Raw genomic sequence first — 284,892 nt, 5'->3', positions numbered from 1 at the left:
TTAAGATTTTAAGATTTGCAGCAGTTTAGGTGATAAGGAAAAATTTTAAGTTATTGTTGATAATAATTTAAATAAATACCAGTAGCCTTGGTAAGTGGACATTTTTCCTTTATAAATATAAAATGCAATGGCTGCTCCAAAAATATGACGTGTAAGCAGTTTTCAGAACAGACTATGATAGGAAGAACGGTCATTTCAAAAAAAAGATTAAAAATTAGGAACTTATTCTGCTTCTATTTTGAAAATCCAAGAAAAAAATTTTATCTTCTCTTGAGATGAATGATACGTATCAAAAAAGGTATAAAGTTGAGAGTTTGGCACCTTAAAAAAGACATTAAGTGGTATACAGTTGTTAAATACCACTTAATTGGTTCCTCATGCTTCTCACATCCTGAGTTAAATTAAAAACAGTGAAAAGATTAAATTCACTAAGCGTAATAATATATTTCATACTTGGACATCTCTCTGTTAAAAACTTAAAATCCTTTTTTTGAATCAGTAATTTTAACAAATTTAGATAAGAAAATATCCTGTCTTATCTTCCTAGGCAAGACATACTGAACAAGAATTGAACCAAGTATCTTTCTCTTAGCCAAAGGCCATATTTTAAAAAGAAAGCCAGTGATGTCTTTAGAAATGAAAAACTTCTGAAGAGAGTTAGGGATTAATTGCCAATAGATTATTCATTCCAAACTCATTTACTGCACATGAAGTTCCATCTTCACAGATTAGAATTAAATTGGTTCTTGAAGTTTACCTAGCTCTACCACTCGATTAATGCTTGAATTCTCCCCCAGATATTCCTGCCAGATGGTTAATCTAAATAATGTAAAAATAGGAACCTCCCTACTGCCTGAGTCCATTGCATGTTTGGTTAATCCTCATAATTGACATAAAACCTGATTTCTTGCTATTTTACTTGTTCACATGGGAGCTATCATATACCCTCCAGCCCTCCAAGTTTTCTGTTCTTCATTTAAGGTGAGGTAGCCAGTTCCAGCCAGAGAAGGCAATGGCACCCCACTCCAGTACTCTTGCCTGGAAAATCCCATGGACGGAGGAGCCTGGTAGGCTGCAGTCTATGGGGTCGAGAAGAGTCGGACACGACTTCACTTTCACTTTTCACTTTCCTGCATTGGAGAAGGAAATGGCAACCCACTCCAGTGTTCTTGCCTGGAGAATCCCAGGGATGGGGGAGCCTGGTGGGCTGCTGTCTATGGGGTCGCACAGAGTCGGACACGACTGAAGCTTCTTAGCAGCAGCAGGAGCAGCAGCCAGTTCCAGCAAACAGTCGTGATTGCAATAAGGTGCCTTGTCTATGTTTATTTCTTTGAGTTCTTCATATAAATTCTCAAAAAAATAAAAAAGGTATAATAGTTCTCTGCCTGCCAAACACTTCATTGGTTTTACAGTGTGACTTGAGTCTTGCGTTTTCTCTCCCAATTGCATGCCTCAGCGAATAATCCTTACTTTGGCTTCCATGTGCATTTAATCTTAATCCTCTCAGTCATTTAGCCTTGTTGCCACTCTCCTGTCTCTTGCAGTTGATCCCTAAAAGTTTAAAAACCAAAATGTCACATTTTTCTTAAAATGAGGAAATTCTAGAACCTAAAAAATAACATTTAATAATCTAGTGCTTATGTCTTCACCTAAATGTTTACTTCTCAATTGCACTTTTGGTATAAGAATAAAATGTATAGACATTTTGATATCATGCATACGTCGGTTACTAAAATTGCCAACAAAATGTGGTTTTTATGAGTTTTTTTTTTATTTCAAAGAAAATGCTAAGCAATATAGATCAATAAACTTCTCTTTCAAATATATGGTTTGCATAATAAATAACATTTAAAATAAATCCTGATCAGACTTTTTTTGTAAATTCATTGTCAGATCTTTTATGGTCGATCAAATACTGAAAGCAGCTCTCAGATTTGCTGCTTCTAGAGCATCATGTTCCAAGCTATATTCCTTGAAACACTATTGTATTGAAAGAAGTCAATAAGTATTTCTTTTGGAAAGAAATTTTCATGGTCCAGTATATTTAGGAAATTCAATTATTATTAGTTCACAGGGTTTTTTGACCATGAAGCTTCCAGAGCCTTTAATTTGCTGGTGTACCCCAGCCCTGTAACTCTAAAAAAGACCATAGTTTGCACTGTGAATTAAGTGTTTTTAGAGGCATACTGCAAACAGGGCACTAGTATTAGAAGGAGTAATTTTTAGGAAAGATTCTTCTGGAATATAAACTATTTTTTATTCATATGTTATGGTGTGGTTTTATTTATACCTTTTTTTTTTAACTTTTTTATCCAACCCTAGATTAAAAATTAATACAAAATACTAAGGGAATTATTACTCAAAAATTTTACCCTTCTCAGAAATGCGTTCTCAACCTACTCAATATTAATGAACAGAAAATAGAAATGAGAGACCTTAACCACTAGGTGGTGATGAAATCGCCACTCAGAAAGTGCGGCATTCCAATGGTATCTAAGGTATTGAGCCTGACGTGCTAGAATTTGTATTGTCTAGAGCGGTGGTCCTTAAACTTTGGTGTCTACAAGAGTCACCTCAGGTGTTTGTTTAGAATGCAGGTACACTGATTCTGTTAGGTTTGGGTTGGGTTTTTTGACAAGGCCTCTGAGTGACTCTGCGTCATTGGCATTGACTTTGTGGTATACTGACCTAAAGAGATTCCATATTTGGACCTTAGGTTGGACTATTGTAAAAGTAAGACACTGAGAAGTTGCCAAGTTGTTTACCTCGAGCATTTTTTAGAATTAAGCATCTGCTTTCCCTCAATTTATTATCAATAAATATGAATTACCATAAGAAATTGAAAAGCACAAGCCATCTCACAAATAGCAAAATGTCAGGCCAGCCTTTTCCTGTTGGCATATGTTTTTCGATGTTTCTGAAGGATGGTAATTATTTGCTTTATGTCATTCAAAGCTTCTACCTAATTTTATGTTCTGTTTACATTTATTTTGAACTGAATTATGTTAATAAGTGAATCAGATTTTGGCTCTGAAGAAGTTCCTAAATCTGTGTCATTCTTTTTAAATGGCAAAGAGCTTGAAGGTGATGTCATCAGTATGTAAAAAATCGAAGTAGAATAATCACAAGGGTACAGAAATCATGTCTACGTATGTGAGTATTACTACAATCCTAAAGTGAATCTTATTTTATGAATGTTTTTTTGGTGCACCCCAAAAATCTTTTGATATGTTAAGTGCAGTTTACCTGTCAATAACTTCTTATGAACACATAAAACAAAATATCAGTGAAGGCAGAAACAAGTGAAATATTTATACAGCCTTTTCACCCAACACTACAGCCACATGCAAGTTTTATTTCCTCCATATGTGAGTGGTAAGCTCTAGTAAAAGTCATGGCTCTTATTTTTACATACGATTTCAGTAAAGAGAGAAAACATAATGGTCATCCTTACTAGGTAAGAAGTTCCATTTTAAAATCTGAATTCTAATAAATGGATTGCATTATTTCCTTTTCTAGAAACAGTAACTCAAGAACAGTGGATCCTGTGAACTGAAGGTATGGTATTGCTAGGGGGTCAAACAGAAACATTTAGTTAAAATATTAAATTGCAGTTCATTCATTACAATGACCATGCTGTATTTAGTTAGAATTGTCCTCAGGAGAATATGCAGGTGCCACTACACTGTGAGAAAGTTAACAGGTCCCGTGAGAACCACTCAAGTGGATTCTCACAGGAAAAGAAAGTCCAGTGGCCGTCGTATGTGAATTGTAGCCACTGTCTAAACGTCCAGGTCCACGTGAGCTAGCTAACCTGCAAGCTGACCGAGACTGCAGCTCCTGTGGCATCCTAGAACTGCCTTTCCGACCATACTGCTGCAGAAGTGGTGCGAGGAAGGCCTTAGCAGACTGTTTAAGGAAAGTCATTGGTGTTTGAGATGCCAAAAGTCAGGAATGTGTGAAAAGGCAAGTACTGTTTTTCACAAGTAATTGGGAAACTGCTGGGTATAGTAGGGTAACCACAGTGCTTACTCACAGATATTCCTGTTAATCTACACTCTGAACTTGCCTGCCTCTCTTTCCATTTCTGATCTTGTAGGTAAATGGTGTTACTAGTAATTTTCTTGTTCAGATATTACCGTTTTCCAGTATTAGTAATTTATAGGTCACAGCATTTATTAGCACAGAGTTCTTAGGGATTTTGTTTCTTTTATTCTTGTGGGTTTTTTTTTTTAATGCTAAAATAAGAGATTTAAAGTCATCTAAATAGAGTTATCTACTACTTTACAGGAAGATCTGATATATTAAAATACATCCTTTCCTTTCATCATGGACAAACTCATTATTTTAGTTTGGGGCCCCAGTTAAGCACAAAAAACCTTTCTTCCTCTTCCACATTAGTGCATTAGTAATTTAAGAACCGTAACTGTCCATTGACTTTGGGGGAAGGTAGAGAAGGGATCACCTTACCTGGAGAATCCCAGGGACAGGGGAGCCTGGTGGGCTGCCGTCTATGGGGTCGCACAGAGTCGGACATGATTGAAGCGTGGCATCAGCAGCCGAGAAGGGATCACAATTTGTTACTTGTAGGACTGGCTTTAGGAAGAACCTGCAGTAGTGGAGGAGAGCACTGGGACTGACTGACTGACCAGCTTTGTCCGTATCAAAATTGGACCAACAATGGCAAAGAAAAAGTATACTTAAAGAGAGTACCCATCTTTTCTTTACATTGCAAACTCCTGTGAGGGTTCATCTCCCATTAGTACCATATTGGCTTAATCCTTTCATCAGAACTCCAGCAGGGTTCACTTTCTACCACTTATACCCCAAATCTGGAAACTGTAGACACTGTAATGTGGTCCCATCTTTCACCCAGCCCAGTCTTACGTTACTGCAGTGACTCAAAGTAAGTAACAATAAATAGGATGGAATTAGATCTTACAACATCCTGCAAGATTAGCAGTGTGCCTGAAATAATACCCAGTTTCTGTTTAATAGCTTTCAGTTACTTGTAATATAGCAATGTATCATGTTTTCTGAGTCTTGTTAATATCTTTGTCTTTAGTTTTCCCAAGAGTGTATTTCATGTGTGATATCAACGGCCTTTTGAGGCCTGTTTCCTCATCTAGAACATAAAATAATAAAGGCTGTGTAAACAAATACTTGCAACCCCCTTCTCCCAACTTTCTGCAAAAATACCCTTGAAAACATTTAAGAAAAAAAATTGGTATCATTCATAGAAACTTGAATAGGTAAGTAGATACATTGGTAAGAATAGTAGATACTAGGAGAAATGTTTACTATAAAGCAGTAACGATGTGGATTTTATTTAATAGCCGACTCAAATCCCACATTGAAACAACTTGTCACGTAAAACAAGATGATACCTTAGCTTCCCACCTTCTAACACTCCTTATTAACTTGTGTATAAGAAGGCTGTACTAATAATTTAAGATAGCTATTGAGAGTTCCATCAGAAAAGGCTTTCATTCTGCATTTCTTAACTAGTGGCCCTGAAGCCGCACCGTCTTGGAGCTTTTCCTTAACCAAGAGAACCACAGCTGACATTCACCGTGGGGTGGAGAGAGTTGTGGAAGAGATCCCACCTTTGACCAGAAGAGCAGTGCTGAATGACAAAGGCAGCGCAAGCAGCCCAGAAAGATCTTCCGCCCATCAGCAGATTTAGAACACTTAGAGCAGGATTTTTTTAAACACTCATCCTCTATCCTAAGAACTTTGGTCTTATTGCATGAAAATCCCTTAGCCTTTTCCACCCTAAGCTTAGATCTACAGACATCCTGTAGATGCGTTTCCTGGAGAAATGGAATGGGCCTGATATTTCAGACAATGTGCTGGATATTACATCAGCATTTTAGTGAACTCTGAAAGAGCTTAAAGCAGTCCCTGTGGTCTGCCAGTTCTGAAATCAGCCTGGCTAAATGTGTCCTCATTGAGATATGGGCAAGAAATTTACGCTACTGGCACTTGACAAAAGAAGGCCAAGAAAGGATTGCAGTTGTCTTCTTTTGGCAGAGGAAGGGAGGATTGGGTAAATTCTTTAGTCTTTGTGAAGAAACATTAAAACATTTCTCTCATTAAAACATTTTTTACTTTGACATTTAATGTAAGTTGAATCTTTTTAAAATCAGTTAAATGCTCAGTAATGCTAGTCATCAAGGAAACATTAAAACCACAGTAAGATACCCCTCCACTGGTAAGAGCAGCAAAAATTAAGGTATCAGCAATACCAGATGCTGGTATGAGTGTGGAGCAATAGGATCTCTCATAACTTGCTGATGGGAATGTAAATTGGTTCAACCATTTGAGAAATATTTGACAAATACCTGTTAATGTTAAAACATACATCTACCCTCAACTCACCAGTTCCACTGCTAACGTGTGTATCCAGAAAAGATAAGAAAATATATGTACCGAAGACATGAACTTTATTGGTAGCTCAAAGTAGAAGCAACCCCTGATGTCCATCAGCAGAATGGATACTGTGAAGTACTCTATAGTGAGGAAATGAGGTAACTTGTTTGCTACATGTATTAATTTGGATGAATCTTATAAACATACTGACCAAGGAACCAACAAAAGAAAATGCTATATGATTCATTCCCACTTGTGAAAGGGTTCAGAAACAAAACTTAAGCAGAATTAATTGGAGAGGGGTCACAGAGGGATAAAAGGGGGCTTATGGTATACTGGTAATCTTGTCTGTCTCGATCAGTGTGGTGATAACTGTGATAAGCTTTTTGAGTTGTGCTTTTTATGTTTTATGCGTTTTTGTATTTGTCTTACACATCATTTAAAGTTTTGGTTTCTTAATGTATTAAATAGTATCAACATGAGGCTAATGAAACAGACACTCCTGCAGTGTAAGAGAACAGCAGTAGCCTGAGGCATTTAGAAGGAAGGGTTTTCCGTATCCATCCAATACGTTTAAAGCAGGAAGTATTAGAAAATACCTGCGTCAGCTCCTGCTCTGGTACAGCAGGGCATTATGATGACAAGAACACGAGAAGAGTGAGAAAGAAGGAAAAGATAGGGAGAAGCTAAATTAAAAGTTGTGTCAGAAATAGCAAATAGTCACAGATTAGAGAAAATCTAACCCATAATGAAGAACAGTAACTATGACACTGATTGCAGAATCTTATGGGTTCTCATGAACCAGCAAAGGGAAGAAAGAAGGGTTCCCCCCAACTTGTTATCAACCAGATTAAAGCCATCTTCATCAGTGTTCTAAACTGTGCTTAATAAGCTCTCCTCTAAGGAATTCTGCAACTTAAATAAATTACAATAAATCAAAAGCACCGACACATGAATATATTGAGAGAAAAGGTGGAGCTACAAAAGGCTGATAATGCAGATTTATCCTTTGACTAATAGATGTTCCCAAAGAAGGCAAGATGAATTAAACAGAAAAATAGTTTAATAGAAGAAACCTTGATTTTTAAAAGGGCTCAGGTCTGAAGATCTTCATCTGCACATTAGATGCCAGCTGGAATGGAACAGTGTCTACAGGGTTGTGTAGTTCAGGATTTCTTTACTCCAGATGTGAAGGTAACAGAAAAGGATTCCGTGATGTTCATTGTACTGCTGATTTGGAAAAAAGTACTATATAGGAAAAAAGTACTTGAATATAATCAACACGTTGCCAGAATGAATCAAAATTCAGAATAAAAGAATGAGGAAAGATGAGTCGGTGAGTATTAAAATCAATGCAACTGTTAGAGTAATACAGATAATTATTGTAAATCTAATATTGAAAGCACAATTTATTAAATAATCTTTGAGTGAAGGCCAAGGAAGTATGGAAATTTCCCTTTTTTTGTGGGGGGTGGAGAATGAAGTGAGAAATTCTTTTGTAAAGAAAAAATGTGTTTTTTACTTGGAAAATTAAGTGTAAATTTAACAGTAAAATCTGTCAAGGTGGGTAACAATAAAATTAATAATAATGTCTCTTGTCATAGTCCTCGAAAAAGACATGAATGAAACTGAGACAAAATTAAAAAGGAGCACTTAAGATCAAAACTTTTAGATCATTTAAATTTTAAAAAGAAAGTGAAATAATTTGCTCATTTGGAAGAAAGTACTACATAGGAAAAAAGTACTTGAATATAATCAATACACTGCCAGAATGAATCAAAATTCGGAATAAAAGAACGAGGAAAGACGAGTTGGTGAGTATTGAAATCAATGCAACTGTCTCTTCCAAGAGACTTACTTTTAAATCAAATCTTGTCATGTACATGTGACACAAAAAGTATCCCAGAGTACAATTTACAGGAGGAGGTATAAGGCTGAATAACAGCATGCACACTAATATAGTTACACTCAGTAGTGAAGATGGCAAACCTTAATATTTATATGCAGGATAACATAGGATTAAAATACAGAAGTACAAAAATGGCTTAGAGATTGTGCTGAAGACTTAATAACAACAGTCTGTGAATGGTAACACTAATCAAATAGAAGGGAGAAATTACTCTTAAAAAAAAGATATGTATGGTGATGAGAATTACATTTTCTCAAATAAGATAGTTTACAAATTGATCAGATAGTAGTATTGACAAATAACAAAGCCAGCAGAGGAGACCCAGAAAGATAACTTCTGAATACCAGCTGATTTAGAATTTTTAACCACAAGATAAAAAACAACATGGGGGAAAAAAATCCTTAAACTTGTTCTTTTCAGCCTGTTTGTCCTAAAGACAAATTGCAAGGAAATCACCCTTTTCTACACTAAGCCTAGATCCTTTGCGCTTCCTTGAATTTCCCAGAGGAATGAAATGGATCGTTGTTTGTTGTCCATGTGGTGGACATAATATCACATCTGAGTGGAGTGTAAAAGCTGAAAGCGGTCCTTAGAGCTTCAAGATTTCCCTGAAGTGCACGTTAAACGGTGGAAGTTGTGCAGGGCATGTTCTTTGATCACAGGATAATAAGCCCAGAAAATAATAAAAGCACAAGCACCTGGATAATAATTTTTGAAAAACTCTTCTAAACAGCTATTTTGTCAAGAAAAGTACAGTAAAATACAGTGAAAATAGCAAAAATAGAGGATAATATGTAATGCTGAAAGGCAAATTGATGGTCACTCAGAGTGAATGAATTAAACCTGCAGCACTAGAAGCAAAAGTAATAAAGATAGGATTGACCTAGCTGCTGCTGCTGCTGCTAGTAAGTCACTTCAGTCTGTCTGACTCTCTGCCACCCTATAGACAGCAGCCCACCAGGCTGCCCCATCCCTGGGATTCTCCAGGCAAGAACACTGGAGTGGGTTACCATTTCCTTCTCCAGTGCATGAAAGTGAAAAGTCAAAGTGAAGTCGCTCAGTCCGACTCTTTGCGACCTCATGGTCTACAGCCCACCAGGCTCCTCCGCCCATGGGATTTTCCAGGCAAGAGTACTGGAGTGGGGTGCCATTGCCTTCTCCAGGATTGACCTTATCTGACACCAAAACTTAGATAATTTAGTATCAAAGTTATAGCTCCTGAGTTCACCCAGAAATACAGATACAAACCTAAGAATTCTAGAAAGTACAAATAATATGTCCAAAGAACAATTTACCATTTCTATGTAGGTTATCCTTTGATTAAAAAGCAGCTTGCTTTAAAAATCAAAACCATTACTTTAATATATAGCTTAACAGGGCCATAATGAGATCTGTTGACCTATTGGTTGCTTGTCCGTTTTTGTGATCATACAAATGCCATAGACTTTTTAGGATATGCATGGTTTACTTGAAACAGTCACTGGCTGGAGGGGTAGGATTAGCTTGATTTATTTAAGTAAATCAATGCCTAATCTTCATCTCTAACTGTATGCTGCTGCTGCTACTGCTACGTCCCTTGAGTCATGTCCAACTCTGTGTGACCCCATAGATGGAAGCCCGCCAGGCTCCACCATCCCTGGGATTCTCCAGGCAAGAACACTGGAACGGGTTGCCATTTCCTTCTCCAATGCATGAAAGTGAAAAGTGAAAGTGAAGTCGCTCAGTTGTGTCCAACTCTTAGCGACCCCATGGACTGCAGCCTACCAGGCTCCTCTGTCCCTGGGATTTTCCAGGCAAGAGTACTGGAGTTGGATGCCATTGCCTTCTCCACTAACTGTATGACTCCTGTATAATAAGACACACAGAATGGAAATTGGTGAAGCAATCAAAGTGTCTAAAACTATTTCTTAGAAAAATAGCTAAATTTACTGAACTCTTAACTATTTGCCAGGCTAATTGGTTTACACACGTCTCAAAACCTGTGAAGTAGGTACTATTACTCCTGTTTTACAGAAAAGCTGAAGTACATTCAAAGAAATGAGTGGGAAATCCTCTTTTCCAAAATCACAAGTGGGGAAGCTAGTTGTCTTATGTAGCCAGTCTTCATCGAAACCCATGCTCTTAATCTCTACACTAAATATCAATGGCTATAACAAAGAATTCAGACACTACTTCACAAATGTGTATTTATGCAGCAATAGGAAATCCTTCTAAAATTATGGAATAGCATTGGAATAATGTGTAATATTTAGTGAAAGCAAGCAGGATACAAAATTATATACACAGTGTGATTTATATATTTTTTAAGCTAGAATGAGTTTGAAAAGAACCCAACGTGTGTGTGTTTGCTTTTCACTATTGTCCCCGCTTTTTTTTTTTTTTTAATCTAAAAAGTATACTGTGTCCCCTATAAGATTATAAGTTTTTGTAAACAAACTCTGTTTTTGTAACCTCAAGCCCAGCTATCCTGTTTACACATAATGGGCACAAAATTTTTGTCCAACTGGATATAACATAAAGGAATCCTATGTGTGTTTCCTACTAGAGATTCTGTAAAGTCCATGTTCTCTATAATATTCTAATACTTATATGCCTTTTTAAAACCTGGGGCCCTACCTATGAGATTCATTTTCAAAGGTTCTGCTAATTTTAATTTCAAGTTTATGTTTTTGTTGTTTTTTTGCATTCCTATTAGAGACTAAACAGTCTACATACAAATCTCAGTGGTATTTAAAAATAATAGCATATATTGAACTCTATGTCACTACTGTTCTAAGCACTGGTAAATATTTTCCCACTTAGCTCTCATGACAGTTCTATAAAATTAATACTGTAAAGCACAGGGAGATGAACTGACTTCTGCTAGGACACAAGAAAAAATATTGGAGCTTGGATTCACAGGAAGCATGATTCCATGTTCTAATGTAAGTTTATATACTGTTTAATTCAACCACTGTTCTTTAAGAATGAAGTGTAAAACCTTTATTGTATAAATGGAGCATGAATAGAGAATTTTATTCCATTGTATGACCCCTTGAGAAAGTGGATGGAAAAAAAATAGAGAAGCCTAACTGAGATGAAGAAAGCAAGAAAGCAAAACATTACATACAGGTGGCAGGAAAAAGCGAATGACTCAGTGGTTTGGGGTTCAAGGGACACAATGAAGTGGAGAAGACTTCCTCCACTTAGGTAGCTTAGTCTAATTATTATGTATTTTGAAAAAATGTTGTAACATGGAGTCAGATGCCTCTTGGGTAAAGCAGGTTGGTTCCTTCCAAATCTACTTTGCAAGGATTCACCAGAACCAAAAAATTCACCTCTTCTGCCCCCCTTAATTTGTCCACACTTTATTCTCTTTCTTTTGTTTGTTTTACAAGATCACTTTGCCTTGTTCTGGAGATTAAATTACAGTGCAGTGCACAAGTCATAAATGTAGGGTTCAAAGAATTTTGACAGATGCATACATTCGTGTAACTCACTGTAAGATACTGTTCCCATAGGTCTCTTACAAGTCTCCATTTCCTTTTTTTTAAGTTTCACATGTTCATTATTGAGCCTCATAGACTGCTAATGAAGAAACGGGAAACATCAGGAGCCAAGCATTCCCTCTCCCCCATAGGCTGTTCAGACAGTAGTGGTGTTCTCACTGTGACTTGGTTGGTTAATACACAAGTGATCTTAACACACAGCATGTGTGCCACTTTATATCGGAGGCTTTTTATAGACCCAGCTTGGTTCTTCTGTCTTCTCTTGGAGTTGTACCAGATTTTATTACCAGTTTTCATTTGAATCCATTGAGGAATGGGACAATTCTGCTTTTGTTTCGTGGCCTGGAATCACTTGATCCTGAAAGTCTTGTGAGAAGACATGGTGATGAGTGAGCTCCCACGTCTGCACTTTGTGCAAGCAGAGGTACTGTCTCTCTCTTCAGGAAGGTGTATACAGTGAACAGGCTTAGAAAACAGTCTCCTTCTGGAGCAAAAGGCGATTGGTTTACTGTCCGGTATAATAATGTCTGCTTCCAGGGCAAAGGACAGGCAGACTTATCGCCCTTTATAAAAGGTTGAGGTTCCCTAACCTTGAGGTTCCTCAGTTCTGCCACAAACCTAAGTATGTGCACAGCATGCATCTGGGCCCCTCACTGTCCCCTCCTGTAACACTTCGGAGGTGAGAGGAGGCAGTGCAGACTGCCAGCTGCGCTGCGGATGATAAAGTCCTTTGCCTCTGACCCAGGGCCTTCAAATTTTCTGCCAGCATCCATGAGACTGTGGCAGGTTAACTGGTGGTTTTGCAAGTAGGGTAAAATTTCAGACTCTTCAGAGTTCTTGACAACCATACTCCCTCAAAACCGTCACTAGTTGTTCTCACTGACTCGATGGACGTGAGTCTGCGTGAACTCTGGGAGTTGGTGATGGACAGGGAGGCCTGGCGTGCTGCAATTCATGGGGTTGCAAAGAGTCAGACACGACTGAGTGACTGAACTGAACTGTTCTCATTCTTATTTTTAAATATCTCTTTTCTGTTGCATTTTGGGGTAATTTTTTCATAATGCCTTCTAAAATAAAGACTGTGTACAGTCTGGATTGCCTATTAAGTTTTTTATTTCAATGATTATGTTTTTCTAATTTTTCTACTCTTTTTACCCATTATTGAAACATGTCTGATTTTGTTTCCTAATGTCTTACTCTTTTGAAAAATGTATGTATTGCTTCACCTCTGAGAATATGAAACATTGTTTTCTTTAAGTTATGGTATTATTTCAGATTATTTTTCTGATTATTGATTTTGTGGCAGTGTTTTTTAATGGTAGATTTATGTGCTTTGGAGCTTTGATTTTCATGTTCGTTTTAACTGGGGAAGAGTGGTTTTGTTACCTACATCTCCCTATCCTTAGATTTTGCAGTTGGCCAGGAGGCTCCAGGGTTCTCCAATCTCAAACCAGATCTTCCACTAACAATATGAAATTTCTCCCCCATGTTCATTAGTTATTGCCAGCACAACCTCAAAAGCTCAGTAGTTCACAGCAATAAGCATTTCTTTCACTCACACGTTGTGAGGTAGTGCTGATTTAAACTGCAGGTCTGCAGTCAGCTGGGGCAGTTCCAGGTGTGTTCATTGTTGCGGTCAGGCTAAGGGAGAAGCAGCTCTCTAGGGGAGGTCATCTCCTGATAAGGGCAAGAGCACAGTAGGGCAAGACCCATTGTACAAGCATTTCAAGCCCCTGCTTATATAACATCTGCAGATACCTCACTGGCCAAAGCAAATCCATAGTTGAGCCCCAAACAAGGAGCAGATAAGTATAAGTATACTAGCCTTTTGTAAGAGGAATTTCAAAGTTACAAGGTAGGGACTCCCCTGGCTATCCTGTGGTTAAGACTTCACCTACCAGTGCAAGGGGTAGGTTTGATCCCTGGTTAGGGAGCTAAGATCCCACATGCCTCAAGGCATATATATGTGTGTGTGTGTGTGTGTGTGTGTGTGTGTGTGTATATATATAACAGAAGCAATATTGTAACAAATTCAATAAAGACTTCTAAAAAATGGTCCACATCCAAAAAAAAAAAAAAAAAATCCTTAAGAAAAAGAAGGCAATTTATATCTACCTCACAGCAAAACAAACTCACCCTTAACCCAAGACCCTCAAAAGCCTCATCCAATCATGGACTCAGGATCAAAATCCAATATTTTATGATATATATCAGATTTGAATGTGGTTCTCCTTGATCTGGAAACCTATGAACTAAAATGTGTGTTGTGTGTGTGTGTGATCTTTCCTTCACCCTTACCCCACGTGGAATGATGGAACAAGGATATATTAGGTGCATTTAATACTCTTAATCAAAAAGGGGAAGATCAGAAGGCATTAGCATTCACTTCTTCTGAAATACCCTAGGGAAAATATAACCTGTCCCTCTACTCTGGGAGTAAGGCATTTTTCTTGGTTAGACCGTAATTTTGCTCCTTGGCAGTGGGTCTCCAGTCTGTTGTTCTCTGCTGCTCTTGATTTCATGCTCTCAGGAAGTTTAGATTTCTGTTATTGTTATTGATCACGTCCAGAGAGTACATTGGAGAATATGCCCCTTTTGATGCTAAGAAGGTTTCTCAGCTACTTCCTGCCTATGAAATGTTGTTGGCTCAGAGGTCTTTTTATATCTCAGTCTCATTCTGTTTTAGTCCTATCTGGTGATTTTTTTTTTTTTTTTTTTGCCAGTACAATTCTCTCAAAAACATGGATTTTTTAATGTATTTGTTTTCTGTAAACTCTACAAAGCTATACCCATAATTCCTTTGGGGACATGACATACTAAACTATTAAAAGGAACTTCCACCCATTAGCCTTCTGAGAGATCCTGCCCTTAAGTTTTCTAGAAGCCCCATTATCTTGCTGAGGGGGTCTTCCAGGCATCACCTTCTTTCAGATGTCTTACTAAAGGAAATTACAGCAATGCCCTTAATTATATTTTTCCCCCAAGCTGAATCTGAGGTTCTTCCTGGCTGGAAATAAAGAACTTTGCTTTCCAGATAAGCAAGTTCAGGGCTCTTTGAAAGTGAAAGTGAAGTTGCTAAGTTGTGTCCGACTCTGTGCGACCCCATAGATGGCAGCCAACCAGGCTCCCCCGTCCCTGGGATTCTCCAGGCAAGAACCCTGGAGTGGGTTGCCATTTCCTTCTCCAGTGCATGAAAGTGAAAAGTGAAAGTGAAGTCGCTCAGTCCTGTCCGACTCTAGCGACTCCATGGACTGCAGCCTACCAGGCTCCTCCGTCCATGGGATTTTCTAGGCAAAAGTACTGGAGTGGGGTGCCATTAAACCCCTCTAAATTTTTGCAAGTTTCAAGGTTTTTATTTTTCCTGAATTAACCTCTTTCTTTAATAAGGTGACAGCACCTTTTTAAATGGATCTAAAAGTAACATGCTAATAACTTTCAACATAAGCCTAGAAACCACCCTGTCTTCCATGTTACCACAGGCAGCAGTGTTACCAAATACAGGTTGCCATTTTTCCAGCTTCTGTAATAATTTTCATTCCATTTGCCACCTGTTCCCTACCCTAATAGCATATATTTTACGTTCTTAATACAATAGCATCCCAGTATTAGGTTTTCTGTATCAGCTAGCTGTGCTGCAAAACAAACAACCACAGAATCCCAGTGGCATGTAACAATAAGCTTTTCATTCGTAAGTCTACAGGTCAGCTAGAGAAGCTCGGCTCCACATCACAGGTCTGTGTGCAAGTAGAACAGTTCTTCTCCACAAATACTCATCCGGGCTGGGTCCCAGGTTGAGGGTAGCAGCTACCCTGGGGGAAAGCTTTTCACTGAGGTGACAGAAATGTAAAAGCACAAGCCCCTTTTGTGCTTAGTCGCTACGTCATGTCTGACTCTTTGCAACCCCATAGGCGTAGCCTGCCAGGCTCCTCTGTCCATGGAATTTTCCAGAATATTGGAGTGGGGTGCCATTCCCTTCTCCAGGGTATCTTCCTGACCCAAGAATCTACCCTGTGTCTCCTACATTGGCAGGTGGATTCTTTACCACTAAGCCTCCAGGGAAGCCCTATAAACCCCATTGCTGCTAAGCTGCTAAGTTGCTTCAGTCGTGTCCGACTCTGTGCGACCCCATAGATAGCAGCCCACCAGGCTCCCCCGTCCCTGGGATTCTCCAGGCAAGAACACTGGAGTGGGTTGCCATTTCCTTCTCCAATGCGTGAAAGTGAAGTCACTCAGTTGTGTCCGACTCCTAGTGACCCCATGGACTGCAGCCCACCAGGCCCCTCCATCCATGGTATTTTCCAGGCAAGAGTACTAGAGTGGGGTGCCATTGCCTTCTCCATTAGACAAGCACATTTCAAAACCCCTGCTTTCCATCACATCTACTAGTGTCCCAGTGGCCAAAGCAAGTCCCACTGCTGAGCCCAAAATCAAAGTGTGAAAAAGTACACTCCCTTTTGTGTAAAGAACTTCAGAGTTAGAATGGTGTAGGATATGGATACAAGGAGGGAAGAAGAATTGGGGCAAGGAATTTAACACATCCTGTGTGGTAATATGTGAGGTACTGGTTGCCAGGCTGCCCTTCTGTCCTTCTGCTTCAAGAATATACAGCTTATCTAAGACTGTAGTGCCAAGCCGGAGTAAGCAGCAGCTTTTTAAAGATTCCTCGTGAGGAGGTCAGGGTAAGTGAGGGTCACCTAGCCCAGCTCCTAGTTGTTAGGCAGTGAACTTGTCTCTTATCTCCATCTCATCTAGGGCACTTTTATTCTCTATTCCTCAAAAGGATACAAACTCTCAATTGCTTCTACCTTCTTCACCACCTATGGGCTTGCAAGCCCATGACTCCACCTCCTTACTTTGTTATTTGCATTTCTTTTCTGTTCTTGGCTCACAGAAATGTTTATCTTATTAAACGAAGTGTCTTTTTCTTTTCTAAGCTGTGTATATTGTTTTCTTTCTCATATTACATATCATAGCTTTAGATTTGGAGCAAGGAGATACCCTGAACCTTGAACTTCCGACAGCTTTGCCACTCAGAGTCCTAGAATCCTCTGTGAAGCTTCTCTTTTATTTTCTGTGATGGTCTTTAAACATAAAATGTGTTTTAAAATCTCGTGGCATTAAGTATGCCTAAATTTAGTGCACTACAAAAAATAACCAGTTTCTTGAAAGATAGACAAGATGTTCAAGTTCAGTACATTAAAAAAAAATGATCAGGAAAATTATATAGAGCAAAAATAGAAAATAGTCCTCTATTCTTGCCAGTAAATCTGATCACTAAAATAAACTATGAATACTTTAAAATGTGTATTTTAAATAGTAGTATATTTTATTACAAACCTGGTTATCCCATTCTCTTATCCAAACTTTCATCTGTTTTTTTTTTGACTTTTTATTATATAAAATTTATTATAGGAAAACTCAAGTATATAATATACACAGAATACTGTAATGACTTCTATATACCCATGACTGAGCTTCATAATTATTTGTCATGGTAAATCTTGCTTCATTTATAGCAGGGGTTGGGAAACTATGACCCACATATTAAATCCAGCCTACTGGCTATTTTTATAAATAAAGTTTTATTGGAACACAGAACATTTATGCTCTTTTGTTTAAATGTCTATGCTTGCTTTCATGTCACAATAGCAGAAATGAGTAGTTACAGTAGAGATTGTATGGCCTGCAAAGGCAGATCCTAAAATATTTACTATCTAGCAGCTTACCAGAAAAAGAAAAATATTTGCTGACTGCTGGACTATATACTCTCATCCACTTCCCTCAGCAAAAAATATCTTCCACATTTCATTTAAAAATATTTCAGTATGTATTCTAAATGAAAAAATTTAAGTTATTCAGTTGTGTCTGACTCTTTGCAACCCCATGGGCTGTAGCCTGCCAGGTTCCTCTGTCCATGGAATTCTCCAAGCAAGATTACTCGTGTGGGTTACCATTTCCTTCCCAGAGGGTCTTCCCAACCCAAGGATCAAAACGGGGTCTCCCACATTGCAGGCAGACTCTTTGGAAGGAATGATGCTAAAGCTGAAACTCCAGTACTTTGGCCACCTCATGCGAAGAGTTGACTCATTGGAAAAGACTCTGATGCTGGGAGGGATTGGGGGCAGGAGGAGAAGGGGACGACAGAGGGTGAGATGGCTGGATGGTATCACTGACTCACTGGACGTGAGTCTGAGTGAACTCCAGGCATCGGTGATGGACAGGGAGGCCTGGCGTGCCATGATTCATGGGGTCGCAAAGAGTCGGACACGACTGAGCGACTGAACTGAACTGAACTGAGACCCTTGTGCTATAAATGGCACTGAAACATTTGGCGACACTTGAGCAGGGTCTAAGGATTAGATGGTAGTGATGTATCAATGCTAGTTTCCTCATCTTGATGGGTTGTATTATGGTGAGACAGGAGAATGTCCTTGTACATAGGAAATACACACAATAGTATTGAAGGGTAATGGGGCAGTAAGTAGGTCAGGAACTTACTCCCAAATTATTCAAATAGCAAAAATTCTTAGTACTCTTTTTTCAAGCATCCTGTATGATTGACATTGATTCAAAATGAAAGGATTTCTTATGAAATACAAAGTTAAATGCACACTAAGTTACAGCAAATTCTCACATATCTCTCTCTCTCTTTTTTTTGGCCATGCAGCATGCTGGATCATAGTTCTCTGACCAGAGATTGAACCTGTAACCTCTGCCTTGGAAGCTCAGTGTTAACCACCAGGGAAGTCCCTGTCACATTCTTCATTACAAAGATTTCTTGCTAGGCTTTCTACATGACAAAAACTAGTGGATCATTACTTGTCAACTTTTTGACTGTTAAACAAGGCGATATTTTTTAGCATTAAAATTTTATGACTTGCCCTCTTGCCTTATCCACTTTCTGTTTCTTGATCAGCTAGCATATAACGAGGAGAGGCAGGGACTAAGAATGGCTCAGAAAGAACATTCGAGGAAGGCAAAATTGACATGTAGGACAAGTTTGTTTTGCCTCTGCCTCCGTTTTCTCTGCTGTTGTCTTTCCCTTTCAATCCTGGCCTCCCAGTGATCTGTGTCCAGTGTACTCCTATTGGATGGCTCTTCCTTTCTCAAAAGACTAACTCATTCTCACTGAGATGTTTGGACTTAACGTGTCATGCTCCTCAAAGCGTTTGCAGTAGAAAGAACCCAATGGTTTTTTTGAGGTTTACTATGGTTCAGAGCACTTCCCAAAGAGTGGCAGAAGGAAGGTAAATAGTCTTGTCAGCATTAGTAAGATGGATGTTTTTGGTACCCTACTGAGTCATCCACATAGAGGGCAATCCTCTTCTCCATTTATACATCAATTGAAATTTTTGTGTAATAAGTCCTTGGGGAAATATCTTGGGAAAAATAGTATTTGGAGCTACTTCTATTTGAAAAATTGTGATAAATTATTTACCACAAGCATTAGCAGATGAAAACATTTTTTGCAGAAACAGTGAGGTTTAATTCTTAGAGGCATATTTCATTTGTTAACATCTATTTTCAGTGGACCACGGGCAATACAAGTCAATGTTTAGGTTAAGAAAGCAATAATTTATGTTTAGAACAGTGAGATTTAAAATTCTGCCAAATTAGGTAGTTTGGGACATCTCTAAATATTTTTTAAACTGTTCAAGTTAAATGTGATATGCTATCTGTTTTACAAATAACCTTCATTTCCATTTTTTTTTCTTTACTAAGACAAAGTATTATTTGAATGTTGCAACTTGATGCTTCAAAGTCTTGTCTAAACAGAGCACTAAGCTTGTTGCTTTGTGTTTGTCCAATTATCTCTTTTCTGTTTTTTAAATTGGCCATTTATTGGTCATTTTTCAGTTTTTCCATTAGTCCCATTATTTTTAACAATATGCCAGGTGGCACAGTAGTAAAGAATCCACCCGCCGATGCAGGAGACACAGGTCCCATTCCTGGGTTGGAAAGATCCCCTGGAGAAGGAAATGGCAAGCCACTCCAGTATACTGGGAAATCCCATGGACAGAGGAGACTATCAGGCTGCTGTCCATGGGGTTGCAAAAGAGTCAAACACGACTTAGCAACTAAACAGCAACAACAAAAGTGATAGCTGATGGTTCCACCATTAGTGTTTTATGTGGATTTTTTTGCAGGGAGGGAGGGTGTTTGTATTTTTTATAGTTTAAGATCATTTTATTGAGCAGGGAGAGGTGGGCTGAGGCAAGGCAACTACAGCTCCTCCAGCGTGGCCTCAGGGGAAAACACCCCCTCCCCGCCCCCATCCCTCTGTCCTTTGTGTTTTTGATTACCAGGACATGAGTTTTGTCAAAAGGCAGTGGCACCCCACTCCAGTACTCTTGCCTGGAAAATCCCATGGACAGAGGAGCGTGGTAGGCTGCAGTCCATGGGGTCGCAAAGAGTCGGACACTACTGAGCAACTTCACTTTCAGTTTTCACTTTCATGCATTGGAGAAGGAAATGGCAACCCACTCCAGTGTTCGTGCCTGGAGAATCCCAGGGACGGGGGACCCTGGCGGGCTGCCGTGTATGGGGTTGCACAGAGTCGGACACGACTGAAGCGACTTAGCAGCAGCAGCAGCAGACCTCAGAAATCAGTTGTGTAAAACTTTGTTTTAGTTTAAAATATGAATTAGCCTCAGTTCTTTCATTTTAAAAACTATATTGCTGCTTCTGTTTAAGAATTGGGGTTATTTAATCTTCCTCATTCTGTGAGATTTTAGATCTACTCATGTAATCTCAGGTAGCAGATTGATTTTTATATTCTAGGACAATTTTAAAGGAACCAGCTAAAGACTGACATAGCTTTTTTTCTCCTCTGTTAGCTATTTATGCATGTAGTGTTCTAATTAGTTTAAAGAAAAATGTCGAAGACCTTTCCCCAAAGAGTTTCCATCTACTCATGTAAGTAGAAGCAGATGTACAGCACAAAATTAATTTGTAGTGTCTAGTTCTCATTAACCAAATGAGTCACTTTTTAAAAGATTTTTAGGAGGTTACAAGGTAGTAAAACGTGTTTAGACTGGAATTCGGGTGAGGATTAAGAAGGGGTTTGAACAACAACAAAAACAAAAAGTGATTATCAAAATAGGGTAGAGATTCTAGAAACATGGTGATTATTGAAATAGAGTGGAAAATAAAAGTTTGCCTTCAGATAACTTTCTAATCTGTTCATGTTTTTGTTCACTAGTAGAGAGCATGACCTTTTAGAACTAACACCCAAAAAAGATGTCCTTTTCATTATAGGGGACTGGAATGCAAAAGTAGGAAGTCAAGAAACACCTGGAGTAACAGGCAATTTTGGCCTTGGAATACAGAATGAAGCAGGGCAAAGACTAATAGAGTTTTGCCAAGAAAGTGCACTGGTCATAACAAACACCCTCTTCCAACAACACAAGAGAAGACTCTACACATGGACATCACCAGATGGTCAACACCGAAATCAGATTGATTATATTCTTTGCAGCCAAAGATGGAGAAGCTCTATACAGTCAGCAAAAACAAGACCAGGAGCTGACTGTGGCTCAGACCATGAACTCCTTATTGCCAAATTCAGACTGAAATTGAAGAAACTAGGGAAAACCACTAGACCATTCAGGTATGACCTAAATCAAATCCCTTATGATTCTACAGTGGAAGTGAGAAATAGATTTAAGGGCCTACATCTGATAGACAGAGTGCCTGATGAACTATGGAATGAGGTTCGTGACATTGTACAGGAGACAGGGATCAAGACCATCCCCATGGAAAAGAAATGCAAAAAAGCAAAATGGCTGTCTGGGGAGGCCTTACAAATAGCTGTGAAAAGAAGAGAAGTGAAAAGCAAAGGAGAAAGGGAAAGATATAAACATCTGAATGCAGAGTTCCAAAGAATAGCAAGAAGAGATAAGAAAGCCTTCTTCAGCGATCAATGCAAAGAAATAGAGGAAAACAACAGAATGGGAAAGACTAGAGATCTCTTCAAGAAAATCAGAGATACCAAAGGAACATTTCATGCAAAGATGGGCTCGATAAAGGACAGAAATGGTATGGACCTAATGGAAGCAGAAGATATTAAGAAGAGATGGCAAGAATACACAGAAGAACTGTACAACAAAGATCTTCATGACCCAGATAATCACGATGGTGTGATCACTGACCTAGAGTCAGACATCCTGGAATGTGAAGTCAAGTGGGCCTTAGAAAGCATCACTACGAACAAAGCTAGTGGAGGTGATGGAATTCCAGTTGAGCTATTCCAAATCCTGAAAGATGACGCAATGAAAGTGCTACACTCAATATGCCAGCAAATTTGGAAAACTCAGCAGTGGCCACAGGACTGGAAAAGGTCAGTTTTCATTCCAATCCCAAAGAAAGGCAATGCTAAAGAATGCTCAAACTACCACACAATTGCACTCATCTCACACGCTAGTAAAGTAATGCTCAAAATTCTCCAAGCCAGGCTTCAGCAATGTGTGAACTGTGAACTTCCTGATGTTCAAGCTGGTTTTAGAAAAGGAAGAGGAACCAGAGATCAAATTGCCAACATCCGCTGGATCCTGGAAAAAGCAAGAGACTTCCAGAAAAACATCTATTTCTGCTTTATTGACTATGCCAAAGCCTTTGACTGTGTGGATCACAATAAACTGGAAAATTCTGAAAGAGATAGGAATACCAGACCACCTGATCTGAGAAATCTGTATGAAGGTCAGGAAGCAACAGTTAGAACTGGACATGGAACAACAGACTGGTTCCAAATAGGAAAAGGAGTACATCAAGGCTGTATATTGTCACCCTGTTTATTTAACTTATATGCAGAGTACATCATGAGAAACGCTGGACTGGAAGAAACACAAGCTGGAATCAAGATTGCTGGGAGAAATATCAATAACCTCAGATATGCAGATGACACCACCCTTATGGCAGAAAGTGAAGAGGAACTCAAAAGCCTCTTGATGAAAGTGAAAGTGGAGAGTGAAAAAGTTGGCTTCAAGCTCTACATTCAGAAAATGAAGATCATGGCATCTGGTCCCATCACTTCATGGGAAATAGATGTGGAAACAGTGTCAGAATTTATTTTTCTGGGCTCCAAAATCACTGTAAATGGTTACTGCAGCCATGAAATTAAAAGACGCTTACTCCTTGGAAGCAAAGTTATGACTAACCTAGATAGCATATTGAAAAGCAGAGACATTACTTTGCCAACAAGGTTCATCTAGTCGTCTTGTCATGGTTTTTCCTGTGGTCATGTATGGATGTGAGAGTTGGACTGTGAAGAAGGCTGAGCACAAAAGAATTGATGCTTTTGAACTGTGGTGTTGGAGAAGACTCTTGAGAGTCCCTTGGACAGCAAGGAGATCCAACCAGTCCATTCTGAAGGAGATCAGCCTTGGGGTTTCTTTGGAAGGAATGATGCTAAAGCTGAAACTCCAGTACTTTGGCCACCTCATGCGAAGAGTTGACTCATTGGAAAAGACTCTGATGCTGGGAGGGATTGGGGGCAGGAGGAGAAGGGGACGACAGAGGATGAGATGGCTGGATGGCATCACTGACTCGATGGACGTGAGTCTGAGTGAACTCCGGGAGTTGGTGATGGAAAGGAAGGCCTAGCGTGCTGCGATTCATGGGGTTGCAAAGAGTCGGACATGACTGAGCAACTGATCTGACTGATCTGAGAGAGCATGAAAGTCATGTTTAAATCTTAGTTTCTGTTAACAGAAATGTCAGTAAAGTCAATGCATTTTACTAGGTAATAAAATGGCTTCATTTTCCTTTATTTCTTTCATATGTGTTGTGTCTCAAGGAGAAAACCAGAGCAAAAGGATATTGGTGCTTTAACATTTGGAGCATATTGTAAAAATTTGCAATATAGATTTTATGATTTTAGATCTTTTTTCTTCAATAGTACACCATTCATCTGGGAATGCTGACTTCAGAGGATCTATAAGCACTTCACCTATGCCAAAAATAATCTAAACCCCATTGGAAAAAAGCACAGTTAACATTTTAATGTGTGCCTTTTAGTCTTTTTTTTTTTTCTTTCATCTTTTTATCCCAGGCTTATAAGCTTTTTTTTTTTTTTACACAAATGATATCATACCACTCATTTGATTTTAAAAGTTATTTTTAATTTAACTATATAACATGAATATTACTCCATGTTTTTATTATTCTTCTGCAACATGATTTTAAATAGCTATAAAGTATCCTATTGTATGGGGCTTCCCAAAGAAGAACCTGCTGGTGGTAAAGAAACTGCCTGCCAATGCAGGAGATGTAAGAGATGGCAGTTTTGATCCCTGTGTTGGGAAGATAAGATCCCCTGGAGAAGGGCATTGACCTCACTCTAGTATTCTTGCCTGGAGAATTCCATAGACATAAGAGTCAAAGTAGGCTACAGTTTATAGGGTTGCAAAGAGTTGGATAAGACTGACGCGACTTTAGCACACACATCCTATTGAATGAGCTATCACCTCACACCAGTCAGAATGGCTGTTGTCAAAAAATCTACAAACAGTAAATGCTGGAGAGGATGTGGAGAAAAGAGAACCCTCTTGCATAGTTGGTGGAAATGTAAATGGATACAGCCACCATGGAGAACAGTATGGAGATTTCTTTTTGAAAGAAAAGTAGGAATTAAACTACCAAATGACCCAGCAATCCCACTTCTGGGCACATACCCTGAGAAAACCATTATACGAAAAGACACATGTGCATGTGATGTCCATTGCCACGCTATTCACAATAGCTAAGGCATGGAAGCAACCTAGATGCCTATAGACAGATGAATGAGATGAGTAAATATATACAATGGAATATTACTCAGCCATTAAAATGAATGAATTTGAATCAGTTATAGTGAGGTGGATGAACTTAAAGCCTGTCATATGGAGTAAAGTAAATCAGAAAAACAATTATTGAATATTAACACATATGAATGGAATCTACAAAAATGGTACTGATGAACCTATTTGCAGGGCAGGAATAGAGATGCAGTCGTACAGAACAGACTTGTCGACACAGCAGGGGTAAGGAGAGCGTGGGACAAGTTGAGTGATGTTGAAACATATACATTACCATATGTAGAACAAAGGGCTAGTGGGAAGTTGCTGTACAACACAGGGAGTTCACCCCGGTGCTCTGTGACAGCCTAGAGGGGTGGGATGGAGGTTCAGGAGGGAGGGACATACGTATACCTATGTTGATCCATGTTATTGTATGGCAGACACCAACACAACATTGTAAAGCAATCAAAAATTTTAAACAAGTATTCTATTGTAGATATGACCACAATTTGTTTAAAACCATTAACTTTCGTTTGACTTTTAGTTTGTCTTCAATTTCTTATTATTATGAACAACATCAAAATCATCAGAGAACAAGTTTATAGCTGAACATTCGGGCTACAGGCATATTTCACAAAGATAAATTCTCAGATGTGGACTAACTGGATCAAAGAATGTGTTTTTCAGGCTTTTGATATATATCACTAAGTTGCTTCCAGAAAGGCTATACCAAATGATATTCCAATGAGCAGTGTATAAAAGTATCTGTTTCCATACCTTCCCCAACATTGAATTTCATAACATTTTTATAATCTTTGATAAATGAAGGGAAAAAGCTGGTATCTTATTTTTCCTAACTAAAAATTACTTACCGGATTTTCTAATTATGCCAATCAATAATGTTCATTACAGAGAAATAGTTTATTAAAGATTAAAAAAGTAACCATAATGCCAAGAGCAATAAAAAATCAGCATTAACACATTCTTTGTATATACATTTTGTTATGTCTTTTACTTTTGACATCATGCTTACATTAGATAGATTCGTACCAATATTCTCTTCTAATAATTTTAAGAATTGCCTAATTTTCAAATTTCTAACTGTGGTAAAACACTGATATAAAATTCACATCTTAACCACTTTTTAAGTGTACATTTCAGTATTTTTATTATATTCACATCATTTTGCATATAATCATCATAACTTGTACATCTTGCAAAATTGAAACTATTGGCATTATTCAACTTTCCCCTTTCCGCAGCCCCTAGCAACCACTCTGTGTTTCTGTGAATTTGACTGCTTTAGGTACCTCATATAAATGGAATCGGATAGTATGTGCCCTCATGACTGGCTTATTTTGTTTAGCATGACATCTTCAAGTTCAACCACGTTGTACCATGAGTCAGAATTTCTATTCACTTTAAGACTGGATATTCCATTGTACGTGTATGCCTGTGTGCTCAGTCTCTCAGTCATGGCTTACTCTTTGGGACCTCAGGGATTGTAGCCTGCTAGGCTCCTCTGTCTGTGGATTTTTCAGGCAAGAATACTGGAGTAGGTTGCCATTTCCTCATCCAGGGGATCTTTCTGACACGGGGATTGAAGCCACATCTCCTGAGTCTCCTGCATTGGAAGGTGGATTCTTTACCACTAAGCCACCTGGGAAGCATTTCAGCTCCTTTAGTCATATACTCAGAAGTAGAATTAATGAATCATATGGTAATTTTATTTTTAATATTTTTGAGGGACTGCCATGCTGTTTTTCCATAGTGGCTGCACCATTTTACATTCCCATCAACAGTGCATAAGAGTTCCAATTTCTCCACATTCTTGCCAACACTTGTTATTTTCTGTTTTACTTGTTTTTTATGGTAACAATCCTGATGAGTGTGAGATGATAAATTATTTTTCTCTGTCTGCCTCTCCCTCCCTTCCTCTTTCCATGTCTTGCTTCTGCTTCTCTTTAGTCACTAGCTATATGATTTGTGCCTGCTTTTATGCTATACACATAAAACTAGAAACGTGATCCCTGATGCATCCAAGCCCATCCTTATAGCTTACTAACCAAACAGAAATAGTGCTTCCTATAATCCCAGCTTGGAAAATCTCAGGAAAGGACACTGATTGGCACAAACTAAATTATACACCCACCCCCTGGACCAGTCACAACGGCCAAAAGGGTGTAGTGTGATTAACTCTTCTTGTTCCATATGCATGTCCTTTGGGGGAGTGGGGGTTACTGTATAACTGTATGTCACCTCCCATTCAGAGCATAAAGAGCATGAACAGCTTGCCCAAATGAGGAATGGTGTGAGAAGGACAAATATGGCCATTTGTAGAATCACTGTGAACTGGGTAGCCAACTCAATGTGTGTCTGCTACACAAAGAAGCCTTAATAGTTGTATCTAATATACATTTGAAACCTTGATTCAGATCAGATCAGTCACTCACTCGTGCCCGACTCTTCACGACCCCAAGAATCGCAGCACGCCAGGCCTCCCTGTCCATCACCAATGCCCAGAATTCACTCAGACGTCCATCGAGTCAGTGAGGCCATCCAGCCATCTCATCCATCGAGTCAGTGAGGCCATCCAGCCATCTCATCCTCTGTCGTCCCCTTCTCCTCTAGCCCACAATCCCTCCCAGCATCAGTCTTTTCCAATGAGTCAACTCTTCGCATGAGGTGGCCAAAGTACTAGAGTTTCAGCTTTAGCATCATTCCTTCCAAAGAAATCCCAGAGCCAATCTCCTTCACAATGGACTGGTTGGATCTCCTGGCAGTCCAAGGGACTCTCAAGAGTCTTCTCCAACACCACAGTTCAAAAGCATCAATTCTTCAGCGCTCAGCCTTCTTCACAGTCCAACTCTCACATCCATACATGACCACAGGAAAAACCATAGCCTTGACTAGACGAACCTTTGTTGGCAAAGTAATGTCTCTGCTTTTCAATATGTTATCTAGGTTGGTCATAACTTTCCTTCCAAAGAGTAAGCGTCTTTTAATTTCATGGCTGCAGTCACCATCTACAGTGATTTTGGAGCCCAGAAAAATAAAGTCTGACACTGTTTCCACTGCTTCCCCATCTATTTCCCATGAAGTGATGGGACCAGATGCCATGATCTTCGTTTTCTGAATGTTGAGCTTTAAGCCAACTTTTTCACTGTCCTCTTTCACTTTCATCAAGAGGCTCTTTAGTTCTTCACTTTTTGCCATAAGGGTGGTGTCATCTGCATATCTGAGGTTATTGATATTTCTCCCGGCAATCTTGATTCCAGCTTCTGCTTCTTCCAGTCCCGCATTTCTCATGATGTACTCTGCATATAAGTTAAATAAGCAGGGTGACAATATACAGCCTTGACGTACTCCTTTTCCTATTTGGAACCAGTCTGTTGTTCCATGTCCAGTTCTAACTGTTGCTTCCTGACCTGCATACAGATTTCTCAAGAGGCAGGTCAAGTGGTCTGGTATTCCCATCTCTTTCAGAATTCTCTACACTTTATTGTGATCCACACAGTCAAAGGCTTTGGCATAGTCAATAAAGCAGAAATAGATGTTTTTCTGGAACTCTCTTGCTTTTTCCAGGATCCAGCGGATGTTGGCAATTTGATCTCTGGTTCCTCTTCCTTTTCTAAAACCAGCTTGAACATCAGGAAGTTCACAGTTCAATATTGCTGAAGCCTGGCTTGGAGAATTTTGAGCATTACTTTACTAGCGTGTGAGATGAGTGGAATTGTGTGGTCGTTTGAACATTTTTGTCATTGCCTTTCTTTGGGATTGGAATGAAAACTGACCTTTTCCAGTCCTGTGGCCACTGCTGAGTTTTCCAAATTTGCTGGCATATTGAGTGTAGAACTTTCACTGCGTCATCTTTCAGGATTTGGAATAGCTCAACTGGAATTCCATCACCTCCACTAGCTTTGTTCATAGTGATGCTTTCTAAGGCCCACTTGACTTCACATTCCAGGATGTCTGACTCTAGGTCAGTGATCACACCATCATGATTATCTGGGTCATGAAGATCTTTGTTGTACAGTTCTTCTGTGTATTCTTGCCATCTCTTCTTAATATCTTCTGCTTCCATTAGGTCCATACCATTTCTGTCCTTTATCGAGCCCATCTTTGCATGAAATGTTCCTTTGGTATCTCTGATTTTCTTGAAGAGATCTCTAGTCTTTCCCATTCTGTTGTTTTCCTCTATTTCTTTGCATTGATCGCTGAAGAAGGCTTTCTTATCTCTTCTTGCTATTCTTTGGAACTCTGCATTCAGATGTTTATATCTTTCCTTTACTCCTTTGCTTTTCACTTCTCTTCTTTTCACAGCTATTTGTAAGGCCTCCCCAGACAGCCATTTTGCTTTTTTGCATTTCTTTTCCATGGGGATGGTCTTGATCCCTGTCTCCTGTACAATGTCATGAACCTCATTCCATAGTTCATCAGGCACTCTGTCTATCAGATGTAGGCCCTTAAATCTATTTCTCACTTCCACTGTAGAATCATAAGGGATTTGATTTAGGTCATACCTGAATGGTATAGTGGTTTTCCCTACTTTCTTCAATTTAAGTCTGAATTTGGCAATAAGGAGTTCATGGTCTGAGCCACAGCCAGCTCCTGGTCTTGTTTTTGCTGACTGTATAGAGCTTCTCCATCTTTGGCTGCAAAGAATATAATCAATCTGATTTCGGTGTTGACCATATGGTGATGTCCATGTGTAGAGTCTTCTCTTGTGTTGTTGGAAGAGGGTGTTTGTTATGACCAGTGCACTTTCTTGGCAAAACTCTATTAGTCTTTGCCCTGCTTCATTCTGTATTCCAAGGCCAAAATTGCCTGTTACTCCAGGTGTTTCTTGACTTCCTACTTTTGCATTCCAGTCCCCTGTAATGAAAAGGACATCTTTTTTGGGTGTTAGTTCTAAAAGGTCTTGTAGGTCTTCATAGAACCATTCAACTTCAGCTTCTTCAGCATTACTGGTTGGGGCATAGACTTGGATTACTGTGATATTGAATGGTTTGCCTTGGAAACGAACAGAGATCTTTCTGTCGTTTTTGAGATTGCATCCAGGTACTGCATTTCGGACTCTTGTTGACCATGATGGCTACTCTATTTCTTCTGAGGGATTCCTGCCCGCAGTAGTAGATATAATGGTCATCTGAGTTAAATTCACCCATTCCAGTCCATTTCAGTTTGCTGATTCCTAGAATGTCGACATTCACTCTTGCCATCTCTTGTTTGACCACTTCCAATTTGCCTTGATTCATGGACCTGACAGTCCAGTTTCCTATGCAATATTGGTCTTTACAGCATTGGACCTTGCTTCTATCACCAGTCACATCCACAGCTGGTATTGTTTTTGCTTTGGCTCCAACCCTTCATTCTTTCTGGAGTTATTTCTCCACTGATCTCCAGTAGCATATTGGGCACCTACTGACCTGGGGAGTTTCTCTTTCAGTATCCTATCATTTTGCCTTTTCATACTGTTCATGGGGTTCTCAAGGCAAGAATACTGAAATGGTTTGCCATTCCCTTCTCCAGTAGACCACATTCTGTCAGATCTCTCCACCATGACCCGCCCATCTTGGGTTGCCCCACGGGCATGGCTTAGTTTCATTGAGTTAGACAAGGCTGTGGTCCTAGTGTCATTAGATTGACTAATTTTCTTGTCCAAGGTAAGGAGCAATGGCTGCGCTTTGCTGGAGCAGCCGTGAAGAGATACCCCACGCCCAAGGTAAGAGAAACCCAAGTAAGACGGTAGGTGTTGCAAGAGGGCATCAGAGGGCAGACACACTGAAACCTTGATTACTAGATTTTAAATTCTTCATTCCCTGATGTCTTATTTTTCTCCTCTTTTGCAAAATAGATACAAAAGAGAAGCAGATGACTCTGATAAATGATTTTCTTCATTCCAAGCTGCCTATCTTCTTTCAGGTTCATTGTCTAAAGACAAAGCCTGGTATTTGGTGAGAGGTGTACTCTATTTGAAGAGAGTTTTTAACTAGGAATTGTTTATTCACCTGCAGCATTTCAAAACTTATGTTTATACTCTTGTTCATGTACTTTTCAATTCTATCATCTCTGAGAAGGTCAAATATTACGTACCTTCTGTTTCTATGAATGAAAAGTATGCTTTCTGATGAACAGAGCTTTTTGTCACTAAGAAAATCAGACTTTTTTTTTTAAGTAACATGATTTTAAACCCCTGTGGTAGTTAACCAAATTATATAATTTCATCAGTGTTAAATGAAATAGAGGTTCATATACTGGTATTGCTAAATAAATGTTATATTTAAATTTAATGCATTAATTTACTTCCTTAAAAATTAAACCAAATTTTATTTATGTCAAGGAAATTTCTGTTATCTTGTTAAGCACTTAACAAGTGCTTATAATTTTTAAAATAATTTGATATTAATACTCTTCTATATATCAGAAATAAACTTGCTTAAAATTCTTCTTTTTTTAAATACATCAAATTATTTAACTACTGATTCCGAGGCTGTAAACCTTCAAAGCCATGAAACAGTGATAATGGTTAATGTAAATTAACTTGTGGAAAAAGAGATACAGGAAAAAATCTCCAGTGTCTCAGAGTGCCTATAATGGAACAGGAGAATAAAATCAGGTTTTCTTGATGTCGCCATTCTGCTCTGGATCAGTTTCATTAGAGTATTATTAGAAATTGTACTTCCTCTAAATATAAGACAAAATTAACATGAGAGAGGGCAGTCCTAAGATGGCAGAGGAATAGGATGGGGAGACCACTTTCTCCCCCACCAATTCATCAAAAGAACATTTAAACGCTGAGTAAATTCCACAAAACAACTTCTGAATGCTGGCAGAGGACATCAGGCACACAGAAAAGAAGCCCAGTGTCTTCGAAAGTAGCTAGGAAAAAATGTAAAAGACACAAAAAGAGATAAAAGAGCTAGGGATGGAGCTCTGTCCCAGGAAGGGAGTCTTAAAAAGAGAGAAGTTTCCAAACACCAGAAAACACTCTCACTGCCGAGTCTGTGGTGAGCCTTGGAACCACAGAGGGCAACATAACTGGGAGGAAAAATAAATAAATAATTAAACCCTACAGATTATGTGCCCAATGGTAACTCCCCCAGCAGAGAAGCTGCACAGATGCGCGCAGACGCCTGCACCTGCCACTAGCAAGGCGGGGCTAGGCAGAGAGGCATGGGCTACATTGCTTAGAGTAAGGACCGGGCCTGAATGCCCCGAGGACAATCGGAGGGAACTAACTTGGGCTAGCAACCCACTCTGGTGTTCTGGTCTGGAGAAGCCTAGGGACGGGAGAGCCTGGTGGGCTGCCGTCTATGGGGTCGCACAGAGTCGGACACGACTGAAGTGACTTAGCAGTAGCAGTAGCAGCCAACCTTAGGCAATGGCAACCCACTCCAGTACTCTTGCCTGGAAAATCCCATGGATGGAGGAGCCTGGTAGGCTGCAGTCCATGGGGTCGCTGAGAGTCAGACACGACTGAGCGACTTCACTTTCATGAAGTGGAGAAGGAAATGGCAAGCCACTCCAGTGTTCTTGCCTGGAGAATCCCAGGGACAGGGGAGCCTGGTGGGCTGCCATCTATGGGATTGCACAGAGTCGGACATGACTAAAGCGACTTAGCAGCAGCAGCAAACCAGACTGTGGGATACCATGCAAAAAGCCCTAACCTAAGATACCACCAGGACCACTCACAGAACAAAGGACTGAACAGAGCTAGCTGGCTGCAGACCATCCCCCTCTGGTGACAGGCAGCCAGAGCCAGAAGGGGGCAGTTGCGGCCCCAGAGAGGCATTATCTACCAAACTGCAAGCAGGCTTCTTTGCTAACCAAGACTTCTTGGGGTTCTGGACAGTCAACATCTGCCTGAGAAAGTGCGCCAGTTGTACACCCAGAAAACCAAGCAGCAGGGATGGGGGAGGGGATAAGTCACAGAGACCATGCTCACCAAACAGCTCATCACCTGAGCTGCTCGGATTTGGGAAGGGCACAAAACGCAGGCCCAACCGAGTCTGTGTCTCTGAGGACTACCGGAGTACCTGAACCCGAGTGGCTTAGACCTGGTAGGTGCATGCAGCCCAGGGCCGGCCTCGGATGGTTCCTGGCAGAGCAACCTAGAGCCTGAGCAGTGTGGGCAGGGAGGGCACACGCACTGTGAGCGGGGGCAGGCCCAGTGTGGCTGAGACACTGCGAGCACACGCCAGTGTTATTTGTTTGCAGCGTCCCTCCCTCCCCACAGCGCGACTGAACAAGTGAGCCTAAAAAAGTGTCCACCACCGCCCCCTTGTGTCAGGGTGGAAATTAGACACTGAAGAGACCAGCAAACAGAAAAAGCAAACAGAGGGAACCGCCTTGGAAGTGACAGGTACAATAGATTAAAACCCTGTAGTTAGTACCAACTATATGGGAAGGGGCCTATAGATTTTGATAAATATAAGCCGGACCAAGGAACTATCCAAAAATGAACTGACCCCACACTGCCCACAACACCACCAGAGAAAGTCCTAGATATATATTTACTATTTTTACAATTTAAAAAAAATTTTAAGTCCTCTATTACTCCTTTAATTTTCATTTTTATAACCTACTATTACTTTGAAAAAAAAAAGAGGCCCTATTTTTTAAAGCAAACTTTATATATATTATAATTTTTGTGACTTTTTTTTCTTTTCTTTAATATTGTATTTTTGAAAATCCAACCTCTACACTAGATTTTTAATCTTTGCTTTTTGGTATTTGTTATCAATTTTGTACCTTTAAGAACCCAATCTTCAGTACCCATTTTTACTTGGGAGCGAGATTACTGGCTTGACTGCTCTCTCCCCCTTTTGACTCTCCTTTTTCTCCACCAGGTCGCCTCTATCTCCTCCCTCCCCCTTCTCTTCTCTACCCAACTCTGTGAATCTCTTTGTGTGTTCCAGATGGTGGAGAACACTTAGGGAACTGATTACTGGCTGGATCTGTCTCTCTCCTTTTGATTCCCCCCTTATCCTCCTGGCCACCTCTGTCTTCTTCCTCCCTCTTCTCTGTATAACTCCGTGAACATCTCTGAGCGGTCCAGACTGTGGCGCACACATAAAGAAGTGATTACTGGCTAGCTTGCTCTCTCCTCTTTTGATTCCACCTCATCTCATTCAGATCACCTCTAACACCCTCCTCCCTCTTCTCTTCTCCATGTAACTCTGTGAACCTCTCTGGGTGTCCCTCACTGTAGAGAAACTTTTCATCTTTAACCTAGATGTTTTATCAATGGTGCTGTATAGATGGAGAAGTCTTGATACCACTGTAAAAATAAGACTGAAAACCAGAAGCCAGAGGCTTAAGTCCAAATCCTGAGAACACCAGAGAACTCCTGACTCCAGGGAACATTAATCGACAGGAGCTCATCAAACGCCTCCATACCTACATTGAAACCAAGCACCACCCAAGGGCCAATAAGTTCCAGAGAAAGACATACCATGCAAATTCTCCAGCAACACAGGAACACAGCCCTGAACTTTAATATACTGGCTGCCCAAAGTTACTCCAAAACCACTGATATCTCATAACTCATTACTGGACACTTCATTGCACTCCAAAGAGAAGAAATCCAGCTCCACCCACCAGAACACCGATACAAGCTTCCCTAACCAGGAAACCTTGACAAGCCACCCGTACAACCCTACCCACAGCGAGGAAACTCCACAATAAAGAGAACTCCACAAACTGCCAGAATACAGAAAGGCCACGCCAAACATAGCAATATAAACAAGATGAAGAGACAGAGGAATACCCAGCAGGTAAAGGAACAGGATAAATGCCCACCAAACCAAACAAAAGAGGAAGAGATAGGGAATCTACCTGATAAAGAATTCCGAATAATGATAGTGAAAATGATCCAAAATCTTGAAATCAAAACGGAATCACAAATAAATAGCCTGGAGACAAGGATTGAGAAGATGCAAGAAAGGTTTAACAAGGGTAAAGCAAGGTTTATTTCTTCTTATTAGAAGAAATAAAAAAGAGTCAATATATGATGAATAATACAATAAATGAGATCAAAAAACACTCTGGAGGCAACAAATAGTAGAATAACGGAGGCAGAAGATAGGATTAGTGAAGTAGAAGATAGAATGGTAGAAATAAGTGAATCAGAAAGGAAAAAAGAAAAATGAATTAAAAGAAATGAGGACAATTTTAGAGATCTCTGGGACAATGTTAAACTCCCCAACATTCGAATCATAGGAGTCCCAGAAGAAGAAGACAAAAAGAAAGACCATGAGAAAATACTTGAGGAGATAATAGTTGAAAACTTCCCTAAAATGGGGAAGGAAATAATCACCCAAGTCCAAGAAACCCAGAGAGTCCCAAACAGGATAAACCCAAGGCAAAACACCCGAAGACACATATTAATCAAATTAACAAAGATCAAACACAAAGAACAAATATTAAAAACAGCAAAGGAAAAACAACAAATAACACACAAGAGAATTCCCATAAGGATAACAGCTGATCTTTCGATAGAAACTCTTCAGGCCAGGAGGAAATGGTAGGACATACTTAAAGTGATGAAAGAAAATAACCTACAGCCCAGATTACTGTACCCAGCAAGGATCTCATTCAAATATAAAGGAGAAATCAAAAGCTTTACAGACAAGCAAAAGCTGAGAGAATTCAGCACCACCAAACCAGCTCTCCAACAAATGCTAAAGGATCTTCTCTAGACAGGAAACACAAAAAGGGTGTATAAACTCGAACCCAAAACAATAAAGTAAATGGCAACAGGATCATACTTATCAATAATTACCTTAAATGTAAATGGGTTTAATGCCCCAACCAAAAGAAAAAGACTGGCTGAATGGGTACAAAAACAAGACCCCTATATATGTTGTCTACAAGAGATGCATCTCAAAAGAGGGGACACATACAGACTGAAAGTGAAGGGCTGGCAAAAGATATTCCATGCAAATGGAGACCAAAAGAAAGCAGGAGTAGCAATACTCATATCAGATAAAATAGACTTTAAAACAAAGGCTGTGAAAAGAGACAAAGAAGAACACTACACAATGATCAAAGGATCAATCCAAGAAGAAGATATAACAATTATAAATATATATGCACCCAACATAGCACCACAATATGTAAGACAAATGCTAACAAGTATGAAAGGGGAAATTAACAATAACACAATAATAGTGGGAGACTTTAATACCCCAGTCACACCTATGGATAGATCAACTAAACAGAAAATTAACAAGGAAACACAAACTTTAAATGATACAATAGACCAGTTAGACCTAATTGATATCTATAGGACATTTCACCCCATAACAATGAATTTCACCTTTTTCTCAAGCTCACATGGAAGCTTCTCCAGGATAGATCACATCCTGGGCCATAAATCTAGCTTGGTAAATTTAAAAAAATTGAAATCATTCCAAGCATCTTTTCTGACCACAATACAGTAAGATTAGATCTCAATTACAGGAGAAAAACTATTAAAAATTGAAACGTATGGAGGCTCAACAACACGCTGCTGAATAACCAACAAATCACAGAAGAAATAAAAAAAGAAATCAAAATATGCATAGAAAAGAATGAAAATGAAAACAAAACAACCTCAAACCCGTGGGACACTGTAAAAGAAGTGCTAAGGGGAAAGTTCATAGCAATACAGGCATGCCTCAAGAAACAAGAAAAAAGTCAAATAAATAACCTAACTCTACACCTAAGGCAACTAGAAAAGGAAGAAATGAAGAACTCCAAGGTTAGTAGAAGGAAAGAAATCTTAAAAATTAGGGCAGAAATAAATACAAAAGAAACAAAAGAGACCATAGCAAAAATCAACAAAGCCAAAAGCTGGTTCTTTGAAAGGATAAATAAAATTGACAAACCACTAGCCAGACTCATCAAGAAACAAAGGGAGAAAAGTCAAATCAACAAAATCAGAAATGAAAATGGAGAGATCACAACATACAACACAGTAATACAAAGGATCATAAGAGACTACTATCAACAATTATATGCCAATAAAATGGACAACGTGGAAGAAATTGACAAATTCTTAGAAAGGTACAACTTTCCAAAACTGAACCAGGAAGAAACAGAAAATCTTAACAGACCCATCACAAGCATGGAAATTGAAAATGTAATCAGAAATCCTCCAGCAAACAAAAGCCCAGGTCCAGACGGCTTCACAGCTGAATTCTACCAAAAATTTAGAGAAGAGCTAACACCTATCCTACTCAAACTCTTCCAGAAGATTGCAGAGGAAGGTAAACTTCCAAACTCATTCTATGAGGCCACCATCACCCTAATACCAAAACCTGACAAAGATGCCACAAAAAAAGAAAACTACAGGCCAATATCACTGATGAACATAGATGCAAAAATCCTTAACAAAATTCTAGCAATCAGAATCCAACAACACATTAAAAAGATCATACACCATGACCAAGTGGGCTTTATCCCAGGGATGCAAGGATTCTTCAATATCTGCAAATCAATCAATGTAATACACCACATTAACAAATTGAAAAATAAAAGCCACATGATCATCTCAATAGATGCAGAGAAAGCCTTTGACAAAATTCAACAACCATTTATGATAAAAACTCTGCATAAAGCAGGAATAGAAGGAACATACCTCAACATAATAAAAGCTATATAAGATAAACCCACAGCAAACATTAGCCTCAATGGTGAAAAATTGAAAGCATTTCCCCTAAAGTCAGGAACAAGACAAGGGTGCCCACTTTCACCATTACTATTCAACATAGTTTTGGAAGTTTTGGCCACAGCAATCAGAGCAGAAAAAGAAATAAAAGGAATCCAAATTGGAAAAGAATAAGTAAAACTCACTGTTTGCAGATGACATGATCCTTTACGTAGAAAACCCTAAAGACTCCACCAGAAAATTACTAGAGCTAATCAATGAATATAGTAAAGTTGCAGAATATAAAATCAACACACAGAAATCCCTTGCATTCCCATACACTAATAATGAGAAAATAGAGAAATTAAGGAAGCAATTGCATTCACCATTGCAACAAAAAATAAAATACTTAGGAATATATCTACCTAAAGAAACTGAAGACCTATATATAGAAAACTATAAAACACTGGTGAAAGAAATCAAAGAGGACACTAATAGATGGAGAAATATACCATGTTCATGGATCGGAAGAATCATATAGTGAAAATGAGTGTACTATTCAAAGCAATCTATAGATTCAGTGCAATCCCAATCAAGCTACCAATGGTATTTTTCACAGAGCTAGAACAAATAATTTCACAATTTGTATGGAAATACAAAAAAACCTCAAATAGCCAAAGCAATCTTGAGAAAGAAGAATGGAACTGGAGGAATCAACCTGCCTGACTTCAGGCTCTACTACAAAGCCACAGTCATCAGGACAGTATGGTACTGGCACAAAGATAGAAATATAGATGAATGGAACAAAATGGAAAGCCCAGAGATAAATCCACACACCTATGGACATCCTATCTTTGACAAAGGAGGCAAGAATATACAATGGAGTAAAGACAATCTCTTTAACAAGTGGTGCTGGGAAAACTGGTCAACCACTTGTAAAAGAATGAAACTAGAACACTTTGTAACACCATACACAAAAGTAAACTCAAAATGGATTAAAGATCTAAATGCAAGACCAGAAACTATAAAACTCTTAGAGGAGAACATAGGCAAAACACTCTCTGACATAAATCACAGCAGGATCCTCTATCCACTATCCTCTGTCCTCTATCCACTGCTGGGCATACACACTGAGGAAACCAGAAGGGAAAGAGACACGTGTACCCCAATGTTCATCGCAGCACTGTTTATAATAGCCAGGACATGGAAGCAACCTAGATGTCCATCAGCAGATGAATGGATAAGAAAGCTGTGGTACATATACACAATGGAGTATTACTCAGCCATTAAAAAGAATACATTTGAATCAGTTCTAATGAGGTGGATGAAACTGGAGCCTATTATACAGAGTGAAGTAAGCCAGAAGGAAAAACACCAATACAATATACTAATGCATATATATGGAATTTAGAAAGATGGTAACGATAACCCTGTATACGAGACAGCAAAAGAGACACTGATGTATAGAACAGGCTTATGGACTCTGTGGGAGAGGGAGAGGGTGGGACGATTTGGGAGAATGGCATTGAAACATGTGAAATGTCATGTATGAAACGAGATGCCAGTCCAGGTTCAATGCACAATGCTGGAGGCTTGGGGCTGGTGCACTGGGACGACCCAGAGGGATGGTATTTTATAAAAGTAATAAATTATTTAAAAAAAAAAAAAAGAACAAAAAAGAAAAAATATACAAGCAACACCTGCAGCTCAATTCCAGAAAAGTAAATGACCCAATCAAAAAATGGGCCAAAGAACTAAACAGACATTTCTCTGAAAAAGACATACAGATGGCTCACAAACACATGAAAAGATGCTCAACATCACTCATTATCAGAGAAATGCAATTCAAAACCACAATGAGATACCATTTCACACCAGTTAGAATGGCTGCTATCCAAAACTCTACAAGCAATAAATGCTGGAAAGGGTGTGGAGAAAAGGGAACCCTCTTACGCTCTTGGTGGGAATGTAAACTAGTACAGCCACTATGGAGAACAGTGTGGAGATTCCTTTAAAAACTAGACATAGAACTGGCTTATGACCCAGCAATCCCACTGCTGGGCGTACACACTGAGGAAACCAGAATTGAAAGAGACACGTGTACCCCAATGTTCATCGCAGCACTGTTTATAATAGCCAGGGCATGGAAGCAACCTAGATGAATGAATCCATTCATCAGCAGATGAATGGATAAGAAAGCTGTGGTACATATACACAATGGAGTATTACTCAGCCATTAAAAAGAATACATTTGAATCAGTTCTAATGAGGTGGATGAAACTGGAGCCCATTATACAGAGTGAAGTAAGCCAGAAAGAAAAACACCAATACAGTATACTAATGCATATATATGGAATTTAGAAAGATGGTAACAATAACCCTGTATGCGAGACAGCAAAAGAGACACAGATGTATAGAAGAGTCTTTTGGACTCTGTGGGAGAGGGAGAGGGTGGGATGATTTGGGAGAATGACATTGAAAAATGTATAATATCATATAAGAAGTGAATTGCCAGTCCAGGTTCGATACAGGATGCTTGGGGCTGGTGCACTGGGATGACCCAGAGGATGGTACGGGGAGGGAGGTGGGAAGGAGGTTCAGGATGAGGACCACATGTACACCCGTGGTGGATTCAGGTTGATGTATGGCAAAACCAATTCAATATTGTAAATTAATTAGCCTCCAATTAAAATAAATAAATTTAAATTAAAAAAAATTAACATGAGATTTTAAGTGAGCAATATATTAAACTACACATTGGCATAAAAAGATAATAATGCTTTCCCAGATAAAGGAAAGATAACTAATTTATGATGATAATGAGTATAGTAGTCAATGTTTATTATTTATGAATACATTATAATTGATTCTTGAAATAATATCATAACTGGCATATTCTTACTTAAGATACTATGTTAATCACAAATCAGACCTCTGGTGAAATTGGGTTTAAATGTCTAAAATAATATGTAATAAAACAGTTGATTAGGGATAAGGCCAGCTTTGAGCATTTGTTGTTATTGCAAATATGTTCACTGTGTTCATGATTTATACCTCTATATTTCAAAGACAAACTTAGACTACTAAAATAAAATACATCATCAACTATCACAAAGCAAGTAATGAAAATGAAAGGACTTGAGAAATTATCAATTTACACTTTTCTTTTTGAAACCGTCGCTTCCTCAAAGAACTGTGACTTTCACATTTTACTCATCTCAGTATGATCAGGACTAGCACAGTACTTGGCTTATGAAGGCTCTCAGGAAATGTGTGTTGAATGAAATGAAGAATGAAAATAACAACCGGAAAAAAATTAAAAGGAGTGAAAAATACGGGAAAAGAGAACAGAAAAGTGGGGAGGGAGGTGAGAGAGGGGAGGAAGATTTTAAACTTTTTGTTTTCAGTTTCATTGTGGGTCTAATGTCACTTGATTAGAGAAAGTGCATCAGAGTCCCTAAGACCTGGAGGCAGGGGAAAGGGGAATTCTAGAGGACCAGATACCAGAAGGTACCACGATCCTCCTGCTGGGACCTCCTACATCTCCACTGAAGAGAGCTTTGTAAATAACTACAGACAGGACAAGCTGAGGAGTCTCAACCTGTCCACCTCTTGGTCTTTCTTTGAAATGACTGCTTTGTACATTGAATTCTCAAGGGTTTTCAAAGCCAGAAAAGAGAGAAAGGAGGGTGCCATTCTCAATTCCTCCCCCGGACACCAACCATCACCTCCAAATATCATCATTCACTGTTGAATTTTGTTTCCGAGTGCTTATCACACCTCTTTCAATTCTAATCTCGGGTCTCTGATGTTAAAACAGGACATAATATCCTGAAAACTTTACTGAATCTCCAAATTTATAAGTACTTCTCAAGTAGGTATTAATAGATTCTCCCATAACATATAGCTGAAATTTTTAAGTACCCCTATCGGAGTCTTGTGGCTCAGCTGGTAAAGAATCCGCCTGCAATGTGGGAGATCTGGGTTCGATCCCTGGGTTGGGAAGATCCACTGGAGAAGGGAAAGTCTACCCACTCCAGTATTCTGGCCTGGAGAATTCCATGGACTGTAAAGTCCATGGGGTCGCAAAGAGTCAGGCACGACTAAATGACTTTCACTTCCACTTTCATCAGAGTCTTAATAATAAATGCAGGATTAAGGTCCATTTCCAAGCTCTTAGCATTAATTCAAGTACCAAAATAAAGTGTATTCTACATTTCCATTTTATCATTATTGTGATAACACTACTACCAAGTCCATCCTGAATCTGTGTACGTGATGGGGAATGCCATCCTCACTAAGATGCATGCAATGCTTTCTCATTAGTTATCTGATTCATATCACATCTATCCAAAAAGCAAAAATCAAAAAGTTCCCTAACAAATTGTGTTGTAAAGAGCTTGGGAAACAAACACTCTCATCCTTTGTGAATACAAATTCGTACAAACACTTTGGAAGACAATTAGGCAATTTTATCAAAAATTTAAAAACATATATACTTATAGACAGCAATTCCACTCTGGGAATTTATTTTATAGATATATTTGCATGTCTGTGAAATAATTTATATACTAGAACACATGCTAGCCAAAAAAAAAAAACAAACTAAATAGTCATCATTAAGGAACTGTGATAGGGGAAGGCAATGGCACCCCACTCCAGTACTCTTGCCTGGAAAATCCCATGGATGGAGGAACCTGGAAGGCTGCAGTCCATGGGATCACTAAGAGTCAGACTTGACTGAGAGACTTCATTTTCACTTTTCACTTTCATGCTTTGGAGAAGGAAATGGCAACCCACTCCAGTGTTCTTGCCTGGAGAATCCCAGGGATGGGGGAGCCTGGTGGGCTGCCATCTCTGGGGTCGCACAGAGTCAGACACGACTGAAGCAACTTAGCAGCAGCAGCAGCAGCAGCAAGGAACTGTGATACAGTTCATTTTATATGTCAGTTTGCCTGGGCCATAGTGCCCAGGTATTTAGTTAAACATTATTCTGGATGTTTCTTTGATCATGTTTTTTGATAAGATTAACATAAATCAGTGGACTTTGAAAAAGCAGATTGTCCTTCATAATGTGGGTAAGCCTCATCCAATCACTAAAGACATGAATGTAACAAAAGACTACCTCATATGGGAAGGAATTTTATCAGTAGATGGCTTTTGGACTTGAAATTCAGCTGCATAGCAGCCCTGATCGCCAGCCTGATGGCCTTTGCAAGTGATCTACAGCATCAACTCTTACCTGGGTCTCCAACTATTTAATCTGAGTTTCAATCGTATCAGTATGTGTTATGGTATGCAATATTTTTTATATTCTGCATTTGAAACAGTATTATAATTTTAATTTTTCAATTGGTATATACATTAGCTGCATTATAAATATATGATACAAATGCATTTTCTATGAAACTTACATATTTATAATTTAAAGTTTGAGTCATTAAAATGCAAACAACATTTACATTATATGCTTTCACAAATTCTTAATGTGTTTATTTCACTTCTCTAATTATTGTTAATGCAAGATTACTTTTAGCCCTTTTATGTTTGAAAAATGCTTAATAGACTTCTGAATGGTAACTATAGTCAACAATGCTGTATCATGTATTTGAAAGTTGCCAAGAGAATGGATCTTAAAAGTTCTCATTCACACAAAAATTGTAACTGTGTGAGATGATAGATGTGTTAACTAACCTTATTGTGGCAATCATTTACATATATATATATATGAAATTGTCACATCATACACCTTAAATTTACACACTGTTATATGTCTAATATATCTCAATAAAGCTAACTGAGGGGTAGGCGGGGGAGAACTTTTAAGATTTTCATCCCAGCTCCAGTAATACTTGCTAGAGACAAATGTCACAGTGAAATCCATCAAAACATGCTGCCATGTTCTTCACACACACAAATGATACCTGTCATCATTCCATAGCTGTGTTACTGTAATTCAGTCAAATTGGTTGTGAATCATGAATGTTCTATTTTTTAGTCTAATTTGAACAGTTAATGAAATTTAATCTAGTGAAAAATAATTCATTCTGAAAAAGGCATTCCCAATCATCTCTCACACACCCAAAGTAACTTTTTTAAAGTCTTCTCCAATGTATACTTCTAAAGGCAAAGATGATATTTTTATATTTAAAATCATGAATATATGGTCAATTCAACATAATTACTATTATTGTAAAAGCCTTCTGTTTGGGGTAAAAAGACAAGAGATAGCTTAGTTAGGCACAAAAATTTCTTTTAAACTATCCAAAGAAAATGAGAGTAATTGAAATATCTGAGTATTCTGTTAGTGAGTAAGGCATTTGGTGCCCAGTATGAAAGTGAAAGAGGAGAGTGAAAAAGTTGGCTTAGAGCTCGACATTCAGAATACTAAGATCATGGCATCTGGTCCCATCACTTCATGGCAAATAGATGGGGAAACAGTGGAAACAATGGCTGACTTTATTTTTCTGGGCTCCAAAATCACTGCAGATGGTGATTGCAGCCAAGAAATTAAAAGACGCTTACTCCTTGGAGGGAAAGTTATGACCAACTTAGCATATTAAAAAGCAGAGACATTACTTTGTCAACAAAGGTCCGTCTAGTCAAGGCTATGGTTTTTCCAGTGGTCATATACGGACATGAGAGTTGGACTATAAAGAAAGCTGAGCACCCAAGAATTGATGTTTTTGAGCTGTGGTGTTGGAGAAGATCCAACCAGTCCATTCTAGAGGAGATCAGTCCTGGGTGTTCATTGGAGGGACTGATGTTGAAGCTGAAATTCCAATCCTTTGGCCACCTGATGCAAAGAGCTGACTCATTTGAAAAGACCCTGATGCTGGGAAAGATGGAGGGCAGGAGGAGAAGGGGATGACAGAGGATGAGATGGCTGGATGGCATCACTGACTTGATGGACGTGAGTCTGGGTGAACTCCTGATGGACAGGGAGGCCTGGTGTGCTGCGGTTCATGGGGTCGCAGAGTTGGACACAACTAAGCAACTGAACTGAACTGAACTGAATCTACAATAAACCATGTGATGTATATTTTAAAATTGTTGATCTCATACATGGATTCTAGCATACAAATATCCAGCATTCTTCATATAACAGCATGTACCAGAAGCCCTTAATACACATATGCCCAAATAAATTAATGTCCCCTTCTTAGACAGCTCATCTGGATAATTTTATGTGCCAAAAAAGAAAAGAATTTACAGGAGGGGGAGGCAGGAAGATGTAAGGGGTAACACTGCATTTTATGATTTATCAAGATTTGAGACACCATTATTTCATTTTAAATGCTGCTGAAGAAAATAATATACCTAGCACTATTACCATTTTTGCTAACTTCTTATTAAGCATTGTTTAGTAACCACAATACTATTTGTTATTGTCCCAGTTTGTGAGAGGAGATTAGCAACAGCTACTAATGTTAAGAACTAATATATGTAATCCTCCTTTGGTTACTTTGGTTAGGTAGACATTTATTTATTGCTTACCCAGCATTCATTCCTCCTTCTCCTTTCAAACAGCATTTATTTTCTTTTGGGAAAATTACCCCTTCTGTTTGAATGGGATTTACCTCAACCCTAACCCCAGGTCTTTGGACCTGACTGGCCCATAACTCCATCCTTTGGCCACTTTGATTGGTTTAGGAAGAGTGGTTTATGTATTCATTGCTGTATACTAACTTTGTAACTAACAACTTTATTGTATTCTCTTACAGTTTTTGTAAGATTTCCTTGGATTTTCCAAATATGTAATCACATCATTTTTCCAATTTTGGGGGGGTTTTCATATATACAATCATATCATGTGTAAATTATAATAATTATACCCATTTTATCCCCTTTTTTCTAACTGTATTAGCTAGTACCTCAAAAAAGTGTTAAATGTTTAGTTTTAACTTTTAGAACATCCTTGACTTGTTCCTGACTTTAACTAGGATGTTTCCAATGTTTATGCATTCAGCATAGTGCTAGTTTTTAGAGTTTAGGTATGAGTATCTTATCATGTCAAGCAAGTTTTCTCCTAATCCTATGTGGTTGGGAGGTTTATTTTCTTAAACCAATAATAAATACTGAACATTATCAAATATCTTAATAGCATATATAAAAATTATTTTCTCATTAGATCTATTGATATAATAAATTATTGTACGTTAAATTTCCTAATATCGCATTATCCTTATATTTTTTAGATTAAATTTTACTTTGGTATATTGTAGTCTCAGTGTGATACTGAATTCTTCTTACAATTTTTTAAGGGAATTTTACAGTCATAGTCATAAGTGAATTTGGTTTGCACTTTTTTTTAAACACTGTTATTAGGGTTCATTAAAATAATTTAAGGGGTTTTCTTCTCTTAATATGCTCTGAAGCACTTTAAATAACATTAGAATTATCTGTTCCCCTATGCGTTTCATGTGAAACTTCTGGGCCTGATGTTTTTCATCAAGAGAAAGGAAAACAGATTAGGTTTTACGCAACATTTTCCTTCTGTGATAGATCTATTCAGATTTTGTATCTCTTCTGGAGTCAATTTGGGGCAATTATATATACTTCATTATAGTACACCTAAATAATGCCATAAATAAGGTATTATTAAAACGAAGCCTATAGCTATTTTCAAGTGTCTGTTCATTTCTGCATCCCTGTGTCCAACTTTATATTCAGTTACAATTATCTATGACAGGATTAAGCACAGTCTCATGATTCTTTTTATTTCCTTTGCCTAAGTGATTATTTCTCCCTTTTTGTTTCTTATTCTGTGTACTTGTGCTTTCTACATTTCTTTGTTGTTGTGATTATTTAAGTTTATGCTATATTGTTAGTGTGTTTTTCTTAAAAGGTAGTTTTGTATGTATTTATTAGTTTCACTCGGAGAAGGCAATGGCACCCCACTCCAGTACTCTTGCCTGGAAAATCCCATGGACGGAGGAGCCTGGAAGGCTGCAGTCTATGGGGTCGCTGAGGGTCAGACATGACTGAGCGACTTCACTTTCACTTTTCACTTTCATTTTTCACTTTTATGCCTTGGAGAAGGAAATGGCAACCCACTCCAGTGTTCTTGCCTGGAGAATCCTAGGGACGGCGGAGCCTGGTGGGCTGGCCTCTATGGGGTCGCACAGAGTCGGACACGACTGAAGTGACTTAGCAGCATTAGTTTCACTACTTTTAAATTTTCTAAGTTATTGATTTCTGTTTTATCTCCATTAATTTTTTCTCTTTCCTTAAGACTAATTTGTGATTTACTTTATAACTTATGAACTCATATATATTTATTCTTTCCTTTTTACTAGAAGTCCTATAAGATCCTCTGTGCAGTACTTTACCTGTAACTCGTTGGTTCTAGTTTTCATTGTCCTTATTTCCTATATATTCTCCAATTTTAGTTTGAATTTCATGTATCACCCAAGAGTTGAGAGTGCTTTTCAAGTTTCTAGGTAATAATGGTAGAAACTTGATGTAATCTGGTTTTGCTATTAATTTCTATTCTTACTGTATTGTGATTGGAGAATATTGTTCACATTTTTCCTTTCCACAATTTGTAGAAATGTTCTTTATGGCTTAATCCACAGTCAGTTTTTATAAATTTCCTTTGGAAACTTGAAGATATATTCTCTGCTTTAACAATAAGGACTGTCTTATTCACTATATTATTTATTAAATTTTACGTATTTTTTGTCTTCATGATCTATTGTGGGCTGAAGTGATTAATTTCCCTTCATTAATGCATTTCTATTATTGCACCACCTTGGATTTTTGCTTTATGAATGTTAATGCTATTTAATAATAGATATAAATTATTCATATTTTCTAGTGAATTGTACTCTTGAATGCTATAAAGAGCCCTACTTTTTTCTTTTACTAGATTTTCCCCTGAATCCAACCTCGTCTGGTATAAGATCACAATCTCTGCTTTCTTTTTCTTAGTATTTGCCCAATTTACTTTGGCTCATCTTTTTTTTTTAACCCTTACTGAATTACTTTGTTTTAGGTGTATCTCTTGAATTCAGCACTGAATTCACTTTGTGATACAAACAAAATATATGTTTTTAAAACAGGTGAGTTTAACCCACGTATATTCACTGACTGGATAGACATTTGGTTTCAGTTTTTTCATGTTGTTTTGTAATTGTTTTATATTTTTAAGATGATGTAACTAGTAGTCAGTGTTCTTTGACTTTTTTCCTCGTGTATTTCTTATGCTGAATAGAAAGTCGATATTGCTCTAGCTGTTCTCTTCTCAGTTACAACTTTATAGGATGCCCCAATCCTCTACTTATCAGACATATCTACTATTTTCCTACTGTAAGCACTGATTAAATTAATATTTTCTCTTCCACCTCCTACTTCTTTTCTACTGCATATTTTAAAATTTTTATTTATAATTGACTTTCAGCTATTAAAAATAAGGAAATTAACATATTTATGTGCAATTTACTTTCTTCCCCCTTGCCTCTTGTAACCCTTGTTAGTTTTTCACTTTTGCATTGTCAGGCATATAAGCTTTACATTTTGTTCTGTCACCCTGATCCCTGCACTGTTTTATTCTTAGATAGATACATCCATTGCTCCCCGCCAACCCTCTGTAACAGTTTCTCAGGTCATCTCTTGTTTAACCTGTCATCAGATTGAATCATTAAGTAGGGCTCAAGGGAACAATATGCATGCTCGAAACTTGGCTTTATATTTTTACACTTGAGCAACAATAGGGTAGCATCTTTGGCTTCCATCTTTTTTTCCTTAAAGATTTTCTAGCATTTATATTGCTATGGAGAAGTCTGTAGCTAGCTCATTTTATTTTTTACTGATCTTTGAAATTGAGCAACTTTAGTAGGCTATGTTTGGGTGAGTTTCTCCTTGAACATATTGGATCCTTTCAAGATATAGGTTCAAGTATTATTTTATTTTAGGAAAATTTTCCATTATTATATCTTTAATTACTATTTAATTACTTTTGTTTGTTTTCCTCCCACATCAGTGACACATCTGGCTCTCCTTTGCTTGCCTTTTATATCTGCCATTACACTCTTTTTAAAAGTTTTTATTGAAGTATAGTTGATTTACAATGTTGTGTTAGTTTCTGCTGCACAGCAAAGTGAGTCAGTTAGACATATACATATAGCCACACTTTTTTTAGATTGCTTTTCCAGATAGGTCATTACAGAGTATTGAATAGAGTTCCTTGTGCTATACAGTTGATCTACCATTACTTTCTAATCCTTTAAAAAAAATTTTTTTTCATTTCCATTTCATGTTGCTTACATCCTCATTTCTGTCCAATTTGTCCTTCTCTGTATTTTCACCAGGATCTATTGGCCCACATAGTCTTCACCTTTTGCTTTCACAATGGATACTTTTTTTCCCCCACTCTTTTATGTACCCTATCAGTTCACATCTCATTTCTCCCTGTTGTGTTAATATCTGTTTCATGAGCTCTTCTATCTCTGCTTTATGGTTTTTACTTATAGAGGAGATTCATTTATTCTTTTCTTAAGATTCACAGTAAAATGCTTGATCATAATTTTCAGCAGCTCTGTGGAAAATTTTTCTGGTAAGTGTGCTTTATTAACCCTCTTTTTTTTCTTTGTGTAGTATCTATGTATGGATACTATGAATATTCCTTCTTGACTACTTATCTCTGCAACAGCTGAATTTTTCCTATGCCACTATTTGCAAGAGGTTCATGTAGTAGAAACAGTGGGGCCAGTCATAGGCTAGCTTAAATGTCTTTATAACCTTAATTTTGTGTAATTTTGTTTAACTTTTGCTTTTGCTCAGCCAGAGGACTCAGGCAGTGGATTTTTACCATGCATTTTTCTGCTGTGCCATAGAGACAGACTGCTTCCTGTAAATATAGCTTGTCACAATATTTCCTTGTTTAGATCCTCTTGCACTGCTACTCATAACCAAACAGATCCTTGAACTTCCATGACCAACATGTGTACTTTGTCTTTCCTATAATAAACAAGGATTTTCCAATTTGGGAAATGAAGATGTACCTGTCACCTTTGAGAGATGTGCTTTGCCGCCTCTAAGACTTAAATTCATAGACCTTCTCTCTGCTTTCTCTAAGTGCACCCCTGCCTGATCTCTGTTGCTTTGGGAGAACTATTCCTCCTTTTGTGTGTGTGTGGTTTTGGATTTCAGCTATTTCCTTAGTATAATGGGAAATACGGCTGGTGAGTTTTTTCTAGCTTTCCTTTTTTCTCCTTCCTTTTCCTCTTTCTCTTTTCTTTTCTTCCTCTCTCCTTTCTTCCCTTCTTCCTTCCTTCCTTTTTTCTTTTCTCCTTTATTTCTTTCTTCTTGTTGCTTTTGCATGATTTCCAGTGAGAGAAGAGAGAAATGGCAACCTCATATTGACTTCTTATGTGTATTTTGAAGGTAGAAACAGGATTTGATGATTAATTAGATATGAGAAGTGAGGTTTCTAACTTGAGCAATTAAGTGGAATGTGGTATCATTCACCAACAAGGAAAACCCTAGAGGTTTGATAGGACAAAAATCATTGAGTTTAGTCTTACACATGTTAAGCTTGAAATGCCTGTGAAACATTAAATGGAAAGGTTTTAGTAAGAACTTAGAGAACAGATTTAGACTGGAGGAATTACCTAGAGAAGAGAAGCACCTGGGGCCCTGGATGAAAGCTCAGAGAACCCCAACATTTAGAAGTTGGTAGACAAGGAAACCATGAGAAAGTTGAGAAAAGTGCAGTTAAAAGGTCCAGTAAGGGGTTGATAGAAAGGTGTGCATTGGATTTCACCACATGGAAGTCACTAAGAACAACCTATGTTATTTAGGAAGAGCAGTTTGGGTGGACTGCTGGGCTGAAGCCAGACTGAAGAGTCCTGTGGAGGGAAGAGGAAGTGAAGAGGTGGAGACATTTTGCTATGAAAGTTAATAGAGAAATGTACAGTAGCTGGAGAGATGATGATAAGATCAAGGGAAGCTTTTTAGAATAGACATTAGGGCATGTTTTTATATTGTTGGAAATGATCCCAGGGAGAAGGAGTGGTTGATAACTTGGAAGATAGAGTGGGTAAGTCAAGGAGCAAAGTCCTTGAGGTTTCTAGAGCAGCTGGGATCCAGAGAGCATGTTTTGGCATTGATGGGGGTGGGGGGGGGTAGTAATCCACATTTGTTGAAAGCTGAAGATGGAAAGCACAAAGCTTCTGTTCAATGATGTCTATATTCTCAACAAAGACTGTTGTAAGATTGTCAGCGGAAAGTTTGGAAGTGGCATGAGGTAGCAGATTTGAGCAGGGAGAAGAAAGCATGAAATAGTATTTTAAACAGCCAAAGAAAGAAAGCTATCAGGAAAGTAGCATGATGGCTGTGTTGTATAAAGAGCACTTTTGAGGACTAAGATTCCAAAGATAAAGTGAGGCCAATGTGTCATTTTCTTCATCAGTGTTTAGCTGCTCAGATGCAGGACAAGAGAAAATACAGTAGTTTGGTTCTTACAAGGTTGGAATTTAGCCCATCAGAAAAAGCAGTGCAGAAATGGAAGTTACCAGTATTTTACTGGGGAATTATCATTGTGTTCCCTGGAATCAGACTGGACAAAAAGAGACATGAAGAGCAGGAGGGCACTAATGAATAGTGAGAAAGTGGTGGGGTGGATGGAAATGGTAGCTTGTGTTGGCTGTCCTCCACCAGCAATTAGGCACACATTTGTTGTTTTCTTCTCTTAAACTCTGCTTATCTCCCTTTGACAGCTAGGCTGCTATAAACTAAACTTTGTACAATATTTTCACTTCACTGTAGGCCGAGAATGGGCTTCCCTTGTAGCTTAGTCAGTAAAGAATCTGCCTGCAATGCAGGAGACCTGGGTTCAATTCCTGGGTTGGGAAGATTCCCTGGAGAAGGAAGTGGCCTAAAATAGTTCTGTTGAATTCTATCTATAACTAAGGAAGGAAGTCACATGAACATTCAAAATTCATTATAAACCTTGCTACATCATGGAGTGGGGGTGGCTTCAAAATTAATTGTGTACATGTATGTCCAGTATTCTTGCCTGGAAAATCCCCACGGACAGAGTAGCCTGGTGGGCTACAGTCTATGGGGTCGCAAAGAGTGGGACACAACTGAGCGACTAAGCACAGCACAGCATGTGTCTATGTATATGGGCTTCCCTGGTGGCTCAGCAGTAAAGAATGCTCCTGCAATGCAGGAGACGCAGGAGATGCAGTTCGATCCCTGGGTCTGGAAGATCTCCTGGAGGAGGGCACAGCAACCCACTCCAGTATTCTTGCCTGGCGAATCCCATGAGAGGAGCCTGGCTGGTTATAGTCCATGGGGTCACAAAGAGTTGGACACAACTAAAGTGATTAAGCACACACATACATATCTATGTATAATTTTTTATTTCATTATTTAAGAAAAGAAAATATACACTCTTCTGCTTCTCACACGTAATCAAATTCTGGGTCCTTCATCAAGAGCGGTCTAGTTCTGGAGCAGACTTGTGCCTGATCATCCCATAGCAACAGGCTTATCAAATACATAGGAAATGAATGGTTTGTAGTTGTTTAGTCACCAAGTCTTGTCTGACTCTTGGGAACCCCATGGACTGTAGTCTGCTAGACTTCTGTCCAGGGGATTTCCCAAGAAAGAATACTGGAATGGGTTGCCATTTCCTTCTCCAGGAGATCTTCCTGACCCAGGGATCAAACCTGGGTCTCCTGCATTACATGCATATTCTTTACTACTGAGCCAGCAGGGAAGCCCAAATAAATGGTTTAAGAGCAACCAAAATATGCCTAGTGATAGCTGGTCCTCAAAAGAATCAATTTCTAAGACAGAAACCTTGAGAAAGATGAATGAATTAATGAAATCTTATATACCTGAACCATACAACATAGATAATATATATTTAAAGGTAATGTGAATTAAAAGAAAATAATTAGAGGCAGGTAGCATCAAAAGCAAAGAATATAATTAATCTGATTTAGGTGTTGACCATCTGGTGATGTCCATGTGTAGAGTCTTCTCTTGTGTTGTTGGAAGAGGCTGTTTGCTATGACCAGTGCGTTCTCTTGGCAAAACTCTATTAGCCTTTGCCCTGATTCATTCCGTATTCCAAGGCCAAATTTGCCTGTTACTCCAGGTGTTTCTTGACTTCCTACTTTTGCATTCCAGTCCCCTATAATGAAAAGGACATTTTTTTGGGGGGTGTTAGTTCTAAAAGGTCTTGTAGGTCTTCATAGAATGGTTCAACTTCAGCTTCTTCAACGTTACTGGTTGGGGCATAGACTTGGATTACCATGATATTGAATGGTTTGCCTTGGAAACGAAAAGAGATCATACTGTCATTTTTGAGATTGCATCCAAGTACTGCATTTCAGACTCTTTTATTGACCATGATGGCTACTCCATTTCTTCTGAGGGATTCCTGTCCGCAGTAGTAGATATAATGGTCATCTAGGTTAAATTCACCCATTCCAGTCCATTTTAGTTTGCTGATTCCTAGAATGTCGACGTTCACTCTTGCCATCTCCTGTTTGACCACTTCCAATTTGCCTTGATTCATGGACCTAACCTGAAATCAGACTGATTATATTCTTTGCAGTCAAAGATGGAGAAGCTCTATACAGTCAGCAAAAACAAGACCAGGAGCAGACTGTGGCTCAGATCATGAACTCCTTATTGCCAAATTCAGACTTAAATTGAAGAAAGTAGGGAAAACCACTAGACCATTCAGGTATGACCTAAGTCAAATCCCTTATGATTATACAGTGGAAGTGAGAAATAGATTTAAGGGACTAGATCTGATAGACAGAGTGCCTGATGAACTATGGATGGAGGTTCGTGACATTGTACAGGAGACAGGGATCAAGACCATCCCCATGGAAAAGAAATGCAAAAAAGCAAAATGGCTGTCTGGGGAGGCCTTACAAATAGCTGTGAAAAGAAGAGAAGTGAAAAGCAAAGGAGAAAAGGAAAGATATAAGCATCTGAATGCAGAGTTCCAAAGAATAGCAAGAAGAGATAAAAAAGCCTTCCTCAGCGACCAATGCAAAGAAATAGAGGAAAACAACAGAATGGGAAAGACTAGAGATCTCTTCAAGAAAATGAGATATACCAAAGGAACATTTCATGCAAAGATGGGCTCAATAAAGGACAGAAATGGTATGGACTTAACAGAAGCAGAAGATATTAAGAAGAGGTGGCAAGAATACACAGAAGAACTGTACAAAAAAGATCTTCACAACCAAGATAATCACGATGGTGTGATCACTGACCTAGAGTCAGACATCCTGGAATGTGAAGTCAAGTGGGCCTTAGAAAGCATCACTACGAACAAAGCTAGTGGAGGTGATGGAATTCCAGTTGAGCTATCTCAAATCCTGAAAGATGATGCTGTGAAAGTGCTGCACTCAATATGCCAGCAAATTTGGAAAACTCAGCAGTGGCCACAGGACTGGAAAAGGTCAGTTTTCATTCCAATCCCAAAGAAAGGCAATGCCAAAGAATGCTCAAACTATCGCACAATTGCACTCATCTCACACGCTAGTAAAATAATACTCAAAATTCTCCAAGCCAGGGTTCAGCAATATGTGAACCGTGAACTTCCAGATGTTCAAGTTGGTTTTAGAACAGGCAGAGGAACCAGAGATCAAATTGCCAACATCTGCTGGATCATGGAAAAAGCAAGAGAGTTCCAGAAAAACATCTATTTCTGCTTTATTGGCTATGCCAAAGCCTTTGACTGTGTGGATCACAATAAACTGTAGAAAATTCTGAAAGAGATGGGAATACCAGATCACCTGACCTGCCTCTTGAGAAACTTATATGCAGGTCAAGAAGCAACAGTTAGAACTGGACGTGGAACAACAGACTGGTTCCAAATAGGAAAAGGAGTACATCAAGGCTGTATATTGTCACCCTGCTTATTTAACTTATATGCAGAGTACATCATGAGAAACGCTGGGCTGGAAGAAGCACAAGCTGGAATCAAGATTGCCGGGAGAAATAGCAATAACCTCAGATATGCAGATGACACCACCCTTATGGCAGAAAGTGAAGAGGAACTCAAAAGCCTCTTGATGAAAGTGAAAGAGGAGAGTGAAAAAGTTGGCTTAAAGCTCAACATTCAGAAAATGAAGATCATGGCATCTGGTCCCATCACTTCATGGCAAATAGATGGGGAAACAGTGGAAACAGTGTCAGACTTTATTTTTTTGGGCTCCAAAATCACTGCAGATGGTGATTGCAGCCATGAAATTAAAAGATGCTTACTCCTTGGAAGCAAAGTTATGACCAACCTAGATAGCATATTCAAAAGAAGAGACATTACTTTGCCAACAAAGGTCCGTCTAGTCAAGGCTATGGTTTTTCCAGTGGTCATGTATGGATGTGAGAGTTGGACTGTGAAGAAAGCTGAGCACCAAAGAATTGATGCTTTTGAACTGTGGTGTTGGAGAAGACTCTTGAGAGTCCCTTGGACTGCAAGGAGATCCAACCAGTCCATTCTAAAGGAGATCAGTCCTGGGTGTTCTTTGGAAGGAATGATGCTAAAGCTGAAACTCCAGTACTTTGGCCACCTCATGCGAAGAGTTGACTCATTGGAAAAGACCCTGATGCTGGGAAGGATTTGGGCCAGGAGGAGAAGGCGATGACAGAGGATGAGATGGCTGGATGGCATCACCAACTCAATGGACATGAGTTTGAGTGAATTCTGGGAGTTGGTGATGGACAGGGAGGCCTGGCGTGCTGTGATTCATGGGGTCACAAAGAATCGGACATGACTGAGCGACTGTTCTGAACTCAACTGATAACACTTTCTTCATAATAATATTAAATGTCTTCCCTGGCTGCAGTGATTGAGAGAATTCCCTTTTCTTCTATTTTAAGGCAACACTCATTTGGGCTACACTATGTTTCTGCCAATGCTCACACATTGTTCTGTGGTCAGTGTATCCTCCTGAGAGCTGATAATGGATGAGTTCATTGCCCTGCTATTGGGGAAGGGAAAAGGGTCTCTTCTGAGTTCTTTCTCTGCATAGAGAGCTGAGCACTAAAGTTTATCTATTAATAAATCAACACAAGCCTCAATTTTTCAAGAAACTTTTCTTTCCAGCTGAAATCAGGGCCTCTGTGAGGGAATCCAGAGGAATCTATGAATATGCTCTGTGTATGTGATGCTCATCCACAGGACAGAAACAAATGGATGATTAAATTGTTCCTGGTGAGCTGGGAAGGTCAAATGGTGGCAGAACTCCCACCCCTACCCCCTACCATAGTCAAGAGGGAGACAGGAAGTCCTTGCCGAAAGCTACCTGGAAAATGATAAGCTATGGTGTTAAAATATAGTTCATTAATTCAGAACCAGAAACCTTATCCTAGAAGTAAGGCCATATTTAAGTTATTCATAATTTTGTCTAGTTATTTCCATTTACTTTGCCCTTACTGTCTAGTGAAGATATTTTGGAAATGGCAGTAGGTGACAGCTCTGCTGAATGGAACCAAAGAAGAGAATGTTGTATTTGGGCCAGAATTCCTGGGAGTCAGGGTGGATAAGTCAAGGGAATTCAAATGAGAACACCCCAGGAGCTGGTGATGGACAGGGAGACCTGGCGTGCTGCAGTCCATGGGGTCGCAAAGAGTCGGACATGACGGAGTGACTGAACTGAACTAGAGAAGTACCTCTGTGAGACAGACCCAGGTCCTCCCCCCAATCTTGACTCTTAGTTCTCAGCCTCTTCAATAAAAGCCTGGGCAGTAGGGTATAGTGTTTCACTCATCTATATACTTAGTCTTCAGATGTCAAGGCTCCTGTCCCTAAAGGGAAATTGGTCTCCATCTGTTTAGTTTGTGACTTAGGTTTTGAAAAAAGAAATCTAAATCTTATGAATTACTTCTAATTTCCTCTCTGTAAATGTTGATTTCCTCTATGTTGATGAATTTGACTACCACTGCTTATTAATATCTCCAAACCAATATAAAACAATAGTTTTTGTTTTGGAAGATAAGACATATATACTGACTTGATTATTTTTACAATCTTATGATTATGGAATAGAGCTTAAGAATAAACTAAGAAGATTGTGAGGTTTCATATCTATGAGGCACTGATTGGACGGGTTTTTCTTGCCAGGAAATGCTTAACGGTTAAAAGTAAATGTATGTACACTTCAGAAGTGTCCTTGTGTTAGCTGAGGGAGCCGTAGGTCTGGACCTCGTACTTTAGAGGTCCTTTGTGATCCTCCTTCAGCCACATGCTCCCCTTGAGGCACGGGATGTGCAGGACCCAGCTGGCAGGCCCACCAGAGCCTTTGCCCCTCTTCTACACTACACTCTGAATTATCAGGACCCTGGTGCCAAGGAGCAGCTGCTTGAGAAAAGTAAGGACAGAGCTTAGATGTGGGGGCTGGACTGTCCTCCTGCAGGAGCATGAAGACCCTCTCAGAATGGGTGAGAGCTGGAAGCATGGAGAGAAGAGGAGCAGGACACGGGTGCCAGCCTGGGTGTACCTTCATGCACTGCCAAGTCATCTGGTTAGAACTACAAGGAATTTGAAAATTCTGAATACCTTCCAGGTAGTCACAACAAAACAGTTGTCAAGGTAGACCAGAAAATATTTCACTAAACTGTTTGTTTGATTTACAACCTTTGATTATTTCTATTAATACATATGGCGTCAGGCCTCCATTTGTATACCTTCCCAGGTCTCTAGGACAGTGTACCTCGCCCAGGGAATGGAAAGATGCTCAAGGCCAAGAACAGAGTTCTAGAGCTTCCATTAATCAATGTGGCAGTGGGCAAGCCACAGTCTCTCAGTGCCTCAGTTTCCTGTTATGTCAAATCAAAATCTTACCTGTGTATTTCACAAAGTGGCCATGTAATGAGAAAATGAAATATTATATCTGAATAATGCCACGTAATCTGTGTAGCAATACATACCACTACTGCTTTTGGTATTGCCCTTATACCTAACACTACTACATAGCTCTTTTTTCTGTATTGTATATCTGATAAGACATACTTACATCTCATGAGCTAGTTTGATATTATGGTACAATCTTAAGAATCTTACCAATGTAAACCTATCTTGACACCAGCTTTGACAGCATAAGCCAAGGGCAGATAATGCTTTTGATGACCATTTAATCTAGTGTTTCCTACTACTTTCAGTGCAAAGACTCAGTATTGTTGTAAAAGCAAGCGAACAAAAAGTCGTGGGCTAATTAGTATACTACTCATTGAGAAGAAAACCATCATAACTAAAACCTATATGGTCTTAGTCGTACTTTTAAATGAATTCTGTTTTGTTAACCACAAGAGCATCCACATACATACATATTATGTGTGAGGTTGTGATTCTGTTTAGGGACAATACCTTCTGTGCATACAGATTCTCAGGCTGTGCACCCGTAAGTCCAAGGCCTCCGAGTGGTTGAAGATACAGGGAACAAGGCAAGCCCAGCTGAATGTAGGAGGAACACAGGAAGCACTGGGTGGAGATTACGATCACTTTCAAATCTAGCGGGGATCAGCAAAAGTTTCATGAAAATCATGACATTGTGATTCATCTCCAAGGAAGATTTTTGGAAAACAGAGATAACCCAACTAATATTTGCCTAGAGCCTTCTATATAGGAAGCTCTTGTAAAATGTTACTGTAATAATCCTTACAACAACCTTACTAGGTTTGGGAAATGTTTTTATAAAAAAACGAACCCGAGACTTAGAGGTTCAGAAACATGTTCAAAGTCAGAAAGCTAGGAAAGATTGGGCTTAGAATCTCAGCCTTTCTGACTTTTCTCTTTCCAATTTACTGTTTGTTTTTGGTTTTTTTGCTCAATTTTCAGTTGTTATCTTACTACTTTTCTGACTCTTGGGAGAGGTATACTGATGTACCATCTACAGTATTTGTTATCCAGTATGTTTTAAATAGACTTTCTTTTAAAAATATTCTTTTTTTGTTTTGTTTTGTTTTTATTTTTTTATAAAAATATTCTTAAATGAATGCATTTTATGAACAAACTTTATATCACAAGCTACAAACAGAATATAACTCTAAAATGAAGTGTAGTGCAAATCAACAAACATAAAATGTCATTAAATTCTGGAACCATCCTACTAGGATCAAAGGCTCTGAGCCTGGGGTCTGCTTGCTCTTTGTTAAAATTGGACATTTTTCAAGTGTTACAGGGAGATATTAAAAACATAATAGCACCAAACTGAGTCTTGCTTCTTGAGGCAAATCCTCCAAAAAAAAGAAAGAGAAAAAAGCAATACTAACTCTGTAATTCAATTGCTTTAAAATACATGTCTGGGCACTGCCTAAATTATCTCACCACACTTTTGGCACATGCCCTATTCTTTGTAATAGAAGAAAATCTAGAGATAAACACTGAGAAATGACCCTCTCAGAGAACTGGAAGGATACCAAGTGCTTCCGTTTAGCAGCATCCATCACTATGCTAATTATCCTCAGGGAACTTTCAACTTCCTAGCAGAACTTCCTTCTGTATCCATCAGGAAAGTCGAGTTAGTTCCCTTTGCCCCTCTGGAGAGGAAGGAGCCCTCAAATAATAACAGGGACACTTTTATTAGGATCGAGTCCTCCCGAAGGGCCTGTGGGCTGAGAAAGTATGTTCTGGGTCTGAGTTCAATTACAGGAAAGTCTTATTTTTCAAATTAGGCCCTCGGCTATGAAGCAAAGTGGATTCCCTTTTGCTGATTTTATTCAACAATTTTGGAGGGAGACTTCATTTTAAATTTTTGTGCTCCTAACGGGTCTGTCGTGTTTATGCCCGACAGTCTGTTTTGAGCGTCTGTGTTTGTGTGTGTGTTTTATGAAAGCCCAGCGAATGCAGCACTGCTGTGCTGCTGGGCAGGAAGTGGTATGAGCACTGGTAACGGTCCCTCTCAAGCATTAAGATCTTAGCCAGTGATCAGCAGGCCCAAATATCCAGAGACAGCAGGACCCCATGTTTCCTCCCACAGCCTCACCAACAAGTAAAGAGTACAATGGAAATAAGTCAATCATAACTCATGCAAACACTTATCAGTAAGTACAATCCAATCCATCAAAATATCCAGTCAGCTCTACCTTTAAAATGCAGATTAAATTCAACCCCTTCTTACCTTCTGGCCTGATCCACTTTATCATTCACTTGGATGATGGCACAGCTTCCCCCCTGCTTACAACCTTGCCCCCTACCACCTATTCTTGACACAGCAGTCAGAGCAGCTCTTAAAACAAGTCAAGTCATTTCACTCCACTGCATACACCTGTGATTGGCAACCATCTCACTCAGAATAAAACCAAAGTGCTCCCAGTGGCCTACAGACCCTCTATGATTCGGGCCCCATTACCTCTCTCTCCTCATATTCCCATGCTCATTCTGTTCCAGGCACTCTGGCCTCCTTGTCCTTTCTGGAACATAGCAGGCATACCCACTCCCAAGGTTTTGTAGTGGCTGGTCTCTCTGAATGGGATGGGAACCTCCCATGCCCATACATCTGCGAGATTAACTTCCTCATCCCCTTCAAGTCTTTCCTCAAATGCCATCTACTCGATGAGACCTAGATTGACCACTTTCTTTAATAAGTCACTTACATATGAATGAATCTCCTTCCAGGAGTGTGTTCATAAGTCCAATAAAGTTAGCCTAGGTACCCAATTAACACAGTCAGCTACATAGTACTGTAGTGTAATAGGCTTATAATACTTTCCACACAAATAATACATAAAAAAAAAAAAACAAAAAAATAAGGAAAACATTTTTTATCCTACAGTACTGTACTTTGAAAAGTACAGTAGTACAGTGCAACAGCTGGCATACAAGGGCTGGCATCAAGGAAACATGAAAGAGGTTACAGCCTGGAGGAGGGAGAGGAAGTAGGAGATGATAGAGCTAAAGGACTTCAGCAGCAGGAGGCAGGGCAAGCTGCAGTTTCACTCATGCCTGACGCAGATGGCATGGTTCTGGTACTTGCTGGATTCAATTCTACGTACCCTCTTGGGGGAAAAAAAAATGATTCAGTGATGTCTTGGTAGTAGCACGTTTGCATGTTTGAAAATTCTCAACGTGAGGGTTCCTATGTGGGGAGCTTACTGTACAGCAACTTGGCTGCCCACCTCCATCTGTCTTAATGTGCTCATATCACTTGATGGCTTCCTAACACATCATGCAATTTACTAATCTATTTGCTCTATAGTTGATTGTCTGTCTCCCTCCTCTAGACTTCCCTGGTGGCTCAGATGGTAAAGTGTCTGCCTACAATGCGGGAGACCCGGGTTCAATCCCTGGGTCGGGAAGATCCCCTGGAGAAGGAAATGGCAACGCACTCCAGTACTCTTGCCTGGAAAATCCCATGGAGGGAGGACTCTGGTAGGCTCCTCTGGAATGTAAGCTGAATGAGGGCAGGCTCTACGTTTTGCTCACTCATATCTCAAGCACCGAAAATAATGGCTAACAGCAGACACTCAATAAATACTTATTAAATTAAATGAACGAAGCCGGTACCAAAACCACCTCAACCCCTACAACTTATAATCTCAACAAAATCCAATTCTCAATCCTTTTTAGGCATCTAATAAGCACTCCGAATGAATGGTTCACTCTGAAGTGGAGATAGTATTCTGTGGTCTGGATCAGCAAGTCATCTGAGCAGATCACAACAATGTAGGGAAGGAGGGTATGGAACTAAATGGAGTTTGGGACATGGGGGTTAAGCTTCTGAATTTGTCAGATGTTTACACAGCAGTTCTTTTTGTTAACTGAAGTATAGTTGATATACAATAATATATGTTACAGATGGACAATATAATGATTCACAATTTTTAAAGGTTATACTGCATTTGTAATTATTATAAAATATTCACTATATTCCACAAAGGAGTTCTTGATAGCAATATTCTTACTAATAAAGTTTCAACAATGCATTGATTTTTATGAAGCATTGTAGAAACTGAAGGTGTGGGCAAGTGTATGCACATATTCAAAAGCAGCACCAAGTCTGACAGACAAATAAACAAACTTCAGGTAAGGAGAGATCAAAGCCCCTCACCCTAGAAGCACTAGGTAACATTGGACCCTTTCTGCAAGAATTCATTATTTCAAAGAGTTTGCCTTTTGATTTTTTCACTATGTTCTTTTTGTATTGTAAAATGGTAAATTTGTAAAAAAAACAAAACAAACAAAAAAACCCTTACTCTACAAAGAGTAAATTACAAAGGGAATGCTCATCTTTATGCTCAACTTTATACATGGAGAGGATGCTTCCATAGCTGGGGAAAGATACTAGTCACAATTTTCTAACTGAGATTTGATTTATTGTTTTCCATTCAAGGAACCAAAATGATGTTTTAACAAAGGTAAAATGAGCCATTGTTCATTTTGATAATGGGGGAGTGATTCACTAAATTAGGTTAATTTATTATAAAAGTAGTGAATAATTTAGCAATACTAAAAATGTTTTCAAGGCAGAACAAACACTATGCTATGCTATGGTAAGTCACTTCAGTCGTGTCTGACTCTGTGTGACCCCATAGACGGTAGCCCAATAGGCTCCCCTGTCCCTGGGATTCTCCAGGCAAGAACACTGGAGTGGGTTGCCATTTCCTTCTCCAATGCATGAAAGTGAAAAGTGAAAGTAAAGTTGCTCAGTCGCTTCTGACCCTCAGCGACCCCATGGACTGCAGGAACAAACACTAAGCAAATTATAAATATTAGTGTCGCTTATATTGGACACGGCTAGAGTACCTCCCCAGCTTCTCTTGGCCTCACATTTCTCCGGGTCTCCAAGATATGCCTCAACTGCTTCAACTGCCCACCCCTCCACGGTGACTCATGGAGCAGAGCAGCCACGGGTTTAAACCCTCAACAATATGGTTCGATCAGGGAAGCAGAAGCCCTCTGAGAATGTTGAAGAATTAGACTTCCACACTTGTGGGAGGAGGTGGGTAATTAAGAGACTGAAAAGTGGTTGTTGAAAGATCAGAGACCAGCCCTGACATAAGCAAAGGGAAATCTGAGCTTGTAGGGAAATCTGGAAGCTAGGCACGTTCAGCTGCTGTGGCAGGACCACATGAACCACCAGTACAGATGTCTATGGAAAAGTGGTGGGGTCTTTGTGATTCCCACCTCTGAGTCTCTGCGAAGAGTCCATTAGCCTGACTGTGGTCACAGTTGTTTGGCCAAGGAGAACACAGGACAGAAAAGAGTGAGAACAAGAACTTTCTTACATCCAGACGTTTGTCTTTTGCCACATCTAACCAATTACAACCTTCAGAGTTGAATGGCTGCTGCTTTACTTCTGTTTAAATGAAACTCAAACCTCAGGCAACTTCAGCTTTCTCCACCCAGACAAACACAAACCTACAAGGGGATTCTGGAAAACAGTTTCCAGAATAACCAATTTACCTATAGAACACTCCTGCAGAAATACCATACCATGGCTGCAGGGGATGGGGTTTGTTTCTTTTTACCAAATGGATCAGATGACTCAACTTGGAAGCTGGGAGGATTAACCACCAGCCGGATAACTTTTGACCAGTGGGGGAAAGGAATTGGGAGGGAGCTTGCAGGTAAATTTCTTTTTTGGTCCTTGCTTTAACAGACAGCTTCCACACGTTTTCTATAGAGCCTGCTTTGGCCACCTGATAGGAAGAACTGACCCCCTGGGAAAGACCCTGATGCTGGGAAAGATTGAAGGCAGGAAGAGAAGGGACAACAGAAGATGAGATGGTTGGGTGGCACTATCGACTCGATGGACATGAGTTTGAGGAAGATCCGGGAGCTGGTGACAGACAGGGAGTCCTGGTATGCTGCAGTCCATGGAGTTGCAAAGAGTCGGACATGACTGAGCAACTGAACTGAACTGAAGTGTTCATAGACACATCACGTGGCCAAGGAACTGGCTGCATCTCCTCAGGGTCATGAAGCACAGACCAGGTTGGCAATACACCTCCATGCATTTGCTCCCTTCTTCCTTGCTGCACATGTTTTTTTCCTCACTCTTGATGCCCTGGGATTGCATCTTTCACTGAAGCTCTAGCTTTTCAGTATGCCTAAGAAATCCCAGCTAAAATTATACACGTAGAAAAATTGCAATGAAAATAAAGTGTGAGAGTGATATGAAAAGAATTGATGGTGGGGGCTATGATTCCAGTTTATTTCCATATCCTGAAATTATGACATTAATAGTAGTATTTAAGAATATCTTTATCTTCTTTCATTGAAAATGAACAAGTATTTCTGAGACAAACTGAAGGACTGAATCAGGAGGCAGAGATCCTTTTTGCCAACATATGACTTGTGACCTAATCTCTCAACAAGAGCACACTTAATGAAAACATTGCTTTCTGGCAACTTCTGAGCAGTAACCCTGTCATAGCTCAGAAAGCAGTGAAAAGCCTATTATTCATATTCACATATATATGCCAGTCTAAGTTTTCAAAATATTGGGATACACAGACTGGAAAACCTGCCTTTATATTATTCCATGTCAGCTCTCTTCATTTCACCCACATCCCCAAATGGATGGGTATAGTGCCCTCACAGCTTATTTGATCATTAATCAATAAGACACGTAGGAGACTTGCCCCCTAATATTTAAAACCTATTTTTAAATAATAAAACAAGAAATTCCCTGACAGTTCAGTGGTTAGGACTCTGCATTTTCACTGCCGAGGGTCCAGGAACTAAGATCCCACAAGCTGCGCACCTGCCAATAACTAACTAAATAAATAATACAACACAGATACTATGGAATAAATTGAAAGCATACAAGTGTGCTTAAGGTAAAACATGAGATTTAGGGTGTGATAGTCCCTTTACCCTCCCTAATAGTTCTCTGCTACTAGAGGTTCCCTTAAAATATTTGAGCATTTCTTTAGGTTAACTACTCTGTGTGTGCCCTCTCATCTCCTTCACACTTCTATTTTCTTATATGTGGGATTTACCTTTTTTTTTCTCAAGAGAGAGAGAGAGCCGTTTCAGTAGAGTTTCTATCAATAAAATCCAGATGAAAGGGGTGAAAATGTGGTGATGGTCAAGTGAAGGTCAGCACCCCAGTTGTCCCCTTGAGGAGAATTTCTTCATAGGGAAGGAGTTAAGGTGAAACCGACACGTCACAGGGTCCAGCATCTATTATTTTTTGATAGGAGGATATAAGAATGATGTTAGGCTGGAAGTTGCTAAACCAAAAAGTGAGATTGGAGAGTCAAGAGAAATTGTGCGAGAATGAGTATATATGATTATGTTTCATAGCAAAACAAGGTTGTTTTTTTTTTTTTTTTTATCAGTACAGAGAACGGTGAATTGCCATCAGAATTGCCTCTGAGAGTAGCAATATCTTAAATTTTTAAAGGCATCGCTACCCTCCTTCATCCAGTCTGGAACCCCAGAGAGCCCACAAAGCACTCCAGCGCTGCATCTGTAGTAGCTCCTGTGACAATCCGTGTTCTCGGGATTTTTTTCTCCTGAAGATGGTGATGACAGAAATGTCTTGAGATACTTACGGTATTTCCTCAGTCATCCATCTACAGAAGAAATCACCCCGTCCTTCCTAGCATATTTGCCTTTAGGTTAACCAGCCCTGGCACAGGCTGGGAACGGTTTAAGAGCAGAAGAATGTAAAAGGGTGGGAAGGGTCCTAGTGAGGTGTTTTTTCCGGGCCTGAGAACTTTTTGCTCGCGAGTGTCAGGGACGGCTGGGAGCAGGCAAACGCAGTCCTGTCTGTTTACTGATCACCTGAATGAAGGCCCGAGACGGGGGCTGGGCATCGTCCCCGGGGAGGTGACCGGGCTGCTGTTCTCTTCCGAATCCGCTCTCCCACGGTGTTCGAGCGGCTGCTCTCCGGGCCCCAAGCGCTGGGACCATCTGGGCTAACCCGTGCGAGCCAGGGCTGGTCCACCTCCTCTGGCTGGAGCTAGGGCGAACCGGGTCGTTTCTACGGCGCTCAGGCCCGGGTTTGCCGGGTAAGGGGCTCCACGGCTGTGGTCTCTGGACAGCAGGGGTGTTCCCACCGGGGCCGGCTGGGGGTGAGCCCAGGCAGTGAGACCCCCGCGCGTCCCGAGGCTCGGCGCGCCCAGCCCGCGGCTCTCCCGGAGGCTCAGAGAAGGTGTCCAGCAGGTCCGGCGAGCCAGCGGTTCCACTCTGGCTCCGCCAGCCAGCGGGAGCCGGGGGCGGGGAGCCGGGAGCACCGCCCCGCCAGCGCGCCCCGCCTGTGGGAGAGGAGGGGCTGCGGCGCCGCGGACCACTGGAGGCGCAGCGCCGCCGCCGCCGCCGCCGCTGTGGGTGCCGGAGACCGCGGCTCCACGCAGGCGGCGCCCGCGCCTCGGCTCCCCGGCCGGCCCGCGCGCCCGTCCGCCGGGGCCGTCTCCCGCCTCCCGTCGCTGCCACCACACCATCGGCTGCACCGTTGCTCGTCTTCCCGGTAGGTGTCCTAGCTGCGGAGGGGACACCCGGAACCACACTACGGTGCCCGCACCGCGGCCCGGGGGCATTGTGCGCGGCCGGAGGGCCGAGGACCCTCAGGGACGCGCGGCCGGGCAGTCCCGCTTTGGGCCCCCGAGGCGTCGTAGCCTTCCAAGGGTTCCCCTGGCTGGAGAGCGGGAGGTGGCGGTGACAATCCCGCCCCGCGGCCGTGGTGGGAGGGGGCGTCTGGGTCATGGTCCCCGCTCCCCGCCCTCCCCTCCCCCTCGTGGTAGGGAATTCCGGGCGCCCGGCTCTCCCGCCCGCATCCCCCCCGCGCTCCCCGCGCCCCGGCTGCTGGGTTGGAAGCTGGGGCAGGGACAGGGACTGATGTAATTGTCGGCGGAGAACCGAACCCGCGCGCCCGCGCCTGCTCCAGCTAACGCCTACGCCGCACCTTTCTGGGAAGCTGGGGAGCCGAGAGGAGCGGCTGGGAAGTTGTGCATTGGGTTTTATTGTGCGCGTGCACTGCGGACTGCCCTCTCGGGGCACCCCTGCCCACCCGCTGCTGGCTCCCCTGCAGCCTTCTCTGCAGCCTTCGTTCACACCCCCGGCCGGGCCCGAGCCTGCCTTCCCTGGTTCAGACCGGGACAGGGTTTGCATTGCAGTCAAGACGTGCTTCCCCTGCATCCAGCCGGGAGCTGCCCGCAAAACGTGTGGCCGGAGATACTGGGGAGGAAGGGATGGGAGACCTGGGGAGGAAGCCGGGGAGAAGTAATGACACCAGCACATTTTTTAAAAAAAACCTCTGCTGAATACAGATATATCTGCATGACATCTTTCGAGCTGTTTTTGAAAGTTATGGCCAGATACTGATTTTGTAGCAGTTCTGTTATATACCTGAAGGTAGCTTAAACATAGAGACTTAAAGCTGGGGAAAGCATTACATAATGGACGTGAAGCAATTGACACGAAACTAAGTGAACCCACAGGGGTGCCAGATTATTTCTTTCTCCCAGATGTAAAGTCCTAGAGGATTTTTCTCTATACGAATTTCCATTTTTAAATCGCTGGACTAGTTTTAGTAAATTGTGATTTCCCCCCTCCCCATACCAATTTTTTTTCTTGACTGTCTTTTCTTAAATTTAAAAATTGTATGCTAACGGATAGTTGTATTTCACAGAGATGATTAGCAAATATGGTCTCTCTCCAAAAGTAAAAAATTTAATAGGCCATCTTAATATCATTAACTTTATTTTCCTCTTGGTAGTATTTTTCCCCCCTCCCTCCTTCCTTTTTTGGTTTTTTGGAAGCATTTCTACAGTTTTAGGTACTGTGACCTCACAATGTTGATATTCCTATCCAGTGCTACAGCATTGCAGATACAAAGACTAATAATAAATGAAACAGAAGACCTCGCAGTAACTCAGAATGAGCAGAGTTCCCAAGGTTGAAGGGAAGCTGCAGTGTAACTGGGCTATAATCACCTATAGAAAATATGTATGCATAGCCCTCCTTGGGTTATAAGGAAGGCCCTGATAGGTGGACTATTATTCCTATCATTCCTTTACGCGGAATGTCATGTGTTTCCCCCTAAAAATAATGTGGTTTTTTTTTTTTTCTCCAAGTAGAAACACAGCATTTTGAAATTAAAATCTTTGCTTTTAGAAAGCCTAAAAAATCCAGGGTTTGCCCATATTTTCAGTTTTGATGTTGATAGCTCAATTCTACAATCAGTGGATGAATTCCTTTTGGGATATCTTAGTTTCAGATTATGATGATTTATCAGTTGTCCCTTGGCTATAGTAAAATGTGATTCTATTAGACTTGTACAGAATTGCTTAAAATAAGTTTTCTTGTCCTTAGATTGCTTTAACCTTGTGTTAGTTAACTTTATTCCAAGAAGAAAGGTAAAGTCCTTCCAAGATGAAATATTTGTTGTTGAATATCTGTAGCATTGTTGAAGAATTGTATAGAATTATACGTAATTCTATAATTGTAGAATTAGGTTAATGCATAAGTAGATAGAAGTTTGTGGTCCTCTATGGAAGGATAAAGCACGAATTCTCAGAAGAGGATTTTTGTTGTTGTTGTTTAACTGCAGAGCTTAAGTAATAATTATAATACCTTTTTTTAGTTTGTTTTTGATTTTGAGAAAAGGTCTCATATACTATCTGTTGATGTGTGAAACTTTTTTTCCCCACTCAACACTGTGTCACTGTGATTCGTCTATGTTGTAAGTTCATTGACTTACACTGCTGTACAATATTCCATCATGTATCTGTAACAAAATGTTTCCCTGCTCTCCTACCAATAACCCTTTTTTTTTTTTTTTTCATTTTTAAGAAGATTGCAGAATGCTGCTTTGCTCATTCATATTTCCTGGGGTACACGGGCAGGTGTTCCCTTGGGTGAATACCAAGGTATAGAATTGTTGATTGTGTAGGATATGTGAATATTCAACTTATAGAAATTGCCAAATTATTTTCCAAAATTGTACTAACTTACAGAAGCCAGGGAAACAAGCAAACACAAATAATCAAATACAAACAAGCATACGTGTATGTGTGTGTTAAATTGCTTTCCCTTGGCATAGTGATTTGGAGAACATCTTGCTGGTAGTTCCAAAAGCAGTTGAATGACAATGTGGCAACATCTTTAAGACAGAAAGAGAGAAGAAAGAAAGACCTCCCAAGAAAAAAACCTTGTTGTTTACCACTAAAGTCAGAAGTTATCAAAAAAGAAGCTCATAAGAGAATAAAGGACTATAAACCTTTATTATTCAGGGATGATTATCCACATCCCCTGCTTCAGCTATACATTCCTTACATCCCCTGAATAGATATATTCAATGATTTGAAATTCAGAGTGAACTTAGTAGCTTTGATAAAGAATATGAACTAAAGTTAATTTTAGGGATAACTGACATATGTTTTCTGATACTGACATGTCAGTTACTGAACTTGGTGGTCTGCCCTTCTAGTGTTGTTCTGAGTCTCCATGAACTTTGGAAGTAGTTCTGTATCCATTCCTGGGCTTCCCAGCTGGTACTAGTGGTAAAGAACCTGTCTGCCAGTGTAGGGAACCCAAGAGATGCGGGTTCAGTTCCTGGGTAGGGAAGATCTCCAGGAGGAGGGCATGGCAACCTACTCCAGTATTCTTGCCTGGAGAATCCCTTGGACAGAGGAGCCTGGCAGACTGTGGTTCATAGGTTCACAAAGAGCTGGATATGACTGAAGCTACTTAGCACACACGCACACTATGTCCATCCATTTGATTACCAAACCCTTGGCTGGTCACTCCTGTGGGTCTCATGTGGCAGTGATATTGCATGTTCTTCTTTGTTCAGCCTGCGTTTACTGAACACCTAGTATGTGCCAGATGCCTTGTTAGATGCTGGGTCAAAAACATGCCTGCCCTTAAGAATCTACTCAAAACAGCATCTACCAAAAACAAATCACTGTTGAATATGTATGCATGTGTGTGGGGTGGATCTGGCTTTGGTTTTAGAATTTGCATGAAGTGTCTATTTTTTCTTTTGTTCCCTAAACTTTTTCCAGATTTATGTAACAGAAGCTGTAAAAGGACTTATTCATGGTTAAGTCCTATTGTCATGAAGACACATGTTGTCAAGTAGGAGAAAGACAGAGATCAGGGAAGGGATAGTTGGATGGTTGAGTTCAGATTTGCTGGGAATGGAACATGACAGTGTTGAATTGATTTTTAAAGAGAAAAATAGAAAATAGACAAAGATGAATGGTTATTAAGAGGTCCAATTTGGGTATTACAGGAATCTCAAGAGCATATTAAATCTTGATGGTTTCAAGACGAAGTTCCTGGTGGATTATGTGAAATGTTTTCTTATAAGTGGGTATTCACTTACATTGTGTTTGTATAAATGTAGTTTTTCTTAAAATATAGTATAAAACAAATGCTAAATATCTGTAAAAGGATAATGTTAATAGAGTGATGAATTACGAGAAGCAGAAATGTCTGAAGACTCTTTCTTGCAGTGGTTTTGCAGATTACTTGAAAATAAAAACTACTCCAGGTGAGAGAATTCCAATGGATAGGGCCAATGTCTCAGAAAATCTATATAGTAAGTTGACAAACAGAGCTACTCCAAGGAGGCCACTCCAAGGCCACTATAGTCTTGGATAGTTTGATATCCAAGACTATCTAAGGGATAACTAGGCTAGAGAGAACATTAAGTATGTTACTTAACCTGTAAAATAAGCTTAAGTAAATTAAAAAATAAGCTTAAGTACATAAAAATAATTTTAAATAGGTAAAAATAATTAAGTAAAATATTGGCAGATTATCATTTAATATAATATTTAATATCACCAGGATTATGAGACTGAGTACAAAGAATTCATGATTAATATACAAAAGTTATCTTCTCCTTTAGAGATGATGGATTGTATATTTTTCTATTCAATAAAACCTAGAGGTCAATTCATAAAATATATGAAGAAGGTACCCAGACACTGAAAATACTTATATTTCCTTGATGTGCTGATTCTTGAATGACGTTTATATTAGATAAGGTGTTAGAAGGCTTCCCTGTTGACTCAGATGGTAAAAATTTGCCTGCAATGCCGGAGACCTGGGTTCGATCCCTGGGTCAGGAAGATCCCCTGGAGAAGGAAATGGCAACCCACTCCAGTATTCTTGCCTGGGAAATCCCATGGACAGAGGAGCCTCACGGGCTACGGTCCATAGGGTTGCAAAGAGTCAGACACGATTGAGCAACACACACACACACACACACACACACACACACACACACACACGGTGTTAGAGGTGTTCAGTTCAGTCCAGTTGCTCAGTCGTGTCCGACTCTTTGCGACCGCATGGACTGCAACACGCCAAGCCTCCCTGCTGCTGCTGCTGCTGCTGCTAAGTCGCTTCAGTTGTGTCCGACTCTGTGCGACCCCATAGACGGCAACCCACCAGGCTCTGCCGTCCCTGGGATTCTCCAGGCAAGAACACTGGAGTGGGCTGCCATTTCCTTCTCCAATGCATGAAAGTGAAAAGTAAAAGTGAAGTCGCTCAGTCGTGCCCGACTCTTAGCGACCCCATGGACTGCAGCCTACCAGACTCCTCCATCCATGGGATTTTCCAGGCAAGAGTATTGGAGTGGGGTGCCATTGCCTTCTCGGTCCTTCACCAACTCCCGGAGTTTACTCAAACTCATGTCCATTGAGTCGGTAATGCCATCCAACCATCGCATCCTCTGTCGTCCCCTTCTCCCACCCTCAATCTTTCCCAGCGTCAGGGTCTTCTCAAATGAGTCAGCTCTTCGCATCAGGTGGCCAAAGTATTAGAGTTTCAGCTTCAACATCAGTTCTTCCAATGAATATTCAGGACTGATTTCTTTAGGATGGACTGGTTGGATCTCCTTGCAGTCCAAGGGACTCTCAAGAGTCTTCTCCAACACCACAGTTCAAAAGCATCAATTCTTCAGTGCTTAGCTTTCTTTATAGTCCAACTCTCACATCCATACATGACCACTGGAAAAACCATAGCCTTGACTAGATGGACCTTTGTTGGCAAAGTAATGTCTCTGCTTTTGAATATGCTGTCTAGGTTGGTCATAACTTTCCCTCTGAGGAGTAAGCGTCTTTTAATTTCATGGCTGCAGTCACCGTCTGCAGTGATTTTGGAGCCCTCCAAAATAAAGTCTGCCGCTGTTTCCCCATCTATTTGCCATGAAGAGAGAAGGGCTTTAAAAAAATCTTTTATTCCAATTCCAACCTCTCCCATTTTACAAGTGGAAAAACTGAGGCCCTGAGACTTGCCTAGTGAGGTGCCAGCTCCTTTAGAAGATAGTGTGCCAAATAATTTACTTCTGTTGGTGGTAACAGGAACCCTAAATTATGGATAGGTGAATAACAAGATGAATCAATAGCAACATCTTCAGTGGGTTTTAAGCTTGCTTTCTGTCATTTTCTTTGAGTGGTTGGTATAGGAAGTGAAATTGAACATTTATTCTGAAGATTTTCTTAGATTTTTAGAGAAAAGTCTTCATTTTTGAGGGTGTGATGAGGGATTAAATAAATACCATTATTTAAAATTTTTTGATGTTTGCTCTTTTGATACCCATAGCTTTGCCTTTTAACTCAATGGATGGGAAAGGATAGGGGAAATTAAATTACCTTGTGCTTCTCTCTTTTTCTTTGTCATTCTTTTTTTTTTTTTTTAGTGTCTCAAAAATTAGTAAAACTTTATTCGCTTCCATTCTTTCACCATTAACAGAAAACTGGAGAAAGCAAAATGTTATGTGTTTACAAAGATAAATGGCCTCGTTACCCAGAGAAGATCAAAACCTCAAACGACAACGGGGAAGATAAAACACCCTCCCCCACATCCTCTGAGCTGACCCATGTCGTCTTAGACAAAGCCTTCAGTCCACTGGCCAGGGACCTTGTATATGGCCAATTCAAGACGAGGGCCAAGAAATCAGACCAATCCGTTCCCGTGGTAAAAAGTCGAACAGAAGCTACACCAAGGGTCAAGTGCCTGTTTTTACAGGACACAGGAACCAGGCGGCTACTTTTAAAAAAAACAAGATTCATTTCAGGCACAACTTTTTTATTATTTTTTCTTTTGTTTTGTTTTAAAATCAGTAAAAGAAACTGTCATTCTTTCCATAAGCTAATATGAGACAAAATTGAAGTGTAGAGGGAGTGGTCAGGAACAGGACATCAGCTCTTACTTTTTGACCTTGTATCTTATTGAGGCAATTCTTACTATAACTCTTGAGACAGACCTATCCACCTTTTGAAAAGTGTGGAAGTAGAAGGGAGAACAACAGCAGTATATTTTTAGAATCTTTTTTTTTCAAAAGTCAAATCTAAAATAAACGTGGCCTCAATTTCCAGCAATAGCTTTATTTCACAGCTCCTAAACCAGTGCTTAAGTTTTATCATAAATTTGAAGTTACCTTGGTATATTTTTATACATAATACAGTGTTGCTACCAGTAACATACTACTAAAGTTTAAAGAATAAAGTATCTAAAGGAACATTGCAATTAAAACATTTTTGTTACATGTCATCTCTGGAGATAAAGAGGAAAGTCTGATTTATTTGAAATTAAGGTAACATTTTTGCTTTTTGTTTGTCTCTAGCAGCTAGACAAGCTTTTGCATATTCACACCCCATCAGGCAACAATCTGAACAGTTTTTGTGGTATAATTTCCCTAAAATAGAAAAAGTAGTGCAGTTTGAATGGCATGTTGATTATGAAAGCCATTAATGAAATTCTTTTTGATCTCAATAAACTTCAAATTGAGCAAGAACTATAAAAAGAGTGTGATCTCCAAGGTAGGTCAAGCAAATGTAGGAAACTTTAGGAAGAAAGCGGGGAAAAGAAGAGTTCAAATTCTATAGAAACTCAGTAAAATGGAACAGGAAGGTCATGGAAGGAAGTAGATGGATATATTATATCCCAGCTTGTCTTCCAGTTTTATTTCAAAAAATGCCAACAGAAGAAATAAACATGTAAATCTAAAGAGATGGTCTGTAGATGATGGGCTTCCCTGATCGCTCAGTTGGTAGAGAATCTGCCTGCAATGCGGGAGACCTCGGTTCAATCCCTGGGTTGGGAAGATCCCCTGAAGAAGGGAAAGGCTACCCACTCCAGTATTCTGGTTGGGAAGATCTCCTGGAGAAGGGAAAGGTACCCACTCCAGTATTCTGGCCTGGAGAATTCCATGGACTATATAGTCTATGGGGTCGCAAAGAGTCAGATACAACTGAGCGACTTTCACTTCACTTCACTTCATTGTAGAAGATGTCTATTTCTACACTTAAAAAAAAGTTTTTAAACACCTTAAAGAAAAAAAAGAAGGCATAAGATGGAAATTGATAAATTAATTTCATTTAAGAAAAGGTAGTATGTATAAGGGAGAAGGCAATGGCACCCCACTCTAGTACTCTTGCCTGGAAAATCCCATGGACGGAGGAGCCTGGTAGGCTGCAGTCCATGGGATCGCTAAGAGTTGGACACGACTGAGCGACTTGACTTTCACTTTTCACTTCCATGCATCAGAGAAGGAAATGGCAACCCACTCCAGTGTCCTTGCCTGGAGAATCCCAGGGACAGAGGAGCCTGGTAGGAGGCTGTCTATGGGGTTGCACAGAGTCGGACACGACTGAAGTGACTTAGCAGCAGCAGCAGCAGTATGTATGTGTAAGAGGAAAGAGAAAACATCATCACACCAGGAAGAAACTATTTTTAATGTGTCATAGACTAGGGTTTACTTCTTAATATCCAAAGAGCTCCTATGTATCAATGAGAAAAATGACTGTTAATCTACTAGAAAGGGGGCAAAGGAAATGAAGAAACAGTTCACAGAAAAGGAATTACTAGTGGCACTTAAAAATATATAATTATGCTCAACTCATAAAGAAATGCAATTTGAAACTATTTAACCTGTTAAATTGGCAAAGATCTTAATGTTTGTTAATTCCTTGGGGTGGCAGGGCTTCACAGAAACTAATGGGCGCATACATTGTTCAGTTCAGTTCAGTTCAGTCGCTCAGTCGTGTCCAACTCTTTGCGACCCCATGAATCGCAGCACGCCAGGCCTCCCTGTCCATCACCAACTCCCGGAGTTCACTCAGACTCACGTCCATCGAGTCAGTGATGCCATCCAACCATCTCATCCTTTGTTGTCCCCTTCTCCTCCTGCCCCCAATCCCTCCCAGATCAGGGTCTTTTCTAATGAGTCAACTCTTCACATGAGGTAGCCAAAGTTCTGGAGTTTCAGCTTTAGCATCATTCCTTCCAAAGAAATCCCAGGTTAGTAGGGGTACAAAATGGCACAGCATCTGTGGATAGCAATTTGGCAATATTGCCAAAATTAAGAAGCCACCTGTCTTCTCATCCCAGGAAATCTAAGAAATTTTGCTACAGATGTATTTGTACATTGCAAAATGAATTTCACCAAGACATCCACTGTGGCATTGTCTATAACAACAAAGATTTAGAGAGCAAGAGATCCATCAATACGAGATTGGTTAAATAGGGAGCAGAAACAAGACTAGGTAGCTGTTATAAAGCTGATGTGGAATGATCTATATTTGTGGAGTGGTTCTGTATTTGCTGAGGTGGAATGATCTCTAAGATGTAAGAAGGGAACAAATCTAGGTGCAGAGCAGTTTGTGGTCATTGATGTTAAATATGTGCTTATGTTTGTGACTCTGGAGACTATCTCTTGAAGGTGACACAATGAACTAGTAACAGTGATTAGCTCCGAGGAAGAGAACTGGGTTTTGGGGGTGGGAATGAGAAGGACACTTATTTAGCATACTGTTTAAGTATACCTCCACTACTATTTGAACTCTTAAATATCTGAACATATTATGTATTCAAGCCGAGATAGTTTTTAAATTTCTTGAGGATCCCTTGTGTTGATCGAGAATGTTGAGTAGTTGTAACCAATAGCGTTCCTTTGCAACGTTGGGTCCTGTTCTATGTTGATAGAGGAACATGATATAGTTGTCATAAAGACTCACCCTCACTGCCACCCTGACAGGCTAAAGTTCAAAGAGGAGGGAAACTGGCAGCGGTTGCCCTTGGGGACAGAGTTGGCACGACCTTGGTTCTCTGCAGTTGCCCTGCCCTTGCCACTGTGCCCTAGCTAACAGGTCTTCCTGGAAAGGAGACTCAAGGGAGTTGGTTAGGATCAGGGTGCAGATGAGAGTTCAGGGGGAACAGACATCAAAGAAGGTGGTGGCAGAAGCCTGAGGCTGGTAGAACACAGAAAGAGAGATGGTAGTCATGGCAGCCTAACTTCATAAGATGCAGCTGACATGATAAAGTGGAGAGAAAGTCATTTTATAGGCCACAGGCTTGAGGTCCTCTGCTACCCTTGAGGTTTGGTATGGTGTCCAGGAATGTGCATTTTTTAAAAGTGCCCATTCTGGGAATCACTGTCTCTTCCACCTTCCTTGTTTTATAGCTAAGATGATTCCCTTCATCCCTTGAATAAACCATTTCATGGAATATTTTTCTAATGACTTCTGAAACCATTTATGATATTCTACTCTTAAACTCATGCATTCATAGGGTGATGGTTTCATCTTGTCTTTACCCCCCTAATGCCCACAAAGGGTATCTAATACTAAGTTATAGAATAGTAAGAAGGAGAAAGCTAAGGAAACAGTTGAATGGTTAGTGGGTCATAACTTTGGGAAGAGTAATTATGTGCTGATATGGCTTTTAAAAGCAGTAATGTGAATAACTATGAGTTATACTAAAGAAAAGGAAAAACTTGGTAACTACCAGAGGTATTGTACTGCAAAATAATTTTCCTTAAAAGAAATAAAAATAGTTTTAATTATCATCATTAATACATATTTATGCGAAGTTAATAGACATAGCCTTCATTTGGAATTGGTCATTTTAAATCAGGAATGACACTCACCAAATATACAGTGGGGAAATGTTACATCAGTCTCTTTCTTTTAACCTTTAGAAGTTAGAATTAAATAAGTGAAAGTGAAGTCACTCAGTCATGTCTGATTCTTAGTGACCCCATGGACTGCAGCCCACCAGGCACCTCCGTCCATGGGATTTTCCAGGCAAGAGTACTGGAGTGGGGGGCCATCACCTTCTCCGAGAATTAAATATGTATCCTGATAAATGAATCAACTAAATACATGCATTACTTTTCTCTTTGGAAGTTCTGATAGTTTAGTATCTATGGTCTTTTTCAAGTTTGTTTAGAAACTAGGAGGAATGGGCAGCAGCCTTCTAGTAGTGTACCATGAGAAGAGTTGGCTGTCAGAGTAGGGTGATTTGAAGAGCAGAGAATGATAGAGGTAAGTGGAGAGAGGTCAGAGAAACTCTTTATCACAGAAGAGGAGGCACTGGCCAGCTCTTTGGGGCATGTGTGTCAGTATCTAGAAGATTCCTTACGTAACTTTCCTTGGCTTTTGAAATTTCAGGATGCATTTGATCCTTAACCTGTGTATCTAATGTGTCTGGTTCCCAGTGGGAGTTTAGGAGCAGGTTTAGTTTGACATGAATGAACGTTTACATTTCTATAAGAGACTCAGTAGCATATGTTAAATAAAATACACGTAAACATGGTATTGTGCTTCTTCTTGCCAGACGTTCAACTTTTTCTTCCTCCCTTTACTGTATCGCTCTTTGAAAATGGCCTGCTATCTTCTGGTGATTTTTATCACAGTACCCACTTTGGGGAAGCAGTATCGTTTGACAGGAAGAGCCCTGGAGGAGGTATTAATATCATGGATACCCAAGTTCTGTTCCCAGCTTCTCTGCTTGTTAAGCATCTGACCCTGGGCCAGTAACACCTGGGAGCTTCATCTGATAAATGACAGCAAAACAGTGGTTATTAGAGTGACCGTATTTCCAATTAGTACATGAAAACACTTGGAGAACTATTAAGTCTTATGAAGACAGAAAGTACAGGTATTAATCATGCCTTAATTTCCCATTTGCCTAAAATCCAAATAGCCAGAAGACCAAAATAACTACAGTTTTTCCCTAGACTTGTCCAGTGATAACTGATTTAATGCCAACCTTCCCTGTGTCCCTGTAAATTCAGAGGTGACTTGGAAATCAAATACCAGCTGCAGTTATATTCAGCAGGTTTTTTTTTTTTTTTTAACTGATTCTTTGAAAATTAGTTGATTATATGTGGAAAGTCAAAGTAGAAAAATCCCATTTTCTGACCAGTCCGAGGTAAAGCAGTCATCAGTCACAAGGTCAGCCCACCTCTGGCTCCTTGCCAGGGTGCAGCTCTGCCCCTTCCCAACAGAGGCCTTTTGTTCCCTCGCAGCCTCCGTCGTGCAGCCATTTTGCCTGGGATGCTCTCTTCCCTTTTTGAACCCCGCATGGCAGTCAGAGTTCCTTGCAGCCCAGCGGCTTATCCTTCTCTCCCAGGTTCACTGTGCGACTGCATTTGTTTGCCTTCTTGTAAGATTTGCTTTCCCAAGTTAGAAGGGCACCCCTTTTTTAGGGCCAGAGCTCTTTCTCATTCCTTTCTGTTTTCAGAGCCCCTTAGGTGTCCACTCTGTGGTTGCTTCGCACTTCCCTGCTTCGCAACTCTGTGTTTTTCTAACATTATCAAGGAAAGAAGCGTTTCCAAAAAGTGACACCCCTGTTAATTATGAACTCTTCTCCTAATTTTAAGCCTCATTTCTTTTTTAAGAATAGAAATCTCTATCTCTATTCAATAGAAATCTCAAATAATGTTTTCTATACTTCACATTAAAAAAATTGCACGTGGAGACCCCCCCCCCCCAACAACCAACAACAGAGTCCAATAAAAGGACAGTAGTAACTCTGGACTGAGTGTACGTTTAAAAATTTTTTTTTGTTTTGGCTGTGCTGGGTCTTCGATGCTGCGAAGGCTTTTCTGTAGCTGTGGGGTGCAGGCTTCACGTTGCAGTGGCTTCTCTTGTTGAATAACAGGGGCTCTAGGAAAGAGGGCTCAAGTAGTTGTGTGCATGGGCTTAGTTGGCTCAGGGACGTGTGGAATCTTCCTGGACCAGAGATTGAACCTGCATGTCCTGCACTGGCAGGCAGATTCTTAACCACTGGCCCACCAGGGAAGTCCTCCCTACAAGTGTACGTTCTTGTTCTCCTCTTTAATACAGAAGACTTTGGCTGTGGGGCTGCATGAATTGCTCCTTTACCAAATAACCCTAGAAATCTTTTTCTTCTTTGACTTTTAACTGACTGCCTCCACTCCTCCCCAGATCTTTGTTTTCTCCTTCCATTAAGAGTCAGCTTTCTGATACCTGTATGTGCTGCCCTTCCAGGAGGTGAGTCTATCTTCTGACATATGGGAAATACTGAAGTAATTTTTTTTTTCCAGCCACATCTTTGAAGTAGTAACTAGGGAATGTTTTTTACCCCTTATTTTTCCGAAGTTGTTTTTCTTTAGCTCAGGGGTTCATTTTACAGATAGAGCAAAATAGTTAAGATGGCATGAAGTCTAGTTAGTGCTGGTTAGATCTGGATATTAGACTTTGTTTACAGTTGCTGTGAATATTGGCAATGAATTATCATTCTCACCTTCTCTAATCTTAACAGGATGGTTAATTTATTTGACAAAATATTTGTGCTTAGAAATCAGAAAAGGTCCCTGCTCTCCTAGAACTGACATGATAATACACACAGTCAGTAAAAGTACATTGCTGTTTTAAATGGCATTAAGAACTATAAGGACAGGAATCACAATAAACTGTGGAAAATTCTGAAAGAGATGGGAATACCAGACCACCTGATCTGCCTCTTGAGAAATTTGTATGCAGGTCAGGAAAAAACAGTTAGAACTGGACATGGAGCAACAGACTGGTTCCAAATAGGAAAAGGAGTACATCAAGGCTGTATGTTGTCACCCTGCTTATTTAACTTACATGCAGAGTATATCATGAGAAACGCTGGACTGGAAGAAGCACAAGCTGGAATCAAGATTGCCGGGAGAAATATTAATAACCTCAGATATGGAGATGACACCACCCTTATGGCAGAAAGTGAAGAGGAACTAAAAAGCCTCTTGATGAAAGTGAAAGAGGAGAGTGAAAAAGTTGGCTTAAAGCTCAACATTCAGAAAACGAAGATCATGGCATCCAGTCCCATCACTTCATGGGAAATAGATGGGGAAACAGTGTCAGACTTTATTTTTGGGGCTCCAAAATCACGGCAGATGGTGACTGCAGCCGTGAAATTAAAAGACGCTTACTCCTTGGAAGGAAAGTTATGACCAACCTATATAGCATATTCAAAAGCAGAGACATTACTTGGCCGACAAAGGTCCGTCTAGTCAAGGCTATGGTTTTTCCAGTGGTCATGTATGGATGTGAGAGTTGGACTGTGAAGAAGGCTGAGCACCAAAGAATTGATGCTTTTGAACTGTGGTGTTGGAGAAGACTTTTGAGAGTCCCTTGGACTGCAAGGAAATCCAACCAGTCCATTGTGAAGGAGATCAGCCCTGGAGTTTCTTTGGAAGGAATGATGCTAAAGCTGAAACTCCAGTACTTTGGCCACCTCATGTGAAGAGTTGACTCATTGGAAAAGACTCTAATGCTGGGAGGGATTAGGGGCAGGAGGAGAAGGGGATGACAGAGGATGAGATGGCTGGATGGCATCACTGACTCGATGGACATGAGTCTGGGTGAACTCCGGGAGTTGGTGATGGACAGGGGTCCTGGCGTGCTGCGATTCATGGGGTCGCAAAGAGTCGAACATGACTGAGCGACTGAACTGAACTGAATGGGGCAAGAGCATTTGGTGGTGATGGTGGTGGTGGTGGGTGTATTAGTTTCCTAGGACTGCCATAACAAAGTACCATTAATTGGCTGCTTTAAAACAATAGAGGTACTTTTTCTCAGTGCTGGAGGCTTAAAGTCCAGAATCAAGATGGCTCCTTCCTTGCCTCTTCCACCTTCTGGCAGCCCCAGGCACTCCTTGGTTTGTGTTAGTAAGCATTCCTTGCTTACTAAGTATAACCAGTCTCTGCCTCCTTCATTACATGGCTTTCTTTGTGTCTCTGTCTGTCTCTCCTTTATATAAGGACACCAGTCATAATTGATCAGGAGTCACCCCTACACTGGTAAGACCTCATCTCAATTAACTACCTTTCTACAACCCTTTTAACAATTAAGGTCATGTTCTTAGGTGTTGGGGGGTTAGGACTTCAGTGTAATTCTTTTGGGGAGACGATTCAGCCCTAAAGAGTGGCATCCTTGGGTGGACTGACCAAGCAAAGCCTTGCTAGGTGGTAACATTTGAGCTAAGCCTGAATGATGGGAAGGGTCAGACTGTGGGAAAGGCTAGGGCAGATCCTTTCCTAGTAGAGGGAACGGCGAGTGCAAGGACCTGGAGAGTGAGCCTGTTGGAGTGGAAGGTATGTACATTAGGTTTTATACTCCTAAAGGAGCAAAAAAACGTCTGGTTTGGGGCGGTTACTTTTAAGACAAAGGAATTTTGCTTTTGAGCACTTTTGGATATTTTTACTTTTGGTCAGGCAAAGACTGAAACAGTTTTTCTTAAAAAAAATATTAACTGCTGAGAAATCAGGCCTTCCAGCAGTTGCTAATCACATATTAAGAATTTTGTTGATTAGAAGTTCACTTTGCATTTTAATAGTATAATTCTCCATTACAATATTTGAGTTTATTAACCTAAAAGCTTTAAGTACTGCAACATCTGAGAATTAAGCAGACTTTGTGATAGTGGAGATTATTTTCTAGTGGTAGGAAATTAATTAAGGCTAAATATTCTCTAAAAACCTGACATCATAAATTAAATTGTCATTTTCAGCAAGATTGTAACATTATTGTGGTTGTCCTATGTGACACCTATGCTAAGTAGCATTAGTGTGATTTTTGGTACATATTTATGAAAATTCTTAGTTTTTGTTGAACTTAAAAATAGATACAGAATCTAGAAAAATCTATATGGAAATGTAAATTTCCCAAGACACTCAAGAAAATTCCACATGGGTTGATAATACCGTTAAGCATTCAAAAGTAGGATAAAGTAACTTGAAATATTGTAATATTTAATGCAGAGTTGACATTATGAAGTATGCATCAGTACATTGTATATGTGTACTTTTAGCCAAAACTGGGGCTTCCCTGGTGGCTCAGATAGTAAAGAATCCGCCTGCAAAGCAGGAGACCTGGGTTCAATCCCTAGGTCAGGAAGATCCCCTGGAGAAGGGAATGGCAACCCCCTCCAGTATTGTTGCCTGGAAAATCCCTTGAACAGAGGAGCCTGGTGGGATGCAATCCATGGGGTTGCAAAGAGTCAGACATGACTGAGCGACTAAAGACTCTTCACTTGGTGTAGTTAATACAGATGTATTTGTTTATATTACAGGAAAAATATATTACTTATGGATAACAAGTTTCTATAAAAAGTTCTAAATGAGTTCTAAAATGCTTATGTAAAATTAGATTTTTATGGTGAATGACTATTTAGATAAAGTTCAGGATTACAAGTCTAGACTGGAGTGAAGACCACCTGGGTTTAAATCCCGACTTTGTTTTGTGCAGCTGTGTAACTTTGAATAAATCATGCAATTTTGAATAAGTCATTTAACCCTTCTCTGCCCTAGTTAACTCACTTGTACAAGGAGAAATTTAAAAATAATACCTAACTCAAAGCATTATTGAGAGGGTACAATTAATGCATATACATTTCCTAGAAAGGGCACATATAAGTGCTGTGTAAGTGGTAGCTGTTATTATTTTTAGCATGTTAATTGAAAATTAGATATATTAATATCATTAATTAGAAAACTCATTGTATAAAATGTAAATACAATCAGTGTCTCTTATGCCTTCTTAGACATCAAAAGTTAATTTGAGAGAGAGAAGAAAATTGTCAACAGAATTTTCAAGGCTCTGTTAAAATGTTAATAATGTTAAAAGTATTTTATATGCTTACTCATTTAGTTACTTATAGCAATGACTATGTTCAAGAGACTTTGTTAGGTCTTAAGGGAGAAGGAAAGATGATTAAGCTGTTGATCCTACTTTCAAGAACCTGCCTATCTAATGGGGGAGATAAGACATAATTTAGTGTAACATGAAATGTAATGAGTTAAGTGTCACGCTGAGAATGTGATTTCGTACTATGAGTATCTCTGGAGGCTGGGAAGCATCTGAAGAGGTATTATGGATAAGAGGAGCATGGACAAAAATGTAGGAATGATGACATCATTAAGGGATGGGAAGAACAGGAGAAATCTGAGATAGAGAAGGAATAGTTTGATAAGTAGGCAGAAGACCAAGACTCATGTCCCTAAGTCAAGAGAGGAAAGAATTTCTAGGAAGAGAAATGGGCTGTCACAAATACTATAGAAAATGTATTTAAGGAGAATGAAAATGGAAGAAAAATCATGAAAAACATTCCCTCCTCATCTTCCTTGGGGCCAGAGAGACTTTGTTGGGGATTCATTGGCTTTTCTTGACAAAATAGCATGAAATAGCAGAATTTCTAGGGCATGACATATAACTGAAAAAACATCACATCAGTTAAGGTATAGTTTGTTTGATGTGATTCAAACATTGTGAAATTTCTGGGAGGTTCTAATTTCTAACTCCTTAAAGAACACTTTTAAGACTACCTACCATTCATTTAGCATTTTTTGGGGGGGGTCTGCCGTACATTGTCTGAAATATTCAAGATAGTCATCCTCTCGTTTAAAGCCTTTCAGCTGCTTTTGCAGCAGGTATTATTACTCCCATTTTACAGATATGCAAGCCATGGTCTAAAGAGGAGGTGACCAGCTCACAGTCCTTTCGTCTGTGATAAGCGACCAACCTGAAATCAAACCCAGCCTGCCTGGCCCCAAAGCCTGAACACTTCACCAGTTTTAGCTAATAATTGTTTAGTAATCTCAAGGCATTTTGATGGAGAGTTAAGACCAACATTTACTGGTGACCAGCCACATTGGCCTCCTTGGTGTTCTTTAAATAAAGCTGGGTTATTCCCAATTGTGGGCCTGTGCACTCATTCTTTTCTTTCTTTAGAACTCTCCATCTCTTTGCCTGACAGCTCCTCCTCACCTTTCAGCTCTAATGGCAGAGGCGCCTTCCCCAGCACTCTGGTGAAAGACGTCCATCACCTGTGGTGCATCCTAGTCTGAGAACAGCTCCCTCCTTGGGTGTTTACTTGCTATTGTTTGCCTCCTAATATTCAGTGTCTAGCTTAGGTGCTGCTCTATTTCCAGGCCCCAGTTCATATTTCAATAAATATTTGTTGAATGAATAAATGCATAATATCTCAAAGCTACAGGATTTTAAGTAATTGGTGAGATGTTTTTGGTTTATGGAGATGTTAGAAGTATCAGTTAATGTCAATGATTATTTCTTTTCTGTTTAACTACATGCCTTCTTTCTTTTTTTTAAATTTATTTTAACTAGAGGCTAATTACTTTACAATATTGTATTGGTTTTGCCATACATCAACATGAATCCGCCACGGGTGTACACGTGTTCCCCATCCTGAATCCCCCTCCCACCTCCCTCCCCGTATCATCCCTCTGGGTCATCCCAGTGCACCAGCCCCAAGCATCCTGTATCCTGCATCAAACCTGGACTGGCAATTCGTTTCTTATATGATATTATACATGTTTCAATGCCATTCTCCCAAATCATCCCCCCTCCCTCTCCCACAGAGTCCAAAAGACTGTTCTATACATCTGTGTCTCTTTTGCTGTCTCGCATACAGGGTTATCATTCTTTCAATAACTTTGAATTGAAAACTGGGTGATATTTTAAAGAAAAGTCCTAAAAAGATTTTATATGTTGAAAGTGATACAACCTCATTGTAGGACAACTTGCAAACTCAGAAAAGTATATTGTAAACTCAGTATATTTTACCTGAAGGTAAATTTTAATATTCAGGTATATTCCTTTAATTCTTTACAAATTGCTTTCTTATTTCTTGTGTCATTCAGTATTCTCCTAAACTTCATTTTTAAAATAGAATTTCATTTTTAGAGCAGTTTTAGGTTCAGGGCAAAATTGACCAGAAAGCACACAGATTTCCTGTGTTCCCCCTTTCTCCAAGCAAGCCAAGCCCCCACCATCAACACCCACCTCCTGCCACCAGAATGGTGCATTTGTTACAGTCGACATGCCTGTATTGATTGACACATCACATCACCCAGAGTCCATAATTTACATTATGGTTCGCCCTTGGTGTTGTACATTCCGCAGGTTTTGATAAATAGATAATAACGTGTACGCACCATTGTAGTATTATACAGAGTACTTTTTCTGCCTTAAAAGTCATCTGTGCTCTGCCTATTCATCCCTCCCTCCCCCCAACCCCTGGCAACCACTAATCTTTTTACAGCCTCCCTAGCTAAATTTAATTTTTAATACATGCAGAATATTCCATTTTATGCACATGCCATACTTAATACTAGCTAGGCAGTGAGGTATTATAAATAACTTGATGAATGGCCTTGTGTAGAGATCTTTGTGTACAACTCCAGTTATTTCCTAGAGTGGCTAGATTAAGGGAAATAAACCTTTTAAGGCATTTGTTACATATCCCCTGACAGTCTAGCCCTTCAGATTGTTTTTAAAAACCATTTTTTGCTAAGAATGTATGGGAAGGCTTAGCAAAAAAATTGTCTAAGCATGGTGAAAATGTAGACACAATAATAATGGCTGATATATATGCAGTTTATGTGTGACAGGTGTTGTTTTAAGCACTTTATTTGAATTAACTCATTTAGTATTCACAGTAAGTGCTATTATGAGTACTAATATTAGCTCCATTTTAGAGCTGAGAAAAATGAGGTGCAAAAGGTTAAGAAATTTGCCTAAGTGATTTCCTTAATTGTAATATAGGGATACTATTGAGGCTATGGTTTTTTCAGTGGTCATGTATGGATGTGAGAGTTGGACTGTGAAGAAAGCTGAGTGCCGAAGAATTGATGCTTTTGAACTGTGGTGTTGGATAAGACTCTTGAGAGTCCCTTGGACTGCAAGGAGATCCAACCAGTCCATCCTAAAGGAGATCAGTCCTGGGTGTTCATTGGAAGGACTGATGCTGAAGCTGAAACTCCAATACTTTGGCCACCTGACGGGAAGAGTTGACTCATTGGAAAAGACCCTCATGCTGGGAAAGATTGAGGGCAGGAGGAGAAGGGGACAACAGAGGATCAGATGGTTGGATGGCATCACTGACTCAATGGACATGGGTTTGGGTGGACTCCAGAAGCTGGTGATGGACAGGGAGGCCTGGTGTGCTGCGGTTCATGGGGTCGCAGAGAGTCAGACATGACTGAGCAACTGAACTGAACTGAACTGATTGAGAGCTAAGTTTTAAGTTGTGTTGAGTGTTCTGTGCTCTTCTGGCCCATAGGAAAACTAACTGATTGTCACCAGTAGTGTTACGGAATCATCCCTGTTATAGAAGTGATGATCAAAGACATGACAACTAAAATGATCATAGAGAATATATTAGCTCTTAGTATTTCAATAAATATTCAAACAGAAAGTTTCTTTCAAATTCAGCTTTGTCTAAATAACTCAACATTTACTGTATCATTGGTGTTTGTGTTGTGTGTAACTACTATTGAGTGATAGCTTATGAATTTTTTTTTTATTTTCTGAGAGGAAATTGGCTGTTGCATATGTATATTGGATGCTTTGGATTCTTAACACTGGTTTGATTGTCTTCAGTGTATAAATACTATCTAGCACATAGAAAAATATGACTAAAATTAGTAATCCTGATTGATGATTAAAAGAAGCATTAGCATAAAACCCAGTTCCCTAAACTCAAAGGGAAGCCTCCATGTGTCAGGATGTAAAGGCAGCATTTCAGTTTTTGACTTTACTGTGGAAATGCTAGGCTGGAAGAATCACAAGCTGGAATCAAGATTGCTAGGAGAAATATCAATAACCTGATATGTAGCTGACACCACCCTAAGTGAAGAGGAACTAAAAAGCCTTTTGATGAAGAGGCTTTTGAAAGAGGAAAGTGAAAAAAACTGACTTAAAACTCAGCATTCAAAAACTAAGATCATGGAATCCAGTCCTATCACTTCATGGCACATAAATGGGGGAAAAATGGAAATAGTGACAGACTTTATTTTCTTGGGCTCCAAAATCACTGTGGACAGTGACTATGAAATTAAAAGAGGATTGCCCTTTTAAGCTATGGCAAACCTAGACAGCATACTAAAAAGTAGAGACATCACTTTGCCAACAAAGGTCTGTGTGGTCAAAGCTATGGTTTTTCCAGTAGTCATGTATGGATGTGAGAGATGGACCATAAAGAAGGCTGAGATGGAAAAATTGATGCTTTCGAACTGTGGTGCTGGAAAAGACTCTTAGAGTCTCTTGGACAGCAAGGAGATCAAACCAGTCAATCCTAAAGGAAATCAGTCCTTGAATATTCATTGTAAGGACTGATGCTGAAGCTGAAGCTCCAATACTTTGGCCCCCTGATGTGAAGAGCCAACTCTTTGGAGAAGAGCCGACTCATTGGAGAAGACCCTGATGCTGAGAAAGATTGAGGACATAGGAGAAGGGGACAAGAGAGGATGAGATGGTTGGATGGCATCATTAACTCAATGAACATGAGTTTGAGCAAACTCCTGGAAGTTTGTGAAGGACAGGGAAGTGTGGTATGCTGCAGTCCATGGGGTCACAAAGAGTTGGACACAACTGAGCAACTAAACAGCAAGGGAAATTCTGCTTTCAGTTCAGGCTCAGTCATGTCCGACTCTTTGCGACCCCACGGACTGCAGCACGCCAGGCCTCCCTATCCATCACCAACTCCCGGAGTTTACCCAAACTCATGTCCATCAAGTCGGTGATGCCATCCAACCATCTGATCCTCTGTCGTCTCCTTCTCCTCCTGCCCATAATCCCTCCCACCATCAGGGTCTTTTCCAATGAGTCAACTCTTCGCATGAGGTGGCCAAAGTATTGGAGTTTCAGCTTCAACATCAGTCCTTCCAATGAACACCCAGGACTGATCTCCTTTAGGATGGACTGGTTGGATCTCCTTGCAGTCCAAAGGACTCTCAAGAGTCTTCTCCAACACCACAGTTCAAAAGCATCAATTCTTCGGCACTCAGCTTTCTTCACAGTCCAACTCTCACATCCATACGTGACCACTGGAAAAACCATAGCCTTCACTAGACAAATCAACATTCTTTTCCCTCCTCTCTGCTGTTTCCCCCAAGCCCCAACCATTACCCCATCCACACACTTAATCTCACTGTTAATTTGCTCCTGAGGATGCTTATATATTTGCTGCTAAGTTTCTCTGGGTCTTTTTAGAGGCCAAACTAATTTTACTGCCAAAATTTGGGGCTCCATCCTATGGTTCCCTGGCTTGCAGAGATATTGTGTCTTCAACCTTTAGTCTTTGAGTGACTTGTCAGATGTCGTGGTGAGCCTTGATGGGACTGATAACTCTTAGGGTAGTTTTTTATTTTCACTTGTTAAATCTCCCAAATTAATGCTACTAAAGGGCCTTTCATAGAACTAAAAAGCTCAATCTAGTATTCCTTTTAACTCTCACATCACATTGTCTTGTACATAGTGGGCATTCAGTAAGTTGTTGAATATGTAATTTTTTGCTAATTGATTCATATAAAATTACACTGTACATTGTTTGCTATTATACATGCTCATTGTAAGTTTATTTAGTTTGTATTTATACTCAATTATTTCAAAGCACTGAAGAAAAGATCTGTAGTTTTTCCTTTAAACTTTAAGAGCAAACACATATTTGGATAGAGCACTGCTGTACTTCTATTCTTAAGTGTCTATTATGGGTTAGGTAACTGACAATTATTTGTTTCACTATTTAAGAAGTATTTTTTAAAAATACCTTGAGAAGAATGCCCAATTATTCTTTATGAGCAGGATAATGTGAAATAACATAATGTGAAATAACAGTTTAGAGATTACATTTTTCAAAGCCAGGAATAAAGTAAACAAAAGCTAAAATGCATTTCCTTAAGTTGGAGATACTAGTGCTTTTTAGTTGATTCTTTTTGGTTTTAAACACGCCATTTGACATTTCTCTTCAGAGCAATAGCGTATAAGTTAAATACAAGCAAGGTTCTTTTCTTCAGACGCTTTAACAACTACCCACAAATCATGAGATAACTTTCTTCATTTCTTCTTCTCAGGCATGGGTGTGATGACTGTACTAAAACAGGAAATTAGTAATTTCTTTTTGAGGATGGTGGTAGAAAGTTACCCCTGACAAATTAACTCATATGTCTGCTCCCAGGTTTTAGTTTAAATATGTAACTCAGATGATAATATTGCATTGAAAAGTGCTTAAGAACCAATTGGTCCAAAATACTTTCTTCTTACTGAGATTGCGAGTTCTGTTGAATCAGTGACTGGGGAGTTGAGAGTGTTAGAAAGAGAGAAGTTGAAGGGATAGCCTGTGATTAACTAGATCAAGTAAGGAGGGAGTCAGAGATGAAGGTTGATGGGATGGGGAGAAAAAAATGTTGCAGAAGCCTTAAGGTTTCTATGGTTTGACAATGGCTGTGATGGCCTTAAAGAAATAAGGGAGCATGTACTTAGTCTTGGATGATGACAATGAAAGTAATGTTGGCGAAGGAAGGTCCCCAGAATTTTACCTGATCTTCTAGTGAATCCTGGCTCTCTGGTAACAGTTCAAGGTAGATCATAAACCTGAGAAAGGTGAAACAAAAATGTCCTAGAAAAAGTGAGCGAAGATTTTTTAAAATAAAACATAAAGAGTGTTCATCATCAAGGGGTAATGTATTAAAGTTGTTTTCATTGAAAACTCTGGCAGAGAGCAAAATAGCAGACAACAGAGTAGAGAATATTTCCAGTACATATATCCAAATCCTTTTTTGGTCAGTGTTACTTGGACGAACGAGAAGTTACGTGTCGTCGTTTACTGAAACACTAAATGTTTTATTCTTTCTATCAGAAATTCATTAACAAACACCATGGCTTTGTATATTTCCAGAATTGTTTGTCTAATCCTCTTAAGGGCATTATACCACTAAGCAGCCCAGCTAAGTGTTTGATTAGTTTTAATTAGAACGATCATTTGTCACACTTTAGAAGCATTTGGCTCTTGGCTATAGAAGTATCAAGGCTGGTCAAAGAAGTATTAATTCTGCCATCTTTTAAGGTTACATTTCAAACTGTTAAAGTTGGTCACAATTGAGTCAGTTTATAATGTTCAACTGTACAAGTCTATTCAATATGCTGGTTAATTAGGTTATGCATCTAATTTTTCCACAATATAATATATGAAAGTCAGGCGATTAGGCTTTCTCTTATTGACCTTTTTAAGGAAATCAGCATCTATTTTTTGTTCTATGTAAGAATTAAAGTTAGTAGCTCAGTCATGTCCTACTCTTTGCGATCCCATGAACGGTAGCCCACCATGCTCTTCTATCCATGGAATTCTCCAGGCAAGAGTACTAGAGTGGGTTGCCATTTCCTTCTCCAGGGGATCTTCCTGACCAGGAAGATTGAACACAGGTCTCCTGCATTGCAGGCAGATTCTTTACCCTTTGAGCCACCAGGGAAGCCCATAGTGTTTTCCAATAGGTAGAATGAGACAAAAGAGGATTGAGGATTCTTGTATTCTTATATAGGTTAAAAAGCTATTGCACATTTTGTCAACACAAAGGAATGTAAGAACTCACGGACTGTGTGATATTCAGTGGTCAGAAATTACCAAGTAAGATGTTGCAAAGAGACCGGGTCCAAAGCTGCCTGTGAAAATCAGTGTCACGGCTTGACAGTTTTATGGTAGACCAAAGGGACACAAAGAGCATAAAACCATGAGACCACAGTAGTACAGCCTGTATACTTAGTGATGTTGTTGTTTCTCCTCTGTTTTCAAGGTGAGGAAAGAGTTAGAAAATTTGATTCATGTTGAGTCACTCTCAAAAGGATTTAATTTAGTCATCAAAGGCTTTAGTACCTCTTTACCAACCCTCTCTTTTAGGAGTTGGGTTTTTAAATGAGAATATGCTGTAACTCAGGGGTCCCCATCCTACCTCTGGGATCTAATACCTGATGATCTGAGGTGGAGCTGATGTCATAATAATAAAAATAAAGTGTACAATAAATGTCATGCACTTGAATCATTCTGAAACCATCCTCATCCCCCCACCCTCGGTCCATGGAAAAATTGTCTTCCAAAAAATTGATCCCTGGTGCCGAAAAGGTTGGAGGACCACTGGTCTGACTGGTAGGCTCCTACTTATAAAGGTGGTGCTGTGTAGGTGCCTGTGTGTGTGGGAGTTATACTGAGGTGGTGTATTAGTTGCCTATGGGTGCTATAACAAATCACCACCAACTTCTCAGCTTGAAACAACACGAATTTATTCTCTCATAGTTCTGTAGACCAGCAGTTCGGGCTGAAATCATGGGGTCGGTACTACCACTGCCCCTCCGGAAGCCCCAGGGGAGAATCCATTGCTTATCTCTTCCAGCTTCCAGTCTGCCAGCATTCTCTGATGTTCCTTGGGTTGTGGCCTCATCTCTCCAAATCTGTTTTATCTCTACACTGCTCTTTCTTCTGTGTCTGTCTTTTCTGTTTGTGTCAAAACTCTCTCTGCCTCTCTCTTCTAAGGTTACATTTAATTGCATTTAGGGCCCTCTTGGCACGGTGGTGAAGAATCCACCTGCCAATGCAGGAGACACAAGAGACTCGAGTTTGATCATTGGGTCAAGAAGATCCCTTGGAGAAGGAAAAGGAAGCTCACTCCAGTATTCTTGCCTGGAAAGTTCCATGGACAGAGAAGCCTAGTCCATGGGGTTGCAAAGAGTCAGACATGACTGAGTGACCACCCACACAGATAATCCAGGATAAGCATTTCTTCTTAAGATCTTTAACTTAGTCATATGTTTTATTTATTTATTTTTGCCTTATATATAAGACAGGAGTTTTTCTTTGGCCATATAAGGCAACATTCACAAGTTCTGGGGATTAGGAAGTGAATGTGTCTTCGGGTGGGCATTTTTCAGCTTACCACAGTTGGTTTTTCCAGCTGTGAGTACACCTGCCATCAGGAGATGCCTGTAGAGGCACATTAGTGAACATCTGGATGCCATGAGCATGCAGGGGAAGTCACCTGTAAGAAACCCAGGTATGGTGGGCTGGAGTTACAGCCTCTGGGTGTGTGAGGAGGGAGAGAGATGGAGGTGGAGTGAGTATTTTGAAAGGATGTTGAGGAAAGATACCAAATGTTCAGAGACCTTTCTAAAGCCAAGTAGTAAATAGTTTGAGATAGTCATGGCTTTCAGCTAATATTGAGGATATTTTTTTCTTTCATCTATTTGATGATTAACAAGTAATAGAATTATGGAGATTGAGTTTGGAGACTTTGTATATATCAAAGTGATGATTAGCACAATTTTATTAGAGATGAAACATTGTCCAGTGGAATGCTTTCAGTATTATTGCTCATTATTTGGCCTTATCCCTTTTTGTTTTTATCACACTCTTTAAAAAATCTTCAAGCACTTTAAAAATTGTTCTAAGCATGTTAACATGATTAATTAGCTTTATATTTATTGCACTTTATTCCTGTTTGTTTATCTACATTTAAAAATTCATAATAACTGTAGGAGATGAATATGATCTCCTTACAGACTCATCTGTAAAGAAACTAAGACGTTGAGAAGTTAAGTAACTTGCTCGTGGTCATGCAGTTAATAGTGTATTACCAGGATTTGAACTCAGAGTTTATACTCTTGTTTGTCAGGGTTTGGCAGGCTTTTTATTTAGAGTAGAATGGTAATGACTTTAGGCTTTGCAGGCCATGAAGTCTGTTGTAGCCACTCAGCTTTGCTGTTGCAGTAGTAAAACAGCCATAGGTATTAATAACAGGTAAATGAATGAATGTGGTGGTGTTCCAGTAAAATTTGATTCACAAAACTAGGCAGTGGTCAGATTTGGCCCATGTGCCCCAGTTTTCAGTGTTTGCACTGTGCTGTACAAAGTGTTGTTTTTTTGTTTGTTTGTTTATGGTTTTAATTTTGTATTTTCAAATAGCTTTAGACTTACAGAAAAGTTAAATGTACAACAAAGAATTCCTGGTCCTCCTTCATCTGTTTCTCTGATGTCATCCTCTTATATAACTATAGCATGTCTATGAAAATAACCTTGGTATAATACTGTTAACCAGACTCTAGATCTCTTTCCCTCTCCTTCCTCCCACCATGTTTTTCCCTTCCAAAAGATTTAAGATGTACAGTATGAAAAACTGTTAAAACTTTAAATGATAGGATAGTCAAATCTGGTGCTAAAAGGATACAAATTTCTTAATTGTATTGTGCAGATATATATTTTTAGTAAATCAGTCTGCTTTTTGTCACTGACAGCTGTATTAAAGTCTCCCACTGTGCTTCTGGATTTGTCAGTTTCTCCTCCTAGTTCTATCAATTTTTTCTTTATTAATTTAAAAATGACTTTGTTAGGTGTATGTGTGCTTATGCCAAGTCGCTTCAGTCATGTCTGACTCTTTGCAACCCCATGGACTGTAACCCACCAGGCTTCTCTGTCCATGGAATTCTCCAGGCAAGAATACTGGAGTGGGTTGCCATTCTTTTCTTCAGGGGATCTTCCCCACCCAGGAATCAAACCCACAACTGCTGCATTGTAAGGTGGGTTCTTTACCACTAGAGCCACCTGGGAAGCCCTGTTAGGTGTACACTATGTCTGATTGTGCTGTCTTTTTGGTGGATGACCCCTTTATCAGTAGTAAATGCTTTAAAAATATCTGTTAATGATTTTGTCTTAAAGACTGTATTATGTGATATTACTCTAGCTAAGCCATCTTCCTTAACCCAGGCTTTCACTTTCAGCCTTTCTTTATTTAAATTGTCTCTTGTGAAAGGCATAGTGTTAGTTTGGAAGCCTTTATGTATTTGTTTGAATGTTTAATCCCATTTACATTTAAGGTGATTAGTGGTATATCTAGGATTAAATCAATTTCTATGTCTTTTTTCATTTTAAGACCGTGAGTTCAGTTCAGTTCAGTTCAGTTCAGTCGCTCAGTCGTGTCCGACTCTGTGCGACCCCATGAATCGCAGCACACCAGGCCTCCCTGTCCATCACCAACTCCAGGAGTTCACTCACTCATGTCCATCGAGTCAGTGATGCCATCCAGCCATCTCATCCTCTGTCGTCCCCTTCTCCTCCTGCCCCCAATCCCTCCCAGCATCAGAGTCTTTTCCAATGAGTCAACTCTTCACATGAGGTGGCCAAAGTACTGGAGTTTCAGCTTTAGCATCATTCCTTCCAAAGAAATCCCAGGGCTGATCTTCAGAATGGACTGGTTGGATCTCCTTGCAGTCTAAAGGACTCTCAAGAGTCTTCTCCAACACTACAGTTCAAAAGCATCTATTCTTCGGCACTCAGCCTTCTTCACAGTCCAACTCTCACATCCATACATGACCACAGGAAAAACCATAGCCTTGACTAGACGAACCTTTGTTGGCAAAGTAATGTCTCTGCTTTTCAATATGCTATCTAGGTTGGTCATAACTTTCCTACCAAGGAGTAAGCGTCTTTTAATTTCGTGGCTGCAGTCACCATCTGCAGTGATTTTGGAGCCCCAAAAAATAAAGTCTGACACTGTTTCCACTGTTTCCCCATCTATTTCCCATGAAGTGATGGGATCGGATGCCGTGATCTTTGTTTTCTGAATGTTGAGCTTTAAGACCTTACATATCTGTAAATATTTTTACGTTATTCTCATTCTTCATTGATAGCTTGACTGGGCATAAAATTCTAGGTTGGAAATAATTTTCCTTCGGGATATTTAAGTTGTTATCCCCTAGCTTCCAGTGTCTGTTAAAAAGAGCAAAGTTATTCTAAAACCTCACCTTTTGAATATGATTTCAAATTTGCATTCAGTCTAGTAGTTAATATTTTCTATTTTTAAATCCAGTTTTTTTCTGGGTATATGGTGAGCCAGTTCAGACTGGAAAATTCAGGTTCTTAAGATCTGAAACATCTTCTTTAGTTTTATTGATGATTTTCTCCTCTTTATTCTTTTTTCTGGGATTTTTTTATTTGAGTAATAGACTTCTAGAATTCACTGATTTTTCTTATCTTTTCTCATATTTCTTCATTTTTAATCTTTTTTGCCTGACTTTTTGAGAAGTATCCTTAGCCTTATTTCACAGCCCTTCTTTTGATTTTTTCATGTCTGAATTTCCTTTTTTTTTTTTTTTTTAAGGATTTCTTGTTTTATGGATGCAGTGTCTTTTCTTACTTCTTTAAGGATATTAATGTTTTCTATTCCCTGTACAGTCTCTGTTTCCTCCATGACGCTTCTCTTCTGTTTGCTTATTTTAGTCTGTCTTTTGTGTTAGAGCTGTTCCTTAGAAGTCTGTGATCCTTGACTGTTTACTTTTCTTTAAGAGTGAGTCACCAGGGACCTGACTGGCAAGCTCCCAGCACTCAAGGGGGCTTCTGAGCTGAGGGTTTTTCGGACAGAGCTAGTTTCATGAGGGGAAGCCCACCCTCACTGCCACAGTAATATCTTTAGGTTTTTTTCAGTCAGTCAGGGAAGATTTCACAAAGAGCAAGCTTCCTCTTGAAGGCTACAGACCTGGCTGCTGTTTTTCTTACCTACTAAGTGACTTAAAAGGCTTTTAAAGACAATGCCTTTTATCTCTTTTGTCCATATTATTGCTGTATATTCTGAAAAAAATAAGACTATGTTAAAAATAAAAGTTGTAGGTACATTAAAAGTTTTTTAAGTCAGCAAAGACTTTAAAATTCATCTTCCTCTGCAATTAGGACAGACTAGTACTTTACTATTAGATGATTTAACCAATTTTATGGCTACCTTTTGAATATTTGGCTTCCCTGATAGCTCAGTTGGTAAAGAATCCACCTGTAATGCAGGAGACCCCAGTTCAATTCCTGGATTGGAAAGATCTGCTGGAGAAGGGATAGGCTACCCACTCTAGTATTTTTGGGCTTCCCTTGTGGCTCAGCTGGTAAAGAATCTGCCTGCAATGTGGGAGACCTGGGTTCAATCCCTGGGTTGGGAAGATCCCCTGGAGAAGGGAAAGGCTATCCACTCCAGTATTCTGGCCTGGAGAATTCCATGGACTGTATAGTCCATGGGGTCACAAAGAGTCGGACACAACTGAGCAACTTTCACTTTTAAATACTTGATGGTTTTTTGGGTTTAGATATCAATTTTGGAAGACCAATATAGACACAATATGCCTTTTGTACATTGGATATGTAAATAACCACTCTCTCCTGGGATGGAACAGAGGCTCAGACAAGGACTGGGGTGAAGATAGAACCAAGCCACCAGGTCTAAATGGGGCGTGACTACATGGATATAATGTCAGGGAAGTCTTGAATCACCTAGAAAATCCTGGGAAGGCCAGGCAGAGAACCTTTCTGTGTACAAATAGAGGAGTAGCTGCATGACTTTTGATATGGTTTCAGAGACTTCGGATAAGTCTGTCCTGAAGGGACAGGGGCTTTCAGTCTTAAGATTAATATCTAACCTTGTCTAGGACTCACCTCTCAGGTTGTCCCTGGCCCGCTTTTCCCCTTAGGGCTCCTGCTAGCACATAGTCGTTCCCAGCACTTGGGCATACTACTGACCACAGCCTCAGTCATTTGGGTAAGGAATCCCTAACCCTCCTGTATCCCTACAGCCCTGCTAGGGCTTGTGTCTTTGTCCTGCCCCACCCTCACTTACCCTCCGCATCCTCACCTTTGGGCTTTGGTCTGTCAATGGCAGCCACTGGCCCCTACTCCCAACTCCTGTGCTATCTTTACTCTTCTGCCCACATTCCTGGCCTGGAGCCAGATGAGTCCTTTTCCCGCTGCTTCGGAAAAGTGGTATCTTTGTCCATTCTGGGACTGCTGCTAAGGAAAGATACGTCCTTGGAATACTAAGTTATGCTTGATGTATTTTCTTTACAAAAGCATTGTTATAAATGGTGGTCAGAAGCTCTAGTTAAACTCTTGGGTTTAACGTATGGCCTGGGCTCCACCATTTATAACAGAACTTTTAAGGAAAAATGTGTTTCAGGTTCATGTCATAGACTTGGCCCCAGTCCCATTGATAAGATGGGGGCTGCCTTGTAACAGCATGCAAAGGAGGAAAAATGTCATCGTCAAATATTCATTAAGTTCCCACTTGAGCACCATGCTGTCGTGACTGCTGGATCTGTGGGCCTCTGCTGGGCCTGTTTTTATAAGCCATAATAAGGCTGCCTTACAAATTGCCCTCTGAACTTCAACACACTGTAGAGCTTTCTCTGACATATCTTGTATTGTATTAATGGGGAGGATTCAGGCAAGAAGTGTTCCTAGTCTGAGAAAGTGCAATTTCAATTTAAATGTGTTTTTTCCTGGAGCCTAAGTTCTTTTAGTCACTGAGCCTGCACTAATTTGTGTGATTCTCTTGGGGCCGGGGCACTCTTCTTACAGCTTTTTAAAATTAGTACTTCCTATTGGTTCAGTATTTTCTTTCAAGTGAAGCACTCTTAGAATTATGTGGCACATAGTGATTTTCAAAAGATTAAAGCAGTGTGTTCTAATGTGAGCCTTGTAACTAATTGCCTCAACTAATTATACATAAAGGACCGAGTCATTAGTGTTAATAAGAAGTGACTTCGGAAAGTACAGTTTGACCCAAAGACTGAATAACTATTGCAAATAGTAATCAGTGAGGTGGTATTCATTGTAGAAAACACCTTAGCTGGAAATTATTCATGTCAGTTTAAATTGGGTTTTCCCTAAGTTGTTACCTTTATACTTGGTTACTAGGTCCTTTTCAGTGAAAAATGTGCACCCTTTGGAATGTAAATCTTCTCCATTGCTCCTCTTCAGGCTCTTCCATCCACTTAAAATATCTGTGCTCCCAGCATCCTGTCTTAGGTCTTATTCCCTCCCTATACTCCTTCCCTGTTTGACCTCATCAAATTCTGATTCCATGCTAGCAAGTTCTGCATGCATTTATCTGGGCCAGGTATCTTCTGGATTCGGGATGCATATATCCACGTGGATATCTTACAAGAATTGCAAACTTGTGTGTGCCCAGAACAGATCTTCTCTCCCAAATCTTCCCTCTCCGCACTCCTCTTGCCCTGGCTGCTCAAGCTGGGAAATGATCCATTGCCACCCCACATCCTGTTGATTTCTTTCAGCCATCTCTCTCCATCCCCATCGCCTTGCCCTAGTCCATGCCCTCATTGTCTTTTTCTTTGCAGTAGCGAAAATCTTGTAACCACTCTTCCCAAATCCGGTTTTCCTCCTTTCAATTTATACACAGCTGCTAGAAAAATATTAAAGCGCAGATCTGATCAGGTCAGGATCTGCTTCAAAGTGTGCAGCGATTGTTGTTGATTGCTGTTTTAGTTGTTGAGTCATGTCCAACTCTTTTGCGACCCCATGGACTGTAGCCACCAAGCTCCTCTGTCCATGTGATTTCCCAGGCAAGAATACTGGAGTGGGATGCCGTGCCCTCCTCCAGGGGATCTTCCCTATCCAGAGATTGAACCCTCATCTCCTGTGTTGGCAGGCGGATTCTTTACCACTGAGCCACCTAGGAAGCCAGTGGCTACAGCCTATTGACCTTCTAATCCTAGCTGCAGTGTCATTTCTCAGTGACAGTCCCAAAAGTCCTCCCCAGTTGGTTAGATTCCCCTACTAAATATGCCAACAGCATCTTATTTCCTAGCATTCATCATAATTAAATGAGCATTTGTATAATTACTGTTTTGATGCCTGATTCTCTTACTAGCCTGTAAACTCCCTGAGAGCAGGGACCATGCCTGTCTGGCTCACCATTCACTCCGCAGTGCCTCTCATTACAAATATTTGTCAAATGAATGTATAATGAATATGGCTGGACAGAAGCCATGGCATATGTTATGTGTATTTGTTGGAATATGGGGTATCTGATGTTCTAGGACTCAAACACTTCCCATTCCATCATGAAGCAATACTGTGAAAGCTGATTTAGATCTTGTTAACTGTTCAGCTATTTCGTACGCTTTCTCCCTCTATTCTCGAAGTAGTCTGTCTGTATATCTGTCAGGGTTCTATCAGAGAAACAGAACCAGTAGGAGAGAAAAGATTTATTGCAGGAATCAGCCTTCTCACGTGATTTAAGGGGCCACCTAGGCAAGTACATCTGTAAGGCAGGAGATCAGGAAAGGCAGGCTGGAATTCTTGGGCTTAGGGCATATGAACGCTGCTGTTCACAGGCAGAATTTCTTCTTCATGGAAGCCCCAGCTCCAGCCTTCAGGTCTTCCAAGTGACTGGAGCAGGGCCACCTAGATTATTTAGGATTATCCCCCATACTTAAAAGTCAGCTGATTATGGACTTCAATTGCACTTACAAAATATCTTCATAGTAATACCTAGATTGGATTGAATAACTGGCAACTGTAGCCTGAAGCCAACTTGATACATCAAGCTGACTCTCAAAGAAAACTTCAATACAAAGCACCAGTTTAAAAACATAACTAACTGAAAAAAACCCAAACAAACCAAACTTGGCACTTCCGGGATAGAGAATCGTAATTAAATATTTATTCACTGGGCTTCTTACTATGTAATTAATGCCTGTTTTAAAGAGATTTTTACCTGTTCTGCTTATTCCAAATGACCTCATTACTCTGCTATCCAAAACAAATTTGTTTTACTTTGTGTGAATCAGTAATAAAATTCTAGGAAAATTGGCTGTTTGTGTGCAGTGCTTCTAACAAGTGGATGACTGTGTCTCAGTCTCCGGTACCTTTTTATTTGTTAACACAGACAATATTACTGAGTACAGAGCTGGGCAGTGGAGATACAAGAAGAGGCAGAATACCACCCTGTATTTGGAGGCCTTCTTGAGACAAATAGGTAATCAAATAATTGCAGGCCTGGAGTTCAGTGAGTTGCAGCATGGAAGGCTAGGGAGACGTGGTTTGGTGCCACGCGCCAATCATGCGGATCCTGCCTTATTCGACTGGATCCTCCCAGTTGAGGAGGGGCATGTTCATATTAGTTAGGAAGAGGAGCGTGGTGTGGAGGATAAGGTGAGGGAAGGAGAGAATGTTGAGGGCAGGAGCCTGAACTAGAAGCTAGATTGTAGCACTAGCAGAGTTTTATCAGCTGAGGGAGGGAGAGAGAAGATTTGAAGATGACTTTGTGGTTTATCGGTCAAAAGATGGGGTATCTGATGAGATTAGGTAGATGGAGGTAGATGGTACCAGAGGAGGAATGGATGTTTATTTCTGGGGTGGGTAAAAAGACAAACGTTAAGAGTTGCCACTAAGAGAAGTGAAGTGAAGTCGCTCTGTCGTGTCCAACTCTTTGCGACTCTGTGGACTGTAGCTCACCAGGCTTCTCCATCCATGGGATTCTCCAGGCAAGAATACTGGAGTGGGTTGCCATTTCTTTCTCCAAGTTAGTTGCCACTAACTGAGCATCTGTACTCAGTCTGGTGAGTTATATCCATTATCTCATGTTGTTTGAGATGCCTGTGTGACCTGTAGCCAGTGTGAGATCACTAAGAAGTGTCCTGAACCAAGGGATATACTTGAGGAAGATGCTTGGTGCTGAAAATTCTTTTTTACGGCCTGTTTTTTTTAAAGGCTAATATAGGCACTCCCTTTTGAAAGCTATCTGACAGTTGATTCTAAGAGGAGATCTGTTTATAATTAAAGATGAATGTCAACTAGGAGATTACTGGAAAAGAAAAAAAAAAACTAGGATTTGTGAATGATTTCTGTGTTGTCTTACCACTCCCAAAGCACACTGAAAAAGAAGAGGTTTTTTTGGCACTGAACATACCTCTGGGTACACAAAATTGTATTCACTGAATCTGCTTTCCAAAAACATAAGCGCAAGGGGCTCTCACAGATCAGATCTGGAAAAACTGGAAAATTTATTTATTTATTAAATAAATAATGTAGTAATGTATTATAAAGCATGAACTGAAATAAGATTTAATGAATCTGTGTTGATCAATAAATGAATGGGAATGGGGGAGAATAAGTTCTAACAGGAGAATGCCCACCAAAAAATGTAGGGTGAAAAATAGGAAAGTCATCATTTGGCAAACAACACAATGATGATTGATAAAGCCAGGAGTTGTCTGTGTGTGGGTAGAGATTTGATGAACAGTGGATACTGGCATAGTCTCGGTATTTTCCACAAAATACTCATTAATTACAAAGAGGGAAATGGAGACTAGATGCCAGGTCTGGCAGACACAAACTTGTGCAGGTGATCAAGGTTAACACCATCGATGATGGGATGATCTGACATCCTTTGCCTCCTGATGTGATGCGCTGAGAACAGCATGGCATCATTTTAAGGGTTTTTTTTGCCAGGAATACAAAGCCCGAATCCATGTTCACCTTGAATCTTCACAATATTTTGGAGCAGATGTTTTTATCCTCGTATTATAGAATAGAAAATTGAAGTGCAGAAGTTGAACAGTTTACCCAAAACCAAAAATGGTAAGTGGCAAAGCCCAGTTTCAAAATCCAAGGTAAATTTATAAACTTGCGGTGCCTTGGTCCTGCTGTAAAGCCCATGGGGGTTGTTAGTTCCATGACAGTTGGGTTCTGCAGATAGTACCTTACAGTCCAAGGGTGACGTTTAGAGGAGTATCACTAAGGAGCCACAGACAGCGAATCTTACGTTGCTTATAACACTAGTGGTGAGGGGAGGGAAACTGAATTTTATGTCAGCATCTGAATGGCTGGTTCTTAGCGAGTAATTATTTATGATCAGCGCGTGTTGCTGCTGAAAGCCATCCCGTCAGACCCCTTTCCAGCAAGAGTCTCCTGAAACAGGAACTGATTATGCAGTATTAAATCTGAGACCCATTTCATATTCAGAGGTTCCAGTGGTAAACCTCATATGTCAGGAGCAATTAGTGACCTTGTGACATGTCCTCTTCAATATGCTGAACTGTGGTCAATAAATCCTAGCAGGATGGATGGAATTAAATAACTACCTCCACCATCACCCTAGTGCATCAGAGCAGTGCCTTTTCAAGGCCACAAATGCAGGACATTCTCCTAACTAGTGTCACGAAGATTCCAAAAATGTGAGAATATAGTTAATTCTGAAAGTTTTCAGATTTTGAATGCTTAGAAAAGGGGACAGAGATCTTGGACAGAGGATGAAGTCGTGCAGTATGGTCTGCAAGCAGATCACGGGGGCACTACTCCTATGCACCTTCATTGGAATGACCACTGTGTGCTGAGGAAATCTGGGAATACACAGACTCAGAAGCCAGAATGTGACAACAGGCTTGGCCAGGACTTAAGAACTAAGTTCTGTTGTGCTAATTGACTATCTCAGATTAATGGGAAGTATGTAAGTTGGAAAATGAGTCAACTTCTAACTGGAATTTGATATCTGTTTCTAAAATACATTTCATATTCTTATTTTATAGAGAAAAGAAATGAAACCATATTTTTAGAAGTAAAATGTGATGTCGCAGAAGCATCATCAGTTGAGTTGCATACACAGCCGGACTGTCTCTTGTAGTTCGGCTTCTGTTGCTGACATCAGGATTGATTCCTGAAATGGGATTTTCCTGTCGATTTTGGATTTTTTGCATGTTGCCTAGACACTCCATGGGAAAATGCAGTTACAGGAAGTTGCTAGTGTGCGGCTGAGCAGTGAAAGCATCTGAAAAGATTGCTCTTGTGGGATCACTGGATTGTGTCCATTAAGCCAGGTTCTTGCCCCCAGAATGCTGGTTCTGTTATGGGCTTAGCTCAGAGGTAATTGACTCTTGAGCCCCCTGAGGCAAGTCAAGGACTCCCTGTGGTAAAGAACCTCTTTGTCTCCCCTGCATTCTGGGGCTTGGTTGTTTCTACTAGACTATTCACATCGACTGTAAATTCTAACCACCATAAAACAAGCCTCTGGAAGGCCCACTTGTGCACAGCCAAGAGATTGCCACTTATCAAATGCCTAAAAATCAAGAGAAAAAAGAAAAGAAGAGGAAATATAAACCTGAACAAAAATAAAAATAAAGAACTTGAGTAGCATTGGTGAAATTTAGGTGGGCCTGGGGTATTGCCAGCTATTTTAGTATTGGGTAGAAGCATCACTCGGAAATACCTAATAAGCACACCTAATAAGCTTATTATAAGCATATTAGGTGCTACTTGAAGGAACTGCATTGTAAAGTGAATACATAACCTCTTAATAAGTGAGTCTGTCATTATTGAATGAACCTGACGGAAGGCACCCTGCGTGGGTAGATGAGGCTGTGAGCATGCTGTTTTGGAAAAGTAAGTTCTAAGATTATGTAAACCTAAAGATTATCTAAACCTATTTGTTGGTTATGCACAGAAGTGTGTGTTTGTGTTATGAAATTTTCACCAGGTAATAAACTTCTAAACAGTCCCACAATGACAATAGCTGATCTTTAGTTTAAGGATAAAAGTGAACGCTGTTCATCAGTCAAGTGCAATGTATTCTTAGAGATGTGGGTTGAGTTTTCAAAGATGTGGGTTTGATTAGTGAATGATGCTCACAGGATAATTGATGCAGTCAACCAGTCATGTTTTGTGGGGTAGAAGAGAGCTGGTTTCACAACTGGGGATATATGAAGTACCAAGCTTGAGATACTTTTACTTGGCAGAACAGGTAAAAATGAATGATTTTGCTTTCCTGGGCTCAGACCTGTCTTGTCCGGTGACCTCTCACGGGCACAGCATTTAGACTGTCCGCATTAGAGTAAACCACCATGGGGCCCTGTGTGTGAAAAATCCTCTTATTAGATCCCACTCTCAGATCCCATGTTCTCTGTAGGTGTTGGCTTTTTTTTCTGTTTTTTTTTTTTTTCTATGGTGTACATTGAATCAGAGGGGAAAGAGGCAAGATATCTACTGAGGAAATCACCCTCTTGGAGCCTATAATGAGTGATGGTTTGTAGCATGTTCCCCACGAAGTTCTGATTCTGTGATTATGTCAGGGAGCAACCCTAAGCTGCAGCTTTATCAGATACTATCTTGACTTCTAGGAATTGATGCTGGTGATGTCATTTTAATCTCTTGTCCATCCATTTACCTAAAATCCATAGATGTCTAAGGATCTTCTATATTCTAATTTGTAGAGACTCACACATTACAAAGAGATTTAATAACCTTGGCCTAAAGCAAGTTTGCTGAAAAAAAAAATCTTGATATGCTTGTAAGGTAATTACAATTCATTTTGACATTTTAAAACTAAATGTTATGGGAGGTAGTATTTTTCATGCCAGAAAAATAATTTAAGATAGACTCTCCCCCAAGAAATAAAAATCACTCATAATCCCACTGTCCAAACTTGGCGTTAAATACTCAGATAACATTTGATGTTTAAATACCCATATTTTCTTCCCTAAGATTTATATTCCTATATTATTTATTTATTTAAAAAAATAGACACATGGTACTTTGTAAACCCTTTCCTTACCCCTTGCTCCAACCAGAGAAAATATTTGAACTGCTGTTCCATACTGGTGACTATATTTACATCATCACTTAGAATGGCTGTGAAGATTTGCTGGATGTAGGTTGTGTCCTGATTTTTTGCTGTTATAAGCAATCCCATGATGAACATCTTTGTATACATGATTGGGTGCTTGCTTGATTATATACTGAAGATAAACTCTTAAATACAGAATTTATTAGATCAAAGCAGAGCCTACATTGAAGGCTTAGGAGACTTGTTACTAGATTACTTTCCTAAAAGTTTATTCTGCTTCATTAGTAATCTGTCATGTGAAAAGTGGTTTCTTATTGTTTTAAATTTCATCTTTGTTTTTCAAGCTGAGTGTTTCTCAGTATTGTATTGGCCATTTGAATTTTGTGGTCAATTGACTAGTTTGCTTTATCCATTTTCTATAGGAGTATTCCTGTTTTTGGTTTATTATTTTGAGAGCACTTCACATATTAGGGATATGGATTTCTTCTCTGCATTCGCTCCACTTGATTGGAATTTTGATTGTGATTTAGTCAAATGTAACATTAATTTGGTGGATATGAGCATGTTTTTCAATGTTGTGTCTTGGTATTTGAGAATAATGTTTTAAATACTTCTGATCTCAGGAAATTATAAAAAGTAAAAGGTACAGAGTTACTTTTTTCAGACCCTTCCATTTATTGCCTTGCCTCGGGGTAGAACTGTTCCTAAATCATTTGAGAAAACCCAAGTAGCTAAAGTGTTTTCACCAGCTAAGTGATCGAATTCCATCTGGTTGGTTTTTTAAGTGTTCATTTTGATGATTTTAGCACACTCACCTATTGTTCCTTCTCTAAGCTAGTATCTTTGGCTCTCTGAAATAGTCTGTTCGTATGGGTCCTCATGGCTTTGGGAGTCTGACAGTTTTATGATTATGCAAATGTTATTGAGATCATCTTGATGGATGCTCCCTGAGCCCTTGGCTGACTGCACAGAGACTGCGCCTTTAACTGTCACGGGGTTGGCTAGTATGACCTTCACATCAGGCTGTGTAAAACACTCTTGCCAGGCATCCTAGGACAATTTGGAGCCGTTGCCTGGGCAACCTCACTTGCTTCTAATCGAATGCCCCAAGTCCCAGTGGGAATGCTACCACTGAAGGGAGGAACTGAGCGGAAGTATTAATACATTTGTCTGTTTTAGGACATTCCACTAATGTTGGGGGAAGTGAGCTTATGCCATGATCTCACATGAACTCAGGGGAGGGAGAGAAGGAAGAAAAGAAAAGAGAATTGAGAGAGCAGGGACAGAAAGAGAGGCTGGAAGAGGAAGCATGCATAGAAGTCAGTGACAGAAATCAAGATAATAAATATCAGCAAATGGTTCATGCATAAGAAAACAGTATAGCCCAGATTGAGCAGAAAGGAATTGAGAATGAAGACCAGAAAGTTACTCTTAGGGGAAAAAATACATGGTCCATAAATGAATATCTGGGGAGAAAAAAGAATAGTGGAGACTTCTGGGAAGTATATAATAAAAATGTTTTTTCACTGAAACAGACTTGCCTATATGATGTAATTGGTCAACTCTGCTTTAGGAACTAATATTGTTTTCTTTCCAGTACTCTCCATTGTACCTTGAATAAATCATGAGTGATTTTTCTGGAATCAAAATGATGCTGCTCAAAATGATAGGGCACAGTTTTACTCACTGCTTTCATGAATCAGAACCATCACAGACTTGAAACTAGTTTAGTTAAAGCAGGTTTTAAAAAAACAAAACACATGCACAGTATACCTGGATGGTTATTATGACGGGTGGTGGTGTTTTAGCTGCTTGGATAAGCGGAATGCAGGCTCAGGCAAACAGGCATTGTGTGGTCCTGGGGAGAAAGCCTAGACGGGGATACCAGTGAGTTGACCGTTCTCTACTCTCAGAATTCTCAGTCAGGTGCTTAATTCATCCTATTAAAAAAGTCCATGACTCATTCTTGAAATATCCAGAACTGCTCTTAAGAGCCCCCTTTTTGCAGATGTCAAACCAGGTGCAGGAGAGATGCAAATTTTACTCCAGCTGAAGCTAGCATATCCAGCACTTGATAAAATGTGCTGTCCGAGGCATACCTTCAGTCAGTGTTGAAAAGGGACAGTATTTCAGGCCCTTGGTAAACAGAAGTTTTACTCAGATATTTTCAAGATTGAATTTTGTAGTTCCAGATGAGGACAGGGTCCAGAGAACCCCCAGGTTCCCTGGAGCCAGTAACAGTGGAAACCATGGCCATCTCTAGGTCAGAAGGAACAAGGGAGAAAGCAGTGTCTCTGGGACCCAGTGAGTGAAAGCTCTGGCCATGAAACTGTAGGTGTGCAACAGCACAGCCAGGACAGAAACAGGCAGGGAGATGGGGGTGAAGGTAAATACCTTGACTCCCCTTTCCTCTCCTCTCTCATCTGCTCTGATCTACTGGTATTTTTGTAGCCAAATTCATCTGGAAGGTAGTGGTAAGGGATCTTGGGTGACAGAGTCTTTGTGTGTGTGTGTGTGCCAAGTCACTTCAGTCATGTCCAATTCTTTTGCGATCCTATGGACTGTAGCCCACCAAGCTCCTCTGTCCATGGGATTTTCCAGGCAAGAATACTAGAGTGGACTGCCATGCCCTGTTCCAGCGGATCTTCCCAATCCAGGGATTGAACCCATGTCTCCTGCAGCTCCTGCACTGCAGATGGATTCCTTACCACTGAGCCACCAGGAAAGCTGTGATGCAGTCTGTAGAGGTTAGCTTCCTGGAACACAGAGAAGAGCAAGAAAAGACTGGATAATGGAAGAGTGGGGGAGTGGAGAATAACTAGCACAGTGTACAAATCTCTGTTCTCTAAGGCTAGCCTTTACCCTTTGAGAGCATAAGCATTTGGAAGAGAAGTTATTTATAAAGGATGCCAATTATAGGAGCTGGACAGTGGGAAAGGAGCACCAGTCAGTCTTAGATTTTCCCCAGTTAACTCCTCCCTTGTTGGTGCTGCGTGGAGTCTAGTGCATATTCTGCAGTTGCTGCTATTTCTTTAGTTGTGTCTTTCCCCCTCTAGACTTCAAATCCTACAGATTATGAACTTCCTTTTATTTGTCTTTGTCTCCGCAGCATCTAGCCAGGTGCTTGGCATTTGTAGAAGTATATATGTAAAAGAAATTCTTGCACATATATACAGAAATATTTATGGTGGCACAGTACACAATATTAAAACCTGGGAAAACCCCAGTCACTGGACAAGAGAGTAGATGAGTAAACTGTATTATATTCTCCCCATGGGAGACATGCCATAATCAAAATAAAGTATAATGAAAGGGTTGCAGCATAGATGTTTTAATAATATAAGATGAAAAATTCTAAAAATATTACATATATTGCCTTTCCTATAAATTTAAAAGCAACTAAAATCATAACCATAGTTTTTCGGAATACATGTAGATGAGATGATAATACATAGAAAGGAAAGCAGTAGAATCTTGAGTATAGGATTCAGGCTGGTTGTTAATCTCAGGAGGCTGAGACTGGGAGGGCTATTGAGTAGTATTAGTAAGTTATTGTTACAGTCTAATTTTTGATTCGGGTGGTGGGTTCATGGTTCCATATTACAACATTAGATATGAAGGATGAGTGAGAGGGAAGCCTGTGTGGTCCAGAGATATGAAAGTGTTCCATATCAAAGATAGTGATTAATCCTATTCTGTGCCATTGAGGTTGAATTAAAAAAGGAAAAAAGGATTAGATGAGTGGAAAGGGGATAGCAGCATAGTACATTTGTCACCAGGACTTTGGAAATTGTATATTTTGCATGGGAGGATAACAGGGTTCAGGCTAAATAGCTACTGCAAACAAAACTAACTGCTCATACAAGACAGAAGATCTGTCTCCCACTTTCTCTTTCTCATTCACATACTAATCTAGATCATTGCCATTCAGTAAAAATGCAGTGTGAGCCATGTATGTAACAATATTAAATTTCCTAGTAGCTATGTTGAAAAAGAAATAAGTGAAATTGGTTTCATAAATATATTTTACTTAATGTAATAAAAATATTATTCCAGTATATAATCAGTATAAAATTTATTAATGAAATAGTTTAAATTTTCATCTTAATAAGTGTTCAAAGTCTTATATATATTTTATCCTTGTAACACATATCAACTCAGACACTAAATTTTCATCAGAAGTACTTGATCAGTGTTTAGAGTTCATAAAATATATAGTTGAAAAAAGTAGTTTCACATACCCAAGATATTCTAAACATAGTTAAAAGTTTTCCATTAACTGAACCAAATATTGGTACTTAGGTAATTAAAATTAAATACTATTAAAGATTCAGTTCCTCAGTCTCACTAACCACCTTTCAAGTGCTCAGTAACCACATGTGGCTAGTGGCCACCCTAAAAAAGAGCAGTTCTAGTTCATTTGTTAGCACGATGTCCTCCCCTAGATAGACCAGCAGCCTTAATATCACTTCAGGACTTTTTAGAAATGCAAATTGTGAATCTGAACTTGGAGATGGGCCCAACACTCAGACTGTAAAGAATCTGCCTGCAGTGCAGGAGACCTGGGTTCAATCCCTGGATTGGGAAGATCCCCTGGAAAAGGGAATTGCTACCCACGCCGTTATTCTTGCCTGGAGAATTCCATGAACAGAGGAGCCTGGTGTGCTATAGTCACAAAGTGTGGGACAGGACTGAATATCTAACACTTCCAACACTCTGGGCTTAACAAGTCATGCAGGTAATTGTGATGTACACTGAAATTTGAAAACCACTGGTATACAAGCCATTTAGAGACCAACGCTTTATACCTTCTTGTTCTCCAAATCACTTAGTATTAACTTCATCTACAGAGTAGAAACTAGCTGATTAGGGCCTCTTTTGCACCCTACCTGTAGCAAGGTTGGGAGCTGGGGAGAGAAAATAGAGTGGGCAAGCAATTTCTTTTTTTAAAGGCCTAATTGCACACATCCTTCTGCTCAGATTCCAGTGAGTAGAGAGAGCTGAGAGGCCATGTCTAGCTGAAAGGGAGGCTGGGAATTGTAGACTGGCTGGCTGCTACTGTGAGGAGATTTGTGGAGGTGGAGCGGTAGAGGGAGTTCTATTTCTGTAAGAAAGAAGGGGAGAATGGACACAGAAGGAGGTTTGAAATCTCATAGCAGATGGGTACAGTTGGATTTTGCATCCTAGGACTTAGTCTTGGTTTTATTATTTCATTGGCATATTGGGTGGATTCCTTGGAAAAGTCAAATAGATGAAGTATGGAAGCATACAGTGCCTTGGGAAGTATTAAAGGTGCTATGGAACTGAGTGATGTAGGTCAGACAGAGAAGGAGAAATGGTGTATAATATCCCTTATAAATGGAATCTAAAAAGAAATGATTGGAAAAGGAAATGGCAACCCACTCCAGTGTTCTTGCCTGGAGAACCCCATGGACAGAGGAGCCTGGCAGGCCATGGTCCATAGGGTTGCAGAGAGTTAGACATGACTGAAGCGACCAGGCACTCATGCACAAAAAGAAATGATACAAACAAACTTACTTACAAAATGCAAGGAGAGTCAGAGACTTAGAGTATGAACTTATGGTGGCCTGGGCATATTGCCATATATGACCCAGCAATCCCACTGCTGGGCATACACACCGAGGAAACCAGAATTGAAAGAGACATGTGTACCCCAATGTTCATCACAGCACTGTTCATAATAGCCAGGACATAGAAGCAACCTAGATGTCCATCAGCAGATGAATGGATAAGAAAGCTGTGGTACATATACACAATGGAGTATTACTCAGCCATTAAAAAGAATACATTTGAATCAGTTCTAATGAGGTGGATGAAACTGGAGCCTATTATACAGAATGAAGTAAGCCAGAAAGAAAAACACCAATACAGTATACTAACGCATATATATGGAATTTAGAAAGATGGTAACAATAACCCTACATGTGAGACAGCAAAAGAGACACAGATGTGTAGAACAGTCTTTTGGACTCTGTGGGAGATGGAGGGGGGATGATTTGGGAGAATGGCATTGAAACATGTATAATATCATATAAGAAACGAATCACCAGTCCAGGTTCGATGCATGATACTGGATGCTTGGGGCTGGTGCACTGAGATGACCCAGAGGGATGGTACGGGGAGGGAGGTGGGAGGAGGGTTCAGGATGGGGAACACGTGTACACCCATGGTGGATTCATGTTGATATATGGCAAAACCAATACAATATTGTAAAGTAATTAGCCTCCAATTAAAATAAATATATATTTTTTTTAAAATGGATAACCAACAAGGACCTACTATACGTAGCACATGGAACTCTGCTCAATGTTATGTGGTAGCCTGGATGGGAGGGGAATTTGAAGGAGAATGTATACATGTATATCTATGGCTGAGTCTCTTTGCAGTTCACTTGAAACTGTCACAACATCGTTTGTTAATCGACTATGCGCTGTGCTGTGCTTAGTCGCTCAGTCACATCCTACTCTTCATGACCCCATGGACTGTAAGCCCACCAGGCTCCTCTCTCCATGGGGATTCTCCAGGCAAGAATACTGGAGTGAGTTGCCATGCCCTCCTCCAGAGGATCTTCCTGATCTAGGGCTCGAACCCAGGTCTTCCACATTGCAGTCAGATTCTTTAACATCTGCACCACCAGGGAAGCCCAAGAAGACTGGAATGGGTAGCCTATCCCTCCTCCAGGGGATCTTCCTGACCCAGGAATTGAACCGGGGTCTCCTGCAATGCAGGAGCTATCAGGGAAGCCCCTAATCAGCTATACCCCAATACAAATTTAAAAATTTTTTTAAAAAGAAAGTGGCTATGAAATATGTGTAAACTTGAAAGATGCCAGAGAGCATATGAGTCACTAAGATTATCCTTGACCATCCTCCTTTGAAGCGGAAAAGGCTTGATGTGGCACACTGGTGGAAGGAAAAACTTACCCTTAGGTATGATTGTTCAAAGAATGAATATATAACTGTCCCAATTGCATCCTGTAGAGATAATTGCCATTAACACTTTGGAGTGTCCACTAGCTAGACTATAAAGATTTTTAATGGAATTATACTTTCTTGCTCTTTTGTAATCTGCCTTTCCCATCTAACTCATACCACGAGTACATTTTGTACCGATAATATAGATCTGCATTGTTGAAGACTACATAGCATCCTGTAAGTTAATCATTTCCTATTGTGGGGATATTTCCATTGCTTGTACTTTCTGTTTTATAATTAGCACCACAGTGAATATTTGTGTGCATTTCCACCTACAACAGTTCATCCATCCGTGGTCCTTTCCCCACCTCCTCACCATCTATAACATCCTGTTAAATCTCTGTAAATTGAATAAGCATATTTAATAAATTTAAACAAATAAGAGGTTATTCTTTGTTCAAATTTACACATCTTTGACATTCATTTTAGAGTTTCTCAAACTGTGCTCCCATCGCCTGTGAACTGGACACTGGTGTTCTGGGGTTCAGAGCCTTAAACTGGGTGAAACAATAGTTAACTGTTCTCACTTCACAGACAGAATAAATCACAGCACAGCTTTCCTGTATTTGAAATTTTTCCTGTATGTTTTCCTTAAATGTTTACCATGTTGTGCTGTTTGCCTGTTCTTGAGTCTACCCTAAGATAACTTGGTATCACATAAAGATGTATATTGCCTTTAGATTTATTTTATCATTACTTTATGGTGCTTTCTCACGAGTATCTTCACTTCAAAGAGATAAGCTGGGAAACCTCTAATCCAAGAGGCATAGGGCACTGTGGCTAAGGGCAGGGGAAGGCTCCAGATTCCAAGCACTTGTATTTGAGTCCTAGCTTTCCCCTCCCAGCTGTATGATCTTGGAAAAGTTGTTGAATCTATCAGAGCCTCAGTTTCCTCAGATGTAAAATGGGATATAGTATTTATGTTACAAGGTGGTTGTGATGGTTAAATATGAAGATTAGTAGTACCCTTGTCACAGCTCAGTAAGCAATTACTAGCTACTAATTTTATTTTCTCATAGAGAAGTAAACTGAGTTACCTAGCTCATTACTCTCAGAGTTTAAATAACATATTACATTTGCTTTTTGTTTCTATTGTCTTAAATCACATGGGGACATTGTTCTTTATTTCCAGAACGCTGAGTTTCTGCTCAGCCCAATACTTTTTTCTGGATTAACAGCTTCAGACTGGTCTTTCAAAAATCGCCCAGCAACACCCCTATTTAGAACCTTTCCGTTCAGTGTAGTGGAAGCAGGGCATGCCCCTGTGCCGCAGGTCTTCTTGTTCAGCTGCTGTGAGAAGGTTCACAGTGACTCAGCACTCCTGATTTTTTTTAACTATCAGATAATTTTTAATTGCAACTAACATGGGATAACAAATCATTATATAAGAAAGATTTCCTAATGACTTGACTACAAACTGTCATGGTATACTGCCTGGGATGTGTTCATTTTCATAACATTAGGAATTGTAAATGATTATTTTTCACATTTTATAATTTTTCAGGCAACCTAAAATAGCTGATTCAAGAAACCGGTTTAATAGTCCGAGTGTAAAAATAACAAGACTTACTTCTTCAATCTTTAAGTTTGGAATCAGGGTCTTCCCTTTAAGAAAAATAGTTGAGAAAATACTCAAAAAAAAGATCCTTGAATTAGCTTTAGAAGTGAAATACACCATAGAAGTGAAATTTAGAAATCAGATAACAACCACTTCCATTGAATTTCTAATTCTTGTAAAATGGCCTTGCTCTCTGAAAGTTTATAGCCATTTCCACATGGCACTAGTGGTAAAGAACCTGCCTAGCAATGCAAGACATTAAGAGACCTGGGTTCGATCCCTAGGTTGGGAAGATCCTCTGGAGGAGGACATGGCAACCCCTCCAGTATTCTTGCCTGCAGAATTCCCATGGACAGAGGAGCCTGAGGGACTATGGTCCATAGTGTCACAAAGAGTCGGATACAACTGAAGTGACTTCGCACACACACATGAAAATAACAAGACATACTTCTTTTGAAATTAGGGCTTCCCCTTTAAGAAAAATAAAGAGACAATACTCAGAAGGAATCCTAGATTTGGCTTCAAGGATTCCTGTAAAATGGCCTTGCTGTCTGAAAGTTTGTAGCCATTCCCATCTGTTTTGTTTGGCCTTATTTTATCATGGCTGCTTCCTCTGAATTGGTCAAGGCTTCTCAGTGGGGTGTGAGTTTCAGTGTTAATCCATCTACAGTAACTGGAATTACTGTGGACATTATTGTATACTCTAGTTGGTTGTTAGAATGTTTGGTGTCAAATTAAAAACTTTATCAGAAGCCCGAGCTCCTAATTTCTCTGACATTTTCAGAGCAGACCTGGGGTATCCCTGATCTGGGAATGTAAGGTGGTGATGATGTGGTGGGGGCAGTGGCAGCTGGATATTCAGTAGTTGTAGCATGAGTTCTAACATCACAGGAGCTCTGGCCATGGACTAGCTAGTAAATCTCTCTCTTTACCCATCTTTCATAACAGTACCTACCTCATGGGTTGTATATATTAAGAAAGATGATCCACTTATGATGAGATTATTAGCACAGTATCTGGCACCATAGTAATTCCCTTATGATTGCTATTAATTAAGTAGTATTATTATTCACAATAATTGAGCCACTGAAAATACTCATGCTGGCATAGTATTTTATATATTGAGGCAATTCCTTAGTGCCAGTCTTCTTTTCCCTATAACTCTATTAAGCTTTTGAATAATACTAGTCATAAAGCCTTAAAAACTAATATTTGTTCAGTATTACATTAATAGGAGAAAATGGAAATATTTTCATAACAGTTCTTAACGTTAACTACTGCATATGTTTGAAGTCATATAATTTACTCAGTTTCTATGGTGTATGTCATAATATGACTTCAGAAAGTGAAATGGTAATAATAATGACCACAGCAATAAACATCTGAATTAATATGAAGAGAATCCCTATGCCATTCAGGTTAACATTGTTGAAGATTTCATAAGTTGTGAGTTGTCAAGCTTTGCTGGATGATAACTCTTTAAAATAAATACTATTTCAGGTTGTAGTATAACTCACCAGCATGTTATCAGTTGTGATAGCTAGACAGACAGGTAGTCATTTAAAAATTTTTTTTGTTTTGAGATAATTATAGATTTACAGGAAGTTGCCTAAAAATGTACAGGGAGGCCCTATGTATCTGTCTCTCAGGTTTCCTTAGGGACCATCTTACATCAGTATAGTATAAAGCAAAACCAGGAAATGACATTGATGGCAATCCACAGAGTTTATTCATATATGCAAATATTAATAATTTTCCAGTCTATAACTTGTCTTTTCATCCTCTTCAAGGGGTCTTTTATAGAGCAAACATTTTTCATTTTGGTAATGTTCAATTTATCAGTTTTTCCTTTTTATAATATAGGGTCAGGTTTCTCAAAAGGTGATCTGCACGTCACCTGCCTTGGAATCATCTAAAGTACTTGTCACAAAGCCCATCTGCTTGGGCCTCACCCCAAATACTCTGAATCAGATTCTCAGGAATGGAGTCTGGTAGTCTGTTTAATTTAAGAAGCTCCTTTCTCAAAAGGTGATCTGCACGTCAGTCACCTGCTTTGGGATCATCTTAAGGACTTGTCACAAAGCCCATTTGCTTGGGCCCCACCCCAAATACTCTGAATCAGATTCTCAGGAATGGAGTCTGGTAGTCTGTTTAATTTAAGAAGCTCCTTAAAACCTGAGAACCACTGATTCAGAGTTTGGCCTTGGGTTTTTTCCTTTTTGCTCTACCTTGTCTATAGGTTGTCCATTACCTCTTATATTGTCAGATACGTGTGGATAACTTCTGCACAACCTCTCTAATGAGCTCCAGAATTGCTGCCTTGCTGGATACTCTCTGCTACTGTACACAGAAAGTCTTTAATAAATATATTATTGGATAGATGGGCTGCTGTGAGTAAGATGTAGTAGAATAAAAACCATCCTAGGAAATGGCAGTCTACTCCAGTATTCTTGCCTGGAAAATTCCAGGGACAGAGGAGCCTGGTAGGCTACAGTTCATGACGTCACAAAGAGTCAGACATGACTGAGCACATTATAATTTTATAATTATTATTTATAGATTGTCTGTCAAAAAGCCTAGGCACTGGTCTTGGTGTTTAAAATTACTTAATTATATAATATTTGGGGGGGAAGTTTAGTTATAGAAATCTATAAATGGATATTTTTTTATACACACACACACACGGACACACACACACACACACACACACATATGTATATAGTCTTGGGGATATCTGCCTAACAGAAGCAAAAGATATTAAGAAGAGGTGGCAAGAATACATGGAAGAACTAAACAAAAAATATCTTAATGACCCAGATAACCACAATGGTGTGATCATTCACCTAGAGCCAGACATCCTGGAATGTGAGGTCAAGTGGGCCTTAGGAAGCATCATTATGAACAAAGCTAGTGGAGGTGATGGAATTCCAGTTGAGCGCTAGTGGAGGTGATGAACTGCAATTGAGCTATTTCAAATCCTAAAAGATGATGCTGCGGAAGTGCTGCACTCAATATGCCAGCAAATTTGAAAAACTCAGCAATGGCCACAGGATTGGAAAAGATCAGTTTTCATTCCAATCCCAAAGAAAGGCAATACCAAAGAATGCTCAAACTACTGCACAATGTATTCATCTCACACGCTAGCAAAGTAATGCTTAAAATTCTGCAAGCCAGGCTTCAACAGTACGTGAACCATGAATTTCCAGATGTTTAAGCTGGTTTTAGAAAAGTCAGAGGAACCAGAGGTCAAATTGCCAACATCCGTTGAATCATCAAAAAAAGCAAGAGAGTTCCAGAAAAACATCTATTTCTGCTTTATTGATTACGCCAAAGCCTTTGACTGTGTGGATCACATCAAACTGGAAAATTCTGAAAGAGATGGGAATACCAGACCACCTGACCTGCCTCCTGAGAAATCCGTATGCAGGTCAAGAAGCAATAGATAGAACCAGACATGGAACAACAGACTGGTTCCAAATTGGGAAAGGAGTACGTCAAGGCTGTATATTTTCACCCTGCTTATTTAACTTATATGCAGAATACATCATACGAAATGCCAGGCTGGATAAAGCACAAGCTGTAATAAAGATAGCCAGGAAAAATAGCAATAACCTGAGGTTATTGAGATATGCAAATGACACCACCGTTATGGTAAAAAGCAAAGAAGAACTAAAGAGCCTCTAGATGAAAGTGAAAGAGCAGAGTGAAAAAGCTGGCTTGAAACTCAACATTCAAAAAACGAAGATCATGGCATTCAGTCCCATCACTTTATGGCAAATAGATGGGGAAACAGTGGAAACAGTGACAGATTTTATTTTCTTAGGCTTCAGAATCACTGCTGATGGTGACTGCAGCCATGATATTAAAAGACGCTCGCTCCTTGGAAGAAAAGCTATGACCAACCTAGAGAGCATATTAAAAAGCAGAGACATTACTTTGCCAACAAAGGTCTGTATAGTCAAGCTATGGTTTTTCTAGTTAGTAGTCATGTATGGACGTGAGAGTTGGAATATAAAGAAAGCTGAGCTCTGAAGAATTTGATGCTTTCGAACTGTGGTGTTGGAGAAGACTCTTGAGAGTCCTTTGGACTTCAAGGAGATCCAACCAGTCAATCATAAAGGAAATCAGTCCTGACTATTTATTGGAAGGACTAATGCTAAAACTGAAGCTCCAATACTTTGGCCACCTAATGCAAAGAGCCAACTCATTAGAAAAGACCCTGATGCTGGGAAGGATTGAAGAGGGAGGAGAAGGGGATGCCAGGAGATGAGATGATTGGATAGCATCACTGAGTTGATAAACATGAGTTTGAGCAAGCTCCGGGAGTTGGTGATAGACAGGGAATCCGGCGTGCTGCCATCTGCGGGGTCTCAAAGAGTTGAACACAACTGAGCCACTGAACTGAACTAATTTGTACCTTCTCTTCAGTTCATTGGAGCAGATAATTTCATGCACTTTTTATTTGGAGAAAAATTTATATCACTTGAACATCTGTATTCCTGAGGCTTAACAGTGTAATATTTAGATGTCTGGTTGCTGTTTTTAAAAATTTAAACTGGTTCAGTTCAGTTGCTCAGTCGTGTACGACTCTTTGTGACCCCACGAATTGCAGCACGCCAGGCCTCCCTGTCCATCACCAACTCCCGGAGTTCACCCAAACTCTTGTCCATTGAGTTGGTGATGCCATCCAGCCATCTCATCCTGTGTTGTCCCCTTCTCCTCCTGCCCCCAATCCCTCCCAGCATCAGAGTCTTTTCCAATGAGTCAACTCTTCACATGAGGTGGCCAAAGTATTGGAGTTTCAGCTTTAGCATCAGTCCTTCCAAAGAACACCCAGGACTGATCTCCTTCAGGATGGATTGATTGGATATCCTTGCAGTCCAAGGGACTCTCAAAAGTCTTCTCCAACACCACAGTTCAAAAGCATCGATTCTTCGGCACTCAGCTTTCTTCACAGTCCAACTCTCACATCCATACATGACCACTGGAAAAACCATAGCCTTGACTAGATGGACCTTTGTTGGCAAAGTAGTGTCTCTGCTTTTGAATATGCTATCTAGGTTGGTCATAACTTTCCTTCCAAGGAGTAAGCGTCTTTTAATTTCATGGCTGCAATCACCATCGGCAGTGATTTTGGAGCCCAAAAAAATAAAGTTAGCCACTGTTTCCACTGTTTCCCCATCTATTTCCCATGAAGTGATGGGACCAGATGCCATGATCTTAGTTTTCTGAATGTTGAGATTTAAGCCAACTTTTTCACTCTCCTCTTTCACTTTCATCAAGAGGCTCTTTTGTCCTTCTTCACTTTCTGCCATAAGGATGGTGTCATCTGCATATCTGAGGTTATTGATATTTCTCCCGGCAATCTTGATTCCAGCTTGTGCTTCTTCCAGCCCAGCGTTTCTCATGATGTACTCTGCATATAAGTTAAATAAGCAGGGTGACAATATACAGCCTTGACATACTCCGTTTCCTATTTGGAACCAGTCTGTTGTTCCATGTCCAGTTCTAACTGTTGCTTCCTGACCTGCATATAGGTTTCTCAAGAGACTACTTTATTTTTTTTTAATGAAATTCTCATTTTGTGTTTTCTTCTAAATTAATTGCTCACGTTTCTAGCTGCTGAAGTCCCTTAAAAATTAAATTGTTCTTTTAAGATGCTAGTACATGCTGGAACAGGCCTCATGCTAAAAGACAGCAGCCAAAATGATGAAATGAAACTGTTTCTTGTATCTTCATCTTGGAAGAAAATGATAAATTTAGGGAACAGTGCTTAATGATGTTTGTATCTACAGACAGGTAGAGTCCAGAAGGCAAGAAATTAAAGCTAATGTTGCCTTGATTGTGGAGCTGGATCCAGTCATCACCATGTTAGAGAGTAGCGATAACTGTGGTGGTGATGTACCTCCTGTCATAAGGAATATTAAGTGCTGTTCTGTCATGATACCATCTTCTTGCATGTGCAGCTCTCAGGGGAGTTTGATGTCAGAGAGGTTTGAGTTCCATGTGGGCCAGCTAACCCTGGCGACACAATCTCCACTAACTTCAGATGGCCATGTCACTGATGTGTGCTGTGGGATACACAAGGAGATCAAGTGACACTGTGATCAGTGAACCTTAACAGAGATAATACTGATCAGTAAGTGATCTCTGAAGACTGATGCTGGTGGGAATATATTAAGGATGGTGCAATGTAGGATGCAGTCCTTCCTGCCCCCACTGGATGTCAGAATTCGTCTACAGCCATGGCTTTGTCTTGGACCTCATCATAATTTGAAACAATTTATCCTCCAACATATGAGACCCCAAAGAGTTACTATCTTTGACCTTGGCTTCCTACCACTCTTTCTCCCTTCATTCTTCCTCCTACCCAACTGGTGTCTGTCCGTCCCGTGGCACCCAGCCTCCTTTCTGTCTTCTCAGCTCATCTTCTTTTGGCATCATTACCATAGCCTGCATATCATGTAAGCCAACTCAGCACGGCTGCCTAGTTTTCTTACCTCTTGTCCTTCAGTGATCCATCTGGCCAGTCCTGACCTTGAGAAAGCTCTGTCATTCTGCTTTGCTTTTCATTTCCATTGTCATCAAGTTTCCCTTGTAGCCTGCTCACCACTCCTTATCTCCATTTTATCACTATTCAGTCGGTCATGAATCAGGCTTCTGACACCACCCGTTACTGAAAATACTCTTAGAGGACCAAACTGCTCTTCTGGCAGCCAAATCCAGTGAATGGCCTTTGCTCAGTTACTTAGTTTTTTGCAGCTTTGACACTGTAGCCTCATCTTTAATTGTATCCATGGACAGAGGAGCCTGGAGGGCTGCAGTCCATGGGGTCGCTGAGGGTCGGACACGACTGAGCAACTTCACTTTCACTTTTCACTTTCATGCACTGGAGAAGGAAACGGCAACCCACTCCAGTGTTCGTGCCTGGAGAATCTCAGGGACGGGGGAGCCTGGTGGGGCTGCCGTCTATGGGGTCGCACAGAGTCGGACACGACTGAAGCGACTTAGCAGCAGCAGCAGCGTTTGAAAAGACCCTGATGTTGGGACGGATTGGGGGCGGGAGGAGAAGGGGACGACAGAGGATGAGATGGTTGGGTGGCATCACCGACTCAATGGACATGGGTTTGGGTGAACTCTGGGAGTTGGTGATGCCTGGGGTGCTGAGGTTCATGGGGTCGCAAAGAGTCGGACACGACTGAGCAACTGAACTGAACTATGTAGTCTTTTGGGTCTACTCCTGTCTCCCTGTTTCCTTTCGATCTCCTTTCTCCGATACTTTCTAAATTCGGGGACTGTCGACCATGTAATCCTCAGCTGTGTTCTTTTTCACAGTTCTTATCCCTTCTCATGTCTCTTCGGGTCACTGCTGCATGGATGACTTCTAAATATAGATTCCATCTCAGCTGAACTCTAGGCTATGTGTCCTTTTGCCTTTTGGCGATCTCTGCTTGATCTTCTACATGACGCATGAAACACAGTATGTTTTAAAACATACTATATGTGTATCTGACAACAAACTCCTGGGACTTCCCTGGCAATCCAGTGGTTAGGACACTGCACTTCAGCTGCAGGGGGCATGGGTTTGATTCCTGGTTGAGGAACTAAAATCCTGCATGCCACATGGTGTGACCAAAACATAGGAAGAAAATATGTAAGTAAAACTTCTTCCCCTTCCTTCTTTCACTGATTCCTGTTAATGGGCCCAAAGTCCTTTATTTCAGTGGTTCCCAAATGTTTTTGTTTGCACACTGCAACAGTATATAGTTTTGTGCATGTTATTTCCAAAATATGATACTTGTTAATAAATATTATATGTGTATGATAATATTCTTATAAAACTTAGGAAATAGAAATTTTATAAAGATTATGGAAGATGAAATTAATATTTAAAATTTTAATAGTAAAATTTTTGTTCTCTCTAAAAATTACTAATAATTTAATATGCTTCATTTTTTAAAATCCAGATTTAATACCTTGTTATATAGAAATTTGAGTACCGTTTATTTTGATTGTTGATTTTAGTGTTTTAGTTGAAAAAGATATCCTACAAATACATGGGAATTCAAATAGAAGAAGTATATTTTAGCTATACTTGTGCTTAGTCACTCAGTCATGTCCAACTCTTTGTGGCCCCACGAACAGTAGCCCACCAGGCTCCTCTGTCCATGGGATTCTCCAAGCAAGAACGCTAGAGTGGGTTGCCATTTCCTTCTATATTTATGAACTCATAATTCTTGAATAGAATGATGGTTGTCAGGGACTGGGGAGGAAGGCACAGGAATTATTATTTAAAAGAGTACAGAGTTTCAGTTTTGCAGCATAAAAAGAGCCTGGAGGTGGATGATTGCACAACAGTGTCAATGTCCTGAATGCCCCTGCTGTGTACACTTAAAAGGTAAATTTTATGTTTTTACAACTAAAAACAATAATTTGCCGTAAAAAGGAACACGTTTGAGTCAGTTCTAATGAGGTGGATGAACCTAGAACCTATTATACAGAGTGAAGTGAGTCAGAAAGAGAATCATCAGTACTGTGTTCTAACACATATATACGGAATCTAGAAAAATGGAATTGAAGAATTTACTTACAGGGCAACAGTGGAGAAACAGACATAGAGAACAGACTTATGGACATGGGGAGAGGGGAGGAGAGGGTGAGATGTATGAAAAGAGTAACATGGAAACTTACATTACCAAATGTAATGTAACTTGCTGTATGGCTCAGGAAACTCACACAGGGGCTCTGTATCAACCTCGAGGGGTGGGATGGGGAGGGAGATGGGAGGGAGTTTCAAAGGGAGGAGATGTATATATACTTATGGCTGATTCACATTGAGGTTTGACAGAAAACAGCAAAATTCTGTAAAGCAATTATCCTTCAATAAAAAATAAATAAATTTCTTAAAGAAAATACTTAACTGAGAACCAATCATATAATAAGCACATAATAAAAGTTATTGTTATTTCTGTACCACTATCCTTGGTAATCATTTCCACAGGCCCATTCATACTTCTCAAACAGTGTCCTAATTTTGATTCAGTAATTGATCACCCTACCCATTGGTTCAATAATTGATCACATAGTTCTTATACATACTAGGCACTTAGAAAACAATTATTGAATAAATGATGTGACAGCAATGGATTACAGTTGCTTCTTGCTTTTTTCTTTTTACTTTAGGGACCTAATTCTATGACCATGGGCATGGCTTGTGATTAAATATTTAATCCATTTTGATTTGATACTTTAAATGTACTAGTGACATTCTGCATGGATACATACTCATGGCAGAAGTTTATATTTAAGGCAATTAAGCGCATAAAGCACAGATAGGCTTTTTACTCCAGAAATTGTTACTTCATACTGTTTATTGGTCATTTTAAGTTTTATTTTGTGCCTTTAAAAAACATGTCTGATAAAATTGTGCCAAATTAACATGATTGCCTTGGATAAGAGTAGCTTTCAGATGATTTTAAAATATATCTTATGAAAGAGTGATTGAGAAGCTATCTTTTAAAGTAGGTTAGATATGGAAAATGTGCGTTCCCTATAAGAAAAGGGAACGCTTAAGTCTTAATCTTTCGCAGCTAAGACTCCGCGTTTTACTTGCCTGTGTAACAGCATTTGACTCTTCTAATCTCATTTGACAAAGTACCTGCCTGTTCTTTCTTTCCTGAGCAGCTGTCTAGCTCAGCAGCCGCGTTCCAGTAAAATGTAATCTCACTTCCCACATCACTCCTGGCTTCACGGTCTGCTCTCCTTTCTCCTCCCTTTCGCCGGGAATCAGAGGATGTGGATGACGTCATTTTTTCCTTCGTCCGTCTGGCTGGTGTTAAATGTCGCCCTGCCCGAAGTCAAGAGTGACGAGCCTGCTTCTTTAGCGGTTTTTGCTCCTATTTCAATCGGTGGAAGTTTTGAATGAACAAAAAATTTGAATCATGGAAATTTAGTTAAAAGCAAACAAAAATCAACCCAGGGGTCAGAGTTGAATGAATTAGAAGTTCCTGTAACCTGAGACCATAAACCAGTGGCTCATGGAAACAGTGATTGGTACCATCTTGTGAGGTTTTTCAAAATGCTACTAGTTGGCCACAATGGAAGTAGGATGTTAATGCCATAAGTTTTTATCAAAGAGATGTTACATGAGCTCACTTAATCATCTAAGCCCTGTCTTAAACATTAAAAAAAAAAACCTATCATTTTAAGGTTTTTCTATACTTACAGCTGAGAATATATACAATATATAGACACATAAAGCCTTCAAAAATGTACTTGCATTTTCAGATATAAAATTTATTTATAAATAAATAATAAATATTATATATTTTAGTACTATATAAATATACATATGGGGCTTCCCAGGTGGTACTAGTAGTAAAGAACCTGCCTCCCAGGGCAGGTAGACATAAGAGACCCTGGTTCACTCCCTGGGTCGGGAAGATCCCTTGCAGAAGGACATGGCAGCCCACTCCAGTATTCTTGCCTAGAGAATCCCATGGACAGAGGAGCCTGGTGGGCTTTGGTCCATGGGGTCACAAGGAGTAGAACATGACTGAAGTGACTTAGCACCCTTGTAATGCTATATAAGTATATAATTTATAAGCTATATAAAATTGATAACATAAAAATTTATAAAATCTACTACCCCTTGTAGCTGGTACATTTCAAAGACTTCTTCGCTTTCTTAGGATATAAATTGCTCTACTGGAAAACGAGCATTGTTCACAGTTCTTAGAGAGGACCTATGTATCCATCTCCTTGGTTTGCTCCTTGGCAGGGAATGGACTGTGTCTGGAAGTGAGTGTGTGTGCGTGTGCGTGTGTGTGTGTTAGTCGCTCAGTTGTATCCAGCTCTTCGTGACCCCATGGGCTGTAACCCACCAGGCTCCTTTGTCCATGGGATTCTCCAGGCAAGAATACTGGAATGGGTTGCCATTTCCTTCTCCAGGAAGTGAGCGAAAGGGTGGGAATGACTCCTTCAAAGGAGGCTGGACAACCTTTACCTGATGTAGCTACTAACCTAGATCTTAAGAATGAAATGCCACATGTGTTACACTTCTGTTTCATATTATCCCAGCATTTACTTAACATTTCTACCTGGAGATACCACAGATATCTTTAACTTTTTAACAGTTTGGTCAAAACCAGCCTTACTCATTGGCTAAGCCTGTGCCTCTGTCCCCGTGTGAGATAGCTCCCCATTCAGTTAGTTGCTCCAGTCAGAAACCAGGGATCTTGTTTGCTGCCTCAATCGCTCACTGCTCTCCTGCACCCTTATTGAGCAATCCTATCCATTCATCTCCGAAATATATCCCAAGCTCATCTTCTTCTCCCATTTCCATTACCATAGCTTCCCCATTTCTTATCCTTCTCCATCCATTTTTTTAAAAATACAAGTCCCATTCTGTCTGTACCCTGTTTGAAGCCTTTCACTGCCTTCTGTTGCACTAGGAAGTGAAAACGACAAAGCAAAATGCAGATCCTTTGTTTGGCTCTGAATATTTGGTTCCTACCTAGGAGCATCACTTCATTTCACTCCCTCCTGTCCTGGCATACTCTGCTCAAGCTCCACTGGTCTCTTTTCGGGTCTGTAGTATGCCCAGCTCTTTCTTGCCTCAGAACCTTTGCACATGCTGTTCTTTTAGCTAGAGTTTCCCCTCCCACTTTGACCTTCAGTTTTTAGCTTAAATTGCTAATTCCTCCAAGAAGCCACCTTCTCCTCTCGAGTTGAATTCAGTCCCTGTTATTTATTTCTCATAGTACCATATCTTTTCCTTCTAGTATTTAATGTTTATAATCATATGCTTAGCTGTTTAATTTTTTAATCTCTCTCCCCCATCAGACCATAAGTCCATGAGAACAAGGTCTGTTTGGTGTATCACCATATCCCCGATCCCTAACATTGTCTGGCATGTAATAGAGGCTTAATATATTGCATAAGTGGCCAAGTGAATGTCTTCAATAAAAAGAGGATAATAATAACCTCACATTGCCAACATTTCCCCCTTAGAGTTAGAGGTAGAAAGTTGATGGCTCTCTTGAATTAAAGGCATTCAGTAGCTGGTGCTACTGCTTCTGTGTACTCTTAGAGTTTCATGTGATTATGAATATCCTGGTATTTCTATTCAAAGAGAGACTACCACTTATGCTTATTTCATGGTTCCTGACACTTGGTTAACAATTTAATTTTAAATCACTACTGAGATTTGCCTCGAATGGAAAAAATAATTTTATCCAGGTTGTTTAAAATGTATGAGCCTTACTGTACTGCGTAGAACAGCAAAAATAATTTGCTGCTTTGGTTGTGAAATAAAAATTTATTTCTCTGCATGTGTTATTTCTTCCCCCTACCTCGTGTGAGTAACAGATCCAGTATTATCTCCATAATAAGATTTTGATTGAATGGTAGGTAAGGCTCTAGCCTAAGCCATATTAAAACGTACTTTTCCAGAGTATGCTTCGTTTCAGGGCTAAAGGGGATGCAAATGGGAAGTGACATGATGGATTTGACTGCAGCAACTTCTTACTTGGTGATTTGGCAGAACTAGAGCGTGTCTTCCACTCCCTGTGGGTTTCTGCCATCTGAGGGGCTGTGTGGAGGAGTGCCTGTCTCCTTGATCAGCTGGGAGGTAGTGGTTGAATTTTCTCTAGATGTCTTTTCTAGATCCATTGGCTGAGTATGCTTGGAATATGATTGCTTACTGTTTTCTTCTTAATTAAAAAAAAATCGTTGTAACATATGGAAGGCTTTTCATAATTGCACTTCTGCTAATTTGAAAATGCTGTTACAAAGCACTTTCTGTTGTTTGCTAGGAGTCTTACTAAAAACTCAGGCTGGGAACTGAGTTTAGGGATGGTGGTGTCCCTGTGTAGCCCTGAGGGACGTGGAAAACAACGCAGTCTCACACTGTCGTGAGGAGCAGGGTAGTGCTAGTCCAAGTCAGTGTGTGGTGACCTGGGTACAAAATACTCTGTTAAACCCTGTGTGGAATGCACAGAGGTTGAACTAATCCTCCTTTAGTGAGAAATAAGTATACATGGAATAATAAAAGCCAACGGTTTATCCCTGGGGCTGTTCTGTCTTTTAAGGTTCATCTGCATACATGCCGCGTTTTGGGGCCTTGAAGCGATCCTATGAAGTAGGTGGGGAGTGTGTGTGACTCATAGGGTTCTGCCTAGTTTACTGATGGCAAAACTGAGCTTCAGATGATTTACGACATGTTCGTGGGTATATAGGTGGTAAGTGGCAGGACCAGCACACAAAGCCGTGTCTTAGGCTCTAAGCTCCCAGCCTAAAATTCCATAGAACAGGCCTATAGGAGTTCAAAGAAGGGGAACATGTTCATATGCCCGGGCACCCTGCACAGACCCCGTCCTCCTTGCTCTCACAGGTTTGGAAGAGACCTCAAAGCCTCCATCTAGACCCTGACCCCTTCCTCTCTTGCTCTACCAGTTCTGTCCTCTTCTGGTGTTTCTATAGTTCTGACCAGAAGGGGGTGACAGGATGAGATGGTTGCATGGCATCACTGACTCAATGGACGTGAGTTTAGGCAAGCTCCGGGAGATGGTGAAGGATAGGGAAACCTGGCGTGCTGCAGTCCATGGGGTCGCAAAGAGTCAGACACGACCGAGCGACTGAACAACAGTAATGGTTCTGCCCTTTCCACTGGTTCTCTCCTGTCTGTCTTCTCCAAGTTTTTCTCTTGATCCAGCTTCCCCTTCCTGTCACCATCCTCTGCCTCCCTTCTTCCCCCAACTGCGAGAGCATGTCCTAAATCTCCTGTGTGAATGCCATTCACCCTTCAGCCTGAAAGTTCCTTATCAGTAAGATCTCCAGCGGTGTCTGTGTTCTCGTCCTGGCCCTTCCTCTCTTTGGTCTGCCTGGAGACTGCCTCAGTGGGCCAGCCGCCGTTTTCTGAGGGTCTCCTCTTGCGGTTTGAACTCAGGGCGCCTGCTGCAGCTCTGTCTTCCAGTGCTCTTCCTCTCCTCTACCCCTTAAGTATTGACACTGAAGGTCTGGGTATCAAGTTGTCCTCTGAGGCATAAGAACCGAGTTATCCACGGCCATCTCTTCACGTCCAGCGGCTGCCCCTATCAACCAAAAGATGACCATCTCTAGCATCTCCAGTTCCTGTGCTCTCCTGGGGTTCCGATCTCCACATATCATACCACACGATGCCCAGAATGGAGCAGAAATTCTTTCCATCTATTATGGAATCCTTCCCCCGTTTCCCCAAAATAGCAGCCTTGGTGGCATCTTTATATGGGGTTATCGGGAAACCCTGATACTCTTTTCTTAGAATTATTTATTATGGCCTCGTAATTAGCCTCCCCTTTCAGTCTCGCCCCACTCCAGACAGTCTTCCATTCTGCTTCTAGAGTTACTTTCCTCTCAATTTAGTCTGATTATATCACTCTCCTGATGAAAGGTCCCTGACTCCTATTTGTCTTCCCTACAGGGCAGGAGCCAGTTCCTTTCAAGTGTCTAGCAACTGGGCCTTGAATGCAGTAGACACTCAAAAATATTTGTTGAGTGAATAAATTTGGTTCCAATCTCGTCTGTCGATTTTCTCTCTCTGTAACTTGTCCCTGTGCTGTTGTGTATCCGACTTCTCACCATTTCCCAAACGTCTCCACTTCTTGACTATTTCCTGCTTTTGTTGGCTTTATTCTTCTGTCCCACTTATTACATTTCAACTCAATCAAACCTGTTTTCTCTTGGGCATCTTGTAAGTTATTTTTCTGTTCTGAAGAAAGCATCCTTTGTCTTTTTCTTTTATTGTCTTTGTTGATTTCAGTCAACTCTCATTGCATCTCTTCCTTTTCTGTTCTTTGTCTACTTCTGTTGTTAATTTTTGTATTTCTGATAAGTGTTTTTAATTCTCCAAGTGCTTGTGTGAGAATATTTAATTCAGTTTGGAATGTTGTGTTATGGTTTTCTTCTGTTTCATGATTTTTGGTGGGGAGAATTTTCAGCAGCTGTTTGATTTTGTGCTGATATTTTTCTGTTCCTGGGCATTTCATGAATGTTTCCTGGTTCAGGAGCGCTCGTTTCTGTCAGAGCTGCAGTTTCTTTAAGGGTCGATGGTGGTGCTGGTGGATGGAGAGGATCTGGGGTGTGCAGTATCCTCAATTTCTCCTTCTAAGATCCTTCACCATCCTGGCACCACTCCTTGCTTTACTTCTTTCTCTTCTAGAAGCACTAATTTTCTGGGTCCTGGGTCTTTCTCACCTTTAAGCCCTTTCTTGACATGTAGCAAGTGCTGAGAACTACCAGGTTTCAGGCCTGAGTGTGGTGTGTGGGCTGTTAGTGCAGGACTGTCCTTCCCTTTCTGGGGGGGTGATTCTGCTTGAACTTCATCTCCGTGTCCCTTTTCTCCTGTTCACAGGGCTTCCCTGCTCTTCACACGCCCTGGATTGTAGCAGCAGCAGGAGCTGAGTTGGAAGTCGGTGTTTATTTCTCCACTCACAGGTAGTTTGAAGCTTGTGGTATTCCCTGTTCCTAATAATGCTGAATGGTTTGGATCTTATGATGATATTTGCCCTCTTATTGATTCTGTGGTCTTTCGAGAAGGGTGTTAGCGTGATTTGAGTCCATGCAGCTGTTATTGTCCTCCAAACCTGAAGGTTCCTGCTAGGAAAGTTTTATTCTCCCCACCTTTAGGTAAGAAAACTAAGAAAAGCGAAATTACTTAGCCGAGGTTGCACGGATACCATGTACTGGAAGAAAAGGAGACCTGGCTCTTTTGCTTCTATCAGAAAGCATTTAATCCCCTGTTGCGAAGCCTATTTATGTAATTTTTCTTGATACATTTTGAGTGCTATAGGGAAGTGAAAGTCCTCTAAAAATGTTTAACGTTTCTTAAAATAAATTTCAGGTTTTGTTGTGGGTGTGATGGTATGTAAATATGTACAAACTGGAAGTTTGTGTGACTTTCTCTTTTTACAATGAAACGAATCTTTTTCTATGATTTTCTCTCAGTGTGTGTTGTTAAAGATCAACAAAGAATATCGTCCGATTCATGACCCTGATGTCAGTTGTTTTATGGTTAGAAAAGAACAGCATGGTTCTATTTCATGAAAGAAGGCTCAGGAAGTACTGCTGTCTGTCCCTGCAACAGTGTCTGGTTCCTTTTCCTGCAAGGAGGAGAATGGAGATGTTTGTGTCTTCAGTCCCAGTGTTTCTCCTGAGCTTTGGTTTGGGGATTTGAAGACAAAGAGTGTCAGATATTTTTAAGGAAGAGTAAAAATTACCTGGCTTGTTTCATGTTCTTCCTATACAAGTAGCATCTACTCATGCTATATCTGAAAAATAAAGAAGTACAAGGAAAGAAAAAAATCACCTAAAATCTTACTATCCAGAATTAACTTTACTTTTCTGGTATTGTTTGCCCTGCTGTTTTTTTTTTTTTTTTTCTATTATGTATTTTTTTAAAAACAAAACATTGTGCATGCTAGTTTGTAGCCTACTTTTTTGAGGTACCAATAAAATGTGAACATTTTCCCAATAAATCATCTATGACCTGACGTTTACTAGCTGTACATGTATTTTCTTATATAGATGTGCCACACTTTACCTAATCGGTGTGCTATTGTTGATTTAGGTTGTTTTAGGTCTTTTTTGATCTTTATAGCATTATAGTGAATGTTTTGGCAAAAATATCTTTGTATATATTTCTGATATATAAGGAGTTACTGATTCTCCTGTAAGATTGACTGTCGTTTTTCGGTTTGAAGAAATAGGTAAATGTACAGAACCTTTTTATGTCTATTGCCTTTCCTTCAACTTTTCAACCTTTGTTTTGTGTTTGAGTTTAGGGAACTCCCTACAGGCTCATTCCTTGACTCTGTTTTTCTTCCTCTGGACTCACTTTTGCATCAAATACTTCTGTTTTCTACAACTTCAGGTGCCATCTTTATGCTGTTGATACCCAGATGCTGACCTGTTAGCAAATTTATAAGTAAATCTTCAAATGCTATTATGAAGTCTCCAACTAGATGCCTGATTCATAATCTCACAGCAGCATACCCAAGCCCTGAACATGCAGGATCCTTTCCACTATCTCCCACCAGGAGAGCTGTGAGCTGTAGAGCCCCGCTATCTACCTGCCTATTGGACATTTTACTAAGGTTGCCGATAAGACATTTCAAGCGCAGAATAATAACCATAGCTGCTAATCTTTTACTGAGATTATTGTTTGCCATGCTAAGTGTTTCACTTTATATGCATCAGTTTTTTTATCGCAACCGTCATGAAGTTGGTACATAATTCCCGTTTTACAGATGATGAACAAAGAAGCACAGAAGCTTACAGAGAAGCCAGTAAATCTTACTGTGCTCTTTACAGATATGCTGTGTGGTTTACAAAGTGGAATTCTTGACGCTTCACCCTACAGTATCTTCCAAAAGTATTTCTTATCTTGGTAAATGGTGCGCTACCTACCAAGGAGCTCATGCTAGCAAATCAAGAGACATCCTTGGTACCTCTTTGTCCCTCATTTGTCAGTATATCCCCTGTTGATCATGCCTTCCAGATATACCTTGATTAATGCCTCTGTGCTGCACACTATTGCACGCCTCCCCGCCACCCCTTCCCAAAGCAGACCTCCATCGTCTCCTGGGCCTCAGCTCCTACCCCTCAGGACCACTCCTCACACATGGATGGTCTCTTCCTCCCCTGTTCATGGCCTCCCATTGTACTTAGAATGAGTAGAAGTCACTGCTCTGATTTAGAAGGGGTTGCTCCTCTTCCCAGCCTCACTCTCACCTCTCTTGACTGAGCCAGACCTTCTCGTCCTTAGGGCTTCTGCACCTGCTCGTCCTTCTGCCGGAAATACTCCTCAGCTCTCTTCTTCACCTGAGCAACTCCTGCTCCTCCTCCTAGTTTCGTTTAAATGTTCTTCAGTGGAGCCAAAGCCTTCTCAGATCCCTTGATAAAAATGATGAGTCCCCCTTATATTCTCACACTCCCGCTTCTCACCCTCACAATGCTGAACACAGTTTATACCCTCATAGTCTTAGACTCGCTTATAATATAATTTTAGACTCTGAGGGATTATCTATCTGCTATCTTCCTCCTGGTGCCACTCCACCTATCAATGCCCTGAGAAGACTGGGCTGTTTTTGTTCCCTTTTGAACCTGAGTACAAATCCTGGCAGATAGGAGACATTCTTCAAATATTTGAATAAAAAAAGAAGCATATTGGAGCTTCCCTGGTGGCTCAGGTGGTAACGAGTCTGCCTGCAGTGCAGGAGACCCAGGGTTTGACCCCTGGGTCGGGAAGGTCCCCTGGAGAATTCCATGGACAGAGGAGCCTGGTGGGCTATAGTCCATGGGGTCTCAAAGGGTCGGCCATGACTGAGCGACTAACACTTCACTTCAAGCATATTGAGCTCTGGCCACCCCTGAAGTGAGATGAGCTGGGTGTCTCTCCCTCCAGGGGTGTGGGTGTGTATTTGTTTCTCTTGTTTGTCCAGGGGGAGCCCAGGGACTTAAGGCCCAGGACATACATTTAGACCAACAAGGGGAAGGGAGGGGTGGCCTCAGGGAGTGAAAGACGGTCCATAATGGAGGAGGCAGAACTGAAGGAGAGCGAAAGAGCCTCAGCTCTGCTTCCATCCCAGTGGGAGAGCCCCTTTTGATCCCCCACAGGGGTTGAAGGATTGAATTAGACCCAGGTTTTAAAGTTTTTATTTGGTAAGTCATCTACTCTGTCAATACCGTAAAGCCAAACTTAGCAACAGTTACTATGGTTTTTTTTTTCTTCTTCTTCTTCCTGCTTCTCTCAACTAGAGGAATATCTGTGTTTAATTTTCTGTGGCATAAAATTTCAGTAACCGTGAGTGTGTCATGTCTGCTTACAAGGGCTTTCTGTGGGAGCAGAAAGAAGATTGCAAGGGGCCCTTCATGGTTGATAACTGCGGAGGAGGTGGCATTCAGCGAAGCCCTCTCAAAAACCATAGTATGTCCTCTGGCCATCAAGTCTGTCCTTCAGAGCATCTGTGTGGAGATCTTTTAAGGCTCCCGGTGGTCTCGGTTTTGAAGATAGTTGTTCTTTCTGATCACACACTCTTCCTACCTAAAGCAGTGAAACCACAGAACTATGTTGATTTAGATTCTAAATCTCTGTAACAGTGACAGTACCCTCAGAGGCGCCAGCGCCAAATGGAGACAATTTCTGTATTCCTGTTTGACTGCATTTCCCTCATCAGACTACAGATACTGGTGGCAGCAGCCGTCCTACACGTGTGCTTATCACTGTGTAATTTCGTCTCCTGAAGTGCTGGACTCTGAGCAGGAAGAAATGTGTTTTCTCGTACTTCTGTGCCTGTGTGTTTATCCTTTGGATCCTTAAGAATATCTGAGACTGAGGAGTGGTGTTCCATTGAAACTACAGTTAACTGTATGAGCTACTACACCAAAAACGTTCCCTGGGCACTTGAGAGGTTGTAAAGGCTGAGTTCTTGATTATGCTGGAAATAACTCCTGCATTGGAAAGCTACCATCCATTTTTAGAAAATTGTTGCCCAAAAGATGTAGAGCCTGGAATACTGTCACTTCACTTCATTTCTCTTTTTTAAATGTGGGATTAATGTTAGTCATTTACAACTGGGATTGGCAAAGTTTACAGAAGGGGCAGATAGTATATATTAAGGATTTCGTGAGCCATGCAGTCTGTTGCCAACCACTCTGCTGTCGTCGTGTGAAAGCAGCCGTAGATACTACACAGATACATGGGCATGGCTGTAGGTCAATAAAACTTTCATTGCAAAATAAGCAGAGGGCAAGATTTGACCCATGGACCATAGTCTGCTGCTATAATTAGCATAATTGCCCAAATCAAAGAGAAGGAAATGGCAACCCACTCCAGTATTCTTGCCTGGAGAATCTTGTGGACAGAGGATCCTGGTGGGCTGCTGTCCATGGGGTTGCATGGAGTTGGACACGACTGAAGCGACTTAGCATGCATGCATGCATTGGAGAGGGAAATGGCAACCCACTCCAGTATTCTTGCCTGGAGAATCCCGGAGACAGAGGAGCCTGGTGGGCTGCTGTCTATGGGGTCACACAGAGTCGGACACGACTGAAATGACTTAGCAGCAGCAGCAGCCCAAATCAAAACAGTTAAAGCAGGAGAAATAATTTGAGTGAAACAAAAAATAAGAGCTTTTTTGCTCTCATATGATCAGTGCCTAAACTCAGACTTTCGGGAGGAGCTCAAGGGTCTTTGTTAAACAACTATGACCAAGTTAGATGCCATCAGTATCATAGATACCAACATTGGTTACTTGATCAAGGCCGTTTGAGTAAAACTAAATTTGTATGTCCAGAGATCCATAATTCCTACTTACTCCTTATGGTTAATGCTAATACTGTAGACTGGCTTTCAGATCAGATCAGATCAGATCAGTCACTCAGTCGTGTCCAGCTCTTTGCGACCCCAGGAATCGCAGCATGCCAGGCCTCCCTGTCCATCACCAACTCCCGGAGTTCACTGAGACTCACATCCATCGAGTCAGTGATGCCATCCAGCCATCTCATCCTCTGCCTTTAGTCAGCATGAATTAGACACCTGCTATTTGTTCCTTCCTGACTTGAAGAGTTCATGGCATATCTCTATGTTAGAATAATTTTGGATCTTTACTAAAATAATACGAGTTTTTGGTAAGCAGTACATCCTGTGTGATTACCATGTGTGATCATGGCCCCTGATGTGATCAGTATGAGGGAGCACTATTTTCTCTGTAACCCCTGAGCATTTCTGATGTGGACTGTGGACAGAATCTGTAGAAGGTAGCAAATATTAGAGAACATTGAAATCACTGTATAAGAGGAGACATTACCACTGGTGAGCTGTGCAAAAATAGGTTTCAGAAATTCTTTTGAAAAAGTAGAAATGGATGACAAATTGAGTTGGTTGGTGATTTGCTTTTGTGAAGAAACTTCTTCCAGAAGACATGAGAATCTCAGACATTGATAACTAAATTTGATAAGGGTAAAGGTTTGTTAATAATTCAGTGGTTTACAGGAATTTTAGATCTGGTCCAACCCTTTCCATTTCACAGTTGGGGAAATTGAGGCTATCTGAGTAATATCACCATACTCATTTTCTTATTTTCTGTATTGTCTACATGCTATATATTCTGAAGAGATAAATTCTGAGTTAGCAAATCAAAAGTGGATATAGCAGTGTTATGTTTTTTATGTGCATTTTTATTTCATCCATCATTGTAGTGGAGGTGGGCCTGACAGTTGCCATTATTTAGCAAATAGAAATATAGGACTCTGAGTTAAATTTGAACTTCAGACAAGCAAGGGATCATTTTTTAATATAAAAGTAGAGTATTATTACTCAGTGCTCTGTGGTGACCTAAACAGGAAGGAAATCCAAAAAAGAGGGGATATATATATATCCATACATATATATATATAGGGCTTCCCTGATGGCTCAGGCGGTAAAGTGTCTGCCTGCAATGCGGGAGACCTGGGTTCGATCCCTGGCTTGGGAAGATCCCCTGGAGAAGGAAATAGCAACCCACTTCAGTACTCTTGTCTGGAAAATCCCGTGGACGGAGGAGCCTGGTAGGCTACAGACCATGGGGTCACAAAGAGTCGGACACGACTGAGCGACTTCACACACACACACACACACATGTATTTTTTTTTATTCACTTTGCTGTACAATAGAAACTGACTTAACAATGTAAAGTGACCATAAGCCAGTGAAAATTAATTTTAAAAAGGTGTAATATTAGGCCATCCATGGTGGCACAGTGTATAAGAATCCGCCTGCCAACGCAGGGGACATGGGTTCAATCCCTAGTCAAAGAAGATTCCATATGCTGCAGAGCAGCTAAGCCTGTGGACCAAAACCAAGGCCCCCACACTCTAGGGCCCTCCAGCCACATCTGCTGAGCCTGTGTGCCACAACTACTGAAGCCCGAGTGCCTAGAGTTCGTGCTCCACAACAAGAGAAGCCTCTATAATGAGAAGCCCGCACACCGCAGTGAAGAGTAGCCCCCACTCGCCGCAACTAGAGAAAGCCCTTCCAAACAACGAAGACCCAGTGAAGCCAAAAAAAAAAAAAAGAACACAGTCTTTTTTCTTTTTAAGTGTAATATTAAATGCAGTATTTGAGATACACTAAATGATTAATTGTTTCAAATTTAACAAGATGTCCTATATTTTATTTGGCAACTCTGAGAGCACACAAGATGAAAATTGAGAAAGGCTAGCTGTGATGGCTACCAGAATTGGCCAGTTTGCGAATCCTAGCACCAACCTCCGGAGAAGGCAATGGCACCCCACTGCAGTACTCTTGCCTGGAAAATCCCATGGATGGAGGAGCCTGGTGGGCTGTGGTCCATGGGGTCGCTAAGAGTCGGACTCGACTGGGCGACTTCACTTTCACTTTTCAGTTTCATGCATTGGAGAAGGAAATGGCAACCCACTCCAGTGTTCTTGCCTGGAGAACCCCAGGGACAGGGGAGCCTGGTGGGAGGCCGTTTATGGGGTCGCACAGAGTTGGACACTACTGAAGTGACTTAGCAGCAGCAGCAGCAGCACCGACCTGGGGAGCTTATTAAAAGATTATAGTTTCCAGGCCCATACCAGAGTCTGAATCAGTAGGACTGGGATGCGGTTCAAATATTAATACTGCTAACAGTGTCCCCAGGTGATTTTGCGGAGCTTTGGGGGCTGCTGTTTTGTACTGTTCACTCACTGGTGTTCTCTGGAACATAAGTCTTCAGGGAGGTAGCTCTGTCTATGGTCTTGACACCGTTACCCTCCGCTGGCTGAAACTCTGTAAGGGCTTTGCTCCATTTACTAGGCGGTTGCTACTGTGGAGGTTGTCTTGAGGCTTACTTACCAAATTACTCAGGCCCTCACCTTCATTTCCTTCATTCACAGTGTGATATCAGGGCCTGGGTTTAGGGGAAAAGTGGGGACAGATTTGATAAAACGAACCCATTTGGAGAAGGGAGATAACAGAGGGAAGGGGTCAGCCTAAAATCCTGTAGAGCTTCCTTTCAAACACCCTGTTCTCACTAAATTCCTCTGTTTTCCCACTTGTCAGTGTTTCCTTCTAAATGATAGAACTTCAGTTAAAAATGACATCTGTGGAAGTCATCTGGCCTAAAATCCTTGGAATGAATCCATTCAAGTTTTGGAGTTCACATCATCCTGTGGTTTGACCTTGATGTCTGTGATTTCTCTGCTACAAGAGGCGGCAATCAGGATCTGGGATAAACAGTTGAGAAGTGGAGCTCCTTGATTCAGTGGGCCACACGGCCAGTTACATAGTTCTGTGGACCTTGGGAACCTTTTCTCTTTGGCAGAAAAGCTGTACGGCCCTGTGATGTTTTAGAGGGAAAAAAAAAGTAAAAAGCCGGTGTTTAGAGAAAGCAGCATAGCCTCTTAGGGGAAAGATCCCTCTCACGGATAGGAGGTGTCAAACTGTAAGAGGAAATATGAACTTAGAACCTAACTCTAACTAGGACGTGAAGGTTTTGCTAACAGGGTGATAGCCTGAGTGAGGGTTTTAGCCTCAAGTTTTGCTTTTTCTTGAATTGACCAGTTCTTTAACTGAGATACTGTGTAATGTTCTTTACCTTAACAAAGGAATAAGAAATGGACAGTTTCAGTCATGCTTTTGTTAAGTAAGTTCATAAGCAGCAGTTCCGGTGGTCTTCCTTGGGCCATCCTAAAACTCAGGGGTTGGCAGGGTTGACTGGCACTTTTTAGGGATGTCATGGACAAAATGGCCATGGCATTTGAGGCCATCTGAGGAGTGCACTGGGTCATTCATGCAGAACCAAAGGCCACAGGAAGAGCTGAACCAAAAGGAACATGTTCCCCTAACCCAGATTTTAAAAGACATGGGCACAGTACAAGTGGGCACTTGGTATGCACAGCTATCATTTGAAGATAAAATTAATGCAAAAGAATTTATCCAAGTGATTTATTAAAGTATATTTTGAACAAGAATGTTCTTATTTAAAACATTGCTTTGACATGCTTATTTAATTTGAAACTTGGCCCCATGACAGCACACCACCCTAGCCTGTTGTTCTTTCAGGGTACATCTGACTCTTGGAGATTAGACTGGGATATTAGAATAGAACCACGCCTGGAAAGCACACACAGTCTCTCTCTCCCCTGTCCTCTTTCTTTGAGTTGTATTTTGTGATAGTTGTAAGGTTAGCCTAATAGGTTTAAATAAATAAATAAAATAAACGGAGCCCAGATGTCCACTGAGCTTCCTTGAGTTGAGCCTTAAGATTGGAGAGCCAGATGTTTAGCTTACAAAGTATAATCAATTTGCCTTAAGAATTTAATGTTTCTTATCTCTAATGTTGTGACTTTTATATGAACATTGTTTTGGATGGCCAAGCTTCAGTGGATTTTGTAAGAATAGATTCTCAATTTTGATCATGTGAATTATACCATCATTTAAAATCCTAAACCATCTTCCTTCTGTCGTCTGGTTTTAGGCATCTTCTTTCAGCCATCAAGTTGATATGTACACAAGACACTCAGACTTTTCCTAAAGGCCTAAATTTTTGCATTATTATGCAAAATAAGTCATATAGTATATTCTGTGACCAAATATGATAACATTTGTGTTATCCATATATAACATAAATAATATTTATGTTATCCATATTTTATACTTAACCAGCTTTATTATGGTTTTTTTCAGGTAAGAATTAATGAAAAATGAGTGGATATACCTCGTGTTACTACTGAAAGAAATATATTAATGATCTCTTCAGACATTCTAGGATGGAATGTAGTCTATTAGTAATTACAAATCTTCATTATTATTGATTTTATATATTTGTATATTACTTGCAGTTTAGAAGTTTTATATCCATTGCCTTCCATGATACTTAGCAACATTCCAGGGTTGTTTTGAGTGAGGTGGGCACCACTCCTTATCTCCAGCTTATAGATTAATAAAATGAGGTTCAGAAAAAATCCAGAGACCCATAGCTACGAAGTAGTGGGAGGAGATGAAAGTTCTAGCTTTTTTTTTTTTTTTTAAAGACTTTTCTCTTGGAATGTTTCAAACATGTACAAAATAAACAGAATAGTATGGTGGATCCCCATGCACCCATCACCCAACCTCAACAATGATCAATATACTGCCATCTTATATCATCTATACCTTTACCAGCTCTTACCCCCACATGCTAGTGGTTTTCATAGTTTTTAAAGTAAGGTCTACATACACTGCTCTGCTAAGTCGCTTCAGTCGTGTCGGACTCTGCGAGACCCCATAGACGGTAGCCCACCAGGCTCCCCCGTCCCTGGGATTCTCCAGGCAAGAATGCTGGAGTGGGTTGCCATTTCCTTCTTCAATGCATGAAAGTAAGAAGTGAAAGTGAGGTCGCTCAGTCGTGTCCGACTCTTCGAGACCCCGTGGACTGCAGCCCACCAGGCTCCTCCATCCATGGGATTTTCTAGGCAAGAGTACTGGAGTGGGTTGCCGTTGCCTTCTCCAGTTTACCAACTTAGTCATTTGCTTTTAAGGCATGCATCCTCACCCCTCAGGCCCTCAACCAATTTCTCCTAATGTATTTGCTTACATGTTCTTGGCACCCTCTTGCTCAAACTCCATTTGAGGTTGTGCTGATTTTTTAAGGTCAAGTACTGATAATTGTAAGATCCAGAAAGTCATTTACTTGTCTCGTCATTTTTAATTAGATTACTTAATGGTTCAGTTTTGCTAATTAAGTAGAAGAGAAATGATCAAAATAGTGGTTCCATTACTATATGCAGATCTTGCTTTTCATTTCATTTAAAAGAATTCAGTGAAGATTCAAAAGTAGAATTAGATCCAAATGTGTTTTTCTTCTGTAGGGAATTTTCTTTGAATTCTTTAATTCAATTATCTCTATTTTAGGTTAGAAAAGAACAACACAGACCAAAAAAAAAAAAAAAAAGGCAGAATGATTCGTTTAGCTTTTAAGGAGGAAATGTGTAAGAATTTATATAAGGAAATTTCATAAGTAGAACAGTGAACTCAAGGAAGAACTAATTTATAGGTGCCTCTGGCTCCTTTGACTGGCAGTGGTTTCTTTCTCAAAGAAAGCTTATACACTGATGTTGCTGAATGACTTGTAGTTTCTTAAAATGATTGGAAAGAAGAGAGCCTGAAAAGTAAAAATAACTTTGGCTTTATTCCCTCTGCTGTTTAAGTTTGAGTCAATACTGGATGACTTGTTTCCCCATATTAAACTTTTGAAGTAATCTTAGCAGCCATTGATGGTCATTGCTGAGATCCCATTCATTCATTAGGAGATGTACAATGGTAATCTAACATTTTTCTTCAGTTACTAGCTGGAATAAATTACTAGTTCCTGTAAAGAGAAACTGTTCTGTGTCAAGGTACAGCTTGTAATAGAAAAGCAGGATAAATGCTGACCCTTCCCCTTTATTTACCAGTTTCAAAATGAATTAGTTAGGTATCCTCCTCTAAAGGTGACCAATGCTTTTTTTTAAAGATCATAATGAACTTTGGAATTTAAATGCATTTGATGTATTTCAATCCATTTGCAGTAATTATTTCATTTGATGATCAAACTGTCTGATTTTGTCTAGGGGAGCCTCCTCCAGTTGGCTTCTGAGCTGTGTGTATATGAAATACCTAAGTATCCATGCGTGTATGCATCAGTATGTCATCTATTTTTCTATCTTTCTGTTTACTTATGATATGGTTCTACTAGTCTTTGATAGCAAGATGTTCCTATCTCATTGTATTTTTTGTTCCCAGACCTGAAATTAGCCATTTCTCCAAGGAGCTCTGGTTCCTTTTAATAGAAATTGTATTTCAGGACACAATATAAACACTCATGGTGGTGATTGCTACTTGGTTTGTCGTTATTTACAGATCTTTTCAGAGGATAAACTTAGAAATTTTTATCTTTACGTAAACTGCTTCATGAGTTTGTACCAATACTTCTAATTCACATTGAAGATTATGAAAAAATGATGATTGGGTGGAAAATAATGGGGTGAATAAACAATGACTGTAAGATCATGTAAAAGGCACTAAGGAAATGATTAATGAAATTATGGAAAATAGAACTGCAAAGGGAACTTAAAACAGGCATGGTCTGTTTCTCTACCTACTCCTTTGCCTGTTCATAAAAGCTAAGTTTCAAGCTGTCTGAGTAGAGAAGAGGTTCAGGAAGGTGAAGCTCAAATATTAGTCACTGGCTTTGGCAGGACAGAAATGACTGGAGGCCTCAATGTGAAGTGATTCGTGTGAACTAAAGAGATCAGAAAACAGATGGCAGCAGTTCAAACAGAAAATTTTGTATTGAGCAAATTTCAACTTTAGTTGACCCTCCTGCAACTGTTTTCTCAGTTTGAACTTTTTCTTGGAGAAAGGCTTTTATCTCTAGCAATGAGAAATTTGGTATGGGAAAGCAGGGCAAAGTTAGTTGCCAACAAGCCCCTCACACACATGGTGGTTCTGGATTTTCCTTTTTGGACAAAAGCGTGCTAGTTTATCATTTTTATCAGATTTCTCCTACTGATCTTAACTTTAATATTGTTTAATATTGTTGCTGCCGTTATTATTTAATGAGAGACAATGTGTAGGACGTTTTGATTAGTGTTTTGTATTTAATATTTAGTATAATATTTAATATTATACTGGGTGGAGGCAAGAAGCCTGGGCTCTAGCGTCCCCAGTTCAGTCTGGAAGGCATATGTATTCATGTACACAATCAGTATCTAAAACAAAACTTTGCCTGTATGCAAGGTATCATAATAGAGATGCAAACTTGAGTCAGTTTATTTACTCCATAGGAGGATTCAAAAACTGCGCATACGTGTTTAAAATGCCAGTCTTGAAAGTTTAGAATGCCAGTCTTGAAAGTATGTCTGTTTTCAAATTGAATATCTGCAGTAAATGAAATAAATATCCCCAGCTGTTTGAGCATTAAATTTTCTTTAATGCATGTTGCAAAAGAGAATTGTTTTTGATGGGAAAAAAATGCAAATGTTATCAGCTTTTAAGGTTAGTATCAAAATGTTAGCTAAACTCCATTTCAGTATTAGTATTCAGAATCTGTCTGCAAGGGGAGCATTTCATGAATCAAGGTACATAAATGAAGTGTCATTGTGTTTCGTTAAACTTAATATTCATTTTCAAAGGGAAAACGTTAACATTTTGAAGTAGACAGCAGTGAAATGCAGTGTTTTAAGGATGGGTTTCTTTTTAATGTTTCAACAAAAAATAGCTTAATAGCCTCCTCTCTAGGGCTATGGGATCCAATGGATTAAAGACGGAAGAGGTTGGCCTTCATTAAAATTAGAACTTCTAAGGGCTTCCCTTAGAAGGGAAAAAGCTAAGGGTGGCACAGTGGTAAAGAATCCGCCTGCCAATGCAGGAGATGTTGGTTCAATCCCTGGGTCAGGAAGATCCCCAGGAGAAGGAAATGGCAACCCACTCCAACATTCTTGTCTGGGAAATCCCACGGACAGAGGAGCCTAGTGGGCTACAAAAGAGGAGCATGGGGTCACACACACAAAAAAAAAGCGACTTAGGGAGTAAACAATAGCCACAGCTCTGTGGAAGACAATGCCAAGAGGATGAGCAGACAAATCACAGATTAGGAGAAAATATGTGCAAGATAAATTATTGTTACCCAAAATATGCAAAGAATTCTTTAAAAACTCAATAGTAAGAAAGCAAGCAACTTGATTAACAAAGGAGCCAAAGACCTTAACAGATACCTCCATCAAAGAAGATAAATATACTTCACATTGGTATGTCCTCAGGGGAATGCAAATTAAAACAATGAGATACCTGTTTACACCTACTAGAAGGGCCAAAATCCAAAACATTGATAACACCAAACATTGCTGAGAATGTAGAACAACAGAAACTCTAATTCATTGATGGTGGAAATGCAAAAATGGTTATCTGCCACTTTGGAGGACAGATTGGCAATTTCTTGTAAAAGTAAACATACTCTTAACATACAATCCAGCAATCACACTCCTTAGTATTTACCCAAAGGACTTGAAAACATATGTTTACACAAAAGCCTGCATTGGTATGTTCGTTGCATCTTTGTTCATAATTGCCAACACTTGGAAGCAACCAAGCTGTCCTTCAGTAGGTGAATAGATAAATAAACTGGTCTATCCAGACCATGCAGTATCACTCAGCACTAAAAAAGAAATGAGCTATCAAGTCATGAAAAGACACAGAAGGATCTTAGATGCATATTGTTAAGCAAAAGAAGCCAATTTGAAAAGGCTACATAGCGTATGATTCTAACTATATGACATTCTGGAAAAAGCAAAATTATGAAGACAGTAAAAAGATCAATAGTTGTCAAGGTTTGGAAAATGAAGAGGGTTGAACAGGTAGACACAAAGGATTTTTAGAGTGATGAAAATACTCTGTAAGATACTATAATGAAAATAGATAACTTCTAGTCATTAGTTCGGAGAAGGCAATGGCACCCCACTCCAGTACTCTTGCCTAGAGAATCCCATGGATGGAGGACCCTGGTAGGCTGCAGTCCATGGGCTCACGAAGAGTCACACATGACTGAGCAACTTCACTTTCACTTTTCACTTTCATGCATTGGAGAAGGAAATGGCAACCCACTCCAGTGTTCTTGCCTGAAGAATCCCAGGGATGGGGGAGCCTGGTGGGCTGACGTCTATGGGGTCTCACAGAGTTGGACATGACTGAAGTGACTTAGCAGCAGCAGCAGTCATTAGTTATATAGTATAGCTATGTTAGTATAGCTCAGGGGACTCTACTAAGTGCCCTGTGGTGACCTAAATGGGTGTGTGTGCACAGCTGTGTCCTATTCTTTGTGGCCCCATGGACTGCAGCCTGCCAGGCTCCTTTGTCCATGGAATTTTCCAGGCAAGAATACTGGAGTGGGTTGCTATTTCCTATTCCAGACCTACCTAAAGGGGAAGGAAATCCAAAAAAAAAAAAAAAGGAAATATATGTGTACTTATAGCTGATTCAAGGGGCTTTCCTGGTAGCTCGGCAGTAAAGAATCTGCCTATAATGCAGGAGACTAGGGTTTGATCCCTGCGTCTGGAAGATCCCCTGGAGAAGGAAATGGCATCCCACTCCAGTATTCTTGTCTGGGACATCCCATGGACAGAGGAGCCTGGTGGGCTACAGTCCATGGGGTTGCAAGAGTTGGACGTGACTTAGCAACCAACAATATAGCTGGTTCACTTTGCTGTACATTAAAAACTAACACAATGTTTTAAAGTGACTATACTCAAATAAAAATTAATTTTGCAGAAAGATACTGTAATGGTGGATGAATGTCAAATGTTTGCCCAAACCTGTGGAATGAACAGCAACAAGAATGAATCATAATTTAACTATGGACTTCGCGTGATTTTGGAGTGTCAGTGTAGGTTCATCAGTTGTAGCAACGGTACCAGTTTGGAGGGGGTATTGATAATGAGGGAGGCTGTGCCTTTGTGGCTGTAGGGGCTAATACAGAAAATCTCTGTATTTTTCCCTCAATTTTGTTGTGAACCTAAAACTGCTCAAAAAAAAACTGTCTTGATTTTTTAAAGGTCTTAGAAAAAGTGGTACAAAGAAATTAGAATTCTTGAGTTTCTGCATCTCTCACTGTTTCTTGGGATTAATAAATTGGAAAAATATAAAATAAAGTTAGATAGTCAAATACCACTGAGATTCGGAGTTGGAGAAAGGACCTCCACATCCCATATAATACTCAGCATAACCAACACCTGAAACTTAATTATCCCTTGTTTCATTAGTGGTTCAAGACTCAGTGTTTTGTAGATATAGTTGCAGATTTATACTGGAAATGGGTACATTTTTTTTACCCAGATTTGTTTCCTAACCTTTTCTTTTTTAAAAGCTGGACCATATCTGTTCTGAAATGAGAGCTAGTTCTATAATGGGTTTCTCCAAATACCCAGGTGTTACTGTGATCCTGGACGAAAGGACACAGAGAGTAGTCTGTCAGAGTCAGAAGGAGCTTTGCTGTTATCCGGTTGCCTCACGTCTTCAGTTTATAAATAAAGAAACCAAGCTCAGTGATACTGCTCAGTGACTTGCAAAAGGTGGCGCACTTTGCAGTAGCAGAACTGTGACTAGGAACCCAGACATCCAGCTCCTCGTCACTGTGTTTTCAGCTGTATTGGGATGCTTTCTCTCTCTGACCGAGGGACTCCCACATCTCGGTTAGAAAGCTTAAGGGCCTTGCAGAGATACTGAGATAGATATGTGTATGTATTCATCATTCAGAAGAGACAGAAAATTCTCAGTATCTTCTTAAATGATGATGATGAATGTAAACTTGGCTTCAGGATATTAGGAAGCCTCTGACGTTGTAGCTTTTACCTCTTTTGCTGGCCAGAGTCACACTAAGTCACGTTCAGAACTAAAAAGGGGGGCCTGTGACGTGGTAACGTGGTGTTCAGGGAGCTCTCCAGTGCAGCTGTGGCCCCTCCTTTCATTATGACTCACAGTGCGGCTGTGCGTGGGACACGGTTCTTGCATTTACCTAACTCATGGATGCCAGTTGCTTTGTTCAGTAATATCTTCCAGTATTATTGAGTTTTTGAAATTAACTAGGGAAAGTAAAATCTATAAACATGAAAGAAAGTAAATTAAGTCTTTGAAATTACATGGTCGAAAGCATCTTCCTGTCATATAAATGTCTAAACTGATCATCACATCAACTCTGTGGGTTTATTAGACGTCATCTCCTTTTGAGACCTTATAGCAATTCACAAATGTTGATGAATGAGTACTGACCATACTCCTCCTTGCATGTCTTGTGAATTCTGTAAGGATATTGGCAACAGTTTTGGCTCAGAGTAATAAGGGCACATTTCACAGGTAAACTTCTTCCATCGATTCCATGGGAAACAGGACTAATTATATGTAATTGTCAAACTGCGTGACTTTGAACTATATGAAATATGAGGATTCTTTAAACACACAGAATCTCGTGCCTTTCAACATGGTAATAATTGTGTTTTAATGTATTCGATCTGCAGGCAGTACTTGCTCATAGGTGCATTTGCAAGCTCCACCTCCCCACCCCCCATCTTTATAATAGCATAATCTCCAAAGGGTTCCTGGGCCTTAGGTTGGAAACCACTGATGTAGACTTCCAGGGAGTGTGAAACTCAAAGAAGAGTGTTAACAGTGGGGCACAGTGGGGGTTTGTTTGTTTGTTTGTTTGTTTTTGGCTGTGCTGGATCTTCTTTGCAGCCCAGGCTTTTTCTCTAGTTGCAGCGAGCGGGGGCCAGTCTCCAGTTGGGGTGCATGGGCTTCTCATTGCAGTGGCTTCTCTTGTTGCAGAGCACAGGCTCTAGGGTGCTTGGGCTTCCGTAGTCGTGGCATGTGGGCTCAGGAGTTGTGGCTCCTGGGTTCTAGAGCACAGGCTCAGTAGCTGTGGTGCATGGGCTTAGTTGCTCTGTGACATGTGGGATCTTCCCAGATCAGAGATTGAACCCATGTTTCCTGCATTGGCAGGCAGATTCTTTACCAGCAAGTCACCAGGGAAGCCCAGTATTTTTTTTTTTTTTTTACTTTTTTAGGGTTTTGTACTGATTATTTGATTCTTTTTAAAAAGTGTGTGTACATATGTTAAACAACTAAATACATCTCCCAAATTTTACACAGTGTACTTTAGTTCATGCCATTTTCCACATCCAGGATTGAATAATTGTCCCACAGCTGTATTAGAGGTCATTGACTCTTTTCTGGTGATTTTGACTTAAAAAATGTAGGCCGGCTCTTGTAAGCATAGCACCATTTTAGTGGCAAGTATGAGTGAGATCAGCATGCTCTCCTCTACCGTTGAACTGAATCTGACATGACTGAAGCATGTATGCAGTGGATTGAATGTGTCCTCCTGAAACCCATATGTTGAAACCCTAACCTCAGCTGGGGTCTTTGGGAGATGATTAGCTCATGAGGGTGGAGCCCATATGAAAGGGGTGAAGTGTCCTTTTCCCCACAAGGCACAGAATCTGTCTGCACCTTGATCTTGACCTTTGCAGCCTTCAGAACCTGAGGAATAAAGAAACGTTTGTTGTCTAAGCACCCCCGTCTGGTATTTTGTTATGCCAGCCCCATGGACGAGGTCAGTGTTCTATAGTTTTAAACCTTTCTCTTCCCTTTTCTTGCTCTTCTCCCCTCCATTACTCTTTTCCTCTCTTTTCATGATTCTTTTTTTTTTTTTCCTTCCTCCCTTCCCCACTGTGTTCTACAGATATTAAGCATGTAGCCTTGGGAAGCTTACAGATTAGTGGTTGAAACATGTGCTTCAAAAGAAATCACAGAAATCTCTGACCACAAACTGTGATAAGTGCTGAAGCAAAAATGCGGGTGCTGTGAGAATATGACAGATACAGCCCTGCCTGCGGGATCAGAGAACACTTCCTTGGGGAGCTGACAGTTGGGCTGATTTGGGATTAACTAGATGATAAAGAAAGATGCGTTTTCCAGACAGAGAAAACAGAATGTGCTTAAAGAATTAAGTTGAAGAGCGATAGTTTTGCTGAAGGGGTGTGTGTGTGTGTGTGTGTGTGTGTTACTCTCTCGGTCGTATCCGACTCTTTGCGACCCTATGGACTGTAGCCCGGCAGGCTCCTCTGTCCACTGGGATTCTCCAGGCAAGAATACTGGAGTGGGTTGCCATGCCGTCCTCCAGGGGATCTTTCCAACCCAGGGATCAAACCCGAGTCTTTTACGTCTCCTGCATTGGCAGGCGGGTTCTTTACCACTAGCGCCAACTGGGAAGCTGAGAGATGAGGCAAGGGCAAATCATACCAAGGTTTGTAGGGTCTGCCCGTTCAGAATTCTGGCTTCAATCCTAAGAGTGGGTCTTAACATGAAATACTTTTGTGTGCCCAAGTGATTCAAGGGCCACATTGAGCCCAATGAGCTACTGTTCATATATATTCATATACTGTATGTTCTCTGATTTTCATGCGACAGTGCTAACCCCATAGCTCCTTACTGACTGTATGTGTCCACTGGGGCTGCCATCACAGAATGCCACAGACTAGATGGCTTAAAACAGAAACTTATGTTCTCAAAGTTCTGGAGGTTCAAGTTCAACATCAAGATGCCGTCGGGGTTGCCTTCTTGTGAGGACTCTTCCTGGCTTGTAGATGGCTACCTTCTTACTGCATCCTTTCATGACTTCTGTATGTGCTGGGGGTAGGGGCGAGGGAGATCAATATCTAGTGTCTCTTCTTAGACACATGTATCCCATTGCTCATTGCAGCACTATTTACAATAGCTAGAACATGGAAGCAACCTAGATGTCCATCAACAGATGAATGGATAAAGTTGTGGTATATATACACAATGGAATATTACTCAGCTATAAAAAGGAACACATTTGAGTCAGTTCTAATGAGGTGGATGAACCTAGAACCTATTATACAGAGTGAAGTGAGTCAGAAAAAGAAAGATAAATACCATATTCTAACACATATATACAGAATCTAGAAAAACCGTATTGAAGAATTTATTTACAGGGCAACAGTGGAGAAACAGACATAGAGAATAGACTTATGGACATGGGGAGAGGGAGGAGAGGGTGAGATGTATGGAAAGAGTGACATGGAAACTTACATTATTAAATATAAAACATATAGCCAATGGGAATTTGCTGTATGGCTCAAGAAACTCAAACAGGGGCTCTGTATCAACCTAGAAGGGTGGGATGGGGAGGGAGATGGGAGGGAGGTTCAAAAGGGAGGGGATATATGTATACCTATGGCTGATTCATGGAGAAGGAAATGGCAATCCACTCCAATACTATTGCCTGGAAAATCTCATGGACAGAGGAGCTTGGTAGGCTACAGTCCGTGGGGTCTCAAAGAGTTGGACACGACTGAGCGACTTCACTTTTCATGGCTGATTCGTGTTGAGGCTTGACAGAAAATAGCAAAATTCTGTAAAGCAATTATCCTTCGATAAAAAATAAACTAATTTTTAAAAAATCTAGTGTCTCTTCTTATAAGGACACCAGTCCTATCAAGTTGGAGCTCACCCTTTGACCTCATTTAACTCTAATTACTGTCCTAAAGGTCCTATCTCCAAACAGAGTCACATTTGGGGGTTAGAGCTTCAATGTATCAATTGGTGGTGGTGAAGTGGGGGGCGGGGAGACACAATTCAGCGCATAACACTGACCTGTCACAATCTAGAGTGTGACATCTAATGATTGTCCAGGACAATACCTCGTGATTTACAGTGGGCAGGTATCTTAGAAGAGGACAGACCTTGAAGCCCTGCAGCATTGGGGCTTCTCCCTTTGAATACCAGTGAAAGAGCCAAACAGAACCTGATTCTGTTAGGTCAGCATGCTCCATCATGGAAGCCCCAGGACTTGGGATTGATCAACTCGCTGCAACTCTAAGGTGGGCCTAGGTCACCACCATGGACAGATGGTGCTTGGTTGCTGGGATGCTGCAGCTCAGTGGGAAAGTTAACAGAAAGCCTTAACAGAGAGATGCCGAGACTTCCAGATGCAACCCTCAGAGTCTCGTGACATCAGGTGATAACAGTCAGCTTCAAGAATCATGTGAGACCTGCTATATTTAACAAGACCACAGAGAAGAGAACTATGAAACTTAGGTAATGCGCTGTTCTTGCCCTTTTTGTGAGAACAGTGGTTATTATGTTAACTACCTTTAGCTGTGGGGCTTGTGCTTTTTCCTGGGTCTTTTAAATTAGTGATCCTTCAAAAAGTCACCTATAAGAAAAGATCCTAAGGAAATGAATAAGCATGTCATTCTCAAGGGTATTTTCTGGACATGTTGATACATATGGCATCAGCAGGGCCGTGAGCGGTCTAGGATGGGGAAGCCAGAGAAACATGTCTGTTTTTGTTTTTGCCGGTGCGCAAGCTGTCAAAGGAAGGTTTATCATTTTCTCCCCGATGACATGAGTTTATTGATTACGTCTGTATTTTCCCCACTTTACCTTTTATTTATTTTTATTATAAGATTTATAATGAGATGAAATTATATAGGATGAATTTCAATCTCTTACAGGTTGGAAAAGGATCAGTGAAGGAAAACTTGGAATAACAGAATCCTCATCCTAACTCTACTGGTAGATATAGTATATATAGGTATAAGCTATATACTATCTTAAGTGTCTTACGGGTTTTCATGCTTCATATGTGGCATAAAATGAGAAAACCTGGAGAAAAAGGACATTTGCCAGGAAACCTGAGGCAAAGAGAGGGACTATGATGTGATAGGCTAATAAATTATCAAACACATGCTCGGAATAAGATGCTGTCCTAGGCATTTAAGGACATCAGTCAGTCAGTTTGGTCACTCAGTCCTGTCCGACTCTTTGCAACCCCATGAACCACAGCACGCCAGGCCTCCCTGTTCATCACCAACTCCCAGGGTCCACCCAAACCCATGTGCATTGTGTTGGTGATGCCATCCAACCATCTCATCCTCTGTCGTCCCCTTCTCCTGCCCTCATTCTTTCCCAGCATCAGGGTCTTTTCAAATGAGTCAGCTCTCCGCATCAGTGGCCAAAGTATTGGAGTTTCAGCTTCAACATCAGTCCCTCCAGTGAACACCCAGGACTAATCTCCTTTAGGATGGACTGGTTGGATGTCCTTGCAGTCCAAGGGACTGTCAAGAGTCTTTTCTAATACCACAGTTCAAACGCATCAATTCTTCTGCACTCAGCTTTCTTTATAGTCCAACTCTCACATCCATACATGACCACTGGAAAAACCATAGCCTTGACTAGACGGACCTTTGTTGGCAAAGTAATGTCTCTGCTTTTGAATATCCTGTCTAAGTTGGTCATAACTTTCCTTCCAAGGAGTAAGCGTCTTTTAATTTCATGGCTGCAGTTACCATCTGCAGTGATTTTGGAGCCCAGAAAAATAAAGTCAGCCACTGTTTCCCCATCTATTTGCCATGAAGTTATGGGACTGGATGCCATGATCTTAGTTTTCTGAATGTTGGGCTTCAAGCCAACTTTTTCACTCTCCTCTTTCACTTTCAAGAAGCTCTTTAGTTCCCTCTTCACTTTCTGCTGTAAGAGTGGTGTCATCTGCATATCTGAGGTTATTGATATTTCTCCTGGCAATCTTGATTCCAGCTTGTGCTTCTTCCAGCCCAGCGTTTCTCATGATGTACTCTGCATACAAGTTAAATAAGCAGGGTGACAATATACAGCCTTGATGTACTCCTTTTCCTATTTGGAACCAGTCTGTTGTTCCATGTCTAGTTCTAACTGTTGCTTCCTGACCTGCATATAGGTTTCTCAAGAGGCAGGTCAGGTGGTCTGGTATTCCATCTCTTTCTCAGAATTTTCCACAGTTTATTGTGATCCATTAAGGACATAGAAAGATTAAAAAACAACCAAGGAATTCAAGGAATTTGCATTTTAAGTTAGATTAGCTGTAAATCTAAATGTCAGGTAATTGAAGGAAAGTAATACAGATGAGCTATCAGAAGGTGGTATGTGATTTATTGCCAGATGACTAGTACTACCAGTCATGAGATTTTCTGTACTAGCATCTAAACTCTGTAACAACAAGGGCTATACTTGCAGTGTTCAGCATAGTGGTAGGCATTCATTGGAATGAATGAATGAATGGTGCTTCTGCTTGTTTGTTAAAAAGGCATAACTTATATAGCAGAGTACACAAATTCTTAATGTAGACTCAAGTTTCTGTATCTATGTCTATGCACAAAACTACCTCCAGATGAAGATACAGAACATTTCTAGCACACTGGAAGGTTCTTTCCTGCCTCTCCCAATCTGTGCCACACAACACCACACTTACTGCTGTCACTGTACTTTAATTCACCCTGTCTTTGAACTTCATGTAAATGGAATTGAACAGTGGTTCTCTTTGGCTTAAGATTCACCCCTGTTGTTGCTTTTGTAGTTTCAGTAGCTTGCATTCAGAGTTGATTTTTTTTTTTCCATTTCTGTCTGTTGTTCTTAATGGGACATTTGGGTTTCAAGTTTGAGGCTATTATGAAAAAAGCTGCTGTGAACATTCTCACATTTGCCTTTTGATGGATATAAACACTCACTTCTCCTGAACATATATCCATTAGTGGAATTTCTGTGTCATAGAATATTATTACCTTTAGCCGACATTTTTTTTGAAGTGATTATATCAATTTATATTCCCACCAGCAGTGTAAGAGAATTTAAATACAGATTCTAAATTGTTTTGTATGTTTCAGTAAACTTTATTCAAAATGTATAAAGACTCTGGTCATTATAACTTGAGGGAGGGAATGAGTTTTTCCTAATATTATTAATATTGCTTATATTTCCAGATTCTGAACTCTCATGGCCAAACACAATGTAGACATTCAGTCGATATTTGAGTGGATTCTGAGATACGCCCATAGTTCAGGAAAGAAGGCAAATATGAGAGCAGAGCATTATGCCAACCAGTTATTTAATTCTGTCTTTTACTTATTGATTCCCATCATCAGTTTCATGATGCCATTGATTGCACAATCAGAGTCTGTGCTAATTGAGAGTCTGTGCTGTGCCAAAAACTCTGCCCTACTATTGCTACTGAATAAGATTAAGGGTGTCGAGCAAGGCCCATACTAACACAGTGGCTGGTACAGGACTGTTCATGACCAAAGTTTCCTTCTGCTCCTTCCTCAGGATAGGTTGTGGGCTGCACTATAAGAGGAACCTCTGACGGGGCCCCGCGGTGGGGTTGGGCTGGGCTCAGGTAAGGTCTGCACCAGGTAGGATAGGAATTAGGCCATGAATGCTTTCCAGTAATTTCCTCGGTTTGGCTCTCTTATCAAGAAAAATCTCTTGTTTTCTTTTTGTGGGGATGAACAAGGAAAAGCACAAAGCATGGCTGTGAGTTATGTGAGTCAGGATATATATGCAGTGTGACTGTTGGTCACAGTTGCTTTAATAATAATAAAAGCTGACATCGGGCACCTCCTGTGTACCAGCTATTCCTGTTCAGTCCTCATTACTACCCTATGAAATAGATACTCTCAGTCACTCCATTTCATTGATTAGGAAACCAAAGAACAGAGGAAAGACAGAACTCTCCCAAGGTCCGCGGCTAGAGAGGGGCAGAGAGGAATTTGAATGTGGATAGTTCTGGAGACAGGGCTCTTGGCTGCTTACTGCAGTTCACTTACAGTTAACTTACCACTAACTTACAGTTACCTATTACTTGTGACTTTCAGCCTTTCAGTTCATAGTCTTTATTTCTATGAGCCTCATAGAAGCTGACTATTAGACAACTAATATTTCAATGATTTTTATGTGTAACTTCCCCCTGGGATGGCAGATTTGTAGTCTGAAGAAAGTATATAGTCAGCCCTCCAAATCTGTAGGTTCTGTATCTGCAGATTCGACCAACTACAGATTAAAACTATTCAGGGAAAAAAATTTTCAGAAAATTTCAGAAGCAAAACTTGAATTTGTGGCGTACCAGCAACTACTGGCGTACCCTGGCGGTATTGAGGATTTGGCTTCAGACCACCGTGTAAAGTGAATATTGCAACAAAGTGAGTCATACGAATTTTTCGTCTTCCCAGTGCATATAAAAATTATATTTATACTATACTGTAGTCTATTCAGTGTCCAATAGCATTATGTCTTAAAAAGCAATGTATGTGCCTTAAAGTAAAAATACTGTATTGGGTCTTCTCTGGTGGTCCAGTGGTTAACGCTTCAGCTTCCACTGCAGGGGGTGTGGGTTCAGTCCCTGGTTGGGGAGCTAAGATCCCACATGCCTCGTGGCCAAAAACCAAAACATAAAACAGAACTAATACTGTAACAAATTCCAGACTTTAAAAATAGTCCACATAAAAAAAATCTTAAAGAAAAATATTTTATTACTAAAAATTAATAACCTTCATCTGAGCCTTCCGTTCAGTTCAGTCGCTCAGTCATGTCTGGCTCTTTGCGACCCCATGGGTTGCAGCACGCCAGGCCTCCCTGTCCATCACCAACTCCCGGAGTTCACTCAAACTCACGTCCATTGAGTTAGTAATGCCATCCAGCCATCTCCTCTGTCATCCCCTTCTCCTCCTGCCCCCAATCCCTCCCAGCATCAGAGTCTTTTCCAATGAGTCAACTCTTCATGAGGTGGCCAAAGTACTGGAGTTTCAGCTTTAGCATCAGTTCTTCCAGAGAACACCCAGGACTGATCTCCTTTAGAATGGACTGGTTGGATCTCCTTGCAGAGCCTTCAGTGAGTCCTAATTATTTTTGTAATAGTAACATCAAAGATCACTAATCACAGATCACCATGACAAAAATTATAATAATAATGAAAATGTTTGAAATATTGCAAAAGTTATCAAAATGTTACAAAGTGAGCAAATGCTGTTGGAAAAATGGCGTCTAAGACTGACTTGACACAGAGTTGCCACCAGCCTTCAATTTCCAAAAAAATGCAGTATCTTTTAAGTGCAGTAAAGTGAAGAGCAGTAAAAGGAGGGAAGTATGCTTGTGTTTAAATAGCATTCACATTGTATTGGGTCTTTCCTAGTGGCTCAGATGGTAAAGAATCTGCCTGCATTGCAGGAGATCTAGGTTTGATTCCTGGGTTGGGAAGGTCCCCTAGAGAAGGGAATGGCTACCCACTCCAGTATTCTTGCCTGGAGAATTCTGTGGACAAAGGAGCCTGGCGGGCTGTGGTTCATGCGGTTGCAAAGAGTTGGTCACACTTTCACTTGCACTTTTCACTTACGTTGTACTAGGTTTTATAAGTACCCTAGAGATGATTTAAAGTGTACAGGAATATGTCCATGCTGCTAAGTCGATTCAGTCATGTCCAACTCTGTGCGACCCCATAGACGGCAGCCGACCAGGCTCCCCTGTCCCTGGGATTCTCCAGGCAAGAACACTGGAGTGGGTTGCCATTTCCTTCTCCAATGCATGAAACTGAAAAGTGAAAGTGAAGTCGCTCAGTCGTGTCCGACTCTTAGCGACCCCATGGACTGCAGCCCACCAGGCTCCTCTGTCCATGGAATTTTCCAGGCAAGAGTATGGGAGTGGGGTGCCATTGCCTTCTCCATAGGTTATATGCAAATACTATATATCATTTTATATAAAGGACTTGAGCATCCTTGGATTTTGATGTTCACTGTAAGTAGGTGGGAATCCTGGAATCAATGCCCCAAAGATAAGGAGGGATGACTCTATGGCCTATAGAGATATTAGAATGATCCATAGTTCTCAATTTTTAAAAAGAAAAAATTTTAATATTAGTTCATCTGTGTCAGAAGATATGTAAATTGGCAGCCATACATACTACTCAATAATGTCTGTGTATTTTTAAATAAATTATGTGTTGTATGTAATTGAGAAGTAAACAATAATTCTGAGGTCTGAAAATGCATAAGTTAAAAAACCTGTCCATAATTAACATTTGAACACCTGTCATGGGGTATGTGAAGTACTAGATCCTGAATATATATCATCTGAAATCCCCAGAACAACTTAAACTAGGTTTTATTAGAGCCCCAATCCCCATTTTTCAGATGAGGAAATTGAGGATCAGATAGGTTAAGTAACCTGCTCAGTTTCATAGCTGGAGAACTTTGCTAGGATTTGAAGTAAGTCTTTTACTTCAAGACCCATGCTCTTTCCAGGATATCACAGACTTCTACTTGTGGCCAAAGGAAGCCCTCAATTTCAAGGAAAACTACTGTTGAATGATATCATAGTCTACCCGGCTTTCTTCATCTGTTTTTTTAAATCCATCTGTGACATCAAATTAAATTTCCAGAAGAACAATTTTGAATTGTAATAGATGGCATTGTTCATTGTCTCAGCATTTTAAAATTTATCCTGCTTTTACTGCCAGTATCATGTATCTGAACACAGGAAGCTTTAGTCATAAGAATGTTAATAGGCCTGATTCAGTTGTCGGATTTTTTTGTGGTCTAATGAACAAACAAGTAAGTCACTGTGGAAACCAAACAGAAATCTAGATGCATTGATACAGCCAGAGGACTAAGAAATAGGGCAGCTTGAAATAATTCGATCAAAGTAGCATAGGAAGTAAAAGAGACTGACTCAAAGAGAAATGAGGCCAGGGTTATTCAGTTAAGCCTTGTGTGGGTAAAAAATACAGATTACATATACAAAACTAATACTTGTTTAGGATCTTTCTTTTACATTATTATTATTATTATTTAACACCAAAAACATTTTGTATTGGGGTATAGCTGGTTAACAATATTGTGAACAGGGAAGGGACTCAGCCATACACATAGGGTCTATTTTATCATTTCAGACCACTGCATGATTTATAATGATGCCACTGATAGTTTATTATACCTGATTTGTTAACAGATTTTAGCATTGTATTGACTTCAGTTTTCATGTGGTAGGCATGTGTGTTATATATAGTTATATATATATATATATATAAATATATAGAACATATAGTTATTTTAAAAGTAAGTTAAAATAGGCTCTCCAGCTACCTGCTCAAAGGATTCAGTTGCTCTAAGATTCCAGTAATCTGAGAGACACCAGCAATGTGATATTGGAGACTGAATGTTCCAAATGTCATTGATAGGAAAACCATCCCAGGTAGAGCACTCAACAAAACTTTCCATGAGCATAACTCTGAGTCCAGACATCCCTGTAAAAATGTTCTTTCCTCTGGGTTTAGGACATTAAGTCATCTATCCTTTCAGGATTTGGAGTTTAGGAAAGTTACTTATGTTTAGGAGTGCGTATTAAAACTCATTAATGTGACAGTTTGTGAACTGAATAGGAGAGAAGTATCATCTGTGAATATAGATCCACAGTCCGGATTTGGGCTGGGCAGCTGTTCAGTGGCCTGGCAAGAGCACAGCGATCAGCACAGTCCTAGAGTGTCACCCCAGAGTGAAGTGAGCCTCTCCTTGGTGATCCGAATAGGTGTTTCAGTTAGTACCACCCAAGTGACCTGACAAGTGAACTTCTGCCCAAGCTATAGCAGATTGCCAGGGTTTAGGGGTTCTTTTGGAGAAGGCAATGGCACCCCACTCCACTACTCTTGCCTGGGAAATCCCATGGATGGAGGAGCCTGGTGGGCTGCCGTCTATGGGGTCGTACAGAGTCGGACACGACAAGTGACTTAGCAGCAGCAGCAGCAGCAGGGGTTCTTTTATTCGTCTTTCCCTCTCTTGGCACTCGTGGGTTCTGTTATTTATCAGATTCTCCAATTTTTGCATTTTGGTCCTTGGATATTTAGAGTTTAAAGTGCATTAGATATGATGATTGCAATTATCACTCTGTGCACAGGTCTCCAGGGCTCTTTATCCAAAGCCCAGAGGCAGGTAGTGTTTCGAGTCTGTAGTAGGGGAAGTACAAGACCAGCTGTCTTCTGCCTTCTCTAACTTGGGAGGTGTATTACCAGTTACATGACTGGGAGGGAAGCTTTTCATGCATCACTGTTAATAGTTGTTGACAAATCACCAGTTGGAAAATGTAAAGGGAGTGTCTGCCCTGGGAGTAGCATTGAAATTCTCATCTCTCAACTTGCTTCACAAGAAAACAAATCTTACTGCGTATCTTTTTAACTGTAGCCTTTTTTCCAGCAAAGTTTGTCTGAGTTCATGTTTGTCCATTTGGTTTCTGTGATCAGTCACATTGAACTTTAGCACATTCTAGCATACTTCTTGTATGCTTTAGCAAAATAGTAGATGTACCATGGTGCAGTTGGGCTTACAGAAATGGAGAAGGTGTGGATGTTGCTCTCAGAATGCATCCATTCTGGGAAATGAAAGACACATGTGTCAAAAACTGATCAAAATGGACTGAGGAAAGTCCAGGAGGTACTGAGCAAGGATTATAAAACTTAAAAACCTGAAGAATTACTTCTAGCTGACCATAGGAAGTAATTCCATGTCACCTGCACAGGGTTTAAAAGGAAGAAAGGGTTTTAGACTTTGGAAGTGTAAGGGGAAGACTGTTTTCTTTAGAGGAAACACATAAAATAGGCAAAGAGTGGGTATATTTGGGGGAATTGCAAGGAGTTGTGTCTGTTAGATTTCAAGGAGCCTATCGTGGAAGATAAAGTTGGACAGTTGGTTGGAGTTAAATCATGGAAGACCTTTAATACTGGAATAAGGAATTTGAGCTTTATTTTCTTTCCTTAGTTTCAAATATTAACTCAAATGTTTTACCTTAGATGTGATTATTAGGTATGATTATGCATGAGTACCATGATCCTTTTGGCAGTTTGCTTGGGAACAAAAAAATACTGTTACACAACTGCAACATGTGTGGTCTGGGTCAAATGGCTCTTTTTGGCTGAAAATTTTCTGCAGAGGGGGTGCCAAAGATATCACATAATGCTATCACTCAGATATCAGTCATCTACATCACTACATGCACTTATTTTGATTCCTCCCTAGGTTCAGTGATGTTAGGATTTCTATTTCCCAGCTGTTTGTTTGTTTGTTTGACCCAGTGGGTTGTTCTGTAATGCCTAATACTCCATGTGCCTGGCAGACGAGCTAGTTTGAAAGCTGAGTCATTAAGGTCCTTCATCTTTCTTCTCAATTTCCTACTTAGCATTTTCCCTTCATAGTGGGCACTTTGTAAGCAATGAGTGGCTACTACCCAGGAAAGAGTAGCCCTGTTTTTTTTTTTTTTTTTTTTCTGTCCTATTCAGATTATTTTAGTATACCTGTGTGTGCCTTGGAAATATTCTGAGCTGATATTTTTTAGCTGTTGGAGGCAAAGAAAAGCATCTGAATTTTATCAGACTTGGAACGCTTTTCAACTGATAAAAATGTTAGTGAAAAGGGCCATTTATTGGTAGTGTTCTCTGGTGAATTAATTCAGTAGACTAAAGCTTGAGGCTTATATGGCAAGGTCAGTTAGTTTTGCTCTCTGATTATCTCTTGGAGCCTCTAGTCCTGGCCATTGATTTCAAAAATAATTACAATAACAACAAGCACTTACACAGTACTATGCACATAACCTCATTTAATCTTCAGAATAATCCTGAAGGATAGGTACTGTTACTCTCTCCATCTTTACAGATCTTGAAACTGAGGCATTGAGAAGCTCTGTAACTTGCCATTACTGGTCGTTGACTGAACCAGGATTTGAACCTAGCACTTAGGTTCCTGGGTCTTCACTCTTGATCTCGTTAAAATCTCAGTATGTCCCTACACTTAAGGAAACACAATATGCGTCTAAATATTTAAGGCAATTTATTTTGTATAGTATGAAGCTTTGAGTTGAAGAAGTTTCAGGTCAAGGTATTTTATACCGACCCCCAGAATCTATTTAGCATCTATCTCTTTTGTTGTCTGTGCAAGGGGGTGGGGCGGGTGGGGCAAGGCTTCACAGAGGTAACATTTGAGGCCTGAGCCAGGACTTAAAGGATGCTCATGTGCTCACGCTCAGGCAGAGAAGAGCATCACAGGTTGGGCAAACAAACATGCAAAGGCTTGGGGAGGCGAAAGGGCATTTGATGTGCATGTTTGTAGGAACGTGTGGTGTTCACTGTATCTAAAACATGGAGAGAATGACTAAGGTGCAATTTAAGATTACAGACTGTACCCTGCTAAATAGTTTAAAAATTATTTTCTCTGACAGAGACCTTAAAAAAAAAATCAAGGGCTCACAAATTTTTGTATTCAGTTTCAGAAGCTTTCCGGGTACCCAGAAGCTCACGTGTAGGTCTGTGGGCCCCTTCCCCCAAGCAGTTGAGAATAACACGATCCAATATATGTTTTAAGAAAGATGACTCTGATGACAATGAAAGATGGCTTGGAGGAGAGAAGGATTAGAAGCAGAGAAATCAGGAGGCAGATACAAAAAGATCTATCTGAGATGGCAAGAAGAACCATGTCTCTGAAAGATGTTTAGGAGACAGAAGTGAGAGAGAGGACCCAGGGTGAGTTAAATGGGAAAGTCTCACATAAAATAGTTAAAAGTAACTGTCATTTCTAGCTTGGCTTAAGGATATACAGTGATGTCATTAACAAAAACTAAAGGAGAGGAAAGGGCAAGAGTAGAAAGATTTGGGGCTTGATTTTTGGGCCTGCTGAGTTTCAGGTGCCATAATATATACCAATGGGAATGTCTACTGTACAGCTGGAAATGCAGTCTGGAAAAGAACTCAGCACTGGAGAGAGAGATTTAGCTGCTCTAGAAAATGGTAGATTGAAGCCCTCTGGGTGAGTCAGGGCCACCCAGGGGAGCCCAGAATGAGAAGACAAGGGCAGAGGAGGAGTATCTGGTAAAGCTGGCTGGGGAGGCGAATCAGGGGAGCAGCAGCAGCCTTGAGGCATTTGAGCACTTCCTGTGTGCTGGGTCTGTTCTGAACACTGTGGGCATTAGCTTGCCTAATCCTCAAACACCTCCAGGAACCGGCTGCATTTTGCAAGTGAGGAACCGGAGGCCCAGAGAAGGAATTTGCATAGAACTAGTAAGTCACTTTCGATGATAAATTAGTGGTAGCCTCGTTAAGTTGATGTAATTGAATTAAGATAGTTTTTGTTATAACTTTTTTACAGATTTAAACAGAGATTGGTAAGCTTTGATGATACTATTATCTTATTTTAGCCTCTGTTCTATCATTAATATAGTATAATCATCAGAAGTCATGAAGAAAGTATGATAGGAGACTTGCATAAATTTCCAAATTCCCTGGCTTTTTCTCACATGAGTATTCCGTCAAGATTCATGCATTTCTTAAACATATTTTTAATTAATAGGGCAAATTTTCCCTGAAGTTTTCTCCTAATTAATAAGCATGTTTGGCACTAATTGGAGTACTTCCTAAAATGGTTTCATGAGTCATATTTTCCTTTTCCACCTAGAATATATGCTGGACTCTCTTAGCAGTGATCTGAGACATCATCAACTCTATGTTCTTAATTTACCCAAACTTCTCATCTCCTTGAATCCATCCCTTCCTTAGAACCTTTTCTTTTTGTTTTCCCTTTTATCACTACACCAGCAGTGGAGATTTTTCTTGGAGCCTGTTTTCCCAGTAATTTTTTTTTTATTATTACTTCATCAGAATTTTGCACACCAGTTAGATAAGAACAATGAAACCATACCAGGTTGCCACAGTGGAATAATTAGCTAGACTGGGGTCAGCAAGCTAAAGTCCATGGGCCAAATATGAGCTATTACATTTTTGTAAATAAAGTTTTATTGGAACACATCATGATCATTCATTTACATATTACCTGTGACTGCTTTCCGGTGCTACAAGGGCAGAGTTGAATAGTTGCATTAAGTGGTACAATGCATGGCCCACATAACCTAAAATGTTTAATTTACTAATTTGGGCCTTCACAGAGAAAATGCTGACTCTTGCTGTGTACCATACGACTTTTGGAAAATTAGGATTGTCCAAAGATTAGGAATTGTCCAAAGCTTTACAGTTAAGGACATTCTCTTTTAAATAAAATATTAAAGAAAATTTTTGAATCATGTAATAGAACCATCGAATGGTTTCTGTAATATGTGTTGTTTGGATATATAACAGAAATTGTCAAGGGAATAATAAAATTGAAGACTCCTTTAAGTAATCGATAATCAGAATTCTTACCTGTATAATCAGTCATCTGAGTTTTTGTTCGTATTAACAGAGCTGTTTAATGTGGAAGAATTTTTTGTTCTTTGAGTTCTCAATAGTTGCCAGGCCTTTCCTTGTGCTCAGCTTCTGGGAGTTGCAGAAATGTTACATTTCCCTACCCTCAGAGAAATATGTCTCAATTTCAGCCAAGTTAAATACAAACCAAAAAAATTTGGGGAAATTGGCCTAGATCATAGATATGTAACAGAATGAGAAAAATATGTTTTGTGTTGAGTACATTATTTTAGTTTGTTAGCATATTGACCATATCTTATACTGCAATCACATTTCTGAAAAAAATAGGCAATGCTTTCTTTTCTTTTTTTAATTGAGATATATTTGGTATTCAGTATTACATAAGTTTCATGTGTACAGTGTAGCACTTCACAGTTTTTAATGGTTATTTTCTGCATATAGTTACTATAAAATATTGGCTGTATTTCCAGATATGCTTTATTTTCCATTATTTTGTTAAAAAACAAGAAATAAGTGAGGACAAATGGGACCCATTCTGCCTTCTCAAATATGAGCTTTTCGTTTGTCCCTCCTGACTGCCCGTTGTCCTCAGCAGCTCTGCCCTCCCTCTTTGGCTGCTTTATCTTCCGAGATTCTCTCTTACATCTGGGTTTTCTCTCCTCCAATTTGTCCTCCTGGTTCTGCCTCCCTGAAGCATAATCACATAACTCCTCTACTCTAAAGTCCACTTCAGTCCTCTACAGCCCACCCAGTGAAATCTGGTCTTTCATCAGCATTGAAGAAGACCTTTGAAACCCACTCTCTGCCTTTCTTCCCCCGTCATCCTTCTTTGTACTCTAAACTCAGTACTGTGTCTGTACTTTCCTTTTGCTTGATTTTCATATGCTTTCCTTACTGTTTGAAATTCCCTTTAATTTCTGTGATATATGGTAAGATTAATGAGATTAAATAAATTTTCAGTTTAAAAGTCTGCTCTTCAGTTATTGACAAGAAAGCCACCATAGTTGCTAGGTGAAAGTGCTTGGAGTCTTGGTTTTCTTCGGAAACTTACCTCAGCACATGTTTCCATAAATTCCGTTGGGTTGTAGCACTAAAACTGTACTCTCTGGGATTTCTGTTCAGTTCAGTCACTCAGTCGTGTCCGACTCTTTGCAACCCCATGAATCAGCACGCCAGGCCTCCCTGTCCATCACCAACTTCCCGGAGTTCACTAAACTCACATCCATCGAGTCAGTGATGCCATCCAGCCATCTCATCCTCTGTCATCCCCTTCTCCTCCTGCCCCCAATCCCTCCCAGCATCAGAGTCTTTTCCAATGAGTCAGCTCTTCGCATGAGGTTGCCAAAGTACTGGAGCTTCAGCTTTAGCATCATTCCTTCCAAAGAACACCCAGGACTAATCTCCTTTAGAATGGACTGGTTGAACCTCCTTTCAGTCCAGGGGACTCTCAAGAGTCTTCTCCAACACCATAGATCAAAAGCATCAATTCTCTGGCACTCAGCTTTCTTCACAGTCCAACTCTCACATCCATACATGACCACTGGAAAAACCATAGCCTTGACTAGACGGACCTTTGTTGGCAAAGTAATGTCTCTGCTTTTGAAATATGCTATCTAGGTTGGTCATAACTTTCCTTCCAAGAGGTAAGTGTCTTTTAATTTCATGGCTGCAATCACCATCTGCAATTAGACACAGTGTATAAAGTCTCAATGTATTGAGATTTTATCACAGGTAAAAAGAGAACCATCAATTTTTTGTCTAAACATTGCTGCCAGAGAGAAAAGCAAAATAATTCCTTTTGCCAACTAAGGTATTTAATGGAGACAGTAGGCAAGGTAAGCAAGATAATGAAGAAGGGTCTTACATGGTGTCTTGGGCTACGGTTTTCTGGGAAAGCAATTTAAGATTTTTAACCCTATATCACGAACAAACTTCCTTCATGGAAGTGATGTGCACATTGAATCAAAACCATGGGCCACATGTTGTACAGAAAATAGTTGTAAAATAGACTTTGCTATGGAGACTGCTAGCTTTGTGTAAATATACTCTTCTGGTTATTCTGGTCATCTTTACTGCCTTTACTGTTTTAAGAATCTTTTCTTTAGTATTGTACAGAGTGATGGAGTTGCCTCTCCTTTCTCTGCACTGACTTAGTGCTAAAGGGACAGTCTAGTCCTTGGTAGAATACATCATGTGCTTAGTAGAGGGGCTTGAATAAGACGTGAGTAGACTGTGTGGGGACTGTGCCAGACAAGAACATGGTGTCTGGTGGGCAAAATTCAGGCTGTTAGGAGGATTAGTCACATAATTTACAGGAAAAATTCTGTTGCAAAGATAATGGATCATTTGGTTCCTGAATGAGCCATTCAGAAGGAACCTTTGCCACACCACTCAACTCCCCTGATGAGATTTTGCAGAGACACCTACTCAAGTACTGTCTAGCATAAAAGACTTTGTTCAAATCAGCCTTTCCAACCTTTCCAACTATTAATTTATTAAGAGCTGAGCAGGTGGGTGTCAAACTGCAGAGGCTATCATTAAGCTAGAACATGATTCCTTTAGTGTATTTTGATAAAAAGCAGATATAATGTTTTCTTTTAAACCATCGATTTTGCCTATAGTTTTAAAAAGAAACTACATTTTCCCTTCTCTGAGTTTATTTTTAATGAGGGTTTTAGGAATTAAACTTCAGTGTGTACTGTCACAAGGAGTAATCAGACTTGAACTTTGTAAGCTTAGAGCCTTTGAACTTCTGCCCCGTATGCAGTTTATGTGCAACGTAAAACAAGATCCTTTATAGTTTCTAATTAAAGTTTAGTTGCCACTTGGTTAACTTTCTGGTTTTTGAGTAAAATTTAATAAATTGGTCACCCAGAAATTTGGAAATTGAATGTGACAATATAACTCTTTCTGTACTAATGAAGTTTTTGAAGATGAATTAAAATGATTATTCCTAATATTTCTGGTATCAGGGACATTTGATTTTATGTGAAATATGTATTGATAGATTGGTAATTTTTTAATGTAGAACAGTCAGTCCCCCCGAAGGTTATAGAAGGCACTACACTATATAGTGATTTGTTGCCCTTTTGAAAGTGATGCAGAACGTCTGTATAAACATTAATTATAGTCTCAGAAATACCTTTTGCAAAGTACATATAAATAGAGAACTTCTAAATTCACTTTTTAACTCCCACACTTACAGTGTACAAGAAACTGCGGTCTGGTCCCTACTTTCAGAGTCAGCACAGCCTGGTAAGATGAGAGGTGTAAGCAGCATGAAAGACCAGGTCAGACTCACATTAGTCAGAATTGACCAAAGTACCCGGTGTGATGATGAGGAACTCCTTTCTAGCTGGGAATATCTATGAAAGAGGAGGAAGTTGTGGTTTTGAGCTGGATTTTGAAGCCAAGACTATGCGGAAAGAGATGAGTGAAGTAAAAAATGGAACCCAGGCCAAGATGCGGTTCACACAGGCTAGACACAGGACATGCACGCAGTGTGTGTGATGTGGGAGGGAGGGCGTTCTTTAGGCACAGTTAGCAAGATTCAACCACCCTTCTCCTTCTCTGCCACTGGATTGGAGGAAACAGAGAAAGAGAGGAAACTTTGCTGTTACCCTGTGGTCCTCTGTTCTCCCTTACCTTCCTGTTTGCTATTACAGGATAGTAAGAAGTTATGCAGAGTAAGACTAGGGCAGTGCACGCAGAGAACTGCAGTATAGGGGAGTTTCTATAGCTGACCATTCACATTCAGTCTGCCTATAATTATATGGGATTAAAAAGCATAGATTGAGTAGTGTTTGCAGAAAATAAACATATAATGCTGAGCATACAAAAATAAGCTTGATGGATGCTAACCCTAGTTCTTCTGTGTCATCATCATAATCAAATTTAAATTTTATTAAATTTTATTTAGTAATTGTAAGATGCGCAGAATTGTCTTACAACACAGTAGAGACTTCAAAAGCTTTTTTGGTAGAGTTAAAGGAGCTCTAAATGAACAAACACTTTTTGTATAAAAATGATACTTAAAGAGCAACCATATACAAGATAGTAGAAATCTTTTGAACTTTTAAGTCCTAGTTTTTTAGTATATGTGTATTGCTTTTTTTTTTTCTTCTCCATAGGTAAAATGAGAAAAAACTACAGCAGAATGAAAGAATAGGCTTGAGAGATAATCAGACCTGAGGAGTCATTTTTACAGCTCCCTTGTGAATAAACAAGGCTGCTAGAGAGAGGTCTGAGACTTGAAGGAAAAAACTGTTGTCACATTTCAGGGTCAGATATTTATTTTCCTTTTTTAAAAAAACTTAAAGTGAACATGCTTTTGTCTTCTCAATATTGTTTCTTTGCCTTCTGAGATATGATGCCAAGTTGAACACTATGCTTTGCTAGTATAGTTAGCTCTTTTTGCTAGAGGATTGTTCTAGGGATTTGGCAATAATTCTACCCAGGGCAAATAAGAGACCATTAATAGGTCTTCATCAGGATATTGGGATCGTACATTTTTGTGCAGTGGAACCACTTCATAGTGACTGTTTTAAAAAAACTGAAAGAATCTAAAAATGACTGGGCGTATGTATATATAACAGATTCACTTTGCTGCACACCTGAAACTAACACAGCATTGTAAATCAGCTATAACCCAATACAGATTTAAAAGATGAAAAAAACTCTTCGATGTTTACATTTAATTGGAGGTGTAAACATGTTTCTAGAAAATATGCTTCATTTCCTTTTAGAAAATACTTGCTCTGTAAGTTGAGAGTTTTCGTACTCCCCGCTCTGGGTAAGATATAAATTATGCTGAGGAGCCCAGTGGTTACGTCTTTGAGATTACATAAGATTGAACAAAGGAGGTAAAATCTCAAATGCCATCCCTTATGAACTTTCTCCTCTAAAGATAAATTGGAAAGAATTTTCTGTTGGCCACAGAGGCTCATGAAAGGTCTATGGAGACGTGCTATACAACTGTAGTATCTCTCTTTTTCAGCTTCTGCCCCTTCCTGAAAAAAGAAATTGAGAAACCACTCCTAATTTACCAGATAACCCCAGAAGCCTCAGTTGACAGACCAAATTCTCCAGTCAAAGCTACGGGCACCTGAGGATAAACTGCTTCAAACAGCTTTTACCTTAAAGCCAACCTAGAAGGCTTTGACCCCCAGTTACAAGGTGAGTTAGGATAATGCAAGTTTAAAATTAGAAGCAGGACCTGGCTGTCCAGTGGTTAAGACTTTGCCTTCCAATGCAGGGGGTGCAAGTTTAATCCCTAGTCAGGAAAATAAGATCCTACATGCTTCACGGCCAAAAACCAAAACATAAAACAGGAACAATATTGTAACAAATTTAATAAAGATTTTAAAAATGGTCCACATCCAAAAAAAAAAAACTTAAAAAAAAATCAAAAGCAGGATTAGATTAGTCAATGCTCAATAACAGCAAAAGATTAGGAAATATTACCAAATCTCAGGAACACATTTTTTTTCTATCTCTTATGTGTCTATCAGATCCAAAAATAAGGCATGGTCATTCTAGTCATGTTTAGCCATCTTAATAAAAAGTTCTGCAGTAATATTCTTAAAGATAGGAAGTAAAAAACATGCCAAAATATTGAACCTCTTGTTGTCTGATGTCTGGCATCATGTGAGAATAAGATGGTCCCTTTCCTTTCTTGAGTAATGAGCCTGCAGACCTAATCCTGAAAATGACTGAAAGGTTATCCTTGCTTTCATTATATATGCATGCTGTACACATTCTTAAAATGCATCCAGTTTTTATAATCTTTCATAGTGAATAAATAGACAACTGATTGTATTATTTTTGCACATGAGGCTGAAATGAATAATACAGCAGCAGTGCTCACTATGGGCCCCTTGTCACCTTTGATATTTGCAGTTATTGTTTTCAGAGCCACCTGAAATATGCTATTTGACATTTTAGGCCCAGGGTCTTCACCGTTTGGACCCATCCCTCCCAGTTATAGAAAGCTTTCTACTTTCTGAGGTCAGAGACCCCCAGAATGGGAGGATGTACCATCATTGCTCTTGGGGATCTTTTGCAGTATTTATCCTCTACTCACACCCTTATTTTCTTGGAGGCACAAGAGCAGCAGCAGTGGTGGGGGTGGTACGATGGGAGCTTTCTGCTTATTATTATATTATTTAAAGTTAAATTCTAAAGCTTAGCTTGCAAACTGGTGGCCTACTGGCCAAATTTTAGGCTTAATTTTTTTAATCTATAGAAGTTTATTATTAAAAATTGAGTTAATTGCCAACATTGGGCAATCTGGATACCTGACATAAGATACACACACACACACACACACACCTGGCTTCTCTTGGATGATTAAAAAATATGGTCTTTTTTACTATTTCAAGGACTGAAATGTGGTAGTCTTTACCTTCCCCTAAGTCTTAAATAACCAGCCTTATATGTTACCTGCCTGGTCTAAAGGCTTTTGAGGTAAGATTTCTGCTTTAAGATCACTTTCTTCTCTCCTTACATGAAGCATCTCCCCTGTAGTTTACACATAACACTCTCTTAGTGTTTATTCACTTTCTCTTTTGGCATTTTATTATTTATATAAAATTTGTGCACTGTGAGAATGATGATTTTCTGAGATTAAGCTAACACCTGCCAGACTTGCCTATGAAGGAGGAAAACTTACAAAACCAGATGGCCCGTGGTTCTTAGCTGGGAAATCTAATTTCCATGGTGATAAGGTCTGAATCATTTTTGCCAGCCCCGAGGTTGTCATTTCAGAGTCTGATGTGTCACAGCCTAACGGCTCCATTGCCTGATCTGACTGTTTTGGTCCAGGGAGGTAAAGTGATTCATTGGGTTGGCTTTTTTTTGAATGACGTCTATAGGCATTTGGGCTTCCCTGGTGGCTCAGATGGTAAAGAATCTGCATGCAATGCAGGAGACCCAGGTTTGATCCCTGGGTTGGAAAGTTCCCCTGGAGAAGAGGATGGCTACCACTCCAGTATTCTTGCCTGCAGAATTCCATGGACAGAGAGCCCTGCAGGCTACAGTCCATGGGTTATAAAGAGCTGGACATGACTGAGTGACTAACACTTTAACTTATAGGATTTTGAGTCCATCATCTAGGCCATTACTCATTCTGGACACCAGAGTGAATCACTGAGCTGTATACTCTGCCATCTACATGAGAAATCTACTGAGAAATCTCACCATCAAAATCAGATACATCTTCAAGCACAGTGGGTTGTAGTTAATCACAAATTTCTCTTTCCCCATCTTTGATCACTGTATATTGTTGGGGGCTAAATTACTTGCTGTAATGTTCCTCTTAATTTGATATTGAATCAAACTTTTGGTAGGCTGCCGGGGTCCAGCCCCGGCTGATCCAGGGTATTCGAAGGAGACACGGCGTAGGCGAGGATCAGGAAACAACTGCTTAATTAAACGTTAATTAAGGATATAAAGAGTAATAGAATAAGGATAGCTCAGTGAGGAAATTCAGTGGAGAAAAGAGGCTGAAATAAGGATAGCTCAGTAGGAAAATTCAGTAAAGAAAAGAGGCTGAACAATTCAGCCAGAAGGTAAGAGAAAGAACGACATGGGGAGACCAAGTTTTGGTGAACAAGGCCCGCACTTTATTTTCCAAAGTAGTTTTTATACTTTAAGTTATGCATAGAGGATAATAGGGGAAGGGGTGGAGTCATGCAAGGACAGCAGTTCCTGGTTGTAATCTAAGCCAGGCTTTCAAACTTATCATATGCAAAAGTTCAGGTGATTTACATCATCTTCTGGCCACGAGGCCTGTTAACATTTTAAGAAACTTATCTTTCTCTAAAGGTGATTATTCCAAAGTCAGGCACCAGCCTCCAAAAAAGCATTGGACAAAGCTGCATTCCTATAGGGCAAAGGTGAGGTGGGCTCAATCAAGAAAAGACTTAACTCAAGGGTCCAAGGTTACAAACATTGAGGCTACTACTTACATTTCTATACTCCCATTATATCAATCAATACACTGCCAAGGACATAGTAGGTAAGGAGTATGGAGACTTAGCAGCAAACATTGGCCCAATGAGTGAAAAACCCTTCACCAATACAATTTCTAATCAGTCTTTTAACTACTCAAAGGAATCTGTGTTTAGACAGTTTAGAACATCTCCTGCCTCTCACAGTTGGGAGGCTCTGAACAATCACATGTGGCCGGAAAAACCTATTTAGGCAGGCTAGAGGATTTCCAAAGGAGTTTGTAGGTTAAACACTGTCACACCCAGGAATTATTAACTGGAGCTGTAAGCTAATTCTTTTTTCAGAGAGAGAGGTAGTGGGGGACAGCCCCCCGTAAAGTCAGAGGTGTAGGTGAAAGCACAAAGCAGAAAGTAGGCAGACTCTGGTTTTGGGGGTAGATGCTCGAGAATTTCCAGGGGGACTCCTGAGGCTCGATTCCGCCTTTGCGTATGCCGAGCCTCCTTCCTCATGACCTTTGTCATGGGCGGAATTCCTCACGCTGGCTCCTGGCAGTGATAGAATTCCAGTTGAGCTATTCCAGATCCTGAAAGATGATGCTGTGGAAAGTGCTGCACTCAATATGCAATATGCAATATGCACTCAATATGCAATATGCCGGCTCCCGGCAGTAGGCTGCAGTCCATGGGGTCACGAAGAGTCGGGCATGACTGAGCAACTTCACTTTCGCTTTTCACTTTCATGCATTGGAGAAGGAAATGGCAACCCACTCCAGTGTTCTTGCCTTGAGAACCCCAGGGACGGGGGAGCCTGGTGGGCTGCCGTCTATGGGGTCGCACAGAGTCGGACACGACTGAAGTGACTTAGCAAAGAGCCTTAACCATGAACACATTTTAAATTATAGGGCCCTTACGGGCATAGTACTTTTTTTTCTGCATTGGCTAAATGCAAACATTACTTATTTGATCATAGTTTACAGAAGGGGGAAACTGACTTGATCCCAAAACAGTGGTTCTTATCCCAGCACCTCATTTTTCAAAGTGCCTCTTACTAGAGCAGATTTTAGGTCTCAAAATACTCATTTTTAATGTTGAAGCAAACAAGAAAGAAGCCCACTGGGACTGGATGTTGATTTCTGGTAGTTTACTGTCCTCTGGCTACACTGCTTTTGCTTTATCTCATGGGATGTCTTAGGTCTTGCCCAGTATGTCTTGATGCTTGACCATACATGAAAATGAAATGTACATGAGTCCCTTTGACTGTTGGGTTAAGTTTATGGGACTAAAGTAACTGGAAATTTGTTTCCACACATTTTTGACTTGTGACTTGACTACATAAGAAAGAAATTAACCTCTTCTTAAAAAGAAAAAGCAGGTAAAGGGGTTTGTTTCCATTCCTCTTCTGGAGTTAGTGTGTATCCATGTATAGTCAACAGCCTCAGATATGCAGATGACTGGGGTCAATCCCTGGGTTGGGAAGATCCCCGGGAGAAGGGAAAGGCTACCCATTCCAGTATTCTGGCCTGGAGAATTCTATAGACTGTGTAGTCCATGGGGTCACAAAGAGTCGGATATGACCGAATGACTTTCACACTCACCACCCTAATAGAAAGCGAAGAGGAATTAAAGAGCCTTTTGATGAAGGTGAAAAAGGAGAGTGAAAAACTCTCCAGCTTAAAACTTAACATTCAAAAAACTAAGATCATGGCATTCCATCCCATCACTTCATGGCAAGTAGATGGGGGAAACAGTGGAAACAGTGGCAGACTTTATTTTTCTGGGCTCCAAAATCACGGCAGATGGTGACTGCAGCCATGAAATTAAAAGATGCTTACTCCTTGGAAGGAAAGTTATGACCAACCTAGATAGCATATTGAAAAGCAGAGACATTACTCTGCCAACAAAGGTTCGTCTAGTCAAGGCTATGGTTTTTCCAGTGGTCATGTATGGATGTGAGAGTTGGACTGTGAAGAAAGCTGAGCGCCAGAGAATTGATGCTTTTGAACTGTGGTGTTGGAGAAGACTCTTGAGAGTCCCATGGACTGCAAGGAGATCCAACCAGTCCATTCTGAAGGAGATCAGTCCTGGGATTTCTTTGGAAGGAATGATGCTAAAACTGAAACTCCAGTACTTTGGCCACCTCATGCGAAGAGTTGACTCATTGGAAAAGACTCTGATGCTGGAAGGGATTGGGGGCAGGAGGAGAAGGGGACGACAGAGGATGAGATGGCTGAATGGCATCACCGACTCGATGGACATGAGTTTGAGTGAATTCCGGGAATTGGTGATGGACAGGGAGGCCTGGCGTGCTGTGATTCATGGGGTCGCAAAGAGTCGGACACGACTGAGCGACTGAACTGAACTGAACTGAAAATCACTGCAGACAGTGCTACAGCCATGAAATTAAAAGAAGCTTGCTCTTTGGAAGGAAAGCTATGACAAACCTATAGAGCATATTAAAAAGCCAGAGACATCCCTTTGCCAACAAAGGTCCATATAGTCAAAGCTATGGTCTTTCCAGTAGTCATGTGTGGATGTAAGAGTTGGATAAACCATAAACCATAAAGAAGGCTGAGTGCCAAAGAGTTGATGCTTTCGAACTAACTATGGTGCTGGAGAAGACTCTTGAGAGTGCCTATTACAGCAAGAAGATCAAACCAGTCTATCCTAAAGGAAATCAGTCCTGAATATTCATTGGAAGGACTGATGCTGAAACTGAAGCTCCAAAACTTTGGCCACCTGATGCAAAGAGCCAACTCATTGGAAAAGACCCTTGTGCTGGGGAAGATTGAGGGCAGGAGAAGAAGGGGACAACAGAGGATGAGATGGTTGGATGGCATCACCGACTCAATGGACATGAGTTTGGGCAAACTCCAGGAGATGGTGAAGGACAGGGAAGCCTGGGGTGCTGCAGTCGGTGGGGTCACAAAGAGTCAGACAGGACATAGCGACTGAACAATAACAACATGTATAGTCATAAATGCTTTCAGAAAGCCCCTTTATCTCTTTTTCCTTGGCATTCCTGTTATTAGTTCCACATTCCACTTTCCTTAACTCACTGAGGAAAGGACAAGTAGGACCAGAAGAATGGAACCAAAGTACTAGAGAGTCATTACTGCCATATAAAATCTGTTGGAATGTGAAAATGGTAAACCCAGTAAATCAGCTAGTGAGTGAAAGTCGCTCGGTCATGTCCAACTCTGTGACCCCACACACTACATGCAGTCTCTCAGTTCTCAGTTCAGTCGCTCAGCACTATACAGTCCATGTAATTCTCCAGGCCAGAATACTGGAATGGGTAGCCTTTCCCTTCTCCAGGGGATCTTGCCAACTCAGGGATCGAACCCAGGTCTCCCTCATTGCAGGTGGATTCTTTACCAGGTGAGCCACAAGGGAAGCCCGTAAATCAGCTAACCAGTCAACAAATATGACGTAGGTAGAAACTGGAAGAAGAGAAAGAGTACTCAGTTCTGGTACAGCAAGACAGTTGATGTTTGCTCCCTTTTACCTGTTATGAATATCACAAGACTTCTCCCTCAGGTAGGAGAAATGGAGAGAATATCCAACGAGAACTGGCAGTATTGATACCATTCCACTTGGCTTCTCTCTTTAAAAGGTGATCAAAGATATTTCTTTGTTCTTTTAGGGGGAGAATTCCTTTTTTTTCTTGAGGATCATTGTAAATTCATGGATTTTAAGAGTATATTTTGATTAGTTGCAGTGACTTTTTCTTTTTTTCAGTATGCTCAAATAAAAACTTTGCTCTTTGGGAACCCCTTCAGATTGGTTCCTGTAAATACATATGGAAAAGAGAATCCATCATAAGTGAATCACAGTGAGTTTTCACAAACTCAGTATTCCCATATAATCGGCACCCAGATCAAGATAAAGAACATCCCAAAGGCAGCCATGCCCTATTAGGTTTTTTGACCCCTGCTTTTTGGTTCAAAGGGATACTTTAAGCTCCTCTTGTTTACTTTGTAGCCCAATCTAAGAATCAGTTATTACAAGGAGCTCTGGTTCCTTTTAGTAGAAATGGAATTTAGAAACTACAGTCTGGGCATTAAGGGTATTCATTCTTATTGGTTGTCAGTGTTTCCAGGCCTTTTTAGGGAACAGAAGCAGAAATATATATTTTTTAAAATAAAAAATTATAAGTTGACACTGAATTTTTCAAGTTAACCTTATGGAGTTTAATATTATGTGATTTTATATTTGTATCTCTTCTCAGATGAGTAATCTCAGCATTGCTACTAATAATTGTTCTATTTTTGTAGAGAGAAAAAATGTAGAATTTTATATATCTTTTATCATTATCATTATATTTGAGCTTCCAAAATTTATGTATGTGGTCAAAAACTGAATTTCTTTCACCTCCATTTTTTGGTATTGATGTTGATATGTTTCTTGGCAGTGAGATTTAGTCCATTAAATCTTCAGTCCACGAATAATTTGAGTTATTTGCAACTCATTACATCTTCAGCAGGAGAGGTTCCGGAAGTGACAGTGGGATTATTGTACTCTTTGGACGGTGGATCAATTTGTGCTGCATTGATGCACTTACTAGTGTCTACCCTTCATTATAGTGCAGGTCCAGAAAGAGAAGAAAAATAAATACTCTAAATAGTCTGAAAGTGCCTCTGCAGTTTTGTTCTTCTTGCTTCTTTTTATCTGATAAATGGATATTTTTCGGATGCTTATATTAGAATGACTTTCTTTTTCCTAGCTCAGTAAAGGGATCAAGTGCTTTGATTTTGGGACACATTTTGTAATATTTGATCTTGGGAGAAATGTAAGTGTTCATAGAGAATACAGGACTAGATAGTTGCCTCTCCCTTCCTTCCTGCCATCTGTCCTTCCTTCCTGCCACCTGTCTATCCTTCCTTTCTTTTTCCTACAAGCAGGTGATTCCTTGAACTTGAAGCTGAGGGATAGACAGTAGGAGGGAAAAAGGAGAGTTTTTTTTTTTTCCACTCACCAGTAGTCTTTTTTCACCTGTCTTCTCAAAATATCTCATTTCCAACCCTCCATAAGGTTGGAATCCAGTATTTTTGAGTTTTTTTCCAAACATATTTTTAGGTACAGAAAGATGATTAATTAGACTTTAGTTAGTCTAACTCTAAGGGTGATTTAAATGTTTTTTTAAATTGACTTTTCACATCTAATGAATAATGCCAGGAAGTCCTGAGTGCAGTGAACCAACAATACAGATCTGCTTTGAAAGCTTTGGCTTTCAGACTACAAGGATTTATTGGAAGTAACATTTCTAGATTTTGTCTCGGGAAGCAGTGGTTACACAGATGGTAGACTGACAGACAGTCTCTCCAAAACTTCAGCTGTATGTGGCTGGCGGTAAAGGACAGAAGTTTCAGAAACAATGGCAATTTAAATAGATGTGTCTTTTATCACATGCCTCTTATCACCCCTGCCATATCTAGTGTTTGCTCATGTATTCATTCATTCATCCAGCAAAGTCTACTGAGTGTCTCTACTCAGTGTACACGGGCACTGTTCTAAGTGCAGAGATTACAACAAGAAGCGGGAAACACAACAGGGGAAGTCTCTGGGGATAGACAAAAAGCCAATAAACAAATACTGGAACTACTGAGTGAGATAAGTGCTGTGAAGGAAATGAAAAGAGTATCACGCAGAAAGTGACAGGGCGTATGCCCATTTGAGGTGACAGAAGCTGAGAACCGAGGGTCATTTGCCGACTAAACTTTCATATTAAGAAAACTAAATTTGAAAGTACTTTACAATTTATTTAGACAGTAACTACACATTTGGCATTTGAATTTATTTTCAGATGTCTAATTTTTTTTTTCAACTGACACTGTAAATTGTTGAACTGAACTTTCAAATAAAGGTCTCTTGTTTTGTCAGCTTTTAAAAACTGGAGGAAGTCCTGGGTTTGGGGGAACTCTGTACTGTATTTGTAACTTTTCTAAAAATCTAAAATTATTCTAGAATAAAACATTTAAAAGGAAAAACTGGTGAAAATTTATACCAAAATTTATACTAAATCAAGTATAGTGTGGCAAAGATGAGGAATCCAGCCTATATAGGAGGGGTCTGCAGGAGAATGGTGGGTGCTGAGAATTTGTTACTTGAATGCCCTTGTATAGACTTTTGTCTCATCACTCATTTTTGAACTAAACAAATTTTGCCCCTTTTCATGTTTCTTTTTACCTTCTTAAATTTTATAAACTTAACAAACCTTGCAAAGAGTTAGTTTACATTTTTCCTTTTGTTAAAAAATTTATTCATTTTCTTAAAATATTTGTCGACTACTTAGGATGTTATCCTTCAGGTAGAGATTAGCAAATCTTTTTCACATGTGGCTTTTAATAAAACTGGCATCAGAAGTAAAAGTTTCCTCTGATCAAAACAGTCTTCTCTAGACTTTGTTTTATTAGTGTTTTTCAATTCATGTATTTCTAAGCATAAAGTACCTTTTTTTTCACATGTTGGTGGCATTCTTGGTAACTCAGATGGTAAAGAATCTGCCAGCAATGCAGGAGACCCACGTTCAGTGAACAGGTCGGGAGGATCCCCTGGAGAAGGGAACGGCTACCCACTCCACTGTTCTCACCTGGAGAATTCCATGGACAGGGGAGCCTGGCGGGTACAGTCCATAGGGTCACAAAGAGTCGGACGTGACTGAGGTACTCACACTTTCACATGTTAGAGGAAATAGAAAAATCTGAAGTTGGCAAGAAGCTAGTCAATTCAATATCTTCTTTATAAATAACTTTGCCAACTGTGTGTATTCAGTCGCTCAGTCATGTCCAACTCTTTGTGCCCCATGGACTGTAGCACACCCGGCTCCTCTGTCCTTGAGATTCTCTAGGCAAGAATACTGGACTTGGGTACCATTTCCTACTCCAGGGAATCTTTCCAGTCCATGGATTGAATCTGTGTCTGTTGCATATCCTGCATTGGCAGGTGGATTCTTTAGTACAGATTAACAGACCTGCCATGGGAAACTCCTTGGTAATCTATAATCTTTGAAAGTACTCTGTAGTATCTGGTCCCAAGAATGCTTCCTGATCGTTCAAAATCTGGTTCAGGAGTCAGCAAATTATAGCCCACAAGCTTGCAGTCTTGCTTTGTAAATAAAGTTTTATTGGAACAAGCTATGCTTATTCAGGTACATATTGTCTATGGCTCCTTTCCCACTCCTGTAATCCCCTGTGATAAAGTTTTACTTATAATTAGGCACAGTAAGATATTAATAATAATAAAATACAACAATTATAACAATAGACTATAATAAAAGTTATGTGAATGTGGTCTCTTTCAAAATATTATACAAATGTAATGCCTTTTCCATCCTAACTAAGCACTACGCACTGTGGCCCTAACTTTTGCAGTTTGAGGTATGATAGCAAAACTAGCACAAATTTCTTTTTTGTTCTTTACAATTTCACAGATAGAAGATTCATTCTTACTGTAGATCTTATCAACCTCCACATACAGTTTTTTCCTTTACTTATTGAGTCAAGGACTTTCACCTTTTCACTTAAAGGCAAGACGTTATGGCTTCTCTTTGGCAGATCTGAATTGCCAGCATCACTACTCTTGCATTTTGGGGCCATTATTAAGTCAAGTAAGGGTTGGTTGAACACAAAGACTGTGATGCTACAGCCAATGATCTGATAACCCAGACAACTACTAAGTGATTCATAGGTGGGATATGCTCGACACAGACATGATGCATGATCTGGGAAGGAAAGAGTCGGATGGCAGGAGATGTTATCACACTGCTCAGAACGGCATGCAGTTTAAGGCAAATGAATTATTTCTGAAATATTCCATTTAATATTTTTCAGATCATGGTTGACCGTGGATAACTGAAATATCAGAAATCAAAACCACGCATAAGGGGGAACTACTGAACAATGGTAGTGTTGAATAGCTGCAACGAGGTTGTATATATGCCAGACCCTTACATAAAAAGTTTACTGACCTCTGTTCTAGTCAATGGCAGTGACTGGATTATGTCTTTCTGTTTCTGAATCTGGAATCCAAGAAATTTTGCAATCCCAAGGATTAGTAGACAACAAAGTCTTGTTGGTTCATGATAGAGCTTTTTGCTTTATTTTCTTTTTTATTCATAAATGGAGGTACTGTTTTGTAGTAAAATTTTTCCATGAGCTTGCTGAAGTTTTCAGAAATAGTTTTGTAACATAAAGTCCATTTCTAGAAATATTAAAATATATATACTTTAGTTATCATTTAAAATTATTATTATTATTATTTTAAACTTTGCAGGAAACATCTTTAAAATCCCTTCATTTTTGAGGTTTCGGTCTTTACCTTGGGAGTGAATCTGTGTCTAATGCTGTATAATTATGCCCTGTGAAGAGCAGGGCCCCGTTGGTAATTGTCTATACCTGCTGCATAGTTACAGGTTTGTTAAAACAGTCTTGAACCTCAGAGTATTTGGTTCATTGGTATGGATGAATTTCATTGAAAATTTCATTAGAATTTCATTTGGAAATTCTATTCCTGGGTATCTGGAAAAAAACAAAAACACTAAATTGAGACATGCACTCCAGCACATATAATTAACCAAGACATGGAAGCAACCCAAGTGCCCATCGACAGTTGGATTAAGAAGTGTGTGTGTGTGTGTGTGTGTGTGTGTGTGTGTGTATGCATGCACATGTGCATGCATCTACTGGAATATTCAGTTCAGTCGCTCAGTTGTGTCCGACTCTTTGCGACCCCATGAATTGCAGCACGCCTGGAATATTACTCAGCCATAAATAATGGAATATTGCCATTTGTAGCAATATAGATGGACCTACGGAGAAGGCAGTGGCACCCCACTCCAGTACTCTTGCCTAGAAAATCCCATGGATGGAGGAGCCTGGTAGGCTTCAGTCCAAGGGGTCGCTAGGAGTTGGACACGACTGAGCGAGTTCACTTTCACTTTTCACTTTCATGCATTGAAGAAGGAAATGGCAACCCACTCCAGTGTTCTTGCCTGGAGAATCCTAGGGACGGGGGAGCCTGGTGGGCTGCCGTCTATGGGGTCGCAGAGTCAGACATGACTGAAGCAACTTAGCAGCAGTAGCAGATGGACCTAGAGAATATTATGCTTGGTGAAGTTAAGTCATACAGAAAGACAAATACTGTATGATATCACTTCTATGTGGAATCTAAGAAATAATACAAATGCATGCATATATGAAACAGAAGCAGACTCACAGATATGGAAAACAAACTTGGGTTACCAAAAGGGAGAGGGAAGAGGGGGAGGGACAAACCAATGCTATAGGATTAACAGATACAAATTACTATATATAGAATAGATAAGCAACAAGGATTTACTACATAGAATAGAGAATTATATCCATTATCTTATAATAACCTATGTGTGCTGTGCTAAGTCACTTCAGTCGTGTTCGACTCTATGCGACTGTATGGACTGTAGCCCACCAGGCTCCTCTGTCCTTGGGATTCTCCAGACAAGAATACTGGAGTGGATTGCCATGCCCTCCTCCAGGGGATCTTCCCAACCCAGGGATCAAAACTGCATTTCTTATGTCTCCTGCATTGGCAGGCAGGTTCTTTACCACTAGCACCACCAGGGAAGCCCATAATGGAATATCATCTGTAAAAGTACTGAATTGCTATGCTGTACACCTGAAACTGATGCAATATTGTAAACCAATTGTACATCAATTAAAAAAAAAAAAAAGACTGAATTTGGAATAAGTTCCCAGGTGGCAGGTTCCTGACACCACCTTTCAAACCCTCTATTGTAGATAGCACTGGCATTTCCCAACTTAAAATCTGGTGAAACAGTAGCCTTTCTTCATCACAATTCAGTATCAAGTGACATTTTAGGCCTCTTTTTGAATTCCTTAAACTTCCACTCACTGTCTTATCAACTGGATTCACTAATGACTCAGATACAATTTTTCCACTTTTATCTGTTTTCTAGTCCCCACGTTCTGTCCTCATCACTGTTACGAAGTTCTACTTTGAAAAGTCCCTTTACTGTTCTTTTCAGTGGTGTTTGGAAGTGAAATAGATCCTGTGTTCAACCTGCCAGCTTTACTCTAAGATGTGTATGTGTATTTTAAAGTAATTCTTTCTTTCTTGATGCTCATAAAATCTCACAGTGTAAGTTGGGCACAGAAGTATCTTCCCGGTGCAGAGGAAGCAAAAGACACTGAGATGTAGGATCACGTGATCTGATAAAAAAGGAAAGTTCAAAGTCAGGTATTTTTTTCATCTATTTCTTTGTTATTTATAATATAGCATGAATTTGACACTATCTGGACCTCAAACCATCAGGACCCCATTCCTTTACTTCATATCAGTATCTCAAGTATTTTTGACACCAAAATAATCTTAATAAGTACATTATTTGATTGTTCTCTTGTATTTATTTGTAAGCTTATTTTTAATAAGAATAGGCTAGAAAATCCATTTAAAGGCATATATAGCGGTATGTTGTTTTCTATTTTTTGGATTTTTACATTAATTTAGCATTTTTCTTCCAAATACTTTTTATCCTTTGATGGAAGATTGGCAAAGCTTTTACATAGAGACTTTTGATAAAATAGCGTCATGGATCAAATCAGTCTCAAAATGGAAAGTCTTGAGACTGAAGCGTCCTGAACAAGCTGCTCTGGGAGGAGGGCAAAGGTCTTGGATACAGTGTGCCGTCCAGTCTCTTTCCCCTCACAGAGTCTGCTGAGGGGGGGGGGGTCAGAAGAGCATGTGTAATAATCCTAAGCATTTTGCATAGACTATTGCATTTACTTCTCACAATTCCGTGACGTAGGATGTTATTATCTTGTGTTTTATAGATGGAGAAACCGAGGCACAGAGAAACTAAGTAAATTGTCAGAGGTTTCATAGCGTGGAACTAGCAGAGTTGGGATTCATCTCTAACCCAGGCAATCAATGAGACTTTTTAATGTAAACATAAGAGGAAAAAGTGCCACTCGATATGGGCCACAGGGTACAGATAAATGTTTAAGACTCAGCTCTCAAAAAAAAAAAAAGGCACTGATTTGCATGGCGTCCATACTCCCACCGTGGCTGAACCGGGTTTCCAGGGGTTATGTCTCTGGAGGCCGAGCTGGGGAGAGGTGTGTGCTGTTGGCTCCTGAGCCTGGGTAAGCCTGCTCCAGTAACCACTAGATGTATGCAGAGATTGCGACACCAGGGAATTGCATTCACAAGGCGGAAGAAGCTAGGCCTGGCAGTAGATCTTTGGTTACTGCCAGCTGTTTCTTCCCTCTTGTAACAATGAATGAGCAGTAATTGAAACCAACATTCATGCTGAATGCCCAGCGCAAGGAAAATTTAATTATAGGCAATCTGAGATACGGGTAAAGGTCTGCATAAACAATGGTATTCTGGAGGGGTGCCAGTTTTTAAAAATGCTGCTGAAGCCTTCTGAAATATCTGTTATTGGGAAGATAATGGGTAGTACATTAGGTAGGTGGCAGGTAGAGTAACTGTGTATGCAACCTAACCTATCAGGCAGTGCTTTGAAAGAATGACACTGTTGCCTCCATTCCTACTTCTAATGTACAACTCTTCACCTGGGAGAACAGAGCTTAATAATGCTCCAGGCCTCTACAGCACCATTAGCAGCCCGGTGGGTCTTTTTTTAGGACAACCAGGAGGTTTTCTCTTGGGAATGTTGAACTTTGTACAGTCTTTCTCTCTAGCTGACTGATGAACAGATAGGGAACTCCAGTCTGCAAATCACTTGGGTTATTTTGAATTATCTTTGGGCAAATATAATAAAATCAAATAACTGGTGTGAGGGTGATTATCTTCAGGCAGACTGTGTGCATAGTCGACTGTACTTAATGTGTAGAATGGAGGCTTTAAGTCTTTATAATGATAAGCCCAGTAAACAATCTGAATGGATTTTGTGGCCCGTGATATCAGACTATAATGTTGAAAGTGACATAGTCCCCACCCTCGAAGATTGTGCAGGATCAATACAAATACACACAGTGCAGTGTGTGTTCAATATATATGCATATGTATAGAAATATTATAATATTTCTATTATATTGATTTCTATTAGATTGAAGTGACAATTTTCTCTAGTAGATTAGGAAAAATTTTATAAAGAAAATGAAACCTGAGCACAAAATAATGTAAAATTATTGCCTGCATACTATATAAGTAATTATAGTTGATTATATTTATTATTATGTGCTTGTATACTAAGTTGCTTCAGTTGTGTCCAACTCTGTGTGACCTTACGGACAATAGCCTGTCAGACTCCGCTGTCCATGGGATTCTCCAGGCAAGAATACTGGAGTGAGTTGCCCTGCCCTTCTCCGAGGATCTTCCCAACCCAGGGATTGAACTCGTGTCTCGTATATGTCCTGTATTAACAGGCAGGTTCTTTACCACTAGCACCATCTGGGAAGCCCCACAGTGATCATACAAGGACATTTTTATTGTTGCAAAATATACATAAAATTTACCATTTTAATCATTTTTAAGCTTGCATTTCAGTGGCATTAAATGCATTCACATTGTTCTGTAACCATCACCCCCACTATGTAAAATATTCATTTTATGTATATATTGTTGATTCCCAAAGAATCAAACATAACAAAAAAAACCTTTGTAAGAAAACTCCTGTAAGTTATTTTATGTATATTTTACAAAAAAAAAAACATGTTCTTGTATGATCAATTATGCACACAGTGTGTCTGAAGATAACCACACTCATGTCAGGTCTGGATGTTTGTGTGCTCCCTAAAATCCATGTTGAAACCCTAAGGTGATGGTATTAGAAGGTGGGGCCTTTGAGAGATGATTGAGTCATGAATGGAATTAGTTCCCTTATAAGAAACCCAGAGAGATCCCTTGCCTCCTTCTGCCATCTGAGGACACAGTGAGAAGAGAGCCAAGTGTGCGCTAGAAGAGTATCTTCCAGTGCTGCGATCATAGACTTCCCAGCCTTCAGAACTGGGAGAAATCAGTGCTTTTGGTTATAAGCCACCCAGTATTTGGTTATAGCAGCCCAAAGGGACTTAGGCAAACCATTTTCTATTGCAAGAACTCTTTGATCTTCCGAACAGGGACCCTGTACCTATTAAACTCATAGACCATGGCAACCACCCTTCTGCTTTCTCTCTCTATTCACTTGACTACTCTAAGCATTTCATGTAGTACTTTACTAGATAGAATCATATCATATGGCTCCTTTTGTGTCCAGTTTGTATCACTTAGCATAACCTCTTGAAGTTTCATCCATGTTGTAGCATGTGTCAGAATTTCCTTCCTTTTGAAGGTTGAATAATATTTCATCCTGCAGACACACAATACTTTATATCACTTGACTTTATTGTGCTTTGCAGATACTGTGTCTTACAAATTGAAGGTTTGTGACAATCCTGCATGGAGCAAGGCTATTGGTGCCATTTTTCCAATAGCATTTGCTCACTTCATGTTTCTGTGTCGCCTCTTGGTAATTCTCACAGTGTTTCAAAGTTTTCCATAACTATTAGATTTGTTACGGTGGTCTGTGATCAACAATCTTTAATATTACTCTTGTAATTGGTTTTTATTTTGTATTTTTAAATTAAGGGATACGCTTTCTTTTAGACATAGTGCCGTGCTGTGCTTAGTCGCTCAGTTGTGTCCAATTCTTTGTGGCCCCATGGACTATAGCCCGCCAGGGTCCTCTGTCCATGGGGATTATCCAGGGAAGAAGACTGGAGTGAGTTGCCATGCTCTCCTCCAGGGGATCTTCCCAACCCAGGGATTGAACCCAGGTCTCCCACATTGCAGTCAGGTTCTTCACCATCTGAGCCACCAGGGAAGCCCATGAATACTGGAGTGGGTAGCCTATGCCTTCTTCCAGGGGTTCTTCCTGACCCAGGAATCAAACCAGGGTCTCCTGCATTGCAGGCAGATTCTTTACCAGCTGAGCCAATAGGGAAGCCCAAGACACAGTGCTGTTGCACACTTAATAGACTGCAGTATAATGTAAACATAATTTTTATATACACTGGGAAACCAAAAATTCATGTGACTCACTGTCTGGCCATGGTCTAGATGATGTCATGCATGTCATGATCCTGTAGTATCTCTGAGTTATGCCTGTATGAATATACCACATTTTATCCATTTATTGTTTATCCATTTATTGATGAACTCTTGAATTGCTTCTAGCTTCTGGCTATTATGAATAATGATGTTACGAATATGAGAATACATATCTCAATTCCAATTGCTGCTCTCAGTTCTTTTGGGCAGATACCCTGAATTGGAATTATTGAATCATACGGTAATTCTGTTTTTAATTTTCTGGGGAGCCACCCTACCACATTCAGTGGCAGTTACCCCAGTTCTGCCTTCCCAGTAGCAATGCACCGGAGTTAATTCAGGAACATTTTTAACCTAAGCCATTTTGTTTGCTTTAGCCAGTTCTTTAGCATACCTCAACTCAGTACAGAAACTTGCTTTGACAGGAAATTGCTCTAGGGAATGGGACGTGAGCCCAGCACTCATGTCATTTGGTGCCTCAGCAAGAGTTTACTTGGATTTATGAATGATGATTCAAGGTCACAAAGCAGAGGCAAACATCTTTGATGTTTCCTGTTATTACCAAAAAGCCCTCACTCAGTACCTATTAGCAGTCATGGGAAACATTTCATAATATTATTTTTTCCATTAAAATATAAATTATGACATTACCAAGCTTCCTTTCAAAACAGATTAGCAAGGGTCAGAAACCAAATAATGAAGGAAAAAGTGGCTGGCAAAATTCTTGAAAATTTAGCACTGGTAAAATTATCAAGTGATGGTATCAAAGTGGTCTTGTCAGGAATGTCCATGGCATATGCTCCCATCAGAATCAAATGTCTTGTGATCTCATTATATTAAATATGTTGTACACCTTTTGTGCCATTTTTTTAAAGTTCTTTATTTATTTATCTTTTTTGGCTGTGCTGGGTCCTCACTGCAGTGCACGGACTTTTCTCTAGTTGCGGAGAGTGGGGCCTCCTTTGTAGATGTAGGGCATGACTTCTCATTGCAGCATCTTCTCTTGTTGTCAAGCACTCCCTCTAGGCACTCGGACTTCTCACGGCTCAGTAGTCGCTGTTCGAGGGTTCTAGAGTACAGGCTCAGTAGTTATGGCACATGGACGTATTTGCTCCTGGACATGTGGAATTCTCCACGACCAGGGATCTACCCAAGTCCCCTGTACTGGCGGGCAGATGCTTAGCCACAGGACCACCAGGGAAGTACCCCATGTTTTTTTTTAAACCTGTACTAATGACAATGCTTTTAAAAATATGAACCCCCAAGGGCGTACTATTTTAGCTGTTTGATAATCTACTGAAAACTGTTGACTATCTCCTGAGTAATATAAAATGCAGACTTTTCAGATCTTTCCTGGGGTTTAAAGAATACACTAAACCTTTAATGAACCCAGGCTAGGAACCTCTGTAAACGTGTATTGTGTCATCAGTAGTACCGCCAGGCTGATGTGTTGCTCGTGCATGTTTGCTCAGCTGTGTCCAACTCTTTGAGACCCTATGGGCCATAGCCCACCAGGCTCCTCTGTCCTTGGGATTCTCCAGGCAGCAATACCAGGGTGGGTTGCTGTGCCCTTCTCCAGGGGATCTTCCCGACGCACGGATTAAACCCCCATCTCTCATGTCTCCTGGCAGGCAGGTTCTTTACCGCTGGCAACACCTGGGGAGCCCAGGTTACGTGTAAACAGTGGTGAAAGAATTTGTTGCACGGGCTTTGATGTCAAATAGATTCGAAAACCACCATGAGGACTCTGTTTAATAAACTTCCTCAGCTGTGTACTGTGTACACATCTGTGTACTATGAATAACAAGAGAGTTCCTGAGAATGTATGGAAAGTGCTTGGCACGCAGGCTTGGCATGTGGTAAGAGCCTGATATTTTTTATTGGTGTTTTCCTCTGACATGATAGAGAAAGCTGGGAAGGAGGTATGTGATCTTTTTTTTAGGACTCCAACCTCAAATAATATATATATACACATATATATATATATTTTTTTTTTACTCATTGATAATTTTCTGAAAGGCTGTTTGTTTTATCAATTAGAAGATATTCAAAGAAGAAGGATTGCTTGGGGAAAGAGTATAAAAGGTAGTTTGGTTCTTCAGAATAAGGAAGTATTCCCTAATCTCTTTATGATTAACAATTTTTGGAAGTTCTGAGAACAATTCAATGCATCATGCCCCAAGCTCAACAAAACCTAAAATAGGAGGAAAGAACTTTCCATGTTCCTAGAATATAAATTTCGTGCCAAGTACAAAATTAAAACTAGATTAGAAAGAATATATAATTATTAAATCTAGGGACATGTATCCCAAGTAGAGAATACCTCAGCCCAAGTTACATTTCTCAAATAAAGACATTATTATATTAGAGCTTAATAGAGATCATGGGCTTCCCTGGTAGCTCAGTGGTAAAGAATCTGTCTGCCAATGAAGGAGACATGGGTTCCATTCCTGATCTGGGAAGATCCCACCTGCCTCAGAGCAACTGAGCTCATGCGCCACAACTTTATAGGCATAAAAAATATAAAATAAAATATATTTTAAATTTTTAAAATAAATTTTAAAATTGAAAGCTGTTCTTTAATATCAGTTAGGTTCACAGCAAAATTGAGCAGAAAGCACAGAGTTCCCCCACCCCCCACAAACACATAGCCTCGCCCATTATCAGTGTCCCACCCTAGAGTAGTTTAATCAGTGGACCTATACTGACGAGTCCAGAGTTTACTGTAGGGTTCGCTCTTGGTCTTGGCAGTCTATGAGTTTTGACAAACGTGCTTTATGTTGACCATTATAGCGTCATACAGAAGAGTTTAACTGCCCTAAAAATCCTCCGTGCTCCACTTCATGCAGCCAGTGATCTTTTTTTCTGTCTCCATAGTTTTGCCTTTTCCAAAATGTCATGTAAATGAAATTATACAGTATGTATTCTTTTCAGATTGGCTTATTTAACTTAAAAATGAAGATGCATGTGTGTGTGTGTGTATGTGTATTTTGTAACCTTTTTTTTTTCCTGGTTGATTTTCATTTGATTCTCTCATTCATTTTACTTGGATGTTTTTATTTTTCACAAGTTAGTACTCTGAAAACACAGTGTCAATAGGACAACAGCCAGCATCATTATTTTGTTGCTGACATCAATGGAAATGGTAATCATCTTTTACCATTAAGCTTGATACTGGGTTGGAGTCTGTGTGTGTGTGTGTGTGTGTGTATGTACAGAAGAACACAAACATATAAAAGCAGGTGTTCCAGTATTTGTTAGGAGTTCATAATATTTGGAAATATATATTAAGTAGATGGCGTACCTTTTAAGTCAAGATGACTGTAGAATATTATAACTTTGACTTATTATTTTAGTTGTTTATTATAGATTGCAACAATTATCTCATAATTTAGTGTCTTCTGTCCCTTGGCTATATACTTTTTATAGCCTTGTTTCTATATTTATGGTTCCTGTTTTCTTTATTTAAAAGTGAAATATAAATAAATAAAATGGTTAAACTGATAAATCCAAGAGTAATTATAGTTACTTTCCCTATATTTATCTTGAAGGGCTGGGTGACACAGAACACTGTTGTTGTTTGGTTGCTAAATCGTGTCCAGCTCTTTTGTGACCCCACAGACTGTAGCCCACCAGGCTCTTCTGTCCATGGGATTTCTCAGGCAAGTATACTGGAGTGGGTTGTCAGTTTCTTCTCGTGGAGATCTTCCCAACCCAGGGATTGAACCTGTGGTTCCTGCACCTCCTGCATTGCAGGCAGGTGGTCCCCACTGGACCACCACAGAAGAACATAGATTTGTCTTATTCATTTATTATGTAAAGAGCCTTTAGAGTGTGGGGAGGGATGAGAGTCTTGTATGGTCACAAGTAGAGAGTTTGTTTCTGTACTCATTCCTTTTAGTTGTGTAAATGACTGCACGAGAGGCCAGCTTGGGGATTGGAAGCTATATTTTGAGGGTGCACTGGGACATGTCCATGATGCTTCTCAGAAGGCAGGGTTAAGGGAGGCAGCAGAGGGCAAAGTACCTATGGCCTTGCTGTGCTGGGAGAGCTGTGCCTCCATGGTCTCTGAAAGCTCGTAATCTGTGACCAGCCTTTTCCCTAGGCCTCTTGCCCCCTTCCTGTCCAGCTTGGAGGAAACTGGTGGAGCTTCCCAGACTTCCTTCCTGTGACACCACTTGACTGTCTTGAGAAGGGCAGTCACATGTTGGTTTTCATCTATTCTGGTTTTGTCCTGAGTTAAATGATTCCTTAGATTTTATCACATGTGGTGGCCACTATTCCCTAGAATGAGTAATAATGGTCTCTTTCTTCTTTAATCCTTTCAGTCATTTTCTAGGAAAACCCTTATCAGATCTCACACTGCCATCTTTCCTGGAAGTCTGCAGCTTGCCCTCTTGAAATCAGTCCTCGATTTTCTTTTCCTCATCTGTAGATTAATGACCTTAGAAATAAAGCTTTCCTACCCTTTCTCTTTAAGGGAAAAAAAAGCTGTAATATATAATGATATTGTAATGAGTACGATATATAATGGCAATGGGCATTCATTGCAATGGTGATGATCCTGATAGAAAATAATTTATTCCACCCAGCAGTACAATGATATTTACCTTGATAAGGTCAGTTGATAAGAATGTCCTACCCCAGGTGGCTGGTGTCTAGAATTACCTAATGAGGCTCCTCCTAATTCTCTATAAACAGTCATGCAAATCCAGAAAGACAAGCTATCCGTATCGCAAACACTAACATAAAAAAGAGTCTAATGTCAAAATGTTGAGAACTAGACCCCAGTTCTAGGGGATATGACATTGAGGAAAGTCTAGCCAAGGCCTGATTATGACGAACCTCAGCTGGTCTTGAGGAGAAGGAGACGACTTGCAAAGGGAAGAAAAATCTTTGCTTTACTCAGTCTGTCCTCGCACTTAGAGCTCCCAGTTGGCCCCAGAGAGAAAAAGTCCTGTCAGCTCTTCCCTATTGCTCTAGAATCCTAAGTACAGTTCTGCAACACTCCAGATTAAATCACCAAGTTGAAATGAGGATTCAGAGGAGAATTTTTTTATTTTGGGTGGGGGGGGAGGTAGCGGCAGGAGGAGAGGCTTATATTGCAAGGGAAGAGTTGAAAGATACTGTTTTACTCTTGACTCCGTCACTTACAGACCCCAGGTTCCACTATAATTTAGACTTAAAGGGGGGATGAGGCTTCCCTGGTGGCTTGGACAGTAAAGAATCTACCTGCAATGCAGGAAACCCAAGTTCAATCCCTGGTTTGGGAAGATTCCCTGGAGAAGAGAATGGCTACCCACTCCAGTATTCTTACCCGAGAAATTCCATGGACAGAGGCTGGCAGCCTACAGTCCATGGGGTCACAAGGAGTCAGACACAACTGAGTGACTAAGTACACAGTACAAAGGAGAAAGGGGGGATTCCCTCGTGGGCCAGTGGTTAGGATTCCGTACTTGCACTGAAAGGGGCATAGGTTTGATTCCTGGTCAAGGAACTAAGATCCTGGAAGCTGCATGGTGCAGCCAAAAAAAAAAAAAAAAGAGAAACTTAAAGGAGTTAATTCTATTTATGTAGAATTTTAAATAGAATAGAACAAATAGAATTTTAAAGGGAGAATTGAATCTTCCAAATTAAGGACAAATATAAAAGTCAATTAAAACCATGGAAAAGTCAGTAGTATAAAGAAAGGCAGATTACATAGGAAAAGTTGTCAAGCATTAAAGGAAACAAAGACAAACCAAAAAATATAGCGTAAAATGGTATGGCAGGGGTAAGGTGAACTATTAGTGAAACAGTAAATAGAAATGGGGAAAGCTGAAATTCATTTTTTTTTAAACAACCCAACATGATTATTTCTAACAGGAACACATAATACAAAAGTGTAGAAAGTTTAAAAGCACGGACAAATCTCATTAATTACAAACAGAAAAAAAAAAAAAGCAAATGGTATCAAATAAAGTAAAACAAAGAGGGTGATTTTGTAATAATCAAAGGTGGAAATATATACTTACCATGAACTCTTCTATAATAAATCTCATTGTTTCAGAATAGACTGAATACAGTCTGAATGTCCCACTAGAAGGATGGTGGAATGTATTGTGTTATATCTGTGTGGTGGCCTTATGCATTCATTCTCAGTTGTTATATCTGATACTTTGCACCTCATGGACTGCAGCCTGCCAGGCTCCTCTGTCCATGGGGTTTTCCTGGCAAGAATACTGGAGTGGGTTGTCATTTTCTTCTCCAGGGGATCTTCCTGATCCAGGGATTGAACCCACATCTCCTGCATAGGCAAGCAAGTTCTTTACCACTGAGCTATCAGGGAAGCCCTATGGTAAATACAATACATCATATTACTGTGTCCAAGTAATCACTGAGAGAATTATACTTCCATGCCTCATAGACTTCAGTTTGTCCATATGACTTGCTTTGGCCAAAAAAAATTGTGAGTTTACGTAGCATGTCCTGCCTACAAGCAAAAGCTCTAAGAACTTTCGGTCTAATGGTTTTGCCATGGCTCTTTTCCTCCTTCATATGGGGTTGTTAGGCCTGGGATGAAGAGAATGTAGAGTAACCAACCTCTAATGGACATGTAAATGGGTGAGAAATAAACCTTTCTTATAAGCCCTTGAGATTTTGGAATTCTCTGTTACCGCATCACAACTTAGCCTGGGGTAAGTTGTCCCCAGTTTCAAATGTTTTTCTGAACACGCATGATGTATGATACCTGTAAACAGCAAGTCCTAAAAGTCTTCCCTGCCACCTTTTGCTGTCGTTAGATCCATAGGTCATAAATCTGCTTTTTATGTCACTCACTGTAAATGCAAGTGTTATAGCACTTAGAAACAATTGTAGTGATCCCACTGATATGTGAGGGAGGAATAAGACAGGAAAATTAGATGTTGGGTTCTTGTATTGCTGTTATTTTCAGCCACAATACTTTTCTCATTGAGTATAGGAATTATGTTGGTGTTGACTTTAAAATCTGTGATCTAAAATAGGGCTAGAATTTTGTCTAGGTGATTTCTAAATATGTGCTTTGACAGAGATGAAATAAGTATTAATGTCACAACATTTCTTACATTCTAGGAATAAAGAATAAATAGATGCAACCTACCAAAGAGTTTACATTTACTTTTGTCAGTGCATTTTGAAATTGAGCATTAATCAGACACTTGATTTATAATCAAATTGGAATGATAATTAAAGGTCATCTCATTCAACCTTACATTAGGTACTTGAAACTATTTTTTAAAGAAGATTTTTAAAAATAATAGAAACAGCAATGCATGCATGCTTAGTCGGTCAGTTGTGTCTGACTCTTTGCAACCCTTTGAACTGTTGTCCACCAGAATCCTCTGTCCATGGGATTTTTCAGGCAAGAGTACTGGGGTGGGTTGCCATTTTCCTCCTCCAGGGGATCTCCCCAACCCAGGGATCCAACCAGGCATCTCCTGTGTTTCCTGCATTGCAGGCAAATTCTTTACTGGCTGAACTCTCAGGGAAGCCCAGAAACAACAGTAACCTCAAAAACAATTCATGGAATGAATTAAATTCTCTTACTTACTTTTTCTTCATTCTTGACATTATTTGATATATTCATAATTATAATTCAACCAAAAATGCTGCCCTTTCTTCAAAGACAAGTTACTCTGAAAATATCATTTTAAATTAAAACAAAAACCAAAGTATTAGCATTGATGTTAATGAGGAAAGTGCAGTTGGATGCTATTAGGGGAAAAAGAAAAGTACATCAGAGGAAATGTTGGCCCTTGATGTAGGTTGGGTTAAATTTACTTCCAAATGGATAAGAGTTTAACGAGTTAGGTTGTCTCAGCATCATCCCTTGGGGCACTTGAGAACATCACAGAGCCTCCATGCTTTTTGCTCGGTTATCAGCATCTACTTGTAAAGCTTCTTGGGCCAGTAGGCAAAGTACTTCATATCAAGAATTTGAGCAGTGTTCTTCCTTTCTGTTTGCTGGCACCAGATCTTGGCTTGAGAACATTTATTAGATTACCTCATAAAAGAGAAGGATTAGCTGATCGTCTTGTAAGTGTTGACTTATTACTGCCTCTTGCCAGTACTGAACAAAATGTGATCTCATGCCAAAGAGCGAGCTCTACAGCTCTTTACATGTCTCTTAGTCCAAACACTAGTTTTGTTTCAAGAGAAAGTCTTCCAATTTAGGGGATAAGTAGATTTTGTTTTTCCTGTGGTGAGAATGGTGTTGAAATCTTGTGAAAGGACCACAAGTCAAGTCCGATTTTCCGAGTGTATAGTCACTTGCCTTTTACTTATTGGGATTGTTCTTTCAAATATTCTCTATAGCCAGCTGACCATTAAAATCCTGATTACATTTGAGATCACATGATCAGTTAACATAATGTTGCAGGTTTTAACCATATAATGATAGGCTTTATGAAATTTAATTTATTTGCGCTTGCAGAGTTTACATGATCTATATGTAAGTTGCTTGATATATTTGTATTGTTAACATAATCTATTAAACATTCTTCTCCAGCCTGAATTTCTCTGACCTCCAGACGCATGTGTTTGCCTCCATTTGAATGCCTGTGTTGGGCCTCTCTGCTAATGCACCTGAAACTATACTCGTGACCTGCTGTCGATCCTGATTGCCTTTGGCCAGCTCTCTCTTGGAATACCAGAGACCTGGGAATCATCCTGAGACCTGCTGTTTCCCCCTCCTTGTGTGTGTGTGTGTTAGTCACTCAGTAGTGTCTGACTCTTTTGCGACCCCATGAATTAAGCCCGCCAGGCTCCTTTGTCCATGGAATTCTCCAGGCAGGAATGCTGGAGTGGCTTGCCACTTTCTCCTTCAGGGGATCTTCCCAACCCAGGGATTGAACCCAGGTGTCCCATGCTGCAGGTAGATTCTTTACTGTTTGAGGTCCCAGGGAAGCCCTTCCTGCCCCTTATCGAGACACAACTGCCAGGACCAGGTGCAGAGTGGTCCTGCCACCTCTCTGGTTCATCATCTAGATCAGATCAGTCGCTCAGTTGTGTCCGACTCTTTGCGACCCCATGAATCGCAGCACACCAGGCCTCCCTGTCCATCACCAACTCCCGGAGTTCACTCAGACTCACGTCCATCGAGTCAGTGATGCCGTCCAGCCATCTCATCCTCTGTCGTCCCCTTCTCCTCTTGCCCCCAATCCCTCCCAGCATCAGAGTCTTTTCCAGTGAGTCAACTCTTCGCATGAGGTGGCCAAAGTACTGGAGTTTCAGCTGTAGCATCATTCCTTCCAAAGAAATCCCAGGGCTGATCTCCTTCAGAATGGACTGGTTGGATCTCCTTGCAGTCCAAGGGACTCTCAAGAGTCTTCTCCAACACCACAATTCAAAAGCATCAATTCTTCGGCGCTCAGCCTTCTTCACAGTCCAACTCTCACATCCATACATGACCACAGGAAAAACCATAGCCTTGACTAGACGAACCTTTGTTGGCAAAGTAATGTTTCTGCTTTTGAATATGCTATCTAGGTTGGTCATAACTTTCCTTCCAAAGAGTAAGCGTCTTTTAATTTCATGGCTGCAGTCACCATCTGTAGTGATTTTGGAGCCCAGAAAAATAAAGTCTGACACTGTTTCCACTGTTTCCTCATCTATTTCCCATGAAGTGATGGGACCGGATGCCATGATCTTCGTTTTCTGAATGTTGAGCTTTAAGCCAACCTTTTCACTCTCCTCTTTCACTTTCATCAAGAGGCTCTTTAGTTCCTCTTCACTTTCTGCCATAAGGGTGGTGTCATGTGCATATCTGAGGTTATTGCTGTTTCTCCCGGCAATCTTGATTCCAGCTTGTGTTTCTTCCAGCCCAGCGTTTCTCATGATTTACTCTGCATATAAGTTAAATAAACAGGGTGACAATATACAGCCTTGACGTACTCCTTTTCCTATTTGGAGCCATTCTGTTGTTCCATGTCCAGTTCTAACTGTTGCTTCCTGACCTGCATACAAATTTTCCAATTGGGCTTCCCTTATCTTCTTTACTTCCCCATTCTGGTTCTGCTCATGGCTGCCAAAGTGATCTTTTTAGCATACAAATCTGGTTATACCTCACCTCTTTATGGTCTCTTAGACTTAGGATATGGAGAAGGCAATGGCACCCCACTCCAGTACTCTTGCCTGGAAAATCCCATGGATGGAGGAGCCTGGTAGGCTGCAGCCCATGGGGTCACTAAGAGTCAGACATGACTGAGCGACTTCACTTTCACTTTTCGGTTTCATGCATTGGAGAAGGAAATGGCAACCCACTCCAGTGTTCTTGCCTGGAGAATCCCAGGGACAGGGGAGCCTGGTGGGCTGCCGTCTATGAGGTCACACAGAGTCGGACACGACTGCAGTGACTTAGCAGTAGCAGTAGCAGACTTAGGATAAAAATCTGAGTGCTGAATGTGCCCTACAGGAATTGAACTCTGCTCTTCTTTGACCCTCATGTCACTGTCTCCATGTGTTCTGATTGTATTTGACCAGCATGAATTCCTAGATCACATCCAGTTGGACACACCCAGACACCTGGCTAACTCCTTGTCATCTTTCAGATCTCAGGTCAAACCCCCCTGCACAGGGATACCTCTGACCTCCTGACCCAGTGAGTTCCCCTTGCCGTGTGTCCTCCTAATACCCCATGTATCTTCATCCTTTTTTTGATTTTTCGCATTGACCATCTCTGCCCCTGGACTGAAAAGTTCAGGTCTCACTTTTCTTCAGCCTAAAGATTGATATCTCTTCATCATTAGCAGGTTTTTTTGTTTGTTTGTTTCTGATTTGTGCTAAAGTACTTACCCAAGGGTCTATGCTTCCTTCAAGGTATTTAGATTGGGCCTGGAACTTGGCCTTCCACTTTATTAGAAGAGGACAAAGTTCACTTTAGTTGTCAGTCTTTGGGGACACAGATTGTTGTATAAGCTTTTCATCTTACACTATCATGCTTACCTTAAAAAACTTTTTTCCCCAGCAACCTGTGTTGCCAGTTGAACAACAGGGACAAGTGTTTAGCCATAGTAGTTACAGTGCAGACTTTTCCTTATATGAATACAAATGAAAAATGACGTGGTTCTCGGCTATGGATAACTGGAGCAACTCCGTCATTTCCCCAGTCCCAGGACATGCCTGTCAGCCTGCAGATGCTTGTGAGCCTGTTGGTGTTGAGAATCACGCGTAGGTGTGCTACGGTCTTGAAGTACAAGTAACTGTGCATATGTGTATCCCTTATGTTCAGTTCAGTGCAGTCACTCAGTCGTGTCCGACTCTTTGTGACCCCATGGACTGCAGCACGCCAGGCCTCCCTGTCCATCACCAACTCCCGGAGTTCACTCAGACTCATGTCATTGAGTCGGTGATGCCATCCAACCATCTCATCCTCTGTCATCCCCTTCTCCTCCTGCCTTCAATCTTTCCCAGCATCAGGGTCTTTTCAAATGAGTCAGCTCTTTGCATCAGGTGGTCAAGGTATTGGAGTTTCAGCTTCAACATCAGTCCTTCCAGTGAACATTCAGGATTGATTTCCTTTAGGATGGACTGGTGTATCCCTTGATCCTTCCCGAACATTGGATCATATGATGCACGAAATGCATCAACTCTTTTCACTTTTGTCACAGACTTCTTTGTGTTGGATTTAACTGTCACATGTATAAAATGACTGAACTAAACTGGTAACAGATATGGACGGTGCTCCCATTATAATCCCTTGAGCAGGGGAAATTGCATTTCAGGGGAACCAACTGATGAACTTTGGCATGAAGATCCAGAACATAACATTGTAATTTGCTTTAAAACAATGAGAATACAGTGGAAGAATATCACTTTAACATATGGTCTCTTCCTGTTTTCCATGTTGACAGATGTTTGTTACATATTAACACTTTTATCCTCTACCTTAAAATCTAGAAGAAATAATATTTAGTAATGTCAGAGTTCTTCCTCTCATATTTGTTTCCTAAATAAAATGATTTTAATGTAATGTTTTTTAAAATCATTTACATGAGGTTTTTTTTTGTTTGTTCATTTTATTTTTAGGTGTTTGGGACACCCTCAATATTTGTCTCCTCTTTTCTAATGAAACCTGATTCATGAAATGGACTAAAGCTGAAAAAAATCACCTGCTTCTTTGTCTGCGAATTTGAAACACAATTGGCATGGTCTTCAGCGCGTTCAACTAGACTGTAACTGCAGCTATGAGTTCAGACGAGAAGGGCATATCCCCTGCTCACAAAACATCCACCCCCACCCATAGAAGTGCCTCCTCTTCGACGTCCTCCCAGAGGGACAGTAGGCAGGTAAGAGAAGAGTATAAAGTGTGTTTTGTTATTTTGGAGCAACTGTAGTAACATCAGGATATGATGGGATTGCTAATTAACTCTGAAACTTTTGTTGTGAAGATTTTTATTCCCCAGGAAAACTCACTGTGTTCTGTAGATCTGCCTGATGATGTCATGAAGATCTTGCTCTTGATTTTCTATAATTGAGAATCCTTTTTCAGAGTACAAGCCACAGGAAGAGTGGCTAAGTGAAGCCCTCAGTGTTCTCCCCATGTCTGTACCTGGAGGCAGAAGGTGGCTTCTGGAACATGAATGTTCTGCTATTTCATCTTCACTTGCGGAGGTTGAAAGGGACTTGGCATCTTCTGACAGGTCTCTCATTGGTCTGCTGTGCATGAACTTCTGTTTGGAGTTTCATGGAATCTGGTAACAGATTCAGGAATGAGGTTACAAATATAATTATAGAATCAAGAAATTATTATTGCTTAATTATTCCATGTAGCTCATTCTGTAAATTATTTTTGTTTACAGGATACTTTATTACTACTTTGGACTTCCCTGGTGGCTCAGCTGGTAAAGAATCTACCTGCAATGCAGGGGACCTGGATTCAATCCCTGGGTTGGGCAGATCCCCTGGAGAAGGGAACGGCTACCCACTCTAGTATTCTGACCTGGAGAATTCATAGTCCATGGGGTTGCAAAGAATCAGACACTACTGAGCCGTTTTTACTTTATTACTACTTTAGTGGCTATTATACAGACAAGGTTGTATGGAGGTTAGTCATATGAATACGCTTCTTTGTCAAGACAGGTGAATTTTTTTGCCGAGCACTTAACTGAATATTATTTGCCATTATAATGTTATCTTGTGATAGACTTTCACAATAAGCAGATGTTAACTTTTTCTAAAAGCTTTCCTTTTGGGGGACATCCAGTTAGCGAACATTATTGTGCAGTTTTTTCTCTCCTATTTTATATGTTCAGAGTATTTTGCTTAGTTTGCTATTTTTCTAGTTTGCTAGAAGTGCACACCTCAGTTATCTGATATTCTGTAGTACAGACTTGGGCCTTGAGATGCCAGTTCCACATGAGAATTCCTTCTTCTATATGGTAGGAATGCACTTCTGGAGATGTTCCTTAGAGAGCCCTCAGTCTACAGATTCCCACTCCGAACTCCCTTTCCTATTTCTAGCAAGAAATTGCAGGGGAATTCAAAGAGGACATCTATGTTCTGTTCATTAGAAGCAGTTATGTCATTAGCTGAATCTGTGATTACACAAAGTTATAATGTTCATTACATCTTTAGAGTTTAAAAAAAGTAAGAGTACTATGAATGAAAACACATTTAAATTAAATTACTACTGCACACGGAGATGCTTTCTAAGTTTGCAATTTCATGCTACCCTTCACCTGCCTCTGGCCTCTCTTGTCATGGCTTCTCTATTTTCCCCTTGCCCTGAGCATTTAAAGTGAGAGGAATTTTAAGCAGTGTGGCCTCCTGGCTGCTGAGGGAAGGAAGGGATCAACCCTGCTCACCCTGGAGAACTATAGCAAATGGAAGAGATTGCTGACTGTTGCAGAAACATCTGTCAGGCTTAGTTGAACTGCCTGTTTTACCTGAGCTCTGGGGTGAGCATGCAAAAAAAACAGGGCGGAACTGAGACTCTGATCCACCAGAGGAGGTTTGGAGGTGGAATGTGTGACTCCTGGCTGGCTTGTGGATAGAAGGTTTTATGATGGGAATAAAATAGCATGCCTGATAATGCATTCTAGAAAAATAAGAAACATTCAAATGGTTATTCTTCTTCCTGTTTATCTCAGCAGGGGAAACTCTCCCAAGTACTTTCTCCCCTGGTTCCTTCCTGCCTCCTGTTTTGTATCTGTTTATCTGCCTTAAGGGAGAGGGGAATAAAGAACCATTCCAGTTCTTTTCCCTCCATGTCTCATCACTTGTTAAAATCTTGTATTAGCTTAAGGAAATCAGAAAATGTGAGTGATCTTGTGACAGACTATGATGTAGTAGTTTTTAATGCATCTATTTTTTTTTTGTGATGGCTGTTTTCATGGTGAAGGACGTAGAGAAAATGATGAATTGGTCTTCATTGAATGTTACCATTCTCCTGATTTGACTGACATCTATGTTCAGTTCAGTTCAGTTGCTCAGTCGTGTCCAACTGTTTGCGACCCCATCGCAGCACGCCAGGCCTCCCTGTCCATCACCAACTCCCGGAGTTCACTCAAACTCACGTCCATCAAGTCAGTGATGCCATCCAGCCATCTCATCCTTTGTCGTCCCCTTCTCCTCCTGCCCCCAATCCCTCCCAGCATCAGGGTCTTTTCCAGTGAGTCAACTCTTCGCATGAGGTGGCCAAAGTACTGGAGTTTCAGCCTCAGCATCAGTCCTTCCAATGAACACCCAGGATTGGTCTCCTTTAGGATGGACTGGTTGGATCTCCTTGCAGTCCAAGGGACTCTCAAGAGTCTTGTCCAACACCACAGTTCAAAAGCATCAATTCTTCGACGTCTATGTAGATGGTGTCAAATTGCAAAGTCCATCCCTGTTTCTCTCCTAAACTGATCATACACACAAAGGCTCTAGCACATAGTACATGCCATACAGTGGTGACTTTCTGCACATTATTTGCCTGCCCTTCCCAACTTCTAGTTCCAGGTCGTGAATTACTTGATTGGGCATTTCTACTTAATTGTGTCATTATCACCCTAAATCAGTGTGTATAAACCAGTTTACTATCAGGATAATCATTCTCGTGTAGACTCAAGGCCAAAGTCATTTCTTTCTTCTTTGTTTCTCCAACATTCAGTGGGTTAACAAGTCCCACTGATTATTTCCTCCTTCATAATATCATTCTTTCTTTCTAGTCTCACTGCTCATTTCCTAGCCTAGATTCTCATCACCTCACCCTGGGGTCCTGCAGAGTACTCATGCTTCACTGATTCCTTGTGGCCTCCTGAGCTCAAATTTCCTGAATCTGGAAGATTCATGCTCAAATTATTTCAAAGACTTTCAGTTCCCTGCATGATATATGATTACTTTATATCAAGAGACCACCATGATTGGATCCAGCCGCAGTCTCTTATTTTCCTCCCAACCTGTACAGTCTTGTCTGCTCATGGCTCCCAAAACTTCCTTATCTCCATCCCTGCTCCTGACTTTCCTGCATGGATTCCCACCACCCTCCTCTCAACTCAATACCTCCTGTGCTTCAAGGACTAGTTAAGTGACACTCTCACTGTCCACTAAGCCATGCTGACCTTTCCTTTCTCTGAGCTTTATAGAACTTTTTGACAACATTTGACACTTCCTTGTTATCTTTTTATGTACTGATCTCCTCAACTATATTGCAAGCTCTTTTAAGAAGACTTCACAGTCTGATTCTTCAGAGACAAGCCTTGCACTCAAGTATTTTAATATATCCTAGAGGATATTTTTAAAGATCTGCAACAATATTAGTTTTGTCTTTTTATTACAGATTTTCCAATCCAGATTTATTTATCCTCATAGATGAGTATAAACAAAGAACATCTGCCAACTGCATAGTAGTAATTGGCTGCCCTTCCTGCCACTGAATTATGTAGCCCAACCAGTGAAGGAGGGAGAGGAGATGGGAAATGAAGTGATTTGGTGCCCCTGTGGTTTCACTAATGTTTCTTCAATGAAAAGGTCAGGGTCCCACTTAGTATTTAACAATTTGGAAGACTTTAGTAACTGCTCCATTTACACTTTGTTCAAGACTGATATCAGATGTTAGAACAGCTAACAGAATTGGCTGTATCTGTGTATATGTGTGAATGTGTGTCCAACTATGATTCTGAAAATGCAAGAAATACACTCCCTAAATTTTTAGGAGAGGAAATAGGTTGATTAGATGTCTAGGACTTTTGCATAACCAGCATTTCCCAAAGTATGGTCCAAGGAATGCTTATCCCTTGAAATGTTGAATGAAAAGAGGGTTCTGCTGTCAGGTAGATTAGAGAAATGCTAAACCCAGTCATTTTTTGCAATTAATAAAGACACCAATAAATCCTGCAGCCAGAACTTGATTTAACTGAGCACTTCTCGAATGTGATAGATTGTGGAGCTTTTTTATTTCCCTAATGTTTGGTTGTTGAAAGTCCAGATTCTTCTTTCTATTTCGAAATGGGAAGGTAAAGGAACACTGGGCCCGGATCCCAAATGGCAGCACTAGACTGGGCTCAGGGTTGGCTTCCTGTTTAGATGAGGCATTTGCTCTCTCATCAGCCACAGTCTCTTCCTCTCCTTACTGTATTGCAATATTTTGTGTTTCCTGCCTGGCCCCTGAAAGCATTTGAATTCATGAACCCTGATTCGGGATGTCAATTAGTTGACAACAATAATATTTAAGTGACCAAGGGAGAGTTCCACTTGGATACTCAGAAGGCATCTCAAACTTAACATGTCCAAAACTGAGCTCTTAATTTCTCTCTCAAATCTACTCCTTCCCAGTCCCCCTTATCTCAGTAAACAGCAACTCTGTCCTTCCACTGGTAAGGCCAAAAATCTTGCAGGAGCCATCCTCGACTCCTCTCTTTTCTTCACACCACGCATCCAGACCCTCAGTGAATCCCATTGGTTCTGCCTTCAGGATGTCCTGAATCTGACCACTACTTCCCTCCTCCTCCCCCTCTGCCCTGGTCTGAGCCACCATCATTCCTCACCCAGACTATGGCCATATCCTTCTAACTGGTCTCGCTACTTCTACCTTTGACTAACCTTCAGGTCATTTTTCACAAAGTAGTCAAAGTGGTCCCTTTAAAGCTAAGTCAGATCAAGCCTCTTACCTGTGCCCAGGCCTCCAATGGTTTCCCATCGCTCTCCAAATATTTGAGCTGCTGACCATTGTCTACAAGGTCATTCATAACCTGGATCTGCATATACCTTTCTGGTCTCATCTCCTACCACATTCCACGTAGTGCTCCCCAGCATCTTCCTTAGATGTGCCAAGCATGCTCCCAACCTCAGGGACTTTGCATTCTGGGCCCCCTCTGACCAGCTTGCTTTTCCTCCGAGTATCCCCAGATATGCTCACACTCTTGACTCATTCTCCAAATGTACCGTCTTTGGGCAGCCTTCCCCCACCCTCCCCTGTGTATCCTCATCATTCACTGTCCACTTACCTGGTTTTGTCTTCAGAGCATTAACCACTATCTGACATGTTACATATTCACCTGTTTACATTTGTATCCCTTCCTCTGCTCCTTATCACTGCAGTGCAGGCACCCTGGAAACAGAAGTTTTATTTTGTCTAATAATGTCTCCCTAGTACCATTAGCACCCCACTCCAGTACTCTTGCCTGGAAAATCCCATGGATGGAGGAGCCTGGTAGGCTGCAGTCCACGAGGTCGCTAAGAGTCGGACTCGACTGAGCGACTTCTCTTTCACTTTTCACTTTCATGCATTGGAGAAGGAAGTGGCAACCCATTCCAGTATTCTTGCCTGGAGAATCCCAGGGATGGGGGAGCCTGGTGGGCTGCCGTCTCTGGGGTCGCACAGAGTCGGACACGACTGAAGCGACTTAGCAGCAGCAGCACCTTCTACAGTCCTGGCATATAATTTGGCTCAGAATATATTTGAATAAGCAAGTGAATGAGATATTGGCATGGATAGGAAGATTGTGAACCAGGCTCCAGAGGCCTTGGTAGCTGTGAGGGAATGATCATGCAATTAGGAGATGACAGCAAGGAGAGAAAGTAGTACAGTCAGGAGTTGAGTCTCCCAAAAACAGTGGGCTTTGAAAGTAGAGGAGGGATGGTCCAGAAGTGGCAGAAGATACCAGGAGAGCACAGAGCCTCCTGCTTGCTGCTCATGGCAACTGTACAGTAGAATAAATGACTTGGGGCTTATGTAGGCAGAGATATCAAACAAAAGCAAAGCAATGGGAGCATTCTGCACAGATGTTAAAACTATTGGTGGGGTGAGAGATAACTCTAAAATAAGAGTTGTTGTTTCCCAGTCTCTCATCGTACTTATTTTTCAGTAATACTATGTAATTGGCTTATAGCAAGCCGATTGGGTTCTGTTTGTTTGTTTTGATAATTACCCTTATGATTACATTTTTTAGAGAATTTTTTGCAGTATACAAAACTGAGACCACCCTGTTGAGACAGTTTCAGTAGTTTGGGATCAGGCCAAGGATCTACATTTTAAAAAAGTGTTTTTTTTTAATGTGGACCATTTAAAAAAATAATTTTATGTATTTATTTTTGGATGTTCTGGGTCTTCATTGCTGTGGAGGCTTTTCTCTAGTTGGGGTGAGCGGAGGCTGCTCTCTAGTTGCGGTGTGCAGGCTTCTGATTGCCATGGCTTCTCTTGTTATGGAGCACAGGCACTAAAGGCCACGAACTTCAGTAGTTGTGGCGCATGGGCTCAGTACTTACGGCTCCCAGGCTCTAGAGCAAGGCTCAGTAGTCGTGGCACATGGGCTTAGTTGCTCTGAGGCATGTGGGATCCTCCCGGATCAGGGACCGAATGTCCCCTGCATTGGCAAGCAGATTCTTTACCACTGAGCCAACCAGGGAAACCCACATCTACATTTTTTAAAGTGAAGCCTCTGGAGCCAATGCTTATTTTTACTTGTGTTGTTATCAAACCATTTCAGAAGATCAGATACTGTTGCTCCAGGAACTTGGAATTTGGAATGAATAATTATCAGATAGTGTTAGTTGCTCAGTCGTGTCCAAATCTTTGCGATCCCATGGACTGTAGTCTGTCAGGCTCCTCTCTCCATGGGATTTTCCAGGCAAGAATGCTGGAGTGGGTAGCCATTCCCTTCTCTAGGGGATCTTCCCAACCCAAGGACAGAACCCGGGTATCCCACATCGCAGGCAGATTCTTTGCCATCTGAGCCACCAAGAAAGCCCAATTACCAGGTGACAATCTCTATTACTAGAGTGAATTGTTATAGCTCTACCGAGTTAGGTGTGAAAGGCACATATGAGTCAATCTGTTTGTTTAATGAAAAATCAAAGAAAAAAAAACAGCTATCCTTATAATGATTTAAAGTTTACAGAAGCTTAGAGATCATAAAATAAAGAACTTTTTAAGGAAAAAAAATGATATTCCTAATAAGTCATAAGAGGCTGATAGTTAATCTTCTTGCCAGTGTTTAATAAAATATATACTCAATATTATGGTCAGTGATTACAACTAATAGAAGATTTCAATTACATGGATATCTAAAAATGTTTCCTGGGACTTCCCTGGTGATCCATTAGTAAAGATGCTGCATTTCCATTGCAGGAGCATGGGTTCAGTTCCTGGTTGGGGAACTAAGATCCCACATGCCATGCGGCACAGCCAGAAAAGAAAAGAATAAAGTATTAATACTAAGAAAAAAAAGTTTCCTATACATTATCTATAACAGTTAACAAACCATGACCCATGCAGTTAATGTTCTCTGGTAGCATGGGAGGCTGCCCCAACAGTGATTCAGTGGGACTCAGGTAACCATGGTCTGGTTTACCACCACATAACCACCCAGTTCAGATATCAGCAGCGTCTGCTCTATTTTCAGCTTTCATTACTAGTGAAGAAGATGTCTAGAAAACCAGAAAGTAAAAATGTTCTTCATTAACAACTATACTTTGTGTACAGGGTTTTCATAGCAAGTTTTATTCTTGGACAAACAGATTGATAAAAATATCCCCCAGCATATACAGAAACTGACTTGGAATATTTTTCTTCCAGTTGAATCTCTGAAGTATCTTTTTCAAATAGCTTTGCTAAACCAAGTTACTGCTTTGAAATATAGCATCTTTATTTTCTGAATATGAAACATATTTCCATCTTTGGATTGTGAAAAATATAATGTTCCCCAAATACAAATATTCTCAGTTCTGGAGAGAAAAAATTCAAGCATTCTTGATTTATATCTAACTTCCAGTTTAAATTATCTTCAGTCTTATCAGTGAGGAGGAGAATAATTTGAAATCTGCCAGTATCTAAATAGAAAAATTTTAGAATTAAGTGGATCCAGGGATTTGCCAGATAACCCTGGAACCCAGCTCTCAGTTCAGAGAGAAATACTAAAGTGATAAGTGAAAGTCACTCCGTTGTGTCTGACTCTGTGACCCCATGGACTGTATGGTCCATGGAATTCTCCAGGCTAGAATGCTGGAGTGGATAGCCTTTCCCTTCTTCAGAGGATCTTCCTGACCCAGGGATCAAACCTAGGTCTCCTGCATTGCAGGCAGATTCTTTACCAACTGAGCTATCAGGGAAGCAGTGTCTTAACCATAGCAAGACTGATATATAAAGCCCTGGATGCCAGGTTAGTTTAAATTCCTGACTTGCTTCCAAGTTAGCCTTTTGGTGATTCCAGTCATCCCAAGGAACCTAGCTTTTAAGACTTAGGACCAATGTTGATGGGGAAAATAGTATCTGCTTGCAGAAAGTCATGTTATGACCAACTTTTGTGATTTAGGTGCATTTTTAAAATCGAGTATTTTGAGAAGTCTAAATATTAGGCACAGTTCATGAATAATAGAACAATACCAGCAACAGCTGCTTTCTCATGAGTTCTCACTATGGAAGGCTGAAATATCACTATTTCAGAGAACTAAACTTTGGTATAAAGTGGTGAAATATTCTGGCCACACTAATGAGCAGCTAAGTCAGGATTTGCTCCCTGGAAGCCTGATTCTGGAGTTCCTGTTCTTGACCACTCCACTTGTATGCTCCGTAGTAGGGCTGGATGAGCAGGAATGTCTGGGGAAAGGGCCTTCTGTACTTGTCTAAGTGAACTTTGTAACACGGCATTTGTCAGTTACCCTTGAGTTATATATCACCTCCTCATTTTTTCCCTCCACAATAGCAGTAATTTTTCACGTCCTCGTTGGCCTGGGAAACAGTAGACCAGAAAGTACACAGATGAAAATATTAATAATGATTGTGAAGTCCTGGTATTAAAGGTGAATTTTTGTAGTTTGTGCTTTCCTGAATGTTAAATTTTCTGAACTTACACTACATGTATTGCTTTTGGAGTGAGAAGTTCCGATCATTTATTTGTTTGCCGAAAACTACAGTTAGCCTTTTCTATGAAACAAAATGAGCAGCCCCACAAATTTCTTGCTGTCCCCACCATTTGGAGATTGCTGTCAGTGCTGCTTGATGTTTACGGCATGTGTTCAGTCCGTGTCAAATGTGCTGAAACTGAGACCACTGGAAGGAAATTTGCCACCTGGCACGTAGATACTCATTACCCACAAGTGATTGAGAACTCAATGTTATCTCAGAAAGAATCTGTTTGCTGCTTGCCCTGGTGTGTTTGCCAAAGCACTTTGGTTCTCTCCGCCTGCCTTGGTTTCTCACTTAAGGAATTATTTTATTACCTTCTGTCTGGTTTGGGGTAGCCTGTTTATAGAAGCAAGTCTGTCCATCCGTCAGAGCCAAGATGAATACTGCCTGCTGGGTTCTTAGGCATAACACTAAATTGAGAGAAGCACAATATAATCAGTTATGAACCCCGGAGAGTCTCATTCGTAGGTCACTGACGAGGTCTGGGAATCTGTTGTTTGCAGAAGCTTCCTCGGGAGGTTGTTGTTCACCGAGGCTGGCCACAATCACTTCTATACAACACATTTCAGGTATTTCACTAGGACTATAAAAACATCATCCCAAAGCATCAACAAAACTGCTCTATTTGACTTTCAACTTGGACACATAGAAAAAATTATCATCCTTCTGTCTTAGTAATTCTCCTAGGTTGTGTCAGGGGAGTGTGTAATTTCCTCGGTTCTGTCTCGTCACAACAAAAATTTGAAGTGACAGACGTTAAAGCTCTTGGTGTGTCACACAGCTCTCGGACAGATCAGTGTTACAGCTCTGTGTTACAGCTCAGTTTTATTTAGAAAATAAAGGAAAATACATCCTCGAGGTGTGAGGGCATGCCGTCCCAAAAGACGTGAAGAGAAGAGAGAGAGAGAGGGAGAAGAGAGAGAGAGCATGCACCCGAGAGAGAGAGAGAGACCCCCGGCCCTTTGGCTCCTCTTTTTATATGTTTTTTCTCCTCCCCCTGGGCCTGCCCTATGTAAATTGGGCTAGCCAGGAGAGCTGTTTGTTCTACCTGAGGTCCTCACTCCAGTCCTTGGGCCTTCCTCTGTTCTGTTTTCGTGGGCTTTTCCCTTCCTTGTCTTTTAGCCACTGCCATTCTGGACTCCGTTTTTCTATTCTAACTACCTAACAATTATAATTAAAATACCTTCACAAAAGTAAAGGAAAGCCCCATGCATGTTGTGTCAGGCTTCTTGACCTCAAATCCTAGTTAAAGAGCAGATTTTGTAGTAATGGGAATAGCCAGGTTGATGAGGTTTCAGGGAAATGGATGCTGTCATGTACTACTGCTGGGCATGTTAATTAATTCTGCTTTTCTGGAGGGAAATTTTGCAGTATGTATCTAAAGTCTTTTAAAAAATCAAACCATAGGACCTGGTAGCTCAGCTTCTAAGAAATGCATTCTAGGGAAACAACCAAAGATACATGTAAAGATTTCTGTGCAGATATGTTTCTCAAAGTATGTTTATGGTATTAAAAAATTAGAAGTAATCTAATATTCAACAAGGAATTCATTTAATAACCTGACTCATAGCCATACAGTGGAATATTGCACAGCTGTTAAAAATGTTTTTAAAATGTTTAAAGCTCTGAGAAAATTATATATTGTTAAATGAAAAAGACCCAGGTATTACATTGAAAATATAGTGTATTTCCAATTTTTTTTTAAGAATCAGGATTATATGTTCATTTAAAAAGCTGAAAGCAAATATACCAGGATATTGGAAGAGTTTATTGCTGGTTGTGGGTGGTTTCTTTTTTTCCCCTCCCCTCAAATTTCTGCAGTGGACGTGTATAGCTTCTATCATCAAAAACATTTATTTTTAAAGGTTATATTTTATGGGTTAATGTGCATATGTATGTAAAACATATATATGTTTAAAACAGTATATGGAATATAGTAAATACAATATAAATGTCATCTATTTTAATTATCAAATTGTAAGCCTTAACTCCATAAGATTTAAAATTAAATGAATATGAAGTATATACCAGATGGGACACTTAAAGCAAGTTTTTAAAACCATTTTTGAGATGCTATGAGCAAAACCTGTGCCCCTCTTTGCCCTCTAACTATCTATATTTATCTCATAGAAATTTAAGCATGTTTTCCAGAAAGTGGGAACTTGGACACTGTATATTATTATAGCAAATATTTGTTCATTCTTTCAGCAAATATTTATGAGTACATATAGGCAAAGCATAGATATATCTGCTCTGAGTTTACAAGGTTAATCAAAACAAACCAACTCTGCCTTAAATATACATATAAAAATGTTTATACAATTTTTTTTGCTTGTTACAAAATCTTGAGTGATGATCATACAGAAAACCTTTGTCTGTTCTGGGTCATTGTAATAGCCTTATAGAAAAGTACAAATTAGCTTGACCTCAGTGTCCTTTTCTAGTCATCCAGAACTGTTCTCCTGCCTCTTATTAACTCTGCACATTCCAGAGCCTTTGCTCTTGAAATGGACTTCGTATTTGTCCTTTTATTTGCCGTTCGGTTGTAAGTGCCGTAATGAGGTATGATCGTAGTTGCTGGGTTTTCAGTAGTTTTGCTGCATGTTTGTGAGTACAGGTAGGGAGCAAGCCCACAGGTAAGTTCTGGTTCTAGTGTTACTGAAAGGCAACCATGGGGATGAAAGAATTGTTTATTCATATGCCTTTTACCACTTCATAGTCAAGATTGCTGAACTCCTCTTGGCTATAAATGGACCACTCCATGGTCCCTGATTGTATTTCTTACAATGCAGGGTTTCCAACAACAGACGACTTCATTGTGGGGCCATAGCTGTTGGCTCTTAACAAGCTTGTGTTTCTATGCAGTAAGAGTCAAGAATGTGATGACTGTTGGTTCTTCCCTCAGGGTTTCCCAGGTGTGCTGTGTGGAATTTTCCCAGCCACTATGCCTAAAGTTTTCTACTTTCATTCATCTTAGTGGTGCTTATATGGAGATTTATTATTAATGTAATTCTGCCATCTTTCAGTGAGAGCAAGATAATCATTACTATAGAGAAAGTAGTAGAATTAACTGCTTCTTCAGTCATGGCCTTCTGGCTTTGGTGATTTCGGTACTTTATGCTATTCCCAAAATAATAAAAATAGTCCCTTTAAGAACATGATTAAGAAGACAGCAGGCAAGACCGCGAGCCTCTTTCGCTGTAGGCATTCACAAGATGTGCAGTGTGCATCGCTGTCCACTGCTGTTGCTTTCCCACTTGCAAGTATCCAAGGGCACCTGTCTCCACTCACTCTGTCAGCTTTCTCAGTAAGCTCCGGTGCTCCAGTCATGAGATGGTGCTGAATACAGTTGCTAGATTGACCAGGTAACATGATGGCCTTGTCAGATATGGCCTCTCAGCTTCCAAAGGGCACCCAGGTGTCGTACACCTGTAGAGTATTTGGACACATCTTTCTGTGGAAATAAGAATGCACAAGATTCCTAAACATTTTTTCTTACATTGTTTGTAACTGAGCTGTTAGCCGCCATTTATGGAGTGCCTGCTGTGTGCCAGTGTATGGTAGGATCGTCCATACACTGGATGCCAACTCAGTGACTTGCAGTGTCTTCTAAGGTAGACTTTAACATCTCCATTTTGGAGATAGAAAACACTGAGGCTGAGAGAGGTTCATGACTTGCCCTCTTTATTTACATAGTAAATAGCAGCATGGGGGTTTGTATGCTTGTCTATGTGACTGCAAAACCACATTCTTTTCTCTTCATCAGACACTGCATTCCTGAAGTAGAGCTAGCTGACTTGCGCTTAGTTCTGGAAACTTGGAAGCAAACCTCATGGTTGCACCCTATTTAAGAATGCTGTAAACTTATTTTTGTTTTATTCATTTCTGCCCCTCTGTTTCCATGGAAGGTTGTGGTAGATGTGTTCAGTTAGTCTTAAGGTTAAAGACTACTTGAAATTGCTGTAGTTTTTTGTCATTGTATTGTTGCTAATATTGTATTGTTGCTGTTGTTCAGATGCTAAGTCATGTCCGATTCTTTGCGACCTCATGGACTGCAGCATGCCAGACGCCTCTGTCCTCCACCATCTCCCTGAGTTTGCTCAAATTCATGTCCATTGAGTCGGTGATGCTATCTAATCATGTCATTCTCTATCACCCGCTTCTCCTTTTGCCTTCCATCTTTCCCAGCATTGGGGTCTTTTCCAATGAGTCAGTTCTTTACATCAGGTGGCCTAAGTATTGGAGCTTCAGCTTCACATTCAGTCCTTCCAATGAATAGGCAAGGTTAATTTCCTTTAGGATTGACTGGTTTGATCTCCTTGCAGTTCAAGGGACTCTCAAGAGTCTTCTCCAGCACCACAGTTCAAAGGCATCAAGTATTCGGTGCTGAGCCTTCTTTATGATCCAACTCTCATATCCATACCTGACTACTGTAAAAACCATAGCTTTGACTGTAGAACCTTTGTCTGCCAAGTGATGTCTCTGTTTTGTTTTGCTTTTTAATTATCTATTTTTGTATGTTTGTTTGTTTAAATTTTTGGCTGTGCTGGATCTTCGTTGCTGCATGCTGACCTTCTCTGCTTGTGAGTGGGGGCCACCCTGTAGTTGACGTGCAAGGACGTCTCACTGTCATGGCTTCTCTTGTTGAGCAGTACAAGCTCCAGGGTGCGCAGGCTGTGGTTGTTATGGCATGCGGGCTCAGTAGTTGGGGCTCACGGCTTCCGGAGCTCGGGCTCAGTAGTTGTGGCACATGGGCTTAGCTGCCCCACGGCATATGGGATCTTCCGGGACCATGGATTGAACTGGTGTCCCCTGCATTGCACGGTGGACTCTTAACCCCTGGACCACCAGGGAAGCCCTGTTGTCTCAGCTTTTTAATATGTTGTCTAGGTTTGTCATAGCTTCCCTTCTAAGGAATAAGTATCTTGATTTCATGGCTACAGCCACCATCCACAGTGATTTTGGAGCCCAAGAAAATAAAATCTGTCATTGCTTCCACTTTCTCCCAGCACTCTTGACATCTAATACTAGCTTTGATTTTAGCAGAGGTCACTATTTAAAAGCTTGGAGTCCAGAGGAGAATCTTGATTTCCATTCCAACTCTAATACTTACTCTGTGTCATTAACCTCACTGAGGCTCTGTCTGCTCAATCAGCCATAAAATAAATTGAATAGCCATTATTTAAAGGCTTTTGATGAAGATGGAATGAAATAATCCGTGTAAGAGACAGGGATATAGAAAGCACTGAATGTGAACTATCACGATTGCCATCATCATCAGCACTGTAAAGGCTACTGGTGTCACTGGAATAGTGTTGCTCTGTCAAAATTAGAAAAACTAGAAGAGAGACAAGCCTAATCATCAGAAGCTTGAACAAGAAAATACTTTCGAAGTTTATGAATCATTTTGGATATCTTTCTTTGAAAATAGTTTATACAGTTCATGAACAGAAAAATATTATAGCTTAGATAAACTCATCGGATGAGCAATTTCAGTGGAGTTAACATTCAGAGAGCAATGGTCTCTTTAATACTGTTTTAAATTTGCATGGAAAGTGAGTCTATTCAGAAATTGGTAGCCACAACCTACCATTTTTCCAGCAGCTCTTTTACGTCTCTAAAATGAAATTACACAACAGGCCAGACAAGCCAAGAGACCCATTCAGCAGTTCTGTGGACTTTCATTTTGAGAGTTGTGTTTCTCTCTGCAGGAGTTGCGACTAAACCATTCGGCCGTTATTGAATGTCTCTTTGTATGTCTGTTTACCCACATCTTTGATACCACATAAACCAGACTGTAGTCACGTCAACAGATTTCTGCTTGCTGCCTAGGAGGTATTAAGGTTAGTGGGTATTACCCAGGGGACTAAGTTTTACCAATTGAAAGAGCGGCAGTGAAATATGCACTCAACTCCAGGTTTTAAGCTAAGTGTGCATTGGTTTTCTCTGAGCTGGGCGAACAAAGGACGGGTGAGTACTTTCACCTTCTCTGTGTGTTCCAAGTTCCTTAAAATGCTGACCTGGAAAGAACCTAAGTTCATCCTTTGTCACAAATGTCACCACACCGTTCAGAGGAATTGATAATGGGGGAGAGCAATGCATGTGTGGGGGCAAGGGCACATGGAAATCTCTGTACCTTCCTCTCAGTTTTGTTGTGGAGCTAAAACTGTTCTAGGGAAAAAAAAAAAAGTCTTTAAAAAATACAGTGACCTGGAAATTAAGTTGTAATTTTAGTATTTGAAAGGAAACTTGATTTTAAAAGAACAATGAACAAATATATGTAATCCTTTATTTAACCTTCTTATATAATATGTATAACACCTTGAGGGTAGGTGGCATGTATTTCCAAGTCACCGTGAAAGAATATGAAAATAGGCAGCTTGTGAAGAAAACCAAGTATAGCACAAGTTATGATCTTAAAGGAAACGTGAAGATTTAATTTTTGTTACTGAAGATGTTGCCACATTATTAATACATTTTTTTGTATTCTCCATTGACCAGTCACAGCTTTAAATCTAATAAACAAGAGCTTAATTCACCAGATGTTAACTCACCAGATGTTTTCGTTTTAAAAGTTAAGTCCTTATTTTAAAATGTTTTCAAAAGTTCTGTCTTATTGGAGCTGTGATTTTTATAATTCCAAGATGAAACTAGAAGGGAGTTTTATACCTGATCTTGTGTTAATGATTGCTGAGAGGCCATTCTCTACAACTTAATAAAAGAGATCTAAAAAATTCTAGAGATTACCTGCCTACAGTATGCAGGGCCTTGTGCTAGAGGTCAAGGAAGTGGGAAACCAAGATGAAGATAAGTTTGTTCCTACTTTCATGGAGCACACAGTTGAACTCGAGCCCAAGACTATGACAGATTTGAAAACTGTCTTCTTCATATCTGCCCATATTAAGAACATAGCATTCACCTACTTAGGTATCTCAGTAAAATAATGAGTGATTGTGTGTCCTTACGTAACTTCAGGGATATATTTTTGACTTTTATTTAAAAACCACGAGTTTGAAGCCAATTCTTAAGGTAGTTGATTAATTTTTTATTATCAGATAGATGATAGGTTTGAATAATATACAAGTATACAGTATACTCGGAGAAGGCAGTGGCACCCCACTCCAGTACTCTTGCCTGGAAAATCCCATGGATGGAGGAGCCTGGAAGGCTGCAGTCCATGGGGTCGCTGAGTCGGATACAACTGAGCATCTTCACTTTCACTTTTCACTTTCATGCATTGGAGAAGGAAATGGCAACCCACTCCAGTGTTCTTGCCTGGAGAATCCCAGGGACGGGGGAGCCTGGTGGGCTGCCGTCTATGGGGTCACACAGAGTCAGACACGACTGAAGTGACTTAGCAGCAGCATAGCACAATTTAATCTCTTAAAGCCTCAATTTCCTCACAGTGGTAATAAAAATATCCACTTATTACTAAGATAGAGTTATCTTAGTAAACATTTTTATGATTTTCTGTACCTTGGAAAATCAACAAAATTTGGGTTTGGATTATCCACTAAGTTGGAATGTGTTGTTCAGCCGCTAAGTCATGTCCGACTCGTTGTTATAACAAGTTTGAAATGAATGAACCTCTTACTTTTCTTCCCTAATGCAAACTTTTGTAAAATTGAGTGGAGAAAACAACTAATGTGTTCTCCGTGACAGGTACTGCGGTAGGTATTTTACAGATTCCGTTCTGGTTTGTTTCGTCACTAACTTTTCTGACCCACAGAATCCCAGCTGCCCTTTAAGTATCCCCAGGTCTCTATAGAGACAAAATTCATTTTTTTCACACTTTGAATATCCTAAATTGATTTCCGTGTCTGTAGCTTGAATTGAATATTAGGTGATTTAGTTTCTTTCACCTGGCTAAGTCCCTGAGTTAGTCCTTTATTTCTTGCCTACGTCGCTGTTAAGGTCAAGTTCCTTTCCAAGTTTTGCATTTCTCACTGTGTGTATTTGTTATGCGGGGTAGGGAACGGGGACCCGAAGGCAATGTATGTGTGTTTTATTGCCCAGACACCTGCATGTATGAAAATAGAGAGGCGTCCTTATGTTATATAACCTCTGACAAACTTCCCTATACATTAGAGAGAGAATGAGAGTAAAAAAGATAAATAACATTTTGGTATGGTTATAAGAAGTTTTCAACTTGCGTATGCCCTGAAAGGGCCATGGGAACCTCTAAGGTTCATGGACAACTTTTTGAGAACCACTGCTGCATAAGCTAAAGGGATGAGGAGGGTGAGTAACAGTGGGGTGGGAACTTTGACTTCTTTTATATATTTCTGTTCTGTATTTGAATTTTTTATAATGAGCACATATTAGTTTTATTATTTTTAAACACACACGCAAAAAATGAAAGGCTGTGAGGGCGTCCTAGAAGGTAATATGATTTTTGCTTCAACCACAGCAATAATTCTCATTTTAGTTCCTGTGACATGCATGATCTCAGAATAAATTTCAATTTCATATTTAGCTGATATGTTTTAAGTAGGATCCCATCCAGAGTACTAACATGGACAGTAATACAAGTCCCAGGTCATTTATTCCCATTGTTGATAAAGATCTGAACACACACCACCTGTTTTCTCTTCATGGTCCGCCTTTGCTTCTGACGCCCACAAAAGGCGCAGGCACAGATGTGGATACCAGTCCCGTTTATCATTTTTCGCTGCTAATTGCAGTGAACCTAGGAATGGAAAGAGCAGAGTCCCATTTACTGCTTCAATTGCCTGTGGGCACACTGGCTGCCAGATTAGAAGTTCTTGCTGCCCACTGCCCACAAAGGTGTTTGGTCACCAAATATCTGTTCTGATTTCTTCTACTTCCTCACAAATTGGAAAAATAAATCTTCAACCTCAGTTATTCTCTTTCTAATAAGTGACTTAAAAAAGCAATCAGATACGATTTTAAAAATTTACAGTCAGGCTTCTAATTTTCAAGATAACAGAAATAATCAAAAGTCTGAATAGAAGTTAGAATAATTTGGCTCAGGTCAAAGTGTAACTTGCTTTATGAAGAAGCAAGCATTAATCTGACAGTTTTCCAATGAGATAGGAAAAATAGAGACCTTAATAGGTAAATAAAATCCAACTTTGTGTATTGAAACAATGAAATGTTAGAACTAGAGTAAAAATGTTACATTTTCAGCCTGTATTTAAATATTAATTCCGTTGAATTATTTCTTTAATGTCTTTCAGATTTATTCCTTTGTATAAAGTGCTTAATTTCTTCCAAATATAAAGTAATGTATATTTTTGCACTAAAAAAAGTTAAGAAAAAAATTAAAAATCATCTGTAATTCTACCACCTCTGTACAGCTACTGTAACATTCTGGAATATATTTTGATTATAAGCTTAGCAGCATCATATTCTACATATTCTTTATAGCCTGATTATTTAGTTAACCAAACACCATGACAATCTTTTCCATATCAGTAGACCAAAGTTCATGTTATCATTTTTAATCATTGCATGCTATTAATACTTCCTTAATAATCTGTATCATTCTCATATATATTAGATTTTTTTACTCTAATAAGATAATGCTTTAGTAAGTGTATCTGTTCCTATATCTTTCCATACTAGTCTGATTACTTCCTTAAAGACTTAGCTACAAGATTGCTGGGCCGATGAGGCAGTACTTTTTTCTCCAAAGGCTTTTTAATAAAATTGCAAAATTCCTCTTTAAAAAGTATACCGATTGTATACTCCTTTTCCCCCAACCATGATCTATTCTTGAATGTAATGGGTTTTAAAAAATCATTATTATTTTGGTTTTCATTTCTTTAAATACCTCTGTGGTTGAAGTTGAACATCTTTTCCAATATTCTGCACAAGTTGCCTGCCCATATAACTTTGCGTATTTTCCTGTTGGAATGTCATCTTACTGACCTGTGAATGCTCTTTATAATCTTTGTAAAAGATATCTACTGTTTGTTGAATTGTTTTCTTCTCTGCATTTAAGAATTATAGTATTGTAACTATATAATAATTATACTATTATAATATCTAATTATAAGGATTATAAGAAACTCTAGAGACTAAACAGTATTATGGCTCTGGGATTTTTGATGTAGATCTTTCTCTGTTTCCTGCCATTTGAAAGATGAGCAAATCTAAGTAGTAGGTGTACCACCATTCTTATAAAGTTATTAAAATGTTGGGACTTATTCCATGTTTGTTTGTTTGTTTTTAATTTGTGTGCTCCCTGACTCTTTCTCTAAGACTAAAATCAGTATTGTAGCAGAAATTCACCATCAAATCCATAAGAGAAGGAGACACTGTCCTGACACTTTTCTTAGCGTTGTTGCTGCTGTTGGTCTCCCCTCTGGAACTTGTCGTCTTTAACCTAGCCCACTGCTCCTCCTGTGATGTGTGTGATCTCACCCTCCTGTCCATCCACATGAGGAATGGATTCTCTAACCCTCAGCTGTATTTCCGTGTATTTTCAGAGCACCCACATACTGGAGAGGACTTCTTCCACGAGCACCGAACCCTCTATAAGTCGGCAACTGCTGGAACCAGAGCCGGTGCCCCTCTCTAAGGTCAGTGACAGTGTGCTGCTCTCCAGGTGGCAGGATGCCTGGCCTGGGGCCAGTGGAACGACACCTCTTTCGCCTGACTTCCCTAAACTAGTTATGATGCCCATTGTAGAACTGCTCTATCTCTTCTTTCCACCCCCAGTATGTAGGGTATCTTGCCCTGAGAAGGGAAGAGATGAAAGTGTATTTGCTGATATTTGCAGGGTTACATACAGATGGCCAGAATTCTCTTTGTTTGGGGCTTCCCTGGTGGCTGAGAAAGTAAAGAATCTGCCTGCAATGCAGGAGACTCGGGTTGGATCGCTGGGTGCGGAAGATCCCCTGGAGGAGGAAATAAATTGAAATACGCCAGTCCACTATTGAAATTGAAATACTCCAATCCAGTATTCTTGCCTGGAGAATTCCACAGGCAGAGGAGCCTGGTGGTCTACAGTCCACGGGGTTGCAAAGCGTTGGACACAACTGAGTGACTAACACTTTCATTTCTTTTCACTTTCTCTTTGTTCTAAGGGAAAGGCAAGAGAAATTATTGTCCTTCTCTGTTGGAGAGATGAACTAATATTTCTATATCAAGGTAATTTTAAAAAGTCACTGGGCCCAGATGTAACAACAACAGCAACCGCAGGTACCATGCACTGGGTACGAGGTATTATACTAAGACTTGATTCCATTTACTATAATCCTTATGAGCAGTTCCATGTAGTGTGGATATTTATAACATTTTACAAATACAGGAACCAAGAGTTAGTAACTTGCCCAGAGTAAACAAGCTGCTGAGTAGCATGGCAGGGACTCAAACAGACTTGTTTAAACTCTGCCCCACCTGCAGGGTAAAAGAGTCCCCACCCAGAGGGGCTGCTGTATGTTCAGAGTTCAGCACCCTTAGAGCTGGTCTTCCTAGCAGTGAGCTCAGAGGACAACACAAAGACTACTGATGCAGACCTTTTCTGAATCGTGGAAGCCGGTGTTCCCTCTCCTTGGGCTTCCTTTTCCTCAGACTATGGGAACATCTCAATTAATTTATGCCTAAAATGCAAAAATCACAAAGAAAAGTCGAGGAGACACCATCCTACTTACTCTCATCCCCTGCTCAATTCCCTGAGATTTTCAGACCCCCCTATTGAGAAACTCAGAAAATAGAATGCATGGGGATTTTGAATCCAAATACAAAAATAGCACTTTATTTTCCCAAAAGGTTAACTAAGTATGTATAACTGATTCATCCATGTTGCTTTTCCTGCATTAAATACAATCCTTTGTGTAAAGAATGCTCTATTACGCTATTGAATTATAGAATATAGTACCTCTTTATACTTTGAAGGTGTTACAAGCCATAGACTTTATTCTGTCAGATAAGAGCAGGTTGCCAAACTAAAATAAGGGAGTTATTAAATTGTTTAAAAAAAACAACAACTTAGAAATGAAAACAATCTTATTTCTATTTGAATGGCAAACAGAGGGTGTCTACTTGGTCAATATGACCAGAAATCTCTTTGAAACCTTAGTTCTCTCTTAAGACACAGCTAAAGGACAGAGAGAATAACTCCGTGTCAGGGTGATGGAGAAGATGGCCCACCCTGATCGAGCACCCACTTTGGGATCTGGGTAGGACCCTGGCAACATCCACTTCTCCTTCCTTCTCCATGCATCTGCCTGCTTAGATCTTGCTGTGTGACTCATATTCTTGTTGTGTTTTTGTACAAATACGTAACAGCTCTCTTGGGACCCCATGAAATCAGAGAGTCCTGTTCAATCCAGACACCATAGCATCTTACCGTCCCTCAGCCCCTTTGAGAGAAGATGGGCTGTCTGGGTACTGCTTGGTGGTGGAAGAACACTGTTTAAGTACACATAGTCTTGTCTCAGGATTTGTTCAAATGCTTTGTTTGATACTTTCACCTCCTAAAGCATTTCACGTATCCACCACCTACACATGTGCGCCTATAGAATAGACTCTTGAGAAAGGAAATGTCTTTTTTTTTTTTTCCCAAATGAACAGCCTAGGAAACCTGTTATCAGGTTACTTTCTGTTTTGGGGTATTGTTACTAGATCAAAGATGTTTAAAACTTCTGTAATAGCAAAAGTGTTTGTATATCTGTTTCAAGTACTGATTATGTTAGGGTTTTTGACTCTGTTTCTAATATACATAAACCTATGAAAGTTGGTGACTTTAAGAAGAAAATTGATACTAATTGAAATTAGGAATAGTTATTCAATTTTCAGAAAGCAATTTTAGCTTTTTCAAAACAGACCTGGTCTACTGAGTATAGAGATGAATTGTACTAAGTCCTGAGAGGATTTTCATTTCTTACACACCTTATTTGTAACATTATCATCAGTATTTATAATTGAAATAGAGTTGTTTGCTGTGGCATTATCCCTTGCTTTTTTGTCTGTTTGACAGTTTATTTATTAACTATAAGAACTATATTAGGATTCTTCCTAATTTCTTTTGCTGGGTTTAGTAATGCTGAATCAGAGTGAGTGCAGTTACCTGCTCAGAACTGCTGCATGTATGTTTACAAAATACATTTTTAACTTTTTGCTTTTTCTATCTTATCCACATAGGCCCACCCCTTTTTTCCCTCTGTAGTTAAATTCCCAAAGAAGAAAAAAACTGCTGTGATAGAGATCAGTATTCATAGTGCCATAGGGATAAGCTATTACTACATTCTGAATTTAATTAGGAAAAAATTCAAATAGCATTTGTACTTATTATTAAAGATTTCCATTTTCATAAGTAATGCAGAGTATTTGTCACAAATGGAGAGAGAATAAACAAAGATGAACACTAGCCTTCAAATAAGATAAAATCTAGCCAAAAATGAAAATGCTCTTCTTCTGGAGATGCTATCCATGGATGGGGCTACTAAAAATAGAAATATCATTAAATACAGCTGATATCTCTCTAAGACCAGAGATAATGTTCATGAATATAGGTACACATATGTAGAGAGTTATTCTTTTAATTTCTTGATTACATTAAGGCTTTCTAAAAGAAATGTATAGAAATCTATTAATTTTATGGAATAAAAAGCAATCATTTTTATCTGCTTCGCTGATGGGAGTGAAAAGCAAAGATAACTGGACTTTGTACAATAACCTTCTATTTTCTTCTATTATTCTCTCATTATTTATAAGCAGTGCTCACCTGGATTGAATTGCAGTTCAGTATTTAAAAATGAATATACCAAAGAACTGTGCTTTGCACTCCTGATGACAGTGCCTTTTATTGTCCTAAAAATAGGATACAGAGCCAAATTGTCTCATCAGAAGTTTTTTGTTTTTTTTTTTAGGTAGGCAGTGGATTTATTTAGAAAGAAATATTTTTTTTAATTACCATATCTAATTAACGGTTCTGACCAAATCAATCGCAGTTTCTGACAGTACTTAGGTAGAGAATCACTTTGTAGGTTGTTTTCTTGTGTACAGGGAAGTTTACAGCTCCTTTAAAAGGTTCTTAATGTCACCAGATAAAGACCGGTAGCTGCATTTCTGTGAGGGATGTATTAATAGTTCATTCACTAGGCGCCCTCAGAGATGACCAAGAAGATGGAGAAATGGCAGTGATCTTGGATTAGTTCTCAGGGGTGGTGGTGGTTGTGGGCTTGGGCTTCAGTCAGATGCTGAAGCATGGTGCTGGCTTCAGAAGCCAGGAGTATCTCCTAGGCTTAATGATGTTAGCATGAAGCAATGTTCAGCCACATCTCCTGGAAACAATTTTCTGTGAAAATCCCACTCCATTTACACGTATTTGGACTTAAACATAGATTTGACTCAGCCATAGAGCAAGTGGGCTTCCCTGGTGGCTCAGATGGTACAGAATCTGCCTGCAATATGAGAGACCTAGATTTGATGCCTGGGGTGGAAAGATCCCCTGGAGGAGAGCATGGCAACCCACTCCAGTTTTCTTGCCTGGAGAATCCGCATAGACAGAGGAGCCTGGCAGGCTACAGTCCACAGGGTCTCAAAGAGTCGGGACACAACTGAGCTACTACGCACACAGCAGAGGGCAAGCAGCTTCTGAGATGAAAGGAGAAGACAGAAGAAAGAGGCATGGATGGTAAATAGGCAGCCCTCTCCCCTCCCATCTCCGTGGCTGATGTCAGGAGCTGACTATGGCCCTTGGCCCCTGGGTCCTGTCAGAGCCTCACAGTCCTTCAGCAGACTCTGGACAGCCACCACCCAGACCCTGGGCTGGCAAGTCCATCTGCCCTAAGATAGAACCCCTTGCCATTCCTGCTGAAGCCTCTGTGCTGTAGTCTAAAGAAGATTGCTGATAGGACACCCCTCAGAAGGCAGCTTCCTGAGTCAGTTTTGGTTAGTTCGTTCTGCAGAGAGGCCTGCCCTGATCCGTGAAGCTGCATCCAGCTTTCCAGAGCTGAGGTGGCCAAGCAGGTTGTGCTGAGAGATTTTGCTTCCCTGCTCCATGGGCAGGATTGCAGCAGTCATGCATGCGATGTGACCTCATTGTTCCTGCCTCTACTTCTGCTTGAGTGAGCCCCAAGCCTGAGATCTAGAACACGAGTGTTTGCCAGGTCAGCAATTACTATAGAGCTGCCTGGGTCCTTGGAAATTACCTGGTCTGGGGATTTTAAAGCCCAGGATGTTGCTACAGAGCAGCTGTCCAACATGGAAGCAGACCCAGGGGAACTGTGGCAGACTGAAGGCAGGCTGCCATCCCCCAGGGCAGGACCAGTGTTGCCAGATCTTAGGCTTCCACAAACACTAGAAATCTGGATTTTTAAAGTCTGAAATCCTCTGATTTTTAAATACTGACAACTCATTTTAAAAGCTTTTTTAAAAAACAACATAGATGAACAGAACATATCTTATGGAAGAGGAAACCATGATTGAGTCTGTTTTTAACAGAGGAGGGTGATAATATGGACTCTAGAAGCTCAGATTTTTGGCTGTGCAGTCGGGCGTTCTTTCCACGGGCTCCCAAAGGTGTGTGTTTCTCACAACGTGTGTCTTCAAAAGCACTTACTTCTGGGTGGGTATTTGGCAAGCGGGGCATTTTATGCTCACTCGGAAATGTCAGCAGCCTCACCAAGAGGAAACAGATGCCCACAGCGCTGCTCTTCAGCCTAACAGGTTGTGGGCCACTTAGGCTGCTGCAACCTTTTCATTTCTACAGAAAGCCAGGCCCACACGCTAATTGAACATGTTTCATCAAAATGATCTTATTTTAAAACTTTAATGTGCCTCTGTCCCCAGAGATGAACTGCCTGGAAAAGTGCATTTTAAATCTTGTGAGTGCAGGCAATCAAAACCATTCTACCCCAGACTTCACCTCTGTCCAGCTCATTTCTGATGGCCTGCATTCCTCCAGGTATACCCAGGAACTTGCTCTCACTTCAGTTATAAGTGCATAGCTGTGTGTGATGTTACAGAACGCTCCAGAATGATGTTCATACTTCTGATGGGTTGAGTGCTGTTTCAAAAGCAACTTCTACCTAGGAATTTGCTTTAAGTGTGTCGTCAAACACTGAGAAATATGTGATTTGTTTTTCTTCTTTTCTCTTAGGAAGCTGACAGCTGGGAAATTATAGAAGGACTGAAAATAGGCCAAACCAATGTCCAGAGACCAGACAAACATGAAGGTTTTATGCTAAAGAAGAGAAAATGGCCTTTAAAAGGCTGGCACAAGGTAACATTTTCATCACGTTCATCTTCATTTCATCTTCATTTCATCTTCATATCATCTTCATAATTAGAGAGGCTCTTACTTGGTGTCACTAAGTGGTTATACAGCTTTATTTACTTCCCTGGTGGCTCAGATGGTAAAGCGTCTGTCTACAATGAGGGAGACCTGGGTTCGATCCCTGGGTCGGGAAGATTCCCTGGAGAAGGAAATGGCAACCCATTCCAGTACCCTTGCCTAGAAAATCCCATGGACGGAGGAGCCTGGTGTCCATAGGGTAGCAAAGAGTCGGACACAACTGAGTGACTTCACTTCACAGCCTTATTTTAACCATAAAGCTGCAACCTATCGTATCTATTTAAGTCAGAGTTCTGTAATGTCTGTAAGCAGAGAAAAAATATTTTACATGATATTTAAAATCCAGTTTAGACATACTGTTGTGTACTCTGCTTTTTAAACTTAAATTAGGATAAATATGTTCTTATTAAATATTCTTATAATTCTAAGCTGCTTCAAATTCATGCATGTATTTCATCAGATGGATTTATGCTATATATCCCACCACTACTGAGCCAATTTCTATTTTCATGTGTGTACATGTGTCTGATTTTTTGCTGTATGATGTTGTGATGAAGATTCTTATACATTAATTTCCATTTAAGTTCTTGGAGTAAATTCCTAGAATTATTGTTTGCCAGTGCAAACTAAAGATGGAAAATCACTTGTCTTGGAAGTTTGTCTACTGCCCTTTAATATATATGGTGTATTCCTCTCTCCCCAACTCCACATAATTTTTCCATCTTCCAGTTTTAATTATGAAGAAAGTATTTTGCACTGTATTGTTGGCAATGACCTGAGTAGCAAGAATTCTGGACACTTAGGAGAAGCAAGCTGTACTCTGTTTTCAAGACAAGCCTCTGGATAGACCACCAGGATCTATCTAGAATCACTGGAAGAACAGGTTCATTACTTGCCACATGTGCTGATGGATTTCATCTCAAGGCAGATGGATTTGGGGGTGCAAATGGAGTGGTGGTTGCTGCCCATTGGCTCAAAAATGGAGGTTATGGATTATAACGTCCTTAAGGAAATGTATTTTTTGCAAATTAAGGAAAGGACTTAAAAATTAACAGATGGGAAATGTTGCCTCAACTCCCCATCTCTGAGGTTGGGATAAAAGCAAATCAAAGAGTCTTCTTCTTTCTCACTTGTCAGAAACCTTGGCAGTCTCCTCGAACCCATAATATTATACCGGTACCAGGAATCTCTCTCCACCCTTGATCTCTCTTGGATTTTGGCCAACTGGCCTTACACCTTCCTGGAAGTACCTTTGCCTTTCATTCTGACCTTCCCATTTTGCAGTTCCTCAAATCAATGGCCTTGCTTATCTCCTCCCCATGACCATCCTATATGTTATCTCTGCTAGAATTCTTTGATAGATAGAAATGGAAAAATAGAAGAAAGGGGTCAAAGAAACACATTTATCTGAATTGCTGACTTTAATTTAGCACTCTCAGTGCATGTTTTAGCAAAATTGGCTGTGGTTCAGCAGCAGCTGTCTCTGGATCTTCCCTTAGAAAATTTTACTACATGAGCAGAAGTACGTCCTCCCTTGCGTCTCCTTTGCTCCTGGTCTGTGATCCTGTATTTATTCAAGTATCAGTCCATTTGATTGCCCAAGTCATAGGCCATCAAAAAATCAAGTAGTTTTCAGCTGTAGAGATCCTTTCTTGCGGTGCTTACTTGTTGCCCCCTAGATCTGTAACAAAGGGGTTACACTGGCCTTCTGTGAGTTGTGTATAGGGTGTCTGCAGGCCCGACTGCCTGTCACCTCAGCAGCCTAGAATTCCTAAGTCACATAAAAACTTCCCAGCCGAGTAGTTTACCAGCCACAGTAATTTACCTGCATCTGTGGAGACTAGCGGACCCTGGACCCGTTGTGTGACTGGGTCATGGGAACTGTTTGTTCTCCTGTCAATTGTCCATGGAAAGGAAATCAACCACAAAGAGCTCCTGAGGTTTGTGGATCAAAAATAGCTAGATTCATTTGGACTGGACCAGGAGTATCTTGGAAGAGACAGAAACCACTCCACGTATATATATTTATTCCCCCTTAAGAGAGTTTAGAAATAATTTTTAATCTGCTTTACTAATAGTGAAATGGAAGTACTTTTCTAAGTGGAGATGCAAGCATATTGATAAGGCTACTTTTTAAACTTTCCAGATAATTCATTATTCATAGCTCCAGTCCACTGGCTTCTATTTACAGACCTGGGTATTTTCAGAATTATCGGTGGTAGCTAGGGAAAGTCAAGAATTGACCTCCAAGGTGGAAAAGTAAACAGTTAGTCAAGTTCCTCACGGAATCACTGTGACCTAACTCAGTTTATTCTCATATCTTACTTTGAAAAACACCCAAGTGTAGTTTATTCAGAAAGTCCTAGATATAGGCTCTGATGTCACCCCCATTAAGAAAAACCGTGGCGATGGGGGAGATCCCTGTGGTCCACTGGTTAGAATTCAGCACTTTCAGTGCTGTGGCCCAGGTTCAGTCCCTGGTCAGGGAACTGAGACCCCACAAGCTGTGCGGTACAGCCAAAAAGAAAAGACAAGAAAAACTGGGGTGAAAGAGTTCATCCCCATTGGATTATGTGTAAAAGAACCCTATGAGCTCAGATTTCCTTACCATTTCATGTGACTGGCTGTGGCCAGGTGCACTAAATTCAAATACATGGAAATGGTCAAACATATTGATTACTAAGTACCAAGCAATATTAGACCCACACTTGTGAATGTTTTATGTAATTAAAAATACTGATAGTAACTGGGGACTGTTTGGTTGTTGCAGCGTTTTTTTGTCCTGGATAATGGAATGTTAAAGTATTCAAAGGCACCACTTGATGTAAGTAGACAAAAAGATTGGTTTCGAATTCTGCTTGAAGTGAGTCAGCACCACAGTGTACAAGTATTGTGCCATAGTTTTCTATGTGTTTCTGTGCCTGTAAGACTTAACAACCTACCAAACTTCCATGTTGCATGGAAGGTGTGTTTTATGCTTATGTTCAAACTAGCATAAAATCTCAAACTGCCGCATGAAAATTTAACTGTTGTAATGTATGCTGTTAAAAACAGAAGCTTAAACCTAAAAGTCACCAACTAACAAAAATCACCCTTTCTGTCTTAGAAAACTCAAGTAGACTTTTTTCCCTGCATTTCTCCATAAACTAAGCTTTATGTGCTTTTTCTGAGATTTAGCATGTGTTCTTACTGATGTTTTTTTAAGACTTATCTATGGACTTCATTTCTGTTTCATACATTCCTTTATCTTGAGCATCCCAGCTCTAAAATTATTCCAAATTACTTTTCTTTAATACCAAAAGTTATTGTTTGCATGCAAAACTGGAAAACGCTCTCCTTCTTATCATTGTGTGTGGGAGAAATAACAGAGGGCTTAGATTTCAGTTCTGACCCTAGCTCCTTCATGAGTCAGCTATGTGTCCTTGATCAGATGAGGGCAACCAGAAGATGAGCTGACTGCTCTGTGCACTCAATCCCAACTGCCCATTTCTACCCTGTGGCTGTCTGCTAGCTGATTACTTGGGTATGTTTGGGGTTGTAGGTCAAAGATGGACCATAGTTATTTTAGGAATCAGAAAAAGTATCTTAGGATATAAACTGTGTAATCTAGAATTACAAAGAATTGACATTATAGTTACACCAAAACAAGAATGAGATGAATAGTCTTACTTATTGAAATTGGCATGAAGTCACTGCAACTTCAGCTGTCCTCAGATTGAGGACCTTAACTTCAGAACCTTATCCATTTCCTCTCTGTTCAGGAGGTGTGATCTTCCATCTCCTGTAGGTAAATGAGAGTTTACATTAAGCTCACTTCAGTACAGAAACACATCAGATCACATACCCTTCCAGCCTTTTAACCAGTCTTTTGATTTCAGATCCAAAAAGGGAAGGTCCATGGAAGCATCGATGTGGGACTCTCTGTCATGTCAATTAAAAAGAAAGCTCGGAGAATAGACCTTGACACAGAAGAACACATCTATCACTTGAAGGTAAAGATGCCTTTCGTGGTTTCTCTGCCAATATCTGGGGAAATCATTTGCCTAGACTAGTGGATAGACAGGAGATTGGTTTCACCATTACCTGTTCCTCTTTTTCAATTGTTGTAGGTGAAATCCCAGGACTGGTTTGATGCATGGGTCTCCAAACTGCGCCATCATCGATTGTATCGGCAGAATGAAATTGTGAGATCACCACGAGATGCTAGTTTTCACATATTTCCTTCAACCTCCACAGCTGAATCCTCACCAGCTGCTAATGTTTCAGTTGTGGATGGAAAGGTATGACTTTGTTATGTAAAAGTCAGCCCAGAAATTGCTTGGAAGATTATGCAGACATATTTACGGAGTCTCATTTGACAAACCAGGAGGAGAAGGTTGGCTTTGTAAACTAACTCTCAGAAGACAACTTTGATGCCATTTAGCATCAAAGTTAATTACAAGTATAGAATAGATTAGATGGAAATGTGGATCACCAAGAGAATTAACAGTTACTTTTCCTATGAATGGACTACATCTTAATTTTACATGGCTTTATAAGCATATTAGAGAGTAGAGTGAACATTTGGTTAATCAACACCTAGAAATCAATGTCTTCCTGGGTGGTAATAAGAAGACCACAGTGTTTTCAGAATGAAACTTGCTTTTTTGCCTTGAGCTGTAATATATACATGACCATGAAAGAGACCAGTGAATTTTCCCATGATAAGACAAGTGGGCTAGAGATTGCGACAGTAATATAAGTAGTGGCCTATTTGAGACTAGGCACTGTGTTAAGCGTTGGACATTCATTCATCTCTAGTCTTTAATATAGCCAAAGCTCAGAGACAGTTAAGAATTTTTCCAGAAGATATTATCAGCTGAGTCTTCATCTCAGCTCCATCTGACTCTTCATCTTTGTTTCCAAAATCAGTGTCTTTTCCATTGTACCAGATTAAGGGAGGCTGAAGCTATTCTTTGGGCTGTTTTTTTCTGTGTTGAAACACTAGAGGTGTTGCCTGTTAAAAACCAAGGTTAAGTCAGTGGAACAGGGAGAAAGCTGTTTTTGCCTTTGCTGCAATAATTAGGTTTTCTGAACCATAGCCACATTGCACTACCCAGGATTCTTCCAGTTTCTTACTTGGCACCTGATATTGAGAATAGAGACATCTGTGAACAACTGGCTGCCACAGGGAACTGAGTTTAAGTGCGTTTCAGTGAAGGTTCTGCTTTTCTCTGTTTTCCTACATAGGGATGTATGGACTAACATATATCCAAGTTTCCTTACAAAGCATTGAAAAACCTCATGGGGTAACTGGAAGACTCATCAAATCAGATTAAATTAAATACAGCTGTATTTAGCTATTGCTGTTTTGATGGAAATTACTTAAGTAATTTTTGTTAAATCCTGTTAATCATATTTGGTTGACCCAACAATTCATTCAGGTTTTTCCATAACATCCTACAGAAACACCCAAAAGAACTTTTTGACTAACCCAGTATTTCACAAGGCTCTCAGACATATTTCATTCTGGAAAATCTCTCTCCTAGAAACAGGGTGTTGGATTAACCCTAATACTAACTACTTCTGAAATATAAGGAAATGAATCAATTGTTGTTTAGTCACTAAGTCATGTCCAACTCTTTTGTGACCCCATGGACTATGTAGCCTGCCAGGCTCCTCTGTCTGTGGGATTTTTCAGGCAAGAATACCGGAGTGGGTTGCCATTTCCTTCTCCAGAGGACTAATGAATCAGTATATCGGGGTTATTAGGGAACAGGGCACTTACTGAGTAACACACACAAGATGTTCAAGATAGTCCCCAAGATTCTCTGGGCCTCCTGTGTTCTCATCACAAAATGGAATGAATCCCAGAGTTAGTCCAAGTTAAACAAGAAATGTATTCTAGATGGATATTAAATATGTATACATATTTAATCATTTGGTTCTTCCAGATTCTGCCTGTGTCTTTGGCACAGAGTGTTGACAAAAGATGTATTATTTTCATCTCTTGTGTTATGTATTAAATAACTTGGGTGACATCTGAGACTGGAGAACTGAAACCAAATCCTCCCCATTGTTTGCCTTGGAATAAGAAAGGGCTTCAGCTCTGGTTTTCATAGATGTATTGCTCTCATTACAAACGACATACCTCTAAGATCTAACTCAGTGAAAGATTTCCATTGCATTTATCAAAATGCAATAAAGAGTGAAAAGAGCTTTTTATCACTTTGCTTGCTTTCTAGGCATCAAATGATGAGATTCCAGAATGTTAATTGCTCTGTGGCCCTTTGCGGGTGATAAATAAATCTGGATTTGCTAAGCATGCGCATCCTTCACTTCATAATGATTTACAAGAGACACAATCAGTTGTAATTGAATATTAAAGTCAAGTATGGAGTTTTAAAATTTTTTGAGGTTTAGGGGAATAAGTTTCTGCTTTTTTCTTGGAGTGTTTCTCACACTCACTTTAATATCTACATACTTCATACAACTTTATTTCACATAGAATCTCTTTAATAGAAAGTCTGTCAGCTATAACTTGCCAAGGCTGCCTCTTTTTTTTACCATGCTGTGTGGCTTATAGAATCTTACTTTGCTGGCCAGGGATAGAACCCAGGCTCCCGTCAGTGAAAGCGCCGAGTCCTCGCCACTGGAGTGCCAGGGAATTCCCAAGACTGCCATTTTATATGTTACAGTTTTCAGTATGCAATGTCATGCTGAATATGCAGTTTTCAGTATTTTGATGGAAAGGATGCTTGCTGGTGCATAATGTATTTAAGAATCACAAGTGGCTGATAACACCATGAGTTAGTCATAAGGGTACAGAGAGCTTTCAAAAAGTAAACGCCTTCAGTTGTGAGTTGAGGACTACAAGAAGGACACTATCAACCATAACTTAGTGGGTAATTAAAAACCATTGAAAATTTGAGTTGGCAGGTCCTTGCAAATATAACATTCTTAAGCACTGTCCGCTTCATTGTACGGTGGAGACGGCAGCTTAACGAGTGTTGTTATCACCTATGAATTTTGACTCCCCTGAGCTTGTACCACATTTAGCCAAGAGGCTTCTTACATATTTTGAGCTTGCCCTTTTCCCCCCTTCTTTAATGTCGCTTTGAGGACGCTAGTGTTCTTTTTAGTCACTTACATGTACTATTCCTGCCTAACCCTACACATTTTGCTGTTCGCTGTAGGTGCAGCCAAACAGCTTTCCATGGCAGTCCCCTCTGCCCTGTAGCAGCAGCCTCCCTGCAACCTGCACGACCGGCCAGAGCAAGGTGGCAGCCTGGCTACAGGACTCGGAAGAGATGGACAGGTGTGCAGAAGGTCAGTTCATGCCCGGTGTGGGCTCTCAGGGTGAGCCAACAAGACGGACACAAAAGGGGCAAATTGCGTGGGTCCCTCACCTTTCAGGTTTCTCTCCTGTCCATTCTCCTGCACCCTCAGAACTACTGAATCTGGTTTCGCCCTTACGCTGACTCCACCCACTGCAACCCTCTCAGCTCCTTTCCTTAGCAGTTTCCTCTGGCTTCCTTAGCCTCCCACACCCTGCACCTGGGGGCAATCACCCAGCTGAGTGCTGCCTTGGGAGCACCCCCCGCCCTCTCTCCTGACAGTCCCCTAGGTCACTTACACAGCTGCTTCTCTGCTGCTCTATCTGGCCTGCAGAACAGTGTGTGTTCCCCAACTACCGGCAATAAATAGCCATGTTATACCGCATCTTATAGCCACCATTACCTGGTGGTGGTGTCCCACTCTGGATCAGTTACTGAATGCTCTGAACTAGTACACAATTCCTTCATCATACCATCTCTCAGCCTCTTGACCTGCAGAAGCTTTTTCCTTCCATGTCATGAACTTGAGCATGTTGGTTCAAACTGGATCCGCAGACCATTTCCAGTCTGTGAGACGGCTTTCATTTGACATTCAAAAACGAAAAGAAAAAAGAATAACAGGTATTTAATAAATCTAAATTGATTTAATTTTTAAATTATTTTTAGGCGATATTCAGCCTAACTCTTTTTTTAATATTAAATTTTTTACTTTATAAAGTTATGGTGAAATGTTACATTATTTTATGACCTCACTTAGAAAAATTGAAATTTGGTGATCTGTGTTCATGCCCTGACCAAAACAAATTTTTTTTTGCTCTACACATGCGTGAAGTCAAAGTCTGCGGCATTTTTATTAGTTCTCTCCACATCCCAAGCTCAATATTTATGTGAAAAATATGACTTTGAGGGGGATGTTATATTCATTAAGTGTGTCAAACTAACATTCCATTGAAATGGTTTTATTTGATTGTATACACAAAACACACAAATATTACTTTGCCTTTATGAACTTCAGGTTGGGGAAGAAGCTGAACTCACTGTCCTACATACTGAAGACTCGCTCGCCTCTTTGGCTGTGCCAGACAGTCAGCCTCTCCTCTACTTTTTGCCTTCTTGTACATGCTTGTGGCATTCAACCTGGCCACCAGCGTTGTTGAAAAGATGGAGACTGTCCACCAGGACAAAAGTGCATTCATGTGGCCAAAATAGATATTGGCCTTGATGCCAAGAAGCCCGTGACTGGTGGGGGATGTCTCTGTCTCTCTGTGTGCTTCTAAATACTCTGTGGCCCATCCCTGTGCCCTTTCGCCAGCCTTGGGGGTGACCCTCCTTTCTCCCCATCCTGACCTCTCCACCTGTGTCCTCGTCCTGCCATTGTCTTCTTCAGGATTTAGCGGAGGAATGATCTCTTCTCTTGGGAACAACCTAAGTCTTTCCCACTTCCCTTCTTCCTGCTTGTAGACTCCAGCTTCTCTCCCCTAAGTTGACTTGGCCCTTATGACTCTATGGCAAAAGTGTTCTTGGCAACAAGAGGCCATCTGATTTCTGCTGTGTTTTCAAGCCTCGTCCTCTGACCCGCCCTGCAAGACCTTGTCTAATGGGCCTCCGCTTTTAGGTCCTGTGAAGTTTTCCCTTTTTTTCCAGTTGTTCCTCCTCTGTTTCACTGGGATTCTACTCTGGTCAGCCTTGGTTGTAGGGATGGTCAAGATTGAGTATTCTGCTTTTAGCTTCAGTAATAATAAGCACAGTTTATTGAGTGCTCATGTGGGTCGGGCACGGAGTTAAGTACTTTACATATGTGGTCTTTTATACGTTTTCACAATAGTACCAAGCAGGAATTACGAGCCATATTTTTCTAAATAGGAAAACCACAGCTCAGAGAGGTCAAGTAACTTGTCCATGTTACACAGCAAGTACTTGGCAGAGTGCAGGGCTAACCCAGATCAGCTTGATTCCAGTGACTATGCTCAGCGCTTCCAAAACAACAGGCACGCTTCCAGCCGCAGTCTCTATTATTATGACGATAGTGATGATAAGATGGTAGTGGTCGTGGTGGCAGTTGATAGGATGGGTCACGTCTTGTGCAGCAGATGCTGTTCTAGGGGTTTTATATGCATTGACTCATTTAATCCTCTCAGTGCTGCTTTACAGGTGAGAAAACATAGGCTCAGAGAAGTCAGGTCACTTTAACCAAGTTGACACAGCTAGTGACGGTGGAGCTGGGATTCAGACTCATGGTCTGACTCCGGAGCGTGTGCTCTTCATCACTGTACCGTATTTCCCTCAAAAAGGCTGAACACTGTCTGTATCTCAGACCTCTGTACGCAGCCTGTGCTGCATTCCCAGCCACTTCCTGCACTGTTGACACTTTTATTAATGCACTTGGTCACACTCTCTTCTCAGCCTGTCAAAAACCAATTCTGTCTCCTCTGTGGAAACTGCCCCAGTTCCTGGATTCCCCTGTGTTTGTCGGTGCTGCCGTCATAACCACTCCTGAAACCTCTGTCATCTCTGCCCCTCCCAGCCTGTTCATCCCGCAGAGGCTGAGGTCGTTATTCCTTTGAAACCCACCCCGCCCCCACCTCTCTTCCTCATCTGCCTTCCTCTGGAATTCCATTTCTGCCAAGCTAACTCATGCTCTGTCTTTGCTCACTGGCCTCTGACTGGTACCGCACCTCACTCTCTTGCTCTGTGGCTCTCAGAGGCTCCTGGGGACCTGCTGCTCTTGGATGTGTTCACAGATGGTGCCAGCACTTAGCGGGCATCATTCCATTGCCCTTGGCTATGAGATATATGTATTACTGCTGCCCTCACTTTGCAGATGAGGAAAGTGAAATGCGTGGAGGTTAAGGAATCTTCCCAGTTATGCACTGCCCTGATGGAGAGGCTGGGGCTCCAGCCAACCCACAGACTCCAGCCAACCCACATTTACTGGTCCCAAAGACAAATCTTTGTTCACTACATAAAATATATAGTCCCTCAAGACCTCTATTTCTTAAAATAACTTTTTGCAAAAATGTCTTCAAGTGGTTTTCTGTGGACTCGGGCTGTAGTCCAAACTACTTAGCCCAGCATTTCACATCCAATTTTAAGCTTTCTTGCCCTGCCTACCTTCTCAACCTTGCCTTCCGTAGGCCGAATTGAACTTGCTGTCTCCAGAGTGTCCTTGCACGTTCCTGCCTCCATGCCTTTGCACAGGCTGTTCTTCTCAACCTGCTGTGACTGCTCTGCCCTTCTCCATCTTCCTGTTTTTCTGAATCCTCTCTCAGTCCTCCAGACCCACAAAAGTTTCCACTGTCTTATCTACTCTGACAACCTCAAACCACAGTAACTATCCCTTTCTTGAACTGCCACAGCACTTTGTTTTTGGTCTATTCTGATCATTTTAGAGAGTCCCATCATTGAGGTTGGTTGCAGTTCAGAAGTTCATCATGTAACATCTTCTTGAACCCATAACATTTATAGTTCCAGTACTTAAAGAGGTTAGCTATTCATGGGTCTGGATGTCTGTCAATCCATATCTCAAGTATGTAAGGGAGTTTCTTAGCTCTTGGAGAGCATTTCTTCTCACAGATGCAAAATGTTAAATTAGTATTTTATATGCCTTCCTTGTGTACCAGTATATCCATCACTAAAATGGGTACATAATAGTTTAAGGTACAGATTATTTATTGTATATATTTTCTTTAAACCAGAATGTAAATTCCATAAATCTTACTTTATCGCTATATTCCCTATGCTTAGCCCTGTGCTGGTTGCCTAGTGTCTTCCTAACCAGTGGTACCCAAATGAAATAGTAAATGGATAACTTTGGATGTGCTCTGAGTGTGTAGTCATCAGTTGTGTCTGACTGTTTGCCACCCTTTGGATTGTGGTCCACAAGGCTCCTCTTTGTGTGGGATTTTCCAGCAAGAATACTGGAGTGAGCTGCCATTTCCTTCTTAGGGGATCTTCCTGACCCAGGAATCAAACCCATTTCTCCTGCATTGCAGGCAGATTCTTTACCTACTGAGCCATCGTGGAACCTTAATTAATTTAGTTATTGCACAATTGGATAACATATTTCTTTTATTTTTTTAATTTAACTTGTTATTTTATGTTGGAGTATAGTTGACTTACAATGTTATGTTCATTTCAGCAAGGCAATTCAGTTATACATATACATATATTCACTCTTTCAGATTTTTTTCCCATATAGGTTATTACAGAATATTGGATAGAGTTCTTTTTAGGACAAAGTAGGGATGATGAGAAAATAAGTAAACCGGTATATACTTAAATTTTCAATTTTTTACTATTATAAACTATCTCAACAGTCCTTTATTGGCATAATTTTGCCTTTTTCCCAGATTCTAAAAATAGATTTAATCTTGATTTAATGAAATTCCAGAGATTTTTTAAAAAGGTATTTTTATTGTCTTGGGTAAATTTTTATAATCCTTATGTACAATCAGACACCTAGGCAAGGAGTAAAATTCTGCCAGGGATTTCATTTCTTCCATATTTTTTTTAAATTTTATTTTATTTTTAAACTTTACAAATTGTATTAGTTTTGCCAAATATCAAAATGAATCCACCACAGGTATACATGTGTTCCCCATCCTGATAGAAGTGTCAAGAAATGGTGAGGCTTGTTCCAAGTTAAGGCTCTAGAAGAATGATTAGACATAGTGCAATTAATATTCCATAAAGACAGTTTCTGGTTTTCATAGAATTTTCTCAGTTGCTACTTTCATTAAGAAGGTAAGAGAGTAAATATTAACTGTTACCACTCAACAGGTAAGAAAACTACAGCTGAGAAATTAAAATAAATCAATGTTTCCCAACCCTTAGTTTTGAATCCTTTTGCCTTCAATCAAATCCATTCTCTTTCCATTCTGTTAGAAAGGATTTTAAGCCCCATTTTTAGATCTCTATACTACCTACATACACCATTTGTATAGAATAATCACAGTTATTAAAGAAGAATGAATGTAAAATTTAGCAAATAGAATGCTTACTGGACAGGTAGTGTTAGGCTATGTCCCTGTCAGCATGCTCATGGATGCAGTTTTAAGGCAAGTTCAAATGAGGTCTCTTTTCACCATCTTCTTTCTCCTCTTCCCTCCAACCCCTTCCTTCTTTCTTTGTACTGCTTTTCTCTCTCATCCCTTCCCTTTATCTTTTGTATTTCCTACCCATCCAAGCCACTTGTTTTATTTTCTTCGTGGGGGAAATGGGAGGAGTATAATGGTGCTGCCTTCCCTGAAATGAGGAGGGAGTGATGGAAGGGTCCTGGCCTCCGCGGTACTCTCTTCTGCCGCCTCTGTTAGGTCATTTCCTCTCTTGAGGAATTTAAAGGCCACTGATGGCCAAGAGTTCCCTGGAAGAGCCACAGCAGCACTTGAACAGCTCACCCAGACTCCAGCCTAGGGCAGATGCTGCTGAGAGGTGGCGCCTGGGTGGGGCCTGGCCCCTAGTGTATTGCTGCTGCCCTGCTCTCTGTAGGGTGTGCAGGGGTTCTGAGTCCTACACACGAAGACCTTCACAGCAGGTAGACACGTTCCTAACAGCAAAACTGAACCACCACTGAAGTTCCCTGGAGTGTGCTTCTAATGTGACAAAGGCCATCTCAGCAGAATCTCCCAATTTCACTGAGATTTTTAATAGCTTTCTACACTAATTGTTCATCTGTAAGAGTGGGTTTTGAACTCATCCAATAAATTATCAGTGGTTTTATGGTTCTAAACCAGAGAAGGGTCTGTTTTCTTTCATTTGCCAGTATCATCGTCCTTAAACATAAATCTACCTGATCATATTTGCCATAATTTGGATAGACTGCCTTTTCTTATCATCACCACCACTTCCTGCCCAGTTGTAACATATTTTTATTTCTGATCTGTTTTAGACCTTGCACACTGCCAGTCGAACCTTGTGGAACTTAGCAAACTCCTGCAAAATTTGGAAATACTTCAGAGAACTCAGTCAGCACCTAACTTTACTGACATGCAGGTAAACATATTATAGCTGCTGGTCAAAGGAACTTAAAATATTCACTCAGAATTTTTACTCAATTGTTATATGAATATATAAGGCAATATTTAAAGGGACGTAACTGTAATACAGATTAGCTTATATTCTGGAGCTATTCTTAATAACTTTTTGAATCTTGGTGTCATTGTGTTAAGATGTCTTTTTTAAAATGTTGTACATTTGAATACAGACTAACTAGAAGTGAATATCTGAATCATTCTTCCACATTTATGTTGCATTAGAAATGATAATTATGAAGGTATAATTTGGGTACTGTAAGTACCCAATTATAGCAGAAAAACACCAAAGATCTCTAATCCTATTTTCATTTTGTATAGCAGAAAAAGATGTTTTGTTTTTGTCTCTGCTTTTAATACCCTTTATGCATCAGATGCACCTTCATCTCCTGGCTGGTTTGCTTTAGGTATCTAACAATGATTCTTTACTAACTTGCTGTGCTCTCTTTGTCTATGCCTGTATTATCTGTGTTAACTTAATAATGCTTTGTTGCTTTTAACTATTTATGCAATGTAGGCTAACTGTGTAGATATTTCAAAGAAAGACAAGCGGGTCACAAGACGATGGAGAACAAAAAGTGTCAGCAAAGATACAAAAATACAACTGCAGGTACAGACCTTACTTTTCCTTCATTCATATTTATAGATATTTTTTAAAATATTAGTATTTACATATCAGTTCTTAGAACTTTAAAAGTTTAAGCAACTCTTAACTGCTTTAAAGCTAGTGCTTCTCAAACTGAGTTATATTATCTAAAATAGTGAGAAATCTATTCTTATTTTGACATAAGTAAAAAGAATTTAAAAGAAAGCTTAAAATTATGTAATACGGCTTTCAAGTGGCATTTTCATTCTCAATTATGGCCTTTGAACCATTAAAACATATTTTAACAAAAAGTCACCTTAAAATCTAGACTACAAATCAAATGGGTTGTAATGAACATTTATATATACTAAATCTTAAAGGAGCCTTGTATGTGTTAGTGTTGTCCAATGTTATATCTATCAATACATGACCTTTGTCCAACGTTTTATCTATCAATACATGAGATGAAGACTGCAATAGGTTAGAAATGAACAAACTTGGGTTCTAGTCTAATCACTGTGACTTCCTGGCAGTATAATCTCATTTATTTCTGTTAAATTGTCTGGGCTTCCATGAACTTCTGGGTAAAGTGGTAGAGTTGCATTAATCGTCTCTGAATTACCTTTCAACTCTAAAATTCTGTGATTCTACAAAAACAGATATTATTGGCCATCAACAGTCACTTTTAAAATTTGAACTAATGTCTTCATGGTTCATAATAAATTTCCTTGAAATTCATTTAAAATAAGTTATATGAATAGTTGAAAATTTTTAAAGTAAGATCCTCTTATGTCATTGCATTGCAATGATATAAAATATGGTAAAAGCCTACAACCTCTCATGTCAAAATTCATGTTACTTTGAAATCTTTAAGCTTGAAATTTTACCACTCCAGTCCTAACTATATATTAATATTATAAAGGACTCTTGCCCTGCACAATCAGAATTAGACTTCTTATCTTGCTTTTCTTTTTATTATGCTGTAAATCTATCTGTAACACAAAGAAGGACTGCTTTTTAGAATATTTCAGTGTCTTTTAAATAAGAACAATAATTCTTCCTTAATTCTGACTTTACTGATAACATTCTTTTAATTCTAAATGTGTAAATAACCAATTCTTTGTTACTTTGCTTACTAATCTGATTAATTTGAAAATAGATTTTTGCAAGCAATAAAGATTTTTTTTTTTTTTTTAGTTAGAATGTCCACATTGTGTGAACACAATTTTTTGTGGTCTTTTGTTCAGTATGTTTTTCTGTTTTTTCCCTTCTATTCAAAAAATTAATACTGTAGAGACAAATGTGCCAAATGATTTCACAAGGAAATTGCCTAAAATTGCTTTCCAGAGTACCATATTTTTGAGCAAGTGATTGTCTAGTTTTGTGTGTGTATTTTTAAAACATAGTATCTGTGGTTATCATAGGCAGGGAAAGAGTACCTTAATTGTACATAGAATAACTGGAGAAGGCCAGCATCATAGGAACATGCACAGTTGTGGGTAGATACCATTTCAATCTTGTGTTTTATAAGATAGCCCATTGAACATTTGCCATTCACAAGTACGGTCTGGAGTAGGTTGGTTCTCAGTGAGTGAGCACAGTATCACTGGCTGTCTTCTTACAGTTTCGAGGACCACCACCGTCACTGAGTCTTTTTTCCTGAAGGAAACAGAATGCCACTCTGAATAACCCTCCCATTCACAGGCTGTGCTTTTCACTGTGTGGAGAGTTTGATGAAGGTTTTTCTTTTTTTTTAATCATCAAAAGCAGTTGTTCAAAAAGCAGGACAATATTCTTCTTTCATATTTATATCACATTTTGGGGTTGATTGTTTGTTCTTAAAGTTTCATTTATGTTCTGTTGCCTTGTTTCTATTTTGCCAGAGAGTGGCAAAATGGCCCTTGTGATTCTAGTTCAGTCATTTGGGGGAGAATTGAAATCATTTCATCCCCATACTCAAAGAAAGTGTTAAACTTTCAAAAGTAGGAAATTTAGTTCCAGCTCCAGTGGAAATAAATAGATGAAGGGGTGGTGGTAAGCTGTTAATTGTTCCCAGAAAAACCTCACTTCCACTTGAATTGGTAAAACAAAGGATCGTAGGGTGAATGCTACAGAATTTAGTACAACTCCTAGACTTTTTCTGCTCACTCAAACCAGCGACCTTCCAAGACCCCTTAGAATGCTCATTCTCTGTCACTGCGAAGTTACCAGAAGTTTCTTCACCATCATATCTTACTGGAGAACCATAAAAATCAGCCAGCGATGACTATGACTGATATGAATGTCATTACTCATCAGTTTTTTACCTACAGAACAGCATAGCATTTATTTTTGCTGTGATGGATTAAATATGCATATTTCCTCCTCCTGTTTTAAATGTTTTTTGACCATTAGAACTGCATCTCATGGTTCCAAGTATTTGTTTTTAGTTCATAATTGTCTCACTACTTGCATCACTTTCTCTGAATGCAAGGCTATTTGTTGTAAATGGCTGATTTTTCATCTTCTCCATCATTTGGAACGTTTAGTCCACCAGCCATTTATGGAGGAAATTTAAACTATCTTGTGGTGCTGGTGGCGGTGGTCATTGTTACTTCTGTTGTTGTTATGGATCTTGTTTTATGGAACTTGGTCTTTAGCATTCTGTAGTTGTAATTTTTAATACACAGAGATAATTATAAAATAGATCATTTAAAAAATTGACCTCAAAAAAGTAAAAACTGAAGAACATGTTAAACGAGATGTTTGACTGCTTATTCTTACATAAGTACACTATTGATTTGAATGTGAATGTTAAAATTTGGACCACATTTCTACATGAAGCTACTGGCAAGCTAGCTCAAGAATCCATTGAGTAATTCATTGGAGGCAATAGGTGTCCTAGAAGTCTCTGTGGAATTACCTATTAGGAAAAATATTCCCTGTGTCCCAAAGTTCAAATTTCTGGTTCTAATAAAAATCTCGGTATCATCATTATGCAATAAAACAGTTTGGTTGTGTTTTAAATGAGTGGAGGATGGCAAGAAGAGAATTATTTTATAAGGGTTGCTGGAGAAGAGATTACTACTAGATTTCCCATGTTGCTAATAGCATGAATTAAATACTAGGTCCCTAGATATTGGAGAGAATGAGGTATGGGGTAGCAGATAAATATCTGTTGTCATTCATTCATCCTGGATCTCACAGATGCTCAAATTACACTGAAGAGTAAAACTACATTCTTTCTCATTTGTTTTTTAACCACAGTAGGCATAAAGACATTTTGTATAGAAATGTTTTGTCTGACACAGATTATGTATGTGTGTTTGTGTTTAATAATCATATACATATATGTACACAAAGGATTTGTGAAGATGGAAGAGAAATGTGAATGTAATTTGGAAAATTTGAAGAGAATTGGAGATATAAGAATTTAAAATATTTTTCTGTTGTCCAAAAAGACTAACACAGCCATGCTGGGTTTTTTTTTTTTTTTTCCTTAGTCTGACTGTTACGTGACTCTGAAAACATTTCAGCTAATTGGAACTGAAATTAATTCTCACAACCTTGAAGAGTCAGGGTCTGTCAAATGCAGGCACAGTTGATTTGATTAGAAGGAAATATTATTATCCCTTAATCCTGTCCACCAAAAAGAGAAGAAAGAAAGAAAAGCTCTAAGAGTCTTCTACTGGCACATCACTAAATGAAACATATGCCTTCAGGTTTTCATAGCTGATTTTTATAGGTGTTGTCCCAACACTCTGAGGACATTGAGGTTTACCTTCCTATTCTATGGGGACTGGCTTCCTCCTTGGAAAATTCTTCAGTCAGAAAATCCCAATACCATTCTTAATACTGAATCCCAGAGACCTTTATAGGAGGAGAGAAAGTGGGGAGTTGAATATTCCTAGTATCCTTCCCCTTACTTTTTCCTCCCAGCAAGAAACAAACAATTCTTCCTGGCCAACAGAAGGCTCTCATTACAACCTGTTTGTTTTAGCCTTTGCATATTATTTATTTAGTCACCTTCCCCTGAACTTATTTTTTCCTTTGCTTCCATTTACTGAATGCCTTTTGGCTTCATATAACATGGCATTGCATGAATAAAACAAAAGGTACATTGATTTTACCTTGAAATCATAAGCTCTTCATCTCTTCATAACTTGCCATCTCCTTTTGGGGTAGGGGTTATGTTCAGCAAATAGATACAAGTGTTTGGGTGGTCTGCCATGATAAACTTTTCTCATGGCGTGACTGCTCCTTCAAGCTCTTTTCAATGCTAAGATTTAGCAAAAGTCAACTGCAGTTAAAAATTCTCCCTCTCCCTTGTCTGATTATCTTTCATCCTCCCATATCCCCCCCTCCCCCGTCCCGTGTTTTCTCCTCCCTCCTCTCCTCTCATTCACTGTCAGGAAGGGCCATCTGCGAAGGGCCAGTTCAGCACAACTCGGCGCCGGCAGAGGCTAGCAGCAGCAGTGGCTACAACAGTGAGTGGATTTCAACCTCCAGTGGGTGCTTAAAGAGAATGAGAAACTGTACTGGTGCCATCCCCTGCGCTAACAGTGCCACTCGAGGGGATGCATCCAGCACAGCCCTCCTGGGTTGGCAGAGCTCGCACATGTTCTCTGACTGTCCGCGTGGCAGGCCTCTCACGCACACAGGCATTTGGGTTTGCAATGGAAAACTATCATGTAATCCAGATCTCTACTCCTACTCTCAGTGTTAGAAACAGTTTAAATTCAAGGATGTATGTGGGATTTTCTTACATGGTGTGGGTTTTGGGAGGGGTTGGTTTTTGTTTGGTGTGGTTGTTTGCCATCCTGATCTTAGAACCTTTGCTAACTGATTTCGGTTTTTCTAAGAAAAGTCAGTTACTACAGACATAAGTTGTGCTGTTTTGGTCACAATGTGACTGTTTGAAAAGGATGTGAGGATAAAGAAATGAGAGGGTTCAAAAAGGTGAATTTTGATGCTCTCTCTCAGTGGCTATGCAAACTTACACTTAGCAAAGGAAAATTGTTTCCTGGAAAGAATATTGAGCTGAAAATCAGAAAATATAGTGTGGAAAGGAGAAAACCACAAAGTTAAATGGTGTTTAATTCACATCTAGATGTTGGTTTGTTTGTTTTTTTTGTTTTTTTTAAGAGAGAATAGTATGGATATTAGGCGGATAGATGAAGTATTGAGATATATAAGGCAGATAATCAAAGCTTGCTTAGAATAGTGAACTATCCACATGGAATATGAAATAGAATATGTAAACACAAGAACCATATGCTGGATAAAAATACATCTTAATATGTGCTTAATCATAATCATAATATCCTATCAACTGTGTAAATACAGAGTTCTGAGTTCATAGCAAACATTAGTTTTTTGGCTATTATATAATATTTCTTGATTTATAGTCTTGCTCTTGCTGCTGGTGTATTTTAAGACTAAAATTGCTGAAAAATATGAAAAGATTTTGGTTGCATTCAAGAAGAATGGATATTGGTGTATGGATTGTTGGTTTTATGCTTCGTAACTAGTGACTGACTCTTGATTTATATGTGGGTACTTAGCTGGATTGTTTGAGAGACAGAAATGATTTTGATTATGAAATGAACTAGTGACTTGGAATTTATTAGCGAAATGACTGAAACAGTTCTGTGAACATTTGAACAAAGAAATATTTTAAATTGATTTCACAGTTAGTGGCTATCTTACACATGTATTCAAATAAGATGAATAAAGTATCTAATACTGACACGGTAGCAGATTCTGACAATAAATACATGTAAAATCAATTTAAAAATTCTTAAATGTAACCTTTTATTTAAAAATTCAGAAATCCAACTGATTATTAAAGAACAGTATCTCAGTATGGAAAGGAAAGGTCAGTCATTTTATGAAAATACAAATGTTTCCTTAAATAATATATTTCTAAGATGGCATGAGGGAAGTGATTGTATGTCTACTATGTTCATTTTTTAATTGCAGATAAATATATAATGAATATAATAAAACTGAAATTGGAACCTATTTGACTAGAATAGGTTTATATTTTTTTTATTTGGAAGTGCAAGAGAAAAAGATTTTGAAAGATGGAAGAATTAATGCTCACCTTCCCCCCAGGGAAATGGTGACGACAGAGGTGAAGAATAACTTAAAGCAACTAATGAGCAATGCTGGCACGTTTAGTCATGTATGCAGGAATAATTAGAGAAAATGGGGATTCGTAAACCTTCTAGGATCTGTACTTTTAATTCCATACCGGAGCAGAACAACATCTAGCAGGATCTAACAAAATCATTTCTGCCTCCCTCGGCCTCCTCACCCACATCTCAGCGACTTGTCATTGGCGACTCAGCCCTCCTGTTCCTTTGACTGCAGTGGTTCCCCTTAACTCCCTGTCATTCCTCCTCCCAAAACTAAACTTCAGTTCAGTTCAGTTCAGTCACTCAATCGTGTCCGACCCTTTGAGACCCCCTGAATTGCAGCACGCCAGGCCTCCCTGTCCATCACCAACTCCCGGAGTTCACTCAAACTCATGTCCATCGAGTTGGTGATGCCATCCAGCCATCTCATCCTCTGTCATCCCCTTCTCCTCCTGCCCCCAATCCCTCCCAGCATCAGGATCTTTTCCAGTGAGTCAGCTCTTCACGTGAGGTGGCCAAAGATTGGAGTTTCAGCATCAGCATCATTCCTTCCAAAGAAATCCCAGGGCTGATCTCCCTCAGAATGGACTGGTTGGATCTCCTTGCAGTCCAAGGGACTCTCAAGAGTCTTCTCCAACACCACAGTTCAAAAGCATCAATTCTTCAGCACTCTGCTTTCTTCACAGTCCATTCTCACATCCATACATGACCACTGGAAAAACCATAGCCTTGACTAGACAGACCTTTGTTGGCAAAGTAATGTCTCTGCTTTTGAATATGCTATCTAGGTTGGTCATAACTTTATTTCCAAGGAGTAAGCGTCTTTTAATTTCATGGCTGCAGTCACCATCTGCAGTGATTTTGGAGCCCAAAAAAATAAAGTCTGACACTGTTGCCACTGTTTCCCCATCTGTTTCCCATGAAGTGATGGGACCAGATGCCATGATGTTTGTTTTCTGAATGTTGAGCTTTAGGCCAACCTTTTCACTCTCCTCTTTCACTTTCATCAAGAGACTTTTGAGTTCTTCTTCACTTTCTGCCATAAGGGTGGTGTCATCTGCATATCTGAGGTTATTGATATTTCTCCTGGCAATCTTGATTCCAGCTTGTGCTTCTTCCAGCCCAGCGTTTCTCATGATGTACTCTGCATATAAGTTAAATAAACAGGGTGACAATATACAGCCTTGACGTCCTCCTTTTCCTATTTGGAACCAGTCTGTTGTTCCATGTCCAGTTCTAACTGTTGCTTCCTGACCTGCATGTAGGTTTCTCAAGAGGCAGGTCAGGTGATCTAGTATTCCCATCTCTTTCAGAATTTTCCACAGTTTATTGTGATCCACACAGTCAAAGGCTTTGGCATAGTCAGTAAAACAGAAATAGATGTTTTTCTGGAACTCTCTTGCTTTTTCCATGATCCAGTGGATGTTGGCAATTTGATCTCTGGTCCTCTGCCTTTTCTAAAACCAGCTTGAACATCTGGAAGTCAGCCCACATGTTTTGAGTCTATCCTATCCTGCTGGTGCTTTTTATCTGGAATTCTCCCAGGAGGCTCCAGTCACTTGTTCTCCTTGCCCAACTCAGATGTGTTAGGGCAGCTGAGATTGCTCCCAAAGATAAGTACACCCAAGATGTTTCTGAGATTTGTTCTTGTTGATTCTTAGCACGCATGTCCATGATGGCCCACTTATGCCATCAGCCAGACCCATCAGAATAGGGGGATGGAAAAGAGAAACACTAGCACCTCCCCACGGGGGAACCCTGGGAGTCCCAGTGCACTCGGTGCTCCCCACAGGCACCCCTGTGCACATGATGTGGAGTAACCGCAGCAGAAGACTGTCTGCGTGGGCCCTGTGAGTTGTGTATGCTCAGTGTCTTCCTTATACCTGCTGTTCTCTTTCTCGCCCTTGTTTGCCATGTTTTTCTTCTCAGCGTCTGATTGAACTTTTAATAGAGAGGCCTTTATCTTAGGAGCAAGTCTGTGTCCTCACTGGACTCCCTAGGCCTCCGCTGCACCCGGGCCTCTCCCTATGTACTCAAGGGAGGAGAGCACTCTCCTACACAGTGTTAGTCCCTGGAGTGTTAGGGTTCCTGAGTGCAGATAAAACCCTTTTACATGATCCTCAACACATTTCATTTTCCACCATCAAACACCTACATTCCTTTTTCTCAAATGCTCTCCTGGTTCCTTGTATCCTGAAACCACATCCTTAAATCTGCAAACTCCTTGGTTTGTCTGTTTCTTCAAGTCACAGTCTCCACCCGTGACCTCCTCATCACCAGTATTTCCATGGACTCTCTCTGTCCCTCCTAGAGGGCCTTGGGCTGTCTGCTCTTTCTATTAATAGATTTAACATCACCACAGTCATGGTCAGCAATTTTCTTTATCTATCTTCAAACATTCTTCTACATAAATCATCCCATTCCTTTATAGATGTCCTAGAAAACCTCAATCGTTATTGTCACAAAGTTGCCGGGATAGGATTCCAGCAAATTATTGAACCCAAGGACTCCATTTTCTCAAATGGGTTATCTGCACTTTAGTATCTATTCTCTGGAAGAGTCAGAAATTCAGTTCCTAATGAGATAAACAAGCTGTTGACACCTCCCAGCCCAGTGTAGCCAAGACCCCCATGGAGGATGAGAAAGAGTTACTCTGATGTCTCCAGGTAACAAGTGCTTCAGATATCCTAGATTACCAGGCTTAGCTTAGCTGAATCTGAGGAAAAGCTTCATTCCCTCTTTCTTTCCTGGGAAGCCTGAATATCTTTTGAGATAAATAACTCCTTGCCAGGACCAAGCTGCATCCTAAGGACCCTCTTAAGTCTCAACTGCCATCACCCAGACCCACAAACTGCAGCTCAGGCTAGATTTTTGGGGGTCTCTCCCTCCCCTCCATCCTCTATGTCTTCTGTGCACATGCTTGCTTGCTCCCTCTTGCCCCTTCGCCTCCCTTTTTCTATCATGAGATTTACAGCTAAGTCAAAAAATGAGGAAAGGAAGAGGTTCTAGCATATCTATACATCAGATGAAATATTGGTTCCTTCCTCCTACAGCGTATTTTCTGTTAGATAGAGGATGTGAATTAGCTTTTAATTTATACAAAATTCAGCTTATGGAGGCATCTAAGTCTGGTTCTTGAAGGTTATTGAATGCATATCTGTGTAGTAAGAATTAGGGGAGGTTACTAGTGATCTGATTTACAAAAGGAATTGGCGTTCTCATTCTCCAAGAATGGTTGGCTGACAGCATTTTATAATGGTCAGGTAGAAGCTTCTAGAAGGAGAGAGGAGGAGTATTTTGCCCCCACCCATCAGAAGCCTAGCCCAAATCCAAGGGCAAGAGAGCCTCTAGCCATTTGGGAAAATCTATAGTAGTATGACTTTATTTTACTTAATGCTTTTTGGCCAGTTGATAAGTCACGTTCATGTATGTAACAGAGTTGTGTGTCATATACAAAAGTAACTATAGTAATTTATATAATATTTCATTTACAGATGTATTTTGATAAATCAATTTCAAATTTAATTGCAGGTCTCTTTAAGCCATTATTATATGTAGTATTAAACTTATGTTTTATCTAATGACAGTGGAGCAAGTGAATCTTTCTGTATATGCACCTCTTGAATTTTTACCTGTTCAGTGAATTCTTGCTCCAGGCTCAGAAAGAAGTCAGCATAAAGAGCTCTCTGACTTGAATACCCAGCCTTTGTGAGAGAAGGTCACAGTTCAGATTGCTTTCTGCCAGTATTGTTTCAGTGGGTTCAGAGCTGAAGCCTGTCTGGGATTATGCCTCTTCTTCCTGTCATTTTGTCATCATCTCTCCCCGTGACAGTGAACAGCCAGTGAGTCAGTAGCAGTACTAAATCAACTACGGGAAACTGGGATTCCCTCCCACCCGAACCACCTGCAGAATAGATGAGTACTGTCTCCAAGTGTGTCATCAGAGAGGAATCTGTTGTTTTGGAGAACAGGATACATCTTTTCTGTGTAAGAGATTGTGGGACAGTGTGCTGCTGCTCTTTAATTATTTGTGTCCTCCCTTTCCAGGTTCCTTTCAGTGCCACCATGTCCCCAGTTCGCTTGCATTCCTCCAACCCCAACCTTTGTGCAGATATTGAATTTCAGACCCCCCCTAGCCACCTCACAGACCCTCTGGAAAGTTCAACGGATTATACAAAGCTTCAAGAAGAATTTTGTCTAATTGCGCAGAAAGGTAACAATAAGTGTAATGTGCCCTTTATAGTGGCTCTCTTCCTTGATGGGAAGTTGCCATTCATTCTCTTACCCTTGTCTAGGTGGTCATGGTGGCAAGGTCAAATGGTTCATATACTTATTGCAGTTTCTATAGATAAAACACAGTGGGATATGATGACTGCTTCCTGGGAAAATGCACATCATAGGGTTTCAGTTTTGACTGAGGAAAGAAAGTATTATTGAGGGTGAGTAAAGGCAGAAAGACTAAAAAGGTGTTATCTTTGATGATGTTCCTCCTATTGCCTTCAGGTCTGACATTAGGGTTTTAGGTCATCATAAAATAAAATTTGCTTTTTCTTCACTCAGTGAATATTAGGGTAACGGGATTGTCTACTTATTCTCTGAATTTGCAGAGTCAAACACTTAGGGAGAAAAATAAGATATTATGGTAGGCAGACAAGCCCACAATACTATTCAGCATCTTTTTTTTATCATGTCATACATACTTGTGAGTTAGCAGATTCTGTTTGAAACCTTTTTATTTTTTTTAATTAAATGGCACTCACTGATTTTACATTACAGTTTGTAGGTAAGGAATCAAAAGGGCTCAGCTAAGCAGTTCCTCTGTCCTCTGTGGCATCAGCTGGACTCCATCTGTGGTATTCAGCTGGAAGCCTGGCTGAATGGTTCAAGGGGGCTTCACTGGCACTTCGGTTGGACAGCTGGAAGGCTGCACACAACTCTGTCCCTCTCCCCTCCCCTTCCAGGGCAGCTCAGGGCTCCAAGTGGAGTGGATTGCAATGGAAGTGGCCAGCTCTGGGTCTGGAACATTGTCCCTTCACTGCTAGTCCAGATTAGAGGGAAGTGGACATCCAGCCCACCTTGGAGTCTCTTTTTTGATGTTAGATGTTCAGTAAGTCATGTTACAGAAGCTCAACTGCTCTCATCAGGCACAGAGAGAAGGAGAGTGGAGAGCAAGTGGACTGGACAGTCTTGACCGTGTTCGCCAGGAAGAGCCACAGCTCCTAAATTAATTCCCTCCCCTTAATGCTAAAGTATCTAAATTTCAGCCACTGAAATTCATTTTTTACCTTATAATAGTGCCTCCCCAGTCATTGTCTTTTGAAATTGTAATCTTTAGGAGAAAGACATTGTGTTGTTTTCAGTCACTAACACCTCATTATGAATTTTTCACATTTATTTCCTCTGGGGCTGCTGGCAATAGGTTATAAAGTATTCTTGAAAATGTGTGTTAAGTGGAACGTCTCAAGTACCACCCCCCATAATATTCAAAAGCCTAGTGACTCGGGAAAGGAAGAGGTGCACCCTGAGGGTGTTTCTGAGAAAGCTGAAGTCAACAAAAATGCATACTCTCAAACCATCAGCAAGGATGTGCTACCAGAGAGTTCTTTAATTCCACCATCCTGAAGCAGCTAAAGTAAATCTTCTCCCCCACCCACTTTCTTTTTCAACTGATTTTTCAGCTGAGATTCTGTAAGGCCAACTCTCTTTCACCTGTTTTACTCCTTGAGCATTTTTATCATGTCTTAGCCGGATGCTAATCATGTCATTAGACTAGAACAATGCTAAATTATTTATGTAACAGCATAGATTTATGATCAGGAAGCCAGTAACTTTTGCTTTTAATGCGAGATTGTAGGAACAGGTAAAATGAGGCAACAAATGTGTGAATTAAATATAGCACAGCTTCTAAAGGAAGATGGATAAATTTGAAGGTAGCCCCAGGAAAGCTTTATGTATTTGGTTGCACTCCTGAGGCTTTTAGGTAATCCAAGTTTCAACAGACTTGTAAAGCTTTTGTTGAAACAGCGTATTTTCTTTTCAGCTGTGCTTGGGGGAAAAGGTGGCTTTTATATGACTATTGAGTGAATTCTTTAGGAGAAATTATGGATTTTGAAATGAATGAATCCACTTTTAGAGCTGCTAGTTGGGTTAATGTATTTCAGCTATCAAGTTATTACCTTAAAATTGATGACAACTAGAACGTAGCACAAAAATCAGTGAATTAATTGTACATTCTATATGATCCCATTATTTTTCCCATGTAATTCTGGTCACTATTTTATGCTACATTTTTCCACTTCTTTTGAAAATAACCTTTCTCTTACAAGGAAATCCCTATTTCAGAAGACTTTACATTTTGCAGAAACTGTTACTGTAAAGATAAGAGTTGGAAATTCAACATTTTTGTGTTTCAAAATTAAAGACTGCCAGACATACAAATGTCTGTTGTTAGGTATGCAGAAATGAGGGTGGAGGTTGTTTTCAGTTGCGTTTATTTTGTTTTACTTTATTTCCAGCTTTATTGAGATAAAATGAACATGTAACATTGTATAAGTTCAAGGTATGTATGTTGATTTGACATACTTATATATTACAAAATAATTACTACCATAGGATAGCTAATATCTCCAACATGTCACATAATTACCATTTCGTTTTTGTGGTGAGAACATTTGAGATCTACTCTCTTAACAAATTCAGGTAAATAATACGGTATGGTTAACTATAACCATCCTGCAGATTAGATTCCCAGAACGTATTCATGTTATAACTGGTAGTTTGTACTCTTTGAAAGCACTTTTGACATCATGATGGTTTTGGCTGAGAAGGTAATGCAAGTGTTATTCTTAAGACCAAATCATTTCAACAAAACAGAAATAGAGTCACAAATGTAGAAAACAAAGTTATGGTTACCAGCGGGGGAAGAGGGAAGGGATAAATTGGGAGATTGAGATTGACATATCCACATTATTGTATATAAAATAGGTAACTAGTCAGGACATATTGTATAGTACAAGGGGTGCCACTCAGTACTCAGTATTGACCTATATGGGAAAAGAATCTAAAAAATAGCAGATATATGTCTATTTATATAACTGATTTACTTCGCTATACAGCAGAAACTAACACAACATTTTAAATCAATGATACTCTGATAAATATTAAAAAAAAAAAAAGACCAAATCATTTCCTACCACAAAGAGAACTAGCTCCAACTTCTAAAACAGCTGTTTGATTTATATTTGCAAGACTCATAAAATGCCCTTTTTTGGATGCACACTTTGGGGTGATAATTTGATAGTTCTAAATTATTTGCATGAGACGTCATTGTACACATAACTGCTCAAATATTATCATCAACTGTGGCAGAGTAAAACTTGTTCCCTTTTCCTTCTAAGAATTATAGGTTACTTTCTAAGTATTAAAATTTAAAAATTGGTATTTTATATGCTGCTTCCAAGTCTTCGTTGACTTATCTGGTATGAAATGCTAAAACTTTCATCCTGATTAATTACCATTCCCATATTTGTTTTGTATTTAGATAGTCTGGTAGATTCCATTTTAAGGCTGACTTTCAATTAGACTGTAACATAACCTTTCCAGAAAATATCCACGAATGAGTTACAAGTGCTGAGAAGTTTATAATTCTGTTATTTTTCTGGATCCATTTGATCCTTGTCTCTTACTTTTCTCCCCACACAGTGCATTCTCTTTTGAAGTCTGCATTTAATAGCATAGCTATAGAGAAGGAGAAGCTGAAGCAGATGGTTTCTGAGCAGGATCACAATAAAGGCCACAGCACGCAGATGGCGCGACTCCGACAGTCACTGTCGCAGGTAAATGAGAGTGTTTGTATTATTCTCAGGACGTATTTCTAACCCTGCAAGCCAGCGATGGGGGTGGAGACAGTCCATCATGGGAATGGCACATCTGTCTGAAATCCCCCCAGCCATCGCAGTGTCAGTATTAAACTATATCACTTTTCTTCCAAAAGATATCAAGGTAAGCGTGACAATCAACCAAACTTGCTTGCAAACATAAATTCTTTTTTGGCTGATTTTAATGCCCCTCTGTGGTCTTATAAGGCCATCCCTGGTTTAAAAAAGTAATGCGTTTATACATGATTTACCTACACATGTAAACTGTGTTCCAGATTATGTCCAATCCAGCGTCAGACAAAATCTACCAGATCGTCCACACTTAGTATTTTTCCTACTTATGATGCATTTTAACCTGTTGAAAACTACTGATTACTATTTTTTTTTTCTTTTTTGATTTGCACTCTTAGGATTTTCTTCCTGTCTATGTTCCCTGAATCCAGACTCTAAGATTTCAGTATATATTTTACACTATAATATGTTCTAGACTCTAAAATTTCAGTATATATTTTACACTATAATATGTATTACTTAATATATATTATATTGATCTTATTAATACTAATCAAATCCCTATCTATTTCAAGGTTGTAATTTCTGTTAAAAATCCTTTAAAACTACACTTCTGCTTTCTTAAAACTGACCACTTCCTCTGAAATATTTTCTTCACTGTGTCTATAAATGCACCTTTAGAATTTCCTTTAAGACTTCAATGTTGTCACTGATTTTGTGTGAGAACTCAGTGATTACATAAAATGTTGTTCACTTCCTGGTGCCTTGGATCAGAGCGAAGGAGCGAGCAAATCCTGGGTAAGTGGTTTTCCATGTGGGTCAGCTCCTGCTTGAACAGTTTCCCTCCGTTCCTGCAAATTAGACCTAAACCGTCTCACCGTGTTTTATGTACCTGAACTGTCAGCCTCTTTTCGGTGTTGAGTTTCATGTTACTGAATGCTGTTGTCTGGGCCACACTTTCTGCTGTTTGCCATTAAACACTGTCAGTTGAGGCACATATGCTGCTTGGAAACTCAAGAGCCTGCACATTCAAAGCGGCAGCTGGGTGCCAGTTTGCAGAGGGCTTCCTTCACAAGCACACTTTAATGGTCTGCCCTGGCCTGATCTCCTGTCATATATCTGTTGAACACCTTGTCCATCTTAATGGATCTACTGAATCATGACCCTAAAAAGGATCATAAGTCAGAAAGATCAAAATAGTGGCTAGTAAGCATCTTGTATGTCATCTTGCAAACGTGTCAAATACACTTTTGTTCCCCTACATGTTGCAGTGTTTTATTCAGATGTACTAACGATTGAAGGCTTAGTGGTATGAAATAAGCTTGTACGAAGAAAAATAAGAAAATGTGCTTGTTTCTTGCTTGCTTGCTTTTTATTTGCTTCTTGGTAAGGCAGAGAATGGGCTTCCCTGGTGGCTCAGCTGGTTAAGAATCCACTTGCAGTGCGGGAGACCTGGGTTCTATCCCTGGGTCAGGAAGATCCCCTGGAGAAAGGAATGGCTACCCACTCCAGTGTTCTGGCCTGGAGAATCCCATGGACGGAGGAGCCTGGTGGGCTACAGTCCATGGGGTCATGAAGAGTCGGACATGACTGAAGCGACTGAGCAGCAGTAGCAGCATAAAGAGAGTTATACCCTATCCACTAGAGAATTCCATTTTTCCAGTTCTGTGTTGCACAGCATTTTGGCTGTGTTTACATCCTTGTGTCTGTATATACCTTCCCATTGGGTGGGGTCATTTTCTCCTGAGCTCTAGGGCTCAGGAGAGAAGCCCAAGCTGGAGAGAAAGATGTGGATATCCCAGTATCTTGGTGAATTTATAGCTGTTGATAAATTGTGTTTTCAGTCAGAAGAAAAGAGGTTGGGGGTGCTGCCATAGTAAACATTAGTATTTAAAGGACAAGCTGAAAAAAGAAAAGAGAATCCTTTGATGGAAAGCCAGGGGAAACCACTGACGAATTTACATAGCAATGACCACTGAGATCAAGAAGAAAGAGTTTTGATAATTTTGAGAACGAAAAGGTTAACAGGATCTGATTTAGCAGTAAATGATATATGGACTGAAAGTCAGCCTTGAAATTTCACAGTCACCTCAGTTTGTTTGTATCATAAAGGGGAAGAACTAACAGATAGGGAGACATTAAAGATAGGAAACAATTAACTGATGTAGCCATCCTGGTTGGCTAGCTCTATTATTCTCATTGTGCCTCTTCAAATATAGGATTTAGGATTGAACAAGATTTGAAACAGCTTGAGTATATTGAGACAGCTGTTTTGAGTATGTTTTTATATTAATATAATTTCACATTACAGTGTGATTTCAGGTAGCCTAAAGACACATCGTTGATCCTTTTTCAAATGTCATCAGTTAGAACCCAGGTTTTTTTAAATGAATGATTTCCAAGCCAAATCTCCTCCTAGAAAGGGAAGGAGAGAGACTGTTTAAATAACTTCTTAGATTAGTCTAACATTTTGGAACTTATTTTTTATTTGACGTAAGTCCTATTTGATATATGTCTAATGGTTAAAATGCTGCTTTTCAATAAAGCTTTTAAATATAACAACTTGGCAAATTCCATCATCCTTTTAGAAGGCACATAGCATAATAAAATATATAAAATTAGCATTTTTCACTACATGCTCAGCATAAATTGTTACCTGCCTTGAGTGTGTAATGATTTGCAAGGCTGAACAGTGTAATGAATTTCTCTTCTATAGTAATATTTCATCCCTGATCTATAGGTATACAGAGACATGCATAATTCTGATATTTTACTCCCATGAAGCTTTAAAAGCAAACTTTTACACCTGAAAGGCAGCACAGATGTTGGATTTACATCTGTAGGACACGGTATTTTATGTGGCATCTCTCCTTTTGTAAATGACTTGATTTCACTTCAGCTATAATTTTGTGTACTAAACACCAAAATCAAATAATACGTAATAGGACTATGTAAACTCAGCACCCTAGATTACTGTAGTAAAAGACTCAGCGTGACTTGAGTCTGTCTTCAGTGCATTACACTTGTCACTGTTACTAGTTTGATTTCTGACCCCAGAGTTTGTGCACAACTTGTGCTAAATGCTTTGGGTGTTGGGTTCATACAAGTGTGAACAGTACAATGATTCTTGTACTCCATCTACAAGTGTTATATTTCATTAAATCAGTATGGCATTCATTATTCAATATGCCATCATTCTGTGCACTACTAAGAAAGAAAACACCACTTTCAGTGAAAGTGGCCAGTGCTTCAGAGGTGTTAGTTTTGAGAACTGTGCATCTTAGAATCAGTGAAATGCGGTATGTATGGGAATGTAAGCAAAAAATTGGCTTACGGCACATGGCAGCATAATTAAAATCCAAGGCATAGTATTTACCATCCTTCCTGTCTACAACATTTTATACATCCAAAATAAATATTCTATGTTAGAGTAAATGTTTTAAATATATTTGTTCCTGAATTTCACAGTTCCTGAGAGTTGGCCAAATTTGTTTATGAAGATATTCTTCATAGAATCCTTTACATTTTTTTTTAGCTATCCAGTAACTTTAAATCAGTGTCATTTTGGGCATAATTTGATGATGTTTATTTAAAACCTTCAGAGTGTTTTATGCGTTGGTCCTTTGGTTCATGGCTGATATGCGTAATCTAAGGGAGTAACGCTGACTGTAGAAAACCTATGCACATAAACATTCATGGCAGCTTTATTTGTTCTAATAAAAATCAGTAACAACATCATAAGTGCCCGATAGTAGGAAAATAACCACTTATTCCACAGCTAACTAAAGTCACATTTGTGAAGAGTTTGCAACATAAAATAAGTATCTGTATACCAAGAATAAATAGCGAAGGATGTACAGTATGTTCCCATTTTTGGGGGTTCCCATTTTTTTAATGTGAAAAATGCATAAGAAAAAAACTAGAAAGAAATATACCAAGCTACCAAAAGTCGGTTGATTGAGTAGTAAGATATGAATTTTTAGAAATATTTTTCTCCTTTTTTGCATTTTCCAAATACACTATCTTAGTATTTGTTTATTTTAAAATAGAAAACAAGGTGATTTTTGAGAGCTAGCCATGATTTGATTCTTGATAGCTCTAGCTTTGACAGTTGGCATACTCACATCCTCACTCCTTTTGAACCAGTTTTGCTTTTATCTGAAGAGTAAATCTTCCCAGAACCCGCAGTTCCGTTCAGTAGAATGCATTTGCTACACCAGACTCTCCCGACTCTAAGGTAAATTCTCACCCATTGTCTGCCCGGGGTGGGAAAATGGTAGTTAACAGCCAAGGAAGTGAGGATTTGGGCGATTCATTCTGCCTCAGAGCTTCAGGATGGTACTTCCTTCACAGCTTGGTCAGGAATGCTGTGTTTCGTGGGTATATGGCACTTGAGTGTGTATGAGGTGAGGGAAAGTGAGCGTGCCTTGTGGAGAGTTTGTGCTGCGGCCTGAGCTCGCTCATGAAAGCAGGTGTGAGACTTACTAAGGAATCCAGGCATGGTTCCTGAGCCGAGGCTGCTTCCCGCCGCTGGGCCTCGGCCCATCTGCCCCTCCTAGAGCAGCGTCACTCCTCGCAGGTTTCCATGGCTTTCTTGCTCACGGGCTGGCGCCAGTGGCTGGCGACCTGCCTCCTTTTCCCTCGCCTTCCCACCGTACAGGCTCCTTGGCTGCTTTCTGTGTATTCTTCCTGCCATCACCTGGACTCCTCTGTGTTAACGATCACCAGTAGTGAGCTTCAATGGGGGAAGTCACAAATGTGGTCCTGAGTCCTCATGGTGCCCGGTTGTAGCCACCTCCCACTGCAGTCTGTGTGACCGAGGCAAAAGGCGGAGCCGCCCTGGCAAGGCACACACAAACGGGCTGCTGCATGCTCTGCGTCTGCTTACACTTCCCACCCTCGGGATTGCCAGAGTTGGAATAATACTTATTTCCAGGCTTTTTTGTGCTGTGTAACAGCATTTTTCTACCACTGCATATATATGATGAACACAGTATTTCTTTAATTTTCAGCTCAGGTCCTATTGATATTAGCAGCTAGAGGCTACCTTGTGGTGCCTTCACACACACCTGTAGGCAGGATCACATTTCATAAATATTAGATGAGATGAGAGATTACATGGGAGTTTAACTTTCTTAAATATCCAGAGCAAGCAATTCTGCAAGTGTCCTTATAAATGGAAAACTTGTGTTTTAAACTCCCACCTGCTGGGGGGAAAAAATTAAAAAAATTACTCGTCCTTGCCCATGAGTTTTTGTGGGGTTGTTTTGTTAACTTTGTTCCAGGGCAGCAGAAGGTGTTGTCACTTTGGAGGAACCCTTAGGTGAGGTTTGTGTGAAACTCTGAAGTCATGAATGTGATTCTGCCATTAAAACCATCAAACAATGTACAAGGCCTCCTACTTCCAAGACAGCAAAATATATCTGGGTCCAATTATATCACTAACTAAGATGACTTTCAGTACACTTGTGGACAGAAAAACAATGAAAGAACAAATAAGCATATATAGTTGCAAAGAATAGGAGTGAGGCAGTACTTTTTTTTCAAATTTCAACTGTTTGAGATTTTGTTCCAGGAAAAAGAGCCTGAGCACTTTTGCAGAATGTAAAGGTACTGGGAAGTACATGATTTATTTACTAAAAATGTAATCACCTTTTTTCTCACTGACACATCCCTGTTTGCTCAGCGAACTGGACACATATTGCCTGTCTGCAATGTAATGACGGTAGGATCTGTGTCCACCTTTAATCCATCAATACCTGACAGCCCACAAGACCAAATGTATTCTGTTTTACACGTATTTTACAGACTGGTTCTAAAGACTTTAAATGAAAGCCGAAAGCTGTGAGTGAAGAATTTTCTCCTTGAAAAGAGAAAATCAAGGGAATTCCCTGGTGGTCTAGTGGTTAGGACTCAGTACTCTGACTCCCAAGGCCCTGGGTTTGATCCTTAAGCAGGGAACTAAAATCCCATAAGCTGGACAGAGTAGCCAAAAAAAAAAAAGCTGAGCAGAAAGGAAAGAGGGGAGACTGTTCTATGCTCCATGCTCAAGAACTCTGCACCGCTCAATACGAGTGTGAAGTTTAGCCAGTTTGTCATTTATCCCAGGTGATTGAATAGGTACAAATTTAGAGTTAGGCTGTTGTATCTGTTTGTGTATCAGTTTAGTGTATTCATTGACTCCTTATGAAGAAAAGCAGAATCCTCACTCCCTGGGGCAGTTCACTCTTCAGTAAGTCCTGACATTTATCTTCCTTTCTGAAATATTCACTTCCATCTTCTCATTGCTAGATTTAATGGGAAGGAAAGGAGCAGTCCAGCTTTTCACTGGGCTTTGTCCTCACAAAGGTCTCTTACTTGGTGTAATCTATTCAGCTACATGTGTCTTCTGTATATGGAACAGATTTCCATGCACTGATGTGATCCACGAGCCTCTGTCCCCAGGGCCCCTATAGGGAGCCCACGTTCATGTAAATATGTTCCCTTTCCACCACACACGCTAAACTGGGGTACAGCAGATGGTGTTTCACTGCTGATTTAGGGTGTGTTAAGAATCATGAGATGCAGACAGCTTAGTTTCCTTTCTGTGGTATGCTCATTATTATGCTTGTCAGTGTCTACACTGTCCAGGGAAGGCAGCTTTGGTCTACACTTGAATTAGTTCTGCTGTACTGTCACAAGTATTAATTATGTGCTCCTAGAAAATGGAAACACAACAACTGTTTTCTTTCACCAGGTCAAAATACAGCTCTATGAAATACAAAGCCAGTTCATTGTTCATTCCATTTACAAATAATTTATAAGACATCTGGCTTTGAAACAACGCCCAAACTTTAGAAACTGGAACCAAAAAGGGAAAAAAAAGAATCAATAGTTTTTATCCTAGGGTATAAAATGTTATATGTATGTGGTGGTAGACTGGGCTTGGATATAGTGGGCCTGACTATAAAGGAGAGAAAATTCCATGAATCAATTTTATGAAATCCTTAAACTCTTTTCAACCCACTAATCTACTAAGTAGTAGTCTTATATTGCAAAAAATGAATGCCTTAACTCTGAGCCATTTCTTTCCTTCTTTCTGGTGGGATCTGGCCTGTGGTGGCTCCAAAAGTTACAGCTAAAAGCATCCTAGACTTTGTTGTCTAAAGTGTGCCTGTGTGCTGGTTCTGCTTTATGTTTGCTCAATAACTTGCAATTACATGTGCGGTTTTTGTTATTTTAAGGCACTCAACCAGAATGCTGAACTAAGGAGCCGGTTGAACAGAATACATTCAGAATCTATTATTTGTGATCAGGTTGTTAGTGTAAATATTATTCCTAGCCCTGATGAGGTAAGATTCATTTTTAAAAGATATAGAATACTTACTTTGTAGCATCTACACCTACTGCATATTTTTATTTATTTTCATAAGGTTCTTTCACTACTAATACAATTCCCGGCATAAATCTTGTGTTGCTGACAGTTCAGTGTTCTTTGGAGTGAAGGATATACATGAGCTTGACATCATTTATTGTTGGTGATCGGTTGTCTATTTTTATTTATTCCTGTGTTCATCTCATGCTACTGATTATTTAATTTATGTATACTCCAGCTTGTGACTTTTCTGTCACTCTTCATTTGAAATATTCATTATCATTAATGGTCCATGAAATGTTGAAACAAACACTTTTAGCAGAGAAGGTGCTAAATTAAAGTTTTCTAAAGGTTTGTTTTAAAAGTTCTGTCTAAGGAGAGAAGTCACCTGACCTTGCTAAGAAAATATTATTAGTGCTGCTACAGCTCCTGGTGATGATGCTAATAATGAATGGTTAACACGTGTCAAGTGAATGCTTACCATGTGCTTGGTATTGCTAACCCACTTTACATGTGTTATCTCTTGATACCCCCAACAACTCTCTGATGTAGGTGCTGTTATTATTCCATTTTTCAGAAGAATTTTTGAAAAAACAGTAAGAGGATAGGAGAACATTCAGTATTTGGACTTACTGTGAGTGTGTAGTTCCAGTGGCTCAGACGGTAAAGAATCTGTCTGCAATGCAGGAGACCCAGGTTTAATACCTGAATCAGGAAGATCTCCTGGGAAGGGAATGGCAACCCACTCATATTCTTGCTTGGAGAATTCCAGGGACAGAGGAACCTGGTGGGCTAGAGTCCAAGAGTCTCAAAGAGTTAGACACGACTGAGCAACTAACACGTTCATAAAATTATTATTTTTAGCCAGGAGAATTTGTACTTTGAACAGTAATACATGTAACAGGTGAGAGTTTTAACTAATGGTAAGGCCATATTTGCACCAAACATAAATTTTTCTAGAAATCTATAATTGTAAGGGTTCTGCTATCTAACTGCTTAAGAAATACCATCCCCAGACAGCTTCTCTTGGATGTAAGTTACTGAACCTGTGTCCATCCACCTCCATGGGTCCTGTGATCTCTGATAACACTTATGCCCCCTCAACTGCCCAGAATCTAGACTATTTCTAAAATTTTATCAATTAAAAATTAGTTGACAGTCTCAGTTTGAATCTTCTTTTCAATTTAAAATGTGTACTAAATGTACTAGATGTTTAAAATGTATAGTTCTCTTACCTATTTTTCTGGTTGCAACTTAAATTGCTTTCTTGAAAGCAATATCATTTGCTATCACTGTATGAATAAAAATACAGTTTGAAATAAGGTTCACTACTCTAGTCATATGTTTCATTGGCTAAAATTCATGATCAAATTGGAAAGTGACTTTTTATATCAATATATTCTGTCTCAAAAATTAGTCTTATAGAATGTTTTCTTAGCATATCGCTAGTGGTTTCTACAAATGCTTTTTGAGTTGTAGCATACTGGTTAGAATATGGCTAGTAATGACAGGCCAAAGCATATGGCAAGGAACTTGTCGCCACAGTCAATTCAGGGTATTTTGGGGGCTCAACCTGTTATTCAATCCAGTAAATGTCAATTAAGCATAGATTTAAAATCTGCTCACCTTTTGTCTGCACTTTTGGATTCTACAGGCATATTGGAAGGAAACTTAGGCAGTGGTCATTACTCAGTTGCAAGTGAAAATTGCTTGTGCTCACCAGTCCTTTAGCATATGCTGTGAATTTTTCTAGAGATCTGGCTAGTACTTCATTGCCTAATTTGAACAAATAGCCATTCATACGCAGGAAGAAAGTGATCAGACTATCTACTTTTCTCTCCTGTAGGCTGGTGAGCAAATCCACGTCAGTCTCCCCCTGTCACAGCAAGTAGCCAATGAGAGCCGCCTCTCCATGTCAGAATCTGTCTCTGAGTTCTTCGATGCCCAAGAAGTGCTCCTCTCTGCAAGCTCATCAGAGAATGAGGTAAGGTTCCTGGATGCGTCAACCCCGACTGCTTCTGACCATGAGTTAGGTTAAAGAAAGTCAGACTTTAGAACTTCGTTTTAACATCATAATAAGATGTCCAAATAGTAGCAAAGCCAAAGCATGCAAACTGTATGGATTCCATTTACTGAGCCCTTAGCCTTCTGGACACCAGCTCAATACTCTTAAATTTGATGAATAAAAAGAAAGAATCAAGACTTATTCTGATATACCTGTACAGTTCATTTTTCAGGGTAAACAGATAGGTGATAACAGCTCTTTATAGAAGGAGACTAGCTAATAAATGTAAAAAGAATGAGAGCATAAGAAAAATACCATTCTTATTTGTACATACAAACACACATCTTTGCCAGAGACTGAATTTGAATTTAGCTAGCATAACATCTAGCATATATCTAGTTGAATACTTACGGCTCCTAGAGGTTACCAACGGCTACCATGAGGCTTCCCTGGTGGCTTAGTTGGTAAAGAATCTGCCTGCAATGCAGAAGACCCGGGTTCAATCCCTAGGTTGGAAAGATACCCTGGAGAAAGAAATGGCAACTCATTCCAGTATTGTTGCCTGGGAAATCCCATGGATAGAGGAGCCTGGTGGGCTTCCAGCCCATGGGGTCACAAGAATCAGACATGACCCAGCGACTAAACCACTGCCACTGGCTACCATTAAAGATTTATTGGATTGCTTGTCATGCTCATGAATCTTGGCATGGTCTTGGTCAGGTTGCAGAAATTCTTTTACTGAAATTTACTCAAGTACACTTTGAATTTTTTCTTTTTTGGCGTGAGAGAAGCAGCCAAAACTCTTTCCTACGCAATTGTTTTAATTTTGTCATTTGAGATTGAAATCTGTAATGCATTTTTACAAAAAGGGAATGAAGTAATTAAGTAAGTGTTAGTTGCTCAGTCATGTCTGAGTCTTTGTGACCTCATGGACTATAGCCCACCAGGCTCCTCTGTTCATGGAATTTTCCCGGCAAGAATACTGGAGTGGGTAGCTATTCCTTTCTCCAAGGGGTCTTCCCGACCCAGGAATAGAACCTGGGTCCCCTGCATTGCAGGCAGATTCTTTACCATCTGAGCCACCAGGAAAGTCCAAAAGCAGATGAAATCACTGATAGATGTTATTTCCATATGCATCAAAAATAGATTGGAAGGAAGCATCCTGACAGTAGTAGTTCCTTTTGGACATTTGGTATTACGAGTGATTTTAGAAAATAGAAATAATGAACACATATCACTTTGATATGGAGAAAAATTAAAATAGAATTGTTATATCAGGTACTAAATTTGTTACCACATCAGACTAAGCACCTGCCTCTCCAATTCCAAGTCATAGATTAACAGATTCACAGATATTCCCATTCACAAGGCAGAAACTAGTTTAATTATTCATAGACAATTGATGTTATCAAATAGACAAAATAATCCTGTTTGCTAATCATGTCTCTTTCCCTGGAGGCAAATCTGCCCAGGAAGCGTAATTATGGTTAGGAGGTTGGTGAGCAAGGAAGGAATGGGAGCAGGAGAAGTGAGCTGAAGGCTGCGAGGGCCAGGATGTAATTGCTCCAAACTCTCATCTCCATTTCAGGGATGCTGTCCCATGTGGTGGGGAATTAGTGTCTGTGGGTCAGTCTCCACCCTAGGGACCACAGTGCTGGAGACGTGTTCCCAGTATTTCTTTCTTCTCTGATTCTCCCTTTTCTGGGATCCCATTACTTGTCCTTATTCAAGCAAACTTGACTGTACATTATCTAGGCGTTGACCCACCATCTGATGACCTCATACCTTTCTGAGAGCAACCTAATTGCCCTATGTCTAAGTTCTTGGGGGCACATCTGCCTAGGTGCCCAGTTGTCACTTGCACCAGCCACTGGCAAGACAGAAATGAAGATGTGAGGTGGGTTATTGTATGGGTCCAAGCAGGGTGGTGGTACCACCATAGGGAAAGAGTGAGCCCATTGGCCAACAGAGGGGCCAGGTAGTAGAGGACAGAGGCGCATGGAGATGATCCATTCATGTTAAGGCACTGTGAACTTAGCAGACCTCTCAGCGGAGGTACCCGGCAGCCTTTTGGATATTCAAGTCTACAGCTCAGGAAGAAAGCAGGTCTGAAGAGAAAGCAGGCTTTGGCTTGGGATCCACCTAACCACCTACCTGTGAGACACTGCCCTCTGGGTGCTCTGCAGAATCTCTAATTCAGCATGTCCAAATGAAGTAATTAACAACCCCCTTACACGTGCGTGCACACGCGCGCGCACACACACACACCAAAGGAAAAAACACAAGCCTACCTCTGCTTCTCATATTGCCTTTCTAAGTACTTTTCTACCCAAGTGTTCACATCAAATACCTGAATTTCCTCAGGATTTCCCTTCACTCCTCTGCCTTCCTACCACCCACCACCCACATTGATTTACTCATCAGGTTCTATATTCTGGCACCTAAATAATCTCAGATACATATGTTTTCCTAAGAAAAGCTGCAGTGCCACTCCTCCCATTCAATCCTGCATCAGCTCCCATCTATATCACCCTGTTGGTCTCCATAACTAGCTTTGCTGCCCGCTTTCTTTCCACCTTGAACCCATTTTCACTGGACAGCCTGGTTAACCTTTCCAAAATGCAAATCTGATGGTGTCTCTATTCCCCAGTGTTCCTAGGATGATGCTAAACTCCTTAGCTACCATACAGAGACTCATAATCTGTTCTCAGCTGCAGCCCCTTGGAACCTCTGTTCTTTTGGAGCCATCCAGAGGCCAACGGAGCACTTCCTGAAGTGTCAGCAGACACCCCCTGTCCCTGGCTGATACAAGAGGAGTAAATCTCTCCTACAACCCACGTGGGAAAGAACTGAACTATATGTGTGTTCCTTGCAACTGTATCTTACAGGTTTTCATAAAATGCCTGTTTTTTTTACTCAGATCTCTTCCCTTTATCACAGCACTCAGTCTTAAGTATTTGAAGAGGCTGGACCAGGAGATAAGCCCAAGTGACAGGCACCTCAGTGTTCTGAAGGTTGTTCTTCCCCTTTGGCTGAGACTTGTTCCTGAGGCAACTCCGTCTGTCCAGGTTTCTGAGTTCCCTTGTGATGAGATGCCCCCGGAAGGCTCCTCGAGTCTCCATACCACAGACTTGGCCAGCCCACCTGGTTGGTTCACTTTTTGCGTGAGAATCTAGTAGCAGCTGCAGGATGGGCTCCACTGCACATTCTACATGACAGCTGGCAAAGGCTGTTGGGCCTCTGTGTTGCCACCCACCCTGGTTGGAACACTTCCAGGGCCATGCGGTCAGATTGCTCACTCGCTTCAGTCTACTCAAAAGTCCCCTTCCGAGAAGCCTGCCCTGGGTGCCCTGGCTACACCGCAGAGCTGCCATTTCCTCCTTGCCCCTGACCTTTCACTTGCCTGGTCCCTTCTGATTTTTTTCCATAGTGTTTATCACTATCTAACAGAATATATATTTCATGTTTATTTTGTGTCTCTCCCACTGAAGTGAGGGAAGAGATTTCAGCACTCTGTCCTCAGCACTAGAACATTCTTGTGAGCCCAGAACTCAGAAAATATTTGCTAACTGAATGAAGGAAGAAATGCGTAACACCTCACACATGATTAATCTGAGAAACCTGGGCCTTAGCTGTCTTACATTAACATTTTCTGGGACTGAGAGAAAATTCTTTATGTGTTTCATTTAATGAATGTACAACCTCTTTTTAAAAAAAATGCTCCTTCTTATTTCCAGAATGATCTCCTTCTTTGTCTCTGCTGTTAAATGTGTTTCTGCAATGCTGAATGGTTGCATTTTTCTAGTCACATTTAGAAAAAAAATTTCCTAAATTCTTTTGAATCCCAAACCCCTTAAAGAGAAATATTTGGCTCCAAGACTTCTTGACCATGGGAGAGAAAGTAAATCTATATTAATCATTTTATTATAATACTGCAGAGTATTATCCTGTATCCTTATATACGGGATAACATGAGTGGACGACAGCCAGCCTGCCCAGCCTTAGCTGCTGCTCACACATGCGATAATATAGATTTTATTAAAGACCACTGTAATTGTAGAATTATTTTATATTCTACACAGATCTTTCTATGTGGACATGGATATTGGACCATTTCTGTCATGTATTAGTTTGGGTGAAATTAGACATTGAAGAGGATAGACTGTTAATAGCTTCTAAATGTTCATGTAGTAAACATACATGCAATATGAATTAGGTTGGGGCAGGCATTTATTTCTGCTAACATCACTGGATGTGATGAGCTTTTTTCAGAGTAATCACATAGAAGAGTTTGATTTACTTTTTATTTCTATCAGGGTTCAGAGAGTGGCTTTCATGGGCCTGAAGGTTTAACCTTCCATTTTGTTGCAGTCATGGGAAAATGGAAGCCTGCTGCAGTGGGAAAATACAAGTCAGAAAAAGACTTTATTCTCAATTTGCCATCTTTATGGCCTTTCTCAGAGTACAAAAGCAAAACTACAGTTATTCATTTATGCATAAAACCATTCTGCCTATAATTCTATCTCCTTAAGTGTATCAACTCTTCCCAACTCTATTAAAAATATCAGCAGTAAATTCAGAAATTGTAAAGGCAAAGGCTGATTGTTTTTATTATATACAAATTTTAGAACCTTTACCTGACCATAAAATGGCATAAGCAACATTTGAAAAGAAATTGCAAACTAGAAAAAAAAATGCAGTTTATATGAAGAACTGAAAAATGTGTGAAAGAGAGTTTCACTAAAGATGAAGTTCAGACTTCATAGAAAGAGATCTTTTATGTGTGTTAGGTAGATAGATCCTAATGTAGATTGATAATGTGTGGTGTTTAAGTGGGGGAGAGATGGGTGCTCTCATATGCTGATGTTGAGAATAAACTAATATAGTACAGTCTTCCAGGAGAGCAATTTGGCAACGTAGGGCTGAAGCCTAAGAGTAACTCATTTGCCCCAGCAATTTCACTTCTGAGAATAAATCTTAATGAAATTGCCAGGCACATTCACAGAAATATGTTTCCAAGGTTGTTCATCCAAGTATTGTCTATAAATAATAAAAAATTGGATGCCACGTGAATGTTGGTTAAATTCTTTGTGTTATGTAAGTATCTGCCATTAAGTAAAGATGGAGAGCTGTTTTCGTGAGAATGGGAGTATATTCAGAACACTATAAAATAGCATGTAAACCCATCTGCTTTTTCAGTATCTAAAGATAGATGTATCTGTGTGTTTATATAGGCATTTTGAAATTGGGAGTAAAACCTACAAAATGTTGAAAGTGATTTCTTTTAGGTCACAGGATGGGTGATTTCCATATCATCTGTTTACCTTCATGTAATTTCTGATTTTTTACAATAAGAGTGTTCTGTTTTTGTGTTCAGAAAAAATATAACATATTTCCATTTTGAAGACAGTAAATAGGTATCAACAGCTTCCTTGCCTATAGTAAAAACATCGGTTTTCCCATTCCTCTGAATGGCTCTACAGTACTTCTCTGTTTTCTTATCTGCTCTGTCTCTAAATCCCCTTAATACATATGTTGCCCTTAATTTTATTCTTATGTGAATCTTGATTTCATTTTAGTTCCGTATTTTCTTATGTAGAGAATGGCTTAATTCTCGATTTCTCTGTATCCCTAAATCTTTCTTCCCTGCCCCCAAATTATCTGCCAGATTTTGTCTGTTACACTTTAAATATGGTTCCCAAATGCAGCTGTACTGCCCGAAATGAACCTTACTGTGGGCATCTTAGTGAAATCAGTCAGTGTTTCTTATCCAGATCTACATAGGATCCTGTTATCTGCGCTCCCTAGGACAAGTTGCAGAGTGTCTTCCTGAGAACCAAATATGACTCATTTCCTTGCATGTAATAATTCATTCAATTATATGTGAGGGCTTCCCAGATGGCGCTAGTGGTAAAGAACCTGCCTTCCAATGCAGGAGACATAAGAAACACTGGTTCAGTCCCTTGGGAAGATCCCCTGAAGAAGGAAATGGCAACCCACTCCAGCATTCTTGCTTGGAGAAATCCCATGGACAGAGGAGCCTAGTGGGCTGCAGTCATTGGGTCACAGAGAGTCAGACACAACTGAAGTGACTTAGCACACACACATGCACAATTATATGAAAACCTTTATTTTGACATGAAAAGCCCTTCACAGTCAGACCTCTTCATCTTTGCCCCATCTTCTGTTACAGCCACTTGACTTCTTAACATTCCTAGAAGAAATGTTTTTCTCACGGTCCTTGCTTTTGTACACCATCCCTTCTTGTGCTTTTTCCCCGCTTCTAACAACTGGGCAACTCTGCATCCTCCAACACCCAGTTAAAATATTATTTCTTCCAGCAACGTTTCCTGACTCCTCTATGGGGATTTGTAGAGTCTCCTTTTTTGCACATTCTTACTGTGTTGTACTGAAACATTTCTGGTTATGTACTAGCCTCTCCCAACTTCTGAGCCCAACTTAAGATAGAAAGCTACTTAAAGATAAGCGCTGCTTCCTGGCAGTCCTATATTCTGGCTCAAGGGACACCCTGAGGTGTTCATTGCCCATGTGCCACATACATTCCCCACGATGACTTCTGCTTTCCATTTGAGCAATATCCTGTTGTTTTTAATTGTTTAATTTTTCTGAAATGTCAAGACTAAATGAAAATTCTGATCCTTTCTCTGTTCTTCTCTTCCTTAGGCTTCAGATGATGAGTCTTACATCAGTGATGTGAGTGATAATATATCTGAAGACAACACCAGTGTTGCAGACAACATCTCTCGGCAAAGTATGCATCCTTTGAGTTTTGAGGTTGTCCTGTCTACATGCCAAATACAACGCTAATGATTCAATGAACAATCATTTTGGTCCCCTGGCTAATTGTTCCTTTTGTAGCTTATTGTTCAATAAATTTTATATTTGTATAATCTGGTGAAAATGGTTGAAAAATTTGTTAGGGAGAGGATTAAGATAAAAAGTTTAGTTCTTGCTCAAACCAAAATTTTGAGTCCTTTGTAATTAAATGTATTTATATTTAGTTTTTAAAATTTTTACTTGTTTAGGATTTCCTTGGCAGTCTGGTGGTTAAGACTTTGAGCTCCCAAGGCAGGGGGTGTGAGTTCAATCCCTGGTTAGGGAACTAAGATCCCACGAGTCATGAAGCAACACCAGAAAGAACTATACATTGATGTTTTGTGCATTTATCAGCAACCTTGTATTGAAATAATTCTGTTCACTCTTGGGAGAGTGTAAGGAAGGCTTAAGAAATGTATCACAGTCAGAATTATTTGAAAGGGTTCTTTCCCTCCCAGGTTTTGGGAAATCAGAAAAGCAAAATATCTTTCACTGTGATTCTCATCTTTCTCCTTCTTCTAGTCTTGAACGGGGAGCTTACGGGAGGAGCCTTCCGAAACGGACGTCGAACATGCCTGCCAGCTCCCTGTCCCGACACCAGTAACATTAACCTGTGGAATATATTGAGGAACAACATTGGTAAAGACCTGTCTAAAGTCTCCATGCCTGTGGAGCTAAACGAGCCACTCAATACTCTGCAGCATCTCTGCGAGGAAATGGAATACAGTGAGCTCCTGGACAAGGCTTCGGAAACTGACAGTCCCTACGAGCGCATGGTAATCAACGGCAGAGCAAATCCCTGTGGATTTGCGAACCCTAGACCTGGGCTAGGGAAGATTCATTAGGGTAGTGTATTTGCTTGTTGCCTAATACTCTAACTGCATAGGTAAGAGAAATCCATTTGCATAAACCAGGCAGGGCCAAAAAAGCTCTAGATACCTCTATTGAAAGATACACTCTTTGTGACTTACTCTTGGGTCTGAGTAGTTCTGAAGTCAGAATCTAAAGGCATCACACTTCTTTATAGGTTTAAGACATGCCTGGCCTTGCTTTTATCAGCTTTTTCTGAATGCCAGGGAAGCCCATTTGTTTAGGAACTTGGGTCTGAGAAGGTAACTTCCTGTTTGTTCCCTGCCCTGGCTTTTACTCCACGTGACTCTGGAAAACTTGACCTGCCCTCTGAAAAGCACCAGCAGTCACAACTTTCCTGCTAAGATTGTGTAAATGGCATAACCTGGCTTTCAGAACCTTTGAACTCTGTAATACTCAAGAAATTGGATGGACAGATGAATGAAGAATATTTGGCCTCAGTTGCCTGCTGGTTCCCATGCAAAGAGTTTAACTGCATTTTCATTTATTTTTTTTTTTCCGCATGAGTAGATGAGTCTGTGCAAGTAATAGAAAATGCAGGTGTCATCAAATCGGCACCCACTGATGTGGGTATATAAAATCTAGAGGAATAAGGGACAAACAGGCCTGGAAGTAGTCTCTCCTATATTATTTTCCTTTCTTAAATGTTTTAACAGGTTCTTATTGCTGCATTTGCAGTTTCAGGATATTGCTCCACCTATTTCAGAGCAGGAAGTAAGCCATTCAACCCTGTCCTTGGGGAGACTTATGAATGCATTAGAGAGGACAAAGGATTCCGATTTTTCTCAGAACAAGTAAGTGCCACTGGACTCAGGTTTCTGTGTAGAAACTGTAGGAGGGCTGTTTGATGATGAAAATAGCTTGTTTTTGTAAACATCTGGTTGAGATGGGTTACAATACTATTAACAGAAAATTCACTTAGCTTATCTATGTAATTATATCCTCTAAATGTTTTTAAGCATGAAGTTGTAAGATTTGGTAATTTACTTACACATCTTGAGAATAATGCAATAACAGAGATGGATAAGTTGAGTAACTTTTATTTAGCCAAATACATGTTGCGAAAAATGATCATTTGTGGAAGTTTTAACACTGATGTCATTGCCCTTTTTTTGTTTTTAACTTTCAGGTTAGCCATCATCCACCCATTTCTGCCTGTCACTGTGAATCCAAGAATTTTGTGTTTTGGCAAGGTTTGTATTTCAATTATAACTTCAAAATCCAGTTGATAAGCCTATAAGAAAGTTTCTAGTTTCCAAAGTACTCAGTTTAGATTTCTTTTAGAACTCAGAAAATGTTGGTAATTGGCATGGAGTTCAGTTTGAGAGATGAGGTTTCTTGATTTAAATATGAAACCATGTCACCTGGGAGATGGGATTATTTATTCAGGAAGCACAGCCCTAGGAGACAGCAGGGCTCTATGCTGACAGTGCCAGGTCAGGGCAATCTCTTCACCTCATTGTGCCTCGTGGTCTGCATCGGTAGCAGGAAGAGTGTATCTGCTGTCTTCTTGCTTCTTAAAGGTGTACAAATAGATCTTAATCCTGAAAGAAAGCTCTGCTATACATTATCTCTGCCCACAGTCTATTGAGAGATACATACATAGCAGTAATTTCTGTTTTTTAACTCATTGAGGCTTGGGGGTTTGAATTGAAGTCTCTATTAAATTAATATCCATTGTTAAGTTAGAATGTTGCAAACTCACCTAGGATAAAAAGTTTCAAAACCGTTCTAGAAAGAAAAGTATATATATATGTAAGTGAAAGTGTTAGTCATTCAGCTGTGGCCGACTCTTCGTGACCCTGTGGATTGTAGCCTGCCAGACTCCTCTGTCCATGGGATTTCCCAGGCAGGAATACTGGAGTGGGTAGCCATTCCCTTCTCCAGGCGATCTTCCTGACTCAGGATGGAACCAAGGTCTCCTGCATTGCAGGCGAGTTCTTTACCATCTGAGCCATCATATATGTGTAATGTGTACGTTTACCATTAAGTGTGAATAATTCCCTCACATTGGAAAAGGCACTTCAATGATCACTGTATGACTCTTCTCACATGCCCTTCCTCAACCTAAAAATGATATGAAATGATAGAGCAGCACCATGACTGTACTTTAGTGCAGATTAAGAAAGTAAGGCATTTCTTGTTCATAACAAAGAGTCAGAAATTTTGTGGAGAGAACACTAAGCTTCCTTAACTCATCAAAAACGAGATGAGTCAATAATACACAAGTACAGATATACCCGAGTGTCCACAAGCGAAACAAAAATCCATCATGTGAGATAAAATTCTGGGCCCTGAGTAGTATCTTAACAACCAGCACAGGAACACGTTCATTAAGTTAATCTCACTTTCTCATAAATCTTACCCATCTGTTGTTAGAGGCTTTATTTTTTTTATACAGGTTCTCCCAAGTCATGTAACTTTTCATATGTGTATATAAATCAATGTTACTGCCATACTACAATCTACAATTACTTTTACTATATACCATATATATACACACACATGTATAAAATATTTCCACCATTTAGCTAAATCTTCTAACCGTATTTGTGGAGACATTGAAGCAGAGTAGAGTCTGTGTATATGTGTATATGAATATGCACACATGCACACACAGATTATTCCAAGTCTTTCTCAGTTTTATTTGTTGAAAGCACATATAGAGAATATATTATGGAAAAACAGATATTTTGGGGGGTTCCCAGTTAATCTTCTCACCTTGGGCCATCCTCAGGCACTTGTGTTAGAACTAACAGTATAGAATTGATTGTGATTACAAAAGTCCTTTGTAAAATGTAAAGTATATTATAAAAGTTCACTTCTCTAGAGTAAATGATTAGATATAGAGTGTAATTCTTTTTGTCCTCTGCCTTATGTCATTTAGATATCAGATGGAAAAACAAGTTCTGGGGCAAGTCAATGGAAATCCTGCCCGTGGGAACCCTGAATGTCATGCTTCCAAAGTAGGTTGCTCTCATCTTCCTTTTGGTCTCTTATCTGCATTTCTAAATCATAAATGGGCATTTGAAACTCTTGTTGTTTATTACTGTTCAGTCGCTCAGTCGTGCCTCTTTGTGACCCCATGGATTGCAGCACACCAGGCTTCCCTGTCCTTTCACCATCTTCCGCAGCTTGCTCAAACTCATGTCCATTGAGTCGGTGATGCCATCCAACCATCTCATCTTCTGTCACCCCCTTCTCCTCCTGCCTTCTATCTTTCCCAGCATCAGGGTCTCTTCAAATGAGTCAGCTCTTTGAAACTCTAGATGGTGCCAAGGAGCTGTTGCCCTTTATGGCCAAGGCTTCTGTCAACTTCATCAAAGGTTGTTTTTTTTTTCTAATTGGAGTGTAATTGCTTTACAACGTTGCATTGGTTTTCACCAAAGTTTTGATACTGCTGCTGCTGCTGCTAAGTTGCTTCAGTCGTGTCCAACTCTGTGCAACCCCATAGACAGCAGCCCTCCAAGCTCCACTGTCCCTGGGATTCTCCAGGCAAGAACACTGGAGTGGGTTGCCATTTCCTTCTCCAATGCAGGAAAGTGAAAAGTGAAAGTGAAGTCGCTCAGTCGTGTAGGACTCTTAGCGACCCCATGGACTGCAGCCTACCAGGCTCCTCCGCCCATGGGATTTTCCAGGCAAGAGTACTTGGTGGGGTGCCATTGCCTTCTCCAGTTTTGAGACTGGACCCCCTCAAAAGCAAATGAGAATTTTGGCATATGTGTCAAAGCTTCCTTTTTATCTCTACATACCGTCCATTCAACCGTCAGCACCTCCCTGTCCCAATCACCATGTTAACTTGCATTTTATTTTTATTTTATTTGTATTGACATATAGTTGAATTATAATATTTTGTTAATTACTACTATACAGTAAAGTAACTTCATTTTATATATATATATATATATATATACATTCTTTTTCATATTCTTTTCCGTTATGATTTATCACAGGATATTGAATATAGTTCTCTAGGCTATACAGTATGACCCTGTTGTTTATTTAGTCTATATATACTAGTTTGCATCTGATAATCCCAAACTCCTATTCATATCCTTTCCACCTCCCTCCCCTTGGCAACCACCGGTCTATTCTCTGTGTCTCTGTTTGCATTATATATGAAAGTTTCTCTTTTTAGCCATTTATTTTCTATATAATTTATACTTTCACTTCTGAGTTCATCTTAGCCCCAGGCACTATTTTTAATGTTTAAGTTATTTTATTAAGGAAGTGATCCTTAATATTTATTAAGGATCCTTTATTAAGGAAGGGATCCTTATACAGTTGTTTTCTGGAGAATATAGCCTTGTTGTTGTTAATTGTTGTTTAGTCACTAAGTCATGACTCTTGCGACCCCATGGACTGTAGCCCTTTAGGGATTTCCTAGGCAGGACTACTGGAGTGAGTTGCCATTTCCTTCCCCAGGGATCAAACCTGCATCTTCTGCATTGGCAGGTGAATTCTTTACCATTGAACCACCAGGGAACCCCTGAATATAGCCTATGCATCTTAAAGTTTAATTGAAGTTTACATTGAGGCCAAAGGTTTGATTGTTTTTCTTTCTTTCTTCATTCAATTGATTTTGTTTTTGTTTTGTTTTTGTCTATATGAATGACAGAGTTTTCTCGTGTATTTAAATATGGAGGATGGTTGGGAAAGGGAGCAGTTCTCAGGACCACAAAATAAATGTTCAGTATTTACAAACTCACGAGGAAGAGAGTTTTCCCAGGTATACATAGTGCCTACATCATACCAATTCATAAATTTTCTATAAATCCAGAAGCATTTTAGATTGAAATAGCATTTTATTTGAATATATAATAATGTGCATTTTCAAGTTCAGTTCAATTGTTCAGTCGTGTCTGACTCTTTGTGACCCCATGGACTGCAGCACTTCAGGCTTCCCTGTCCATCATCAACTCCCGAAGCTTGCTCAAACTCATGTCCATCGAGTCGGTGATACCATCCAACCATCTCATCCTCTGTTGTCCCCTTCTCCTCTTGCCTTCAATCTTTCCCAGCATCTGGTCTTTTCCAATGAGTCAGTTTTTTGCATCAGGTGGCCAAAGTATTGGAACTTCAGCTTCAGCATCAGTCCTTCCAGTGAATATTTAGGACTGATTTCCTTTACGACTGACTAGTTTGATCTCCTTGCTCTCCAAGGGACTCTCAAGAGTCTTTGCCAGGAACACAGTTCAAAAGTATCAGTTCTTCAGCTCTCAGCCTTCTTTTATGGTCCAACTTTCACATTCCTACATGACCACTGGAAAAACCACACCTTTGACTGACTATATGGACCTTTGTCAGCCAAGTGATATCTTTGCTTTTTAATATGCTGTCTAGGTTTATCATAGCTTTCCATCCAAGGAGCAAGCATCTTTTAATTTTGTGACTGCAGTCACAGTCTGCATTGATTTTGGAGCCCAAGAATATGAAATCTGACATTGTTTTCACTTTTTCCTATCTGTTTTCCAGGAAGTGATAGAACCAGATGCCATGATCTTTGCTTTTTGAATGTTGAGTTTTAAGCCAGCATTTTCACTCTCTTCTTTCACTTTCATCAAGAGATTCTTTAGTTCCTCTTCACTTTCTGCCATTAAAGTGATATCATCTGCATATCTGAAGTTGTTGATGTTTCTCCTGGCCATCTTGATTCCAGCTTGTGAGTCAACTGGCCCAGCGTGTCATATGACGTACTCTGCATGTAAGTTCTTCTGCTTCTGTTAGGCCGTTGCCGTTTTGTTCCTTACTGTGTCTATCTTTGCGTGAAATGTTCCCTTGGTATCTTCAGTTTTCTTAAAGAGATCTTTAGTCTTTCCAGTTCTATTGTTTTCCTCTATTTCTTTGCATTGTTCACTTAAGAAGGCTTTCCTTGCTACTCTCTGGAACTCTGCATTCAGTTGGGTATATCTTTCCCTTTCTCCTTTGCCTTTCGCTTCTTCTCTTTTCTCAGCTATTTGTAAGGCCTATTCAAACAACCATTTTGCCTTCTTGCATTTCTTTTGCTTGGGGACGGTTTTGGTCACCACCTCCTGTACAGTGTTATGAACCCCTGCACATAGTTCATTAAGCATTCTGTCTACAAGATCTAGTACCTTGAATCTATTCATCACCTCCACTGTATAATCATAAGGGATTTGATTTAGGTCATACCTGGATGGCCTAGTTGTGTTCCCTACTTTCTTCAATTTCAGCCTCAATTTTGCAATAAAGAGCTGATGATCTGAGCCACAGTCAGCTCCAGGTTTTGTTTTTTTCTAACTGCATAGAGCTTCTCCGTCTGTGGCTGCAAAGAACATAATCAATCTGATTTCAGTATTGACCATCTGGTGATGTCCATGTGTAGAGTCATCTCTTGTGTTGTTGGAAGAGGGTGTTTGCTATGACCAGTGCATTCTCTTGGCAAAACTCTGTTAGCCTTTGCCCTGCTTCATGTTGAACTCCAAGACCAAACTTGCCTGTTACTCCAGGTATCTCTTGATTTCCTACTTTTCCATTCCAGTCCCTTATGATGAAAAGGACATCTTTTTTTGGTGTTAGTTCTAGAAGGTCTTGTAGATCTTCACAGAATCATTTGTTCAACTTCATCTTTGACATTAGTGGCTGGGGCATAGACTTGGATTACTGTGATGTTGAATGGTTTGCCTTGGAAATGAACTGAGCTCATCCTGTCATTTTTGAGATTGCACCCAAGTACTGCATTTTGGACTCTTTTGTTGACTATGAGGGCTATTCCATTCCTTCTAAGAGATTCTTCCTCACAACAGTAGATATAATGGTCATCTGATGGATGGATATGAGAGTTGGACTATAAAGAAAGCTGAGCACCAAAGAATTGATGCTTTTGAACTGTGGTGTTGGAGAAGACTCTTGAGAGTCCCTTGGACTGCAAGGATATCCAACCAGTCAATCCTAAAGGAAATCAGTCCTGAATATTCATTGGAAGAACTGATGCTGAAACTGAAGTTCCAATACTTTGGCCACCTGATGCAAAAAACTGACTCATTGGAAAAGACCCTGATGCTGGGAAAGATTGAAGGCAGGAGGAGAAGGGGACAACAGAGGATGAGATGGCTGGATGGGATCACCAACTCAATGGACATGAGTTTGAGTAAATTCCAGGAGTTAGTGATGGACAGGGAGGCCTGGCGTGCTGCAGTCCATGGGGTCACAAAGAGTCGGACATGACTGAGCGACTGAACTGAACTGAGTTGAATTAAATTCACCCATTCCCATCCATTTAGTTCACTGATTCCTAAAATATCATTATTCACTCTTGCCATCTCCTGTTTGAGCACATCCAATTTACCTTGATTCGTGGACCTAGTATTCCATGTTCCTATGCAATATTGTTCTTTAAAGCATCGGACTTTACTTTCACCACCAAATACAACCACAATTGGGCATCGTTTCTGCTTTGACTCATCTTCTTCAGTCTTTCTATAACCTTACTCCCCAGAAATTACATTAGATTTTTGTTGTCTATCCTCATCTGTCTTTTCCCAAGGAATTATTCACATATTTTGGCTTAACTCAGAGCATAAAGCCCTATCCTCAGAGTAGCCTTTCTTAAGTGCATGCCATGCTGTGCCTCTCGCCCTCCCCACCCTGAACCCCTCCCTTGATGGCACATTGCCTGCAGGGTAAATCCAGACTCGTTGGTGTGTCTTTCAGGGCCTTCCATGCTCTGCCCCCTCCCACCTTCCAGCCTTACCCCCTCCGCACCCCCTCACCTATAGCATGCTACACACAGGTTCCCAGATGCATTGTGCTCTTTTGACTTCTGTGGCTTTGTCTCTGCTTTCCCAGCCTGTAGTACCTTCCTGTCCTTGCTCCTAGCTTAGACCAAACCAACCTCCTCTAGCAAATCTTCCTTGATGCTCACCCCACATGCCAGGCAGATCTAAGGACCCTCCTTCTCTCAGAAGCGTCCGTCTACCCCTGCCTTACTGTTAGACCCAGGAGAGCAGGAGACAGGCCCTACTCAACTTGGTAGCTTTAGCACCTGGCCCATAGAAAGCACTGACATATTCCTTAAATGAATGAATCATGTGGTAAATGTCCTTGACCACATAGAAACTTCCAACAAAGAAAGGAGAGGAAGGTGAAGTTCGAAAAGGAGGCTTTGGTGAAAAATATTCTCATTGGTAGAAACACTAATATATATTTGTGACCTTCACTGTTTTTACTCAGTGTTGTATTCCTCACTAGGTATGGAGATTGCTACGTGTGGAACAAGGTCACCACCTGCATACACAACATCCTGAGTGGGAGGAGATGGATAGAGCATTACGGAGAAGTGACCGTTAGAAACACCAAAAGCAGCGTTTGCATTTGCAAACTCACATTTGTCAAGGTAAATAATTCCATACAATAGCAAAGGAAGGATATATAAAGTGCTTCCTAGGAAAGAAATAGAGCAATTACCTTAAACAACAGCAAGTGAATCAGTCCTTATGGATTAATTAATATTAATCCTTATGGACATTTAGTTAAGAAAGCAGAACAAGATGGTGGAGTTGCCCCAGGCATGCGGACATCTGACCATGTAGAAGTCAAAAAGGACACCATCTTGAAACAGAAAAAAGAGTTCTTTTTAAAGAATGTTCTTTTTAAGCACCAAGTCAGTTCATTAAGTAAAATTCCAGAGAGTACTTCTTGCCTGTAACAAGTCTCCTGGTTTATATTCTATTTATATTCCTGCTTGATTACAACATATTCAAGTGATCCTATTTTAGGGAACTAAATATATCACAGTTGTGTTTTCTGCGGATACTTAGAGATGACTGCTTCTAGTCCCTATAAACTTATCCAACTCTGCCACTATTATATATAATCTTACATAAGTTCAACAAAAAGCAAGAGAAGATATCAGATATTTTCCTTTTTTTTCTTATAGATTGATTATGTGGCTCAGAACTGAAGAGCCTGAATCAGTATTTGCTCTGACTGGGTCATGACAGTAACTGTGTGTATTTAGGTTTCTCGTCTAGGAGAAACTTCACTTTAGGCCTGCCTCTAATATTTGCAGAGCTCAGGGTGAGAGTACAAATGGACGTCCCCGTTCCGTATGTGTAAATATTTAAAATATGTAAACCAAGCCCACAAGCTGTCAAATAAAATATGTTTATACTGACAAAAGTACTTTTGTAAAAATAAAATCTGCAAGTCTAGGTTGGACCCTTGGGAACACTGAGCTGGAAACCCGGCAGCTCAGGAGAGCCAGTCTGGCCCGCGGCCTTCACCACTTACTCCCCACCCCCATCTCTGCCCCGCACTGCGAGAAGCCGCACATATTTATATAGACAGTCCAGCCCACACTTCCAGACTCTGTTCACACGCCTTCAAACCGCCACTCTTGGCCAGCCCTCAGGCCTAATGATTCACATTTTCATCTGCCTATGAGTAGATGAATCAAGGAAAGGCCTGTGCAGGCCATGGAATAAGCTTAGAGGCATTTGGATAGGAATTGGGACCTCATCTAGAATGAGGCCATGGGATCCAAATGGGTCACTTCTCACAGGCTTCTGACCCCTTGAGAAGGTGTATGGCTGGAAGAGAGCTAGAACAAGGTCTTCCTGGTTAAATTCAGCTATTTATAGCTACTATGAAAATTATTTTACAGTTTTCTCCAGCTTTGCCAATTGAAAATCATTAAAATCCAGGAGCCAAGGAAAATTCAAGACAGGACGATGGGAAGAATTACTCATCTATAGATTAATACTCAGTTAAGATAGAAACTCGGCCTTCTCTGGGCTGTGCTGTCATACTCTAGCAGGGAGTAGGGTCATCCCTTTCTTAAAAGTTAAGCCAACTAATGCTTAGAAAGCCACCCTTCCTTGCAAAACATTTTGAGATAGATGTCTGGAAATGGCTTGCCTGAGAAACATCAAGGTTAAGGAAATATTCCATATGAAAATTATAGGGATTGGTGTTATTAAACAGATGTGGTGTTTTAACAGGAGTTTGGTTTTTCCAGGTGAATTACTGGAATTCTAATGTGAATGAAGTCCAGGGGGTTGTGATGGATCAGGAGGGGAAGGTGGTGCACCGGCTGTTTGGGAAATGGCATGAAGGGCTGTACTGTGGTGTGGCCCCTTCTGCTAAGTGCATCTGGAGACCAGGTGAGACTGGCTTGAGTGTCCTGCCTCTAGGGGGCGCCGTGAGTGGCCGAAGGTTGGGAAGGTCCCATCATCTGAGATACACCTTATGTTTTCTTTAATAGTGAGATTATAAACGTAAATGCTTAAGGCAATTACAGTTACATTTATACTTAACCTATAAGCTTAATAAGTACTGCTACTAAGTCACTTCAGTCGTGTCCGACTCTGTGTAACCCCATAGACGGCAGCCCACCAGGCTCCCCCATCCCTGGGATTTCGCCATTTCCTTCTCCAATGCATGAAAGTGAAAAGTGAAAGTAAAGTCGCTCAGTCATGTCTGACTCTTAGCGACCCCATGGACTGCGGCCTACCAGGCTCCTCCGTCCATGGGATTTTCCAGACAAGAGTACTGGAGTGGGTTGTCATTGCCTTCTCCATTAATAAGTACAATATTTGACAATAAGGAGTTGTCGAATTGAGACCAAATCTGATGTGTAGTCAGATTGGGCTTCATGTAAAATCTCTCTAAATGTAATGCCCACATTTCCAAAGCTAGGTTTACTTATTAAAGCATTTAAATAATTGAAATATGCAAACTTAGTCATGTTTTTTATTTATTCTCTGTTTTAGTAGAACAAAGGAAAGCCTGCAAACACCCATAATCCAGAAATTTAATTATTTAACCAGAATAAGTGATCTTTTTACTTGAGCGGCAAAGAGCTACAATATGTTGACATTTAATAAAAGACATCAAGAGAGCTCTGGTAATACACTAGCATATAACTATCAAGTACAAATGGAGCAAGTATCCACATGATATTTATTTTCATTGGAATTTTGTCAGTTAATTCCTAACTTTAAAATTAGTTGTTAGTTTCCTTAGAGACCTCAATTGAATATATAAATTCCCTGCTAGTAGAGTGGTTAGTTCATTTATTTGTCAGTTAGGTACTGAGTAGTGACTAAGCTTCAGGCTCTGTTCTGGAAGCTTGGAAGTGCATTAATGTGCGGAGCCTGCGACAGCTCTACCTTCTAATTTAGTTTAAAAGTGCCAGTAAACATTAAATATGAATCTTTTTCTTTTCTAAATGGAAATAAATTATTTCTGGTGATAACTTAATGCTGCTCATAGTTAATCACTCAAACATTTAATTACCCAGTTGGATATTTGAGAGAAAAATTACGGTGTAGTTTAGCCAGTGAAGACTACTCTATGTGCAAAGTTGTATTTTAAAGGCTAGATTTTACTAAATATATGAATCTATCAGTTCTAATAGTCAACATAAAAGTTTTTCATCTTACAAAATAAAACCAATTTAATTTCTTTAAAAATTTGTAGTCTAGGGACTTCCCTGTGATCCAGTAGCTAAGACTGTGCTTCCAATACAGGGGGCCCAGGCTCAATCGTAGTCAGGGAACTCAGTCCCACATGCTGCAATTAAGTGTTCTAATGCCGCAATGAAGACTGAAGATGTCACATGCTGGAACTAAGACCCAGCACAGCCAAATACATAAATAAAATGGTTTAAAATTTGTAATCTAATGTTTATGACTACAGATTTAATGTTAATGTGAGTGTTAATTAAACGTCCGGGTTAAGTCAGCCTCTGCATGCTCTCTACACTTCTTTGCCTCTCACAGTGGTTTCTTGGCTTCATTCCAGGTTCCATGCCCACCAACTATGAGCTCTACTATGGCTTCACAAGGTTTGCTATTGAGCTCAACGAGTTAGATCCTGTACTAAAAGACCTCCTTCCTCCAACAGATGCCCGGTTCCGGCCAGATCAGAGGTGAGCAGAGCGGTGGTGTTTAAAATGAACACCAGGTCATGGCATTGTGCTTGCAGAAGTCATCAGTACTTTGATCACCATCCTTTGCTTATTCACTGAATCATTCATTCCCTTATTCACTCAGCAACAGTTGAACCTTCTAACCCTAGAAAAAGAGTATTCAGAGTATGATCATAATAGAAGATTAACTCAACAAAAGTGCCCCACAGAAGATAACATAGATGTTTTTTAACAAAAAGTGCAGCCCCCCAATTTACCAAAAGTCTGCAAATTATTGAACTCTCCACTAAATACACAGTCACTCCTCTCCTCAGTGTTTGTACTTCTGTACTTCTATTACTTTTTAACACGGAGCATCTTTTTTTATTCAAGTAACATTGGTGTTACATTATATAATAACATTATGTATGTACTAATGGGCTTCCCAGATGGCGCTAGTGGTAAAGAACCTGCCTGCCAGTGTAGGAGTCATAAGAGATGTGGGCTCAGTCTCTGGGTTGGGAAGATCCCCTGGAGGAGGGCATAGCAACCCACTGCAGCATTCTTGCCTGGAGAGTCCCATGGACAGAGGAGCCTGGTGGGCTACCAGCCATAGTGTCTCTAAGAGTTGGACATGACTGAAACCTCTTAGCACGCATGCATATATAGTAGTAATATGTAATCTTCATGTGTACAAATTATATTTCTACATCTGTGTATTTATGTATACCAAAAATTTAGTTTCTATCCATCATCATACAGTTGATCTCCTTTATCCATTTCAGTGAAGGATAAGAGGAGAAGATACAGGGATACCTAGAAATCATTATTGTTGTCGTTTAGTAGCTAAGTTGTATCTGACTCTTTTGCAACCCCAGGAGCTGTAGCCCTCCAGGCTCCTCTGTCCATGGGATTTCCTAGGCAAGAATACTGGAGTGTGTGGCCATTTCCTTCTCCAGGGGATCTTCCTGACCCAAGGATCAAACCCATGTCTCTTGCATTGGCAGGTGGATTCTTTATCACTGAGCCACCAGGGAAGCCCATACCTAGAAATATTTTGAGTCAAGAATTGGAGTTTTCCCAGCATGTTTTCGATCCCCTAGAGTGTGAGATATACTCAATATACAGTATCTTTAATACCTTCTGATTTTTAAAAAATTATTCTTACATATTCCTGTACTCATGTTGTCTATTCCTACAGAATTAATTTTACTCTTTACAGAAATTCTATGTCATACAAATTCCATCCAAGATTCTCTGTTCCCACTGTCTTTGTGGCTTTGTCTGTCTTCTGCCAAAGTGTCCCCAGTATTGGGTTTTCTAGTATTCAGTTTTCTTATGTTCCCCACTCTTCCTCTAGAACATGCAGTATCACTGTTTGACATTCAAACTTATCAATAAGCTTCCTGTACACTGTGTATCATATTGTATCCCTGTTCTTTGCTCTCATTTTGAAATTTAAATATTTGCAAATCACCATTGGGTCTGCTTTCTTGATTCTATTTCAATATTGCCTTTCTGAATTTCATTTACTACTTATTTCCTTTCTGTGGCCTTTTGTAATTTCCCCCAACTATTACCTTTTCTTTTTTCATCAGTTTTACTCTTTCCAATAAAAGATGAGAGCTTCTCTCTCAATCTGTTCTAAACGTAGCTGGAGAGCAGCCAGGTCACATCCTCCACGCAGGAGCCCTTCACAAGTACTTCATTATAACATGGAAAAGGAGCAGAGCCCGGGACTTGATGATGTTTTAACCTCAGACTCTCCAGTCATCCCGAAAAATCTCAAGTTTTGGAACCCTAGACAGCACAGAGAAGCTGACCACTTCCCTTTCACTTCTGCCTGCAATGCAGAAGACCCAGGTTCAATATACCTGGGTTGGGAAGATCCCTGGGAGAAGGGAATGGCAGCCCATCCAGTATTCTTGCCTGGAGAATTCCATGGACTGAGGAGCCTGGTGGGCTTCAGTCCATGGGGTCACAAAGAGTCTGACACAACTGAGTGTCTTTCACACACACAGAAACTATCTTAGCTGATGGCAGACAGAAACTGTGGCACAAGCAAGGGGACGTTATCAGAGTGTTACTGTTCATTGTGTTATATTCATAGTAGCCAGAATTTAAGTTTATGCAAATAGGATGATTTTTTCCTCAGTAAAGAAGATAATATATTAAAAGATAAACTGCTTTCTGCTTAGATTTTTGGAAGAAGGAAACTTAGAAGCTGCAGCAGCAGAGAAGCAAAGAGTAGAGGAACTCCAGAGATCTCGAAGACGATACATGGAAGAAAACAACCTTGAACATATACCAAAATTTTTTAAGTAAGTCAGTTTATTCCCGCAACAAGTTCATGTTTTGCAAATGGTTGCCACAAGCAATGGAAAACTTAGGGTAAGAAGAAAATGAGGGATAGTTTCATGTCCAGGGCACTTTGAGGTAGAAAATTAAACTGATTTTGGTCACTGGTACTTGGCAGTGAAAATACTGAATCAGATTTTTTGGTCTCGTGAAGTTTGTAGCCACAGAAATAAATTCTGCTCGACAGCTCTTTTCTTTTCATGGGCAGCAGTAAAGAGTGAGGGTCCTGCCCAAAAGGCTCCTTATCCTCCAGCTACATCCTTTTGAATGGTAGAAACTTGTTCCCACTCCCTCACCCAGAGATAAGCTGGGACCCTGTTGCCCACAGGGTCATTCTGGCTTCATTAGTATTTAATTTTACTTCTTTCATATGGAGGGGCTTCCCTGGTGGCTCAGACAGTAAACAGTCTGCCTGCAATGTCAGAGACCCGGTTCGATCCCTGGCTTGGGAAGATCCCCTGGAGAAGGAAATGGCAACCCACTCCAGTATTCTTGCCTGGAGAATCCCATGGACAGAGGAGCCTGGCGGGCTACAGTCCATGGGGTCGCAAAGAGTCAGACATGGCTGAGTCGCTGACACTAACACCCTCTATCATATAGAGCTTTGTGTCCATTCAGATTTGACCCTTCTGTGGTATGATCATGGTGATTATTACAGGATTATTTGAGGGATTATGAATACATCACACAGACTAAGCTGTGGTTTTCAGATCCATCTGCCACCCTTTAGAATCAGGACACATCAGCTCAGAATAACCTCTTACCCCTTTTAGCTGCCCTCTCCTGGCTGTCCTGGAGCGGAACTGCAGTCCTGCTCTTTAGATGTTGAGAGTGTCTTCACTGGGCCTGGATCCTGCAGAGGCTATTACAGCTACTAAGGCTGTGTACCTTCCCCGTCAGTGAAGCAGAGAAAATTCTTGTGGGTCTGGGGTCTAGTTACGGTGTTTGTACGTGCTTTGGGCCCCTTCACTTTCTAGTCCTGCCTTGAGGTGACTTATCCCCGCTCTTAGCCCCTCTCCCTAGAACCCTGCCCACTTCCATTTCACAACAAAAATGAGTTTATTTCTGGTCAAAAATAGTCAAATCATCAGCCAGCAGATAGAATGTTCACTGGCTTACAAAGTACTGATTCTAATACACACCTTATCTACAGGAGGGGGTCCAATTATCAGATCACGTGAATGAGACTTACGTCTAATGTTGATTTGTATATTTTCACAGAAAAGTGATTGATGCCAATCAAAGAGAAGCCTGGGTTTCTAACGACACCTACTGGGAGCTGCGAAAGGACCCTGGTTTTAGCAAAGTAGATAGCCCTGTTCTCTGGTAAACGGGAAACGTAGAGCTAGCCGACATATCACGCTCTGAATGAATAAATAACTATGCACAATTATGTTTCTTAGAGCTCCGCGTGGTTTCTGGGTCTATTGAAAACCGACCATTTGCTTTTCTATTCATCTTTATAATGAACTTTCAGAAGTGCATTAGACAAGGCCTCTAACCACTTTCGGATCCTTTCTGTTTTGCTGCAACCATATTCCTTAAAAAACATCCACACCCTCCTCAAAAAGCAGAATAAAAGGAGCAGAATATAAAATCCAGAGTCTGAAGAGTCTGTAAAGAGAAACAAACTGTAACTGGTGCTTAAAAAGCTGATCCAGAGAGTTTAAAGCAACATGACGCACGAACCATAAGCGCCATCCCCTCCTTGCAGGAGCTCCAGGGCCATGGCAGTTGGTCAGCTCAGACTTGGAGCTTGTCCGTTTGATGTGGTGTACCTGTGCTGGCCTTTTTAAAAGAGATGTGATGCTTCTCAGAACCTGTTCCATCTGTACGCCATTGTTCATGCCTTAAGAAATGCAAAGATGTACAATAAATCCTTTTTTTAAATGTGCGTTCCTAGGTTTATGTGAAGGACAGATCTTTTGAATCATGGCATGATTCACTTTATGGGATCAAAAGAATTATGAGACTAACTCAAATAGCTTGAAAAAGGTAAACAACACGTGCTTTACTTTGCTATATTGGTCACTATATCGTATGTCTGTAGGGCAAGAAGGAAAAGGTGTGCTAAGTAGATCTCTGTATTCACGTTGCTCGTCCATCTCCTGTCCTGCATACAGTTAATAAACCATCCCTCCTCCACCTCAGCTCCCAGTGTGCCCTGTTATTTGGCAACATCCGTATTTGATTTGAACACTTGTCACTGGTGTTAAAACTTTGGAAGGAAATAGCAGAAAGCGTATCAAATTTCTCTGTGGGCTTCGGAGTACTGTTAAGTCTAACTGTTTTTGAGTGAAGCACAGGGCAGCCCACGTGTATCCTGTGTCTGACCCATCGGCACTGTTGGAATTCCACTGGGAAAGGATGCGAGAACACTAGAAGCTTATTTGCATTGTTTAAATGAGTTCTATGCAAAATCACATATCATATTTTCATCAAGTGTTTCTGTATGATACATAGCCACAGATTAAACATTTACCTTGCTATTGGCAAAAACATAAAATTGAAGGTAAGGAATTTATCTATCCCAACAAAAAAGGAGGGAGATGAGGGGCAGAAATGTGTTTTGTATATTTCAGAATTTGTTTTTTTTCCTCCACTGATATATAGAAGTTTTGTAGGAATTTGCATCAGTATTTCTGAGTTTCTGCATATAGATAATTATATAAATGCTTATATATTTTTAAAAAATCTCTTTAGAGATTTTCCTAGAGAATTATAAAATCACATGTATTTTATTCTGTTAAATTTTTATTCTTAGACTCTTATTATCAGATTTTATGTGTCATTTTAAGCAGTGAAAAGGTTACTGATTTTTTTATTATGAGGTGTTGATTTTAGTTTTGTTTCTTTTCCTCTAAGAATTCCTAATTATGGCTATTTTACATCAAACCAAGACTGCTGAGAGCATATGGGAAAACTCCGAAGTCTCCACTAGGTGGAGCAGGTTTTAATTATCTGAAACTCATTCCTCCTTTTATCTGAGTCTATACCCTGGTGACTCAGAGGTTAAAGCGTCTGCCTGCAATGCGAGAGACCTGGGTTCGATCCCTGGGTCAGGAAGATGCCCTGGAGAAGGAAATGGCAACCCACTCCAGTATTCTTGCCTGGAGAATCCCATGGACGGAGGAGCCTGGTGGGCTATAGTCCACGGGGTCGCAAAGAGTCGGACACGACTGAGCAACTTCACTTTCCCTTTCATACCTTATATGTACAGCATGCACTGGTTCAGAATGCAGTTTCATTATCAAGCACACTCCCAGCTCTGAGCATGTAAGCAGAACCCTTCCTCAGTTTCTCAATGCCTTTAATTCCTATTTTAAGTCTTTGGTGGCTTCCCCCATGGCAGTAACATGTTCCTTATTATTGATTCTTTTTCTGCCCATTCATCTTGACATCCTTTTATATGCATCCTGAGATACATGCCTTTAATTTTGATTAAATTTTAATTAGAATTTTGTGGGCTTCCTCAAAGAAGTCTGTTCTCCCTTAACTGGTAAAATTTTAGATACTATTTACAGTGGTTTTTGTCTGTATTTACTAGCATGTCCCTGAAGAGTCTCCGAATTTTAGCCTAAAGATAAATTCTGCAAAATAAAGGTACTGTAAATAAGATACTACAAGTAGGAAGGTAAGACCCAAGGTGACCAACGATCATATCAATCAGTTGGCTGGATGAGGACCCATGACCCAAGAGGGAGGCAACTGCTGTACCTCGCAATGGGCTTTGAAAAAGAGGATAACTAGTAGGATGGACCTTTGCAGCTGCTGCTGCTGCATCACTTCAGTCGTGTCCGACTCTGTGCGACCCCATCAACGGCAGCCCACCAGGCTTCCCATCCCTGGGATTCTCCAGGCAAGAACACTGGAGTGGGTTGCCATTTCCTTCTCCAATGCATGAAAGTGAAAAGTGAAAGTGAAGTCGCTCAGTCATGTCTGACTCTAAGTGACCCCATGGACTGCAGCCTACCAGGCTCCTCCGTCCATGGGATTTTCTAGGCAAGAGTACTGGAGTGGGGTGCCATTGCCTTCTCTGAGGATGAACCTTTACTACCTAATAAGTTAAAGGTACAAATCAGGTAGGTGAATGTTGGTCAGACCTAACCGGAAACTCTTCCTAGGATTTCAAGGTGAGAATGAGAAGAGTGTCAAATTAATTAAAATCACCACATTCTTTGTAATTCTTTTGAGATTCAGATATACTGAGTAGAATTCCAGTTCAAGTGATCAAGTTTTAGATAATGCTTCTGTAGTACCTGATTCACAACAGTTCCCTTCAAACATTCACACCAGTGTAATGGCCCCATCCCCATTTCTTTCTCACTTTTTATTTATTTGATAATTGCAGAATTGTGAGACTCTGTATTCATCTGCATAATTTGAGGGCTTTTGAGACTAGTTTCAACACCAAAAGGATAGACTAGATAGTAGATCATTCTTGATAAAAACGTGACTTATTTCTTAGAATTTGATATAAACCTTTACATTTCAGGGGCACTTTTCCCCCCTAAAACAGTCTAGAATAGAGGAGGACTTAATATATCTTTATACCTCCCCTGTGATTTATTTAAGCTCCTGCATATTTTTGAGCCGGTCTTTAAGGAAAGCAGTAATAATTAATGATGGTCCTGTGGATGTGGCTAGACAGAAAAGAGCGATGGCACACACCAGCACGTGCAGAGGCCAACCAGGAACCAGTTATTTTGCTTCCGTATGCTGCTACCAAGGGTGCAAATTTACTTTGAGATTTTGCTGTTATTTTATTGGGTTTTTTAATTAAGTTATTACTTTTCACAGGTTACTTTAAATTCCAGACAATTGTAAAAACAAACTTCATTTGAGATATTTTAATATTACATATCATGAAAACTACCAGATGTACTTTGGTAAGAGAAATCAAGGAGTTTCTCATACAAAGGATGCCAGGTTGTCGATTTTCTAAACCTTGTGCTCCTCTTCATTAATCTGGCCCCTAGGACTTCCAGTGATTCCACTAATTAAGCATTATATTAGGTCCTGCCCCAAGGAGCACTAGGGGGGTACAGAATTAAAGAGGAAGCTGATCCAACTGTTTTGCTTAGTTCTGATTATGGCTCTGGCTGGAGAAGAGTTTATAATCATGATTGAATGTACATTTTGTTAGTACCTTGGGTTTTAATTATCCATCTTGTCTCATCTAGTACTCTGTCATCCAGATAATGAAGTATTTGTGGGAGCAGAGCTCCTCACACACCAGGGGGTGTAATAAATGTTTGCACTTGACTCAAGTTGATACATTATGACTGTGGCACAGTAAATAAAGCTTGTGTACAAAATATTTATTTCTATGGCAGCCATTATGTTCAGGATATATAAACTGTATCTGATTAAACAATTATGAATCTGTTTTGTGCTCTAGAAATATTCTTTTGGGGGAAAGATGGAAAAAATGTCATGGGAGCTAAGATTAAACTATTTGGGTTTCTTTTTTTTTTTCTTTTTCCGAAAGGCTTCCCAGTGATTTAGAAATAGTGCTTATCAAACTAGGATTAGGTTCTCTAAGTTTTCATTGAATTTCTTTTGTAAGATTGATCTTTTTAAACTATACATTGCATGAATCATTCTGTTAAACCTGACTTTGTTTAATGCATGATTATACAAACACACATTTGTGACTGAATTGTAAAACCTATGTTGTAGCCTTCACTTATTAGAGAAAATGGCAAATTGTTCAAGAAAGGACTAGTTTTAATCCTTCCAGAGTGAAATCGAAAGAATGAATTTAAATGGCTGTGGTGAGTCAGTATCCCCAGTATCTTAAGCCAGCGGAAGCGCCGTGACTAAGGCAGCTGACAGGTGGCGCTATGCTGCTGCCCATTTACTCTCAGAGTTTTGTGAATTTACTCACAGGTTTTGCTGGTCTTTAATTGGAGGAGAAGGGGGCGACAGAGTATGAGATGGCTGGATGGCATCACTGACTTGATGGACGTGAGTCTGAGTGAACTCCGGGAGTTGGTGATGGACAGGGAGACCTGGCGTGCTTCGATTCACGGGGTCGCAAAGGGTTGGACACGACTGAGCGACTGAACTGAACTGAATTGGCTTTTAAAAAAATTAAGTCATTATTTTTCATGGGTTACTTTACCCCATAATTTCCAGCTTACAGTCCTGTTAGTCATGTGCATCCTTTTGTTTTCCAAAATAACTATCTTACTTGATGCATTTTATCTTTTCCTCTGGTCCTGAAATAATGAGGGGCAGGAATGCACATGCCTAAGTTGCACTGTGCCATTGAGGGTTTGTAAAATATGCAACATTTATGCACAGTTGCAGGCTGCTGCTACTGCTGCTGTCACTTCAGTCGTGTCCAACTCTGTGTGACCCCATAGACGGC

At 40.1% G+C, this 284,892-nt stretch overlaps 1 protein-coding gene and 1 non-coding gene across 16 annotated transcripts; both read left to right on the top strand.

The window, feature by feature from the left end:
* The first annotated feature begins 65,484 nt into the window (after nucleotides 1–65,484).
* Nucleotides 65,485–283,904, top strand: OSBPL6 (oxysterol binding protein like 6). Of its 15 annotated transcripts, XM_061434351.1 has the most exons (29): nucleotides 65,487–65,576; nucleotides 100,424–100,552; nucleotides 127,474–127,556; nucleotides 164,667–164,845; nucleotides 193,714–193,973; nucleotides 213,466–213,558; nucleotides 219,087–219,209; nucleotides 222,052–222,105; nucleotides 223,160–223,273; nucleotides 223,391–223,561; nucleotides 226,457–226,589; nucleotides 232,485–232,588; nucleotides 233,144–233,236; nucleotides 237,604–237,678; nucleotides 243,379–243,544; nucleotides 247,033–247,166; nucleotides 247,995–248,018; nucleotides 254,444–254,551; nucleotides 256,421–256,558; nucleotides 263,264–263,351; nucleotides 263,939–264,192; nucleotides 264,943–265,080; nucleotides 265,416–265,479; nucleotides 267,174–267,252; nucleotides 272,498–272,642; nucleotides 274,266–274,410; nucleotides 276,053–276,179; nucleotides 278,357–278,479; nucleotides 279,738–283,904. In XM_061434351.1, exons 5-29 carry the CDS (start codon nucleotides 193,872–193,874, stop codon nucleotides 279,844–279,846), a joined length of 2,904 nt encoding a protein of 967 aa, XP_061290335.1. In that variant the 5' UTR covers nucleotides 65,487–65,576; nucleotides 100,424–100,552; nucleotides 127,474–127,556; nucleotides 164,667–164,845; nucleotides 193,714–193,871; the 3' UTR covers nucleotides 279,847–283,904. The 15 variants fall into 15 exon arrangements, with proteins under 15 accessions (XP_061290311.1, XP_061290341.1, XP_061290340.1 ...); XM_061434327.1 differs by lacking the exon at nucleotides 100,424–100,552 and having other exon boundaries at nucleotides 65,485–65,576; XM_061434357.1 differs by lacking the exons at nucleotides 100,424–100,552; nucleotides 233,144–233,236 and having other exon boundaries at nucleotides 65,485–65,576.
* On the top strand, nucleotides 243,808–243,950 carry LOC133236289 (small nucleolar RNA SNORA79). The gene has a single exon (XR_009732829.1). It is a non-coding gene; the product is annotated as a small nucleolar RNA SNORA79 (small nucleolar RNA).
* Nucleotides 283,905–284,892: the final 988 nt, after the last annotated feature.

The sequence above is a fragment of the Bos javanicus genome, chromosome 2, assembly GCF_032452875.1.
Source record: "Bos javanicus breed banteng chromosome 2, ARS-OSU_banteng_1.0, whole genome shotgun sequence".
Lineage (NCBI taxonomy): Eukaryota > Metazoa > Chordata > Mammalia > Artiodactyla > Bovidae > Bos > Bos javanicus.
The sequence above is the reverse complement of the archived record's forward strand: the minus strand, read 5'-3'. Positions and strand labels throughout refer to the sequence as shown.

What these genes read in the sequence shown, in the direction of transcription:
- OSBPL6 (XM_061434327.1), top strand. Translation starts at nt 193,872, where the DNA reads ATGAGTTCAGACGAGAAGGGCATATCCCCTGCTCACAAAACATCCACC. An exon ending in TCCGATTTTTCTCAGAACAA is followed by an intron (nt 265,081 to 265,415) that starts GTAAGTGCCACT and finishes TTTAACTTTCAG; the next exon opens with GTTAGCCATCATCCACCCAT. An exon ending in GAATTTTGTGTTTTGGCAAG is followed by an intron (nt 265,480 to 267,173) that starts GTTTGTATTTCA and finishes TATGTCATTTAG; the next exon opens with ATATCAGATGGAAAAACAAG.